Source organism: Microchirus variegatus (genome assembly GCF_963457635.1).
Source record: "Microchirus variegatus genome assembly, chromosome: 8".
Taxonomy (NCBI): domain Eukaryota; kingdom Metazoa; phylum Chordata; class Actinopteri; order Pleuronectiformes; family Soleidae; genus Microchirus; species Microchirus variegatus.
In genome coordinates this window covers 11689320-11977677 of record NC_139809.1, presented here as the reverse complement: position 1 = coordinate 11977677, position 288358 = coordinate 11689320, and the positions used below count along the sequence as shown (strand labels likewise).

General features: G+C 40.1%; 8 protein-coding genes and 1 pseudogene across 10 annotated transcripts in view; 5 read left to right on the top strand and 4 right to left on the bottom strand.

The window, feature by feature from the left end:
* Positions 1-13613: 13613 nt before the first annotated feature.
* Positions 13614-60588, top strand: lrp5 (low density lipoprotein receptor-related protein 5; the record flags this gene model as incomplete). The annotated part of the gene is made up of 29 exons (XM_083893810.1): positions 13614-13701; positions 25572-25772; positions 25887-26103; positions 28025-28093; positions 28649-28777; positions 31622-31818; positions 32169-32300; positions 34702-34790; positions 34873-35091; positions 35415-35503; positions 35807-35978; positions 49342-49558; positions 49655-49808; positions 50226-50361; positions 50487-50731; positions 51546-51730; positions 52128-52276; positions 52407-52584; positions 53221-53417; positions 54086-54294; positions 54389-54579; positions 54956-55165; positions 55253-55378; positions 55494-55730; positions 56510-56620; positions 56715-56954; positions 57058-57200; positions 57277-57374; positions 58287-60588. The coding sequence occupies 29 exons, from the start codon at positions 13614-13616 to the stop codon at positions 58609-58611; spliced, it is 4953 nt and encodes a 1650-aa protein (XP_083749936.1). The 3' UTR covers positions 58612-60588.
* Positions 60589-94424: 33836 nt separating this feature from the next.
* On the top strand, positions 94425-98920 carry LOC310931279 (G1/S-specific cyclin-D1-like; the record flags this gene model as incomplete). The annotated part of the gene is made up of 5 exons (XM_083894403.1): positions 94425-94622; positions 95509-95724; positions 96853-97012; positions 98310-98458; positions 98545-98920. 5 exons carry the CDS (start codon positions 94425-94427, stop codon positions 98704-98706), a joined length of 885 nt encoding a protein of 294 aa, XP_083750529.1. The 3' UTR covers positions 98707-98920.
* A 5506-nt stretch (positions 98921-104426) lies between these two features.
* On the top strand, positions 104427-109306 carry LOC310930724 (C-signal-like; annotated as a pseudogene). The gene is made up of 8 exons: positions 104427-104520; positions 104901-105064; positions 105204-105258; positions 107142-107338; positions 107460-107508; positions 108015-108133; positions 108535-108645; positions 109193-109306. The product of its transcript is annotated as a C-signal-like (transcript).
* A 24122-nt stretch (positions 109307-133428) lies between these two features.
* On the top strand, positions 133429-146702 carry LOC310930516 (C-signal-like). Its single transcript, XM_083893534.1, has 7 exons — positions 133429-133701; positions 133984-134038; positions 138090-138286; positions 139302-139353; positions 143910-144028; positions 144788-144898; positions 146434-146702. Exons 1-7 carry the CDS (start codon positions 133480-133482, stop codon positions 146545-146547), a joined length of 870 nt encoding a protein of 289 aa, XP_083749660.1. The 5' UTR covers positions 133429-133479; the 3' UTR covers positions 146548-146702.
* Positions 146703-148226: 1524 nt separating this feature from the next.
* Positions 148227-226312, bottom strand: bcar1 (BCAR1 scaffold protein, Cas family member). Of its 2 annotated transcripts, none has more exons than XM_083894196.1 (8): positions 226179-226312; positions 173145-173879; positions 161769-161918; positions 155656-155751; positions 153307-153705; positions 152263-153153; positions 151063-151152; positions 148227-149586 (listed from the first exon to the last, which is right to left on the bottom strand). In XM_083894196.1, exons 1-8 carry the CDS (start codon positions 226188-226190, stop codon positions 149038-149040), a joined length of 2922 nt encoding a protein of 973 aa, XP_083750322.1. In that variant the 5' UTR covers positions 226191-226312; the 3' UTR covers positions 148227-149037. The 2 variants fall into 2 exon arrangements, with proteins under 2 accessions (XP_083750322.1, XP_083750321.1); XM_083894195.1 differs by lacking the exon at positions 226179-226312 and adding an exon at positions 191105-191283.
* Positions 226313-231503: 5191 nt separating this feature from the next.
* cfdp1 (craniofacial development protein 1) lies at positions 231504-241783 on the bottom strand. The gene is made up of 7 exons (XM_083894090.1): positions 241686-241783; positions 240389-240515; positions 240053-240290; positions 239439-239533; positions 236931-237071; positions 233188-233346; positions 231504-232342 (listed from the first exon to the last, which is right to left on the bottom strand). The coding sequence occupies exons 1-7, from the start codon at positions 241753-241755 to the stop codon at positions 232252-232254; spliced, it is 921 nt and encodes a 306-aa protein (XP_083750216.1). The 5' UTR covers positions 241756-241783; the 3' UTR covers positions 231504-232251.
* Positions 241784-242901: 1118 nt separating this feature from the next.
* LOC310930216 (E3 ubiquitin/ISG15 ligase TRIM25-like) lies at positions 242902-244569 on the bottom strand (the record flags this gene model as incomplete). Its single annotated transcript, XM_083893131.1, has 1 exon — positions 242902-244569. One exon carries the CDS (start codon positions 244567-244569, stop codon positions 242902-242904), a length of 1668 nt encoding a protein of 555 aa, XP_083749257.1.
* Positions 244570-260393: 15824 nt separating this feature from the next.
* Positions 260394-266788, top strand: gal (galanin/GMAP prepropeptide; the record flags this gene model as incomplete). Its single annotated transcript, XM_083893181.1, has 6 exons — positions 260394-260474; positions 261450-261504; positions 262936-263007; positions 265991-266077; positions 266440-266511; positions 266727-266788. 6 exons carry the CDS (start codon positions 260394-260396, stop codon positions 266786-266788), a joined length of 429 nt encoding a protein of 142 aa, XP_083749307.1.
* An 18746-nt stretch (positions 266789-285534) lies between these two features.
* pard6a (par-6 family cell polarity regulator alpha) overlaps positions 285535-288358 on the bottom strand; it is a gene marked incomplete at both ends in the record, with an annotated part of 18596 nt that continues 15772 nt past the window's right edge. The window contains 4 exons of the mRNA XM_083893764.1: positions 285535-285850; positions 286336-286538; positions 286884-287009; positions 287163-287452. Of these exons, the coding sequence (XP_083749890.1) occupies positions 285535-285850; positions 286336-286538; positions 286884-287009; positions 287163-287452 (935 nt within the window). The remainder of the gene's footprint in view (positions 285851-286335; positions 286539-286883; positions 287010-287162; positions 287453-288358) is intronic.

Here is a 288358-nt window from a genome sequence, read left to right as displayed (position 1 = left end):
CGCGCACAGTAAACAGGTTTCTCACTCATCCTGTGCAGTTTGCAGCCACACAAACGCACAACCTTGAGTGTAACTCTTGAGTGAATCATTTAGAGTACAGTGTTGTTGTTTTTTAATCTTTTGTTTGTTTTTCCAACACTGGAATGTATTCACATTTCAACACATCACTATATTTGTCTTATACCCAGCATAGTTCCCCTAATGCACTGAGTGTGGGGGGGGGGGGGTAGGTGAGGGAACAGGGAGTCGTGGAAACTGAGCAAAGAAATGTCTCTCTGAAAACACTGGTGTCAGGAAAAACACATTTCATCCACTTGACAAAAAGCCCATGTAATAAAACCTACACCAGTCTAACTTTGTGACACCTGAGACACATTTCTGCAACTTTATCTCAAAGAAACGGACTTTTCTGAGAGGAAACATCAGCGATTTCACAACCCTCAGTAAGTTCAGATGTGTTATTTTTGTGATTTTAAATCGTGGGAGACCACAGGCACAATAAACTTGGTACCCGAAAGCACAGATTAGACCAGTGTTTCCCAACCCTGGTCCTCAGGGAACACTGCCCTGCCATGTTTTAGATGTTGCCCTGCTCCAACAACACCTGATTCAGATGAAACATTACGTCTTTGAAAAAAGAAGTCACAAAAGTTGAATTTAAAAAAAAATAATTTAATGACAAAAGTCAAAATATAAGATTATTTTAAAAATGGACAAAAGTTAAACATTACATTTTTTTTTTTTTCCCACAAAACTGTTATATTTCAACTTTTGTCCATGTTTCGTCTGAATCAGGTGTTTTTGGATAAGGGAAACATCGAAAACATGGCAGTGCAGTGTTCTCTGAGGACCAGGGTTGGGAAACACTGGATTAGACGATCCAGTCAAGAAATCAACTTGGCTTATACAAATAAGTACAGTTCTAAACATCAGCCGTGTTTAATACTTAGGATTTGAAGATTCTGATGAGTCTGATGACGTTAAAGTCTCACACTACAGGATCGGGACTAAAATCTGGCGAAAGTGTGAGGCAGACTTAAGGTATTTTGAAAGGATTAGAACAGCAAGTCCTTGTCATGGGAGATGTATGTTGTTGCCGTTGTGCATTTCTGCAAACTGCGGCATCAAAAAGCAGTTACATTACTTATTTGCGTATCCCCTAACTTATCACTGAGCACGGCGTCCTTCTGTAAAAGTGTCAACACAGTGAACAGGAAAATCAAGATTTCGAGGGCAGAGGATCCAACGTATATATGAATGTCAAGTGTTTTGTCACTTGTGTGAGCAGAGCCCAGGCCCGGTGCTATTCTTAAAAAATGTCTCCTTTCACTGATGCTGTTAAGTTTGTTTGGGGATTGGCCTTTATTTGTTTGGAAAGTGTTTTCCCCCCCGAGATTAAGGGGTGTTTTTTATTGGGCAGTTTATATGAGTCATGTCTCACGAAAGTCAAGGAGGTCGAGACAGAAACAAAGAGCCATCTGCAGAGCGCTGATTACTTCCTGGAGGCAGCGTGCCCGCTCTGCGTGTCCTGTTTGCTGCATGGGAATCAGCCCAGTATGAACATCTGAAGGAGTTAATTGGCTGGAGGTGAACACACAAGGAGTTGTGTGTGTGTGTGTGTGTGTGTGTGTGGGTTTGTGTGTGTTTATACTCGTATTTGATACATCTTCAGGACATTTTCCGGGCGTAAACACTGACCTTGTCAGGACATAATCGTCCTCATGGAGACTAAAACCTGGTCCAGGAACTGGTACATTTAAGGGCTAAGGTTTAAATCATGGTTGGGTTATTAAGGTTAGCGATAACGAATAGAAGTCAATGCAAGTCCTTAAAAGAATAGCTGCACAGACGTGTGTGTGTGTGTGTGTGTGTGTGTGTTTGTGGGTGGATGAATGCAAGGCATTGGAGTGATGAAAACCCCGTTGTACCAGGGGTTTTACGACGATAAATGTGTTTATAATATATATAATTATAATTATTTGTAGATTTTATAAGAGCAAACACACTTGCTCTCTTATTTATTTATTTTTTTCAATTCCTTTTACGCTAAAATTTAACTTAATTTGATCGAAAAATGCCTTAATGTAATTATGAGTAATTGAGAGTTTATAAGAGCTGCTTTTTTTCTCAACTGTACATGACCTTTTCTGGCTGGAAACTGAAGTTCATCAAAGTCTAGAATTCTTGAAATATCACTGAAAACGGAGCTGTGGCAATATCCAGTTTGTGTAAAGAAAAATGTTTCCTGACAATATTAACCTTTTTAAGAAGTGACCGACAGTAAACGTGGAAAAAAAAAAAAAGAAGTTCCCTTATAGTTTTGTTATGCTCAATGGAGGTTTAAAGTTGACGTATTTGATACAAGACAAATTGCATAAATCCGCATTAAAAGAGGACGTTTAAAAAAATCCCATGGCACGAAACATCGCTCTCACTTCCACATTTCTCTGTTGACCTTCCACCACGAGACGGTTTTCAAAATCCAAGGTGACACAACGGACTTTGTCACCGATGTACTATACTTAATAGTTAATTTTTTTATTGCAAATATTGGAAATTGCACGTTTGCTCCAAGTCGAACCATTTCCACACAGTTGAAGTGGACTCCGCCTTCTGCCATGTTTGTTGTTGCCCGTATCGCAATAGTTCGTACCATTGTTTTTTTTTTTTTTACCACGAAAAATATCATCAGATATTTACCCATCCCTACCACACGCTTGGCGTTTGATCAAACTATTCCAGGGATTGAGAAGACGGAATTAGCCTTGGCTTTTACAAGTTACGGTTCTAAATAAAAGCATGCAACATCCGTTTCCCGGTCAACATGTTTAATACTTAGGATTTGAAGCCGCTCTGATTGACTCTGATGCAAAAACCCGAAAATTGTGTGTGTTAATCCCTCACACTACAGGATAATTTGGCCAGAGATTAAATTAGCCTAAAATCGGACGCACCAACATTTGTCGCAAGGGCTATGTTGGTACTGAAATCTGGTGAAATGATCCTCTAGTGTGAGGCATTATTATGTGTCTGTGTCTACAACGACCATTCAGAAAAATAATCTGAACTCTCCCTTTAAGTTGTATCCTCCTGCCCATATCGTTCTCCTTATAAACCCAGTGTTGCTCCCTGTGCGGGCTGAGGAAAAAACGCCGCCTCCCTCGCTGGTTTTCAAATCAACAGTCTAAAACCTTAATGGTTTGGAAACAGGTCTGCGTGTCTGAAAGGCAGCCACTTGGACGCGAGCGCTGATAAGTAACGTACACATGAATTACGCTCCCTGTGTTCTGCCCTGCGTGCACACCCAAACATGACCAGCACACCCACACTGACAGTTAAACCACACAAACATTTACACAGCAGGAGAGCTTTTCAGGTTCAGGGGAAAACAAAAGTTTTAAGAGAGAAACATGGGAGTCATTAAGTGTGAAAAACTGTGAGAACACAACATTCTGGCTTCAAAGGCCTCTTTCAGGTTTGCGTTGTCTCCTCACTTGACTTGTGAAATAGATGACAGTCAATATTGCGATTATTGATGCTTTCCCACACTGTTTTAAGTTGTTTACAGTGGTTTGGTCACAACAGGTGATGCCTCTGAGATCACCCCTGTGCTCCTGCATGTCCTGGTTATGACCAGTCATAGCTTTTTTTTCATGTTGTTGGACTTTTGATCTGCCAACACTGCACAACTTTGATTTGTTAATGATTTACTTCTCATTTCATCTGAAAAGTGAAAGATACCTAGCTAAGATAGATAGATAGATGCCCGGTAGCTCGTTAGCTACCTAGATCGATAGTAAGAAAGATAGATGGATGCTCGTTAGCTACCTAGCTTAGATAGATAGTAAGATAGATAGATGGATGCTCGTTGGATAGATAGATAGATAGATAGATAGATAGATAGATAGATAGATAGATAGATAGATAGATAGATAGATAGATAGATAGATAGATAGATAGATAGATAGATAGATAGATAGATAGATAGATAGATAGATACTAGTTAGCATAGATAGATGCATTGTTAGCATTTACATTATTTACACAGGTACACTTTTTCCAGATATTTGTGACTTTGTGATTCCGTGACAGTGACACTGGTGAATTGTGTAATACCTTATATCTTTTGCAATGCAATGGATGAAACACTCCTCCAAGAACTCTTCCTCTTCAGTTCTTCTTCTTCTTTTTTCATCCTTCCTCTTTGCATTTAGTTCACACAGTTTTTTCCTATTCCATTCCCGTTGCTGCCTGAAAGTGATGAGTGTCTGTTGACTAATCAACATACTGCAGCATCTCTAGCTCCCCCAACAGAAGGGTGTCAAAGCCTGCGACGCAAGCTAATTTTGGTTATTTTGATGTATAGAAAAAACACGTGTGTAATGAAATTATTTACTTCTCATTTCATCTGAAAAGCCCGTTAGCTACCTAGCTTAGATAGATAGATAAATAGATGCTCGATAGATAGATAGATAGATAGATAGATAGATAGATAGATAGATAGATAGATAGATAGATAGATAGATAGATAGATAGATAGATAGATAGATGGATGCTCGTTAGCTACCTAGCTTAGATCGATAGTAAGATAGATAGATGGATGCTCGTTAGCTACCTAGCTTAGATCGATAGTAGCAAAGTAGATAGATGGATACTCATTAGCTACCTAACTTAGATAGATCAGCATCTCTAACTCCCCCAACAGAAGGGTGTCAAAGCCTGCGACGCAAGCTTATTTTGGTTATTTTGATGTATAGAAATGTACATAGTAAATGTACATTAATGGCTCAAATAGCGGGGTGGTGCACAATAAGGTGTGACCTACCTTTCACCCTATGTCCGCTGTGATTGGATGATAAAGCAGTCAACAATGAATGAATGAATGTACATTAATTCCAAATTTTTTCATTGTTTGAGAATTAGCACATGTCGACGTTCACTCAGCCACAAGCGGCTATAACCTCTCTGACCTCTGCACAGAAAACTGTGCTTATTTTAAACCAGCAGTGAAATGACAAATTGACTGAGTGGTTAGAGAGAATATCCTTTAACTAGAAAACCACATGCTTCATCCAAGTTCTCATTAGTTGATTTGCTCCGAAGTCGCCAAACACAGATGGTTCAAGTTGATTAATTATTGTTTCTAAATTTAGGTTCGAAAACAACATGTAACCCTGCCAGCACTCGAGAAAGCACCAGATAGGCCCTGTTTGTTCCTTTTTTTTATCGCCAATTCTTCTGTATATCACTGCCATAATGTTGCACTCACACGTACATGGTGGAAATGCTTCAACTGAAAAGCTGCTTGTTTACTTTTACGAGGACAGACATGGAGAACTGCATAGTGGATCGGATGCTTTGCTTGCATTGTGAGCAGATGAAGCTGAAAAATGTTCAGTTTTCAAGCACCAGCCAGTCAAATTCATGCCGCGTTTAACCCTAGAACACCATCGCTCAAATTCAAAACACCATCACTAACGCCGAGTGATTTTTACCCGAGATAATAAATACACACAATAAAAAGTACTTGTCATCAAAATATATCAAAACATGACAATACATGACAAATTTGAGTAGTGTTCTTTTATTTTAAACTGTGTCATATCTAACTAAATGAAAGAAAAGCATCATGAGGGGACCATATAAAAATGCTCCAAAAAAGACTGGAAAATTTGGAATTTGGGAACAAAACATTTCTAAAGTAATGAAGAAGGAAACTTGGTTTTCATGAAAATCACATAAATTTATTTGCTCAGGTGAGAACCACCCAGCAATGGTGTTCTAGGGTTAAGCTCATACAGTAGGTGTCGGTGGCTTTAGCAACATTAGCGATGTTTGCTAGTCTTACAGTGACTACTAGGGGTGGGAATCACGGGGAACCGCGATATGATATGATATGATACGCGATACATGGTCCACGATACCAATAACATCACGATGCAACGATTCTGTGATCATCAATTTATTGCGATCATATAGCGATACATCACAATATCTGTCTTGGTATCAGTTCATTAAAAAGATTAGTTCACATAATTGTTCACTACTTCCTTCATGACCGGAGCACAGAAATACAGCAGCAGGGGTCGTGACTCGGCTCGCTATAGCAGGCTTTCAGCAGCGCTAACACTCAAAACATTTCCATGCTAAATGTTGCAGATTAACACAAGTTTTTTTTTTTATTATTGATCCACAGATTCTTGTGTCAGGACGTCTTAATTGTGGACTCTTCCAGTGACCGGCAGTCTGACGACGTCACACATAGCATCGGCTCAGCTTGCTTGGAACCCAACTATTGCTAATGGAAATGCAAGAAAAACCATTCCGTTCCGGGGTGAGTCGAGTCGTGCCGGGACCATGTAGAGGAAAACGGATATACAGAACAAAGTGAATAAAGTCTATGTGTTGAACGTGGATGCAGCATTTCTTAAAGTAGCTTTCATTGCCATTACCCCGCCGTAAACTCCTGCTTCTTTGGCCAGGCAACCTTTGCCCGAGTTTCCCCTCTGTGACTGTTTAGAGTGCCTTGCGTGTCGTATTGCAACGATAAATCACCGAATCAATATTTTGACCCACCTATCGTGACCACAGTGACTACACGTGGAGCTTTGATGATTACCTTTGCCTTTAAATCTCCTGTGTGTAACGTCTGTCACATAAACACTGCTAATGTTGACGCTACACCAGACTTATCCCTACGTTACCCTGCGGCGCTTTCAGAGAGGACGACCTTAGGTCCGTATTCCAACTCTTCTCGTTCAGCATCCGTTTCAGTATCTCACTTATGTTTCAGAGAACCAGGGTTAATTCCTTGCTGGCGTCTCACTTTACTTGCGCTGCCGTTATGCTGTCGCCTTCCCTCTTCAGTGAGTCGCGTCGCCTCTGGAGCTTTTGACAACGCTTGAGAAGTTGCACTTTGCAGCTTTAAAAGCGAGGCGTAGAACTGACTGAACAGTGGATTGGCCAGGTGCTAAGATACAACGCTTCACTGCAGAGGAAATATTTTAACTCGAGAGCAAACTTAACGTGTAAACAAATGTGAGCTTCTCATTGTGTACCTGCCAACACCATGTAGGGCACACATACGACTGTGTTGATAAAGCCCGTAAAATACTGCACCGCTCACTTTGGATCAGTTTTGTTTTGTCGGTCAATCTCCTTCCGCTGCCCCCAAGATAGCAACTGTGCTAACAAAGCACCTGACCACACCTCATTTAAGACCAACATGCCCATGGGTGCTCAGGTGGTGGGTGTGTACTGTATGCATTTCCTGTTTAAACAACTTGGGCAGAACAAGGAACATGACGTACCGTTCTCGCACGAGTGGACACGGTTGTGTCTGTCGTGGTGGTGCTGCTGCTGCTGCTGTGCTCCAGGTGTTAAGATTGTGTGCCCTTGAGCCGGGGTGAGATGCACGCGCCTTAAATGGAAAGTTATGAGCAGTGTTTTCCTCTCTGCAGCCTCATTCAGCTGCGAGTCTCACCTGGTCCTTGTTACCCACAGAGAAGGAGAAAGGAATTTGTTACTCAGCTATATTACTCCCTAAGCCTCTGTCTTTATAGAGCGAACAACGGAGAGATCGTTTTTGATATTTGTAGAGCGAGCGGATCAAAGTCAGGCCGGCAGCTGTGGGTTGCAGGTGACTGGAAAAAGAAAATATGTTTCATTACAACATTCCAAGGCTTAGAGCATAGAAGCAGAGTGAACAGAAGAGACAGGGGAGAAAGTCTTTGAAAGTGATATTTTTACACGTGTTAAATGCTGACACATATAAATGCCTGTCCAGTGTGCATCCCCTTCTTCATCTAAACCCATCACACTCACTCTAAATAAAGACATTGCTTTCAGCAGGAACACAAGAAAAAACTGATTTTAGCCACTTGGAAGAAGTTCAGCCAAATGAAATCTAGTACAGCCTTAATCCTAAGAGTATGTTTGATACTTTATCTCATCAGTCTTTTTTTGATTGTAAGCCTCCTCCTCTTCTATACCAAATTCCATCACTGCTGCCTTCATCATTAAGTCCAAATGTTATATTTTTAATTTGTTGTTTGAAACCTATTGTTTGGATTTGCCTGAGTGACCAAATGAGGCTACAAAGACCAACAGTTTTCATTTACCTGTGAGATAAAAACACACATTTTCTCTTTGGCCTTTGGCGCAGGAGGTTGAAGTGGTTTCCAAAGTCTGTCCCGTCACTAACCCACTTCAAGAGAACTCCGACTAGATAAAAACATAAACAACAGCATGAGTCAGGGAACAGTATTATCAGGTTAAACATATTCATAATGAGCAAAATGAAACACGACACACAAATACATGATGAATTTTCCACATCACGAAGGGAAGTAACACAAAATGTCTTTGTTTTGTTACTGATGATAACAATCAAACATTCCCTGATGGGAAAACAAAAGCAAAGTTGTAAATTGTGAATTCAAAAAAAGGCAGAATATTAAAAATGCCTGTGAGACAAAACGATAATAAAAGAAGAAACGCCATATGTGTGCAGTCAATACAATATCTATGGAAAATATGTATTATTTATTCCTAAAAAAATGGATTTCACCTACGTCTTCTGTGATGACTAAACTTACAAAATAAGTCTCGCACCCACATTATTGAGGGCCTTCAGGGTCAGCATACGCTCTTTTAACTTGACGACTGGTTTCCAGGGGTTAACTTTAACATTGATAAATTCACCGTAAACTCCATAGAGATGCAATCGCAGCACAGTCGACCACGTTTTACTTTTGCTTCCACAGTGGAAATACCTGGTCTGAACTGCGCATTCTATGCTGTGGAATCGCCGCCTGCCTCTCCCACACGTACTGAAGCGTCAGGGGAGGAGAACATGTGCTTTGAGTTTACTCAGCCTTTAGAGTGGAGGCCAGTTGGAGAAGAGAAATGCCAGGTTTGGCCTGGGCTTTTTCGTTTGTGAGGATCTGGGTTTTATCTTTGTTTCCTTTATTGGGTAATCAGTAGTGTACACTATCCACATTAAGTCTTCAAAACCTTGGTCAGGTTGTGCCTCTGGAGTCCCAAAATTGACTAAGATAATTTATCTACGTCATTTTCAGATGTTCCACTCTTGTACTTTTGTGTGCCTGGAAGATGTGATGGAAGATCTATTGTTATGTACGGCAATAAAGTAGAATTGCAGCCCAGATGTGCAGTCGGGCCAATCAAGATGTTTTTTGGGTCAATTTGAAAAGACGACAAGTTCCTATTTAGAACTCAGTCACTTTTATTATTAATTTAGAAAGGGCTGCTTCAAAAAAAAAAGGGGTCAAAGTTTAAGATAAGATCAGCAAGACAGTCAACATGCATTTACAAGAAAATACACTATGAAAGATGTAAACAATAAGAAAAAAACGAATCTACATTATAGACAGTTTCCAGAATATTTACTGTATGGGCTTGTTATTTACAGTATAAACGGAGATAGACAGTTCTGAATGTAATGACCAAATGTATGTGGACAGGAGCTCCCATATAAATAATAATAATAAAACTGTGTGTTTCTGGTGGTGTTTCAAGCACAAAAAGCTTACCAAGTACCCTGTGGTGCTTGAAACATCATGGGCAATAAAAATCCTTTCAGTGAGAGCTTTCTGGTTCTTCCTTTTCACTGCGATGATGTTTTTGATCAATCCAGCACTCTTTTTTTTTTTTTCTTAGTGGAGGTGTGTGCTGTCTATTTTTAAATGTATTGTCATCTGATATTGTCCGTTAAAGCTGCTGTCGGCAAAATTCTTGAGAAAGTTAAATTTGAGTTACACAGCTAGGCTAAGTCGGTGCGTGTTAAAAGTCCAATTTTAGTCATGTAAACACGATAGTCTAACTTAAATCGAGCTAGTCTTAGCCGGACTAACATACCTGGATAATGCAATTCATAGTCTGATTACTCCTGCATGTATTAGCTTAGTCGGGCTGGAGTCGCACTGGAGTCTCTTCGGACAACACAGCAACCACAAGAGCCATGCTCGAAGAGGTACGAAACAAAACAATAGTCTGACTAAAATTGAGCTAGTCTTAGCCAGACTAACATACCTGGATAATGCAATCCATAGTCTGATTACTCCTGCATGTATTAGCTTAGTCGGACTGGAGTCGGGCTGGAGTTGGGCCGGAGTCAGGCTGGAGTTGCGGACTGGAGTCTCCTTGGACAACACAGCAACCACAAGAGCCATGCTCGAAGAGGTACACAACAAACACGATAGTCTGACTAAAAACGAGCTGGTCTTAGCCGGACTAACCTGGATAATGCAATTCTTGTCTGATTACTGCATGTATTAGCTTAGTCGGACTGGAGTCGACAATTTTGTCCTCAGCATGTATACTTGCCTGTCTTAGTCAGACTAAAGCCTTAGCTTGATTTCACTCTGCAGGTACCATACCACAGCACTTTATCCAATCACGATCCAGAACTTAAAATTACAGTTTTCTCTCTGCTTGTGTGTTCTAGCTGTTTGTTGGTGAATAAATGCCTCACCTAACCAAACACATTCATGACGTGACGTATGGAGGAGCGAGGGGGATGGGGACTGCTATCAACGGCAGCTTTGATATGCTTCAACACAACCTCCACCTCTCTCGTTTGAGACTTTCCACCATTTTGGATGCTGTCTGCAAGGATGTCTACCCATTCAGCCACATTAGCGTTGGTGAGTTCCAGCACTGATGTTGAATGATACGTTCTGGCTCACAGAGTTTCAGCTCACATCAAAGGCGCTGGACGTGGCTGAGGACAATGCAGGCCAATCTACCGCTCTACTGCAACAAACCGGTGGAAGTATTATAGTCTACAAATCTGTTTTTTTGTCGTGTCGACACAGAAGGGCACTGACAAAAAATGCGAGACACTAGTGTCAGTGGACAAACCGTTAAACAAAGGAGTCTTTCTCATATGCATGTTAAGACTGAGGCATCAGTGGCTCAGGAAGTAGAAAGGGTCGCCAGCTAATTAAAAGGTCATGGTTGGATCCGCAGCTCCCTCAGTTTGTGCGTCAAACCGTCCTTGGGCAAAGACACAAAGCAATGTTTCTTAAAAGCCAAAACTCTTTCAATTCACTATCAAACCAATAGAAGAATTGATAATTGATTAAGAGTTTTTTTCTTGTTTCAATATTTACTGTTTGCATTCAATAGATTCAGACCGTATTTGATTTCCACACATAAAATTAAATGAATAACATCCGTTCCAATAATAGAAGATGTCATATTGATATGGTGTGATGATGATCAGCAGATTTAATAATAATATGTAAATATACACATATAACATATCACCCCTGTTTTATATCAACTTCATTGGCTGCTGGTTGATTTTAAGATTTTACTCTTTGCTGTTATAGCCATGAATGGCCTCGCTCCACCATATTTAGCATATAATATAACGATACGTGAAAATGCCAGGGTTTTATGCTCATCAGGTCAAATTTAGTATTTTATTCCCCCTAATTTAATGAGTGTTTTTTTTATCCTTTCTTTTTTTTACGTAAAGCACTTTGAGTACCTTGCAGATATTGTAACGCGCTACATAAATAAACATGGATGGATTGATTGCATACATACGTGCATGCTCAGTCCAAACCGAGTGACCGGTTACATATGTATTAAATATTTGTCGAATACGATACGTGTCGTCATACACGATTAACCCAAATAAAACGTCTGTTTATTTACAGTGTGTGAATCCATCCCATGCAAATAAGTTCTGTGTTTATTCACTCGGGATTGTTTTGAGCAAGGACAATAATGAGCTGTGTATTCACTCGAGGGCTGCACATACGCTCATGATATGTTGCAGCAGCAGCAGCGGTGAGGATCATTCAGTCAGTCGGTCATCTAAGAATCAGATTTTGTTTACGTAATTGTAAATATTTGTTTACGAGATTTTCAAAGAGAATGGTGTGACCACATGCAACAAGTAAGCCAAAGTGGCAAAGATGCTCCTAAAAACACATGTTGCTACTCAGTGGAAACAATGACGTGTGATTTTTCACCTTTTTTGGAAACATGTTTTTTGAGATTTCAGACGCTGTTAGAGATTATGGCAGCGTGTGTTAATTTGAACCACTTGTACATGTTGATAGGCTTGTTCTGTTTGTTTGTAGAGTTATAACTGGCATCTCACAGCAACTGTCACACAGTGTTTTGTATTACTTTCTTTCTCCATATTGTGTCGTAATCTGCTTACGATGTCTAGAATGCAAAATGAAATTAAAATAGAAATTGATTACAGCATTCTTAATCAGACATAATGCATTCTCTAACTCCTCACCCTACAGTCCTTAACTCTTCACCAAAACCCAATCCTAACCTTAAAACCTAAAACCCTAAAAAGGGGAAAAGTGGTGTGTAAAACAGTGGTCTCAAACTCAAATGACCTGGGGGCCAATGCGCATCTATTTTGGTCAAGAGGGGGCCGACATAGAGAACAAAAAGTGGGGGGAAAAAACAACAGACATTTATTTTAAATTTCATTAAAAATAGTGTGGACAACTGTAATTAAAATTCGTACCAGCCGTTTCAGCCTCTACCATTCGTGGCTCGGGCCCTAACAAGTGTATTTATATATGTAATTGAATGTTGTATATGATCCATTTAATAATGGGATAATTATGACCAAATGTCTTATTATTACTGTTATAAATAACATTGCTAGCAAACATATAATATATAATAGTCTATCCCCTTGGTGGCAGCTGTGCCTCAGCTACACACTGTGTTTAAAAGACAGTGAGGTCGTGGGGCATGTTTTCATTACAACATGATATTAAGGTGGGGGGGATGGGGCCGCATGTAATCGATTGGGGGGCCGCCAGTTTGAGACCCGGTGTGTGTAGCTGCGGCTCAGCTGCCAGCGAGGTGATAGAATATAATATATATTTGCTAGCAATGTTTTTTGGCAGTGGCCAAAACGGCTCCTGGTACGAATTTTAATTACAGTTGTCCACACAATTATTTATGTCATTAAAATAAATGTCTGTTTTTGATATTAATGCATTAATTTTGCATCATAAATAGTAGTATTAAGTATACGTGTGATATCATGATGCAATATTGTAAACAGTTGTTTCCCCCCACACACTTTTTGTTCTCTAGGCCCGTACCGTATTTATCCTGTTAAAAATCAAGTTGACAAAACAGCACAAGAGTAGCCTCCTGTGCTGTTTTGTCAACATGATTTCCCCCCTGCAATAGAGGATTAATTAATTAATTGATTGCATAATAAACATATGCTAATTAGACATAAAGCTAATTTAAATATGTAGTCCATGGCCACGCGATGTTAAAAGAAATTAATTGAGTCGAACTGAAAAAGAAAAAATAAATATTTTTGGCTCTTGTAGGGTGACGTCACACCACGTCCGCCTGCCCTTTCTCTCCGTGCGCGAGCTCGACAGTCCAAAGTATAAAGTAGCGCGAGCGGCTTTAGTGAGGAGAAAAGTCTCGTTGAGGTGGAGAGAGAGAGAGAGAGAAAGAGAGAGAGAGAGACAGACGGACACGAGTCCACACACAGGAGGCTGTTCATGAACCCACGGAGCCGTGGACGTCCACGCTACTTCATTCAAGAGTAAAAAAAAGGCGACAATGGAGTGGAAGTTATGGATTTAAAGCGCAGAGGACGTGAAATGGGTGATCTGCTGCTGGCGCTGTTACTGCTGACGAGTTCACTGGTGTCGGCGGCTCACGGTACGTTCACTTTTTCCCCCCCTTCTTCTTCTTTTTGTTCGCAACATGGATATTTTTTATTTGTGGAAACAACGAGCGAAAGAAGCAAACTACGATAAGAACGTTGTAGTTACCGTGTTGTTGTGCTCTCCGGCTGTATGTGTGTGTGTGTGTGTGTGTGTGTGTGTGTGTGTGTATGTGCGCGCGCGTGTGCTCCCCCCTCTAACGTCCCCCCACACACCGAGACCAAGTGCAGCGCTAGCAGTGATTCCTTGTTTGACTCCGAGAGTTTAGGGTTTTAATGGGAAAGAAGAACAGCAGCAACGGCTGATTGTAATAATAATAATAATAATAACAACAATAATAGCAGCAGCACAGTTGTAATAACTTAGTTTTAAAACTTTAGAGTGGCGTCTGTATGTTTGTTCGTCATTGTCCACTCTTAAGGAACGTATCTACCATTACTACTAATAATACATTTTATTTGTATAGTATTTTTATTTGAACAGACGTTCAACGACACTTTACAACAACACATATCATGTAATTAACACATACACACATAGGATAAATTACAGATTAAAAGCAGTACTTATAATTCTGGTATAAACAAACTTTTACACAACCTGGTCCCAACTTGGTTCTGGTTCTTCATTTCTGAGGCTCTTGTTAAACTTTGCACATGGTGGTTATTTTTGTTTCTAGCTTAAGGTTAAGGTTATAAATTAACTGGTTAAAGTTAAGGTTAGTTATCAGGTTGTTGGTGAAGCGGATCAGATGAATGAGAGTTAATGGAAACCCCTAACAAGAGTAGCTCCTCTAACCTGTGTGTGTGTGTTTCCATGCTTTGTGCAGCCAGTTTAGCCCCTGAGTGTAATTATTTGTGGGATCATGGCAGTGAAGTTTGCAGTCAGCCTGGTGCTGCTCTCCTCTCAGGCCTCGGCTGCTTCAGCTCCAGCTCCAGCTACAACACCAGCCCATTCCTGCTTGGTGTCGGGTGTCAGGCAAACTCTGAGCTCCAGTCAGTGTGAAAACGTAACCATGCTGTTTATTTGGGAAAAGAAAAAAAAGGCAGCCGGACACGTTAGAGACTTTGTGCCCGCGGAATCGTTGTGTTTATGAGTCTTAACTTTCTCCACTGGTTTGATTTGTGGTCTTTCTTGCCTGAAAGTGCTCAGACTCAGAGGCGGAGCTTAGCTCTCTCTCACGCAAGGCACTGTCTGCATCTGAAAACTAAAGCCTCATGCTTTATGTTCACTTCACCACACATACACACTCACACGGACAGTGCTGCAAGATACAGCCCAACTTGCGTTCAGTATTGTGCAACACACATTGTTGATTCAGAAGAAAACATATTCTGAATCCATACAAAACTAATCTTATGATGTTTTTACGCTGGTCTTAACAAATATCCACAGTAACACAGGTAGTATGTGGTAGTCCTTGAGTTTTCTGCACAATTACCAAAACCTTGGACTTAGAACAACAACATTTGCAACCAGTAATTATCAGGCAGAATGCCCTCAGTGGTCACTTTGTTTAAATACAAATGTATCATCAGCAAATCACATGGCAGCAGCTCGGTGCCTTTAAGCACGTAGACTTTCGTCAGAAGACAAAGTTCGAAATGTCTTTCAGATTGGAATAGAAGGTTGTTATATTTGGAAGGTTTTTAGGGTTGTTGGTGCCAGACTGGTTGGTCTGATTTATTTCAGAAACTGCCGATCGAGTAGGATTTCCACGCACAACCATCTCTAGGGTTAACAGAAAAAGAGGAAATATCCAGATATTATCCAAATATCCAGGAGGCAAATATGTCTTGAACTCAGAGGTCAGAGAAGAATTGCTATACTGGTTATAAAATAGCTTATTAGGTACATGTAATACTGAATAATAGAAGTGGCCGATCACTGCATAAAACCCAGACTAATAAACTTTGACCAAGTCAAACCAGGTCACTATTTACTCTAATAGTGAACTCTTCCTCTGTCCAGTCAAGGCTGTTTATTCAAACATTGCCTATAACACACACATATATATCATAGCCACACAAAGGCAAGCATGATTGCTCATGTCGCACTTAGTAATCAGTCAATTAAGGTGATTTCCTCTGTCCTTAACCTGCTTTGCTTTGATCTGTATTGACATTTGGACGATGAACTGAGTATATTTGGTTCATGGACGAAACAAGACATTTGAAGATGACATTTTCTGGACCAAACAACTATTTGATTACTTGAGAAAATAATAGATGATTATCAAAACAATAGTTATTAATTTCAACTCCAGCATAAAGTGACTGACGGTGAGTCTTCGCTGAAGTCGGACTCTTGTTGGTCCTGTCAGGTGGAGAATGATGTCCTGCTTTTAGCACCGAGGTGACAGCATGTTTGCACACTTCACACACACTGGACAGAAACAGCAAAGTCGTGTCAGTGCACTGATGGGCAAGCTTTGCAGCCTTCTGTTTATTATTACTGTTTTTTCTTTTTCCACAAATCCATAATACACCAATTGAATCAAATCTGCAAACCACAAATAAAGAAAATAATGTCATCTGTCCAAATTGACATAATTACTGCTTTAGCACCATTTAAGCTGTGGGATCACTGAGAGATTTACAGGATGCAGCAAGTTATTATTTATTTATTTTTTTATACGTCACTGCTTCACTCTTGACTGCAGATAAGTGTAGATAAACATGCTCTTTTTGTTTCCGTTGTCAAGACAACGAGAGGGCTATGAAATAATTATGTCTTATAATTGCTGCAACGTGTGGTTGTTTCCAAGCTGCCGTGGTGATAAAGTCATTGTTAATGACAGCAGCTCTGCTGTGATTTCAGCTGGACTGACATTTAAAATGACAAAGTTCGTTTTAACTTCGTGCCAGCTCCCAACTCTCTCACGCCAACGTATGTCAGTGATTTGCCAAAGCTCAGTTTACCTGGAACACTTTAGAAACACAGACTGAGGTGGTGTATTCATTTGCTCAGTTTTGGACTTGGTCTTTGTTGACTCACGTACGGAATCACAGGATGTATTGGATATCAGTGGTTAGGCCTGTCACAGTTATTACATAATCACCTGCATGCAGTTATTTTGTTCTTTAAACCACAATTATTTTGCAGTCCAATTGTCACAATTATGTTCATTTAAATCTCATTAAAACCAAATGGCTGAAGCACTAATGTCACATTTTCTTCACGATATTCACATTGTTTCCATCCATCGTTGTTTGACGATCTTTTAATAGCATCATCTGGCTGTTTTTCTGCAAAAATCTGACTAAGGGTTCCCACAGGTTCCACGAAATCCTTCAAAGTTTGTGAAAATCACCCCAACTCAGCCCAAATCTTTTTTGTTACAACGTCACCTACTATTTGATGTACGTAGACTAGGCCTACGCAGAGCAAACATCGAGTCATAATTACTCGCGGTTTTGTGGACACTGTCCACTGTCTCTCTCTCTCCATCATTGACCATGAGATTCCATGCAGAACAATGAGTGAGTAACATTAAGCAAGAGAGAGAGCAAATGACATGATGCCTGGGAAATGCCAATTCCAACATCTCTGGCTCACTAAAGAAAATTACAAACACTGGCTTGCCCAAGATCCCAAGGACAATGACTGGTCCAGATGCAGAGCGTGCTGCAAATCAATAATAGTGGACGCCATGGACTGAAATTGCCCTCCCATCTTAAGCTGTGTAATCGGCACATTCAGTCTTTGAATTTGATGTCCTGGAAATATAAGATTATATATATATATAAATTATATAAATATAATCCAAGATTTTTTTCAACATCTTATATTTAGTTTTTTTACATGTGCATTTTCCTTTATCTTTGTCTTTTGGAACAGAGTGGGAGTACTGCTTCACACGTGAGCCAATGAAAGTGGAGATCTCTAAGTATAGGTGTGAACACACCACACTGCACTGAGAATGCATTAAGATCAGATCTATGTGACCACAGTCTGAGATGTTTCGGGCCACAGTGAAGTTTTGTCTTCTGGGCTAACGCCCTTTGCTTTGGTCGAAGTGTGTATTTATTCACAAACAAATGCATAACCTGGCTTTCTCACGGTGGCTAGTACTGTAAAGTGTGAAACGATATCAGTGTCAGTGCAGCATAACGTTAACGATCTGAAGCCATGTAAATAAAAGGGATAAAAGTGCTATAGGTCATTTAGCTGCTGCTAACTTTGACATTTTGAAACATAACTCTGCTGATTGCAACTCAGCAACTATGTTTAAGTTAAAATGGGCATTTTGGAAGTTTTCTAAAATGTAAATTTGTATCGAGCTTTGCTAATATTGCACTCAGTGTTAGATATATGATTTATATGATTTTACTAGTAAGTGCATTCCTGTCAGTTAATAAGACAAATCACATTGTTTGATCGATTTGAAATGGATTCATGTATGGAACAGGAAAGTGAAATCACTGAAGTGAACACTGTAGACACATGTGGAGACGCTTAATAATGCCACGTGTGAACTGATGAACTCAGACATGATTGTCCCTGGAAAGGGGGGGTTCATGTGCAGTAAGCAATGACAACACAGTATTTATCACGGCTCACCGTTTAAAGCAGCGATGGCTGCCGGGCTCGGGCTTTTTCCAAAGCCAGCTCCTCGTCTTCTTCACCTCATAGTTCTGTTCTGTTGTGGCTTGGATGTTAATGTCAGGTCTGAAAAGAACCACTAATCATCTAAAGAAACCTGAATAGATTTTAAATTGTCACTAATTACTTTTCAAGCACTACATGGGCCTCTACATAACCTCGCAGATTTACTCGTTGGCCCAGCCACTGCATGCATCCTTACTGTTCCCACAGTTTGGGTTTAAATGAAACCTCAGCTCATACTTTTACATGAAGGCTTTACTACAGTAAACCTGTTGTTTTTCTACTTGTCTTATCAGCTGAAAACTGGCATTGTACCCAGATATCAGGTTGGATTCACACCTGCACTGTCATCACATGTGCTCAACCTTTTGTCTGTATATACTGTGATCGTTAATTCAGGTGCAAATGGGTTCACAATAATGATCCATTTATATTGTTTTAATGCCAAATAGAAGGAGGTGCCTGTTGGCCAATTTTGCTGAACTTTGACACTTCACACATAACTCTCACACACTGATGACGGGCCTGTCTGCACAGTTGTGCAAGTATGGGTGGGGTTTGGGGATTTTCTTGTTTGCTGAGACACTATATAAAGCTTAATTTTACATTCCTTAACATTCCTTAGTTGCGTTTAAAAATCACCTCACCAGCGTTGTGTGAGTTGGAGACGTGATTAGTGTCCTGTACAACAGCCTTGTTTTGTTCTGACCTTGATTTTTGAACGGCAACTTTTATCCTCAACTTTAAAGATAAGTGTGTTTTTGAAGTTTGTGACACTTTGTAAACCAAATCAGCACATTTACGTCATGAGACACAGGAGTTTTTTTTTTTAAATTCACTACAACCTCCATTAGTAAGTTCAAATGTGTGTATTTTTATTGATACTAACCAAAGTGATCCAATCACAGCCAGATCACAATAGGGTGTATCCATAATGGTCTGTGTGCATGTGCATCTGTGTATGGGAGTAATAGTGGGAAAAAAAAGTTTTTACTTTCATTAATTAATTATTTATCCCATATGATTTCAGAGAAAAGGGTGAAACTACCACTGACCAGAGAAGAAGGTGGTCTCTAAGATTGCGTTAATGCAGCTCAGAAATGTGAACACGTGTCCTCAAACGACCTCAGAATGTGGTTTATGTGGTCGGATCTAAGGACACATTCGGACCATTTAGACCTGTACTTGGTGCAATCTGGCCGAGATCAGATAATTGAGGACGGATGTTAATACCAGGTCTGAAGATGGTTAAAAAAACAACCAGATTTTCTCTATAGACTTAAGTAGAATGAGATGCTAGCAGAGTTCAGTTTGTAGTTTATGTAGATGAAGTGGTGAATATATTATGACGATAACATTGACTTAAGCTTTTAAGTGGCTGAAATCAGTTTTTTTGTCTTTAGTGAGAGCAAGCCTCTGTTACTCAGGCTTTGTCAGTACCTCAAAAAACCCAAACTATGCCTTTAAAGCTGCTTTTGGTGACATCTTGTTATACAAATCTGTTGAAAAGCTGTATATTCTGACAGCTATTAATGATCTACAGCCCAGAGACACGTGTCTCGTAAATTTAAAAAAACTTCTCTCGTACCTAATTCAACACCCAATCCAATCAGGAGCCAGCGCAAGGCCTCTCTCAGCTTGTGAGCTTAGCCTAAAGACGACAATGCTGATAGTGGAGGCAGCTGTGGTTCAGTGGTAGAGGGGGTCGTCTTTCTGCTGGAAAGTTGTGTGTTCAATCCCCTCCTCCTCTATGCACCGATGTGTTCCTGGGCCAGATACTTAACCTCAAGTTGTTCCTGGCAGCTGTGCCAAGATAATTTACACTGGAGTATGAAGTTTGTTCAGATGTGAATGAGATGGCTCAGTTAATACACTTTCTGAGGCCAAGCATAAACTTCCCTGGTCATGATCTGGCAACTTTGCCACCACTTTCATACCCCAACAGTGAAGAACATGGACACCCAACTCAAACAACTTTCTTGCGCTTTTTAAATCTAATTATAAAGACGTGACGGGGTCTTGGCACGTACTGTCGGGAGTCCAGGGCGAGAGGAAGAAGTGTTTGTCACTGCTGCAGTGTTAATAACTGTGATGTGCATTGTGGTGAGTGATGGGATTTAAGCTAAGAGAACATAACCTTGCAGAACACGTTTGGTGAGGGTGTTCAAGCTGCTATTGATTTTTCGGAGACAAATCCGGTACAGGGACAAAAACACACCCGCTACAAGGTAGTGTGTATTCACTGTCACCTCCTTATGTTCACCGTTAAAGCTGAAAAGGTTCAAATAGTTGCTAAAGATGGTAAGCAAGGAAGAGTTGGAAGAGCCAACTCTACATTTGTTACACAAATCTGTTGAGGGCGAGAGGAAGAAGTGTTTGAGCCATCAACCTCAAGTATTAGCAACCTCTAATATTATTTTGATGGTTCAACACGGTGAATGGCACGCCCGCCAAAGCCTTAGAAATTTGTCTCTTTGGGTGGGCCACCCAAAAATACCTTCTTCCCTCGAACCCCGTCTTTCCACTTCAGAGGCCAACCAATAGGTAATTTCCACGTACGCACACACTTCTCTCCATTAGACTGCACTATATGGGCCGTTGCATCCAGGTTTCATACACCGAGTCTGTTCTTTTGTTTGGATGGAGGCTCACTCAACAAAACAGGACAAGACCTAACACAGGCTGACTTGGAACAGAGCAGCAACTAATGCTTTTCTCGACATGACCATGTAGGGTTTTTCATTTATTCATTAATAAATGAAAACCGGACAAACACACCTTCAGAGAAACCTTTAAATGATGCAACTTTCTTCGTTAAGAACTTCAGAAATCAAATCTTTAATTGGTTAATTTTAGATTTACGATAGGAAGTATCTAATTGTTCTGCATGAGGAAAAGATTGAGGTTGGAATACCGAGCCATACAGATGGTTAGTGACTGAGTGTCGGAATTTGAGTTGGTAAGCAGCATAGCAGCAGGGAAAGGAGAAGAGTTAGGGGCTAGAAGAGAAATCTGAGGGGCTGGAGGGAAGGAGAAGAGATTTGGTGACAGTGCTGAGGAGGAATGTAAAGAAGAGATTGATATCTTTTCCTGTTTGTGTTGCTCTGGTGTGAAACTCGAGTAGGTTCTGTGCTGTTTGGACTTCATCCAAGTCTGATGGAGGGAGGGGGGGAGAGAGACAGGAAAAAGGAGAGGACGGAGAGGAGAAAGACAGGAATGAAAGAAAAACTGCAGGGAGAAGAGAGAGGAGGAAGGCGAACGGGGGATTGTGGGAGAAGTGGAGGATGGAGAGACAGAGACGGGCTGAGGGAACGGAGGTGGAAAGAGAGGAAGTCAGAGGCGGTCTACCTTGATTTCTCTGGTCCACACACATACGCACAAATAGGCTGCATAACTGTACTCCCTATACCCATCACACATTTTTCTTGTCCCAGCTGGGGAGGTGTGAAGAAAATCTCTTCCTTCCTTGCAACAAACACATGCAACCCTCCCCCTGTCTGTCTGTCTGTCTGTCTGTCTGTCTGTCTGTCTGTCTGTCTGTCTGTCTGTCTCTTTCTCCCCCTGGTTCCATTCAGTTGCTACAGTGACAGGACTATTGTCATGTGTACATGCTCACTCTGGTATATGTAACCTGTAAAGGCCACATTATACTTCTACAACTGCGTAATACGTTATCCGACTGCGTAACCACGCAGACCCCTCGAGCCTTCATAGTTCTCCGTCGTGGTGCCGGATACACACTGCAATTTCCCGCCCAATCAGTAGGGGTCGCTATGCAAGGTTGTTGTGCTTCTGGCTACAGTGAGTAATGGCGTCCGAGAGAGAAAGAGTGTTGTTGTTGTTGCAGCCAAATAACATTGAAACAGTGGCCGTTTCTCACATGAAATAAATATTTTTCTTTGTCCTGGAACGCAGTTTTAAGATCATGTGAGGAGAGAAATTAGCCATTTAGAGTCTAAACATAGTAGAAGTAGTTTGGCAGCGACGTTGTCGGTGGTGATCAGCTCCGCCTCTGTGGACGCTCGGTGCGCACAGAGGCCGACACAGAGCAGTGTTATCTCGGCCTGTCCTGAGGACCAATCGCAGCCCTTGCGATTGGTCCCTTGCATCTACGTTGCACCTTGACGGAGTGAGGGACACAACGGAGAGGTTCTCCGACAGGCTCTCTGGCGACGTAGAGGGGTCTCCGTAACTGACGTAGAGCACTTTACGCAGGAGTATAAATTGGGCTTAAAGGACTTCAACGTAGCTACATGTAAACAGGACACCATTACTGGGGTGGCGGCTCCTCTCAGTGTGAACGCAAGCTCCCCGAAGAATGTACACTCTTCAATTTAAGACCAGAAGCCTTTTGGCGAGTGTCGTCTGAAATCTGTTTTTCCTTGCGTCCCTGTCGTGGGCCATATTTTCAGTGAGAGTGAACCTCCCCATTTTAGGCTGATTCTCAGTACAGGGGATTGCACAGCACAGCCTCATACAGACATAGTAAAATTATCATTGGTTTTGCAGTTGACAGTCGTCTCATCCCAGAGCTGAGTTCAAGGGACACAGTTATAGTCTTTAGTCCTTTTCTAGTCCTCTGTACTTTGCATTGCAGAGACGGTATATATCTAATGCTTTTATCTGTCCCTTCCATTCATACACCACTGACACTGCCATCAGGGGCAGCGTGGTGTTCAGTATCTTACCTCAGTAATCTAGAGGAACCAGTTCTCTACTCACAGTGAAGATGGCACTTTTACTCACACATTGTTGCTGAACTTTTTTTTGTATGTGTTTGAGTTTTATTGAATTCAGAATTCAATTTGTGACCTCATGTATCTTTTTAACTTCTTCTTTCGACTTTGAAATGCTTTAGATAGGATTGTTTAAGTTTTGGGTTACGAGTTGCCATCTTGTCTCCACCTTTGTGATAAGCTGGTCCTGGCTTTATGTTGACCTAGGCTGATCTCCTTCCCCCACAACTGTTAGGGTTGGCTGTCTGCACTCGAGTGTTTCTGTTCCCTGAATCTGGGGGTGCACAGAGCAAATGTTTAATATGTATGGATATAATGTGCAATCACACAGAAGCAATTATCTATTATTGCTGCTATAGTGATCAATATCGACCAGCCCTGCTTGAATCTTTTCATTTTTTTCCCAACAAAGCTTTTGATGCATATGCAGATGCATGGCTTTATATTGAAGATATAGATGTAAATCTGTGTTGCTTTAAAGCTGAACTTTGCAATTCTGGTCGTTTTTTTCTTCTGAGTGAAACTTAACCGCTTTATCCTCACTGTAGCTGGCAAACACAAGCCGTGGAGCATGTGAAAATACACATAAATACATAACGAGTACAACAGCAAAAACGACAGGTTGGCATCCGTTTCGCACACTTCTGTCTTTTTCAGTTGTCTCCATCCGTAAAAAGACGCCCCAATGTTTATTTTATGACAGTTGATTTCCATTTCTTGCTTCATCCAACAAAATTTTTATTTGGTTGTTTTCGCCGGCTCTGCCATGAAGAATCATTAAAATAATTGATCTTATAGTCAGTACCTGGCGTGTGTGTGTGTGTGTGTATAAAGGATTTTGTGCTGGTGGCCCTGATCTTGGAAGACTGGTTGTCCGCTTAAAGATGGTATGTAGAGTTGAGACAACCCCAATCTCCCCGCAACAAAACATATAACCTTCACAATCACACTAAAGCTGTTAAATCAGCGTAAAAACACTGCATATTTCCCGATTTAACGGTTCTGTTACATTTTTACAGGCTCATGCCTCTTTCACCTCAAACTTACTTACCCTAAGACGTTTATTTTTCGCCTCCGTCTGTCTGTCTGCATAGTTTTCATTCTTTCCTTCCATGTGAGTAGGACTGGGCGATGTGGCCAAAAATGTTATCACAACAAAGTATTCAAATCACCGTTTATCAATAATTATCACGATTAAATGTCAAATAGTTTAAGTGTGAGTTTTGCTTCTGAGTGAAAGTTGAACAAACCAGTTTATTGTGGTTTTAGGGAAGGAAAACGGACACATCAAGTGTGCACAATTAACATTATATTGAACCCTTGCCATAAAATCGTATGTGTATATATGTATATATGTTTGTGTATGTATATGTGTATATATTTATATGTGTATATATATGTAAACGTATATATATAGTTATAGAATTTATGCCCTACATGTGAGGCTGTAAAAGTCCAGACACTTTCTTAGAATGTGTGTGAATCTCTCTTATTTGCTCCTATTATGCCTTCACAAATTTATCAGAAACAATAGACGTCCGTTACCAAGGATGAATATGAGGCATAAAAGTTGTTGTGGGTGCACAACATGAACCGAGTTCATGTCTGTCACACAATTCCTTTTGTTCTTAATTTCAGTCATTAAAATAATTGTAATGTTATATGTCTTTTTTGTTGGGGGGAGCGTCCATACTGACAGAGGCAGTGTGTCTCAATGCTGTGGGACTACAGTGGGCTTGGTTGTGCCAAACCACAGCGTAGCAGGTCTGCCGCCCTGCCAGCCCCAAACCACAAGCTTCCCCAGAGGCACTGTGGCAGCTGCTGCTGTGACAGCCACTGCCTCCAACAGTGGGAGGACAACATCTCTTGAGTTACCAAGCTGCCCTCACACATAGACACACAGCTACGCATGGAATTCAGACCCTGACATACACATACTTCATACACATACATACTACAATATCTCAAGGTTTTAAATGTGTATTTTAGTAAATACACCCATTTCTTTCACGGACGGGAAGATTAATGTAAAGCATATTGGTGCCTACAGGATCCTTCTGGCCTTTTCTTCTTTTCAGTGGCCTCTGCAGAATGTTACCAGATGGCATTAATGCTAGAAGTTGTATCAATGTTTGACATCACATGGTTGGTCTCTGTTTCAGCAAGTGGCAATCTTATTTGGTGCAAGCAGGTTCTAGTTTTTGCCAAACGCTTGTTTGGAACTTCTGTAACTTGCTGCGAACGTGACTGTGACATGTGGTAAAGTGTTGTATATCACCACATTAAACCAATCAAATGTTCTGATTTTGAAATAAAATATGGATGAAAAGTTTTGCTGAATGAAATGTATGAATGGGTTTAAATGGGTTGAACTTTTTTCCACTATTAACCAATAACACATAAACAGTGTGTAATGTGTGAATTGTCCTCTGTCAGAATCCACAGCTGTAGGATTTCCCTCAGCTCTGGGTTATTTTCAAATGTTATTGTATTCTTACTGAGAATTTCTTCTGCTCTTCAGGTTCACCTCTCCTTCTCTTTGCCAACCGGCGGGACATACGATTGGTGGATGCAGAGAGTGTGCGGGGTGAGTCGGCCATTGTTGTCGGTGACCTGGAGGATGCAGCAGCAGTGGACTTCCTGTATTCCGAGGGCCTTATATTCTGGACAGATGTCAGTGAGGAGGCCATCAAACAGACCCACTGGAACCAGTCATCCAACTGTAAGGCTGCACATTGTCTTCCTTGTGTTTATTCTCCTTGAATAACGAGGAGCAACAGTAATTGCATTCTTCCTCTTGTCACCATTTCACACTGTGAATGTTCTGTGGTTGCAGCCCTTAAAGAGGCACTGGGAACTGGCAAGACTGTGGTAGTATCAGGGCTGGACAGTCCTGATGGCCTGGCCTGTGACTGGTTAGGTAAAAAGCTTTACTGGACAGACTCGGAGACCAATCGGATTGAAGTGGCCAACCTCAACGGAACCTCCAGGAAAGTCCTATTTTGGATGGACTTGGACCAGCCCAGAGCTGTCGCTCTCAACCCCGCACAACGGTAAACACACAAACTTCTTCCATTTAGTTTTGGATTAGCAGACCATCGCCTTTATCACCCATCCAGCTCGTCCTTTATGCCACTTGATCAATGTCAAATATATTTTCGGGCCTGGTATACCTAAACTATATTAACCGCAAAGAGTCACGTCGTGAGATTAAAGTAGAGCAGAGAAGATGGTCCCCTCTGTAGAGTGGTTTGATCATAACACTGACCTCCCTTTGCTCTCGCACACAGCTAGGAGGATCAGCAAAGCCTTCAGATGATAGATTTACAGTTGTGGGTTATTCAGTCCATAAAACGCTCAGTTTGTTTTCCACTCTAATGACTTATGATTGTGCTTCACTCGTTTTAGTGTGGTTTAAGGCCAATTAATAGTATCCACATCCACGAGTCAACTGAGGTCCACGTGACGTAAATGTCGTCATCCAACCCCATAAAGACCTTATGTGGATCTCCATGTGTAGCCCAAACATTGTATGTGTCAGCTGTGCATGCTCCAGGTAAGACAGTATATTGGAATAGAGTAGAATGTGGATCAGCTACTCATGAGTGGAACACCAGGCCAAAATGGATCCACATTTTAGTATGGATGGAACTGCTGGCATGTAAGTCTGAGTGGAACGAATTAGGATACAAAGGTCCACTTGGGACCACTGCAATATTTTTTTAACTTATCAAGGTCATTGTACTTAAACTACACACTGGCTGACCTCCGTGGTCCAGTCAGTAAATCCTCTCCATTTACTGCATTTAATCATTCCTTGTCTTTTCCGAGAGCATAATGGGTCCATCACAATGTAAACAGTTTGAGGCTTAAAGAGACTGAATACCATTTCAGCTTCTGAAGCAGCTTCTATGCGAAGCTAACATTTATATAGATTACAATAACCACAGGGCGGGTCTGTGTTTGGAGTTGTTGGCATATCTGTCGGTCATACTGTAACTGAAGCTCAGACCGTGCAGGGAAGTCTGGAGAACAGACGAATCTGTCCCAAAAACACACTGCGAGCAGAGGGGCTGCAAGGTAGCTGATGCATGCAGAAGAAGCTAATGTGTAATGACATGTTAATAGATGCCCAACTTCACTTCTGTGCAAATTATTGACGTCAAATCAGATGGAGTCATTTCAGACGTTGATTAGAGAATTCTGGCACAGCCCACATATGTATCAGGTGCATAGAGAAAGGTGAAAACCTGTACAAATAATAATTGTCCTCAGGGATAAGGCTAATGAAGGCCACAAGCTGTAGCATGTTGATTTGACAAGTTGTTCTTGACAAGTTGATACTACAAATAGGGCTGGTTGTAGTTTTTTTTAACCATTTTAATTTATGTAACTAGTAAATATGCATATGACCAGAGCAACTGAACAGAGAGAATATGTTCTTTAATTTCTTCACTCTTCTCTCTGTCATTTCTCTTTCTGCTTTGCTGCTCTGTAATTGTCATTTCTGCATTGGTGGCCAAAGGAATGCAGATGTGTCTATCATTCTCAGACTGTAGGTACGCTCGCTCACTCGCCGCGAGTCTGGAGCTCTATCTCTCACGTACGCACACTGCCACAGAATTTAATAAGTAGCATTCAAACCAATAACTATTGGTTGTGTGACAGGTTGATTTATTGCTCTCTCCACGATGAACTTAACCAAAGCAGACCAAGAGTGTAGAGAGTCATTTAGTTTTCATTGAAGATAAGACTTATATATTTTACAAATTGTTGTTTTCTTCGATTTGGGCAAATATTTCATCCTCGTAAACAAGAAACCACATGTGCACTAGCAATGTAGACTATCCCTGGTATATTTAATGAACTGTTTAGATATGCTATATGTTTAAGAAGCACTAAACTCATACTTATTTCCCTGTATTTGTACAACAGTTACTGTATTTGTATTTGCTTTCTTTTTTTTCTATTCAGCTACATGTACTGGACTGACTGGGGGGAGGAGCCCAGGATAGAGCGTGCTGGCATGGACGGCAGCAACAGGTACTGTATCTATATAAAGGCTGCCATTAATATTCCCTTTGCATTCAGGCGTATAAGGTGTCAGTACTTTATGTAAGATGATAAAGGACGGTACGCTATGTAGTTTACGGGTGCTTAAGGAGAAATATTTACTAGAAACACAAGACTTTTGTCGCTATTTGGGAAATGAGAAATGGAAGGAACAATTAATATATCGGAGGAAGATTGGGCAGCAATATGGTCATACATACCAATGGAACTTTAGCAGCTCACAAACTTGGCGGGAGTTTGTCTGGAAAAGCCTGATAAGATATTTTATTACACCTTCCCAGAAATCTCACTATGAAGGCAACTCTCCTGCAGCTGCAGAGAAAATGTAGAAATACAAATGCAAATCATTATCATGTTTTTGGGGTCTGTCCGGTTATTAAAAATGACTGGAAAGGATTACGTACAGACATTTTTGGATGTTACCTGCCTATACTCCCTGTATGTTGATGTTATTTTTCCCTGAAAAAAGGACATTCAGGTGAATGTAAATGGTCTCTCTTCAATCTGTGTCTCTATCTCTAACAGGAAAGTGATCGTAAACCAGGACATTTACTGGCCCAACGGTCTGACAATAGACCTGTTGGAAGATAAGCTGTACTGGGCAGATGCTAAACTCAGCTTCATTCACAGAGCCAACCTCGACGGATCAGCACGGTATGGATCTTTGTGTGTGTGTGGGAGTGAATGTTATTTTATTGCTGGAATTATGTGCACCATACTAAGGCACTCTGACATTCTCTTCGACTCACTTTGTTTTCTGGTCTTCTGGATGTTGATCTGATTATGGTGAATCGTGTGTGTGTGTGTGTCTGTTCAAAGAATCATTTGTTTCACGTTTTTGAGAGACGTCCCACATCATAAAAATGCTCTCGTGCTGTTTTTGTTCTTTGGTCACCAGTGTGGTGGCCAAGTAGCTTCCCAGCGTAATGTAATCCATTGGTTTATGAAATCGTTTTGTGAAGCCTCAGGTTTTGTATTTTGGTCAGCTCCATTTTGTTATTTTTTAAACCAGAAGAGACCATATCTGGAAAAGTGGGGGTTGTCCATCTAACACCTGCAATCAGACACCTTTTGGATAATGATCCCAATACTTATGAAATATAGTGTCATCATAAGTACTACTTACATGCTGATAGAAGGTAGAAATTAAATAAACTGCTAAATAAATTGGTACTCATCACTCTTAAAGTATGGAACGGTAGAATGCCTTTGCGTTTTCACTCTGTTCAGATTCTTTCCAACAGTGGAGAAAGGGAGGAGAAGAAGAGAAAACTAACTATACAGAGAGAATTAAAAAAAAGAAAATACAGAGAGAAAAGCAAGAGCATGGGAGAGTTGTCCAATACAAACACAACTGTGGTATGGAGGCCCCAGTCAAAACACACATAGCTTCACACACTCTTGCAGTGTATCTCCTACAGCTCAATCTTTCTCCATCATTTTCTTAGAGGGCCGTCTACAGTGCAAGTCTGAAGGCATGCGTTTGCCAAAGCCAAACACTTCTATCAATAAACTCACAAGAAATAAATCAATGTGTAAGGAAAAACAAAACCAAAAGGGACCCAGGATCGAGCCTTTGGGAGCACCACTAATGGCCCAATAGTGTGTGAAATGTGAAATGGATAAAACCTTTCACATTTTTGCCCCTTTTTATTCACATTCTAGCAAATTTTGTAACCAGGCTACACAACATGAATAGTCTAATATTAACTACACTATTGCTTTTACACCAAGGTAAAAAATCCAAAACCCTGTCCCTGTGGTGGCAGGAACCTGCTTTTTGCCATTTATTCCTAATGCCTACATTATTCCTAATGTAGGCATTTTAATGCTGACGGTTAATAGGAATATTGTGAGTAGCATTATTTTTGGTCTGGATAACCGTAACCTGAATTGTTTTGTGTTCCATGCCGAGATATGACATTGTTGTAGTCATAAAGTCACACGAGAGACATGCATCGAAGAAGGCGTCTTTCATTTGAATTTAGTCAAAAGCTTCGAAAAAGGAATAATTTGCCTGCTTGCTAATAAATTTTTGCACACGCACTCACAAAAGCTGAACAGAGCTTTGAAATCTGGAGTTGTTTAAATTTGTTCTTTCTTTTTTTCCCTTTAACCACTGCTGGCAGGCACCTCTGCTTTTACAGCGTGCACACACACACACACACACACACACACACACACACACACACACACACACACACACACACACACACACACACACACACACACACACACACACACAGGACTAAATATGATGATTGATGAAAGCCAGTTTCTACTGTGTTGATATTCTAAATACAGGCCTCTTTGATCCTGTGCCTATGTGCGTTTCTGTGAGTACATTTTCCTGTAATTGATTTTTTAAAGAAAAAAAAAAAGCTGCTCACCCCCTGATCAAACCTAAGACACACACACACGCAGGCAGACACACTTCTTTAACCCGTAATGCTTTATGTAGTTGTTTGGCTTAGAGGATAGAAAGAGCATAGTTTTGCTTAGGCTGCGGAATCTTCCAATATCTTATTTTAAAAAGAGAGTCTTATATAAAACATCTGCATGTGTTGTTGACATAAAAGCTACTGATCGCGTTTGCCATGGAATGTGGTCTAGGTATTAATGGTCCCTAGTGGAGCATTCCTAATGTTTTTTTTTTGACTGTTCTTTTTCTGTCTCCATCAGGCCACATTGTCAGAAGATATTTTTTTAAATCCACCCTTTCCCCTTAAACATTTTCTCAATTTTTACACCGTTTCATAGTTTTATTCTTTATTAGGCAACATCTTGTGTATTTTTTCATTCTGTTAGATGCACGTTTCAGCTGAAGGAGTCAACAGCAGCACTTAAGTGTTAAGGCTTGGGGATTTGTTTCAGCGCAGTCAGCAGTAGTTGCTATGTTATTTTCCATTTCTTTGCTTTTGTGTGTTTTGTGCCCACCTCCAAGTGAACCTGCATGTGCTAAGGTGGGTGTCGGGCTTGGTATCAAATTTCAGTACTTTTTTTTTCTTTGGTTCTGACCAAAATATGACTCTCGCACCGAGTAAGAATCAACACACTTTTATGCTGTGGGTTTTTTCAGATGCAATGTTGTTTTTTTTTAGCGGGGCTTAGAACAGAAACATTTTCCAAAAAGTTATTTTGGTATTTGTGACCAATGCTCACTGGCACTGCTACTACGGCAATACCCATAGACTGAGGTTGCATTTAGGCCGGAATGTGCAATTTTGATGCCAGTTTTGGCATGAAGTTACAATGTAATGTCATGCTGTTATGCACTTTTGCACTTTTGCCACTCTTGCAAACTCCAGTGCAATTGTGTTTTGTTTTTTTGGGGATAAGATGGAAACTTTAAAATTGTGGAAAGCTCTTTGCTTGGGCAGGACAATATGGCCATAAACCTTATCACAAAAAAATGGCTTATTCCTGGCAGCATTCAATCTCTTGTTCCCAATATAGTGCATTCAATCATACAGTTGTTACTTCTTTTTTGTCCTGCAGTGAAACAGTGGTGGAGGGCACCCTCACCCATCCTTTTGCACTGACACTGTCTGAGGACACGTTATACTGGACAGACTGGCAAACCCGCTCCATCCACGCCTGTAACAAAAACAGCGGAGACAAAACCAGAGAGATACTCAGTGGGATTTACTCTCCTATGGACATCCAGGTCCTGGAGAGCTATCGACAACCTCACTGTAAGTTGGACCGTTTCATTTATGTACGGTTTCATACATACGCTCAAGGATGATATCGATTTTCCAGCTAAATATAATCTGGAAGTGACCCGAACATTGTCATTGATCAGTTATGATTCATAATTATATAGGGTACAAATGCAACTAGTGACACTGAAGTGTTTTGTATTGAACCTTTCAATTATAGGACATAAATAACAATCTTATCTGTAGCAACATGTAGTATTTAAAAAGCGTCCTCAATATGCTCTGTATAGCGTTCTGTGACTTCCTGTTTAGAGGTGCTAATCATATTTTCTCTCCCCCTCTCTTTCCTTCCCTTCCCCTGTTTTTTTTTAATGTCATTATAGTCCAGACTCCCTGCATTGACAATAATGGGAACTGCAGTCATCTCTGCCTACTGTCTCCAGTCGACCCTTTCTACAGCTGTGCCTGTCCCACTGGTGTCCAGCTTAAACCAGATGGAAAGACGTGCAAACCAGGTACGAAACCTCATGTACAGTATTTATGTCGAGAAACAGGATGATGGAGATGGATTGTTTTCATGTGAAATGTTGTAACAGCCACTTAGACTCCGCTAGAAATCACAACATTCAAACATCCCTTTACATAGAAAGGTGAACGTCTTACAATAGGACAGAGAAACTCAACAGTTCCCACAAAGAGTAAAGCCTTGGTGACATTTGAGAAAAAAAACTAAAACGTATCCTGGGAATATTAAAAAAATGCAACAACTGTAGTCATGGATACATGTCTTATACTAAAGGTCACAGCTTTATTAGAAGAGTTTCTGTGAGGAGGGGTGGATGACTTAATGAATGGACAGATGGGGGTCCTGAAGAGGCTCCTCCATTATGGCGACGACATAGTTCATGAAATATAATCTTGAGCTAACAGTTGTTCTGACACTTGTCAGATTGCTCCTTGTGAACGATAATTTAATTAGATTAGATTAGTCTGTTGACAGGTGTAAATATGGTTTTCAAAAAAGAATCATTCTTTTTCCAGAGCTTTTAACTAATATGATATTTCAACGTGTGCAATGTCTGCGTGTTCTAAGGAGATAAAGAGGTGATAACGACCTTGCGAAATCTAGAAAATGTACTTATATTTTTATTAAATGTTGAACCGATAATCACCCACTAAAACGTCCTGTTGCAGACCTCGGTGTAGACCAGTATCTATCATCTCTGAAACCCACTCTACTACCAGAGTGAGACTCTATAACGGTTCAGCCGCCATGTTGATTCCCACGGTGCTGAAACAATAGGGTCTTATTCAGCAAAAACAAAACACTGTTAAGAGTGCGTCTGATTGTTCGACTGCGTTAATGTGAATGTATTGAATTTGAATGAAGCATGCCAACAATCACTCTGCCACTGTTGACAATAAAAACAACAGTGCTCTATTGTGTCAGCCAGCTATGTGAGTGTGTGAGTGTGTGTGTGTGTGTGTGTGTGTGTGTTTGTATTTGTATTTGTGTGTAAGTGTGTAAGTGTGTAAAACCTTTTCCTGTGAGGTTATTGTGTGTGTATTTAGTTTTCAGATTAGGTGTTAGGTTGGTTTAGGTTAGAGTTGGACATTTATCTACGATATTTTAGGCCAACAAACGCTATGCCAATGTCCTCACCACAAATCTGAGGCAAGTAAGTGTGTGTGTGTGTGTGCGTCTTTGTGTCCATGCTTCTAATTTGTTTTGCTTGGCTGGTTAAATTGAAGGCGTTTGTTATTGTGCTGGCAGCAGAGTGTGTGTGTGTGTGTGTGTGTGTGTGTGTGTGTGTGTGTGTGTGTGTGTGTGTGTGTGTGTGTGTGTGTGTGTGAGTGTGAGTGTGAGTGAGTGTGAGTGTGTGTGAGTGTGTGAGACTGTCAGGAGTCTTTAAGTGTCCCAGAATGAAGTCAAGCGATGAGAAGAGTGGAATCACAGATGCTTTCTCTCCATCCTTTTCATTCTTTCCATTCATTTATCCTCCTTGCCGCAACAATTTCGTTAACAATGGTGCACCACTCTATGTCCAATCTCATTGTTGCTGAGGCTAATAGATGCCAGATTTTGATTGGTTGTACATTCTACAACATATTGTGTTTACTTTTCGTGGTAGGGTTTTATAATCCATATATGTTGATGGAGCTGTTTGAAATGCCAGTATTATTTCTGATGTGCTCTGTCTTATGATTCGGATGAATTGATCTGATATGGGAGACAGAGATGAGAAGAAAGATGAGGCAGATAGGGGAATACAATAGGAGGAAGAGAGAGAGAGACTTGAGCTGCCATAAATGTGATCTCTTTAAGAGTCAGAGGTGTGAAAGACAAAGAAAAAACAGTTAATTGTCTCCCATGAGGTGAGTTTGGCTTCTGTTAAATCAGAACCAACAGGCAAACACAGTGAAGGATCCCTTGGGCAAACAGAACCCTTTGTTTCCAGACTGGTTAGACCAAGAGGGAGAGACGAAAAGTGATTATAGTCGAGTTTGGCTCAACCTTGAAATCTTCTTCACCACAGAGAGGTTAATATTGGACTGTGGGGTTTGGCTCTAATACCAAGTACTCAGACTTGGAACTGCACGATGTTGCCTTGATATCTATTCTTTAAAGACACGAGCTTTGGAGAAAATAACAATTTTCCCAGTGGGGGAAAATGTCTGCTTTTCGTCAAGTTTTGAATGGTGCTGACTGAGCTGGTGAGGAGTCTTGGATACAGTATGTGTGATGGGCTGCTCTAGGTTTGTAGTAGTCCAGGCCTCTTTGGTGTATTCCTGTAGATTTGTCAAATTATTGTGTCTCTGTGTTAGATTTTTCACTTTATTTTCTCTCCTTAGTCCCCGTCGCCTGGTTCATTGTGTCTCATTCTGTGCGTGCTGTCTCTTGTCTTGTTTATTTAGGAGCAGAGCAAGTCTTGCTGCTGGCGCGACGGACTGACCTGAGGAGAATCTCACTGGACCTGCCAGACTTCACCGACATTGTGCTACAGGTACTGTACGCACTCACAAACCTGTTAGGGATTTCATGGCGCAATGTCATATATTCATAATTTTTTAACCTTATTTATGCAGGTTGATGACATCCGCCATGCCATTGCCATAGACTATGACCCGGTTGAGGGTTATGTCTACTGGACAGATGACGAGGTTCGGGCCATTCGGCGATCCCACATTGACGGCAGCAATGCCATGGTGCTGGCCACCTCAGAGATCAATCACCCAGATGGCATTGCTGTGGACTGGGTGGCCAGGAACCTGTACTGGACTGATACTGGCACTGACCGCATTGAGGTGCATCTTATTTATGAATATACGACTCAAATTTATTGTAGGTGACAAGAATGAAGGACAAATAAGTGCAGTAGACATGTTTTTTTTATTGGCTGCAGCTCTGATCAGTAGTAAATGTGATCATTTTGCTATCATGATTAATCTGGCAGTCTATTCAAAAGGGCTGGCACCTTTTCCAGCACGACATTATGATGCAACATACATCAGTTTGGGACAAGGGACTGATTTGAAAGATATATCCATAGTTACATGTTAAAAAAAACATGTATACCTGCTCATTTTGGTGAAAAAGTGTTCAAAATTGTGTCTTTGTGCTGTTTCAGGTTACCAGGCTGAATGGAACCTCCCGGAAAATCTTGATTTCTGAGGACTTGAATGAACCCAGAGCCATTGTCCTGGACCCTGTTAACGGGTAGGTACAGGAGTTACATATGACACTATGACATACTTTGTCTAAATATATCAACCAAACTTGAGGGCATTTGGATGTTCATGTCAGTCAGTCACAAGACAAACTTTTAACGATGAATCAGTTTTAGAGACTGATCCTGCATCTCAGCACTAAAGCTGACACCCTAGAAGGGAAATTGAAGGTCTTTTCAACAACATGTCAGCTCACTGATTAAACAACAGTAAATACGGTGTAGATAAATTATATTCTATTTGTTCCCCTTCCAAACAAGAGTGTAGAATTTCCCTTTGTTGTCTTTCTCAGTTACATGTACTGGACTGACTGGGGTGAGAATCCCAAGATCGAGCGCGCCAACCTGGATGGAACTGACCGGCTGGTGTTGATCAACAGCTCTCTGGGCTGGCCCAACGGACTGGCACTGGATTATGAAGCAGGGAAACTTTACTGGGGAGATGCTAAAACGGACAAGATAGAGGTGAGACGCGGCAACATCAACTGTCTGATTATTTTCAGCGGGTTCTTCTCAAGCTCTGCCACAGATTTCATACCATCGTCTTATATTGTTGTCGCCTGGTCTAGTCTCTGCTGATCAAACGTGATCTGACCTGTCTGCTCTAGTTTGGTACAGTCTGCACTGGTCTGGTCTGACCTGTTGTACAGAACCCTGGGCTCTGACGTCACTGGAAGCAGGCTATTGTTTCCACCGCAGTGTGTGCTTGCAGCTGCATGCATGCATGTGTGTGCAAGTGCACATTAACCCAACAATGCATGCATGGGTGAGTGGTAATCAGCTGTTTGTCTGCGCATACCGGACTTTATGGATGATTGCATCAGCATGCAACAGCACACAGCAGCATAGTCAGTGCAGCAAAGAACCAACACTCAAAGTTATGATCTTTTATTTCAGGAACTTACAGGAAAATGGCCTTGGTATCATATAAAACTCTGGCGGGGCAAATTAGACTATGGTGGGCTGTCGCAGTCCAGATCATTAATGGGAAACACTGTTCTTTGTCGAGCTGTGTGCAGTCAGTACACTGACCTGTGGGTCCACTGGTCCATTATAAACCTGGTCCCACACGTCATAGTACTTTTGATGTTTTTATTAGCCAAGAATCTGTTGGGTCTCATTTCACATGAGAGTAGATGATGCCCGTGTTTTCTCAGGTTGGAGTTTTACTTATTGAAACCTGCAGCCACTTGGCCCTCAGCTAAACCGAATACTTTTCTTCAGTCTTAGATCTGAACAGTACAGTTTACATTCTGCCAATCACATTCAGTCAGCATTTCAATGGCTTTGAGCTATTCTATTCACACATTGCTGACACAGCTCTCAATTTTTATTTCTCACCCAGGAACACGTCAACATCAAGTTGCTAATCGGTCATAATGACCTTAAACACTCAAAGTCAGACATTCAGTATGTTCCCATGAAGTTAAGACTAGCCACAGTTGTAGCTCAACTATGCTGTTCAACTGGACTACTGCCTTTGTCCCAGTGTCCAAGGACTTGCAGGGAATTTGTCCATCTCTTCTTCACTAGTTGGTGATTCTTGTTCAGCATGCTGCTAGTTTTATAGCACGTTGAGTGCCATTTCATGTCTTCCTACCATCCAAAAATTCAATTCTATTGTTTCTGGGTACAAGCCAGGGGTGGGACCATATTGAGGGTCATTTACACTGCACTTTTCTATAAAGCCAAGTTCACACAAGATGACGTGTCGTACAGCTCAGTGTGCCAGCAGACTCCTTCGCTTTGAAACCTTCGCACAGGATTAAAACTCCCGTCCACTGCTTTTCACTACTTGGTATTCTCAACAACCGTAAGAATAATAAGAAAAAACACTCCTGAAAAACGAAAGATTTCACCCTTTGTGTGGATATTTTTCTCCATTTTATTAACGTGCCTCAGAAAAGAAAACGGTAGCAGTCCCATTGACATGTCTGGTTTAGATCACGGGAGGACTCCACACCCCAGTCTCAGAAGCTGAGGACAACAAAGTGAGGCAGGGTTGGGGGGGTGGTTGTTATTCCTGTTGCCCTTCCCCCTCTCACCAAGACTTCTATAGCTGCTTTAAAGCAGGTGTTCTCCATTCTCCTTCACTCTCTCAGGGTCTCACACTCGGTTTTGTTAGACATCACCATAACTCTACGATTGTCTCATACTATTTTCTACACTGTATTTTTGTTTTCTCCTCTTCCAGATTGTTACAAACACTTGTTTTGGTCACTTGTTTTGGTGACTGCAGTTTTTGTGATTTGGTCACTGTTGTTACATCTGCAAGAAGTGGACACGTTTTCTGACGTTAGCATATTTTCACAGCAGCTGAGGGAGGGAAGAGAGAAGACTAGACCAAAATAGTGAATGCCTGAGCTTTCTGGCTGAATGCTTACCAATTGAAAAGGGGTGGCTGCTCCTTTCCTCCTTCTCTCCCTCGCTCCCTCCCTCTCTGTCTCTCTCTCTGTCAGGGTGAAAGGACCCACCTCAAAGGGCTTTTTTTTCACATTTCAGCCTTGTTTTTATCCTGTTGAAAAGAAATTGCTGCTGGGTGTGAAGACATTTCCATTGTACGTCTGCTTGCGTCCCTGTGCTGCTCTCTCGGTGTGTGTGTGTGTGTGTGTGTGTGTAGGCAGGCTGATTTAGGTTTGTCAAACATAAAGACTGAGGTTGATTATACCTCAGTGACAGAACAGTGTTTACACTGCAGGGCAGCTGCAGTTCATTATAGCTTTGATCTTGTACGTGTTAGTTTTTCTATCATTTCCATGACCAAAATTAGAATTGAACTTCACACCGTTAAGAAATACGAGCAATGACACGTTCAGTCGGATTTTTCAGGTTCTTAAATGTGAATATTTTCCTCCATATCACAAAGGAAAACATCAAAACTGTTTGTGGACATTTGAGAACATCATAATTATGTAAGGTTTGGGGTGCAGCATTTCTCAACATTTTTAATTACTTAATTTATCAAGCCATCCACCATAAAGGTGTGGACTTAAAATCGTGTCCAAAATGCTTAAAAGATGAAGAACATTTCTAACGATTGATGACTAATGGCACGGCGTCTAGTAGTTAACGGATTTTCATTTTCAAATATGGTCAATCACATTTTTGTAGTGGTTATAGGGTCAGATCTGCCGTCTTACAACCCAAACTTTTAAAGCTGCATTTGGTAATACTTGAGTAATAGTTAATGCTGAGCTTCACGTTTCTGCAGGTTGTTAAAGCTCAAATGTTTTGCGGCTACAACTCTCTGTACTGAGCGTCTCTGATCAGAGTTGCACAGACTTTAAGTGTCTTTCCCTTTTCTGGTTTTCTTTGCAGCGTGGGCAGTTGTTGCCAGTGTTGAAGTAGCAGGTGTAGTGATGCAGCCAACTGAGGTACAAATCATATGCAGCACTGATAGGGGAACCATTGTACCATTACTGACAAATGGTAGCTATTTGTACATGTAAATCCAAAATACTGTTTATAGCTCATTTATTCCCTGTAAAAGTCAGTAAACATAGCATTATGGGATCTGTCTTTTGCATCATGGTTAGCACAGGAGTTGGTGAGATAATGAGATGTCGAACAGTTTTGTGCGCTTAGTGGGGAGTGTGTGCAATTGTATGTATAGCACACAATTTATTAGTGCTTTGCACATGCGTACATACTATACTTGCTGTTACTTGGATTGTATCTATACTTGAGACAGTTTCGCGCGTGAGTGAGTACACAAGTGTCAAAGGTAGCCAGTCTGCCAAAACAGCAGAAAAGTGAGCAGCGTTTTACCGTCTAAAAGAGAGAAGAGAGAATGATAAATGACTGAGACAGACTGAAGAATTTCTCTGAGATTTCTTTCTCTCGCTCTCTCTCTCTCTCTCTCTCTCTCTCTCTGTGTTTTCAAGTCTTTTTTAAAGAAATCTGACTCCCCCTCTGCAACCTTCCACCCAACCCCCTCTTCTGTGAAAAAAACCCTCTGAAGTTACCACAGCCCCCTCCTTTTGAAAAGAAGTATGTATATGTGTGCGTGCGTGAATGTGCGTGCGAGTGCTTTGACTGACTTGACTGATGTGTTGCTCTCTCTCTGCACACGCACACACACACACGCTCACAAAACGGCTGCTTTGTTGTGATTATGCAGATCGACTGCATAGTACCATTCAGTCACACTGAGGAGCCATATGGTAACTGCTTGTGTGTGTGTGTGTTAGAGGTGGTCCTTCGAGAGCAGTGAGGTGTATATGGTGGAATTTCCCCTCGCTGAAAGCCCTGCATCCTGCTTCCACAGCTTCTCTGCTCGCTAACATATGTTCACGTCGGTGTCGGAATGTAATCAAGCACATTTACACATTTCCTAGTACTGTGTTTTTTTTAAATAAGGCCGAAGGAAAACAGTGAGCGCACATCAAACGTTTCCCACATCTGGAGTAAAACATTCAAAACAAAACAATGTTTTGTGTGTCTGAAGGTTTGTTTGTACAATGCATAAATGTATACACGGTATAATCAAACCTTTGTTATAGTCCTACTGAAGAAAATACATTGCGACATATAGAGGCACCTTGTTTTTGCAGTTGTAGTCAATTTTACACTCAAGGTATGTGTTTATTCAAAGAAAACACTGTTATATTGTAGCTACTCTTCAATACTTGTACTAATGTACTAATGTACTAATTTACTTGGGGGCTGTTGAAGGCTCCAGGTGCAGGGGTTGTGCACAGCACAGTCAGGGCTGATGATGTGTCACTACCTCAAGCAACTAAATTAAAAAAACAAAAAACCTTGAACTATCCCTTTAATGAAACACTATCAAGCCTGTTGTGAAACTGGGTGCCGTGACATATAAATACACTGTGTTCTGTGTCGGTACATTAGAAAGTCATGAAGGTGACTTACGGCTGTCGACATGCTGACTTTTTTTTCCAGAAAATCAACGCTGTGACTTAAGTCCTCTCTGCCTTTAATAGCTGCCTGGCAGATTCAGCATAACTGAATAGATCAATTAAAAGAGCAATTTAAATGAAGTTTTATGTGGACACTAGCCTCTGAGTGGCTCTGCGCTGCCCCCCCGATGCTTTATCCCCCAGTGAGGGCCGTGAAACGTGATTGGAGACGGCTTTGTGAAAGCAGTGGAGGCGCTCTTTGCTTCAGTGGCAGTGGTAATAATGGAGCAGGCAGCCAAGGACAGGGAAACACACATGTAGGAGCTTTAATGGAAAGAGACAGCAAGCAAACTGAGTTGTCTGGAGACGTTTGACGGATGTACTGTATGTACTATGCTTATGACTAAAATAGAAATGTTCCTTAAAGCTCCCATATAACGGATGTACGAATTTACGAAATTTTTTGGTGTGTATCTGCGCCATTACCTCGTTTATGAAGCCCTGAAGGTTTGAAACAAACTGCTGAGTATGCTGTGTTTTATTGTAATCTTGGGCTCAGCGAGATTTTTGAAAAAAAAACGGTCCGGTTACGTAAACAGAAGTTCTCCTGAACAGCAGATCCTCCTGCTCCGGGCCCTAGTCCGGGCACATCCGGTTGCATACATTGAACCGCAGAAGAAGAAGAACGTCCGTTGTGGAGGTGTTTCACGAGCGACAGTGTCTTCTGACTCTGGGTCTGACTCCAGGTCAAAGTCATAAAAGGGACTGCGGCGGGGAGTCGTGACAAAGCTATTTTTAAACATTGTTAAAACAATGTTTTGATAATGAGTAGCAGTGCATCCACAAATCCAGAGGGGGGAGCTGCGCTTCTGAGAGCTGGTGTGCTAATTGCGTCACTTCCAGGTATTGGCCAATCACATGACAGTTGGGAAAGCGTTTGCTGGCTGGCCAATCACAATACAGTCTGTCTTCTGGGGGTGAGATTTCAGTCTGAAACGACTGACGAGAGCTTCTGTGAGGAGAGATTTCTCTCAGCTCATTTACAGCAACTTAGAGGTTTTTCACCATAAAAACAAGTTAATGTATGTAAGTAGACCTCAATAATTCATATATGTCACATAAGACCACTCTATGGGTGCTTTTTTGTTGCTTTTTTCACAATTTCAACTAGGTTGTTCAGTTTTTAATGACACAACACAGCACCCGCAAACAGGAAAATTACCAGTGTCTTACCCACAACTTGCTTCTGCTGCATTCTTACAACACATTGAACACATACGTTTTCTGTTCCCTCTTCAAGTAATATATTTTTATACCATATTATAAAATAATAATGTTCATTTCAAGGCTGAACTGGAACGACATCTTGACTTAGAACCGGTACCAAGAAGTTTTCCAGAAATAATGTAACATATAGCACATGTAGTCTACAGCAGCACTGTATTTTTATGAGGACAAGCTCTGCATTAGACGATACACCCCCTGCTGTGTAGCTTTCCTGGGTTTCTACCATATGGTTAATAAATAAGTATAAACTTTAAGAACTAAGAAGAGTCTGTGTGCAGCTTTTCTGTTTCAGAAATGTTTAGATAGGACTTGCACAGACTCTTCTAATTCACCAACAGCATGCTGTAGCACTTAAGCGGCATGAGCCATGGCAGACCGTTATCTAAATCTCTTGTCAGCGTGAACGGCGACTCTCCGTACATTTGCCAGCATCTGATTATTTGTTCTCTTGCTTGCAGTGTAGTCCCACACGTGGAGTACAGCAGTTTTCTAGAGGAATAGGAATGGGTCAGACTGCATCACGAAGCTTGGATGGTTTTATGGAAAAAATAATCATGTAGTCACTTTTGATATATTATGTATTTTGGCCTTTCCTCTTTGGCATGGCACAGTCAGTCAGTTGAAAGGTATTTTAATATTTATGAAATGCTACATTACCCTGAAGATTCAGATTTATCAAATGGCCGTCGGTCAATTATCCTGTAGGCTGTGTTTAAGCGAAGACAAAGTCAGTGTTGTACAGTTGGCAGGATTTGTTGGCATTATTGATCGCTGCGTCATAGAGCAGTCGTTAGACAGCGTGTGCTCCTACTGGTTGTTCCATTACACCTATTCTGCATGCAGTTCCTTTTGCTGGAATAATTCCTGGCAACAACTTCCTATGCTGAAAAAAAAAAAAAAACATTAGAAAGGGGAATAAAGCCTAAAACAGAGTCAGATAATAAACACATGTCAATATCGGCAGAGTGCCTCAGAGTTGGGAAGATTGCCTCTGGTCATCTGTATAAAACAAGTGTGTCTGCTGGTGCTTATCCGATGAGAGTCGAACAGAACAAAGAATATTTTAATAACAATCCACGGATTAAACTCAACAATAGACAATTTTTCTCGCCATTCTGCTCGCTGCGTCGTCAACAAACAGACGAAGTTCAGTATCAGAATCAGACCGAGTTACACCCTGAATTTGTGGTTCATTAACACAATTACAGAAATAAAAACAAATAAATCCTCTGTGTACATAATTTAATCTAGTCAGGCTGGTGAAGAAATAGTGCAGCACCAATCTTTTCACTTTCTCTTTTTTACTTTTTTTTTTTTTTTTTCCCTATTCTCCATGCTGCACATGATCTCCTTCTATCCCAATGCCTCGCCTAATATACTTAATGCCTAACATATGCACAGGAGTAGTATAGTAATATGTGTATAACATGTTACAGTACTGACAGCTCTAAAGGTATCCTGACAGCATTCTACTAAGTCATATGTTACTAATCTGTCTGTCAGACCCAGTTCACTGGAGATACATTTTGTCCTACATCAAACACCATATACGATTTACATCATCAGCCTGGTCGTGACACCACTCTGCTCATGACCCTTCCCTGAAATGTTTCCATGGTAACTGATCGAGCAGACGGTGAGGGCAGCTCACAGGTCAGAGAAATAACCGAGACACCTGTTGTTGCTCAGCGTTTTCCACATTGTCTCCTCTCCTCTCCCCCTCCATCCTCTTCACCCCCTGTCTCGCTGCTGGATATAAGCTCCTCCATCCCTGTTACCACAGAGTGACAGTAGCTGCGTGTCTCATTTCCTCTGGGACCTCAACCCTCTGGCCCACATCTGTGTGTTTGAATTTTGCGGCCGATCTTTTGCATGCCATTAGAATGGTAATATTGTGGTCTGATGTGATCTCTGTTGTGGGCAGCGAGCAGCAGCTATTAGCCCACAGCTATGTGTTTGTATCTGTGGTGTTCCATGCAGATGAGAGACTCACCAAAGACGACAACTTATCTTTGAATTCAAAGCATCTTGAAATCCTCAAAAGATCTGAAATGTTTTTAACGTTATTAGACTATCGTATTTGCAACACTAGATACGGCAAAGCTCTTCCCTCACCCTTTATATTCATTCTGGGCTACTTAGAAAACATGGCAGACATTGTGGAAGAGGCTCATTGTATTTTACATAATAATGAAATAGTAAATTGTCACACAGGAACTTTATAATACAAGTAGAAGCTCTCAGCATTCAAATGGCGACTATTTGAGATAAAAAAAAATATTGGTGGTGGTGGCTGCTATTACTCTCATAACAACAAGGTTTCTCCTTGGATGAGTTGAGTGTATTGTCTGTCACACATTGGTTAGTCTCAGGTTGCACATTCCTGAGAAGCGCTCCCATTATGAAACACCCACACAAGTAAACACTCCCAGGGTGTCTTTACATTCACTGTTTGCTTAAAGAGGAAACAGATAGCACCCGAGTCTGTGTGTGTGAATGTGTGTGTTTTCTGCCTGCAGATCAGCACGGTCTCAGATTACCAGTTTGTCAATTAACATTATCACTGGGCATAGTTGTCATACTTCTAATTCCTATTGGAGGCATTTTTATTTGTACATGCACAAGTACATTTGTTTTGCAATCTTACGACAGTGTAGCAAGTCCTGTACAGGCAGCACAGACATGCCAAAACACAATATGACATGCAATAAAAACATGCCTGAATAGTGCGTTTCGTAACTTCATACTTGAAAAGGTGCAGATCCAGTACAGACTCTGTATATATATATATCAATTAAATTAACTGAATTTTTTATTTTATATAGCACCTTTCCATACATATAAAAATATATATGTATGTATATATATATATGTGTATGTATATGTGTATATATGTATGTATGTGTATAGATGTATATATATATGTAAATGTTTATGTATGTATATATGTTAACATGTATATATATATACAGTAAATATATATAGTTTATTTTTCAATTTATGTATATGTATATGTAAACGTATATATGTATATATATATACAGTAAATATATATAGTTTCCTTTTTATTTTAAAAGCAATTTAAGCTGTCTTTACACATTTTCTACACTAAACTACTGATCATCAGACCTAAATATAATATAATTACCAATAGAATAAAATACAACTGATGAGTGTGAGCCTCCCATGAAATGAAACTGATAGTGACTGAGTTGAAGCATATGGGAGTTCTGCACTTGGACACAGTGTATTCCTCAGTGTATTCCTCATTGGTACAAAGTATCACAGTTCTGGGTGAAACTCATTGCACTTCTGCAGGATTCCATTCACGCGGTGTGATTCATTATGTTTATCAGAGAATATCCGTATGTGAACCGTCCCGACGTCTCCCTGCGTGTCCGATGAGACCTTTGTCACTTTTCTGTTTGCTCTCTTTCTGCCTTTTTGTCCTTTTTTCCCCCTTGTGTCTGTCAAGAAATGAGACGTTCTCACACCCGAAATGAAAAAGGACGGGGAAAGAGAATCACACTCCCAGTGCATAATTCTTCCTGAAAAAGCCAGCGCAAAGAAAGCGTGAGCAAGAGAGCAGGAGAGGGCAGAGAAAGGGAGTCCCTGCCATCTTTTCACTGGGATGGCCATATCTAATTGTGCCACAGTGATAAATGAATAGGTTTTTTGTGGAAGGGTCAGGAACCTCCCTTGGATCAGAGGCCCATCAAAGTGAATGGCTTATTTTTTCTGTTTGCTCACCCCGTCACCCCCACCATTTCAGTGGATATTTAAATGAGCATTCATTAAAAGGGATAGCTGCTCATCAAAGCCACAACATTAACTCTGGTTTAGACAGGTTTTGTTTTAGGTATTATTATCCTCTCCAGCTCATGGAAACAGGAGACTGTGAGTTCTGTAGTTAATGACAGTTTTAGTGATGACAAAATTAAATCAAAGTGAAGTCAGGCCCTTTTTTCCAAACTCATCGGACTTTGTGTTTCCTTTTGTTTTCATAAGAACACACAGAGGACTTTTTAGCCTCCTATTCAACTACGTCTATTTTTCTTCCATTTCCATTTTTGTTGTGTGACAAGCAAGAAAGACATTGTTTCTGTATAACACAGAGTGTATTTAGGGTAACACCTATATCAAGGGGAGCTGTGGGCGATGATTGCATCCCTTTATTCCACAATAATTAAAGTAAAAGCCACAAATCTGAACTCATTCAGTTGTTAAAAGTTATTTGTCTAAAACATTAGGGAATGTGTTAAATGGTTAAAAGGAGCAAAGTGCATGATGTAAGACATGTAGCGAGACAGGGCCACATTCTTCACCACACTGGCGCCCGCAGCCTTACAGGCTACACAGTGCGGTTAGACTTTATCACAGTGTCACAGTCTGGTAATCGCAATTAATTAGCGATGTTATCGGAACAGTCGTACGAGATATAAAGAAAAGCTCCGGTTATCGACACCATCGTCAGACATACTGACACTTTCTTAAAGGGCTACGAATCTTAGCGAGTCACACCCAGGTCACCACGGCTCATTTGGAATTCCGTGAGAGTCACACAGAGGTGAACGTGAAAAATTAAGCTTTTTTATGACACACAATTTAATATTAGTAAATAACATGCAGATTTTAGCCAGTGGTAAATGTACATCTGTCATCCCTTGGTAGGTTGGTGATCTTAATCATGAATCAGTGATACAGTTAATAGACCACATCTAATCTGCTATAGGCTCGCTGTACGCTGCCTTGAGCTAATTCAAAGCGTTTGACCTTAATGGCACTGTTGGCTTTGCACATACAGTGCAGGAGTTTCTCAAAGTGTCCAAAAGAATTCCTCCCATTTGTCAAATCTCTGGCATGGCACTGGTGAAGGACTTCAGCAGTGCGTGACAGACACACACACACACAAACACACACCCTGCAGGCTGCAGATGACTGTAGTGTGTAGAAAATAAAAGCGTGTGTCTATTTCAGTCGACGCCAGTCCAGTAATAGCACAGGCGGTGAGGAGGAGGGCTGGACATAAGTTCTAATTGCAGCCTTGTCAATTGCAGCTCTCGCTTTCTGCTTGTAGAAGCACGCACGCACACACACACCACTCACTATCGCACACAAAACCAACCACCCGCATATAGACACACACACACACACACACACACAGCGGGGTTTGCTGGCAGGGATGCCTGTATCAGTTTTCAACAGCCTAGTAATAGATGCCTTGTGACTGACACACACACACACACACACACACACACACACACACACACACACACACACACACACACACACACACACACACACACACACACACACACACACACACACACACACACACACAAAACAACAGTACGATTTTATAATCCGTGTAGCGTAATGCCGTCTCTCCTGTCACTGATCTCACCGATCATTTTTAACACAGTAAATATTTTTCCTCCTTTCATTTCAGTCCACAGTCTAAACTGTGATTAGCTGATGATAGAATTTATTTTAAAAGAGAGAAGAAAGAAAAAAAAAAAGAGTAACATTAGCGATCTGAGAAGACGGATCATGTGGAATTCTTGAACACCACGACTACTTGTAGCTGTTGAGCACATGTTTGACCAAAAAACAATAGCAATCGTGACAGCTAACACCAGAAAGCTATCATGCCTTTTCGAGCCGCTCACCAATGAAAACAGACGTTGAAACATGTTGTATGCATTAACATGTGGGTCCAGGAGTTGAAAGGCTTGCTCAGAGTCACTCTTTGGAGCTCTTTTGCAGCTCCGAGAGCTCTCCATGCCAGACTAATATCAATCCTGGTGTTATCGCTTTTCCTTGTCTGAAGCCATCGTAGCCAAAGTATTCATTTTCTTTGGAAGCAAATCCACTCCAGCGTTCGGTCACCTTCAACTGTTAAAACTACTTTCTGCCATCTTGATTTCACTACCTTGCACGCCTCATTTTTGCCTGTTTGCTCTTAATCATGACATCCACATCATACACAGGACATTCTTAATTCAGAGCTTTCATAAGCCATAACGTGTTGTGATTACATCTTCAAATGGGTTCACACGCGGTAAGCAGCCCTATTTAAACATGTAATATTTATACGTTAACGTTTTCCATTGTCCTTGTGAACTTTTAACTGGTCATCGCAGTGTCAGGTGGAATTCCCCCTTTCCAATCACCTTTGCCGTCCTGCTCTGTACATGATCATTATTTTTGGACGCACGGCTTCCCGTGGATGTCCCTGTTTGTCACCTTTTGCCTCGTCAGACAGAGCAGCTTTTCTTCCTCCATCCTGCTTCCTCCAGGGCTCATCTCTTCCCCTTCCGCCCACTTTTTCTGCCTCTTTTCCCACAACTACTGTGTCACATTTGTCGCACCGCTACCTTCTGAATGGAAACAGACCCTTCCCCTGAGGGGGGTTACAGAGTCAGAGTCAGCTATAGGAGCAGCTGCTCACAGATTTTTGCTCAAGGACACATCAGTAAAGTTGTCACCGCATTCTTTGGCACGCAAAAGAACATGTTTTACCTCTCTGGGTATGTTTTGTAGTCTCTGAAAAAACATACACCGTCGTTCAAAAGTTTGGGGTCACTTAGAAATGTCCTTATTTTTTAAAGGAAAAGCACTTTTTTCAGTGAATATAACATTAAATGAGTCAGAAATACACTCTATACATTGTTAATGTGGTTGTTAATGGAATATGTACATAGGTGTATAGAGGCCCATTTCCAGCAACCATCTCTCCAGTGTTCTAATGGTACATTGTGTTTGCTAATGGCGTTAGAAGGCTATTGGATGATTAGAAAACCCTTGAAAACCCTCATGCAATGATGTTAGCACAGCTGAAAACAGTTTTGCTTGTTCTTTGACGAAAGGGCAAAATGATCATTTTGAATAAAAGTCATTATTTCTTATCTTGTCAATGTCACTTTACAACTCTTTTGATGAATAAAAGTGTGACTTTTAATGGAAAACACTAAAAAATTGTATAGGTGTGACCCCAAACTTTTGAACGATAGTGTAAGTGGTAGGTATTCTTCCACCGCTGGCAGTTGTTTTTACCATGAAGAATGTAATGGCCTTTGCACATCGACACCATCGTGAACAAACGGCATGAAATTGCACATCGTTTCGTGCTGCATGTGAATTTCGACACACCCTCTTCATTCACATGAAGCGCGGTGCAACTGAGTGAATCAATTTTAAACACCAGAAATGTAACTGTGTCATCTAAAGAAACCGGTAACGTCAGCATCTAGCAATGATGAGCTGGTGCTCATTTGAAGAATTGCCTGGTGACGGCCAACACTGAAGAAAAGAGGAGAGTAGTCTACCACTTCATCGCTTTAAGACAAACATAAGGAGGTTCTTGTGTCTGTTTGTCAGACACAAGATTTAAGGGAGGTGCTGTTTATTGAAAACAGTCCCAGCTGTGCATATTTGCTTATTTTATTTTATTTTATTTTTTCCATTCTGATTGCTTGATGTGTTCCCGTCAGAAGCAAAGCTTTAAAAAAAAAAAAAAAAACACGCACAAAAACGAAGTTGCACAACTAAATCCTGTCACCGCGAAGGATCCCATTGACTGGATACAGGTTCAAAAGATATTATTAACATGTGCAAAGACCCCTAGGGCTGTAAGAATGAGATTGTAATGTGCTCTCGCCTGTGTGCTCCTGTCTCAGGTGATCAATGTGGATGGCAGTAAAAGACATACTCTGCTGGAGGACAAGCTGCCTCACATCTTTGGCTTCACTCTGCTGGGCGATTACATCTACTGGACCGACTGGCAGCGACGCAGCATTGAGAGGGTCCACAAAGGCACAGCGGTGCGAGAGATCATCATTGATCAGCTGCCAGACTTAATGGGGCTGAAGGCCACTAAAGTGACCGAGACGCACGGTAAGGAGGGCAGCTTTTCGGGTGATTTATGAACCACAGTAGAAAGAATATCTGAGCAAATAAGATAAATAATGACCCTTCTCTCTCTGTGTCCAGGTACAAACGGCTGTGCGGCAGATAATGGTGGATGCAGCCACTTGTGTTTCTGGCGTCGAAAGTCTGTCAGCTGTGCCTGTCCCATGGGCATGGAGCTGCTCTCTGATCTGCAGACCTGTGTGGTACCTGAAGCCTTCCTGCTCTTCACCAACAGGTACCTGTTTACCCATAAAGCCCACAGCCATACAAAATATAAGGAAAGACAGTCAGTAACAAACACTTTGAGTACATTTGTTGACTGCTTTTTGAACTTCCCTAATCAGGCTACTACATCTTGAGTCTTAAGATATCCCACATTCTTATAAAACTCTTAAAAAGATAACCAGTTTAATGGATGTCACATTACCAGAATGTTAGTATTCTGTACCAATATCATTTGGATTTATGTAATCTTGCAAGCTTTTCTAGAAACCAAATTGAATTGATTGAAATCATACTTAGCTCATTATGAATGGAATGGATATTGTTTTGTTTTTTAGTTTTTCAGTCTCGATACGATTTCATGTCCTGTTCCATTTTGTGAATGTGAACAGGAAACGAAAGATAAAATACTGTTTTGTACTATTTTCAGGGACAACATCAGAAGCATATCTTTGGGTACGAACAGCAACGACGTGGCCATTCCTCTGACGGGAGTCAAAGAGGCCTCGGCTCTCGACTTCGATGTCTCTGAGAGAAGAATATACTGGACGGACATACAGGCCAAGGTGAGTCCGCTTAAATTAGAATAGTGTCATATAAAATGAAACAACAACATATGTGAAAGAAGAAGTCATACATTGCTGGCATTCGAATGTTAATCTGTCCTCTCTTGGCGCTCTCTTACCTTCAGACAATCAGCAGAGCGTATATGAACGGCAGCTCGGTAGAACACGTCATAGAGTTCGGCCTGGATTACCCAGAGGGCATGGCAGTTGACTGGATGGGTAGAAACATATACTGGGCCGACACGGGCACGAACCGCATCGAGGTGGCCAGGCTGGACGGCCAGTATCGACAGGTCCTGGTCTGCAAGGACCTCGAGAACCCGCGCTCACTGGACAACCCTCGGTCACTGGCACTGGACCCAGCTAATGGGTAAGACTGCATTTATTCAGAAGCGAATCATTTTGCATTTTGTTCTGTCAGTTAGTCCACATTTTATAATTTCGTGTATTGCCCCAAGGGCAAACCTATTTGCTGACTACTGATGTACAACATCGAAACTGTTCAGCTATGACGAGTTTTGGGAACAGTCGTGTGGAAGTGATTCACTGTCAGACACCTGTAATGTGCTGGAGATTTACACCTTTCAAGCCCCGTAGTTAGTGTCAGTGACTTCATGTAGCGTGTCTCTTCACTCTATCTGAGGCAATGAGAGCGTGGTGATGTCAGTGTGTTGGAATGTTGATACAACCGCCTCCTTTTCCTCATAACCTCCAGCTGAGAGAGAGAGATGATGCTATTAAAACCTTTTTTTTTTCTTCTTTTTTTTTAACAAGGCCGACTACATCGCTGCTCATTCACAGCCAAAACACCCCGGAGACACTCAGATCCGTCTCTCTCGCTCTTTCCCTGTGTATGCGTGTGTGTGTTTGTGTTTGTGTGAACATTAAATACCTGTGCCTGTGTGCCAAATTCTCACTCACACACTCACTTGTTGATGTCTTCATAATGTTGTAGTCCAGAGCTGTCAACACACTCGCCTGCAGGCGTCTGATGTCATTTTATGATCACATAGTCATGCTCACACATTATTGAACAGAACTGACAAAGTGGAAACAGGTTCCCAGAGATGATACACTGAAAAATACATCGTACGAGAAAACAAGATTTCACCAACAACGCCGTAGCGCTTTGGCTCGGGGACGCGATGTCGCGTGTGCTGAAACTGCTGTTTTTGTCTCCGCAGCTACATGTACTGGACAGAGTGGGGAGGCCGGCCTCGTATAGCCAGAGCTTATATGGACGGCAGCACCATCACGACCCTGGTGGATAAGGTGGGACGGGCCAATGGGCTGACCATTGACTATGTAGATCATCGACTGTACTGGACGGACTTGGACACGTGCATGATCGAAAGCACCAACATGCAAGGTTTGGACACATCAGACTATTGACCTCCGCAGATGCCATTTTTACATTATACAGTTTGAGCACTACTTTGCTTTTCGTCAAAGAACCAGCAAAACTGTTTTCAGCTGTGCTAACATCATTGCACAAGTGTTTTCTAATCATCCAATAGCATTATAACGCAATTAGCAAACACAATGTACCATTAGAACACTGAAAATTGGCCTATATTCACCTGTGTACATTCTATTAAAAAACATACGTTTGCAGCAAGAATAGTCGTTTCCTTAAAAAATAAGGACATTTCTACGTTTGAACGGTCTTGTATGGGTCACGAGAAGTCACACTGTCAAGGCTGCCTGCACATGTGTAGACATTTTTTGTGGGTAGAGTTCTATAAAGGTTGTCTTGTCTCCTGCAGGCCTTCAGAGGGAGATCATAGTGGACGACCTCCCTCACCCCTTCGGTCTGACACAGTACCGAGATTTTATCTACTGGACTGACTTCAATCTGCGCAGCATTGAGCGGGCAGATAAACGCAGTGGACAAAACCGCACTGTTGTGCTGAAGGTATGGAACCTGTTCAACCGACTCAGTGAAGTCTGAAGTAGAGGAAATCATTTGCTTTTTACGTAGTCTGACATTATATTGATAGATAGAACGATTCTTCTCTGTTAATGTTGCATTGCTGCGTCCTCAGGGCCAGCTGGAGCTGATGCTGGACATCCTGGTGTTCCACTCCTCCCGCCAGGACGGCACCAACGAATGCTCCCATAATAACGGCAACTGTGCCCATCTCTGCCTGGCCACGCCCGCTGGTGCCCAGTGCCGCTGTGCCTCCCATTACACCCTGAACCCCGATGGACGAAACTGTAGCTGTAAGTGGAGAGGAGTGCAAGTATGGCTGGGAGTGGAAAACATCTGGTCTGAATGCCAGTATTGACTTACACCGTGTAGTTGTGGTGTCATAAAACTTACTCACCACTATTCTTATTCTTTAATTCTTTCCTGTATCTTTAACAGTATTGCTTTATCAATTTTGGATTTGTTAACAGTTAAAATGTTCACATTAAAATTGTACCTAAAGAGAGTGACTCTGCCCTCTCAGCCCTCTTGGCTGTCTCTATGCACATGATGTGTATCTGGAAATGAATACTGTAGTGAAACAAAGTTAGACTGTTCGCTTCTAAAATATTCTATAAAATCCATAGAATAGTAGCCTGGTTTGTATTGGAAACAAAAAAACTCTATTACTTTCTTGGTGACTTTAAAGATGTGTGTATTTTTTGTCTGGAGGCCAGAGTACCTCTGTTGCTTTGGAAAATGAGTCATGTTTCCAAAAAGTTAAGAATGTAGTACTCGTGTGCGCTAAGGTTTAGCATTATGTCCCTGTACATTTGTCTTATTTGTTATTTCACAATATGCATTTCAAGCCTTTCTATAGCCAGAGAGAACGCTGTGTTCACCCCATGTGCTCACTCCTCTCCATTCCCTCTCTCTCTCTCCCTCTGCAGCTCCCTCCAGTTTCCTACTCTTCAGTCAAAAGGCCAGTATCAGCAGGATGGTTTTGGGAGAGCAGAGTCCTGATATCATTCTGCCCATCCACGTCCTCAGAAACGTCCGAGCCGTCAGCTACGACCCGTTAGACCGGCTCGTCTACTGGCTGGACGGACGACAGAACATTCGACGGGCCAGAGACGATGGAGCCATGGTAAAACATAATCTTATACTTTGTTTTTAGGCAGCCCTCTCACACTGACAAGACACACACACTAGCGCCTCCCTGTGGTTAGTAGTGTGAACTGCCATCTCCCTGGACAATCAGTCATCTATGTTCTCCAACAATACCTCCACCCAGAACACTGAAGTGTGTTGAGTCCTGGGATAAGTAAATATTCATATTTCTGTTCAAAGTTTGTAGAAATAAACGCCCTCTCTTTATATGAACTGAACCAACAGCAACTTTATTTAAGAGTGTTATCTGTGTTTCTTGTTGTTGGTTTTCTTGTCAAAACCTATGGTGGACACATTTTATTGACGTGTGGGATTATGTCATCTGCATCATTTTCGTGTCCACCATACACCCATACACTGCCCTTACACTGTCTAAGGCTGGTGGACTGTGTAGCTGCTCTAATACAAAAAATGAAAAGCCTAACACTGTAGGAACCTCATGGCTCAATGAGTTTTTAGAAGAGCAGAGTATAAAAAGACACATTCAAATAGGAAAATCCCATTCCATGCTCTGCTACCACTGACTCAGCTCACTATCAGACTCAATCCCTCCAACCTTATCCCCCCAGTTTTTACAGGAAATTGAGAAAACCCTTCCTGTGGATGAAGTTTGAGAACCTAACATAGGCTATGTTTGTCTCTCAGTCCACGATAGTGAGCAGCACTGGTCAGGCAGTGGACAACCAGCTTCAGCTGCACGACCTGAGCCTGGACCCCTACAGCCGCCACATATACTGGACCTGTGAGACAACAAACACTATAAATGTCCAGAGGATGGACGGACACACTGTGGGTGTGGTCCTGAAGGACGACACTGACAAGCCCCGGGCTCTCGTGGTCAGCGCTGAGAAAGGGTGAGCTAATTTTTTTTAAATTTAGATTCCTAGAAATGTTGCATTTGCTGTGTCCTACACAATATGAATATTACGTTTTTGTCCCACTCTGCAGGTACATGTATTTCACCACAGTGCAGGAGCGCTCGGCTAAAATCGAAGGTGCCAGTTTGGACGGGACAGAGAGAGAATCTCTGTTCACCACCGGACTGATCAGACCTGTCGCGCTGGCTCTGGACAATAAACTGGGGAAACTGTTCTGGGTCGACGCTGACCTCAAACGCATAGAGAGCAGTGATCTGACAGGTGAGTTACACAAAATTGAAATGAACCAACAAATTAGATACTAATAATTGGATAATTGTTTTTTTTAATTACTTTCTGTAATTTCTGTATTTAAATATATGGTTTATTTGCTCTGCTCCAACAGTAATTTAGTAAGTATTTAGATGCAGTACACAATTGGGTTTAGAAGGCATTTCTGCAACACCCTGAGAAAGAGGTGACAAGAATAACAGTAAAGTGTTTAAAATCACAATAACATGCTGTGTTACACAGTACTAGACATGATAAAAGGTCATGTATACTGAGACTAATTGAGGAAGACCTGAATAGCGATAACAAAGGAACTCCACATTCTTATGAAAAGTGTAACACAACATCGTTCCATCCCCCCCCACAGGAGCCAATCGCATTGTCCTCCAGGATTCCAACATTTTACAGCCAATGGGCCTGACGGTTCTGGGAGATCATCTGTACTGGATTGACCGGCAGCAGCAGATGATAGAGAGGGTGGACAAGCTGACAGGAGACGGACGCACGCGCATACAGGGACGGATATCGTACCTGACCTCTATTCACGCCGTAGAAGAGATGGACCCACAGGAGTTTGGTATGGACCACTGTTACTCTCCTATAATGTCCTGAGTAACTGACTGCAGCAGCTCACATTGTAGTAATGTCTGTTTCTTCTCCCCAGCATCACATCCCTGTTCCCGAGACAACGGCGGCTGTTCTCATATCTGCATCGCAAAGGGCGACGGTACACCTCGCTGCTCCTGTCCGATGCACCTGGTGTTACTGCAGGACCTGCTGCGCTGTGGAGGTAAACAACTTACTTACACACTGAGGATTGCGGTGCTGTCCAAACAAAATTGCACTCACTGTCCTTTTCCCTACCTCGCTGTAAACAACTGTCCCCGTCTTGTGTCTCTCCCCAGAGCCTCCCACCTGCTCCACAGAGCAGTTCACCTGCTCCACTGGCGAGATCGACTGCATTCCCATGGCATGGCGCTGCGACCGCTTCTCCGAATGCGAAGACGGCAGCGACGAGGAGAACTGCCCCGTCTGCTCGGCGTTCCAGTTCCAGTGCGACAAAGGAGGCTGCATCGACGCTCAGAGGCGCTGCAACGGCGAGCCAGACTGTGCTGACAACTCTGACGAGCAGGACTGTGAAAGTAGGTTTACGCCTGGAAGAGTGTGGCTGTTAGCACCGCATGCCCAACGCAGAAGATTATATAATAACAGTTCTAAAAAGAAATAGTAATGATGTTAACCCTTTAAGGTACAACTCAACCATTTGGTCAACCACAGTTTAAGTCACTATATCTCATTGTTATCCTGAGTAAATAAAATTAAATAATAAAAAATGCAAATAAATATTTTTTCCTTTGCTTTTTTTCTTGGTGCGTACCTTAAAGGGTTAATAATATAAACATCTGTGCAGACTGACATTTAGGTAAAAACAATAATAATACAGCAATGAAAGCACAACATTTCATTTAAAATTTGGTCAGATGTTAAAAGCCCATTAAAAGCAGACTTTTAAATGATTAAATTCTTCTTTTTAATTATTAGATTATTAACTGTGACTGTAATCTGTGACCACGCATTTAGAAATGAAAAATGAGAGTTGTGAAAAGCACAGAAAAATACACTTTATAGTTCAGTACGCTCAATAAATGCATACAAGGGTATTATGCAGTGCAATGTAGTCTCCATGGGTTGATAGTAGTGAATATCCTTTATTAGGACTTGGTAACAGCAGTCATTTTTTAGCATTTACTGCAATAAATACTGTGCATCGGGATAATTGTGACATGAAATCACCCTATGCCTAATTACAAGAGCATTATTATCATCAATCTATGAAATAAAAATATCGGCGAAAGTAGCAAAGTAGTAGTGTTTTTAGTGTGTTGTATTTGATGTTTGTGTGTTTTTCCCTCCACTCCAGGCATCTGCCCTCCTAACCAGTTCCGCTGTGGCGACAACCAGTGCATCACCAAGAAACAACAGTGTGACAACTACTCTGACTGTCCAGACGGATCGGATGAGCTCGCCTGTGGTAAACACACTGAAATATATAATAAAATACAGTATATTGTAGACTTATGTGTATTACTTTGTCTCTTGATTTTACATTTTTTTCCCTTGTGCAGAATATGTGTCCCCTCCCTCCAGTGGCATCCCCAACACAGGGACCAACACCATCGTTCCAGTCATTGCCATCATTCTGCTGGTCTTCCTGATCGGTGGAGCTTATTTCATTTGCCAGCGCGTGGTGTGTCGACGCTACAAGGGCCCCAGCGGGACGTTCCCTCACGAGTACATAAGCGGTACACCCCATGTGCCGCTGAACTTCATTGCCCCCAGTAGCTCGCAGCACGGCACCTTCCAAGGTAAGATCAGAAACACACACGGGAGTGGTTCTAATTCTGTAACTGAATTTCCCATCATTCATTGTGTGCTCCATTGATGTAATGTGTGAATTGCTGCGTGCAGGGATTTCCTGTGGGAAGTCCATTATGAGCTCAGTCAGCCTGATGGGCAGCAGCAGCAGCGGAGCTCCACTCTACGACAGGAACCATGTGACGGGAGCTTCATCCAGCAGCTCGTCATCTACTAAGGGAGCCTTCTACCCTCAGGTACACACATGCGCACACACACACACACACAGACATCTCAACAGTCAACTAACACACACGGCTCTTTTGTTTGCAGATCCTGAACCCTCCTCCGTCCCCGGCCACTGACCACTCTCTCTACAACACGGAGATCTTCTACTCCTCCAACAGTCCATCCACCACCAGATCATACAGGTACTCACAACTGCAGACATAATAATAATAATAATGCATTATATTTGGAGGCGCCTTTCATGACACCCAATGTCACCTTGAGTCCATAGCCACCTGACCAGTAAACAAGCAGCTGTATACTGGCCCTAGTATAATTCAATATGGGGATTTTGGTAGTTCTTTACCTTTTATTCTCCCCCACTCGCTTGTTACAAAATCATGTTGTTCAAGTGGAATTTAAGACCTCAAAGACCTGATTATATCAGACTACATTTTGCCTAATGTGTGAAAAATATTTGCTACAAAAAGGCAGGGGCCCTGAATGTCACGCTGCTGAATTACCAGGTTTTTTTAGACCAGCAAAAGTCACTTTTGGCCGCTTCTTTTTGTATTTAGTATTTATTAACATTTAAAAGAAGTCACACACTATCGCTTTAAAAACACCACAACTGTTAAAGGTGCCATATGTAAGAATGTGGCCCAAAACGGTTACTATATTCAAATTCAAAATACAGAGGTCTTTTAGGTTTCGTTTTCTGATGTAACTGGCAACCCGTGGTTGCTCTGCAGCTGAGACTCTACTGACTGCAATGATTGGTAGACGGCGGTAGGTGGCGCCACATGCCAAAACATGATTTCAAAACATAAACATGATTTGCAGTCAAAATATTTTTTTTAATGCAAATATTTTGTCTGTACTGTTGTTGTTGGTGAGGTCAGTTTGTTATATGAACATTATTCCTGAGTCTCTGTGACATATTAGGAGGATTTTATGGCCAGTTGCTTTAGATTTATTTCATAATGCACCTTTAAATTAAATAGTTTCCACAATCAAACAAAGAGTAAAACAGAAGGTAAATCGTTTGTTTGGTGAAGACTATTTTCAGCAGCAGACAGAAACTTAACTAACTCTGTGCCCTCCTCCTCCATCAGACCCTACCACCCAGTCCGTGGCGCAGCCCCGCCCACTACGCCCTGCAGCACCGACGTCTGCGACAGCGACTACACGCCCCACCACCTGCCTGCTGGTCTGGCGTCGTCAGCCGGCCGCTGGAAGGCTGTGAGCCACGGCAGCCACGGCAAACAGAACAAGTACTACATGGACCTTAACTCTGACTCGGACCCTTACCCTCCACCCCCAACTCCCCGCTCCCAGTACCTGTCGGCTGAGGAGAGCTGTCCCCCGTCCCCGTCCACGGAGCGCTCCTACTTCCACCTGTGTCCCCCTCCTCCCTCACCTTGCACCGACTCCTCGTGACCCTGCAACAGCCCGTGAGAGCCCTGTGAGAAAGGACAGGACAAAGCACGCTTGCCTCCCCACAGAACTGGCCTTGTCATGGCCACAATACCAGGGAAAGAACTTGTGCCAACCACACACATGCTGCTTTATATCAACTGCTTTGTGCCTTCTTCAAGGTTCCTATTTCCCACTTTGGCCGTGCCATCATTCCAGTCACCCTGAAGCTCTCAGGGTGACCATCATCTGATCAGCTTGTGTGTCCTGCTCTAACGAACAGTGTGGCAGGGAGCGGGATCCAGTCCCATCCTTTCATTCTTTCTTATTTCATTTCTGTTGGACACAAAACGGAAGAAGAGTTCCTTTTGGTGGGTCACAAAATGTGAGTCTAACTCCTGACCGCCTGTGCGCTCACCAGTGCCACAAGTGACTATTTAGACTGATGCCAAGGAAATGGACAACCTGTCAACCCACTCACTCACCCCCCCCACCCCCCTCCACCTCCATCACCGTTTCCTGCCATTTGTCTTCTCCTTCATCGCAGCGTCCTTGTTGGTCGAGCAGCAGCAGGACTGTATATAGTGTTTAAAAATAATATGAACAAAAAAAAAATTAATCAGAGAGGAATTATTTTGCTATTTTATTCATGCTGGCTGATCGACCACACCACAGAAAAAAAAAATGGATGGATGGATGTGTGATGAATGAATGAGTGTGTGATGTGAGACTAGAATTCTGAATGAATGAATGAATGAGTGATCACTTTAACAGTAACGTGGGCATTGTACTAGGACACCGTGGCGGAGAGAATTCACCCATCGATTATGTTCCAACCCTCAACTTTATGGTCACATGTTTTTGGGGGAAGTGACCAAACAAGAATGATATCACAGTTTGAAGCGGCTGGACTGAGCGCCCTCCATGTCCTCGGCCTCATCACCACTGCTTCAACAACTGACGGTGGACGGTCTGGAGGCAGCATTTAGAACTGACCTGAGCCGCGTCCATCATGACCGACCACGTGGCGTTAGTCATTAGCTTTGTCCAAGAGCTTGGTTTGGTTGGTGCACCACTTAAATATGATTTCAGGGTTCGCACCTAGTGTCTCAGATGTGGTTTAGGGTAAGGACGTCAGGAATCTGGGAAGAGCTCAGAGTTTGCTGCTCCTTTGCGTCGAAAGGAGCCATCTGAGGTATCTGGTCAGGGTCAGGTCTTCTCATCAGTTCCCTTTTTTGGAGGACCTTGATGGAGATCCAGAACATGATGGAGGCATTATATGTTTCTCACCTGGAAATACCCAGGAAACCCCTGAGAAGAGATCCTTAGCGTGCTGCCTGCATGACCCCAGTCCCTGACAAGCAGAAGGAACTGAATGAATAAATGATGGATGAACGAGTGTATGGATGGATGGAGCAGGGCCAAGATCAAAGTGTGAAATCTCTTATGAACATTACTTTTTAAAATTGTGTCCCTCATCATTTCATACTGGACACTGGACACAGTTTTGCCATCGGTCCCATCCGTCTTTGTGCCAGTGAAATGACCACATGACAACAACAACAACAGCGTACCAAAATGTCGACGTGTGAAGCTATTGTACATAATGTGTAATGAAGTCAGTCGGTCGGTGACGAGCTGTGACACGTGGATGCTTTGCATTGTGAATCTGAACCTCTTCCATTCTCCTTTTTTTTGTCTTCTTTACTCTCATCATACCGTTTACCAAAAGTATGTTTGCTGCTATCGTGTACATACTATGTTAGTTACTATGATGTATAATTACACAGAAAAGCCCAAAATTACCACTCTCATACTGTCGTTAGATCATTAAGCTATTTTTACTGTTAATAACAAATTATTCTTATAGCAAATTTGCTTATTTGTATTTGTGCGTAGCTGATTGTGTATGTTTCTGTGTCAGTCACCGTGTTTGGTTTGAAGGAGTCTCTTTTTTTTTGTTTTGTTTTTTTCTTCTTCTTCTTTTTTTTGTGTTTAGAAATAGAAAAGTGGAAAGTTGACAGGAGTTCCAGCTGAGACATTTAACTGAGCGGTTCCAGATAAGGTTCCGGTGAGCTGCAGATCCATCGTCCCTTCATCTCTGCGACTTTTCAGTAACTCCACAGGATGAATCGCACAAAGGCAAAGAAGGTTAGACCGCTGGTTAGGTGAGAGTCTCGCACCTTCACGATAAAGTTAGCATTTCAAATTAGAATCAATGTGAACAACCGCACCCACTTCCTGGGTCGTCACTGTTCCCAGAGGTTCTTAGGGAACGAGCACTAAACAAACACAACATTTAAAAACACTTATCACCCGCCCTGTGTGCCTTCCTTTGTACCGCACGAACACTAGGAGTCTTTTACCGTCTACTCTTGAGAAGAAACGTCTTCTTAAAACGCACTTATGTAGTTCTACGCTGGAAGATTCTACCACAATACAACACATACACACTGTTCAGATCATAGTGCTTTCTGCTTGAAATCGGAAATGGCATCACAGACACGAAATAGTCAGAAGGTCCCAGAAAAGCCTAGTTACTACTAGGACCAGTGAACCCAGGGCATTAAGAGTTCAAAACAGTTGATGAGGAGAATTTCAGAGAGTGTAACTGGGAAATTATGACCTCAGATTACAGCTGGAAGGCACTATAATCCACGACTGACTACGTATTGATCCTGACTCTTTATCTTACTCAATCTCACCTCTTTTAACCCTAGAACACTATCACTCAAATTCAAAATACATCACTAACGCCGGTTGATTTTTTACCCGAGAATAATAAATACACCCAATAAAAAGTACTTTTCATCAAAATATATAAAAACATGACAATACATGACAAATTTGAGTAGTGTTCTTTTATTTTAAACTGGGTCATGTCTAAGAAAATGAAAGAAAAGCATCATGAGGGGACCATATAAAAATGCTCCAAAATTACTGGAAAATTAGGAATTTGGGAACAAAAAAAATTAAGATTAAAACTTGGTTTTCATGAAAATAACATAAATTTTGCTCAGGTGAAAACCACCTGGCAATGGTGTTCTAGGGTTAAGAAAATCAATATCACCAGCCTGCTGTTCAAAGGTGGAGTGTACAGAACAGCCTCTAGAGGGCGTTATGAGGCTTTACTTGTAGTCTTTTTCTTCTTTTTCGTTCGTGCAGCATGTGTTGCCACCTCTGAGGCCTGTGCACACTGAAGCTCCTCAGTAGTTTTCTTCATGTCCGATCGTGACGGAGTCCAGCACTTATATATCAAATGTCAGCAAATGTCAACAGAGGCCCGAGCAGCAAACGCGGGGGAAGTCATTTTATGCACTTGAAAACAGAAATGTTTTCCGTCTCCCACCCCCAGGAAGAGAGTCCGAATTTTAGAACACACAGAAAACACCAGGCTTGCTTTAAACTGTTTTCTTAATAGCACAATTCTTGCAGACGCTGAACACAGTGGGCACAGTTTTTTAATCTAATAATGTCCAGCCATGAGTCATGAGCACTTCCGGAGGTGGGAAATCTTTGGAACGTGTGGTGCACTTTTGTCTCTGATAAATTTGACAGCTGACTCTGCAGGTGGATTTTTTGTTCTTTTTTTCTTTTCCAGATAACAGAAGTGAAGTAGTGTCTGTCTGTGTGTGTGTCAGTGGGAGCTGCACCGCTCTTTTTTATTTTTATTATTATTATTAAGACTTAAACCACTGTGTCAGTGAAACTCCGACAAACCTTCTGTATTTGTTGTCTCAGCTAAAATGCTTTGTGTAATTTACACTTGTGATAATTTTTGTATCAAAAGCATTTTTATATAATAAAGGTTCTATTTTAAGGAATGTTGTGTCTCTATTCGGGGGTCATTCCTAATTCTACGTCCATATTCTAACCACTCAGCAAAGATGACTCCTAAAGTTTCTCCTTTCACCTCACTCATGTTTCAGAGAACCCGGGATTAATTCCTTAACGTAAAGTTCACCGCTTCACGAGTGTGTTGGAGAAAGTTGACGTGTGGTTTGAATGTAATTTGTTTATATTCAGAAGTTACACACTACAGCTTTAATTATCTAACATTAAAAATATGAACAATCCTCACTGTAGATAGATACTGTTATATGTTTCTATGAGCTCAGGAGACAGTAATGCAGAATTAAGAACAAAAAAAGTCGAGATTTATTATATATACACTCACATTAGAAAAACTTTGGGCTCGTCCGGGATTTGAACCCGGGACCTCTCGCACCCAAAGCGAGAATCATACCCCTAGACCAACGAGCCGCTTGTGTTGAGGATGAACTGTAGTGTTTTTAAATGTTGACGTGGCAGTCTTGATAGTGTCTATGTGGTGTGGTGTTGCCATCTGTCGGTGGTTCTGTGTAACCGCACTGTAGCTCGAAGGATAAATCTCAACACAGTGACTTCCATCATGGAGATGTTTCAGGAGGAAATACTCAGACTGGGAATTAATTAAAACAAACTGTCAACCGCTTTATTAGGTACACATGAGCTCCTGCATACCTTGATTGTAATGAGTTAATGGTTATTTGAGTTACTGTGGCCCCAAACACCAAGAACCACCTTAGTGTCACTTAAATCACATTTCTTCCCCCTTCTGATGCTTGATTTGAAATTCACCAGACCAATTTTTTTTTTTTTTGACCAATGCTACACGCCTAGACCCATAGCCTGCTTAGATACATTACGTTTGAACAGGTATACCTAATAAAGTGGTATATATAGTATATTATTTGTTCTGGGGGAAGAAAAAAAAACATATGAATCGAAAGACAGTCCATCACAGATCAAACATTTAATTTGCTATTTATGCCTGTGATTTTCTAAACCTCAAACTATTATAACCCTCGGACCACACAATGGTTTCAGGTCAAAGGTCATGTGTAATCGAACCATGAACAGAAGCCATACTAATCTCAGATACAGTCCCAGTTTCAGCTTCTCTCCACTGCACCTGCTTCCTCCACAGCTTCACATCAGACCCATGTAAAAGCCCTCTGGTGGAATAAACCCTGCCTGATGCTTCTTCCCTCCCTGTTGAGCGATGTGAAGCCTGATATCTGGCCTTTTTTTTGACTCCTCCCAGACTTTCCCAGGCATTTGAACACTTGCTTCCATCTTGCTCTTCCCTCACCTGCAGGCGTCTGGCAGCATTCTGTGTGAGCGAGAGGGAATTTCCAACTCTGTCTTCCTGGTGTCCAGCAGCACTTGTATTACTGTGGCTCTCCAATGATCCTCAGCCCCCAAGGTCACAGTTTGGTTTGTGTGAAGCGTCCACAGACACTGACACTGATGGCTTTTCTGTGGCTCTTCTGTTCTGAAAGCTAAAGACCATTTATGTCTGATACAATAACCAAACCTCTTCCTGCTATTGTCAACCATGTCACAGGATCTGGATATCACCTGTACATGCAAGTGGTGTGATGTTGTGTGCCATTACCTGGATATACAACACATTTTTATTGTTAAGTTCTGCTGAACAATGCACAACATCCTGTTGTCAGCCACATGTTAGTCCCTGCCTGGAGCTGAGCTGTTTGTTGAGAAGAAAGCGAGATGTTTCCTCTGCGCATCACACTCTTACACCTGTCTCCAACTGAATATGATAAATTACATGTGGGTTTGTCAAAGTAAAATATGTGAGAACGCCTGCTACTATTAATCCGTTTTATATTTTCTGCTGTGCAAGTTAGACAGACGGCCTTTTCCAACTGGAAACGTAAGTACACATTTTCTACAAATCAGTGGAAATTTGACATTGATACATCCTGTACAACCTTGAATTTAAGGTTATGGTAAATTAAATTAACCCTGTGCACGGAGGAGTTGTGTAGTGGTGAATTATAGTAGTGGGGGGGGGACAATAGTGACAATTGTGGCCATAAATAGAGTGATATTATCATATTTGTCACCATATGGTGAAATTTGTATGCTCACACATGACACATGTTATCATGTCATAATACTGTGTAGTTTGTATACAGACTAAAAACTGCTTTTCTTTATGGACTTTCAAAGTTTTCCTAGCTAAGAAGCTAAAATCACGTATTCCTTGTGTATCCACTGACAGTCATGTTTTTTTTTATGATGATGAGGGTCGTTGTCTCGGGCTTGCGTGGCCAAGTGAGCGTTTACATGCTACATGTTAAAAGTCCAGTTTAAGTCAGACTAAGACAATACTTTGGTTTTCTTCATGTCATGTAAACACGTTAGTTCGACTAAAATCGAGATAGTCTTAGTTGGACTAGAATACCTGGATAATATGATACATAGTCCGATTACATCTATCTATCTATCTATCTATCTATCTATCTATCTATCTATCTATCTATCTATCTATCTATCTATCTATCTATCTATCTATCTATCTATCTATCTATCTATCTATCTATCTATCTATCTATCTATCTATCTATCTATCTATCTATCTATCTATCTATCTATCTATTAGCTTAAAGTTAGCTAAGAGAAGACATTCCTAGCTAAGAGAAGACATTGCTATCTATCTATCTATCTATCTATCTATCTATCTATCTATCTATCTATCTATCTATCTATCTATCTATCTATCTATCTATCTATCTATCTATCTATCTATCTATCTATCTATCTATCTATCTATCTATCTATCAGCTTAAAGTTAGCTAAAAGAAGACATTGCTAGCTAAGAGAAGACATTGCTATCTATCTATCTATCTATCTATCTATCTATCTATCTATCTATCTATCTATCTATCTATCTATCTATCTATCTATCTATCTATCTATCTATCTATCTATCTATCTATCTATCTATTAGCTTAAAGTTAGCTAAGAGAAGACATTCCTAGCTAAGAGAAGAAATTGCTATCTATCTATCTATCTATCTATCTATCTATCTATCTATCTATCTATCTATCTATCTATCTATCTATCTATCTATCTATCTATCTATCTATCTATCTATCTATCTATCTATCTATCTATCTATCTATCTATCTATCTATCAGCTTAAAGTTAGCTAAGAGAAGACATTCCTAGCTAAGAGAAGACATTGCTATCTATCTATCTATCTATCTATCTATCTATCTATCTATCTATCTATCTATCTATCTATCTATCTATCTATCTATCTATCTATCTATCTATCTATCTATCTATCTATCTATCTATCTATCTATCTATCTATCTATCTATCTAGATAAAAAGATCTATCTATCTATCTATCTATCTATCTATCTATCTATCTATCTATCTATCTATCTATCTATCTATCTATCTATCTATCTATCTATCTATCTATCTATCTATCTATCTATCTATCTATCTCTAGTGAATCAGATTTATTGTCAATATTCTAGTTTATATTTTAACAGCAGAACCTGTTGTTACTGCTGCTCTAACCTCAGTGACTCACACAGTCATCGAGGCCTGTGAGAATGTGCTCGGTCAACTTTGAAGCGATCTGCAGAGACAAAGCAAAGTTGTGCAGGTGAAGTGGTGAAACACAGTCCAGCTGGCAGACAGGTGCTGAGGGCTGAACAGAGGCAGGGCAGAGGAGGAGATCAGCTCCACTACTTGTACAACTTTTTGTTTTTTTCTCTCCCCTCTTCTTCTCTCGCTCGGCTCGCCGCTCTGTAATTACACCAGCTGCCTGGAACTTGTGGCTCTGTTTTCTTCCCCGGTCTCTGCCTCCCCGGTCACCTCCTTTATCTCCCTCTCTTCTGGCCAAATTCTTTTAATGTTCCCTCTCCTCCCTCACCGCTGTTCCCCTGCTCCAAATATGTGCCGCACCTGCCAAGTGACCACACCTATGGGCCAGCTCAGAGTTTTAGATTGCAGCTCGACATGAACGTGATATCTTCGGTGTTGGCAGTGAGGGATAGTTCAGGGATGTTTTGAGCTGCTGGTTGTGTTACGTATAAATGTACGAGGTTCTGAAGGAGGCAGCAGTGGATCAACAAAACCGTTTTAACCTTTAACCTGATTAAATGCTTTCATCGAAATGCACAAAAGTGGATATTTAATGTGATTTATTTAGAGTGAAAGTTTTGACCGTGGTTCAAGAGTCACTTATGAGCTTCATAGAAAATCAATTCAGTCACGTTTGCTGATGTCACAGGGTATCCACGGGGCCTTAAAAAGTAAATGTCTTAAATTCTCCTAAAATCTCGTAAAAGGTCTTAAATACAATTTTGAAAGGTCTTAAAAATCTATTAACGTTACTTTTATTTAAAACGTGCATAAAGTTCAGTCTCGCTTTGAAACTTTGACATGACAATGATAACAATAACTACAAGACGGAACTAAAGTAGCTCACCTGTGCTGCCCGGGGAGAATTTATCGAGCACCACTAGCTAGCGTGCTGTGCGCGCGCCGCGGTGTGTTACAGCTTAGCATAGCACTGGAGAAAACTTAACGAAAGGCCACAGCTAAGCCGAATTGCAATTTCAACAATTTGTGGCGCCAATTTTCCTTCATGTCTTTTGTACTTTTTTGGCAGTATGGATTTGAAATGTATTTTGTATTCAGTATGGTCTTTAAAAAGTCTTAAGACTTGTTGACACCTGCAGAGACCCTGCGTCAGCACGTGTCATTTTACATTTGTTTTTGCAAACAACAGGATATGATGCCATTTTTTGGCATGCGCCCGGCACACCACAGCGAGTATAAACCTAGCTTTTGACTTGATAAAAATGACTCATTTATACTTTCTCAAACATTGAGTGCTTAATTTTAAAATGTTTTTTTTTTTTTTTTAAACTCATAAACCTTGGGTGTCTGCTTTTTTGCGGCCTTTGCGTAACAAACCTGGCAACCGAGCGTCACCGACACCACTACGCAAAATTCCATTCGACACTTCAAATCCCCACAAAGGAAGGAAAGACAGGAAGTCAGTTATTTTAAACTGACACAGCTAACATCTTGTGGGTCAAACACTGGCTATATTTGTTTAATGTAGGCCTAATGTCAGTATTCTTTACATTTTAGGCTCTGTAGTTTTATTTATTTTGATTTTATTGATGTAAATGATGTCTTTTTTATTATTATAATAAACAACTCAGTTGTATGGGACCATGAAGCTGTAATACAGTGTTTCTGCTAAATAAGTGACTTTTTAGCCATATTTAAATGTGGAATATCTGGAAAATCCTCTTCATCTTCTATATTCAAAGGACTTGACTTGTAATTTGCTTGATTTAAAGCACGGACTTGACTTGATTCTTGCAAGAATCACTTTGGACGTGCTTCAGATTTGCATATTACTCCTGTCTCTGGTTGAGAGGGGAATCTTTTTAGAAGTATTTGTATATAATGTTGTCGGTTTCAGTAGGGATCCAAATTAATGATCAATAATCAGTATTATTGCAGTGGTTTTGGTTGAAATCAAGAAGCAGGAGTAATGATAACTATCTCCTGGTGATGAATATGATTTGTTTTGTGGCAAAAAAGCAGCTAAATCAGTTAAGATCAAAAAAAATATCTCTTTAAAACACACCAACATACTGACACACCAAGATGTCTTTTTTCACTATTGTTTACTTCACCAAATACCTCTTTTTATCTATAAAATAGTTAGGACAATGTTTTTTCTAGTGTCCAAGCAATAAAGTAATGTTTTTCGTGGATGATATTCTTATTTTTCCAAGAAAATCCAACATTCTACGCATGAAAATAAACATAAGTCCAGTTCCAGGTCAAATTTCATCTCCTGCAAACAAAGGGAGCAATAATCCTCATAGCAGCACTAAAGAAACCATGTGTGAAGTTCAAAAAATTCTAAAATATCCATATTTTTTAGGATTTGGGACTCAAATGCATAAAGTTTAAGAGGCAAACAGGACAGGGAGTCAAACTGAACATGGTTTAATATACAGAATAACACAGGAATCTAAAACCTTAAAACACAAAGAGCAAACACACACTAAAAACCCAGGAGTCATGACAAAAAAAATGCCTTCGTCACACTTTATTGTCTCAGACTGACTCACATGAAAAGCATTATTAAAAAGGCAGATGGGGGTAAAAAATAGCACAGGATAGATTTGATTAATCTGTCCTGGTTTAGTCTGTGGACCAGATGTCTCACACACACACACACACACACACACACACACACACACACACACACACACACACACACACACACACACACACACACACACACACACACACACACACACACACACACACACACACACACACACACACACACACACACACACACACACACAGAGCGCAGCAGGTGCTTCTCTGAACCTGGAAGTGTGTCATCTAACTGTATGTGCAATAAATAATCTGTGTGTGTTCAGGATTTTTGAAGCATTGCTTTCCTTATGAAGACCCAGGGATTAACACGTATTAGACGCATAACCCTGATGATCACCGCTTTATCTCTCTGTTAGACAGGAAGCTCACTTCCCCGCACCAAAATCCGTCGAGGAAAACCCTTCGATTTTTTAAAAATCCGCGGCACAGATGAGCTCCTGTCACAATAATGACTCAAGTTACCGAGGCTGCCCGTCCGTGGAATTAGCCTCCACTCAGGAAACAGACACCCTATCTACAGTTAATTTAAACACAAAACGTCCCTCTTTGATAAGCTTAAGGCTCAGGGGGGGAACTCCCCGTGGTCACATGACACGTTATCACATAATGGCACAGCTCGGGTGTGTGTTTTTATGAAGGGAGTGAGCACTGAATTATCTGAGCTCAAACTCACCTCCTGCACCATAGAAATATCATCAAATTTACATCATGGCAAACACATGGAGTTGTTAATGCACTTTTGTGACTTTGGTGACTAGATTAGCCTTTTGTGAGGTTTAGTTTAATGTGTTTTTGTGTTCAGGCTGCTTTTTTCCCCCATTACTGCGTTAATGGGTATAGCGGCTATAAGAATGTGCACTATAGAGTGTCTTATATACTATACAACTACACTCTTAGAAATAAAAGTGCTAAGTAGAACCATATAAGGTTCTTCGGCTTGTCCTCATAGGAGAACCCTTTTTGGCTCCAGGTAAAAGCTTTTTATAAAGGTTCTACCTGGAAACCTTTTGGAGGGTTCCACCAAGAACCCCTTTTGGAACCCTTATCCCTTTAAGGTACTATTCAACCATTTGGTCGACCACATTTTAAGTCACTATATCTCATTGGAAAAATGCATCAAGCTGAACTCACTAACACTTAATGTGAGTTCTGAATGTTGGACTTTAATTATGCAAATTAGGTTTATTATGAACAGACGGCTCAACTGTTTGGTAGAAGCCTGTATCTGAAATCCTGTAGGGTCTGATTACATGTTATTGTTATCATAAGTAAATGAAATAAAATAATAAAAAAAGTTTTTTCTTTTTTCTTGGTGCGTACCTTAAAGGGTTATTTCTAAGAGTGTTTACAAACACACCTGACAAAAAGTACTCACATTTAAAAAAAAAATGAAATCTGATGTAATTTAAGAAATTTGGAAATGCATCACATTTCAAAGTTCGCTTGGCTCACTTTTCTGACCAAAACTGGAAGACGAATGGTCTATTTTGTGACTTTTGCACAATTATCACTACTACTACTACTACTACTACTAATTAAAATATGTAATATAAAATTAGATGACAGAAGATGAAAATATGCATTTAGTAAAGCCTGAAGACACGACCTATAAACACCCCCCCCCCCCCCCCAGAGTATAGGGTATTATTCCCTCTGCAATTGACCAAGCGTGCACCTGCGGCACAGATCCGTGCCACGTGAGCGCTGAGGCTTAATAAATAAGTAGCACAAATAAAATAAGGCAAAGCTGACGAAATGAAGACTCATAAACCCATCCAAAAACTGCCGACTGCAGAGTCAGACAAGTGCAGTCTTTAGTCTAGACAACACTCGAGCTGACACATGTGAAGCTTAATCCAACTGTTTGTGCTCAATATGCTGACAGGTCAAAAACAGAAGTATGTCATCGAGTCCATTATAACCTTTTATTATTAAAACACTTTTAGATTTTTCAAACACTTTTTAGTGTTGATGTCCAGCAGTAAATCAACTCTGATGTGTGAAATGCAAACGTGAACAAAGCACAATTTTGGTCTATTATGGGCTGCCTGCCTGTCTCTCTGAGTGTTTGTCCTTGTATTTGTTGCTTTGTGAGGACCAAGAAAATGTTGGTCCGTTTTGGCTGATCCTCACGCCCTTAACTCTCAGTGCTCACGTGGCACAGATCTGTGCCGCAGGTGCACCCTTGGTAAATTGCAGCGGTAATAATACACTACAATCTTAGATATAAGGGTTCCAAAAGGGTTCTTCTACAGGGGCTGAGGTTCTACCTGGAACCATTTGCTTCTGAAAAACCTTTTCCCGAAGAAAGGGTTTTCAAGGGTTCTTGGTAACACTAATGGTTCCAGTAAGAACCATTTTGATCCAGAGAACCCTTTTTCCAGAGAAACTTCTTTTCTGAATAAAGGGTTTTAAAATGGTTATTGGTGGAACCCTCCAAAAGGGTTCCAGGTGGAACCTTTATAAAAAGGTTCTACCTGGAGCCAAAAAGGGTTCTCCTATGAGGACAAGCCAAAGAACCTTATATGGTTCTACTTAGCACTTTTATTTCTGAGAGTGTATAACTCTGATACGGACATCCTAGGGGTGTGTGTTTATAGGTCACATCTTCAGACTTTACAAAATGCATTTTAGTTTTTTTTTGCATTTTTCAACTTTATATGTGTCGTCGAGTCAAAATTATGATTTATTTGATGTTGCATAGTGATAATTGTGGCAATTCACAAAAAATGTGTCTTCTATTTTTGTTCACAAATTTGTTCGAGCCAAGCGAAATCTGAAATGTGATGTATTTCCAAATTTCAACAATTTTTTTTTTTTTTTTTTTTTAATTGAATCCTTTTTTTCCCCCAGGAGTGTTGATAAAGTTTGGTGAAAATAGATACAAAATCACATTACCTTATAGGTTGTGCTGGGTTAGGGTTAGTGTTATAGTTAGTGAATATAGGTCAAGGGTTAGGTTTAACCACTTAGTTGTGATCGTTAAGGTTAGGAGTAAGGGGCTAGAGAATGCTTTATTTTTTATGAAGGTCCTCACTATGAATGCTGTGCAAACGTGTGTGTGTGTGTGTGTGTGTGTGGTTGTCAGAGTGATTAGGAGATGGGATGTGGTTAAACAATACAGAGAATTTTGGCAAACTACTGACAAGGGAGGGTCCTTATGCAACCTGCTGGGCATACACACACACACACACACACACACACACACACACACACACACACACACACACACACACACACACACACACACACATATACACACACTTACACACACACCAGAGAGAGAGAGAGAGAGAGCACAGCACACACCATTGTTCAGTGAAATCTGTCTGGCCTGTATTGTCCTTATGTGATGGTATTGTTGCCGGTATTGTTTAAGCCAGTCGGTCTGTACTGAGTTCCTGTGTATCTTGATGGCCATTATGCTCCTGGAGGCCAGGCCATGTCAGATCGATCGAAGCGTGGGGGAAAACAAAGAGACAGCGCAGCTTGGCTTGAATCGTGGTTTAATGGGCTGAGAGAGAGAGGGGGAAGAAGAAAAAAGAAAGAAAGATGAAAAAAGAACGACGTGGGCATGAGAAAAGCAGAATGCTTGAGCTGGAGGCATCATCATATGGGCGAGAAGAGAAGTGACACAAAAAGAGCAAGCTGAGACTTGATCGGGAACACAAAGACAAGGACATTTGCATAATAAAGTACATTTAGAGGGACTTTAAATAAAAACATTTTTTTCACAACCAGGAAAGAAAATAGGTTGTTATATTGGTATATAATATGCAATAATGCAGTGTTTTTTTTGTTCAAATGGAGTTAAAGGTACAAACAAATCCTCAGACATAAGGATAAAAGAACCGTTCAATGTAAAGCTCAAGAATGAATAAGATATTTAATTAATAAAAGAATAAAAGAGTAGAACCATATAAGGTTCTACGGCTTGTTCTCATAGGAGAACCCTTTTTGGCTCCTTTTTGGAACCCTTTTGGAGGGTTCCACCAAGAACCCTTTTAAAACCATTTATTCAGGAAAGGGGTTTTATAGGGTTCTCTCGATCAAAATGGTTCTTACTGGAACCATTAGTGTTACCAAGAACCCTTGAAAAACCCTTTCTTCAGGAAAGACATTCCTAATACTGAACTAAAGAACCTAAATTTAACGTATGAAATATAAAATATACAACAAATAAGAATTAAAAAAAAAAAAAAGTTTTTCAAAAGTTGCGTAATTTGGCTTTTGTCTCATGTCCAAATCGACCACATCAGTGGTCGCCACATGGTAATCCAAGACTGCTTAGTACTGCTGGTTCTTTATTTAGGGTGGTATTTATTTATGGTTAAAACAAGCTAAGAGGAATGGTCTTTAGAAGAGTTTAGAGTTGTCGTAGCGACAACACATCATGTTGGTATACAGTCAAAGACAACCTTCTCTCTGTCATGGAGGACTTCTCTGGAAAACCTCTCTTGAAAAATGTTGATTTTTGGCCAACCACCAAGGTCTTAACCTCTGTAGTAACCTGGCTGTTTCTAGACGTCCTGCTCCCCAAAAGCGATGCTTTCCAGCCCCCCTTGAGTTATCCAGAGGATTTTTTCTTCTTCTTCTTCTAGCACATTCGGGAGACTTTCATCAGGTGTTTTTTTTGAAAATATAAAAAAAATGAGATCAGCTGGATGATGATGATGATGATGATGATGATAATGGCGGTAATGGAGGAGGGTGGTGGCCTCTTCAGGAGCAGTATCTGTGTAGAGGAGAAGGGAACGCTTGGCGTCAGAGAATGCTGCTGCTTGCTGAGCCGCAGCAGGTGGCATGGCCTGCTTCATATTCAGCTGAATAATGTCTTATAAAATTAATGTGTCTTATCATGCATGTCCTGCTGCATTGTGATGAACTGCAGACCTTTTTTCCCCCCACGCTCTTTCCTTCACCACACACACACACACACACAGTGAACTCACGTAGATTATACCTTCAATTTAGTGATATACATTATGGGTACATGATAAAGTTCAGCCACTTGATAAAAGACTCAGTAATTAATAAAATATACACCTATGTAAATCTATGATATATGAGGAAAATGTCCAACACTTTATCTGGTCGAACACTGCCTGAGTTTGGTGAGTTTGTGTCAGTTAAGTAAACACAAACAAAGGATTTCAAGCACCAAAATCCCAGAATAACACATTTAATGCTCACCTGTGGAGACATCATGGAGTAGGCATGTAAAAATACGTCACAGAATAGAATAGAATTGTATTTAAATAGGAACAATACAGCTAACTAACAATAGCTGGCAATAGCTAGAAATAGCTGCCAATAGCTTGCAATAGCTGGCAATGGCTGGCATAGCTAGCAATAGCTACCAATTAACTCTTGTCCCTAGTTGGAATAGAATTGTATTTAAATAGGAACACAGCTAGCTAACAATAGCTGGCAATAGCTAGCCATAGCTGGCAATAGCTGGCAATAGCTAGCTATAGCTGGCATTAGCTAGCAATAGTTACCAATTAACTCTTGTCCCTAGTTGTGTTTTTACTTGAACATTTACAAGACATGATCAAACACGTTAAAACTACACCAAGAACTACATGCTAAAATTACGTAAATGCACAACAGCTACACGCTAAATAATGGGTACAATAAATGATGATACAATTTGCTATACTACACTTGATAGTGCACTAAAATACAACTTACTAGTCAAATTAACCTGATATACCTAAAACAATTAATGGGCGCTGTGTTTCTTTTAGACAGCACTTAACCTGTTGTAAACCATTTTAAAAAGTTTAAGAAATGTAAAAAAAAGTTACTCTGATTGTTGTAATTGTTCAGTAAAAAGCATTATCAAATAAAACTGATGGACTAGAGCAGAAACACTACAGTCAATAAATCAGTACTTTCACGTTACTTAATGCACAATATTACACAGCTATGGGCACATCATTACATTGGAAACATAATGTATGCCTGGTTTCTCACTTAAATACTGTCTGTCATGTACAGACTGTGCTGAGGTTTTGAACACAAACATACCCTCAGATCTATTTAACTGTGAGACTTTGACCTCCCAGTGTTGGGCATGTGGCTGGACTCCATCACACAAAGACAGGCAGGACATCAGTGAACAGACGGGGCCACTGAGTTACTGTATGCTTCATAACTGCGGCCACCGACCAACTCGCACAACACAGAATGAGGTTGATGAGGTCATGGGGTCTCTACTGTACGGGATCTTTGGTGGAATGGTGAAAAGACAAAGGCAGCACCTGCTGTGGGGCAGCACTGTGTGTGTGTGTGTGTGTGTGTGTGTGTGTGTGTGTGTGTGTGTGTGTGTGTGTGTGTGTGTGTGTGTGTGTGTGTGGGTGGGTGGCACTGAACACTTTTCTGTTCATCAGCCCAATAACAAGTCTTCCCCCTGTGTTGACGAAAGTTTCTAGTAATGTAATGAAGTACAAATATATCGAAATTTACGTTTCTAGCAACTTTTACTTTTACTCCACCACATTTGCCCCAAAACTATCTTTGTTACCAAATAAAATCTGAAGAAGAAGAGTTGCAAGTGTCTGTATTTATATGGAGCTCCTTTGGGGTTAAGTGTCTTGCTCAAGGACACATATAGACTAGCAACGAATTGAACCCACAACCTCCCAGTTGAAGACTCTAAGCCTCATGTGTCAAACTCAAGGCCCAGGGGCCAGATGTGGCCTGCCACATCATTTTATGTGGCCTGCAAGTGATTAATTGGCTAAATCTGTGTTAAAATAGGTCTATGCTGCTTTAAGGCACGTGTTGACCATAAACTACATTTCCCACAATGCACGGCGATTGTGTTACCCGCAAAGTGATGGCACCGCCACGAGATCGCAGTGGATCATTGTATATGCAATATATACGTAGTAGCTACCTTCAGTTTACATTATATTTGCCAAATATAATGTAAACTAAAGGTTTACATAATATAAATATAACCAAATATTATTGGTTACATTTAGTTACATTTATTCTGTATGACAGTTACATCTGGCCCTTTGAGGGTAACCATTATGCTGATGTGGCCCTCAGTGAAGATGAGTTTGACACCCCTGCTCTAAGCCCTACCACAATGTCATGTATATATATATTATTAAGACTTTTACTTACTACTACTACTTAGTTTTGACTTCAACTTCCACCAAAGAAATTTTCTGGTAAGACACTTGTACTTCAGGTACTTTATACAAGACTGCTATTGTGTGATTGATTAAATATTGATGAATTTAGAGATTGTGATGAGGTGAACTGCATGCATTTTGAAATCAGAAGGTACTCGATGGATGATAAGCTGTTGTTATAATGGTTAGAGGTTAGGGTTAAGGCCACATTATACTTCTCCGACTGCGTATGCGTTATCCGTCTGCGTCACCACGTAGACCACTCGAGCATTTATACTTCTGCGTCGTGGTGACGGATAGGCGCTGCAATTTCCCACCCGATCAGTAGGGGTCGCTGCGCAAGGTTGTTGTGCTTTTGGCTACAGTGAGCAATGGCGTCCGAGGGAGAAAGACTGTTGTTGTTGATACAGCGGCCGTTTCTCACTTTTCTGTGTCCCGCAACGCAGTTTTAAGATAACTTGAGGCGAGAAATTGATCATTTAGAGTCTAAACATGTGCTGTGTGTGCTAAGATATGACGTATTTATAGTTTGGCAGCGACGAAGTCGGCGGGGATCAGCTCCGCCCTCTGTAGCGCTCGGCGCTCACTGTGAGCCGGCACAGAGCAGCTTAGCTCGGCATGTCCTGAGGACCAATCGCAGCTCTTGCCGTCTCCGTTGTCCCTTGACGGAGTGACGGACACTTAAAAAATATTCTGTGCACCCGGAGACTGCGCAGAGGCTCTTCGACAGGTTCTGCGTCGACGCAGAGGACTCTGAGTAGCTACGCAGAGCACTTTACGCAGGAGTATAAATTGGGCTTTAGGGTTAGGGTTAGGGTTAGGGTTGGGTTTGGGTGTTGCTGTCTCTGTTTTACCAGTACTGTCGTAACTGCTGGACTTAAAAATAAGCTGCGTTCAAACACGGCTCTTCACCATTTTCATGAGAGGAACCTAGTGGAAAAGTACTTTTCTTAAAGCTCTGTGGTCTCAGTGAGTGGTGACAGGAAGTCACTCTAAGCATCCAGCTGAAGGCTATTATCCTCTCGTTTAATTTGTAAAGAATGACCTTTCCTCTTGGACTCATGAGTAACTCGATGCATACATGTTACACGTCTTCTTCTTTTTTGTCCTTTGGTGTGAGCCACAGACTTCAGTTCACTGTTGACATCGTAGACTTAAGCAGGCGTAGATTTTAATAGGCGAGCCTTTTGTTGAGTGGCTAACGTTTCCAAGCTGGCAGCTATGTTTTCAGTCCGAGTGAAGGACCTTATCTCAAACTGGTTCTTGGTGCTTGGAGGGGAGTGGGGGGAGCACATAGTACAGTCAGTGCTAACTATGTGTCAGTCGCTCATAATGGTCTGGTAACTCCTCAGAGCCGGTCACTCAGTGAAGTCTGTGCCACAATCTTCCTTCTGCAGCTTCTACCATTTAATCCATGGCTCTGCCTTCACTTTCTTGGTTTCCAACAGACAGACTATCATCTGATGCAGCCTATCCACGCTCTCCCCTGACATCACCTTGAAGTCTCCTATCTCCTTTAGATCGCATCTTCTGCAAAGTATGTAGTCCACCTTTTTTCAAAATCCACAACCCCATATCTACACAACACCTCCTCATCACCTCTCCAATCTCTGCCCTGGAAGCAACTTACTCCAGACTCCTCTTTCTCTTCTTAAAGACAACCAACCTGTGAGGAACAAGCACTGACAACATTCAACATCACACCTTCAATTTCTAGCTTGAAACTCATGATTGTGTCTGACACTCATCACCTCCAGAACACTCTTCACAAGCCCTTCCATCGAGATTACTTTGACCCCATTTTGCGTTCTATCTAAATCAAGGTAGAACAGTTTGAATCCGTCTCTAATGCTTTCGACTGATCCATTAGGGCAGAGTTTTCCGTGATCTGCATATCTGATTTAGCTTCCTGATGTAACCCTCCTCATGACTTGGGACTGGCATCAGCAGTGCACAGGCTGTGGCCCCCTAGTGGCTGGGTTCAGTATCTCATACAACCACTCCTGACAAAAAAAAAAAAAAGAAAAAAGAAACAGAACTATTCCTTTTATAGGTTGATAGTGACAGTCTCCATTTTCTTTCTCGTTACACAATACTGACACCACCACAGGACAAACACACACAGGTTGGCACAGCTATCCTTTTAAGGACTCGCATTGAATTCCCTTCCTTCCACTTAGCCCTTAACTTAAAGGGACAATGTGTAGTATTTATGGGTTTATATAACCCAAAATCCACTTTTAATACATATTATGTGCTCCTGCATTGTCTAGTCGCTGTATAAAGGTTTTTGTTTCATTTTCGTAGTGTTTCAAAAAGTCATGTAAAATAACATGGTCGCGGGCCGCGGTTGCATAGCCACTGTTAGCAGCGAGACGCCATGTTTCTACCGGAGCCTGTAAGGACAAACGCGAGAGAACAAATCAAACGTCTCTTTACTTGTAGTGGAAGTCCCGCCTCCTCTCTCTCCGCTTCCTCTGCTACGGCCGCGGTAGCTCGCCCTCTCCCTCACCTCAAGAACCTCATCTGCTGACACGGAGAAAGACGACGAGGACGACATTTGACCAGCTGCGGATACCGTAGCGCTCAGGGAAGGGAGGGGGTGAGCAGAGCAGCAGTTCTTTGTTGTAAATTTCAGCCTCTCCTCTAGATGGCACTATAAACTACTTACTTCACCTTTAAGTGTAAAAAGTTAAACCTAAATCCTTAACCCCAATTTAAATCCTAGCACTGCAGTTCCTGAGAAATTAGTTTCTGCCTCACTCGGACCCAGGTTTTGGTCTCCATGAGGACTCCACTGGTCCTGACAAGGTCAGTGTTTATGCCAGAAAATGTCCCCAAGAGGCAACTAATACAAGTGCGCGCGCACACACACACACACACACAGAGACACTCAAACCAGCTATGGTTCAATGGACAACTACAAAACTTTTCCTCCTCCAAATTAAATGCCACAAGCCCGGCCGGTTGCCAGGCAGGCAGCTGGCAGCAGCTGGTATCATTGTCCTTGGTGGTGGTGACAGGCGAAGGCTTGACAGGCTCTTTTTTCACTGTGCGCTCAGTGTTCAGCTGCCCCACGACACACACGTCTGTGTTAACACAACAAAGAAGTGAGAGCGGGGAGCACACAGGGGTACAGGAGGAAAAAAAAAACATGACATTCATTAGCTGCCTGCACCGCAGAGACTGTGCTGAAAGGATGCTTCAGTAGTTTCTTTTTTCACCGCGTGTGCGAGGCGCGGCGAGAGAAAGTTAAGCATGGTTTACCCCGCACAATAATCTGCGCACCAAACGAGTTGTGGCTCTGCAGTCGCTCATCTTGAAAAATTCCATGACACAAACCGAAGAGACACGACCCTCTATGGGGGCCCCAAACCAGAGTTTAAATGACATTGTGCCATATGGGGGGGAGACCCCTTTTTTCACGTGGCCCCGCTACTAAACATGTCACGTTCAGGGTGGCACGAGCGAACCAAGAATTTGCATGTATGTCCCTCTCTCATACATCACGTCCGGCACCTGCGTGTCCGGCACTGTCCAAGTTCAAGATTCAACGTGACATTTAGAAAGTGGGCGATTTTGAGTGCAGCGCCACCTCGCACCGGTGGCAACAGCAGGGACAGCATTGGGTTTAATCGCGGAAGTTTCCTGACTGACGTTCGGAAACTGGGACATAATGAGTGAATAAACACAAAATAGACCATGTTTCAGAACCACCCCCCCCACCCCCTCTCTCTCTCAGAGTCTCAAAGTAGGCTTTCGGGGGAGCTTGTGTCCTATTCAGGGGAGCCAAGCTGCCCTTCACCCCCACCCTCCATAATTTAAACCATGCCTGAAGCAGAATCTGATTTGGGGCCCTCCCACCACCTCAGAGTTCCTTGTACTTGACTTGATTATTGATACAAATGTACGACTATAAAAATTGTGTTTTTTTAAACCTTGGGTCGGCTCTAACATATCATTTCCATCCTGCTGAGATTTTACCTTAACCCCTAGTGTGTATTTATAACATACACACACACTAGGAACCATGTTTCCACAGACAATAGCTGCACTTCGCACATGCATAGAACATGTTAGACATTGTCTTTTATTTTGAGAGCGTCATTTCCCTTATGTCATATTGTGGGTTTGCAGCACAACACTTAGATCAATCGTGCTCCTTGAGTGAAGTTTAAAAAGAAACACCACCTACACATTTCCTAAACGGCTCAGGCATCTACAAGGGAGGAGCTCAAACGAAAAAAAACCTAATGTTCATTCACGCCGCGCCACTTGAAGTGATTTGGATTTCTGATGAGGATAATTCAAGGGTGTCTTCCCGGGGAATTTCTGGGCACATCTAAATGGGTGGAGACCCCCAGGATAGACTCAGGGCTCACTTGGAGGGATTATTTATCCCATCTGGCCTGGGAACGCCTCAGGATCCCACAGGAGGAGCTGGTGTGTGTGTGTGTGTGGGGGGGGGGGTTCTGCTACCACAAGAAACTGAGCCCGTGATAAAGTGAGCGGAAGTGGACGGATGACTGACGGGTGATGGTGGAGAGCACATGTTGCACCAAAATGTCCCGTTTTCACACTATTTAGTGGGCGCTTCATGTCCTGTATGTGAGTAACGTGTGTGCCCAATCTGTAAATCTGCTTTAAATCTTGTATCAGCAGAAAAAGAAGAGAGAATTCCAGATGTGTCATAATCAGTTACACACTCTAATATTTCAACACCTGACTGGACTGTACCAGCTGCCCTGAGGCTGTAGGTGAGGTGAGGTGCACGTCTTATGAACACATAATTCCACCAGTGTTATGATGAAACAAAGTACAAATACTTTGTTACTGTACTTAAGTACACAATTCATGTATCTGTACTTTACTTTGTTATTTATATTTCCAGCAACTTTTACTTTTACTCCACTACAGTTGGTAATGTTCTCTATTTATAGAGCTTTACAATACAGTTTTTCTATTCACCCATTCACATGCTTCAACGTGGGGTTAAGTGTCTTGCTCAAGGACACATATAGACTAGCAGAGCCAGGAATTGAACCCACAGCCTTCCAGTTGCAAGTCAAGTCGCCCTACCCCGATTTAACATGGCTCAATCCTCAAATACTTTAACTTCTAAAACATAAGTATGTTTTATATCAAATGTCATGTACTTTAAGACTTTAACTTCAGTAATATTATAGAAAGGCATCTCAACTTCTATCAAAGTCATTTTCTGGTAAGACTTTTTTTCAAGTATCTCTTTAAGGTACTTTATACAAGACTGATTTCCACGCTCATGCATATATTCCTATCTGCACTCTCTTTCTCTCTGTGTGTGTGTAGGTGTGTGTGTGTGTGTGTGTGTGTGTGTGTGTGTGTGTGTGTGTGTGTGTGTGTGTGTGTGTGTGTGTGTGTGTGTGTGTGTGTGTGTGTGTGTGTGTGTGTGTGTGTGTAAATCATCAAGTGCTGTGAGCTCATTTTTTTTAAACAAATAACTTGCAATAAACTGGGGCTTGGTGCAGTGTTTCGACAGCATATACTTTTCCATCTGTTGTGAATCATTTAGATACCGTAACATATCAGCTAAAACATTCAAATTACTGCATTTAAAAGTATATGTTTTCTTCATTGTTTTTGAAAACATGCATGCATGTGTGTGTGTTAGAGTGAATACGCTATGATTTGGTCTGTAAAGCTGTACAAAAGCAGGTGAAAGTGAGACGGAAAGTGTCCCGTGATAAAGGAACTCCATATGTGGACTTCCTGTCTGGCCCAAATAAACTGCACACCCACTCACACACACCCGAGCTCTTGTTTTATATGAAGGGTTATTAACACTGATCTGATAACATGGGATAAGATAATGTTCAGAGAACATGCCGCCAATGAAAGTGATACAAAAAGTAAAAAGTAAAAGGAACTCCATATCTGGACTTCCAGCTTGGCCCACACCCACACACCCACACACACACACACACACACACACACACACACACACACACACACACACACACACACACACACACACACACACACCAACACCCCTATGTCCTTATTTACAATGGGTTATACAGCTGATAACAAGACAGAAAGCGGCGGCATCTTTCTTCAGACAACACAGCAACAATAAGAGTCGTGCTTTATCTACTGTAATTTGTATCACCATTAACATGTACAGCAGTTATGAAACATACACAACCACAGCACGATCCATCTCACGTCCGTCTCATTTGTTTTCCTGTGACATAAAGGTCAGTACGCACTAGCTTATAGAGGGATTCAGCCAAGTTAAACGTACAAGGCCAATAATCCGCGCGTGTAATCGGACTCTGCAAGTTGTCCGATTGCCTGTCTTAGTCAGACTACGGCCTTAGCTTGATTAAACTGTGCATGTAAACGTACCGAGTAGGGGTGGGGGAAAAAATTGATTCACATAGGAATCACGATTCTAATCATCCATGATTCTAAATATGCCAAAAAAAAATAAAAAATAGTGAAAAACCACACAAAACACCAGTTTGTGTTATTTGTGTGCAGTTTATTTTTGTAACTTCTGGGCGAAAAAGGCAGCTAGCCTAAGCTTTTATTTATGCAAGTTATTTTTTTGTACGGTAAGTAAGTTTGTATTTGTTTTGAATGAATAATTGTTCACTTTGGTCTTAAGTTGGCCTTTGTGTGATCACATTATCACATTATCTTATACAGATTATATTGTTTTGATGCCATAATTTGCCTTAAAACACTATGCATTGTAGCCATTTTTGAGAATCGAATCGTGAGCCAAATAATCGGAATCGAATCGTGAGCCACCCAAAGATTCACATCCCTAGTACCGAGTGCTAAAGTCATTTCAGAATCAGTTGAGCCATAACCTGCATCCCTTTATTCAGAAAATACTGGATCATTTTCACTTTACTGTGCTTATAGTAACACAACGACCCAATGAAACACAAGCAGGTTTCCCCCTGAGTGCCAACCCTAACTGAATTCCCATTTTGAGGTCTGGAGTTTTGACCGGTGCCATATTGAGGTTTTACAACTGGAAACTCATAGACATCACTGACAACCAGGCCTCTGTTGGACTATACCATCTGTGAGTGTTTATCTGTGTACTTTATCGTCTATTTATCTCTAAATACGAACATCATTTACAAAACTGACATCACGTTCTTTTGAAGAAGACCTAAAGTGATAAAGACAATAAACTCCTCAGCAAAATGTTTACTGATATTGTAAGATGTTGCATTTCCATTCAAATATTTTTATTCGTTGCCCCCTGGTGGCCATTCAATCCATTTTTTACTTCCTTGTTGGCTTCCTCTGACAAACAGGCTTTTTATTTACAGCCCATTTTTTTTTTCATACACTCTTAGAAACAAGGGTTCTAAAAGGGTCCTTCTACAAGGGCTGAGGTTCTATCTGGAACCATTTGCTTCTGGAAAAACCCTTTCCCAAAGAAAGGGTTTTTCAATGGTTCTTGGTGACACTAATGGTTCCAGTAAGAACCATTTTGATCCAGAGAACCCTTGAAAACCCCTTTCCTGAATAAAGGGTTTTAAAAGGGTTCTTGGCGGAACCCTCCAAAAGGGTTTCAGGTGGACCCTTTATAAAAAGGTTCCACCTGGAGCCAAAAAGGGTTCTCCTATGAGGACAAGCCAAAGAACCTTATATGGTTCTACTTAGCACTTTTATTTCTAAGATTGTAGAAATATGTACATCAAGAGTTGGGACCAGGGTGAACACACACTTTTATTTATTAACACTAGTGGGAACAGTGAGGTTTGTAGACTTTAGTCGAGCCATGCATCAAAGTTTTGGTGACGAGGACATTATCTTTGGGCTGAGGGTGATATTAGAGCAAAAGGTCAAAGTGTCACTAAAACATTAAGACAATTGCAACTGCTTTCGGGCCTCATTATGTCCCTCCCTTCTCTTCAGTGCCCCCCAAATCTCAGCCAGTCTTCTACCTCCCAGGCCCCTTCATCCATCCCTCCATCCCTCCATCCTCCGCTCTCTCTCTGTACGCTCCTCTCTTCCCACAGTCTTGTGTATGTGACCTTTATTCTGTCTATTGTTCTGTAAGTGGGCCAAGAGGAACCAGACAGCTGCTTATTGAACCAGTGTTTAGGAAAATGAGGCTGTGTTTAACTCCAGTTTTGGACTGTGTGCGTGTGTGTGTGTGTGTGAGCGTGCATGCATGCGTGTGTGTGTGTGTGTGTACTTGCAGGATATGAACCATATGCCGTTCAGTGTTAATCCCATAAGGAAATCCTATTGTTTATTTAAAGATTAAGGATAAGGAGCATATGCATATGAACTGTTGCATAATCACACCAATCATGACATAACTGCACAGTAATCTCTTGATTACAGTAAAGTGCTTATTATTATTTTTTTTTAATGAACAATTAGAACATTAGTGTCATCAGTTCTCTAACTACTTCTTCCAGTAGTCCACATTCTACAAACTGTCCGTTTCAGACCCCTGGTGTCAACATCCGTCCTGAGTGATCCGATCATAAACTCGGATCTCGGATCAGGTCACATATTCAGAGGTTGTATGAGGACACATGTAGCTACATTCCTAAGCTGCATGAACGCAATCTGTCCTCAGGGTGGATTAGAGACCCTCTCCTCAGACGAAGCCCCCCCCCCCTCCCACTGAAATTATTATTTTTTTATCGATTCATCTGTAGCCACGCTGTCCCTTTAATTAGTCATTTCTTACATGATACAGCCAAGTGAGTAGAGCCTTGATTCACTCAGCTTCTTTTGTGTCTATTTTCTCCCTCTCTCACTCACGCACACACACACCGTAGAACCTTCGTAGACATAATGCATTTTCTAGTCCCTTACCCTAACCTCAACCATCACAAGTAAATGCCTAACCCTAACCCTAACCCTAAATCCAGGTCTTAAACCCTAAAAAGTCCAGCAAAGTCCCCCACTCCATGTTTTTTATACATTTTCTGGCTCTCACAAATACAAGAACACACACTCATTAATTATTTGAGTCTCTCATAAGCATAATGCATTCCCTTGCCCCTTACCCTAACCTTAACCATTACAACTAAATGCCTGACCCCTTATCCTAACCCTAAATCTAACCCTAAAACCAGGTCTTAATCCTTAAAAAAAAAACCTGTTAAAGTTGTGTAGATCAGCCAAAATGTCATCACAAAGATAGTTTTGCTTGACAATTGGTCCACACAGACTACTAGAGACCGTCTTTTCTATTTTAGGTTTCTTTGCAGCATAAGAATATGTTGCCAGTGCTGGATTATCGATCATCCCACCTATAGGAACATTCTTCTGAACTGCCTTGTCATTAGTCAGACCCTCCTGTGACATTCCAGATTTAGTTGTGAGGCTGGGTTGTTCTCAGATCAGTTGGTCAATAACACAAGCACAAAAATCGCGCATATTATACATTTTAGGTCAAAAATGTGCCATGCATTCAGACAGAAACACAACAACGCATTGGCTATCTAATGGTTAACACGTTGGCAGGACAGATACGGGTCGTAAGGAGGATTATGATGACTCGATAAGTTGAGAAGAAGCTGCCAGAAAGATAATGATAACAGGGACAAGGGCCAGGAATAAAGGAAGAATATGTTTCTAATCTTTCAGATGTAAAATGTGTGACTTTTCATTTGTGCAATCGTCTAAAAGACTTTCACAGCGGAGCCAAATCTGCGGATATTACCCACACATTCAGAGTTTGCATATTAGACACTGCCTCGGGCCTGAATACAAAGGAGGCAGAAAGTTTGCTTCTGCACTCTCTGTGAATCCTCCAGGGTTTCTGCTCATTCAGACATTGTGTATACCACTTCTTATTACTGCATATTCATAATTAGAATGACTCCCTGGATGAAGAAAAGTTCACCTGTGATTTAAGGGACAGTGTTTACCTGCTAATCCTGGTGTTAAGCTGGTATTCATGTGCCTTCAGGTGCATTGTGAATTGTTTTCTATACAAATGCACTTAAAAAAAACTTACATTCCAACTGTTTGCCTTGATCTGACAGTGTTCACTTGTTTTTTTTTTTTTTGTTTTTTTTTTTATCCAAATACAGCTCGATTCAAGTTTATGCTGACCCAAGGTTCAAAGTCTGTGACGGCAGGTCCTTGATAAAAAACTTGACAAGCAGTTACAGCGCTGTCATTTCTGTGTTGTTCACCTCCACCACACCTGCACATGTAAGAGCACACAGTAATGTGATATAATTATGAACTCCTGCAGGACAAAACACCAGCCACATATGATTCCCCCTCAAAAAATAGCACTTTCTTAATTAATCAAGTTCCAAACAATCAAACCAAACAATGCAATACAAACTGTAGATCAGTTAAAACTTACGTTAATCTCCGACATTTAGCAAGGAAATGTCTAAAATCTCATCATTTAACAGAAGAGTCTGGTGTATTTAGCGGCGATTCCCTTCCCTTCAGGTCAGTGACTGTGTCAGACGGCGTCCGGTCATGCAGGAAGTACTGAACGAGTTTTTAATGAACTGATTCTAATGATTCAGTTACACTGAAAACAACTGCTTTACAAGTCAATAGTCACTAGAGGTGGGGGAAAAAATCGATTCACATATGAATCGTGATTCTAATCATCCACGATTCTGAATCGATTCATAAACTTCAAAAATCGATTAAAAAAAAAAAAAAAAAGTTTCTCTTTTTTTGTTGTTTTTTTGTTTTTAAGTTTCTATTTTGAAAAAAACAAACGGTTTGTGTTATTTGTGTACAGATCATTTTTGTAACTTCTGGGAGAAAAAGGCAGCTAGCCTTAAGCTAAGTTATTTTTTTGTACAGTAAGTAAGTTTTTGATGCCATAATTTGCCTCAACACACTATGCATTGTATCAATTCTTGAATCGAGAATCGATTTTGAATCGAATCGTGGCCCTGAGAATCGGAATCGAATCGTGAGCCACCCAAAGATTCACATCGCTAATAGTCACTCGTTTTTGTGTGTTGCGTATAAAAGGACATTGCAGCAGTTTCATGCAGCCGTGCTATGATTACTCTGCCCAGGTTGAGGAGGTTCTATAGTAATGGAAAACCATACCAAACTGTGTAGAGAACATGTTCTAGGTCGTCTGGAAAGGGTACGAAGTAGACATGTGCTTGAAGTGGACAAACCTAGTTGGGATCCATGTTGTCAGACCAGATTTAAGCTTAACCCCATGGTTGCACAATGATTTAAAAATAAATAAATAGAGAAAACATGAAATTAAATCAAAATTATAAGAAAAATGTAAAGTCAGAAATATGTTTTATTCTATCTTTTTATTGGCTTGTGTTTTTTCCCCCCTGTACATTATATGTGCTCTCTTGAACTGGATAATCAGTCAAAAGGGAAACGGAAAAATCTGGCCACCCACATGTGGCACATTTTGATTAGTGTGAGGAAGTAGAGACGTGCAGCCATTGGTGCAGACTAACTCTGACCAATTCAGGTCCATTTGTATACACACTTTTTTAAACTTTACCTGCTCTTAGTTTTATTCACTGTTAGTCTCCATAGTCTCCTGTTGTAACTGGGGACAGAAAAGAAGAGAGGAGGAGGAGGAGGAGGAAAAAGCCATGACAAGGGGATGTGGGGTGTGGGGTGGTGTTTGTGAGGAGGTTAAAGCAGAGGGGAAAGAGGTGAGAATGAAAATGGAAGTAAAGGGTCACTGTGGGTGGTGGGTGCCGCAGAAAGAGAATGGAGTGGAGTAAATGCAGTGCAGCGAAGGGTTGAGAGAAGGGGGTTTCCAGTCATGTTTCTCTCTCAGCTCCTAGGTTCATGGCTGTCAAGGATTAGACGAAGAGAGACTGGAGGTCAGAGGTCACCCCCTCCCTTCTGTCCTGACCTACCATTTGCTGCTGGGTTCAGTTCTTGCAAAGAAAGAAAAAGGCTCCTTCACACAATATATCAAAAACATCAAACCCAGTGGAAGATATACATATATTAAGACTGTCACATTATTAAAATATTAACAAATTAATGGCCACGATTGGCTGTGATTAATTGCTCTTAATTCCAATCTCAAGACTTAGGCTTTTAACACTTGGTTTTTACATGTAAAATCACAATTGTGTATTTGGTTTCACAGATAGGAATTTCCAGTTGCAAAATCTCAACATGACTCGAAAACGGCTTCAAAACGGGGGTTAAAACTCTTATGGGTGACGTTACTACTAGTTGCTGTGTTTCCAGTCTTAAGCAGCAAAATGTCTCATTAGTTGTCCCATTTAAGCGACTTGTCTCGTCTTGAAAAGTGTTAATCTCGCAATAGTTCCTCTCGAGTGAACTACTTCAATGATTTATGTCTATGGTCTATCTGTCTATCGTCCTCTGCAATGCTAAATTTGGCGACTTTAGCTACCTAGTTAGCCAAAGTAGTCGTTACCTGTTTTATTATCCTAACACACTTAGCTACCTAGCTTAGATAGATAGATGCTAGGGGGTCGTATCCTATGTTCCCCGTTTTTCCCAAAAAAGGTCCACTTTGTATGTGACAGGGGAACATAGGACCCTTTCTCTAACCCCGGGAAACATAGATACAGTCCCGATGCTAGTTAGCTTAGATAAGTAGATGTTAGTTAGTTTCGATAGATAGATAAAGACTTTTAAAGTGAGATTTTTTCTGCCTAAAAAGCACCTTCCAGTTCACTTAGATGCAAAACTTTTTGCAGGAAAGTCAATTATTCTTCTCTGCAAGTGAAACAATACGCCCTAATGGACCTTGACATTTGAATTGCTCTGTTGGAATAAGATAGAAAAATATTTTAGTTTCGTTTTTTTTTACTTTAAAACAGTGTTTTAGTGGAACATTTTATGGCCCAGGAGACCTGTAAAACAATTTATACGCAAAAAAAAAAACCCCACACAAATACAATCTTTGTGATTGTGATGTTAGTATTTTAAAGTCAGGGTGGTTCCTTGCAGCAGTGAGGTCATGGTCAGGTTGAACCAGAACACAGCACAGGAGTAGCAGCTGTGCATGAAGGTGACTTAATAAAAAAGGAAAAGTATAAGAAATGCACGATATCGGTTTTACAGCTGTGCATATTTGCCTATATGAATACTTTTAATGTAACATTCTGATTGGTCACCAAATCCGTCACTGATGTGAAACTATGAAATAAATCTATAGTGAAGCAGAAAAGCCGAATCTTTCCCTCTGAAATCTACACGGCAGTAGCACAAAATGCAAAGCGCATGTGCCTAAAATATGACGTACTTTCAGATTAATCACTGATTAATGTATTGGTACAGAGTGATTTCTGGACTCTGCTCCTCCCATCAGTCCACTCTGTGCCCATCCACTGCTTCTGTGTGGGTCTTATGGGGGTTGGAGACAGAGTGAGGGGCACCCACTGAGGACTGCATTGTCTTGGCTTTTTCCTCTTGTTAGCACCCTTGGCCTCTCAGTGGGCTGTGTCACACACACACACACACACACACACACAGACACACACACCGCCGGCCACTCCACCCCCTCCCCGGCCTGTCTTTTTGGATCACTTAACAGGACAATTACTCTATCCATCTTTTCTTTATGCTCCATTGTGCTTGTACTCTCGGTTTGGAAAGCTTTTATGGGGAAACGATCTCTTTCTCTTCTTTCAACTCTTTCTTCCCGGGCTACATTCACATTGCACCGTTTAAAACAGTGATGATACTGCCTTAGGTTCAGGGTCAGTGGCAAACTTGTCAAGATTTAGTGTTGTGTTAAAGGCATGATTTAAAGATTTAGAACTTTTACCAGACACTTTATAGGGAGGGGGGGGGGGGGGTGTATGTAATATGCAGGTCAGCACATGGCAACGAGTGGCAATAAGTGTCTTTTGGTTTCACTTGTGTGTGCGACCGCAATTAAAATGACATTAATGTTGCTTAGATAACATTCAGTGAAATAAGGTCATCACAATGTTATTATATAATAATAATAATATAAAGATTAGTACACCACTCTTGTGTTTTGAGAGGTTTTAAGCACACTGTTTTTGCATTGTTCTCGGTTTTATTAATCAGCAACAGTTGGGTGCATTAAGTGTCTGCTGAGTGAATTATTACACACACACACACATATCAGGGCATTGGTTGGCACTAGCTTGAGATTATTGACAATGTTTTACAACTTATCTGCAAGGTCTTTTCAGTTCAGAAGAATCGAAAGCAAAGCTGCGGCGTTCGCCTGTGACTCAGCCGCTCGCCGCGCGTTTATCTCTAACAGAAAAAACACACAGCCAGAGTTCTTGCTGCAGCCAGAGAGAGCATGCTGCATTCTTTCAGGAAATTCAATTTCAAACCCACAGTGAAATCACATACCCTTCCTCCCCCAGCCCCCAGCACCTAACTATATGGAATGAGAGGCAGTGGCAGTGGTGGTGGTGGTGGGGGATGATTCTTTCTTCCTTTTTTTTAGGAGGACGTCCCGGTCCTCTCTCTGTGCTAGTGTCCAGACGTGATAGCCGTGATAGGAGGCCATTCAATGACTTAAAAGATGCTGACACGTCTGAGAATCACTGGGAGCGTCCTCCCTTCACTCTACCACACACACACACACACACACACACACACACACACACACACACACACACACACAGCTTTACCCTGTGGAGAGATTTCATGTGCGCTTTTTTTAATTGCATTTTGTCATATTTAAGGTTTCTTTGCTGAGTAGGCAGCTACTGCAGAAGCGTTCCTCTGATAGGATGTAGGTGCACTTTCTCGCTGAAATGCCCTGTGATTTTCCTCAAGGTCCCTTGTCATACAGAAACTTAGTAGGTGCAGATCACGATATGCTAAAACAAACACAATTTTACTTTTCTTTTTGTAGATGCCATTTCGAGGCACTCCCTCGCTTATCTTTTTTTATTATTATTATTGTTTCCCCCCCTTGTCCTTTGTGTTTCTATTATGCTTGTGCAAATGCTTTGTAATTGCTGGAGAATCCAGCAAAAATAGAAAAAAATCCAAGCCATTTCCTTCAGACTTCCCTTCAGAGCCACACCCTGAACCACAATGTGCAATGTTTCACCCCTGCACACTGTACAGTAGTTTCAATATAAAGATAAATACTGTGCAATAATATGTGTATTACTGCTTTATTTTGTCATGTATATATGTTTCACTGTCCTGAATGTGTCATGTTTTATTTTGTTTATTGTTCTTGTTTTTTCTTTCAGCACAAGCCTTTCACACAGTTGTACACTTTGGTAAGTATTCAGTTGTTATGCTACATTTTTACCTCTTTCACAGTAAATTAATGAATGACTGAATGAATGAAAAGACAATTGTCAGCTGCCTGTGTCACTGCACCAGGAGCAAAATAAAAGCACGCTACTTTCATCCATTACTCTCCTTTTGGGGTCTCTGTGAAGTCACCCTGTCAGGTCAGGTTCTTTTCATTTATCTTCACTGAGGTTGGATTCCTCAGCATGGAGACTTGTGTGTGTGTGTGTGTGCTCTTTCTCTTTGGAGCTGCCACTACATTCATCTTCAGCATCATTACCGGGTTCACACAGTCTTTAGCTCGGCCTCTTTCATTCTACACCTGCTCTGATGTTAGAAAAGCGAGAGTGTGTGTGTTTACTGAGACACAAAAAATGGAAAACAAAGCATTCAGATTCACTCGATCAGGAGCAGAGGGAGATAGATAGTTAGCTTGCTAGCTTAGATAGATAGATGCTAGCTATCATAGATAGATAGATTCTCATTAGCTACCTAGCTTAGATAGATAGATGCTAGTGAGCTTTGATAGATAGATGCTCTTTAGCTACCTAGCTTAGATAGATGGATGCTAGTTAGCTTTGATAGAGAGATGCTCTTTAGCTACCTAGCTTAGATAGATGCTTGTTAGCTACCTAGCTTATACAGATAGATGCTCTTTAGCTATCTAGCTTAGATAGATAGATGCTAGTTAGCTTTGATAGAGAGATGCTCTTTAGCTACCTAGCTTAGATAGATGCTTGTTAGCTACCTAGCTTAGACAGATAGATGCTCTTTAGCTATCTAGCTTAGATAGATAGATGCTAGTTAGCTTTGATAGAGAGATGCTCTTTAGCTACCTAGCTTAGATAGATAGATAGATAGATAGATAGATAGATAGATAGATAGATAGATAGATAGATAGATAGATAGATAGATAGATAGATCGATAGATAGATAGATAAATGCTCATTAGCTACCTAGCTTAGATAGATAGATAGATAAATAAATGCTCATTAGCTACCTAGCATAGATAGATAGATAGATAGATAGATAGATAGATAGATAGATAGATAGATAGATAGATAGATAGATAGATAGATAGATAGATAGATAGATAGATAGATAGATAGATACGCATTAGCTACCTAGCTTAGATAGATAGATAGATAGATAGATAGATAGATAGATAGATAGATAGATAGATAGATAGATAGATAGATAGATAGATAGATAGATAGATAGATAGATAGATAGATAGATAGATAGATAGATAGATAGATAGATAGATAGATGCTTGTTAGCTACCTAGCTTAGATAGATAGATGCTAGTTAGCATAGATAGATAGATAGATAGATAGATAGATAGATAGATAGATAGATAGATAGATAGATAGATAGATAGATAGATAGATAGATAGATAGATAGACAGATAGATAGATAGAGTCTTCTTTCTTCTCATATTAGCGTTAAAGTGTCTTCAATGAGTCGTGGTCTGAGGCTAAAACTCATTCAGAAAAATTAAGAGACAGCATAGCAGCAGGTTAGCGAAGCCGATCGCCACAGATCACTCCCTATTGTCGGAGGGATCAATCATGACGAATCAATGGAATCTATACACAGCTATTGTATGCAGTGTCCAGAGTATGACCCTGGTCCCGGCCACCCCGAGAAAGTGAGGTCAAAGGTCACACGCACACTCGCGCACACACACACACACAGAGACATGACTGCATAGATCTCTGTCTCTGAGACCATCAATTCAGTGTGGTCTCCAGACTCGAGAGCTCTGTGTGAGACAGGAAGTGAGAGAGGTTTTACAGAGACGTTAGCGTGGAGCACAGCAGTGCAAAAATCTTTTCATGTTGGACAGATAGTTAGTTGCATATCCAAGCATGCACTGGGGAAACAGAATCATCCATCCAGAAATGATACAAGTAGACGGGCACAAAGAGATCTCAGCTCCTCTCACCAGATAACAAAGTGCAAATACTTTGTTACTGTATTTAAGTACAAAATTCACATTTCTGCACTTTACTTTGTTATTTGTATTTCTAGCAACTTTGACATTTACTCCACTACAATTCCTCTAACTAGTGTTACTTCTAAATAAAACCAGATAAGAAGAGTTGTTAATGGTCTGTATTGGTATATCTTTACACTATAGTTTTGCCATTCACACCCATTCAACATGGGGTTAAGTGTCTTGCTCAAGGACATATATAGAACTTGCCCTCAATCCTAACTCTTCACTTTTACTTGTACTTGTAAAACACAAGTACATTTTATATCAGAAAATTACTTTTGATACTTTAGAGTAAATGTCATATACTTTAAGACTTTTTTTTTTATACTTCAAGACTTTTACTTTTCCCCAAGCTTTGGACAAGACTGCTTGAAACAGAAAGTTGTAAATCTCCCACTCTTCTGCACCAAAGTCCACATAGATTTTACGTCACAGCACCCTGGACTTGTCGATCCAACACTGATTCTACTAATGACTTCAGGGTTTAAACTCACTTTGTTCACATTTAATTTGGTTGCACAAACAATGGGGCAGCAGGAGACCAGCAGCTTCTGTAGCCACTAAAAAGCTTAAAATGCCTATTTCCTCAAGGGATTTAGGCATGGGAGAGTGAGCCATTCACAAAGTTCACTTTCCAAATTGTTCAATGGCAAAAAAAGGAGGGTTTTTTAATAGGTAAGGATTTTATTAAATGGCTTAAATCAGTTTTTCCTTCTGTCCCTCATGGCCACCAGAGTAGTCAGGTCTCTGGAAATGGCTGCACACACACTCACGCACAGCAGCAGCAGCATGCTCCATGAAGTCTTTGTTGATAAAACTGTATTTCCTGAACTGCCCCTTTAAAGCGCCAATACACATTCCTTGTATGTTAATGTGTACTTGGCAGTAAAAACGCCATCTGGTTTAGTGAAATGACATTTTATTTTGGAAATGTCACTTTTATTTTGAAGTCCCCCCGACCGGATGTGGACACATTCCAGGCGCGTTGGCTTGACGCAGTGAAGTGATAAAGAGCCGCAGCGGCGGCGGCGTGTTTAGTGAACCTGGGCAGAAGCGCCGCAGCCGCTGCAGAGAACCCCCGCCCCCCCTCCCCCAGGTCTGTGCGCTCCTTCTTTCTCCCGCAACAAAAGAAAGTTGAGTTAAAATTCGACAGGAAGTGAATAAAGTCACGCGCTGACACTACGAAGACAAACGAGGGATGGTTTCATTTATTATATTCCGCAAAAGTTTCCGCAGCAGCGTCAACTTGGGACGTAAATTCACCCAGAAATAACAGAATAGGGGGGGAAAAAATACTTTTTTTCTCAACAAAATGTGGAGCGGTTAATCGTTAATCGTTGTCTGCGAAGTCGACGATCTTTTTTGTCGTAGTTTGTGAGGGGACACACCGCTGAAAGAGACGTTGCTTTCTCCAGGCAGGCTTCGGTCAATGGAGCCCCAGTTGCTGTGCTGTGAGGCGGACAGGCCTGCCAGGGCCTACCGGGACTCCAACCTGTTGACTGACCGGGTCCTGCGCACGCTGCTGCGGGCAGAGGAGAAGTATCTGCCCGCTCCCAACTACTTCAAATGCGTCCAGAGGGAGATCGCTCCGTACATGCGGAGGATAGTGGCTACCTGGGTGCTGGAGGTGAGTTACAGCCATTATGGTGTCCCACAAAGACACAAGAATCACGTTGTCGTCCCCAAAGTGTGGGACGCGGCCCACTGGTGGACCATATGGGTATTGCAGCTGGGCCTCAGACACATCTTTTTTTTTTAAGACCAAATCTCATCTATTTTAAATATAAAATAAACATGTTTAATGTTATATGATGTCACACTTTATTATTTTATATTGTTATGACTTTTGCCGATGTATAATCACCATTTGTTGAATATTATTGAATTAATTGGCCAATTATTGTGTTATTAATGTGCCATTTTTATTGTGGAATTCACATTTTATTAGTTGCAGTGAGAAAAGTAGCATATTAATAGTCAAAATTGCAAACAGCCTAGCTGGTGGCCTTAGTTAATGTGGAAATCTGGACATAAGTCTTGGTCTTGCAAACTTATCAGGGTCTTAAAGTTTGTGATTCTTTCTGAAGTTACATTCAGACCGAAAGATTACATTGAGGTTGAAGTCCTAAAGACTCAGCAGTGAAATGTAGTAACTACACAACAATAAACACTCATACCTGAAGTCTCTCTTCTCCCCTTACGATACTGTTTTGGCTCATTTACCCGATGCATCTGACCTCTAATAAGAGTCTATGCATGAACCATTAACGCACTGGCGTTAATGTGTAATTTGTTGGCAGTGGAATGATTTCTCCAGTGTCTTTTAAAATGTATTTCTGTTTCTTTGTAATAGGTGATTCAGACAGGAATGTGGATGTGTGTCAGAGGAAATATGACACCAAACAACAAGCAGACCAATCACAACTTTTGCGACCATTTGGTGGCCTGGTGTGAAATCTGCTAATTTATGATGAAGGTGTTTAATGACCGTATTGTTGGTTTGTCTCTGCCAGGTGTGTGAGGAGCAAAGGTGCGAGGAGGAAGTCTTCCCTCTGGCTATGAACTACATGGACCGCTTCCTGTCCGTGGAACCCACAAAGAAGAACCACCTGCAGTTGCTGGGGGCTGCCTGCATGTTCCTGGCGTCCAAACTGAAGGAGACAATCCCACTCACTGCGGAGAAACTCTGCATCTACACAGACAACTCTATCACACCTGCTCAGCTGTTGGTACGCCGTAAACATCCTGGTGTTTTTCTGTTGCCCCAACGCAGAGATAAAATTCCCCCTGGCCAACATTGAAGTACTCACTTCCCTCTTTTTTTTTTTAACTCCTCAGTTCACCTGGTCGGTGTAGATCGTCACACACCGTCAGTGATTGTTGAGATTGTGTGAACGGTTTATTTCTATGATGTTGTCATAACAGATAATGTGCCTAGATATGAATTACAGGAGTTTGGAAAATACATTTTTATCAGTTATCAGAAATAAACAACACAGTGATACATATTGCTCTTTCTGTGCATGTGTGTACATGTCAGTTGTCAAACAAACCTATTTTTGTGAGGACATTTTTGGGTGGTCCACACATCTTTACTAGGCTTTATAAGGATTAAGACCTGTTTTTAGGTCTAGGTATTTAGTTGTGATGGTTAAGGTTTCAGCTTTTACTGTTGTAAATTAAAAAAAAAAAAAAAAAAGTAACATTTTGGACGACATAATATGGTATGACATTTTTGTCAAATTTTGGACCAAAACATTTTTTCCCAAACAATTGCCAAATTTTAAACAACAATAGTATAATGTGACATCTTTGCAAATTTTGGACCAAATTTTTTTTGCCCAAAAAGTGTCAAATTTTGGACGACATAGTATGACGTTTTTGTCAAATTTTGGACCCAAATTTATTTTCAAAAAAATTGTAAAATTTTAAACGACAAAGTAAAATATGACGTTTTTGTCAAATTTTAAACCAAAAAAATGTCCCCAAAAATTGTAAAATTTTGGACGACATAGTATAGTGTGAAGTTTTTTTTAAACTTTGGACCCAAAAAATTGTTTCAAAAAAAAAATTTATCAAATTTGTGAAACACTGCTTCCATTAATGTTATTAAAATGCATCTGATCATTTAATTACTGTTAATTAAATACAGTATTTTCAAATAAAAAGGTTTATCATGGCATCACAGCTCCCTGAATCTTAATCGTCAGGTACCCAGTGTGTCGTAATCATGTGGTTCTCAGTCCTCCAGATGAGAATCCCTCCTGTTTTGTTGAAACTTGACCCCCCCCCCCCCCACACACACACACACAATCTTTGCTCATGAAAGTGCTTCTGTGTCTTCATCCTCTCCACAGCAAATGGAGCTGCTGGTTTTGAACAAACTCAAATGGGACCTGGCGTCAGTGACTCCGCTGGATTTCATCGACCACTTCCTGTTTCGGCTGCCGGTCAGGACGGAGAGCCGGCCCATTCTCAGGAAACACGCTCAGACCTTCGTGGCGCTGTGTGCCACAGGTATGTTGTTTGACTCGATGCTTTCCTTTTTCCACGCTCCTCCACAAGCTCTATTAACAAAGACAATGCCATGAGTGTTTTCATGCTTAATGACTTCATAGAGTTAATTTTAGACATAATTCAGACTGAGAAAAGTGTGTCCGACTGTGATAAAGTGAAGGGATATACACTGAATATTCAGTTGATCTGATCACCACACAGGTCGGCCATTTTAGTCAAGAAAACGGGCGTCTTTATAACATTTTATCTGACACCTGACATGTTATAAAAACACAACACAAGTGCTTTATTTCTCCCTTTTACCTCGTGATTGTTAAGACAAAGATAAAGTTATCATCAGGAAAAACGGATTTTAGTCGTGCCGTCTCACTATTTGACGAGACAAGCTTTTTACAACTGGAAAATAAAGTTTGTGTGGATTTAGAAAACTGTAAGAAACTGTTTCAGCAAACAGGACATCAGAGCAGCTGGTCTATTGTTGCCTCATTGTGTGAGTTTGCGTTACTTTAAGTAAATCTGCACGAAGGATTTGAAACGGCAAAGTCACACAATTTCTCAAAGAAAGAAAGAGAGTAGAAAATAAGGTGCAAAAAGATATGAAAACCAAGGCACTTTTATTGAGGAAAAGTAAAGATTTTACAGTTAAAATGAAACTAAGCACCAATGTGTTGCAGCGAATTCAGGCTTTCATCAATAGTCTTTTTAACCTTTGCCTTAGTTTCTTCCTGAAAGAGCAATTTTTGTGTCCCGTGATATAAAATGTCAGAAAATGTGAAAAAAAAAACCGTTGATCAGTGTTTGTCTAACCTGGAAATGATGGATGTTCTTGAATGTCTCGTTTTGTCCACAAACCAAATAGGATTCAGTTTTTAATGATTTCTTTGTTATGTGGAGCAAAGAAATGAAGAAAATATTCACATTTAAGAAGCTAAGACAAGCTGGTTTGAAGAAAAAAGCTTCAAACCAGTTAACCGATGAGCAAAATAGTTGACGATTCATTTAGTGATCAGTTAATCGTTTCAGGTCTAATCACGTGGTTTACAAATCAAACCAAACTTCAGTTCCCAGTCGGGTAAAGCTGTCAAAACGCCAAGATCAACATATTCTAAAGAGAGCATACATCATGATTAGAGGAACCTTCTTGGCTAAAATGGTGGCAAAGTGGCTAAAATCAGTTTTTCCTGATGTGAAAACCACACTGGCTCAATTAAATCTGAAGATATCATCTTTGGAGGGTTGAATTGTGAATGTAAAAGTGCGCCTATATTAAAAACGACACTCTCCTGATGTTTCACAGACAACAAATTCATCGCCAGTCCTCCGTCCATGGTGGCTGCCGGCAGCATGGTGGCGGCAGTGGACGGCCTGCAAATCAAACTGGTGGGGAACGCCGTGATGTCGCAGAAACTGACAGAGCAGCTTGCACAGATCATCAGGAGTGACCCGGTAAGTGCTTCCGTGTCCGTGAACACATCCCGTTCACACGTGTGGTGTCGTTCACTCACGCTGACCTGAACCTGTCTCCTCTTCAGGACTGTCTGCGAGCGTGTCAGGAACAAATCGAGTCCCTGCTGGAAACCAGCCTCAGACAGGCACAACAGCAACACATCGGCGTCGCTATGGAAACTAAGGACATTGGTGAGGGGCAGGACCTCTCAACTACACCCACAGATGTCCGCGACGTAAACATCTGACTGGGATCGGGAGTGAAGGAGGTTGATGTGATGAAGTGGATCTTTGACACAGACACTCACAAGTAACTGGACTCAATGTTGTGTCGGAAGTGTGTCCACGGTGGAGGCCGCGAGCAGGTGCTCCGTGAAGGTCAAACAAACACACCGCGATGGTTGTGATTCTCGTGGACGTCGCCTCACTTCCACTGTGTAATGTTTAGAATGTTTCGTCTGATAGAACGAAAAAAGAACTTGAACCTTTTTTGTTTTTTTTTCTTCTTCTTCCAGCCGCACGTACGGCAAAGTCTCTCTGTTGTCCTCCAGAAAAAGAGGATAAAACAGTACTAATTATATATATAAAAAAAGAAGACCTCAGGTGTTTATTTAGCTTCTGATATTTATTATTTCAGATCATTTGACAACTTACACGAGTTGTGCTCAAAGCGAGGAACGTCTGTCTAGAATCTGCTACTCTATTAACAGTATGACTAAATTGTCGTACCTACATAGGTTTTTTTTTGTTTTAGGGTTTTTTTTTTAATGGTGTTTTCTATGACACTAGTGATGTGTATCAGATGAAGCTCTATATGGGTGCTTATTACGGTATGTCTGCTTTAGGACGGAATATAAAGATGAATTAAAGGACAACTGTCTGATTGAAACATGTGTCGCGTTTGTTATTGGTGATTCTTCACTGGCCTGTTTATAGAGGACACTTTGCCGATCACTATTTGGTTATACATTACTATAAGGACTTCCATGAATGCATATTTGTTATGCAGGCAAGAGGGGGGGGAAAAGAAAACCCCATATGTCAACCTTTATTTTTTGAAGAAAATGGTTGTTATTTTACACATTGACTCAGAATGTCCTCACAACACAACAAAACTCACCACACGACAGGGCTTGTTTGTTGTTGAACGGTGGTCTAATCCATCTGTTTACTACCCATCACCTCCCTGTGGCAATTTTGCCCTAAATCACTGTGAATTTTGCCATTATTGATATGTAATTATGTTCCTTTATGGACCAGTGATCTGTACAGGGCTTTCCCCACCTTTCGCCTTATGTCAGCTCAGCGGTATTTGAGAATGTTTGTGTGAAGCAGAGGACATTTACATTACATTTTGTTCACAGCAGCAATGCTTCAATGTAGCCAATATGTTACACACTGGACCTTTAATGGTGAAGTTGGACGTTGTCGCTCACCTTCCAGTTCCCTTGTAAGTGTGTTGGAGAATCTATGTGGTCTATAGTTAGCATCTATTGTACAAACCGTGGCCTCCAAGGAGTTGACACAACTCCTGATGTAAGTATAAAAAGTTCATTCTGGGGTAAACCGTTAATTTATTATACACTGAATTCTTCTTCATGTGCTGTCCGCAGGTCATGGACCTCCCATCGTTTCCTGACGCTGTGCTGCTCTGATTCAGTCCTTGTATTTCAGTTTTGTCCAGTCTCTTACGTTGTGAGTCCACGTTGGTCCTTGACTCCTCCGTCCTCTTCCAAGGTATGCAAGTTTTCACCTTTTTCATGGTATTTATTTAGAAGTGATCTTGTTTTCTTTTCTTTTTAACTTCTTCGTTTGTTTTGCACTCATCTAAGATATTTTCTACTCCAAATTTCACAGGCCTCAAGTATAGAAGTGTTGACCACATTTTACTATACGTACATTACCTTTCAAAAGTTTTAAGAGGGCTTTTTTTTTGTGTGTGTTTTCCATTAAAAGTCACACTTTTATTTGTCAAAAGAGTTGCAAAATGAATAGAATATATAGTCAAAGACATTGACAAGATTAGAAATAATGATTTTTATTCAAAATTATAATTTTGCCCTTTCGCCAAAGAACCAGCAAAACTGTTTTCAGCTGTGCTAACATCATTGCACAAGGGTTTTCAAGAGTTTTCTAATAGACGATTAGCAAACACAATGTACCATTAGAACACTGGAAATGGGCCTCTATACACCTATGTACATATTCCATTAAAAAACAGACGTTTGCAGCTCGAAAAGTCGTTTACCACATTAACAATGTATAGTGCAGGGGTCTCAAACTCAAATGACCTGGGTGCCAATGCACATCTATTGTGGTCAAGAGGGGGCCGGCCTAGAGAACAAAAAGTGGGGAAAAAAACAACAGACATTTATTTTAAATTACATTAAAAATAGTGTGGACAACTGTAATTAAAATTCGTACCAGGAGCTGTTTCGGCCTCTACCATTCGTGGCTCGGGCCCTAACAAGTGTATTTATATATGTGATTGAATGTTGTATATGATCCATTTAATAATGGGATAATTATGACCAAATGTCTTATTATTACTGTTATAAATAACATTGCTAGCAAACATATAATATATTCTGTCACCTTGGTGGCAGCTGTGCCTCAGCTACACACTGTGTTTAAAAGACAGTGAGGTCGTGGGGCATGTTTTCATTATAACATGATATTAATTGGGGGGGCCGCATGTAATTGATTGGGGGGCTACATGTGGCCCCCAGGCCGCCAGTTTGAGACCCCTGGTATAGAGTGTATTTCTGATTAATTGAATGTTGTATTCGTTGAATAAAAAGGGCTTTTTCTTCAAAATAAGAACATTTCTAAGTGACACCAAATTTTTGAACGGTAGTGTAATCTTTCTTAATGTTAAAACTGAAGCCATGTTGTCAGAGGCAGCTCTTGCGATTCAGATTTAATTTCAACTTCCGTCTTCAGTCACCATGTGGCCAATGTACACCAAGGCTGTTCTGAATGAAGTCTCATTATTATACCTTTAATTAAAGTATCTCCCCTGCAGCAGAAGAACGTCAGAACTTCAAAAACACAGGTAATGTTGCCCAGGAAACATTTACTGGATGTTTTTTCTAAACGGCAAACTACATTTTTACCAGTCTACACTTAAAAATACAAGAGGCTTCCAGTCTTCTTGGTTAAGTCTCCTCTTCAAGCTCTTTGGCTCTTGACCCGTCTGTGTCAGACACATCTTCTCCAGCCTTTGTTCGCTCTGTGACTCTTCATCTTCAGCTGTTAGTGTGCAGGGCGTTAAGTGTGAGGCTTTTGTCTGAATCCTTCGAGGACAGTCAGAGGCTTTAGGTCCTTGTCCTTGCTCAAAGATTAATGATCATTACCACCACCACTCTCATCGAGGACCTCTCTGATTTTGTGTAATTAGAAAGTATTGTCGTGGGAGATTAGGGGCCGCAGGGAAAACTGAATGATTTAAGAATAATCACGCAGAAATAGCAAGTTGGGAGCAGTCTTCATGTCCATGGAGTCCACACAAAATAGTGATTGTTAACATTGATTATAATTCTGGGTTAGTTTTCATTTATGTTACAAAGATTTTGACCAAACGACTTGGATAACCAGCACTGAGATTGTAATCAACTGTGCAGCTGAAACTGCCATTCTTCTGTGATACAGTAACGCACAGTTTTCACCACTAGAGGGCAGTCAGTTGCGTATAATGGATTAAAGGTTTGTCTTTAAAGGTTTTTTCCCCATGTCATGCTGATGCTGCCTTTTTCTTTTGACTGGCAGTAAAATACTGTTGATATTTCAAAATGTATATTTAAAAAAACACAGTTTATAGAGACACATATTGGACACTTATACCCCTTTAAAGTGTGTATTTTCATTTTCATAATTTAAAGTACTACACATATGACTTTTTTTTTATTGTATTATTTTCTGCTAATGATAAATATCTCATACTTACTACAAATTTTTACACGTTTTGACACATCTACCGATGCCGATATCAGTCCGATGGAGTCATTCTGTGAACTTTGATGCGGTTTCGCAACGCATTTGTGCTGAGTCATTTCTCCAACTGTGTAGCGACTATTGCTCTCCCAACATTGAGGGAATAAACAGCCCAAACATGACTCAGCTAAAATGCTTTTGCTCATTTTTATCTCTATTTTTTACAGTCTGTACATACAGATACTCTATTTTCCACTGAAAATGAACACAACAAGATAGATTTATATATATATATATATATATATATATATATATATATATATACATATATATATATATATATATATATATATATATATATATATATATATATATACATATATATATATATATATATATATATATATAAAAAGTCGCTGGAATATGAAACAAAGCAGCAACAACATAATATCCAGAGCAGATATTTTTCAGCATGAAAGAGTAGAACAAACACAGGTTTTTAACATTAATTAGAGTTTAACTCCAAGTTAAAGAGAGCCAGTGTCGTACTGGTGTTCAAGTGTAAGGTGAGATCTCATTCTAATGATTTCTTTATGTTTTAATTAATAATGTAATGCAAGCAGTTGCGTGTATGTAGTTTAAAAAAAAAAAATTATTTGAATTTTTTTAGGAAAACAAAAAGAAGCAGAGACAATTCTACAGGTTAATGAATACAATCAAGGTATTATTACTGTTATAAATAACATTGCTAGCAAACATATAATATATTCTGTCACCTTGGTGGCAGCTGTGCCTCAGCTACACACTGTGTTTAAAAGACAGTGAGGTCGTGGGGCATGTTTTCATTATAACATGATATTAATTGGGGGGGCCGCATGTAATTGATTGGGGGGCTACATGTGGCCCCCAGGCCGCCAGTTTGAGACCCCTGGTATAGAGTGTATTTCTGATTAATTGAATGTTGTATTCGTTGAATAAAAAGGGCTTTTTCTTCAAAATAAGAACATTTCTAAGTGACACCAACTGTGCAGCTGAAACTGCCATTCTTCTGTGATACAGTAACGCACAGTTTTCACCACTAGAGGGCAGTCAGTTGCGTATAATGGATTAAAGGTTTGTCTTTAAAGGTTTTTTCCCCATGTCATGCTGATGCTGCCTTTTTCTTTTGACTGGCAGTAAAATACTGTTGATATTTCAAAATGTATATTTAAAAAAACACAGTTTATAGAGACACATATTGGACACTTATACCCCTTTAAATTGTGTATTTTCATTTTCATAATTTAAAGTACTACACATATGACTTTTTTTTTATTGTATTATTTTCTGCTAATGATAAATATCTCATACTTACTACAAATTTTTACACGTTTTGACACATCTACCGATGCCGATATCAGTCCGATGGAGTCATTCTGTGAACTTTGATGCGGTTTCGCAACGCATTTGTGCTGAGTCATTTCTCCAACTGTGTAGCGACTATTGCTCTCCCAACATTGAGGGAATAAACAGCCCAAACATGACTCAGCTAAAATGCTTTTGCTCATTTTTATCTCTATTTTTTACAGTCTGTACATACAGATACTCTATTTTCCACTGAAAATGAACACAACAAGATAGATTTATATATATATATATATATATATATATATATATATATACATATATATATATATATATATATATATATATATATATATATATATATACATATATATATATATATATATATATATAAAAAGTCGCTGGAATATGAAACAAAGCAGCAACAACATAATATCCAGAGCAGATATTTTTCAGCATGAAAGAGTAGAACAAACACAGGTTTTTAACATTAATTAGAGTTTAACTCCAAGTTAAAGAGAGCCAGTGTCGTACTGGTGTTCAAGTGTAAGGTGAGATCTCATTCTAATGATTTCTTTATGTTTTAATTAATAATGTAATGCAAGCAGTTGCGTGTATGTAGTTTAAAAAAAAAAAATTATTTGAATTTTTTTAGGAAAACAAAAAGAAGCAGAGACAATTCTACAGGTTAATGAATACAATCAAGGTCAACATCAGTGCCCTTGAGCACAGGGAGAGGCCCTCTCCGGCTGACGTCAAGTCAACTTTATATTTGTGCAGGTGTGGTGAACCTCAAACACTCAATTAGTCATTGTTATTATTATTGTTAACTGCACCTGGAGAGGGCCAACAGTATGTTGACTCACCACATTTCTGAAAGGTTGCGAAACTATCAAATGTGTACCGAAGGTCTTTGCTGACACAGTGACAATGGATTTCTTAAATCCCTGTCGCATTAACACTGACTGATACTAAAGGTGAAGTAAGATAAAGGTTCTGTAGTAGATAATATTAATCCGTGCAATTGGGTACACGGCCCTGCCCTCTTAAAAAGTGTCCACCTACTTCTCTTATAAAAAGTGCAAGGAGTAGGCGTGCAGCAGCAGTGCACTCTCTCACAGGTTGGCAGTCACACAGCAGCTGTGTGTCTTTTTTTCTCTCAAAGAAAATAAACCTGCAAACATGTCGCTGAAACTGGACGGCAACATTTTCGTGACCGGCACCAACAGAGGCATCGGTTTGGAGATGGTCCAACAACTGGCCGAGAAGGCGGGAGCGAAAACTCACATCTACGCCTGCTGCAGAGACCCCGAGGGAACCGGAGCTGAGGTGAGGGACACATTCACAAGAATGTATACATTTTGTCTCGTTTTATGCATGTGCACACCATTTCATACAGAATTCAGTGCATTTCTTGCGTCTCTGTGCATTCTTTTCTCATTCCTTCTCTCTCTCTCGTTCCTTTCAGGCCCTGAGGAAGCTTGCCACTCAATATGCTGGAAAGATAACGATCATCAAACTAGGTAAACACAATTCTCCCTCACACAGGTGTGTCAATTCACTATAAGGTTGTCATAAATAACAGGGACAGTCAGGGGGACTAGATTTTGTAAGAAATAATAGTAAGAAAAATACAGATTGAACAATCTGTAGTATGTGATTAACGCGGCGCGGATCTGTTTATAGGTCACATAATGTGTTTTTTTCGTCTTCTTATGTGTTGTTGAGTCAAAGTTATGATTGCTTTTATATGGCATTTTTAGTCGTTAAAGTAGCAATAATTGTGCAGAAGTCACAAAAGTTTTATTCTTTCCTTTTTGTTCATAAAAACGATCCAAGTGAAATTTAAACTGTGACGTATTCGCACATTTCACAAATTCAATCTGATTTTAAACATTTTGAGTACTTTTGGCTCAGGTGTGTTTATATAGTTAAAGGATATAAGACACTCTATATTTCACATTCTATATATATAGCCTCTGTTTAAACGGTCCGTTTAAACATAGTAATGGAAAAAAGCAGCCAAAATGCCCTGTGTTCTCAGGGTTAAAACTGATTTCATCCACTGAAGACGAGGCTCACTTCCTTAAATGCCCAGTGATATAAGAATGCGAGATTCCTAATGCACCTTAACCTTCATGGAGGAAGCTGAAGGTGCGCGATAGCAGAATGAAAAACAGCTACACAATCGGCAAACAGGATCAGCAGAAGTACAAGATTGAGAAGGCTAAAGGGAAAACAATATGGTCAAACCACCAGAGACTAACAAAAGAAAACTGCTGGAATGTTATCACGTGAGCGATGAATGAGACAAGGCGACGGGTGAACGGCTGCGTGAACAAGAGTGAGGCGTGGAATTAAGCTGGTGTGGGCTTGTGTCCTTTGTGAGGAGGAAAAAGCAAGTTTAGTTAAACCAGTACAGGCTTCCCCTATGGTTTTTTGGTGTGTTTAGTCTAAGTCGTTTTTTTTTTTAAATTATTCACGAAACTCATGTAAAACATAGTTTTCAGACTACAGTGCTGCACAGAAGAAATAAAACAAGTTAATACAGTAAAAAATATCTTTGACCCTCAGTTACTGAGTGTATGCGCTAGTTACTAATAATGAAGCACAGCACCACACGCACACTATAAAGTATACATTAAACAACGGTGTGGATTTTACTTTGGTTATTGTATTGGAAAAGGAGAAAGAAGAGGTCAAAGGCGACGTGATCAGAACCATGGACAGTGCTTGGTCAGAGAGGTGAAAACAGTGCGTGAGCCAGAGCGGAGGAGCTGTTTAATGTGGTGCTGAAACGATCGCTGTTCAACAACAGCATTCTACTTGATATAGTCAAGGAAGTAGAGCACCATAAAAACACTGTAACAAGCTGCAATAATTTTACACCATACAGAACTGATCCGATAGACAATCTTTGAAAAAAAAATAAAAAAAGCCTGCAGCCTTGTTTTTGCCATATATACTGTAGATTATACGCAGTCACCCAGAATCAACTCCGCTTTAACACCGGATAATGAATTATGCGCTCTTCAAAAACACAGGGGCATGGCAGGCCTCTCCTAATGTGACCTGTTTCATAGCTGTTGAGGAGGGGAGGCTGTGAGGTTTTTAGTTTTGGGAGCTTTGCCGCTTTCTCCTTCTGTTGGCTCTCTGCTGTCACGCCACCAAAATCCAATGATTCTTGTCATCAAAATCAGTTTAACATGGTCAAAAACACAACCTTCTCGGCAGCCTCGCATTTAATGTCCGTAAGATTTGATGCTACTGACCTTTTGGCCTTTTAGTTACCAAATTAATTGAGCCACTGGATGTTTTCATCGGAGGATGCATCTAACATAGGAATCACAGTTTTGCAGAATCACACGTCTCTGAGCGAATATTTTCTGTGCATGTCCACTTGCAGACGTGTCCAACGAGGCCAGCATCTCAGCTGCCGCCAAGACTGTGAGCGAGCGCATCGGCGGCGCTGGTTTGAACCTCCTCATCAACAATGCTGGGATCAATAAACAGCCCCCGCAAGCGACATTAGCTGACACTGGGAAACAGGACATGATGGACGCGTACGAGACCAACGTGACTGGACCGTTTCTCCTCGCTAAGGTCAGTAAGGTCACCTTCACCACGACGCAGCGAAATGTTACAAAAAAAAAAGGTGACTTTTTTGGAAAGATTTTTTGGAAAAGACGGGATAACAGCAACTCTCACCTCTCTCTTTCCTCAGATGTTTCTGCCGCTCCTCCAGAAAGCAGCAGAGAAAGGCTCCTCTGACGGTAAATGTCTTTTTTACTTCATTTGGAGAATATGAGAAGCATAAAAACAAGGGGATAAGTTGATGTTTGGCCAGTACTGGTCAAGGAAATTGTACTAAAATGTTATCAAAATAGTTGGACTTTGACTTAAAATAGAACATTTCAGTACTCTTTCCACCTATGGTATTAACCAGGATTTTTAAAGCTACTATAACTTTATTTGTATTGCACCTTTCATACAAGGATTGCAGCTCAATGTGCCTTAAAATAAAAGGAAAATGAATTTTTTTTTAAAGAAAACAGACACAAATACAAGGATAAAACACAACATAGGGTGGAGTGAAAAGGAAAAGTCTAAAGTAAAAAACTTGAAAATAAAACAAAAGATGCAAATAAGACAATAAAATACAACACAGGGTGGAATAAAACGGAGTAAAAAGGCTTCCCTGATATCCAAGGTTAGTGTGTTTAGGGACACAACAATGAGTAATCAAGTGGAATCAAATCATCATCTCTCTCTGTCGCAGGTGATAAAATGTCCTGCAAGAGGTCAGCCATCATCAACATCTCCACCATCTTCTCGTCCATGGAGAAATGTCCTGAGTGCTTCGCCTTTGCACGGGTGTAAGCTTACAGGACCAGCAAGGTACGGTTGACCTGACAATTACAGTGTCATCTAATATATCTAATAATAATCAAATAAATCACTCTGGGAGATCACATATCATGTCAAAAATACTGTTCTCAACATGGATATGTTCTAATTCTGTCTTTATGGGATTTTTAAACCACTGTGACCCGACATTAACTGTGACAAGAGAGAATTTGTGCAACATAAAATGTTTTACTACCATTTCTATAGCACATATGATAATGCTGAAGAGGTAATATTTAGTGGTATAATCTACTCCAGGTATAAATCTTCAGTAAAAGTCTCTGGGACTGACTGACAAAGAGCATCTGCCTCCAATCCAAGGTTTTATGAGTGGTCTCAGGAGGCACTTACCTTCCATATAAATGTGTGTTGCGCCTGTGTTTGGTCACCAGGCGGCGCTGAACATGCTGACTCGCTGTCAAGCTGAAGACTTCAAGAGCGACAACATCCTGGTGACAGCGATCCACCCTGGCTGGGTGCTCACTGACATGGGAGGAGAGCAGGTGAGATGATAGAGATAAGATTAAAAAAAAATAAAAAAAAATACAGTATATTTATGTGTTTATTTTCACCATGAGACAACGTTTTCTAACTGGAAACTGAAGTTTCAATCCATCACAGGTGTGACTGATCACATGGTAGAACAGAATAGAATAGAATTAATCTTTATGTCTTTGGTTCATAAATTACAGGCCACAAAACACTGATTACACTAAATAAAAAAAACAAGAACTAAAACCCACAATAAAAGCATATTAAAATAATTTAAAATAACAGCAAATACAAAAATTAAAAGTGAAAGAAAAGTAAGTAATGCTGTAAATAGAACCAAAAAGAGAAATAGTGTTAACCACCAGTTATGGGTGGATCAAGAGAGAGGCAAAATCATTCATATAATAATAATGTATAACAATGTATTTATATAGAACTTTTTATGCATAAAATACAGCTCAAATTGCCTAAACAAAGTGTTGTTGTTGTGATGCTTCTGTCCTTTTCATCATTTTATGTGAAGATGAGTTAACTGACTCCTCTTACTCGTGTCCTCAGGCTCAAATGACCACCCAGGACAGCGTACAGAGCATGCTCACTGTGATGTCATCACTCAGCAATAAAGACACTGGGATGCTTGTGGACTACGAGGGCATCAGAATCCCCTGGTAGCAGCTCTCATCACAATCCAACATTTGTTGAATAAAACCACTTTTGTCTGCCACTTTATATACTCGTGTGAAATCAATACCAATAAAAGTGCGTATTTACACAAAAGCAATTGTGAACTATTGTCATTATTAATATTATATTGTCAATGAAATTATATTCCTTACTAAGCATTTTTTGAGATGATCAGTTGGTGTCGCTGCATTATAGCATATAACATTTATTTACAGCAACAACGCTAATATACTTCCACATAATATTTTCTGATAAGCTCTGTGCTGGAAGGCTTCGATAAAACCAGAGTACTGGTGATCTGTCCAGGATGTGACCCCGACTCAAAACTTCATACTATACTATGTCATCCAAATTTTTTTTTTAAAAAACGTTTTGCTCCAAAAGTTGGCAAAAACGTCATACAATACTACGTCGTCCAAAATTTGTCAATTTTTTTTTGAAAAAAAGTTTCTGGTCCAAAATTTGACAAAAAACGTCATATTATACTATGTAGTCCAACATTTGACAATTCTTCTGAAAAAAATGTTTTTGTCTAAAATTGAATTTTTTTCTGAAAAAACGTCATACGTTGTCCAAAATTTGAAAAAACTCGGCATACTATACTATGTTGTCCCAAAATTCACAATATTTTATGAAAAGTTTTTTGGTCCAAAATTTGGTAAAAACATCATACATCGTCCAAAATTTTACAAAAACCGCATACTACGGTATTTCGCGCAAGATTTGACTTTTTTTTGGTCCAAAATTTGACAAAAACGACATACTATACTACGTAGTGCGTTATACTATACTATTTTGTCCAAAATGTGAGAATTTTTGGAAAAAAAACATTTGGTCCAACATTTGACAAAAACAACATACTATGTCGTCCCAAAATTGACTATATTTGAAAAAGTTTTTTGGTCCAAAATTTTGCAAAAACGTCATACGTCGTCCAAAATTTGATGAAAACCGCATACTACGGTATTTCGCTCAAGATTTGACCATTTATGTGGAAAAAAAAATTTGATCCAAAACTGGAAAAAAACAACATACTATAATGTTGTCCCAAAATTGACTATGTTTTTGAAAAAGATTTTGGGCCAAAATTTGACAAAAACGTCATACATCGTCCAAATATTAATAAAAATGGCATACTACGGTATTTCGCTCAAGATTTGACCGTTTATTTGCAAAAAAATTTTGGTCCAAAATTTGAAAAAAAAGGCATACTATACTATGTCGTCCCAAAATTTACTATATTTTTGAAAACGTTTTTTGGTCCAAAATTTGACAAAAATGTCATACGTCGTCCAAATATAAAAACGGCATATTAGGGTATTTCGATCAAGATTTGACTAGTTATTTGCAAAACAAATTTTGGTCCAAAATTTGAAAAAAAAAACATACTACAGTATGTCGTCCCAAAATTGATTAGATTTTTGAAAAAAAACATTTGGTCCAAAATTTGACAAAAACGTCATAAGTCGCCCAAATATTGATAAAAACGGCATACTACGGTATTTCACTCAAGATTTGACCGTTTATTTGCAAAAAAGAAATTTGGTCCAAAATTTGACAAAAACGGCATATTATACTATGTCGTCCCAAAATTGACTATATTTTTGAAAACGTTTTTTGGTCCAAAATTTGACAAAAACATCATACGTCGTCCAAATATTGATAAAAACGGCATACTACGGTATTTCGCTCAATATTTGACCGTTTATTTGCAAAAAAAAAATTTGGTCCAAAATTTGAAAAAACGACATACTATACTATGTCGTCCCAAAATTGACTATATTTTTTAAAAAGTTTTTTGGTCCAAAATTTGACAAAAACGTCATACGTAGTCCAAATATTGATAGAAACGGCATACTACGGTATTTAGCTCAAGATTTGACCGTTTATTTGCAAAAAAAAAATTTTGGTAAAAATTTGACAAAAACGGCATACTATACTATGTCGTCCCAAAATTGACTATATTTTTGAAAAAGTTTTTTGGTCCAAAATTTGAAAAAACAACATACTATACTATGTCGTCCCAAAATTAACTATATTTTTGAAAACGTTTTTTGGTCCAAAATTTGACAAAAACGTCATACGTCGTCCAAATATTGATAAAAACGGCATACTACGGTATTTCGTTCAAGATTTGACTAGATTTTTGCACAAAAAAAGATTTGGTCCAAAATTTGACAAAAACGGCATACTATACTATGTCGTCCCAAAATTGACTATATTTTTGAAAACGTTTTTTGGTCCAAAATTTGACAAAAACGTCATACGTCGTCCAAATATAAAAACGGCATACTCGGGTATTTCGCTCAAGATTTGACTAGTTATTTGCAAAACAAATTTTGGTCCAAAATTTGAAAAAAAAACCATACTATAGTATGTCGTCCCAAAATTGACTATATTTTGAAAAAGTTTCTTGGTCCAAAATTTGACAAAAACGTCATACATCGTCCAAATTTTAATAAAAACGGCATACTACGGTATTTCGCTCAAGATGTGACCGTTTATTTGCACAAAAAAAATTTGGTCCAAAATTTGACAAAAACGGCATACTATACTATGTCGTCCCAAAATTGACTATATTTTTGAAAACGTTTTTTGGTCCAAAATTTGACAAAAACGTCATACGTCGTCCAAATATAAAAACGGCATACTAGGGTATTTCGCTCAAGATTTGACTAGTTATTTGCAAAACAAATTTTGGTCCAAAATTTGAAAAAAAAACCATACTATAGTATGTCGTCCCAAAATTGACTATATTTTGAAAAAGTTTCTTGGTCCAAAATTTGACAAAAACGTCATACATCGTCCAAATTTTAATAAAAACGGCATACTACGGTATTTCGCTCAAGATGTGACCGTTTATTTGCACAAAAAAAATTTGGTCCAAAATTTGACAAAAACGGCATACTATACTATGTCGTCCCAAAATTTACTATATTTTTGAAAACGTTTTTTGGTCCAAAATTTGACAAAAACGTCATACGTCGTCCAAATATTGATAAAAACGGCATACTACGGTATTTAGTTCAAGATTTGACCGTTTATTTGCAAAAAAAAGATATTTGGTCAAAAATTTGACAAAAACGGCATACTATACTATGTCGTCCCAAAATTGACTATATTTTTGAAAAAGTTTTTTGGTCCAAAATTTGAAAAAACGACATACTATACTATGTCGTCCCAAAATTGACTATATTTTTGAAAACGTTTTTTGGTCCAAAATTTGACAAAAACGTCATACGTCGTCCAAATATTGATAAAAACGGCATACTACGGTATTTAGCTCAAGATTTGACCGTTTATTTGCAAAAAAAAGAATTTGGTCAAAAATTTGACAAAAACGGCATACTATACTATGTCGTCCCAAAATTGACTATATTTTTGAAAAAGTTTTTTGGTCCAAAATTTGAAAAAACGACATACTATACTATGTCGTCCCAAAATTGACTATATTTTTGAAAACGTTTTTTGGTCCAAAATTTGACAAAAACGTCATACGTCGTCCAAATATTGATAAAAACGTCATACTACGGTATTTAGCTCAAGATTTGACCGTTTATTTGCAAAAAATAAATTTGGTCAAAAATTTGACAAAAACAGCATACTATACTATGTCGTCCCAAAATTGACTATAATTTTGAAAACGTTTTTTGGTCCAAAATTTGACAAAAACGTCATACGTCGTCCAAATATTGATAAAAACGGCATACTACGGTATTTCGCTCAAGATTTGACCGTTTATTTGTAAAAAAAATTTGGTCCAAATTTGACAAAAACGGCATACTATATATACTATGTCGTCCCAAAATTTACTATATTTTTAAAACGTTTTTTGGTCCAAAATTTGACAAAAATGTCATACATCGTCCAAATATTAATAAAAACGGCATACTACGGTATTTCACTCAAGATTTGACTAGTTATTTGCAAAAAAAATTTGGTCCAAATTTGACAAAAACGGCATACTATATATACTATGTCGTCCCAAAATTTACTATATTTTTAAAACGTTTTTTGGTCCAAAATTTGACAAAAACGTCATACGTCGTCCAAATATTGATAAAAACGGCATACTACGGTATTTAGCTCAAGATTTGACCGTTTATTTGCAAAAAAAAGATTTGGTCCAAAATTTGACAAAAACGGCATACTATACTATGTCGTCCCAAAATTGACTATATTTTTGAAAAAGTTTTTTGGTCCAAAATTTGACAAAAACGTCATACGTCGTCCAAATATAAAAACGGCATACTAGGGTATTTCGCTCAAGATTTGACTAGTTATTTGCAAAACAAATTTTGGTCCAAAATTTGAAAAAAAAAACATACTATAGTATGTCGTCCCAAAATTGACTATATCTTTGAAAAAGTTTTTTGGTCCAAAATTTGAAAAAACGACATACTATACTATGTCGTCCCAAAATTGACTATATTTTTGAAAACGTTTTTTGGTCCAAAATTTGACAAAAATGTCATACGTCGTCCAAATATTGATAAAAACGGCATACTACGGAATTTAGCTCAAGATTTGACCGTTTATTTGCAAAAAAAACATTTTGGTAAAAAATTTGACAAAAACGGCATACTATACTATGTCGTCCCAAAATTGACTATATTTTTGAAAAAGTTTTTTGGTCCAAAATTTGAAAAAACAACATACTATACTATGTCGTCCCAAAATTGACTATATTTTTGAAAACGTTTTTTGGTCCAAAATTTGACAAAAACGTCATACGTCGTCCAAATATTGATAAAAACGGCATACTACGGTATTTCCTTCAAGATTTGACTAGATTTTTGCACAAAAAAAGATTTGGTCCAAAATTTGACAAAAACGGCATACTATACTATGTCGTCCCAAAATTGACTATATTTTTGAAAACGTTTTTTGGTCCAAAATTTGACAAAAACGTCATACGTCGTCCAAATATAAAAACGGCATACTAGGGTATTTCGCTCAAGATTTGACTAGTTATTTGCAAAACAAATTTTGGTCCAAAATTTGAAAAAAAAAACATACTATAGTATGTCGTCCCAAAATTGACTATATTTTGAAAAAGTTTCTTGGTCCAAAATTTGACAAAAACGTCATACATCGTCCAAATTTTAATAAAAACGGCAAACTACGGTATTTCGCTCAAGATGTGACCGTTTATTTGCAAAAAAAAAATTTGGTCAAAAATTTGACAAAAACGGCATACTATACTATGTCGTCCCAAAATTGACTATATTTTTGAAAAAGTTTTTTGGTCCAAAATTTGAAAAAACGACATACTATACTATGTCGTCCCAAAATTGACTATATTTTTGAAAGCGTTTTTTGGTCCAAAATTTGACAAATACGTCATACGTCGTCCAAATATTGATAAAAACGTCATACTACGGTATTTAGCTCAAGATTTGACCGTTTATTTGCAAAAAAAAAATTTGGTCAAAAATTTGACAAAAACGGCATACTATACTATGTCGTCCCAAAATTGACTATATTTTTGAAAAAGTTTTTTGGTCCAAAATTTGAAAAAACGACATACTATACTATGTCGTCCCAAAATTGACTATATTTTTGAAAACGTTTTTTGGTCCAAAATTTGACAAAAACGTCATACGTCGTCCAAATATTGATAAAAACGTCATACTACGGTATTTAGCTCAAGATTTGACCGTTTATTTGCAAAAAATAAATTTGGTCAAAAATTTGACAAAAACGGCATACTATACTATGTCGTCCCAAAATTGACTATAATTTCGAAAACGTTTTTTGGTCCAAAATTTGACAAAAACGTCATACGTCGTCCAAATATTGATAAAAACGGCATACTACGGTATTTCGCTCAAGATTTGACCGTTTATTTGTAAAAAAAATTTGGTCCAAATTTGACAAAAACGGCATACTATATATACTATGTCGTCCCAAAATTTACTATATTTTTAAAACGTTTTTTGGTCCAAAATTTGACAAAAATGTCATACATCGTCCAAATATTAATAAAAACGGCATACTACGGTATTTCACTCAAGATTTGACTAGTTATTTGCAAAAAAAATTTGGTCCAAATTTGACAAAAACGGCATACTATATATACTATGTCGTCCCAAAATTTACTATATTTTTAAAACGTTTTTTGGTCCAAAATTTGACAAAAACGTCATACGTCGTCCAAATATTGATAAAAACGGCATACTACGGTATTTAGCTCAAGATTTGACCGTTTATTTGCAAAAAAAAGATTTGGTCCAAAATTTGACAAAAACGGCATACTATACTCTGTCGTCCCAAAATTGACGATATTTTTGAAAACGTTTTTTGGTCCAAAATTTGACAAAAACGTCATACGTCGTCCAAATATTGATAAAAACGGCATACTACGGTATTTAGCTCAAGATTTGACCGTTTATTTGCAAAAAAAAAATTTGGTCAAAAATTTGACAAAAACGGCATACTATACTATGTCGTCCCAAAATTGACTATATTTTTGAAAAAGTTTTTTGGTCCAAAATTTGACAAAACGACATACTATACTATGTCGTCCCAAAATTGACTATATTTTTGAAAGCGTTTTTTGGTCCAAAATTTGACAAATACGTCATACGTCGTCCAAATATTGATAAAAACGTCATACTACGGTATTTAGCTCAAGATTTGACCGTTTATTTGCAAAAAATAAATCTGGTCAAAAATTTGACAAAAACGGCATACTATAGTATGTCGTCCCAAAATTGACTATATTTTGAAAAAGTTTCTTGGTCCAAAATTTGACAAAAACGTCATACATCGTCCAAATTTTAATAAAAACGGCATACTACGGTATTTCGCTCAAGATGTGACCGTTTATTTGCACAAAAAAAATTTGGTCCAAAATTTGACAAAAACAGCATACTATACTATGTCGTCCCAAAATTTACTATATTTTTGAAAACGTTTTTTGGTCCAAAATTTGACAAAAACGTCATACGTCGTCCAAATATTGATAAAAACGGCATACTACGGTATTTAGTTCAAGATTTGACCGTTTATTTGCAAAAAAAAGATATTTGGTCAAAAATTTGACAAAAACGGCATACTATACTATGTCGTCCCAAAATTGACTATATTTTTGAAAAAGTTTTTTGGTCCAAAATTTGAAAAAACGACATACTATACTATGTCGTCCCAAAATTGACTATATTTTTGAAAACGTTTTTTGGTCCAAAATTTGACAAAAACGTCATACGTCGTCCAAATATTGATAAAAACGGCATACTACGGTATTTAGCTCAAGATTTGACCGTTTATTTGCAAAAAAAAGAATTTGGTCAAAAATTTGACAAAAACGGCATACTATACTATGTCGTCCCAAAATTGACTATATTTTTGAAAAAGTTTTTTGGTCCAAAATTTGAAAAAACGACATACTATACTATGTCGTCCCAAAATTGACAATATTTTTGAAAACGTTTTTTGGTCCAAAATTTGACAAAAACGTCATACGTCGTCCAAATATTGATAAAAACGTCATACTACGGTATTTAGCTCAAGATTTGACCGTTTATTTGCAAAAAATAAATTTGGTCAAAAATTTGACAAAAACAGCATACTATACTATGTCGTCCCAAAATTGACTATAATTTTGAAAACGTTTTTTGGTCCAAAATTTGACAAAAACGTCATACGTCGTCCAAATATTGATAAAAACGGCATACTACGGTATTTCGCTCAAGATTTGACCGTTTATTTGTAAAAAAAATTTGGTCCAAATTTGACAAAAACGGCATACTATATAAACTATGTCGTCCCAAAATTTACTATATTTTTAAAACGTTTTTTGGTCCAAAATTTGACAAAAATGTCATACATCGTCCAAATATTAATAAAAACGGCATACTACGGTATTTCACTCAAGATTTGACTAGTTATTTGCAAAAAAAATTTGGTCCAAATTTGACAAAAACGGCATACTATATATACTATGTCGTCCCAAAATTTACTATATTTTTAAAACGTTTTTTGGTCCAAAATTTGACAAAAACGTCATACGTCGTCCAAATATTGATAAAAACGGCATACTACGGTATTTAGCTCAAGATTTGACCGTTTATTTGCAAGAAAAAGATTTGGTCCAAAATTTGACAAAAACGGCATACTATATACTATGTCGTCCCAAAATTGACTATATTTTTGAAAAAGTTTTTTGGTCCAAAATTTGACAAAAACGTCATACGTCGTCCAAACATAAAAACGGCATACTAGGGTATTTCGCTCAAGATTTGACTAGTTATTTGCAAAACAAATTTTGGTCCAAAATTTGAAAAAAAAAACATACTATAGTATGTCGTCCCAAAATTGACTATATCTTTGAAAAAGTTTTTTGGTCCAAAATTTGAAAAAACGACATACTATACTATGTCGTCCCAAAATTGACTATATTTTTGAAAACGTTTTTTGGTCCAAAATTTGACAAAAATGTCATACGTCGTCCAAATATTGATAAAAACGGCATACTACGGAATTTAGCTCAAGATTTGACCGTTTATTTGCAAAAAAAACATTTTGGTAAAAAATTTGACAAAAACGGCATACTATACTATGTCGTCCCAAAATTGACTGTATTTTTGAAAAAGTTTTTTGGTCCAAAATTTGAAAAAACAACATACTATACTATGTCGTCCCAAAATTGACTATATTTTTGAAAACGTTTTTTGGTCCAAAATTTGACAAAAACGTCATACGTCGTCCAAATATTGATAAAAACGGCATACTACGGTATTTCCTTCAAGATTTGACTAGATTTTTGCACAAAAAAAGATTTGGTCCAAAATTTGACAAAAACGGCATACTATACTATGTCGTCCCAAAATTGACTATATTTTTGAAAACGTTTTTTGGTCCAAAATTTGACAAAAACGTCATACGTCGTCCAAATATAAAAACGGCATACTAGGGTATTTCGCTCAAGATTTGACTAGTTATTTGCAAAACAAATTTTGGTCCAAAATTTGAAAAAAAAAACATACTATAGTATGTCGTCCCAAAATTGACTATATTTTGAAAAAGTTTCTTGGTCCAAAATTTGACAAAAACGTCATACATCGTCCAAATTTTAATAAAAACGGCAAACTACGGTATTTCGCTCAAGATGTGACCGTTTATTTGCACAAAAAAAATTTGGTCCAAAATTTGACAAAAACAGCATACTATACTATGTCGTCCCAAAATTGACTATATTTTTGAAAACGTTTTTTGGTCCAAAATTTGACAAAAACGTCATACGTCGTCCAAATATTGATAAAAACGGCATTCTACGGTATTTAGTTCAAGATTTGACCGTTTATTTGCAAAAAAAAGATATTTGGTCAAAAATTTGACAAAAACGGCATACTATACTCTGTCGTCCCAAAATTGACTATATTTTTGAAAACGTTTTTTGGTCCAAAATTTGACAAAAACGTCATACGTCGTCCAAATATTGATAAAAACGGCATACTACGGTATTTAGCTCAAGATTTGACCGTTTATTTGCAAAAAAAAAATTTGGTCAAAAATTTGACAAAAACGGCATACTATACTATGTCGTCCCAAAATTGACTATATTTTTGAAAAAGTTTTTTGGTCCAAAATTTGAAAAAAACGACATACTATACTATGTCGTCCCAAAATTGACTATATTTTTGAAAGCGTTTTTTGGTCCAAAATTTGACAAATACGTCATACGTCGTCCAAATATTGATAAAAACGTCATACTACGGTATTTAGCTCAAGATTTGACCGTTTATTTGCAAAAAAAAAATTTGGTCAAAAATTTGACAAAAACGGCATACTATACTATGTCGTCCCAAAATTGACTATATTTTTGAAAAAGTTTTTTGGTCCAAAATTTGAAAAAACGACATACTATACTATGTCGTCCCAAAATTGACTATATTTTTGAAAACGTTTTTTGGTCCAAAATTTGACAAAAACGTCATACGTCGTCCAAATATTGATAAAAACGTCATACTACGGTATTTAGCTCAAGATTTGACCGTTTATTTGCAAAAAATAAATTTGGTCAAAAATTTGACAAAAACGGCATACTATACTATGTCGTCCCAAAATTGACTATAATTTTGAAAACGTTTTTTGGTCCAAAATTTGACAAAAACGTCATACGTCGTCCAAATATTGATAAAAACGGCATACTACGGTATTTCGCTCAAGATTTGACCGTTTATTTGTAAAAAAAATTTGGTCCAAATTTGACAAAAACGGCATTCTATATATACTATGTCGTCCCAAAATTTACTATATTTTTAAAACGTTTTTTGGTCCAAAATTTGACAAAAATGTCATACATCGTCCAAATATTAATAAAAACGGCATACTACGGTATTTCACTCAAGATTTGACTAGTTATTTGCAAAAAAAATTTGGTCCAAATTTGACAAAAACGGCATACTATATATACTATGTCGTCCCAAAATTTACTATATTTTTAAAACGTTTTTTGGTCCAAAATTTGACAAAAACGTCATACGTCGTCCAAATATTGATAAAACGGCATACTACGGTATTTAGCTCAAGATTTGACCGTTTATTTGCAAAAAAAAGATTTGGTCCAAAATTTGACAAAAACGGCATACTATACTATGTCGTCCCAAAATTGACTATATTTTTGAAAAAGTTTTTTGGTCCAAAATTTGACAAAAACGTCATACGTCGTCCAAATATAAAAACGGCATACTAGGGTATTTCGCTCAAGATTTGACTAGTTATTTGCAAAACAAATTTTGGTCCAAAATTTGAAAAAAAAAACATACTATAGTATGTCGTCCCAAAATTGACTATATTTTTGAAAAAGTTTTTTGGTCCAAAATTTGAAAAAACGACATACTATACTATGTCGTCCCAAAATTGACTATATTTTTGAAAGCGTTTTTTGGTCCAAAATTTGACAAATACGTCATACGTCGTCCAAATATTGATAAAAACGTCATACTACGGTATTTAGCTCAAGATTTGACCGTTTATTTGCAAAAAAAAAATTTGGTCAAAAATTTGACAAAAACGGCATACTATACTATGTCGTCCCAAAATTGACTATATTTTTGAAAAAGTTTTTTGGTCCAAAATTTGAAAAAACGACATACTATACTATGTCGTCCCAAAATTGACTATATTTTTGAAAACGTTTTTTGGTCCAAAATTTGACAAAAACGTCATACGTCGTCCAAATATTGATAAAAACGTCATACTACGGTATTTAGCTCAAGATTTGACCGTTTATTTGCAAAAAATAAATTTGGTAAAAAATTTGACAAAAACGGCATACTATACTATGTCGTCCCAAAATTGACTATAATTTTGAAAACGTTTTTTGGTCCAAAATTTGACAAAAACGTCATACGTCGTCCAAATATTGATAAAAACGGCATACTACGGTATTTCGCTCAAGATTTGACCGTTTATTTGTAAAAAAAATTTGGTCCAAATTTGACAAAAACGGCATACTATATATACTATGTCGTCCCAAAATTTACTATATTTTTAAAACGCTTTTTGGTCCAAAATTTGACAAAAATGTCATACATCGTCCAAATATTAATAAAAACGGCATACTACGGTATTTCACTCAAGATTTGACTAGTTATTTGCAAAAAAAATTTGGTCCAAATTTGACAAAAACGGCATACTATATATACTATGTCGTCCCAAAATTTACTATATTTTTAAAACGTTTTTTGGTCCAAAATTTGACAAAAACGTCATACGTCGTCCAAATATTGATAAAAACGGCATACTACGGTATTTAGCTCAAGATTTGACCATTTATTTGCAAAAAAAAGATTTGGTCCAAAATTTGACAAAAACGGCATACTATACTATGTCGTCCCAAAATTGACTATATTTTTGAAAAAGTTTTTTGGTCCAAAATTTGACAAAAACGTCATACGTCGTCCAAATATAAAAACGGCATACTAGGGTATTTCGCTCAAGATTTGACTAGTTATTTGCAAAACAAATTTTGGTCCAAAATTTGAAAAAAAAACATACTATAGTATGTCGTCCCAAAATTGACTATATTTTTGAAAAAGTTTTTTGGTCCAAAATTTGAAAAAACGACATACTATACTATGTCGTCCCAAAATTGACTATATTTTTGAAAACGTTTTTTGGTCCAAAATTTGATAAAAATGTCATACGTCGTCCAAATATTGATAAAAACGGCATACTACGGTATTTAGCTCAAGATTTGACCGTTTATTTGCAAAAAAAACATTTTGGTAAAAAATTTGACAAAAACGGCATACTATACTATGTCGTCCCAAAATTGACTATATTTTTGAAAAAGTTTTTTGGTCCAAAATTTGAAAAAACAACATACTATACTATGTCGTCCCAAAATTGACTATATTTTTGAAAACGTTTTTTGGTCCAAAATTTGACAAAAACGTCATACGTCGTCCAAATATTGATAAAAACGGCATACTACGGTATTTCCTTCAAGATTTGACTAGATTTTTGCACAAAAAAAGATTTGGTCCAAAATTTGACAAAAACGGCATACTATACTATGTCGTCCCAAAATTGACTATATTTTTGAAAACGTTTTTTGGTCCAAAATTTGACAAAAACGTCATACGTCGTCCAAATATAAAAACGGCATACTAGGGTATTTCGCTCAAGATTTGACTAGTTATTTGCAAAACAAATTTTGGTCCAAAATTTGAAAAAAAAAACATACTATAGTATGTCGTCCCAAAATTGACTATATTTTGAAAAAGTTTCTTGGTCCAAAATTTGACAAAAACGTCATACATCGTCCAAATTTTAATAAAAACGGCAAACTACGGTATTTCGCTCAAGATGTGACCGTTTATTTGCACAAAAAAAATTTGGTCCAAAATTTGACAAAAACAGCATACTATACTATGTCGTCCCAAAATTGACTATATTTTTGAAAACGTTTTTTGGTCCAAAATTTGACAAAAACGTCATACGTCGTCCAAATATTGATAAAAACGGCATACTACGGTATTTAGTTTAAGATTTGACCGTTTATTTGCAAAAAAAAGATATTTGGTCAAAAATTTGACAAAAACGGCATACTATACTCTGTCGTCCCAAAATTGACTATATTTTTGAAAACGTTTTTTGGTCCAAAATTTGACAAAAACGTCATACGTCGTCCAAATATTGATAAAAACGGCATACTACGGTATTTAGCTCAAGATTTGACCGTTTATTTGCAAAAAAAAAATTTGGTCAAAAATTTGACAAAAACGGCATACTATACTATGTCGTCCCAAAATTGACTATATTTTTGAAAAAGTTTTTTGGTCCAAAATTTGAAAAAACGACATACTATACTATGTCGTCCCAAAATTGACTATATTTTTGAAAGCGTTTTTTGGTCCAAAATTTGACAAATACGTCATACGTCGTCCAAATATTGATAAAAACGTCATACTACGGTATTTAGCTCAAGATTTGACCGTTTATTTGCAAAAAAAAAATTTGGTCAAAAATTTGACAAAAACGGCATACTATACTATGTCGTCCCAAAATTGACTATATTTTTGAAAAAGTTTTTTGGTCCAAAATTTGAAAAAACGACATACTATACTATGTCGTCCCAAAATTGACTATATTTTTGAAAACGTTTTTTGGTCCAAAATTTGACAAAAACGTCATACGTCGTCCAAATATTGATAAAAACGTCATACTACGGTATTTAGCTCAAGATTTGACCATTTATTTGCAAAAAATAAATTTGGTCAAAAATTTGACAAAAACGGCATACTATACTATGTCGTCCCAAAATTGACTATAATTTCGAAAACGTTTTTTGGTCCAAAATTTGACAAAAACGTCATACGTCGTCCAAATATTGATAAAAACGGCATACTACGGTATTTCGCTCAAGATTTGACCGTTTATTTGTAAAAAAAATTTGGTCCAAATTTGACAAAAACGGCATACTATATATACTATGTCGTCCCAAAATTTACTATATTTTTAAAACGTTTTTTGGTCCAAAATTTGACAAAAATGTCATACATCGTCCAAATATTAATAAAAACGGCATACTACGGTATTTCACTCAAGATTTGACTAGTTATTTGCAAAAAAAATTTGGTCCAAATTTGACAAAAACGGCATACTATATATACTATGTCGTCCCAAAATTTACTATATTTTTAAAACGTTTTTTGGTCCAAAATTTGACAAAAACGTCATACGTCGTCCAAATATTGATAAAAACGGCATACTACGGTATTTAGCTCAAGATTTGACCGTTTATTTGCAAAAAAAAGATTTGGTCCAAAATTTGACAAAAACGGCATACTATACTCTGTCGTCCCAAAATTGACGATATTTTTGAAAACGTTTTTTGGTCCAAAATTTGACAAAAACGTCATACGTCGTCCAAATATTGATAAAAACGGCATACTACGGTATTTAGCTCAAGATTTGACCGTTTATTTGCAAAAAAAAAATTTGGTCAAAAATTTGACAAAAACGGCATACTATACTATGTCGTCCCAAAATTGACTATATTTTTGAAAAAGTTTTTTGGTCCAAAATTTGACAAAACGACATACTATACTATGTCGTCCCAAAATTGACTATATTTTTGAAAGCGTTTTTTGGTCCAAAATTTGACAAATACGTCATACGTCGTCCAAATATTGATAAAAACGTCATACTACGGTATTTAGCTCAAGATTTGACCGTTTATTTGCAAAAAATAAATCTGGTCAAAAATTTGACAAAAACGGCATACTATAGTATGTCGTCCCAAAATTGACTATATTTTGAAAAAGTTTCTTGGTCCAAAATTTGACAAAAACGTCATACATCGTCCAAATTTTAATAAAAACGGCATACTACGGTATTTCGCTCAAGATGTGACCGTTTATTTGCACAAAAAAAATTTGGTCCAAAATTTGACAAAAACGGCATACTATACTATGTCGTCCCAAAATTTACTATATTTTTGAAAACGTTTTTTGGTCCAAAATTTGACAAAAACGTCATACGTCGTCCAAATATTGATAAAAACGGCATACTACGGTATTTAGTTCAAGATTTGACCGTTTATTTGCAAAAAAAAGATATTTGGTCAAAAATTTGACAAAAACGGCATACTATACTATGTCGTCCCAAAATTGACTATATTTTTGAAAACGTTTTTTGGTCCAAAATTTGACAAAAACGTCATACGTCGTCCAAATATTGATAAAAACGGCATACTACGGTATTTAGCTCAAGATTTGACCGTTTATTTGCAAAAAAAAGAATTTGGTCAAAAATTTGACAAAAACGGCATACTATACTATGTCGTCCCAAAATTGACTATATTTTTGAAAAAGTTTTTTGGTCCAAAATTTGAAAAAACGACATACTATACTATGTCGTCCCAAAATTGACAATATTTTTGAAAACGTTTTTTGGTCCAAAATTTGACAAAAACGTCATACGTCGTCCAAATATTGATAAAAACGTCATACTACGGTATTTAGCTCAAGATTTGACCGTTTATTTGCAAAAAAAAGATTTGGTCCAAAATTTGACAAAAACGTCATATGTCGTCCAAATATAAAAACGGCATACTTGGGTATTTCGCTCAAGATTTGACTAGTTATTTGCAAAACAAATTTTGGTCCAAAATTTGAAAAAAAAAACATACTATAGTATGTCGTCCCAAAATTGACTATATTTTGAAAAAGTTTCTTGGTCCAAAATTTGACAAAAACGTCATACATCGTCCAAATTTTAATAAAAACGGCATACTACGGTATTTCGCTCAAGATGTGACCGTTTATTTGCACAAAAAAAATTTGGTCCAAAATTTGACAAAAACGGCATACTATACTATGTCGTCCCAAAATTGACTATATTTTTGAAAACGTTTTTTGGTCCAAAATTTGACAAAAACGTCATACGTCGTCCAAATATTGATCAAAACGGCATACTACGGTATTTAGTTCAAGATTTGACCGTTTATTTGCAAAAAAAAGATATTTGGTCAAAAATTTGACAAAAACGGCATACTATACTATGTCGTCCCAAAATTGACTATATTTTTGAAAAAGTTTTTTGGTCCAAAATTTGAAAAAACGACATACTATATTATGTCGTCCCAAAATTGACTATATTTTTGAAAACGTTTTTTGGTCCAAAATTTGACAAAAACGTCATACGTCGTCCAAATATTGATAAAAACGGCATACTACGGTATTTAGCTCAAGATTTGACCGTTTATTTGCAAAAAAAAAATTTGGTCAAAAATTTGACAAAAACGGCATACTATACTATGTCGTCCCAAAATTGACTATATTTTTGAAAAAGTTTTTTGGTCCAAAATTTGAAAAAACGACATACTTTACTATGTCGTCCCAAAATTGACTATATTTTTGAAAACGTTTTTTGGTCCAAAATTTGACAAAAACGTCATACGTCGTCCAAATATTGATAAAAACGGCATACTACGGTATTTCGCTCAAGATTTGACCGTTTATTTGCAAAAAATAAATTTGGTCAAAAATTTGACAAAAACGGCATACTATACTATGTCGTCCCAAAATTGACTATAATTTTGAAAACGTTTTTTGGTCCAAAATTTGACAAAAACGTCATATGTAGTCCAAATATTGATAAAAACGGCATACTACGGTATTTCGCTCAAGATTTGACCGTTTATTTGCAAAAAAAATTTGGTCCAAATTTGAAAAAAACGGCATACTATATATACTATGTTGTCCCAAAATTTACTATATTTTTAAAACGTTTTTTGGTCCAAAATTTGACAAAAATGTCATACGTCGTCCATATATTGATAAAAACGGCATACTATGGTATTTCGCTCAAGATTTGACTAGTTATTTGGAAAAAACAAATTTTGATCCAAAATTTGAAAAAAAAAACATACTATAGTATGTTGTCCCAAAATTGACTATATTTTGAAAAAGTTTTTTGGTCCGTAATTTGACAAAAATGTCATACATCGTCCAAATATTAATAAAAACGGCATACTACGGTATTTCACTCAAGATTTGACTAGTTATTTGCAAAACAAATTTTGATCAAAAATTTGAAAAAAACGACATACTATTCTATGTCGTCCCAAAATTGACTATATTTTTGAAAACGTTTTTTGGTCCAAAATTTGACAAAAACGTCATACGTCGTCCAAATATTGATAAAAACGGCATACTACGGTATTTAGCTCAAGATTTGACCGTTTATTTGCAAAAAAAAGATTTGGTCCAAAATTTGACAAAAACGGCATACTATACTATGTCGTCCCAAAATTGACTATATTTTTGAAAAAGTTTTTTGGTCCAAAATTTGACAAAAACGTCATACGTCGTCCAAATATAAAAACGGCATACTAGGGTATTTCGCTCAAGATTTGACTAGTTATTTGCAAAACAAATTTTGGTCCAAAATTTGAAAAAAAAAACATACTATAGTATGTCGTCCCAAAATTGACTATATTTTGAAAAAGTTTCTTGGTCCAGAATTTGACAAAAACGTCATACATCGTCCAAATTTTAATAAAAACGGCATACTACGGTATTTCGCTCAAGATGTGACCGTTTATTTGCACAAAAAAAATTTGGTCCAAAATTTGACAAAAACGGCATACTATACTATGTCGTCCCAAAATTGACTATATTTTTGAAAACGTTTTTTGGTCCAAAATTTGACAAAAACGTCATACGTCGTCCAAATATTGATAAAAACGGCATACTACGGTATTTAGCTCAAGATTTGACCGTTTATTTGCAAAAAAAAAATTTGGTCAAAAATTTGACAAAAACGGCATACTATACTATGTCGTCCCAAAATTGACTATATTTTTGAAAAAGTTTTTTGGTCCAAAATTTGAAAAAACGACATACTATACTATGTCGTCCCAAAATTGACTATATTTTTGAAAACGTTTTTTGGTCCAAAATTTGACAAAAACGTCATACGTCGTCCAAATATTGATAAAAACGGCATACTACGGTATTTCGCTCAAGATTTGACCGTTTATTTGCAAAAAATAAATTTGGTCAAAAATTTGACAAAAACGGCATACTATACTATGTCGTCCCAAAATTGACTATAATTTTGAAAACGTTTTTTGGTCCAAAATTTGACAAAAACGTCATATGTCGTCCAAATATTGATAAAAACGGCATACTACGGTATTTCGCTCAAGATTTGACCGTTTATTTGCAAAAAAAATTTGGTCCAAATTTGACAAAAACGGCATACTATATATACTATGTCGTCCCAAAATTGACTATATTTTTAAAACGTTTTTTGGTCCAAAATTTGACAAAAATGTCATACGTCGTCCATATATTGATAAAAACGGCATACTATGGTATTTCGCTCAAGATTTGACTAGTTATTTGGAAAAAACAAATTTTGATCCAAAATTTGAAAAAAAAAACATACTATAGTATGTTGTCCCAAAATTGACTATATTTTGAAAAAGTTTTTTGGTCCGTAATTTGACAAAAATGTCATACATCGTCCAAATATTAATAAAAACGGCATACTACGGTATTTCACTCAAGATTTGACTAGTTATTTGCAAAACAAATTTTGGTCCAAAATTTGAAAAAAACGACATACTATTCTATGTCGTCCCAAAATTGACTATATTTTTGAAAACGTTTTTTGGTCCAAAATTTGACAAAAACGTCATACGTCGTCCAAATATTGATAAAAACGGCATACTACGGTATTTAGCTCAAGATTTGACCGTTTATTTGCAAAAAAAAGATTTGGTCCAAAATTTGACAAAAACGGCATACTATACTATGTCGTCCCAAAATTGACTATATTTTTGAAAAAGTTTTTTGGTCCAAAATTTGACAAAAACGTCATACGTCGTCCAAATATAAAAACGGCATACTAGGGTATTTCGCTCAAGATTTGACTAGTTATTTGCAAAACAAATTTTGGTCCAAAATTTGAAAAAAAAAACATACTATAGTATGTCGTCCCAAAATTGACTATATTTTGAAAAAGTTTCTTGGTCCAGAATTTGACAAAAACGTCATACATCGTCCAAATTTTAATAAAAACGGCATACTACGGTATTTCGCTCAAGATGTGACCGTTTATTTGCACAAAAAAAATTTGGTCCAAAATTTGACAAAAACGGCATACTATACTATGTCGTCCCAAAATTGACTATATTTTTGAAAACGTTTTTTGGTCCAAAATTTGACAAAAACGTCATACGTCGTCCAAATATTGATAAAAACGGCATACTACGGTATTTAGTTCAAGATTTGACCGTTTATTTGCAAAAAAAAGATATTTGGTCAAAAATTTGACAAAAACGGCATACTATACTATGTCGTCCCAAAATTGACTATATTTTTGAAAAAGTTTTTTGGTCCAAAATTTGAAAAAACGACATACTATACTATGTCGTCCCAAAATTGACTATATTTTTGAAAACGTTTTTTGGTCCAAAATTTGACAAAAACGTCATACGTCGTCCAAATATTGATAAAAAACAGCATACTACGGTATTTAGCTCAAGATTTGACCGTTTATTTGCAAAAAAAAGATATTTGGTCCAAAATTTGACAAAAACGGCATACTATACTATGTCGTGCCAAAATTTACTATATTTTTGAAAAAGTTTTTTGGTCCAAAATTTGAAAAAACGACATACTATACTATGTCGTCCCAAAATTGACTATATTTTTGAAAACGTTTTTTGGTCCAAAATTTGACAAAAACGTCATACGTCGTCCAAATATTGATAAAAACGGCATACTACGGTATTTAGTTCAAGATTTGACCGTTTATTTGCAAAAAAAAGATATTTGGTCAAAAATTTGACAAAAACGGCATACTATACTATGTCGTCCCAAAATTGACTATATTTTTGAAAAAGTTTTTTGGTCCAAAATTTGAAAAAACGACATACTATACTATGTCGTCCCAAAATTGACTATATTTTTGAAAACGTTTTTTGGTCCAAAATTTGACAAAAACGTCATACGTCGTCCAAATATTGATAAAAACAGCATACTACGGTATTTAGCTCAAGATTTGACCGTTTATTTGCAAAAAAAAAATTTGGTCAAAAATTTGACAAAAACGGCATACTATACTATGTCGTCCCAAAATTGACTATATTTTTGAAAAAGTTTTTTGGTCCAAAATTTGAAAAAACGACATACTATACTATGTCGTCCCAAAATTGACTATATTTTTGAAAACGTTTTTTGGTCCAAAATTTGACAAAAACGTCATACGTCGTCCAAATATTGATAAAAACGGCATACTACGGTATTTAGCTCAAGATTTGACCGTTTATTTGCAAAAAAAAAATTGGGTCAAAAATTTGACAAAAACGGCATACTATACTATGTCGTCCCAAAATTGACTATATTTTTGAAAACGTTTTTTGGTCCAAAATTTGACAAAAATGTCATACGTCGTCCATATATTGATAAAAACGGCATACTATGGTATTTCGCTCAAGATTTGACTAGTTATTTGGAAAAAAAAATTTTGATCCAAAATTTGAAAAAAAATATATACTATAGTATGTTGTCCCAAAATTGACTATATTTTGAAAAAGTTTTTTGGTCCGTAATTTGACAAAAATGTCATACATCGTCCAAATATTAATAAAAACGGCATACTACGGTATTTCACTCAAGATTTGACTAGTTATTTGCAAAACAAATTTTGGTCCAAAATTTGAAAAAAACTACATACTATTCTATGTCGTCCCAAAATTGACTTTATTTTTGAAAACGTTTTTTGGTCCAAAATTTGACAAAAACGTCATACGTCGTCCAAATATTGATAAAAACGGCATACTACGGTATTTAGCTCAAGATTTGACCGTTTATTTGTAAAAAAAAAATTTGGTCAAAAATTTGACAAAAACGGCATACTATACTATGTCGTCCCAAAATTGACTATATTTTTGAAAACGTTTTTTGGTCCAAAATTTTACAAAAACGTCATACGTCGTCCAAATATTGATAAAAACAGCATACTACGGTATTTCGTTCAAGATTTGACTACATTTTTGCACAAAAAAAGATTTGGTCCAAAATTTGACAAAAACGGCATACTATACAATGTTGTCCCAAAATTGACTATATTTTTGAAAACGTTTTTTGGTCCAAAATTTGACAAAAACGTCATACGTCGTCCAAATATAAAAACGGCATACTAGGGTATTTCGCTCAAGATTTGACTAGTTATTTGCAAAACAAATTTTGGTCCAAAATTTGAAAAAAAAAACATACTATAGTATGTCGTCCCAAAATTGACTATATTTTGAAAAAGTTTCTTGGTCCAAAATTTGACAAAAACGTCATACATCGTCCAAATTTTAATAAAAACGGCATACTACGGTATTTCGCTCAAGATGTGACCGTTTATTTGCACAAAAAAAATTTGGTCCAAAATTTGACAAAAACGGCATACTATTCTATGTCGTCCCAAAATTGACTTTATTTTTGAAAACGTTTTTTGGTCCAAAATTTGACAAAAACTTCATACGTCGTCCAAATATTGATAAAAACGGCATACTACGGTATTTAGTTCAAGATTTGACCGTTTATTTGCAAAAAAAATATATTTGGTCAAAAATTTGACAAAAAAGGCATACTATACTATGTCGTCCCAAAATTGACTATATTTTTGAAAAAGTTTTTTGGTCCAAAATTTGAAAAAACGACATACTATACTATGTCGTCCCAAAATTGACTATATTTTTGAAAACGTTTTTTGGTCCAAAATTTGACAAAAACGTCATACGTCGTCCAAATATAAAAACGGCATACTAGGGTATTTCGCTCAAGATTTGACTAGTTATTCGCAAAACAAATTTTGGTCTAAAATTTGAAAAAAAAAACATACTATAGTATGTTGTCCCAAAATTGACTATATTTTGAAAAAGTTTCTTGGTCCAAAATTTGACAAAAACGTCATACATCGTCCAAATATTAATAAAAACGGCATACTACGGTATTTCGCTCAAAATTTGACTAGTTATTTGCAAAACAAATTTTGGTCCAAAATTTGAAAAAAACGTCATACGTCGTCCAAATATAAAAACGGCATACTAGGGTATTTCGCTCAAGATTTGACTAGTTATTTGCAAAACAAATTTTGGTCCAAAATTTGAAAAAAAAAACATACTATAGAATGTCGTCCCAAAATTGACTATATTTTGAAAAAGTTTCTTGGTCCAAAATTTGACAAAAACGTCATACATCTTCCAAATATTAATAAAGACGGCATACTACGGTATTTAGCTCAAGATTTGACCGTTTATTTGCAAAAAAAAAATTTGGTCAAAAATTTGACAAAAACGGCATACTATACTATGTCGTCCCAAAATTGACTATATTTTTGAAAAAGTTTTTTGGTCCAAAATTTGACAAAAACGTCATACGTCGTCCAAATATTGATAAAAACGGCATACTAGGGTATTTCGCTCAAGATTTGACTAGTTATTTGCACAAAAAAAATTTGGTCCAAAATTTGACAAAAACGACATATATACTATGTCGTCCCAAAATTGACTATATTTTTGAAAACGTTTTTTGGTCCAAAATTTGACAAAAACGTCATACGTCGTCCAAATATTGATAAAAACGGCATACTAGGGTATTTCGCTCAAGATGTGACCGTTTATTTGCACAAAAAAAATTTGGTCCAAAATTTGACAAAAACGGCATACTATACTATGTCGTCCCAAAATTGACTATATTTTTGAAAACGTTTTTTGGTCCAAAATTTGACAAAAACGTCATACGTCGTCCAAATATTGATAAAAACGGCATACTACGGTATTTCGCTCAAGATTTGACTAGTTATTTGCACACAAAAAATTTGGTCCAAAATTTGACAAAAACGGCATACTATACTATGTCGTCCCAAAATTGACTATATTTTTGAAAACGATTTTGGGTCTAAAATTTGACAAAAACGTCATACGTCGTCCAAATATAAAAACGGCATACTAGGGTATTTCGCTCAAGATTTGACTAGTTATTTGCAAAACAAATTTTGGTCTAAAATTTGAAAAAAAAAACATACTATAGTATGTTGTCCCAAAATTGACTATATTTTGAAAAAGTTTCTTGGTCCAAAATTTGACAAAAACGTCATACATCGTCCAAATATTAATAAAAACGGCATACTACGGTATTTCGCTCAAAATTTGACTAGTTATTTGCACAAAAAAAATTTGGTCCAAAATTTGACAAAAACGGCATACTATACTATGTCGTCCCAAAATTGACTATATTTTTGAAAACGTTTTTTGGTCCAAAATTTGACAAAAACGTCATACCTCGTCCAAATATAAAAATGGCATACTACGGTATTTCGCTCAAGATTTGACTAGTTATTTGCGAAACAAATTTTGGTCCAAAATTTGAAAAAAACGACATACTATACTATGTGGTCCCAAAATTGACTATATTTTTGAAAAAGTCTTTTGGTCCAAAATTTGACAAAAACGTCATACGTCGTCCAAATATTGATAAAAGATCTGGGGTGAAAAATGGGTGACTCAGTCCTTTAACTTAAAGGTGAAGTAAGTCGTTTATAGTGCCATCTAGAGGAGAGGCTGAAATTTACTACAAAGAACTGCTGCTCTGCTCACCCCCTCCCTTCCCTGAGCGCAACGGTATCCTCAGCAGGTCAAATGTCGTCCTCGTTGTCTTTCTCCGTGTCAGCAGATGAGGTTCGTGAGGTGAGGGAGAGGGCGAGCTACCGCGGCCGTAGCAGACGAAGCGGAGAGAGTGGAGGCGGGACTTCTGCTACAAGTAAAGAGACGCTTGATTTGTTCTCTCGCGTTTGTCCTTACAGGCTCCGGTAGAAACATGGCGTCTCGCTGCTAACAGTGGCTATGCAACCGCGGCCCTCGACCATGTTATTTTACATGACTTTTTGAAACACTACGAAAATGAAACAAAAACGATTATACAGCGACTAGATACACATTGTCCCTTTAAGTGGTGCTGTAAAGGAAGGTAAAAGTCCAGTATATGCAATAGATCACAAGGTAAACATGCGGCTTACTCCTGCCCTCTTGAAAAGTATCCACCTACTGAATATAAAGTGCATGGCGCACACACACACACTCACAAACACACACTCACAGGAGTCGCCTTGCAGCCAGAGCTCTCACACACGTTGAGATAATGTCAGGAGAGGGAGAGAGCGCAGCCACAAAGCAGCTGCAGATTTTTTTTTCTCAAAGCAAGAGACATGCAAACATGTCGATGAACCTGGACGGCAACATTTTTGTGACCGGCACCAACAGAGGCATCGGTTTGGAGCTGGTCAAACAACTGGCCAGGAAGACGGGGCAGAAATCTCACGTCTACGCCTGCTGCAGAAAGCCTGAGGGCACCGGAGCTGAGGTGAGAGACACATTTACATGTAATGATTTTCCATATGTACTGTCAACACACACGTGTGTGCACCCACACGTGTTTTAACTGTCCTTCCATGGACTCTGAACCCATGCACTCGAGCAAGTGTCCGGCCTGTCATAATCTATGTGTGCGGGAGGTTAAAAAGAATTCTACACATCCATTAAAGTCATCTGCACAACAATATCCACAATTTATATACAGAATTCAGAGTATTTCTTTCACCTCTGTGCATCCTCTTCTCATTCCTTCTCTCTCCGTTCCTTCCAGGCCCTGAGGCAGCTTGCCACTCAGTATCCTGGAAAGATCACAATAATCAAACTAGGTAAAGGCAATTCACCCTCACATTGTTGTGTCAAATAGAAATGCACTTGGACACACCGGAAAATGGTTCATTCGCTAAATGAAATAGTGAGATAACAGGGATAACATTTAAGGGGAAAAGTGACAGGTTTTTGTTTTTTTGTTTTTTTGAAGCGCTGTCATATGATACACTGACACATTGCCAGTGTTGACAGTGCTGTGCGTGTCACCCAAGTACACACCCTACGCCATGCCTGACATGCAGAGACTCTCGCTTACAACATGTCACAATGAAAACTGCTCCACATAAAAATCTGTTGTTCTGTTACCTGCTTAAATGTCTATTTGTGCAACCCTTGTCCTGATATTCACACATACACTCACACACACTGAGTCGTTCTGTGTTATTTGCATGCTAAAACACACACACACAGGCTTTTGTTTGTCTGCTGGGCATTTTTTTTTTATTGTAGAGCAGCTACGCACCCAATGTGTGTGTGTGTTAAAAGCAGCAAACAGGATCGGCAGTAGTAGTAGTAGTGCAAAGCGTGCTCTTGTTGTCCAGAGACTGAATGATTCACAGTATGTGGCCTTGGGTTCTTTATTTAAAAAACAAACAAAAAAAAGTCCCGTCAAACCAGTCCAGACTTCCCCTGTAGTGTTGTTGGCTCATTGCACATATGGATATGGACATATGGAGGAGGGGGTGGAGTGGGGTGATTTAATTATGCAGCTCCAAGACTTTCCACATATTTTTGGACCAAATGGAGTTATTTGAGAGGAAGATGGAGGCATGTATTCACCCTTTTATAGTCCTCGCCTTTGCCAATAATTGTGTTTGGGGTGGGGGGTGGGGATGATTTACGGGCCACGTGTAATGGTCCACTATGACCCACTGTGCCAGAATGGCCTCACAGCGCAGCAGTGTTCCTGGGAACTTGAGAGCAAACATGCAGCTCCTAAACATTTTTTGGCATGTAACGGACATGTAATGAAATTTTGTAAAGTATGTGAAGAATGTCCTATTACATTGTTCACAAGCTGGAATAAAAAACATTCTTAGCTAATGCAAAGTAAACATGCTTCGGGAAACGCCTGTTGTTGTTCAATCAAATGCACGCACGGTTGTGTCACGTTCAGAATCCATAAAGTGGTGAGATAGTCATTTGTTACCTTTATGTTTACATTTACGCTTAACTCATTTTACTCATGTTACCGAAGATTAATAGGGCCACAAATTGAAATGAAAACATTTTTTTATTGACTTTAACCTCAGAATTCTGACTTTAATCTCAGAATTCAGACTTTTTATTCAATGTCAGAATTCTAATCAGATTTTTGTCTCAGAATTCTGACTTTAATCTCATTTTCAGAGTTTTTTCTCAGAATTCTGACCCTAATCAAATCAATATTATTTATATATATATATATATATATATATATATATACATAAAATGACCATAATCTCAGAATTCTGACTGTTTTTCCTTTAATCTCAGAAGTCTGACTTTTACATGTGTCCCTAATACATTTCCGTACATTTCTTTGTGCTTTATTATAAAAAAGAAAGATTAAAACAGCAGCAGCATTAAATCTATAAGAAGGTGTAATAAAAAAACAATAAAAATATTTAAATATATAGGGGAGCAAAAGAAATTCAAAGAAACTCAAAGTTGTAGGTGCAGCAGTGATGATAATTTAGTTTTTATTTAAGCGCAGCGGCAATCAGGCAGGTTTTCAGGGCAGATTTAAAATAATGAATTGACTTTGCAGACCTGCATTCTTCTGGGAGTTTGTTCCGGATATTTCAGGCATGAAAACTGACGTCTGCTTCCCGTGTTTTTGTCCTGGCTCTGGGGACACAGAGCAAACCTGACCCTGATGACCTTAGTGGTCTGGACGGTTCATTCAGTGCTTTATAGAAGAAGTATTTTGTCTTTGGCAGACCTGAAGCCCAAGTAAGGACCTCAGAACAAAAAAAAGTTCCACTGTTTAGATTTAGCAAAACACCTTTATGAATAAGTGAAATGCACAGTGAGAGTATGGAGTGTTAGGGCCAATTCCAATTCCTATCTTAACCGTCAATCTTAACCCTCAAGCTCAACCCTTAATCTTAACTGGCCCTCAAAACCAAGTGTTGAGGGTTATTTTGTCACTTAGAAATGGGACACCCCTTAAATGCAGATACGTCTTCAGACTGTAGGGGGCAGAATAACGCGAAAGCTGCGTCCAGTCTGTCAACTCCAAAAAAGAAGAAGAAGAAGAACACATTTACGTCACCATTATTTATTACGATCAGTTTGTCAGTCAAGTTATTAGGTTGTCAGTTAGTTATGAGATGATACTCATACAAATACCACAACCACGGACATATTCAGCTGACAGTTACCACACACCACGGCTTATTGAAAAGTAAACGATAGCAAACGATCGCTTGTCCGCAGCGGCCGGCTATTGACAAAAGATCGTAAAATAAAAATAAATGTTACGCAACAATGACGTCAGTAATCCATAATATGGGCCTAAACTAAGATAATACAATGGTTTTCATCATTTTTATATCTCTATTAACAAAGAAAATATTTAATTTGTATCGCACTCGCTTCGCTGCTTTTCGACGCCATCTTTCTTATGTGAAAACACGCAATGCATTCTGGGTAGCCCTTGCTCCCAAGGGTGGTGCAGGAAAATCTCAATATTGAGGGCGATGCAGCCCTTGAACTTGGCCCTCAACTGAATTTTTCTGAGAATCGGGACAGCACTTACACTAGAGGGAGCACGCATTTTTGAGATTGAGGGTTAGGCAAGGAATTGGAATTCACCCTTAGATGTGGAAAAGAGCAGCAATAAAGATTACACAAACACACACACACAGTCACACATTAAGAGGACATGAAAACAGGGCAGAGTAGATAGCGCAGGACTATCACAAGTGCCTGAGATGAGTAGCTGGTGTGCCGTTACACGTCGCCTGATTTAGACTCAGTTGTCAGAAGCAGCAGCAGGAAAAGTAGATGCATATGTGTCGAGATGTACTTGTAGAATTTAAGTACTTGTAAAAGAGAAGTGAAGTTTTACTTGTAAGAAGTGAAGTTACCCTTGTAGAAGTGGAGTATTACTAGTAGAAGTGAAGCTTTACTTGCAGAAATGAAGTTGTAGTTGTAACAATGAAGAAGTTATTGTAGAAGTGAAGTATGACTTGTAGAAGTGAAGTAGTACACGTAGAAGTGAAGTTGTACATGCATAAATGAAGTTATACTTGTAGAAGTGAAGTAGTACTAGTAGAAGTGAAGCTTTACTTGCAGAAGTGAAGTTGTACTTGTAGAAGTGAAGTACTTGTAGAAGTGAAGTTGTACTTGTAGAAATGAAGTTTTACTTGCAGAAGTGCAGTATTTATTGTAGAAGTGAAGTTATACTTGTAAAAGTGAAGTTGTACATGTAGAAATGAAGTTATACTTGTAGAAGTGAAGTAGTACTAGTAGAAGTGAGGTTTGACTTGTAGAAGTGAAGTTATACTTGTAGAAGTGAAGTATTACTAGTAGAAGTGAAGCTTTGCTTGCAGAAGTGAAGTTGTACTTGTAGTACGTGTAGAAGTGAAGTTTTACTTGCAGAAGTGAAGTATTAATTGTAGAAGTTAAGTTATACTTGTAAAAGTGAAGTTGTACATCTAGAAATGAAGTTATACTTGTAGAAGTGAAGTAGTACTAGTAGAAGTGAAGCTTTACTTGCAGAAGTGAAGTTGTACTTGTAGAAGAGAAGTTGTACATGTAGATATAATGTTTTACTTGTAGTTATACTTGTAGAAGTGAAGTTATACTTGTAGAAGTGAAGTAGTACTAGTAGAAGTGAAGCTTTACTTGCAGAAGTTATAGTTGTTCAGGTGAAGTTGTACTAGCAAAGTGAATCTACACGTCAACAAGTTTGAGACCTCTGTTTTAGACAAAGAGTTGATCTAATATCTAAAATCTAATATTTTTCTTCTGTTTTGATTGAATTCGATGAATCGTGTTTCAGAGAATCACACGTCTCTGAGTCTCCGAGTCTCTGAGTGAATATTTCCTGTCCTCCTGCAGACGTATCAGACGAGGCCAGCGTCTCGGCTGCCGTGCAGACTGTGAGCGAGTGCATCGGCGACGCTGGTTTGAACCTCCTCATCAACAATGCTGGGATGAATAGACCTCACAGCCCAGCTCCATTAGCTGAGACTGAGAAAAAGGACATGATGGACGTGTTCGAGACCAACGTGACTGGACCGTTTCTGCTCGCTAAGGTCGGTTTGTCCCACGTTTTCTATCTCACCGATGCAGACACAAACAGAGGTCCAGTTCTTTACTAATACTAAACAATTGTTGTTTTAGAAACAACTTTACACTGTGTTTATGGGTCGTGTAATATCTGTTCATAAATCCTCCTAAATGTTACACTTTTAAGAAAGAGAAGTTAAAGAAAGCAACAAAACATGAACAGATGAGTAAAGGAATTTATATAAAATATGTGAATGTTTCAGAATCTATTAATCCATTAATGGATAATCGCTATGAAGTTTTTTTAATTATTAAAACAAGATTTCTGTTTTTTTTAGCTTCTTAAATGTGAACATTTTCTTTGTTTCTTTGCTCCACATAACAAAGAAATCATAAAATATGGAGATAATTGTGTTCCTTTATTATTCAATCAAATACACCTCCACAACGGACGTTATTCTTCTTCTGCGGTTCAATGTACGCAACCGGATGTGCCCGGACTAGTGCAAGGGCAGGACGATCTGGTGTTCCAGAGAACCGGTGTTAACGTAACCACACCTGGTTTTTTCAGAGATCTCGCTGAGCCCGAGATTACAATAAAAACACAGCGTTCTCAGCAGTGGCTGAACTGTTTGTTTAGAACCTTCAGGGCTTCATAAACAAGGTAATGACGTAGATACACACTAAAAAACAGCCTTAATTGGAACTTCCGGTCTATGTCCGCTTTAATTAAAGGTACGTTTTACTCGCACATTTTTACTGATCAGTTGTGGCTTTACGTCTTTGCTGTTTCAGTTTGTGTCTTACGTTTTATGTTCTGTGGTTGCAACCTTCCAAGCTTCACGCAGCCCCTTTGCCTCAACCTGAAATGAAAAATAAAGATGGGCTTTGCTTATTACAATGGGACAAAAAAAAAACAATTGGTAAAAGCAGTTTGATGCATTTAAAACACTGTGATGACATCAAACAAACTGCTAAAAATGCTATGCGAATCGAGGCTAATATGATTATTAACAACAACTCTCACCTCTCTCTCCTCAGATGCTTCTGCCGCTCCTCCAGAAAGCAGCAGAGAAAGAGTCGTCTGGCGAGGGTAAATGTCTTTTTTATTTCATGTGAAGAATATGAAAAGTAAACATGGAACAAGAGAATAAGTTGACGTTTTGGCTTCACAGCTGTGGGCCAGTTTGGTTGAATTCAAATAGAGCAGTAAAACACACAAGCAAAAACATCGTAAAACAACAATATAACATGGAAGCTATGGCACTGGAAAGGAAAATGAAGGATCGTAAGAAGGCTGGATTACTGGTCTTGGATTGTCGTGAATCTTGTAAAGAACTTTTCCAAAATCCAGATTTAAAGTGATTCACGGACAGCCATCACACCAAAAAAAAAACAAAAAGGTCAAAGGATCAGATTTCAGGAAATGTGGCAGGAAGTACTTAAAAGAAAGATAAAAAAATCTAACCTAAAAATTATATAACCAAATATTAGAAAATTGCTCTTTTCTCCAAACGACAGATTACTCATTTACACGTCAACAGAATATAACTGAATATCACTGTGATAGAGTTTAAACCAAGTCTGGCACCTCCTTCATCTAAAATGAAGAAACAAGTGTGATGATGATCATTTCTTGGTTACAGATGCAGTAATATAAGTATTTATATTCTCATTCTGTGTTTCCTCCCGTGAGCTATCAGCTTTCATTTCCATAAAAACACACAGGGATGTCCCTATAACACTGTGAAAGACGGTGAGTTACAGGGGGTTAAAACCAGGATTGATTTTATTTTTTATTTTTTGCTGCCGTCATTTTAGCAGACTTTGGGGCCCCAAGACACCGGGGACCAGCTAACTTTACACTGAACTGAACAAACACAAGCATCAGGTTTGGTTAAGGGGTTTGTTGTTTTATTGTGGTCAAACAATCATAAAAATGTTAGGTGAGGCTCTCACCAATCCGTCATTTATATGGACTGATCATCAACTGGTCATCAGCTGTTCTCGCTCTTGTTCTTTTTTGTTTTTTTTTACTTCGCCCCTTTGCTGCTTTGCTGGTGGATTTCTTCTAACACCAGGTTTAACCGTTTTAGAGAAGTTCTCATTACCAGTGGTTGTGCTGCCCTGTGATGTTGTTCCATTGCTCTCAGTAATAATGTTATATTGTTGACTTGTTTTGCATCTATTAACTTCAGTCTCTCTTCAAATCAATCATTTAGATTATCCACTGGATTAAATAAATGACCATAAGCGCATTTAAAAGTTTTTAAAAAGTAAGGATCGCTACAAATGTTAATGTTAATGGCTATGCACCTTTAAAATTTAACTAGATACACAATAGTGTACGGATATAGGTAAAGCAGATGTCCCTTGAGGTGTTCCCTAAAGGGAAACTGAAAGTCAAATGACTAAACTAGCAGCACTTGGAATTTACACCCAGCACTGCTTTTGACTCTTCTCCTTGGCCTTCACTTCAGGATAGGAATAGTCAACCTTCTATGTAGTTTTTACCATTTCATTGTCACACCATGTCATTATTTTTACTTAAAATCAATTTTTAGGGATTATACCGCCCTAAAGGTCCCCCAATTGGGAGGACACGCGCCGCATTTCTGGATCTAACACCTAGTCCAAAACACACTCCATACGGATTTCAATTCGAAAGCAGAGACTCCGCTGTTTCTGATGATACGTCTACGTCAAAGCATTACGGAGATAAAAGCCAAAGAATAAAGACAACAGAAATGGTTCGCCGAACGACAACTGTGAAATGAATCTTACCTTTTGATGTTTATCCTTGAAAAGCAATTTTTGTTTTTTATCTAAACAGAACACTTCCTGTGTTACACTCAAAACATTCCGGGCATATACGAAGGCAGCAGCCGGGCACAGCCGGGCGTTCTGCTGCTTCTCATTGGCTAACAAAGCTGTCAATCAAAATGTCGAGACGACACCGTCCTTCCATTGGCTGTGAATCATTCATATAAACCCTTCCATCGCTGAGATGCAGGTCAATAAAGAGAGACACAGCTCAACCGCGCCATCTGGTGTTCATTTTTGGAATGGAACACACAGAATTATGCAGGAACTTTGAAACAAAGCCATAAACCATAAACTAAACGTTTTATTGAACACTAATAGAGATATAAAAATGGAAAAATAGTAATTTAATACATGCAATGTATTAAAATAGTATTCAATTTATATATAAATAGGCCTTAAAGGGTTAAATAAAAATAACTTTGGTCAACCTTGGTTGTGTTTTTAAATGTGCTCGAGACATAAAGTTGATTTAATCTCCACGTGTTGAGTTAAGAGTCGACATGTCGAGACTAAAAGCAAAGTTTCAGTTAGTACAGTGGGAATATCTCGAGCTTTAGGACAGGTTTTACCACTTCGAGTCAAGAAAAGAGTTTCAGCATGCATGCGTCTCAGACTGACAGAGCTTCTGTGGCGTGTTCTCCACATGATATTCCAACTCTATTCTCAAAATGTTGAGATTAATCTTATTCTCTCAACAGGTCCAGATTAAATTTGACATACTCTGTTTAAACCCATTCCCATTGTTAAAAAACCTGTTTGTCACCCATGTGACACGTATGAAACCATTTTGCCAGAAACATCTCATTCAAACATGTTTTTTTTCTGTGCAAAACGTACAAATCTAACATTTCCCATGGTTTACAGAAATGTAAAACAGCAACATTTAACTAAAGACACCAGGCCGCTCCTTGTTATGTGCTATTTGATGCAGCCGATTGAACTCAGACTCATACATTTGTATAAGTGTTTATTTATGAGAACCAGCAGCTCTCTCAAAACACATCATGCTCACTCTGACTCAATGTATTACAGATGAATAAAACAGCAAAGAGCAGAGAGCGCTGCACGGCCTTGATGTTGTTGTAATGGAACTGGGAGGATGAAAGTATCAAACATGGGCACAATGCACCGAGTATAACCGAGTTAGTGACTGACAGATTCCAGCAAACATGCTTCGAATAGCGGCGAATGAAAGCTGTGGTCAATACAACTCTCTGCAGGACGGAAATGGGGGGGGGGGGGTATTAATACTCAAGGACTGCAGTCTGCACACTTCACTGCTGCAACACAGAGTCACCATAAACTAAAATAACATGATGTATTTTAATTTGATTAAGGCTCTCGTGTTTGTCCAGAGATCTTTGAGAGGGGAAATAAAACAGAAGACACAGAAACACAGAGAAACTCTTTGATTCTATAGAGTTAGAAGATGTGGTGCAGCTGTGCATTTTAACAGACCTTTGGGGCCTCAGGTGCACAGCACGAAGGGGCCCCCGCATCCACTGGAGATTACTGCAAAGGGTTGTATTTACATTTCAATACTAAACGTGCGCTAAACGTGATTAGAACAAGACTGTGTTTCAAGCACAGTCTTGTATAAAGTACCTTAAAGGGACACTTAGAAGTTAGAAATCCCTTTTTTTTATATTACTTAAGTAAAACGTCTTTAAGTATAAGACATTTACTATACTTAAGTATCAAAAAAGTCATTGTCTGATATAAAATGTATTTAAGATTTAGAAGTAAAAGTACTTTTAAAAAGTGAGGAGTTAGGATGGAGCCATGGCGGCTCAGAGGTATGGCGAGTTGGTTGAGGGTTCAATTCCCAGCTGTAGTGGAGTAACTTGCTCAAAATATGCTCGTTGCTAGAAATATGAAATAACAAATTAAAGTTGTCAAGACTGGCTCAGATGACTTGACAAAAAAACAATCGTGTTCAAGAGAGATGTGGTTAAATATTTATATTTATTTTAACCAAAAACAATAATCTTTAACAAAATATATCCTATGTCTGTAATCAGTGGAATCAGCTGTAAGTGTGGGTGCATGGATGTGTGTGTGTGTTGTATGCGAAACTAAGACAAAAAGGTAAAGTAAAAAGTTTTTTAATATATAAAAGTACAGTAACAAAGAAACCAAAAAAAATCCACTCACTTCCAGGGAAGCTCGGCTTCTCTGGGAGCCCGTTTTTGATTGACAGCGTTGCAGAAACATACACGACAGCGGAGCCTTTTCTGCCTCATTCCTGTGTGGATTTTGTGGTCGGCAAATAACTAGTTGTTGTGTTATTTGCTCAGGTGATATAGACCATTTGTACGGACGTATGTAAATAAAATCACTATTATTAATTTAATTCGTTTTTCATAATTATTGTATATTATTATTATTTTTCTTGTTCTAGTAGTTGTTCGTTTGCAGAGTTCATGTACAAATGTATATCAATATTAGAACTGGGCCTGAAATGAGCTTCCCAGAGTTTCAAAAACCAGCAAACGCCATCTGCTCTACATCAAACTGAACCAATCCAAATTAGAATTGGGCCTAGTTTGGGTGTTTTTGTTTCTATCTTTGCGACGCTCCTGCTTGGAAGCAGATCTGTTGGCAGACACTATCGACGATGTTTTATCCAGAAGGCCACATTGACAGAGATGAAGCAAAGAAGGGGCCACAAATAATGAAGCGTTATAACTAAAGCCATCTTTATTATGTGAACATGTTCTGGCGACAGGAAATGTTTTTGTAAATGTGCCTGTTTTTTTGTATGGTATGAAAAAGCATGGCTCAGTATAGCTGTCTAACGTTTAACACATATTTCTGTCTCAGGTGATAAAATGTCCTGCAGGAGGTCAGCCATCATCAACATCTCCACACTCATCTCCTCTATGGAGAATTTACCACAGACCTTCGCTCTGGCACAGATGTATCCGTACAGGGCCAGCAAGGTATAATCCAATCCAGTTTTTGTCAACGTGACGACGTCCAGGCAGGACTGCAATCTGAAGTTCAATCAGAATCATTTGTCTTTCATGTCCACACTGGAATGATTACGAAATCGGTTGCAGGTTAGAAAGCAGAACTAGAAACAATGCTGTCAAAATTGTGTGCAACCCATGGTTTCTCGCCCGCAGTTGTTTTATTGAATTTTGCAAGAAAGTACAAACACTTGCATCAAGAACAGACTCTATTGTCCTTCTTTACACTCTCGTTGTGTTAAAGGTCCAATGTGTAAGAATCTGATTCTGATTCATAGATTGTATGTCTGTACCATAAAACCCTTTTCCTGCACAAAATGTACACATGTAAAGTTTCCCAATGGTTCGCAGAATAGCTCAAAGCAGATAAAGCCCTCCGGGAGGGTAAATATTATGTCAAAATTACAGTTCTCAGTTCCCCAAATTTTCCTTTATGGTTTCCGTTTAAACATGACAAACCACTGTGACCCGACATAAACTGTGACAAGAGCGCATTTGTGACTGTTTTACTACCATTTCTATAGCACCTGTGATTCTTCTGAAGAGTTAAATCAGGGCAATATGTTGATGTAAATCTCCAGTTTAAGGCTTGAAACAATTCTGCCAATTGATTTGGGACGCCAAAAATGATCTCCTGCAACGCAACCTGTGGGTCCTCACCCAGTCTTTGGCCTCAGGAAGCACTTACCTTCTATATAAATGTGTGTTGTGCCTGTGTTTGGTCACCAGGCAGCGCTGAACATGGTGACTCGCTGTCAAGCTGAAGACTTCAGGAGCCACAACATCCTGGTGGCTGCGATCCACCCTGGCTGGGTGCTCACTGACATGGGAGGAGAGCACGTGAGATGATGGAGACATATATTTGTGTGTGTGTGTGTGTGTGTGTGTGTGTGTTCTTGTACTTGCGGCATACTGAGGACCAATGAGGGTTTTTAACCAACAAAGTGAGGTCATTTTTACGAAGTGAGGACATTTTGGCCGGTCCTCACTTTGTTTTCATTGAAATCACTTCCTTAGGTTGCTATAACATGCTATACTCAATTTGTAAAAAAAATTAAAAAATTCAAATTTTGGACGACATAGTATGGTATGACGTTTTTGTCAAATTTTGGGTCAATTTTTTTTTCAAATTTTGGACGATATAGTATAGTTTGAGTTCTTGTCAAATTTTGGACCAAAAATTTTTTGGCAGAGATTTTTTCAAATTTTGGACGACATAGTATAGTATGACGTTTTTGTGAAATTTTGGACCAAAAATTTTGGACCAAAAATTTTGGACCAAAAATTTTGGACCAAAAATTTGGGGTCAAATGTTTTTAAAAATGTTGGTCGACATAGTATAGAATTAAGTTTTTTTCAAATTTTGGACAAAAACATTTTTTTCTCAAATTTTTGAACGACATAGTATAGTATGATGGTTTTGTCAAATTGTTGACAATTTTGTGTGTGTGTGTGTGTGTGTGTGTGTGTGTGTGTGTGTGTGTGTGTGTGTGTGTGATATATGAACAGAGTGTTTATTTTCACCATTAGACAATGTTTTCTAACTGGAAACTGAAGTTTTTCCTTTGATTATTTACACATGTGATGTGACTGTGACAATGGCTGCTAGAATACAATAGAATGGAATAGAATAGAATACACTGTAAAAAAAAACCAAATAAAAATGGTTGTCTAACCTAAAAAAATTCACTTTAAATTGCTAATTGCTAAATTAAATAAATCACATTTCCAGTTTGTTACATGAGGACAATTTACTTACTTTAGCTTGAATTAACTTTTTTTTTGTTTGTTTGTCAACCATATTCTTTTTTCCAGTGTAGAACAGAATAGAAAGAATCTTTATTGTCCACTGAGGTGGGAAAACAACACTGATTACACTTAAAAAAATAAATAAAAATAAAATAAAATAAACAAGACTTAAAACTACAATTAAAATAATTTTTAAAATGAGATTAAAAGTAACAGTAAAAGTAAGTAAAGAGTGAGTAATACATAGGAGTACGAAGAGTAATAGTGCTAATCACCAGCTGAGGGTGGAGATAACTCCGAGAAGCAAAATCATTCAAATAATAATACTAATATAATAAAAAAAACAATTATTTAAATAGCACAAATTGCTTAATAAAACATTAGGCATTTCAAAAGATAAAGTGCATAATTTTATAAATAAAAATATAGTAAGCGAAGTGTGTCTTGGACTCGTTTCAAAAATATGGCATGCCACAATAAAGGGCATTACAATAAAAATTGATTACAAATTAATTCTAAATTATGGATAACATGACAATGCTGCTAAAAATAAACGAATGAGTTCCTTTACACTCTCCTTTACATCACAGTATGAGTTCACTGACTCCTCTTACTCGCGTCCACAGGCTCCAATGACCACCGAGGACAGCGTACTGAGCATGTTCAGTGTGATGTCATCACTCAGCAACAAAGACAGCGGGATGTTTCTGGACTATGAGGGCAACAGAATCCCCTGGTAGCAGTGGATTCTCATCACAATCCAGAGCGAAACAAGCTTTGTCTCATTTGACACATTTACATAGACTTATTATACCCTTAATATTACACGACGATCTGTTGAAACTTTGCTGTTTCCTGTTTTCATGCGACTCCCATCGCTGAATATATTAAAGGGTTTGGGTTTATTTCCTTTTGTCATTATATTATTGCTATTATTATATTATATTATAGCAGGATAATAAAAATGGGGTTTCTGCAAAAAAAACAAAAACGGATGTCGTTACTTATCTTCCATCAGTAATGTGTGTCAGTGTACAGAGAGATGTGACACAGCATTTCTTGAAGGTAGATTACTAATTTGCATGTAAACACTCTTTGGATTAGAAGGATTTTGAATGTGGTTTGTTACGGTACAATAAGTAACCTGTGGTTTAGGCAGTACATTATATATATATATACATATACATATACATATACATATACATATACATATACATATACATATGCATATGTATATATATATAAATATATATATACATATACATATACATATACATATACATATGCATATGTATACATATATATATAACCAAATATACACACATATATATGTGTGTATGCATATATACATATACACGTATATATACATATATGTGTGTATATATAAATATATATATATTTAAACATATACACACACACATACACACATATATATATATTTATATATTTATACACATACTTATATACATACATATATACATATACAGTGATGGGACAATTTACGACATTATCACTTATCAGGCTTAAAAACACTTACAGTAACTTAATTGTGGTGAATTGCTATTAAGGTGTAAATGGCCGCGTCTTTTCCTCACAACTCACTATTCACTCATACTCAATCATCTATGATCTCATTCAACTCTTTTTCAGCCAAAACAGTCAGGTCTCTGACCACCGTGAGTGCAGACAAAAGGCTGAGAAATTATATTAAAACACACATTTTCATCAGCCATAGCGCAATAGCGCTGCGACGAACAGAAATGAACAAAAAGCAGAAAATACTCACATTTAAGAAGCTGGAAAATCAGACATCAGAGGTTTTAATTCTGTAAAAAAAAAATGGACAACAAATCATGTTTTGGCATGTGGCGCCACCTACCGCCGTCTACCAATCATTGCAGTCAGTAGAGTCTCAGCTTCTGAGCAACCACGGGTTGCCAGTTACGTCTGAGCTACAAAAAACAAAAACTAAAAGAAATTGATATTTTGAATTTGAGTGCAGTAACCGTTTTTAGCCACATTCTTACATATGGCGCCTTTGAGCAGAGCGTGAAGAGAGTAAAAGTAAGCGTGGCTGCCGCACGACTGAAAACACTGAAAAAGATGCACACGTGGAAAGCGCCATAAGCAGTTGGACCTTTCACGTACAATGAGAATCATTTGAGCCTGAATCAACAGAGTAAGGAAGACAAAGCAGTTTTTAATTTCATTTTGTCGTCTTGAACCTTATACACACTCCTCTTCTTCTTCTTCTCTAATACATGCCTCTTACAAAACACCTTACGTATAGATTTCCCAAAAAGAAGCACTCGACATGGCACTGAGATCATGTGTAAGAACAGTTTTGCTGATATCTTGTGGCAGCAGCGTGGACTGCTGCCACTGGTGGCTCCGACTCGACGTGGAACCACGGGCGATGACGACACACAGAGGAGACGCGTCGGGGTCGGGGGGAGTCGAGCGCCGGCCCGCTGTGTCTGCGGGGCATCGACGCACTACAACACAGTCACACAGAGCGTCTGGAAGTGACACATCCATTACAATAATGACACGAGGATGGAGAATCAGAGCCATAATCATACAGTAAAGCAATAATTATAATAACAATTGTTGATATTGTCTAAAAACTACACTTAGGTTTTCATCTTTTCTTCAAAAATAAAAGAAAAAAGGAAACAAAAAGAGCCATATATTTATATTTATATACTGGAAGTTCTTCAGTCTTGTGTTTTTTTTTTCCGTTTTTTTTTTGACTAAATAGGTAACTTAAATATTTACAGTGATTATTTTTACAACCATTGGCCCAGCCCACTGATGATAAAATGTTCTTTTAGTTTTGTCTAGAATAAAAAGCACGCAGTGGAAGGAGGGATGACAGGTGTGAGGTAGGGAGGGAGCAGAGGATGGAGGTGAGGTCAGCGGTCCTTGTCCCAGACAGGGTCCCAGACCCCCAAGACCAAGGGCCACACGGGATTTCCCATGCTTCTTAGCAGGAGTCACGGAAAGCCTCACCCTATTTAGAGGCACACAGGGTCTCCAACCTCACACTGGAAGGGTGTACAGGGTCTCGGGCAGCACTTTGTGCTCCTGGTCCTCTTACCTTGTGTATTGGGGTGGGGGGTGGGGTCGTAAAGGGAGGAGAGTTTACTGCCCCGTCTTCCTGGGACATCCCAGTTTGTGTCATTGTTTGTCTTTTTTTTTTTTCCTTATCCCTCCTCCTTCCACAAACCCTACATCACCAGCAGCTGCCCCAGCACCATCCTAAACTGCTGCGTATACCCCGCCAGCTCCCTCACCCTCTCCGTCATGTCTCTGCCGGCTCCGGGCGAAGGATACTGCAGCGCCGCCGTCTTCGTGCTGATCACGATGTCTTTGAGTTTCTCGCAGAGGGCGTTGCTGCTCTGCGCCACCCGCGCTCTCACGTCGGGCGACTTGGCCTGGCGCGACAGCGTGTCGCCGATGAACACCAGCTTGTGCGCGCTGAGGATGACAAACTTGCTGTGCGCCACGAAGATCTTGGGCGGCTGGTTGGAGTTGATGGCGGTGAAGAAGGCGTCGATGGCGTTGGTCACCGTGGTGACGTTCTGCTCGCACTGCTCCTGGTAGAAGAGGAGGAGCTGCCTGTCGCCGTGGCACAGCTTGGCGGCGGGGGCGGGGCCTCCGGAGCCATTCTGGGGCAGCTGGTTGGCCAGCGGGTGGTGGGGGGGCGGGACCCAGCCTGTCATGTCGTTGTTGATTGGCCGACTGACTTCCTGCTCTAGCCGCTCGAACTGTTTAATCTACACAGAGAGAGAGGACAGGGTTAATACTGAATGACAAGTTTTATATGATTCTAAGCATAATTAAAGGTGCATTATGTAATAAATCTAAAGCAACTGGCCATAAAATCCTCCTAATATGTCACAGAGACTCTGGAATAATGTTCATATAACAAACTGAACTCACCAACAACAACAGTACAGCCAAAATATTTGCATTAAAGAAAATCTTTTGCAGACTGCAAATCATGTTTATGTTTTAAAATCATGTTTTGGCATGTGGCGCCACCTACCGCCGTCTACCAATCATTGCAGTCAGTAGAGTCTCAGCTGCCGAGCAACCACGGGTTGCCAGTTACGTCAGAAAAAGAAACCTAAAAGACCTCGGTATTTTGAATTTGAATGTAGTAACGGTTTTTGGCCACATTCTTACGTATGGCACCTTTAAACTCTGGCACTGCAAAATTTTAATATACATATTTCACTTTTAGAACAAATAATCAATAACATGATTAAATAATTCAGATAAAAGTAATTTTAAGATGCAGGAGGCAAGTAAAAAGAGTGAATTCATTCTCATCCCCAGGTCACAGGTTCTCTGACCTTAGCCCCTCCCACTCAGTCACAAAGCTCCGCCCACATTGACATTGACATGTATTTTTATTGCTTCATTGCCTTTGTAAGCAGTTGTTGCCAATGATGGACTAGATTCTGTCTCGCTGTAAAAGAGTTCAACAAGAAACAAACTTCTTTGATGAGACGAGGGGAAACAAAAAAGAAGAACGCGTGGGGCAGAAATATTCATAAAAGCAGATGAACAGCATGAAACTTAATAAAGTTTAATAAACCTTAAGGAACACAAGACGTAGGACGAGGGAACAGAATGTGACGGCACAGAATAGATGGACCGACAAAGAGGCTGGAAAGCACAGAGGCGAAGACAGAAGAAAATGGAACACAGGTGAAAGACGATGAGACGCGAGGGGGAAAAACAGGACAAACACAAGATGTAAAAGGTAAACGCAAGAAAACCGTACTTATATACAAATATAATTTTTTTTCTAATATATATTATAATTGACACGAGGATCTTTAAAAGTCACATTACTAATAATTTACTATTTTTGAGAAAAAAATCCATATATCTTTAATCATTGTTCTATTCTGTGATGATTAATACACCAGTATTTAAGCAAAATGCTAAATACTGCTAAAAATTGAATGCTAATAATTAATAATGATTATTGTTATCTATGCATTTTCAACTGTACTTGTTTTACAAAAAAACTGAAAAAAATAAAAATAAATAGTGAAGCAGGCGTTAAATTATAGTTATTAACTTACTTAGTTTAATTATGCACGTTACACCGGTGCACATGTGGTTAAACTGCAGTTGTGGCGAGGTGGGTCATAGAATTTATTATTTCAGATTGACACACACACACACACACACACACACACACACACACACACACACACACACACACACACAGGTACCTGCTGGTGTTCCAGTTGTGTCTTGTTGTGTCGTATGATGTTGCCTTTCTCCAGCAGCTGTCTTTGGTTCTTTTCAAACTCTTCCTTCCCCTGAGAAAAGCAACACACACACACACACACACACACACACACACACACACACACACACACACACACACACACACACACACACACACACACACACACACACACACACACACACACACACACACACACACACACACACACACACACACACACACACAGTTACGCCACTTGGTTACACTCAGTTCAAACACAATTCTTTGTTTCCATCTAGTGGTGATGATAGGAACTGCAGAAACAGTGCGCTTGTGTCCATGTATACAACTGTATACAATAACATTCATTTACTTTGACAAAAAAAAACTATGGCACATAAAAACCTCTCCGACCTAAAACCACAGTGAAATAATTGTGTTTTTATCAAAATTTAAAAATATGAGAAAGACAAAATATGTACTGTTTTAAGGGGGTCTCTATATTTGATTGATTGATTGATTAAGTTGTTTATTCAAGTGTCAAACACCATGGTGCCCAGCCCTCATGGGCTTATTAGACACTACAATAATGTCTGAATTATTTCCAGATAGCCACGTCACTCTATAAATGAACTGTATATGAAGGACCAAAAATGACAAAACAATAAATAAATGCATATTTAAATACATAAATAAAAAAATAAAAACACATTTTCGTCATGAAAAGGGCTATTTATGTATTTTTACACATATATATTTAGTTATTAGTCTATTAATGTATTTGCATATTTATCTATATATTCATTTATTTATTGTTTTGTCATTTTGCCTGCAAGTGTTAAAAACTAGACACAAATTAGAAAATACATCAGCAACAAATGGCAATAAATCTCAGTGACGAGAATGTGAACAAAATGAACTTCAATTATAATTTAACCACAGTTAAATCATAGTCAGGTGTCAAAATGCAACTCCATTACCATTATTTGAAATAATATAACCACAACCTGTCACACTGCTCTTCACATGTATACTGTACACACAGTGTATAATATAACACATAATAAGCATATGTATGTTTGAGAGCACAAGGACAGTTTATATGTCAAGTGACAAGGAACTTCCATATATATATGTATAAAATTTTTTAAAATATATGTAATCTAATGAAATTAACTTGTGTGTGTGTGTGTGTATGTACCTGTAGATGTACATAGTCGTAATCCTCCATCCAGCCTTCCTCTGTGCTCTCATACGGCCTGTCCCCACCTTCCTCTTCCTCTGCAGCTGTAAACTTTGGCGGAGACGGGAGGGGCCGCGACTGGATGCTCACCTTCTCCCCGCCCTGATACGTGCCACTTCCTGATCCTGTCATGTGACCACTGAGCTCCCCCGGGATGGGAGGAAGCGGCAGCTGCTGCTGCTGCTGCCGGTTGCTCCGTTTGAAGAGAAGCGAGGCGTTGCCGTGAAGAAAGGAGGCGAGCTGCTTGGTGTCGTCCGGGATGCCTCGCGCCGTCATGATTAGCCGGTCTAAGTCGTCGCCTCCTGGCGGCGGCGCCGTGAGCGCCGTGTGTGACCAGGAAACGGCGTCTAAGCTTTGACTGTGTCGGACCAAACTCTGGAAGACCTCCTCCATCTTCCCCACCTGACGGCCCAGCTTACTCTGCAGAGACCGGTCCGTGGCCTGGGCGGCGTTCGCCACAGCGCCCCGGGAAAATTCTAGGAAGTCTCGGACTGTGGCGCGCACACGGTCGGCCGCCTGATGAATGGCAGGGAGGTTCCCTTCCAGGTGAGCGGGGCTTCTCCAGCTCCCTGTGATGAATGACATCATGAGGGAGACGCTGGACTCGACCGCTTGCTGCAGGCGGGACAGACGCTCCATGGCCTGCTCCAGGTCCAAGATGAGGGGTTTCCCTGAAACGCAGCCAGGGGCAGCGGGGAGCGAGGAGGACGAGGAGGAGGTGTCGCGGACAGGGACCATGTCCAGGGACGAGGCCGAGTGGTTGCTCCGCGTGCTGCCCGTACTCGAGGCTGACAGACGCTTGAAGGACATGGCCAGCTCCTCGCTGGTGGACTGGACGTCACGCACGACCTGGACAACACAGGGCACACAGAAGGTAAGCTAGGTATCTTATACAGACGTGTGAATCTTATCAATAATGACAAATGAGATGGACGAATGAGTGAATGAACATCACTGTTTTAAGATGACAGTTCTAGGTAGCTCACTCCTTTAGTCTCCTACCTGTGGTGGGACGTCATAGATATAGTGTTCTCTATCTCCTCCTCTCTCCTCTCGTTCCCGGGGGAAGTCGTAAACATCCTGAGCCGGGGCGTGACCTCCTGTTCTCAGGCTGGCTGGGATGTCGTAGATGTCCTGCGTGGCCTGGCCCGCGCCGCTCCTGTCCCTGTGATACTGCTTGTCGGTGAGGATGGGAGGCGGAACGTCGTACACGTCCTCGGGGATGGGGGGCTCGTTGTCGTCGTCCGCGAGGTTGTTGTTGTTGTTGTGCAGGTACTGGCTCCCAGGGACGGGGCCGTGAGACTTGAGCTTGGCAAAGTGGGGCGGCACGTCGTAGGTCTCCTCCCGGATCGGCTGCGAGTCAGGGACGTCTTTGCTGACAGACGGCGGGAAATCATACACCTGAGGAACAAGAGGGACAGAGACGTTCAGAATTTAATAAAAATGTTGCCTTTATTACATTAAATTCAGACAGGAAGACAACTCTTCTGTGTGTTTCAGTTTTTCTTGACTGGGAAAATATACTTTTGTCACAATTTGATTGTATAAGAATGTAAAGAATTGTATTGTGATTCCACAAGCCCTGTTATTCGATAGTGCTGATAATTGTGACTTTCTTTTCCTCCTTAGACCAAAATATCTTGCATTTTATGGAACTACAACTACTACAATTCAATGCTCATGACTTATAAGTCAGTCAGTCTAACATTTATCTCAAACAGATTGGACAGTTTTTTGAAGTAAATTACCAATTTTTTTTTAGCTTTGCCTACTCAAGAGTTAACTGAGCTAGTTTTGTAAGTAAATAAAATAAACTGCTGCACAAAAATGAACATGGCCCAAATGTGAGCCCATGTTTAAAGGCGCCATATGTAAGAATGTGGCCAAAAACGGTTACTGCACTCAAATTCAAAATACAGAGGTCTTTTAGGTTTCCTTTTCTGACGTAACTGACAACCCGTTTGCTCAGCAGATGAGACTCTACTGACTGCAATGATTGGTAGACGGCGGTAGGTGGCGCCACATACCAAAACATGATTTCAAAACATAAACATGATTTGCAGTCTGCAAAATATTTTTTTAATGCAAATATTACAGTCTGTACTGTTGTTGTTGTTGAGTTCAGTTTGTTAATGAACATTATTCCTGAGTCTCTGTGACATATTAGGAGGATTTTACGATCAGTTGCTTTAGATTTATTACATAATGCACCTTTAAAATAAAGAAAAAACCTGGATTACGGCTCACACTCATAAACGTTTGGAGGTCAATTTGCAACTGATACGTGTAGGTTTTTCTTTACCCATCAAACTAGTAGAAATATCATGATTCAGGGGGAGAAAAAAAAAATCGAAAATCAAATGAAAATACCCCTAGTATTAATATTTAATCATGTCTTTGTCTCCAATCACACAGAAAGAGTTTAATACAATTTCACCTCACAGTGCCAATCGTTCATTATGAACGCTTTATTTCAAATTTCTATTATTTCTCCTGTTCTTTAATCAACGACTTGCACTAAACGTGTCTCCTGGTGCACGAGCCTGGCAGCGTTTGCTGCTCATGTGTCGTCTCTTTTTTTGTTTTGTTGTCTTCGCCATGCTGCTCTGAACTAATTGCCCTAGTGGGGCTAATTAAGTTCTTTAAATTGACTTGAACACACACAACATATATAATTAAAATGTGAATTTAAAAAATAAAAGAGAGAGAAGAAGACTAGATTAGATTCCCGCCCCAGAACAACGAATATATGTTTCAATTATTTTTAATGACCCAGGCTGAGGCCCACTTGTAATACAGAGAACGCCCACCAGAGGTCAACAACCTACACATTATTAGTAAGTACTGCTGTGTGTTCAGTGATATTACATTTATTTTTGAATATGCTTTGTTTCTGTGTATTAGACAAGCTGAATCTTTCACATGTTAGGTTTTTATTGAATAAATTAGAAAAATAAAGCTTGAATTTAATTAACTGATGTTGTAAAACACTGTGACAAAAGCCCTACAGTTCATTTATACACTGATTCATTGACAGTGGCGTTGATGATTATATTCTAAGACACCTTGTGCCTTATGTGCATCGTACAGTAAAAAAGAAAGTGTTCAGTGATATTCCTCTTTCCTATCCCCCAAATTCTGACATGTTGCATGTGTAACAAACACAGGATGTGCACAATAGTGGTAAGCTGCCAAAAAAACCTTCTGACCAGACCTTATCCTGTGAGCGGCCACATTATCAAACCACATTAATCGACCATGACAGCTACGCTGGATTACCACACATTAAACTGACAAACATACACAACATGTGCACAACAAAAATGCAACAACAAAAAAAGCCCGTCTTACTGTCTGCTGTGTGTTCTTCTCTGTGCTTGCTGGGGTGTCGTATATGTCCTGACCACCAGAGGGACCCTTCGCCACCATGGGAGGAGTGTCGTACACCTAACACACAGCAAATAGGATGGTTGAACACGTCACACCAGAAACAAGGCACGCACACACACACACACACACACACACATACTTACATACATACATACTTTACCCTGGAAAAACATATTCAGATAGAAATTGGGTTGTGTGAATTAGGAGAATTAGAGAATTTATCACACTTTATTCTGCCTTTTTCTATACTCACACCTATACTGAATAAAATCTGTGCATGTTCTGGATTAGAGAACACATATTAACCATTAACTAGGTGCTTACTACATATATAAGTAGCATACTAGCCTTTAATTAGTAATTATTAAACAACTTATTCTACATAACCTTATTCTACCTCTAATACGACAACGTGAATTAAGATTTTTCCTACATAAGGTGTTAATACGTGGTTAATATTTACTAATAAAGGGCTAGTATGCAATTTTATATGCATGTTAATAAGCACCTAGTTAATGGTGAATATGTTCCCTAATCTAAAGTGTTGCCGCCCGTTTAAACTTAATCCATACAAGTTGGATACATGTGTGTTTAAAACCTGATAAAACTATTTGTAATTTATGTTCCATGTTCTTCTATCTGTACTGGGCATATTTTCTAGGTATGACGCAATCATTTAAAAAAATAAAAAATAAAAAAATCAGTGCAGCAACATGAAATATAAGAGAGAATACAGCCGAGATATATTCACTCAGAGGTTGTTATGAGGTGCACCTGTCTGTGAAGGCTACAGTGTGTGTGTATGTGCATAAATCCTGCCGTCACTGTTTCGCCTTTAAACTACAGCATATGTAATGGATGAGATGAGGGAGATAAATCAGCGCGGCGTGGCCGTCGGTGCCAGATGTGGCGATGATCTCAAACATCTCTGTAGCAGCAGCTGCTCTCCTGGGATCTCGACTCTCTCGCTGTGTGGGAACAGTGACATTAAACGCAGACGTAGCTTGGATGTGGAACAGACCGCGGGCCGACGCATTGATAAGGAAGCCGCTAATAAAAAAAATACACTGAGCCTGTGCGACAGTGGTTTTGATAAGAGAGAGAGAACCTAATGTTCTGTCTTCTGTGAGAACACAGTTGACACAGGTGAGGATTATGAACTTCAAAATGTGAGGGTGCTGATATATAAACAACTGTATCTGGCCAGGGTTTAGAGGTGGAGTCAGTTTCGCTCAGCTCTCAGTTAAACCCTTTAACACAGGGGTTCTCAAAGTTTTGATACCTGAGGGCCAATTTGGGAACCCAACATTGGACAGAGGGCCGCCAATGGAAAAAAAAACAGAAAGAAATCCCATTTGTAATAATTGTAATGACCAGATTGCAGTTCTACAGTTTAGCGTTAAGTAATATAAGCATTAATATAATAACGCTTTATAATTTACTGGGTAATTACCCAGTATTTTGGCCATTGTTCTTACCTTCTAATTACAGGTTAATACCAAGTAACACATTTCTGTTACCATATATTTCCTGGGTAAATAGCTAGTAATTGGGGGCTGTAGCTACCTGCTTATTACCAGCTTATAACCCAATAATACACTAAAATTCACCATATAGAAACCAGGTAAATACCCAGTATTTTTGTTTACACTTATTGGTCAGTATCCAGTAATGTCCAATAAACATTTAACAAGCTTAGTACCTCCTGGATTAAAACTATCAACTGTAATTCACTGCGGGCCGCCAGAAATGTTTCTGCGGGCCGCCATTGGCCCCCGGGCCGCACTTTGAGAACCAATGCTTTAACACCTAAGCCTCAAAATGTATTTTTTTTGCTTATTTAAACCATAAAAGAAAATGTCCTGTAACTAAGTGCTTTTGCCCATTTTTTCCAGAATAACTTTCAATTTCTGGCAGTTACTTGCAATTTACTGCATGTTCAAAAAGTGAATTAACAATTTAAAATAGCGAAAAATGTTTTTAATGAGAAAGAAAATCACTGTAGTTGTAAATGAACACCAGATTTTGCATGTACGAACAGTATAAAACACATTTAAAATAACATTTGATTGAGTCTTGTGTCTCAATGTCCAAAAGCCTCTGATTTGCCAGTTTCCTGCAACAGCGTGAGTAAAATTAACACGATAACCACATGTTTTTCTTTGACTTGCAACTTCTCAGAAACCGTTTGAATTAGCACAAATCGCCGCGTAATAACGGTAAAAAAAAAAGTTGTTTCATTTTTTTGGCCTCTTTATGCATGTTGAGAAACAAAGCCTCAAAAAATTGTTAAAGTATATAGTAAATATGTTTTATACTGTTCCAATTTCAAATTTAAGATTGTTTTTCTGCAACAACCTGCTTGTTTTTCTTCATTTTGAATTGTTAAAACAGTTTTTTAACATGCAGTAGATTGTAAATAACTGCCAGATATTGGAAGTTATTCTGGGAACAAATGGGCAAAAGCACTTCGTTACAGGACACTCTCTGCTCAAATCCTCAGGTTCCTCAGATCCTTACGTCCACACCTCTAGTTCTATATAAAGGTTATAATGTGTATTTATCAATGTTTTTTGAGTTATAGTTGACTTATTAGCGACGACTGCAATAAACAATATATTTTTTATGTCGCAAATGTTGTACAGAGAGTGACAGAAAATCACAGTCTGCAGCCGAAACATCAGAGAGCACCTGCTGAAACACTGCTCGTGTTCCTGTAAAAACTCAGTTCTCTCTGTGGCCTTTTGAACCCGAGGTGGTTTTAGGGCTGTAATTTCAGTCAACAAAAACACACCGCGGTGCTTATTTCACAGCACAGCACACAGGAGGAATTGTACATGAGTCCATAGTGAGTCCATAGTGAGTTCTTAATCCACTGCTGCTTCCTCCTGTTAGTTCATATGTGTTATCTTTTTAAATACTGTCTTAAATCTGATTTACTAAATGTGGCAGCAGTCGACCACCAACTCTTATGTGTCCATGTGTTAAAAATGCTGATTATCTCTATAGACACTGGCACGGGGAGTGTGCAGAGCATAGTGAGCTGTATATACTACCGTTCAAAAGTTTGCTGTCACCTATACAATTTTTTGTGTGTTTTCCATTAAAAGTCACACTTTTATTCATCAAAAGAGTTGCAAAATGAATAGAAAATATAGTCAAGACATGACAAATATTGATTATTTATTAAAATTGTCAAAGAACCAGCAAAACTGTTTTCCGCTGTGCTAACATAATTGCACAAGGGTTTTCAAGGGTTTTCTAATCATCCAATAGTCTTCTAACGCGATTAGCAAACACAATGTACCATTAGAACACTGGAAATGGGCCTCTATACACCTATGTAGACATTCCATTAAAAACCAGACGTTTGCAGCTAGAATAGTCTTTTGACCACATTAACAATGTATAGAGTGTATTTCTGATAGTACTGGGCGCTAGATTAACGCACGTTATCGCATGATTCGTTTCCACGACAACTGACCAGAAAAAGACGCACGTGACGTCATGTTTACGTCCCGCGACACTGTCGAGTCCAGGCACCGTTTACCAGTTAGCGCCGTTAGCTGCATTAGCTCCTTTAGCGCCGGTTAGCGAGCCTACAGTCGAACTGGAGCGGTCTGTTTATTAGTAGTATAAGAGCAGCGCTACAAATAGCCAGTGTACCGGTGTACTGCGTATGTGTGCCTCTGTTTTTAAAGTTTTGTGTTACTGTAGAGTAACGTAAACATTACGTCACACACGCCTTTTTCCAGTTGAACGCCGTTAATTGCCAGCACTAATTTCTGATTCATTTAATGTTATATTCATTGAAAAAAAAAAAAAGTGCTTTTCCTTCAAAAATAATAAGTGACTTTTGAACGGTAGTGTATGCAGACAATGAGGAAGTACCTCATACAACCACACAAACAGAAAACCTGAACTATTCCTTTAGACCCTGGTCTCCATCAGCTCAGTTTCGTGAGCATTTCAGAGCTGCAGCTGTGGTCAGAGGTTATTTTTCTTCTTCTCTGTTCCACAGTCCAGCGGCTGATGCTGCTCTGACAAGACAATCTGATGAGCGCAGTCATTCTCTCTCTGCAGAGCTTCGCTAAGTGAGACGCACGGTGTTGTTGTGGAACACTTTGGCTGCGGCTCTGCTGCTCTGATCTTTTTCTGAGTGCGAGCGTGATTACTTGTTACGGTCAGAAACCATCTACCATGAGCCGTCTCCCACACAGCAGACATTTTGATGAAGTGCCTTGTGATGCGGTGCGTTCACTCTTCACCTTTCAGATTGCCTACTTTTCAAAAAAAAAAGCCCCGAGCAGCTACATCTGTTGTTACGGCTACACGTTGTCATCGCGCTCGCGCTCATTTTCCCATCCTTCATTTTTCTCATCATTCATTGTCGTCTTTTTTTTTTCCCTCGTTCCTGACTGTGCACCTCCCTCCTTCTTTTCCCTCTTCCTACTCTCCTGCAGCTCTAGCTCCAAAAAGGCAATGGCTGCATCAGAGTGACCTTTCTCTTTGGCCATGTCAGCATCAAAGTTTCTCCTCTACTATAGATATATACGATCTGCTCATTAAAGAGAAAGTTCAGCTCAGAAAATTCCTGGCACGGTCCCGGCTAAGACCTGGCACACAGAACCTCCTGGAGACACGGAGGCTTGATCTCACTGAAACATGGCTGCCAGTACGGACACAAGGAAAAAAGATTTCAACCACTTAACAAAAATACAATCTGAGTCCACTTGACCAGGGATCAGGTTTAGGATTTACTGCTTTATCTTGCCATTAGACGACCTTTCTGACTGGAAACTGGAGTTTGCAAAACACCAAAGTCAATTGAGAAAAAAAAATCGTTTTTTAATCCACCATTTTGGTGTTTGAAATATTATATGTATATATTATACAATAATATGTTATGTATATATTGTACAATAATATATATTATTGTATATAAATATGAAAAAAACCTAACCCTAACCCTTCAGCTTTACCCCAGTGACACAAAACTATCAGCAAAGAAGGAAGCAGTAGACCAGCAGCTCCTGTGTCCCCACAAACTATTTCCCAGGCTTTTCCAGTTGTACTTTTAAAAGTAAATTTGTTTTTATTGTAATTTTACTCTTAGAGAAAGAAAAATACAAAATGAAAAAAACAAAATTCACGCACCAGAAACATTGGCTCTGAAATTGGCAGTGAGTTGGCCTTAATTCAGGTCCCCGAGTGAGTGAGAAAGTTAGAGCTTTTGTGACCTTTGACCCTTTAAAAGGTTTGCCTTTAATTAAAAACAATTCGATTTATGTCCCCTTGTCCTTTTTGCATAACACAAGAAAGAACCCCAAAAAGTAACTTTAACACTGAGTAAACAAGCTTTTACTTTTTTTACTTTTACTTGTACTTGTAAGTAAAAATGTTATCAAAAATACTGGTACTTTTACCTGAGTAGAATATTTCACCGCAGAACATGGTGTTATACCGAAATGACGAGGTCTCCATTCACCAATACGCGAGCACATATTTATTTTGCATTAGCATGCTACTATTTTTGCGGCTAACTTGGCAAACCTGTTTCCAAAGGTATGCTAGCGGTGCTACGATTAGCATTAGCGTAGGGATAACATAATACAAACACTGTGCAACCTCGTGAGGCACAACACAAATGTTTTCATTTTCGATTAGCATTAGCGTAGCTAGCTGTTGTGACTGTCAGCCACGCCAGTGGCTTATCATTCCTTATCATGCATTAACATGACTGAAAAATCTTTTTCAGCTCCCACTATAGGAACACATACTTCCTACGGGCACTGCACTAGTACTGTACAACACTTCAAAAAATCATCTTTAAGCAGTCAACATTGTGTAGAATTAAATTAAATTAAAGTGACCGGTGCCAGGGCTCAACATCGCTGTGTCTTGGCTGTTATGTCATGACTTCCATTCATTTGGAAAATCTAAACAGCCCTAAACAGTTCCTGAGAAATGAGGTTCTGTGTCATTAGCACCAGGTTTTGGTCCCCAAATAGAACTACTGGTCCTGACTAGGTCAGAGTTTATGTCAGAAAAGGTGCCAAAGAGGTAACAAATACCTGTGTGTTGTACTGTTGGCGTGTAGGTGGCACATCATAGATGTCCTGATGAGTTGGAGGTTGATGTCTGGGTGGGATGTCGTACTCGTCCTGGTCCGTCTTTAGTGTGTCGTACACGTACATCTGTCCGACCCGAGTAGGAACCACCACCTGGATACAGACACACAGGTAAGTATATACATCAATTGTAAGGTAGAGTCATTTCAGTGTATTTTAGAGGCACTTTAACTCGTAAATCGTGCTTACTGCCAATCACACTCTTGATGGTTCAGACAACATAAAAATCAGTTTAAATTTGTTCACTCATACCACAAACATCAGTCAAAAGAAATAAAAGGGAGGTTATCATAATCATATTAACACACTGTCTCTCTCTTTAGACCATGTCGTCCCTCCCTCTGGGCCACAATCCACCGCTGAGTAACAACAGCCTCTTTGATCAGACTGAGGTTAAAAAAAAATGAAAAGGCTTCTTCTTCAGCTCTGGATGAGCATTTATTGATTCTTCACGGTGGAGGAGCACAGACTAAAGGTTGTCCAGTCTCGTAAAAAAACAGAACAAAAAAAAACCACAGACACAGGCGCGAGAGGCAATAAAAATAGAAGCGAAAGGTCCTGACGTAGTTGTCGTGGGAACCCGGGGCTGCTCTATTGTGTGCCTGTTTAAACACGGTATTATATAGCTGCAGTGTAGAGTCAACTGGGGCCGCCTGGGAAAACACAACAGCCGAGGTACACAACAAAATACACGACGCGGGTATTCTCCCGTCGTTCTCACAGCTCTTCCACGACATTTCCTGGTTAAATCGATACTTGGTGGGACATCGTTTAACATCATGGCCGAACATCTTGGTGTGGGGGCGTGAAAGTGTGTAGTTAAAGCTCAGTGTGCGTGCGTGTTATTGAACATCGATCATCGTTTGATTATATATAATCAATACAAGATGTGTAGTTATACACTATAACAATATATCACACCAATATCTTCTCAAATGCCCTTGACGGGAGATAAGGGAGACAGTAAAGGCTTATGTGGTCTCATCTTTTCTTAATTTTTACCAACTGAAGACACATACATATATATATATATATATATATATATATATATATATATATATATATACACATATATATATACACATATATATATATACATATACATATATATACATATACATATATATTTATATATATATATATATATATACATATAAACATACATATATATATACATACATACATATAAACATATATATATATATGTAAACCTCCCAAATTTAAGTCCATTGAGAAAACCACAATGTGTGCATTTGCAGATATAACTGTTGTAAATTGTTATGAATAGCATAAATAGGTGTCTTCAGTCAGTCAGTGAGCCTTTGTTTAATAACACTCATCTCTACTCTACTGATTAATGGAAGCTCTCTGATAATATTTGCTCAGCACCCAGCTGTCAGGAGTCTGCTGTGTGTGGGACGGAGACAAATGATAAATCCATCCATCTGACAACCTGTCTGTACTAATCTGTGTCTGCCCCCACTCCTCACTCTCTCCCTCCCTCTGCCTCTGGAACCTCCCACCTCAAAACACACACACACACAAACACACACACAAGAACAACAATAATATTAATAATAATAACTTTATTATTTCAAAGCTACATTTCTAGCGTGGTTTCTCTCCATTCCCCCGTCTGTCTCACAGATACACATTCATCCAAACGAGCTCTTTTGCCCACTGTCACAAAGCTTTCAGCAATATTGACAAGACCTGGCTAAGTGCCAGATGGGCCCTGTGTCACCCCCACAACACACGCGCACACACACGCAGACACACGCACACACACACACACACACACACACACACCACCCTCAGTCCTGTGAGCAATTGATAACTTATGTTATTGATCACCTGTCTGTGTGTACCCTGGAGAGTAGACACACAAACACTTACACACTAATGCTAAGTAGTAGTAGTAGTGTGTGTGTGTATTTGTGTGTGTGTGTGTGTGTGTGTGTGTGTGTGTGTGTGTGTGTGTGTGTGTGTGTGTGTGTGTGTGTGTGTGTGTGTGTGTCTAGTAATAGTAATAGCCCGGCTGAGCTTTTTTAATTCCTTTAGGAGATCGGGTTTTATGGATCAGTGCTCATCACTACGAAGACCTCCTACACTGTGTGTGTGTGTGTATGTGTGTGCATGTATGTGTGTGTCGTGTCGTGTCACACCATTTTCCCTGTGATCATACCCTGTGGTCAGAGAGTGACAGCTTAGTTATGGCTATACATAGATTATCGCCAACATCGCTACATACAGTATGGGAGAATCCAATGTTCCGTTTCTCTGTTCCGATTCGGCACTTGAGACTGAGTTAAAGGCACAGTATGTAGGTTAGGTTAGGTGTGGATATAGATGAATATTTTCCATAAAAACCTTTCAGCATGAAGTAGATCAAACCAGACGATTCATTCATTACAAATACTGTACAATTGCGAATGTTTTGTCCTTTGGGGGCAGTGATCTTTGGGAGACTTTCACCTCCATATCAGAAAGTCATCTTCATCCATACTAAGACGTTTGAAAACTCATAAGATGCGTGAATAGAGCTGAAACAATTAATTAATCGATGACTAAATTAATCCTCAACTGTTTCGATAATCGAATAATCGGTTTGACGATTGATGAACATTTTCTTTGTTTCTTTGCTCCACATAACAAAGAAATCATTAAAAGTTAATTATTTTTGGTTTATGGATAAATACAAGACGATTGAGAACATCGTCATTTCCAGGTTTGACAAAAACTTTTCTGAGTAATTTACTTCATGGTGTGTTTTTTGGAGTATTTTTTTTCTGATTTACTGAATATATACTGAATATTTACTGAGAGCATTTGAAACAATAAACGCATTCACTCCTTTATCGAGAGCTCCATTTAATGGTAACAACATCACAGAAGGTACGGGAGTCACTTTCTTGCAAGAGTTCGAACTATCTCGATCCATCCATCCAACCAAAATTCCGAGATAAAAAAACACTCCGAAAAACCGAAAACAATTACTCAGAAAACAATGTTTGTTTTTTTCAAAAAAACTAATCAAGATATAAATTACTCAGAAAAAGTGGAGTTTTTTGTTTGTTTGTTTTTTTTCAAATGAATGCAATGTGCTTCCATATGAATGCGGTTATTATGCGGAATATGTTTTTGTCACGCTAAAACAGGGCCAGCAGCATTTATGACGTCCTCCATTCTTGGGCGGGGTCGTGTGGATGACAGGTGTATCCGGAGAAGGGTATCTTCATTTTTACATGAAAATGAAGGCGTATAAATGAAGTCAAAGTTGTGTTCAACGTGTACCAAAAAGGCTTTTGAAGCTTCGGTTTTACCTGTATTCAACAACGATGTTACACCGACCGTGCACACACACACACACACACACACACTGTGTGTCAATCTCTTAACAGCCTTGTTTCGTCTGTATCCTCACAGAAGTGTGTGGCCTGAGGACGGCCGTATACTTTCAGATTTACTGACCTACATATCCACCAACGGAAACTCACTGTGTCGTGTTCTCAGAATAAATCAGCGGCCTCATAAAAGCTGCAGCTATATACGCTGACCCACCGACAATAAAATGCCTTCACACACACTTTTTCTTTTTTTTTTTTTTCCAAGAGGACTCAGTGAAGGAGAATTCTTCTACATGCAGTCGTGCACACACATAAGAGAGACTGAGGGAAGCTCGTGGCACGAGCAGGGATGTTCATTCTTTTGTCCCTCGCCTATGATTACATCAAGTAGAAGTCATTGCTCAACAGATGACCTTCGCTCCCAGCAATGTCCCTCCCTCTCCTTAACAGCAGCAACCTCCGCCCTCTCCCGTTCTTCTGCCCCCTTTCCCTTGTTTTATTTTCTACTCTATGCAGATGAGAAAAAGACAGATGTGAGCTCTAGGTCTGGAAACAAAAAACAGGGACGAAGTCTCCTTGTATCTGCTGCTAAATACAGTTACGTTCTCACAGGGAGCCCAGTCTTTGAACTTGAAAATGGCCACTGTAACCACACACACACACACACACACACACACACACACACACACACACACACACACACACACACACACACACACACACACACACACACACACACACACACACACACACACACACACACACACACACACACACACACACACACACACACACACACACACACACACACGCGCGCAGCAAAAAATACACTTTCTATACATGCAGCTGCAGCAGAGAAAATAAATCTTTGCAGCACAGATGTGCAGTTCAAAGAGAGCGTGGGGTAAAAAATAGAGAGAGAGGCCTAATTACAGAAGGAGAGTGGAGTGGTTTGTCTGAACTGCAGCAGCAGCAGCAGCTCCTGATCTATACTGTGCCTTCACATTGCTCACAGTTGTTTACATGAGGATAAAAAGGCCCAAAATAAAAGACTTGGTGGCTTTTAAAAAGGTACAAAATACAAGGGAACAGTCTGCATGTTGTGCTGTTCACATTAGGGCGTTAAGAACAATGAAGAGTTGGCATAGTGTGAAGTCCAGCATCATAATCCAGCCAAGGTTTATTAAATTCAGAGCGATGGACAAGAATCTTTACTGTAAAAATGTCAAAATTTGGTGTTCACGTACAACTACAGTGTTTTTACTTCATTGTACATTGTTAATACACTATTTTAAAATGCCGTAAATTGTAAATAACTGTCAGATATTGGAAGCTATTCTGGAAAAATGGGCAAAAACACTTACTCACAGGACATTTTCTGACCAAATATCAGGCTGCAAGGTGAGTGAAAAATAAAACTACAGTCAGCGAGTTGACTTAATTGTGTCATTTAACCACTTGACAGCCCTTGACAGGTCTGCTAAAGTTACTGCACTCTTTTTAAATGAACTGCAGCCTCACGAGCACAAAGCAGCAAGACAAAGAAGAAGAAGAAGGAGAGAAAGAGAGTTGGAAGGCCAGCCTGTGAATGTGAATACCACACACACACACACACACACACACACACACACACACACACACACACACACACACACACACAGAGGCACCAAGAGGCAGTGCAGGGGTCTTAACAGATTAGTGCGGGGGGGACCAATACACTCTACCCCCCTACAGACCTGGATTCCAACACCACATGGCATAACTGGTGTGTGTGTGTGTGTGGGTGTGTGTGTGTGTCCATGCCTACATACTCAGACTGGCTGTCTGAACTAAGACACAGGCTTGTGCAGTCGAGGTGTGGCATTGCGTGTTATAATGAACGACTTTGAATACATATCTAATTGGGATTATTTTGACAGAAATTGTGATACACTCTTAGAAATAAGTGCTAAGTAGAACCATATTAGGTTCTTCAGCTTGTCCTCATAGGAGAACACTTTTTGGCTCCAGGTAGAACCGTTTTATAAAGGTTCCACCTGCAACCCTTTTGGAGGGTTCCACCAAGAACCCTTTTAAAACCCTTTATTCAGGAAAGGGGTATGGGAACTACTACTGGCCTAAACCATTAATGTTACCCAGAACCCTTGAAAACCCCTTTCTTCTGGAGGTTTTTCAGAAGAAAATGGTTCCAGGTAGAACCTCAGGCCTTGTAGAAGGACCCTTTTGGAACCCTTATTTCTAAGAGTGTGTGATTTGCGATATCAGAGGGGAATGGGTCTATTGTGCAGATCTGTGAGAGACAGAGATGTTCTCTTCAGTCGGTAGAATAAAATGTGTACAGATCAAGACAGAAAATAATCTAAAATTATATTTTTTAACAAATAATGCACATCCTGTGATTTGAAAATTACAGGAGGCTAAGGTTGACTTACCTCTTTTAGGCTAAAGTCAGGGGTTATGTATAACACCTGCTAATAAAAGGCAAGTGACTCATTTCCCAGTGCTGGTAGAGGAGGTTGTCTTTGCTTTTTTAAATATACACCTCTCACTTGAGTCCCTCTTTTAAACTCAGCAGCAAATGAATGTCCAAAGCTGCTTGGATGTGCCCACCACACTGTCACACTGAAAAAGGTCATGTTGGCATTACTGCCACTGGTAAAAAACCTGCGTCTGTATTCCTGAAGGTGTTTGTAGATATTGTGGCTGAAAATAGAAAATACTACAGTATATATATACACAAGGGGCAGCGAGGGTAAAATAAAGTAAGAACGGGGGACAAACAACAAGGTATATATCGACAGTTAATGTTTGCAAAGCTTTGTAGTGATTGCTGGTAATAAACTGACCATGGACGACTGCAGGTTTTCCAAAACGTTGTGGATTAGAGTGGATTACGGATGTAGCGAAGGAAACCCAAAACATATTAGTGTCGATGCAGCCTGTGTGTGTGTGTGTGTGTGTGTGTGTGTGTGTGTGTGTGTGTGTGTGTGTGTGTGTGTGTGTGTGTGTGTGAGCACGGTCATGTCCACAGACGAGTAGCAAGGCAGACGCCGTGACTTCATTAGTCTCCATTTAATCTCTCAGCATGTGGCACACACACACACACACGCGCACACGCGCACACGCACACACGCACACACACACACACACACACACTCACAGATTGCCTTCAGCTGTTTCAGTGTGTGCGTGCGTCTAAAGAGTGAGAGCTGTTGTGGCACGTGGCTGCTGATCCTCGCCTCCCAACACTTCAATGCCTTTGATGACAGCTGTGTCAGCTGCTTGACCTCCTGTCAACACACACACACACACACACACACACACACACACACACACACACACACACACACACACACACACACACACACACACACACACACACACACACACACACACACACACACACACACACACACACACACACTTATGGTAATTGGTCATTTTCTGATACTTGGTACAACAATCACATTTACAGGAGCTGCTGTTGCTCAGAAATGTGTCTTGTCCTCTAACCAGAAGTTAGTTTGGCTCGCTGTTCGATCGCCGGCTCCTTCACTCCAACATGCCAAAGTGTTCTTGAGCAAGACACTGAATACAAAATCAGCTTCTGACAAAATCGATCCAGCAGTGTGTGTGAATGATGTGTGATAGTGCAGCACATTTCACTACCATATTGGACGTAATCCATGCCCATACGACATCGAAAGGCTCATCTAATAAAACTGCAAGAATATGGTCTCTGCTTTATCTTACTGTTACACAACCAGGGAACACCTCAACCAACTAATGCAGCACAATTAATCACAAAATAATAGTACAACACAATAGCATGATATCCTAATCCTAAAGATAATATGCGTCAAAACAAAACTGCAATATGGTTTTGACTAAATTGTCCATCTCTATAGCTCATCGGTAGGTTCAACTGTATCATTAAGTGACTTTTTTCTTTGGATTTAGCTAAACTGATGGAGACAACAGTAGAACAACAACTCCCCCTGTCCTGTGAGCTAGCCTGATTTTCAGCCATGCTTGTTTTTCCACATAGTGCCATCATGTTATTACAATATTATGTCGACATGCAGCTATACTGTTTACATCATAATATGGCACATAAAAGGTCCTTTTGCCAAGGTTAACAGCGTGTAAACAATGTTTCGTGTTAATACTTATTCAGTCACCTTTTTGAAAATCACAATCCCAACTCCCTGTGCCAACGATGTAAAATAAATCAGATAGGAATTCCCCTCAAATTACCCTTGTTACCACTTCTGTTGTGTGTGTGTGTGTGTGGCGGCTGTAGACAGTCATGTGTGCCTGATGTTTACAGGAAAGTCTGTAAATTGCTTTGTGCTGCCGTGTGTCTGAACAGTCCCACAGAGGCAGCATTTGGTGTGTTAAAGTCAAGCTGGAGCCTTGGTCAGCAGCTGAGAGCCTGCAGCTGCACCTCCCCTCCGCCTCTCGGCTCACTTCCTCCATCTTACGCTCTCTCCACGTCGAAACAAACACTTCACTTTTCATCACTCTTCAATTACGAGCCATCCGTGTGTGTGTGTGTGTGTGTGTGTGTGGGAGAGAGAGAGAGTCCATGTGGAGTCTTCTCTCAGCAGGAATATCTTATCTCTTAATGAGTAACTGGCAGGAGTGAAGTGTGTGTGCTTGTCTTTTTTATTTGTGTCTGTGTTTGCACAGAGTGCGAGGCAGGGGGGAGGTAGGTGTGCTCATTACAATGAAGGGCATTGGCAGGGCAAATACATGACGCATGTGACACACAAACGCACGCATACACACTTTGGTCTCCATCAACATAAAGGACATTACTTTGACTCACACTCATTTCCTGGAGACTAACTATAACTGTAACTACTACTGGCCTAACCCTAACCCCAACCCTCCAGTGGAGAATAAAGCGGTAGATAATGGATGGATGTATGTGACACACAAACGCACACACACACAGTTTGGTCTCCATCAACGTAAAGGACATGAATTTGACTCATGCTCATTTCCTGGAGACTAACTATAACCGTAACTACTACTGGCCTAACTCTAACCCAAACCCCAACCCTAACCCTTACCACGCAACATGAGGAAGACTGTGTACACAGGTTGAGTTCCCATCAGCGTGAGTAATACTTGAACACACACAACCATTTTGCCGCTGCATTGACAACGAAAGACTCGGGTCAACACGTTAACTGTGGCTAAAATGTTTGCTCAGTCCATTCACAGGATCTTTTTCCTCATTACGTGTCCTTGATCTTGACAGAAAACAACAATCAGATCAAGGAAATATCTAAATGGCAATTTAGAAATCAGCTGAGAACAAACGGTGACTTTAACGCTTGAATATTGACCTAGTTTTAATACAATAAATCCCTGCTCTGACCACTGTTGCTTCACATCAGTAGTATTTTCTGAATCTAAGGAACTGCTTCCTGATCACACCAACATGCACTTGACCATGTGACACTGTGTAGCTGGGATGCAGATTACACCTGACATGCAGCTCAAAGGCTCGTCAGTTTCATTTTAAAATGAAAACATAGTACGACAGCTATAGCCTCAAGCAAGCCAGAGGCATTGGATTAGGGTGTTCTAATGAAGTTGTTCTTGTTGTGGACTAATATAATCGGCCATTCTGGGGCACATTTGCCTGCTTTTCACACCCCTGTTGTTACTCCATTGGCTCTACGACTTCACTGTGTATTATAATTTAACTTCATTTCTAACTACAATCCAGACCAAGCTGGATACTAAAAGCTGTAATATGAAAGTATGAAAATGTTCAGCGTAAGAAAAATGGAAACATAAAACCAGCATGTCTTCCCAACTTTACTTACAGCTGATCTTCAGTCTGACGGATGATCCGGTGTCTGACCTCGTTCTCAAACTGAGCTGAGACCATATCAGATTTTCACGAGACAATTATCGTGACCAAAGGAATCCGCAGTGGCAAAATGATCATGATTGTCCCTCAAATGTATCATTTAGTTAGGCTTCTTTCTCCCCTTTTTGGGGAAAATAAATAATTCAAATTCTAAAACACTCTAATACACTCTCACAGTGAAAAGAGATGGAAATTCCACAAGGAATCAACTCCTTACATGATATAATCATATTTGTATAATTACCACAAAATGATTCTGTTTCAATGTCCTGTTATCGCCAATCCTGGCATATCAGGACACCCATAATACACCAATTAGAGTCCGTGATTGGGTTTTTGTGGCCGCAGAAAGTTTGGAGCGACACCAAAGTCGTGGCACCGAGGACACACAACACAACATCGCTACTGGATTTGTCGTAAAGCAGCTCGGTAAATGTTGCACATCGACTCATTTCGAGGCAGTCAGTAAGAACGGCAGAGGAGGGTATGTGGTTAGGATGCTGCAGCAGGGGAGCAGCTGTACCCAACATCACACACACACACAAACACACACACACACACACACTGGTGCTTACACATATGCCTCACTGCAACAAATGCAACAAAGTAAGCCTAGGGAGCTTCCTCATGAACACACACACACGCACACTATGTCATCTGTGAAATGCTTACTCACCCAACCACAAGATCAAACCTAAATTATTAATAATCTTATTATTCCCTCTGGTTCCTCCTATGTATTGAAGCATGGACACTGTGATTGACAGCTAGATTCAGGCTGATGTCTGTCCTTATGTCTACATGTTTACATGTTTACATTATGAGCCCAATACAATACATGTAAAAGGTCTTATATAGATATACATTTACAGGTGTATTGGTGTCGGAGCAGATAACGTCTGTTATGGTGCTAAAAAAAGCCAGACAGGGATAGTTTTAAATGCCTCAAAAAAGTCAAATCTTTCTTCAAACACTAAACTTCCACTTCCTTTCTGGACCCACTGATTCTGTGTCATGTTGGAATAAAGAGAATCAGAAACACGGACGTAAAAAAAAAACAAAAAACGTATGCATGGTAAAGAGTCATTACTCGAAACAGCTTGATAGAGCCAGCGATGATACGCCGCCATGCTGCAAGCTGCTGTCAGCAGATTGAGCACCTTTCCACTTTGCCGTGTAATGTAGAGCTCGCTACAGTTCATTAATCACAGCGAACACTCTGAAGCTGTCCCATTATGGTGTGAAAGCCCTGACTGGAAAACTCCGTGGAGGCTCAGAGTGCAGAGGGGGGTGTGCTGTGCACGGTGAGGATGACTGACCACACCCACGCTCGCTGACTGACTGATATCACACAGCGACACAAAGAATAACCTTGCAGTTTTTCACACGTGAACATTAGCAGTGACAATAGAAGGAAGTGTGTTCTCGAATCTACAACACGTTCCCTTTCTGTTTCTGACCTGTCCTACCTTTTCTCCTTTATCTAAGTATCAGGGATGGTTTTACAGGGTCCAAAGGGGGGGCCCCATGTCCCTGTTACGGAGCCTGGTCCCCATATTATTACTTATTTGTGATGATTCATGCAACCGTGGAACTATTGCAGTTTGACATTCTAGTTGGATCCCTTAGAATTGCAGTATGTAGGAGTGCTACTTTTACAATTAACTATATTTATTTGTAGGGACAATACTTGTGTTTGCCTTGATGACAATAGACAATATTGTTGACTTAAGGTCGGAAAGAAAGAAAGAAAGAAAGAAAGAAAGAAAGAAAGAAAGAAAGAAAGAAAGAAAGAAAGAAAGAAAGAAAGAAAGAAAGAAAGAAAGAAAGAAAGAAAGAAAGAAAGAACAGCCTCCATCCATATCTGTACTGTGTTTTAAACTTAGCTTTCATTAACTATAATAACCCTGGCCTAGAACCACCACTCTTATCCTCTCCCATTTCCTTTCTCTCAGTTTCCATAACTTAAACACCACATTTATTTCACGGGAATATAAACACTATATCTCTGCTGGAATCAGTCATTTTCTCCCATCCCTCATACATTATACATTCCTTCTTTTTGCTTCTGTGCTTCCTTACCTTCCCCAGTGGCTTGTTGCTACTCTCCCAGTTCCTCTTATCCAGGGAGGGGGGCACCTGGTACACATCTTGCTCAGCTCCTGTGCCACCACTAAGGCCTGGCACGGGGCCGACAGACGGGGGCACCTGGTAGATGTCCTTTGCAGACATCTGGTACTGTCTCGGGGGTAACGCTGATGCTTTGCTGGGGGGTAACGGCTGCACCTGTGGAGCAGGACCGACTGGACCAGAGGGGATCTGGTACAGACTCTGCGGGCTTGGTTTCGTGTTGTGGGAGGGGGGCATCATGTAGATAGAGTCAGGGTTGGGCTGTGCAGGACATGGGGTAGAGTACGCCGAGTGCATGGATGTGTACTGGGCTGACGGGAGGGGCTTGCTGGCAAACCCAGAAGAGGACGTAGCGATGGCAACGGACGACGGTGCAGGTGTTGGTATGGTGTAAGCGCTCTGAGGGGGGAGGGGTCGGTGTGCCAGTAAGGGAGGCAGAGACGGAGGACAGGAAGCGACTGGGTCTAGTGTGGAAGGAGAGGCCTGCTGCTTGCCGTCGTACATGCCGACCAGGATCTTGAGACGATTGCCCGGGACGATGCCTTGGCGACCGTGGAGGGAGCATAGCCACCAGCCGTCCAGTCCCTGCGTGTCGCGCTCCAGCACCGTCATGATGTCGCCCTTGCGGAAGGACAGCTCGTCCGGGGACTCGGCCACATTGTCGTACAACGCCTTGGCCAACACGTTCTGTGGAAGGAGCAACGGGAAAAAATGTAAATATACAGCACATGCATTGGTTTCCAAACAAAAGCAGTGGTTCTGTTGAGAATAATTTCATCATAACCGCACTTAAACTTAATTACACCACAAGCTTGGTTGAATGCTTGATTACGACTTGTCAGTTACAACACTCTCGGGTGTTATAACAGACCTGGAGACACCTGTATAGATCTGTGTAACCACACAATGAGAATTATTCAATTACCCCTGTGAATGAACACATTTACTATATTGACCAGGTTAAACCAACAAACCTACACACACAAAAAAGACAAGCACACTGATGCTGTTGTGTTTGCCAAGCAGACAAAGTACATGATGCTCTTTTGAAGGCCTTTATTCGACTTTATTAACAGTTCTGTGTTATGTTAATGTACGTCGTTGTTACCGTATCAACACCGCATTTCTAAAAATAATTATCGCATCAGTTACACTTTGAAACACGATTGAAATGATACCGAAATGTAACTTTACTACATGTGAGCACACAGGCAGGGTGGCAGCCATGTTATGAATCATTTCCCTACATGCTGCAGTGCTACATGTGATTTGCCATGGAGACAAGGAGAGGGCAAAGTACGAATCCACTGAACTGCTGTTCCTGTTTGTTTTAGGTTGAATCTGGGAAAAACTACATATATCTAGTATATACATATAAATATATATACACGTGTATGTGTGTGTATATGCATATATATATACACACACATATACATATATAAATACATATATATACACATGTACATACATCATTTCCGTCACAGAATCGGTAAACACAGAGGCGACAGGTGAAGAAGTGCACACATAGTGAGGTCAATAACATTCGTATCGTGAACGGACGACGGAGTAGAATTTAATCTTTAATTTACAAATATTGTTATCGCAGTTTCCATTCAGTGTCTTCTGCTTATCAAGTCAAACTCACTGTGGGTGTGTGTGTGTGTTACAAAAGGACCCAAGGACTCGGTCTTAAGAAAATGTCAAATAAAAAACAACAAGCTGTATTCAATTATCCAAATGGCAGTGTGGATGAAGTGTGACATAATTTCTAACCTCCCATATATACACACACACACACACACACACACACACACACACCCACACCCACACCCACACACACACACTCACACACAGCTCATCTGCATGGCAACCAAACAGAAACACCTCCCCTCTGTCCCTGTGGAACTCTCTGAAACTAAACCAATATTTGTCGTCAATGTCCGACCTCAGCCTGGTCTCCTCCCTCTGTGTCTGAGTTCCACCCCAGTTATCACACACTGGTACAGCCTGTACTGGCCTCACGCCAGCCTCTCAGCCTCTCTCTCTTACTCACACAACAGCACTGCCCATCTACATAAGGCCATGTAGTTGGTGTTCAGATTTACTGCCGATCTTTTCCTTTCGCTGCACTTAAGGGCCGTTCACGGTTTTTGGAAGTGGGCTGGGAACCAGACAGTGAAAGACACCCCACCCTCGTATATCCACTTCATTGAATTTATTCTCCTAAAAAAATACATTCCAGTCACTCCTACACAATTATATAATATTCAGCCACTTTATGATCCAAAAATTACTTCTTTTTTTTTTTTTACACAGCCACTGCTCCTCAGCCCTACGTTGGCTGGCACACTAGCTTGTAATAGGGAGTCCCAGTCATCGGCCCTTCAGGCCTTTTTCTTGCTTTATGCATCTTTGGAGAGGAGGTTTAATCTCCCACAAGTGTCTAACTAGCGATCAGAGGCTTAAAACTACCAGAATGAGCCTCACCAAGACGTGGTAATGAACTGTAGGAACATTTCAGAGTAGAGGTTATTAAAAAACTCTTCTAATATTCAGGGAGGAGACATCATTTAGTTTTAGCGAGGAGTTTTACAGCGACGGCTGCACGTCTGGTTCCTCAAGGAAATAAAGAATGTCAGCGCGGTGCGGGGGACGATGTCCTCAGAGACTGATAAGACTTTGTTGTCAGTACATGAAAGCAAATGAACTCACACGCACTCACAATATAATGATTTACCACTTGTTCGTACAGTAGTCTAACTATTCTTCAGCAGTGGTTTAGATTGTGTTGCGTTTAAGTCTCTGACTGCTACCCCATGTCGAAAAACCTGTCTGGGTGAGCTTACATTTCTGAACCAATTCAATTAAATTGTATTTGTATAGCGCCAATTCATAACATGAGTCATCTCAAGGCATTGTATATAGACAACATCATGCACTAGGTACTAGGTGGAGAGAGAACATTTCTCCCTTCAAATCAGACAGAACCAGACTCAAAGATGTGCAGCCATCTGCCTCGACAGGTTGGGGTGAAAGGAAAAATGGGGGACAGAAAGCGGGAGATAAAGGACGGAAGAAAGACCCAAAATGAAGTCACTTATTAACATTTATAAATAAATATACATGAGCATCATGAAAACCATTTCCTGGTTATGAATGTGGTTTGGTTTGGGCACAAAAAGCACCAAATTAGGGTTAGGAAAAGGTGGATTAAACCCATGTTTGAGTGGATTCAAACAATTGGACAGTCTGTCAGCTTCTTCCTGAGGCCAAATAGTAAGGTGAACACTAGCCACCAGGGGGCGACTCCACTGGTTGCAAAAAGAACTCCCTTTGAGCCAAATTAACCTTCTTCTCATCTGATTTATGACAGCAGTAAACAATTAGTCAATTTTGTACATTACGGTAATATTTAGAGGAAAACACAGCACATACTAGTGGAGACAAGTGTGATTGACTGGTGAATGGCATCTTCCGAGCCCAATTGCAGGTGGGGTGGCCCAACCTGAACATGGTGCCGATTGACAACTATGACCAGTTGCCAATTGGTTAAAACCATTGATATAACATTTAAAAAAACACACTGACTTTGCACTGAAGCACATGATCCAAGTCTGCTGCTCAGCGGACGTCTCGCCTTTACTCAATAAATGTTAGAAGCCACCACGACGCATACGTTTTTCTAATTTGAATCTTTCCCCGCTTTGTTTCTTAAGTAGCTAAAACAGTTGTTTCTGCCCTTACTTACACAGTAAGTGTGTTTTCACACTAAGTGTTTTTAAGTACCTTATACAAACCCCACTTCAAAAAACTGCCTCTTTATAACACTGTCAATTGCTTATCCCTAAATATAGCCGTCAGTTGAAAAAAAATAACTTGATTTTTAATGTACTTTTCTCTTGTTTGCTCTTCCCCACCATAATAAAGCCTTATTTATATCTCTCCACTCTTACTTCTTTCACATCCTCTGTTGCCCAGTCCCTTTTGGTCATCTGCGGAACATTTTTTCCATCAGAGTGACGTAGATCTCCTCACCACATTATTATACGGTGCAGCTACGTCCAAATTGCTCGAGCCAGGTTTGTCAGTTGCTGTGCAACTGTCAGAACAGAACGGACACACTATAATCGTTTATTGACCCTATTACGTAGCAGCTCCAGCAGCTGGACTGCTCGTGGATATCAACGATACAACACTCGCTCATTCACGTGTTTCGGAGTCACCACGTTGTGTGACTGATGTCTTTCTCCGAGCGCCCTGACCAGGAGCAGACGCGTCTCCGCTGCGGCTTTTCATTTTGGTCGCGAGGACCCTGCTGCTCAGCAGCACCGCTTCTCGTGTGAGTGCTGAGAGGATGATGAATGCACCTCTCTGTCTCTTCTCTGGGGTCACCCTATCTCACTCACATAGCAGCCAAACCCCCCTCCCCCCACACACACACACACACACACACATGCTCAAAACAAAATTCCCCCGCTTTGGTCCATTCCAGTGTCCAGAGAAACAGGAAGTGCAATGCAGCAGATGATTCACACAACCTCCTGATTGAACAATGAGTCACTGACTTGACTTGCAGGTCCAGAAGCTCCCTGACTGTGTTCCCATGCTCTTTCTGTTATTCTTTGTCCAGTCAAACATTTAGTATTTAGAATTATTTAGAATGCCCAGAAACTACATTATAAGAACTTTAAATAGAGTTTCACAATCATCATTTCATGCTGTTAAATGTTGACTTAAGGGATATAAAATGAGACAACAGTAATAAAGTGTTAAAGGCATAGTTGTGTTTTTTTAAGAGTGGCTGTATGAGTTACTGACATGTCTTTTGGGTGACAGCAATGTGTGTCAACCGTTTGTCCATTAAACAAAAGGATCTGCTTAAGTGAACAGTATCTGGCACTTTGTGTGCTGCTCTCAAACAGTTCGATTGTGTTTGTGGACCACTCACTCTGCTGCACCAACGTCAACAACTTTACATCACAGCATACAAGAGTTGTTGATCCACAATCGACAAAACAAGGCTGCTCCAGTGTCTCTGAGAACTAAAAAAAAAACTGATTGTGGTGCAGAGGAACAAGCAAATGTCAGTTTTAAGTTGGAAAAGGCTGTACACTCTTAGAAATAAAAGAGCTAAGTAGAACCATATAAGGTTCTTCTGCTTGTCCTCCCTTTTTGGAGGGTTCCACCAAGAACCCCTTCAAAAACCCCTTATTCGGGAAAGGAGATTTAAAGGGTTCTCTGGATCAAAATGGTTCTTACTGGAACCATTAGTGTTACCAAGAACCCATGAAAGACCCTTTCTTCAGGAAAGGGTTTTTCAGAAGCAAACGGTTCCAGGTAGAACCTCAGCCCTTGTAAAAGGAGCCTTTTGGAACCCTTATTTCTAAGAGTGTAGCACAGAAAGTTGAAGCAGTGAACATATTCTTACAATAGCTCATACTTAAACTGGAGTCAATTTTTTTAGGTAGGTGAGTGCATGCCCACCAGTCTCCTGCAGGCTTTTTTTTATTATTATTATTGTTGTAAAGCATTTTGAAATGCCTTGTTGTTGAAATGTGCTGCACAAATAAACCTGTCTTGCCTCGCCGGTTCCTCATACTTCAAAACACCTGGAACTTTCCCTTTAAACTGCAGGCGTGTATGGGTATTCTACGGCAAATAAATTACAGGTCTAAAATCTTAGATCCATATTTATCTCTACGAGAAGCAGAAATTTCATGACCATCCAAACAAGAGGTGCAAAAAGCATAACTGATCATCTAAAGAGCATCATTTGTCACACTATTTGGCAGCAGGTCTTTAAATAACAACTAACAGAATGAAAATAAATCAGATAAAGGTGTAAAAAGGTTTGCTTATCAGAACATTTTTGGTGCACATTTGGCCAAATTGAAAGCATTCCGACAGTAAAAACCACAGCTGAACCTTTCAAACATCCGTGTGGACACGGCTGGAAACCTTTAAACATCCTTGTCTGTTAATCGGCGTGAGAAAATTCATCAAGATGACGACGATATCAAGTGCATCCACTCCACAGACTCTACAGCACACTAGGAGGGAGCTAAAACACATTACCCAGACCTCTCAGGACGAATCCCAGCAGAGACTTCAACAATGAGACGTTACCAAGGGCGACCGTCGCCCCTGACAACCGCCAACAGCTGAGCGACGCCAAAAAGCTACATCTTAGACAGACGACGACGGAGAGGAGGAGAGGACTGACAATGAACAGAGGTTTGAGAGGAGTTTAAAGGGAGGAGGGTCTTCTGATTCTGAGGAACATTCAACATCCAAGTGGAGATCGTCCAAAGCAAAACACCCGTTTGGTCCACACTCACAAACCTGACATCTTACTTTCAAGGTTTTGTGATCTTTGTGTTTTCCAGCTGAACTCCCAACATCTGAGAAGAAGGAGCAGAACGGGGGATAAACGGAGAGACGTCCACTGAGGTGAAAGTAATGTGAACAGCTGGTGGAGCGCACACACTACAGACAGGTTGCTCATCTGTGTGTGTGTGTGTGGCCTAATGCCCTTTGTCTCCTGCCTCCTATTTGACCCCTTGGGACTAATACAAGCCTAGGAATAAAACAAGGCCACCTATGGCACTCCCTGTGTGTCCTCTTTTTCCATTCTCTTCCGCCCAGTCTAGCAGTCACATGACAGCCCCTGCTCCTTTTTTTTCCCTCTTTTGTTCACTCTTGTGGTTATTTTTCGTCTGTTTATCCCTGAGCTCCTCTCTCTCTCTCTGAGTCAAGCAGCTCTTCCAGGTGCTCAGCTCTCTTTGCAGCCTGAGGTGAATTTGAATCAGTCACGTTTTTCATTAGAAGGAGCCCTGCCCCGGCGCATACGTGGGGACGAGGCTGTGGCGGAGAGGTGTCAGTCAGGAAGGAGTGCAGCGGCGACGGCGACGATGATTCGATTCCATTTAAATTCATTTGTTTAAATCCCAAACATACATTTCCCCAACGGCACTTAACAAAGCAAGGTTGAGACCTCACTAAAATCAGCCTGTACTAGTCATTATGAACTAATTGTAGAGGAACGGTCTATAAAGCATGTGCCAAATGTGCCTCTTTATATGTAAAATCTCTCCATTAGCAAAGCAAAAGGTACAGCCAGAGGAAACATACTGCGCTCGAGTTGAAGCGAAACCGCATTTGTATCGACCTGGTGAGACGCATCAGTCACGTCAAGGTCAATGAAACCCTGTCACTGACCTGTTTGCCCACGAATGCCTTCGCCAAAATGTCAGACTTGATGTTTGCAATCTGCTCGACCGGGAGCTGCACAGTTAAACGGATCACGAGGCGAGTCTGCGTAATAATATACGTGCAATTGCTGCAGTTTCAGTAAGTCGCAGAGCTGCAACTAACGATTATTTTCAAAATCGATTAATCGTTTGGTCCATAAAATGTTCAAAAACATTTTTATTGTTGATCAGTGTTTGTAAAACCTGGAAATGGCGATGTTCTCGAAAGTCTTGTTTTGTCCACAAAACAAAATGATTCAGTTTCAATGATTTCTTTGTTATGTGGAGCAAAGAAACAAAGAAAATATTCACATTTAAGAAGCTAAAACAACAAGAAATCTTGTTTTAATCATGAAAAAAGCTTCAAACCGATTAATCGATTATCAAAATAGTGAGTTGTATTCCAGTAAAGTGAGAATACACAGTACAAGCAAAACACTGCAGTCAGGAATGATGTTTTAAGCAAAACATGACTTGTTAATTCACAAGAATCAAGCAGTTTCTTCTCTTTTGGCAAAGATCCACACGGACAAATCTGAGGTTGTACACGTGCATTCACGCGTGCGTGCATGCTTCCTTCCTTGCGTGCACGTACTTGTACATCAATCTTTGTGAGGCAGTGTGTGAGAGTTGGTTTTTGGTTTTTGGTTTTGGGCTTTGGTTTTATTTTCCTGCTGAATAAACATTATTTTAATGATGATTCGAAGAAGGTTTCATTGGACAGATGGTTCGCTGAACTTTGAGCCCTGAAATCCAATATCAAAATCATCACTTGTTCCTCCTTAGTATTAATTTATGTCCTCATTCTTGGTATTGCTGACTAAAATAAAATAAAAAATTGAATAAACGTAGAGAACTTAAAGAGAAGACAACACTTTCCAGAGTTCCTTGAGTAAACACGTAACTGATAACTGTGTCAGAGGTTGACATTGAGCAGGTTAAAGACAGTCCTGGACCTGCACATCCTCTGTACTTTGACTTGGCCCCGAGTCAAAGTACAAAGTACAGCATGTGCATATTTCTTCTTTAACCCAGGTGCGTGTGTGTGTTGTTACTGGTGAAGCGAGCTGAGGCCTGTAGTCCAAGCTTACTACAACATTCCAGTCTCCACATACAAACATCCAACTCTCCTATTACCTCACATTCCTGAGGTGTCTCTCTCTCTCTCTCTCACACACACACACAAACATTCACATTCTTGCACATCACACAGATGAGCAACCTACAAAAGTGTTGTTAACCTTTTTCCTTCCTTCCTTTCTTTGTTTCTTCCCTTTGCTCTTCTCATTCTCTCCCTCTCTCTCTACCAGCCTTTATTTCTTTCCTACCTCTCATTTTCCTTCAGTCTGTCCTGTCCTTCCCTTCCCATCCCCCTCCCTCCTTCTTTTCCTGCCTTGGCATGTCAGAGACTGTTCTTGAGAAATACTTGAGTGCACGGCTGCTTTGTACAACACCAGAACGAAGCCTTAAAGCCCAGTGCAGCATCTGCAGCAGGACGATGACACGTTTATAAAAAAAAAAAACAACAAGCGGAATCGGCTGCAACATTTTAAAATTATAATAACGCTCTGATGTTTAGTGTTGAATGAGAGCAAGTGGACGTTTATATGCACAAAAAGGGATATAAGAATGTTACTATATCTATAGAAACATAATATATACATAGTTCTGGGCCAAAAACAACAAAATCAGAAATAAAAAGATATTGAAATGTGTCTATAATTGCAAACACAACATAGGGTTTCTCAGTTATGACCAAAATAATAATCCTTGTATGTTGAAATTATGATTATTCATTGAAAATAGATGATTCAAATGATTCAAATAATCCCAAGGCTGCTACGATCCCCCCTCTGATAAAGTTCTTGGTTTCACCCTTTACCTTTCAAATTTCTTTCGCAAACAGCCACAGGTTTATGTGCCCTATTAAATGCAGGTTAAGACCGCTGCTGCTTTAGCAAGCGATGATCCCAGCTGAAGAATTCCTGCCCTCGGGCTATGACTAAGAGCAACAACAACAGCAGGGATTGTGTAGCCTCGAGCGCAGGATCGGCTCTGGAGGCGTGGCCTCAGAGTTGCTTAACCTGTTGACAGACAGACAGACAACCCTGCTGGTTGGTTGTTTTCTTTCTCTCTTTGTAACAATTAGAGTTTATACAATCTGTATAAGACACACACACATTTGATGTTGTCACATTAATTTAAGTAAAATGCAACAAACTATTTTGATACTGAAATAATCACTTTGAGTGTTTTGGGTGTGATTTTTCAGCTTCTTACAGGGGAATATTTTCTGGTTGCTTTGCTCTATATAACAAAGAAACCATAAAAAAGGGAATCATTTTGCTTTGTGGACAAAACAAGACATTTGAGAACATCATCATGTCCAGGTTTGAGAAACACTGGTGAACACATTTCAGCATTTTATGGACCAAGAAAAAAAATCAATGGATCACAGATCGATCCATTCTGAAAATAATCTTTAGTTCCAGCCAGGGTTATTATAGTTAATGGTAACTAAGTCTAAAAATAATGTTAAAGGTTAAAGAATGACATTAAAGGATTTGATAATCCAGGCTTTCTATTAATACCTGAAAAACTAAGACTAAGACTTAAACTGCTAAAGCATTTGTTGAATTAACTTAAACTAAAATGAAATAAAAAAAGCAAACAAAAATAAAAAACTATAATGAAAATGTCAAAACTATAATAATCTTTAGTCTCAGCCTTGAACGTATAGCTATTAGCTGCTGATCGGACTGAAGACAGAAAAAGCATCCTCCCATTCATCATTCTGACACTTGCTTTACCTGTGATGCATTCATCACAAACAAACAGCAGGTTGCTCCATCACGATGCATGCTGGAAAAAACACAACCATAGCCTCCGATTGCCCTCTAAGTCAGAATAACACCACCAGATTATCACAGAACGGCCCATGCTGCACGAGGGTGGTCTTTAAACTGCGAATAACGGTAAATTTACACACGGCCATGTAAGCCACTCGGGCTTACGTATAAAAGTTAAAAATACGTTGAACTTTGAGGGCTGCGTGCTGTGATGAACATCGGAAAAATAAATAAAAAGGCTTCCAGCTAGGCACAGAAAGGGGAAAAAAAATTTTTTTAAAGAACGATATGACACAAGTTGGGGAGAGACAAATTAAGATTTATTTAAAAACAGGGCTCTAGTAGCAGAATACCTGAGATCTTTTTACAAAATAAACCATGCAGGAATTCATATTTTTTTGACTATTTTAACTTCTGAGACGACGGTCGTGGCTCAACACCTCCAGAAATGATTATTATGTGCAGTACACAACAGAAGAAGTGGATGTTTGCTCACAGCCAACGCCTGTGTTTAAGAGCTTTAAGAAGCTGGCACACCCTCTGATCACCGTGTGTGTGTGTGTGTGTGCGTGTGTGTGTGTGTGTGTGTGTGTGTGTGTGTGTGTGTGTGTGTGTGTGTGTGTGTGTGTGTGTGTTTCGCACAGGACAAAGTCTTTATTTCTCGTCTCAAATCATTGACGATGACAGGTCGAAAGCCCGCATCTTCACACAGCTCTAAAAAGACACAATCTCAAAAACCACAGTGGCACGCAGCTGCATGAGAAGCGTCGGTATTTATTAATGCGACATCTCCGCAGGAACACAAAACACACACACACGCCACACAAACTAAAAGGTGTCTGCTTTAAAATGGTTTCACAACCACGGGGCATAAATCTACACAGCGGTGACACTCACATAAATCTGTTGAGAAAGCTGCAGCTGAAACTGCAGTGTTGACTCTATGATTCAGCCCGGAGCAGCAGGGAAAAACATCCAGTGATTCATGGCTTGTTGTTTTGTCGACTAACTGTACTCTACTGTAGAGTGAAACTTGGGCCAAAAATAAATACACAAAAAAAAAGAACACAGGAAAAAATGCAAGAGCACAGGCAGCAGCTGAGACTTCCTTGTGTATTTTGATTTAAAAAAATCATTAAAATTATTCCTTAAGAGATTTGCAAATATTTTCAATGGATCCTTGTTCAGGGTGATGCCGACTATTATGATGGTAAACTTCAAGTCATTCTGAGATACTTTTTGTTTTTGAGAAGAAAGTCAGCTCACTGTCAAAGTGCATCAGGGCAAATGGATCATTTCCTGAATTTCAAAAATGTATTAAAATTATTCCTGAAAAGGTTTGCAAATATTTTCAACATATACTTGTTAAGGGCGATGCCGACTATTACGATGGTAAATTTCAAGTCATTCCGAGATACTTTTTGTTTTCTTGAAGAAAGTCAGCTCACTGTAAGTGCATCAGGGCAAATGGATCATTTCCTGAATTTCAAAGATTCATTAAAATTATTCCTTAAGGTCACTACTGCCAATGATCCTTGCTAACTGAGCTACTGACTCAGTATGTATGAACCTTTTTAGTAGGGCTGAAGAATTAATCAACATTTTATCAAAATCGCAAAACGGCCTCAAATCGCCAGGAGGTGCAATAATTTTTTAAGGCTCAAATGTGTGCGATAATATAATTTTAGATCTGTGCACATCTTATTCTACAGACTGAAGAAAGCCCTACTTTTTAGAGCTGGTAACATGAATCCTTATTTCGTGTCACAGCAGCGCGAGTAGAGCTTTGATTCACTCAGCCGTTTTGAATAAAGGGCAATGGGAATCCCGATCGCATGTGGACACACATGTTTTACTGCTGCATGTGAAGAGTCGTACTTGACTCTGTCCGCGTGCTCTGAAGACGGATGTTAACGCCGAGGCCGAATGAGGAACTAAGAGCCTTTTCAAAGACGGCTCGTTCAAACATTCTGTGAAAGCAAACGTGTTTGTGAGTGACGACGGTCTATTCACGATCTGGGAGATTACGAGTGAAGACTGTGGATTTGTGTGGAACGCTCTCTTGTCTAATGTGCAGTCCATGACCAATGTGGCTTTTGAGTGAGTCGGGGACAGGACGAGGCCTTGTCTCTCAGCAGCGCTCTAACCCTCAGTGTGTCTCGGTGACACTGCGGTAATCTGTCTCCTTAGCGACTGCGGTCACTAATCTGGCACATTTCTCACACACACACACACACACAAACACACACACACACACACACACACACACACACACAGAGTTGATATGACAGTGTAATTATTGTTTTTCACACATTGTCGGTGTGTTGGAGTTATTAAAAATTATTCAATCACCTCCCTCCTAACACGACGCACCTCCGCTTACCACAAACGATTTAATCATCTGAGAGGGAATCAAACATTTTACAAGACCCTGGACTAAAGCAACCGTTGCGATTAAATGGCCTGGGGATTAGGGGGGTTGCAGAACACTTTACACAATCAATTTAAAGCAACACGGTATGAATTAAAGCTGCCCTCAGTGAAATCCTTGTTAACGTTTCTGTTTAATACCTCTATATTCTGACAGGTGTCACTGACCCAGAGTGTTTCAGAGTCTCAGGGCTCCAAAGGTACATCAGGGAGAAAAAACTAATGCTAGCAATGGACAGGACAAGTCAAAGCTGATTTTCAAGGGTCTGATTGCACGTTCCCACTCACTGAACTGAACATTCCTCATGGTCCTAAGCTTCAGCTGCAACAAACACGCCATTTATGCCCTTGCAATATTTGTAGATGGACGCTAAAGGCCACATTATACTTCTCAGTCTGCGTAATGCATTATCCGACTACGTATCCACGGAGACCCCTCAAGCCTTCATAGTTCTCCGTCGCTGTGACGAATACGCACTGCATTTTCCCACCCGATCAGTAGGGGTCGCTACGCACGGTTGTTGTGCTTTTGGCTACAGTGAGCAACGGCATCCGAGAGAGAAAAAATGTTGTTGTTGTTGAAACAGTGGCTGTTTTTCACTTTTCTTTGTCACAGAACGCAGTTTTAAGATAATTTGAGGCGAGAAATTGGCCGTTTAGAGCCTAAACATGTGCTGTGTATATTAATATATGACATATTTATAGTTTGGCAGCAACGTTGTCGGTGGTGATCAGCTCCGCCTCTGTGGACACTCGGTGCACACAGTGGCCGGCATAGAGCAGCGATAGCTCGGCCTCTCCTGAGGACCAATCGCAGCCCTTGTCGTCTCCGTTGTCCCTTGACGGAGTGACGGACACTTACAAAATATTTTGTGTAGTCAGAGATGAAGCATCGACGCAGAAGGCTCTGCGTAACCTACGTAAAGCACTTTACGCAGGAGTATAAATTGGGCTTTACACCTAAATCTTCTTTCACACTAAAATTAGAGGGCCATTAACACAATTATCCATACTTAGCATCACCTGCATCACCCAGTCCTGAGTTGCAATGTCACAGATGTGCCGGAAAAAAAACGAATAGTTAAATAACTGAAATAAATAATACTGAGTATTCTAGAACGTTGTGTTCACCATTAGAGCATAGAAAACTGAACACCATTCCCTCCTGTTTTACAAGTCTGGTCTCGCCCACCGCTGTCCACACTGTCCGTCACGGTCTGGATAATTAATGGGAAACGCTAAGACCGTCCCAGTTTTTGTCTCCGTAGCAAACAAGTGCTCTCACACACACACGCAAACACACACTCAAACGCATTGACGATGAAGATTTATGTGCATTTAAGCACATATTTAAGTATTTTAAGGTTTTTCAGGATGGATGTTAATATATCAGTTGTGAACAGAACCGGACAGGACAGGACAGACTCAGATATTTAGCTTCAATAGCAAAAAGAGTGTCCATATTTGGCCTCTCCAAAGTGTCCCAGAACCACGTGGTATCTGGGTCAAAGATGAATGAATCACAGAGTGTCGACTCAAACTCAGGTAACTTTTATGATCACAAGGTGTAAAAGGACAGATATTCATTGACTTGATCATTAACTGACTGCCTGTGTTCTGATTGACTGCTTCACCGCTCCACTGACTGACTTTATGGGTTGACACCTGTGTGTGCTTTAACCTCAGGGAGAGTCAAGACAACTGTGTTCAGTGTGTGTGTGGTAGATAGAGATAGGGGTTGGCCGCTTATCACTGGAGCCAAAACACCTCGGAGGGGGCTGTTGATGGTGTGTGTGTGTGTACATGTGTTAGTCATGCAGAGGACAGACAAGAGGGAAATTCCTGCTGTAAGTTCAGCCCCTGTGACTCAGTCAGTGAGTCAGGAGAAATGCGAGGACCACCGACGATCCTTACTTCAAAGAGGAGCTGCGGCCGTGGCTCGCTTTGGTCTATCGGGTCATCTTCTAACCCAGGGAAATCTGGATGTCTGATCCCCACGGCTCCGCATTTAAACCCAAAATGCTCCTGGTGGTTGTGCCGGGGCAGCTTGTGAATGGGTTATAAAATGTAAAAATGTGTGGTAGAGGAAACAAAACAGGACTGGGACCTGTATGCAAACGACCACGGGAACCATTAAGCTGTTCCCTCTGATGTAAATAAAACACTACAGCACCGGTGTCCAGGGGTGTTTAACAGTAAAAGTGACACAGTTTTATAATAATTATGTTTACATTGTCACAATTATCATTTTTAAATGGCAATGCAACAAAATCTAGGCCACGCAGGAGGTGAACAAAATGGGTATCTATGTCACAGGTGGGTCGCAAACCCTGGACTCAGGTTTCAAAGTGCAACTCCTTGCCATCTGAGCTGATGGGGACCGTGACTGTCTGTTAAATAAAACTGTATCTGAAATAGACTTTACAGGATTGAATCACAGTGTTTTATTTCTCACTTTAGAATTTTCCGCATCACGTACACTCGCTTGGCATCATCTTTACGCTTCCTAATTGAGTGGAATTAACCGAGGGGGGGTCACCCCCACCACCACCCTGCATCTGATAGCGCCGCTCGCTGACACTGAATCCGTCTTGACAGATTTACAGGGCCAGATTTGCAGTGTGTTTTAATTAGCCCGGGTCAAGTTAGAGTCAGGGAAACCTGGTTGTTTGGATGAATGTGTGAAACTGATACTCTCACTCTCTCTTACACACACACACACACACACACACACACACACACACACACACTTCTCACGGTATAGAGGGAATTCCTCTTTATCTTTTTTAAAGCCAACACTTTCTCCTGGCCTGGTTAACTCCTCATTTCTTCGACAGATTATGTGTCATAGTCTCGAGTGCTGACTGTACTATAATATAGTCATAACAGGAGTTTGTTTTAATACAAAAATTATGTGGGGAAAAAAAATCTTTTGTCCCTAGAGTCAACTGGTCTTAACGTCAGCCGTGAGCGTTGGAACCTTTCGTTGTGAAGTCTTCAGAGGTTGTGCACTTGAAGTTCAGAAGCATCAGTTCAGATGACACCAGCTGTCACTCACATGTGCTGTACTTTATTGTCTATGTTCCCCTCTAAATGGACCACATTTCAGAGTCAGACTTTTTCGGTATCGACTGTCCATTTTTTATTTTATTTTTCTCAAATATGGTCTATGGTCCAACCTGAGGTGGACATTGTGCAAGGTTAATCTATGGTCATTGTATTTAGGCAACACCTACACTCTTAGAAATAAGGGTTCCAAAAGGGTCCTTCTACAAGGGCTGAGGTTCTACCTGGAACCATTTGCTTCTGAAAAACCCTTTCAAGCATTCTTGGTAACACTAATGGTTCCAGTGAGAACAATTTTGATCCAGAGAACCCTTTAAAACCCCTTTTCCTGAATAAAGGGTTCTAAAAGGGTTAGGGTTAGGGTTCTCCTATGAGGACAAGCCGAAGAACCTTATCTGGTTCTACTTAGGGTTAGGGTATCTGGTTCTACTTCGTACTTTTATTTCTAAGAGTGTACTCCACATTCGTATGAAAACCTTGCTTCCAGACTGGGCAGAACCAGAAAACGAGAACACAGTTACCTGCGCTCACAATTTCACTACCAGCTATAAACTAACACCTACTTTCAGTTTCAGGTTGACATCAGTCTGATAAATGAAATCCCTGCTCATACTGTATTTTTTCACCGCTGTTGTTCCTCGATAAAACCAAGTATGTGGAAGCGACTATGGAGGATGTCCAAGAGCACCTGAATGATCACGTGATTTACATTTCCTGATACACAGCTGAAGTTCTTGTGCGGCTTAGCTCATTAAAACGGTGTTTGTCAAAGTGGTAGCCCCCGGGGGGGATTTCAGGACATTTTTTCTCGGTGACTCTTTCAGGACATTTTTTTTCCTGCTGTGACCTGCGGCCTCGTACATCTTCCAGGTAAAAGTGAAAAATGGACATTCTACCTGGATGACTGTTCGAGGACAGGCCAACACGACGCGGATTTCTTATAAAAACAGAACAAGGCTCTCTGACAACAGGGACAACAGCGGAATGTGATTCCATATTAATTACACACTAATTACTGGCGTGTAATTACGAGTTACACACACACTGAGCCGCTCCACAGTATTTCACTGTCTGTCACATTCCTGACTGTGTAGTTACCCCACACACACACACACACACAAGAGTGGTGTGACATGACATGAGCAGTGAGCCAACTACTGACGCAGAAGCCTTTCAAACAATAGCAGAGAAGCACAGTTACTGCCTGTTTCTCTTTGTCCTTCTACATCTTTCTTCCTCTCCTCCTCCTCCTCCTTCCTCTCTCTCTCCCTCCTCATAAACCATTTGTTTATTTCCCCTCGTTCCCCTCGGTTTAAACTTAATTCCTTGTCATTCTCAAAGATTACACATTGCATATCTTCCTGCCTCTCTCTTTTCTGCTATGCTTTTTCCACTCTTTCGGGGGGCAACCGATCACCTCCCTCTGTCCTCTGGCCATAAAACCTTCATTTCTCTACACTTTCCTCTGAGTCAGCAGAAAGACAGACCATGGTATTGCCTCTCTCTTTCTCTCCCCCTCATTCTTTCTTTCCTCCCTTCTACTGTAGCCATAGACGTAAACGTTCGAGTATAATCGACTCAGGTTAGCATTTAAACGCTAAAGACAAGCAATCTGCTGTGTTTGTGTCACAAGAATAAAGTTCAATCAGCGTCCAGAGGATTACAGGCATCCAGTGGCAAACTTGAACCCAGTTCTTATCCGTGTTTTTCAGAGTAGCAAACCTGCGAAGGTTACAGTGCCGCCTTACTGCCAAGTTTAGCCATTATGTTTTAGCCAATATATTTTGGACACAAATGTCCCGACAAACAATAATTTGGAAGAATTCAAAAACTCAAAGAGACAGGGGAGGGGAGGACATTCAAGCAACTTTGTCCACATTCCATTACAGGGCAGCGAAGTCTCCTCAACTGGTGTGAACTGACTTTAAACCCTTCTCCCCCTTGACACACACACACACTCACAAAATCCCCGCTGAGATCCAACAAAAGGTAAGACTCCACAGAGAAAATGTTAACTCGTTTCCCTCTCCTCCTCCTCCTCCTCGTTCCCCCCTTCACATTTTCCTTTTCTTCATACCCCGACTGAGTCTCCCTCACTTTGCTTTTTTTTGTTGCCCCCTCCTTACTCATGCACAGCTGGGGCATAGCAAGTTCAATGAAGCACACACACACACACACACACACACACACTCACACTCATACTCACAGACTTATGAATCAAGTGCAACAAAGGCAGTGATTTTTCATGCACATACTGGAATCTCACTGCGTTCTCTCACTCTCTCACACACACATACACATGCAAACACACACTCACCAGATAGTTCATTTTGTCCCTGCTGCAGAGAAGGCGGCTCTGGTAAACTCCGGGGCAGGGCTGTAGCTCAGCCCCCGTGGGACACTTTGCCGACTAAATCCTTCACAGGGAAGCAGATAACCCAAAGATCTCCGAAAAGTCCTTCAAGTCTCCTCTCTTCCACCCTCCTTCCTTCCTATGTCCTTCTGTCCTCCCACCTACTCCTTCTCCTTCTTCTTCTTCCCTATGGCTATCCTTTCAGTCTTGTTCGGTCTTGTTTTCAGGAGTCGAGCAGATCCCGGCACATTCTGCTGCTCCGTGATGTCACACAGCAAGAATGAGACTGCTACTTGGCCCATTTACTTTTGCCTCGCTCACCCCCTCCCTCCTCTCCCTGTGTTGCTTGTGGAAAAGAGGGAGAGAGAGAGGGAGGGAGGGAGGAGTGTGTAAACCGACACGTCACTTCCTGTTGGATCCGGATAGCCTCCTCTCTCCAGTCTGGCCATTGGCCCGAGGAGCTCTTCTTATGCAAATCAGCTTTGCCCTTCCACTGTCAACCCCCACCATCTCCCTCTCTCTGTGTCCCCCTGGCTGTGAGAGGCAGTCAGTGCTGACACACTCATATCTGTACTGCACATGAGCATAAAGCATCATTACCTCATCTCATTGTCTGTAAAGACAGATTGGATTTCCTTTGTCACGCCGTCATGGAGACCCTATAAGTCACCTGCGGCACGAGAGGATGACATACGAGCAGGGTCTGATTGGGTTTGGCGTGGAGATTACGTCAGCTCTTCCCTCAACTTCACAGTGAGAACGATTTCACATCATTTAAAAAAAACAAAAAAAAACAGTCTTACTCTTACCGCTTTGTCTGATAACACTGGTCAACGCCAAATGTGTTGTTTAAAGGTGCCATATGTAAGAATGTGGCCAAAAACAGTTACTACATTAAAATTAAATTCAAAATACAGAGGTCTTTTAGGTTTTGTTTTCTGACATAACTGGCAACCCGTGGTTGCTTGGCAGCTGAGACTCTACTGACTGCAATGATTGGTAGATGGCGGTAGGTGGCAGCACATGCCAAAACATGATTCCAAAACATAAACATGATTTGCAGTCTGCAAAAGATTTTTTTAATGCAAATATTTTGGCTGTACTGTTGTTGTTGGTGAGTTCAGTTTGTTATATGAATATTAGTCTCTGTGACACATTAGGAGGATTTTATGGCCAGTTGCTTTAGATTTATTACATAATGCACCTTTAAGATTTTTTTTAGCTGAGTAAGAATAATTTCCATGTGCTGAATCCAAAAATCACATTGGTTTTGCTCAATCAGGTCAACTTTCTGTTTTTGTTTAAACATGTACGGGTATTTTCACGTCATATGATGCAAAAATCTTTTATATTTCTTGCAATAAACAAATTCTGAAGATTTTGCATGTGCCAACTTACACTCTTTAATTGTTTTTTTTTATATATATTACAAGTGAATGGAACGGCTTTCGACTAGAAGATCACGCAAAAATAAGCCTGACATATTCCGCTACATCTGCGGTGAATACACCATTGTTCCTAACGGGACTCTAGTCACAAGTTTCATAAAGCGTGCTTACCATACTTATTTTGGTATCAAACTTGGTGACCAGGATAAAGCTTGGGCGAAACGTAATCAATTTAGTCAGAAGATCTGATTTTTCAAAATCAAATTAGCATAAAAATCTGACCTGATTGAGAAAAATGTATGTTTTTTTTGTAACCCAGTGTAATCGATTGGTCATCAAGGGGTTTTTATATCTCACAGCTAAAGTCTCGACTTGTAGAATAGTACAAGTCTACGACAATTTAAGGCCCTTCGATGTGCGTGGAAAGCACATGCACAAACTGAATCTCTACCCCCCACCACTAGGTGGAGTATAAGCCCCGCTCACCAAGCAGAAAAAAAATTTTTTTGACCACAGAAGAAGTAGTCGCCAATAGAGCTGTAACAATTAATCTGTTATTAATTGATTAGTAAATTAATTGTCAACTATTTCAATTAACCTGATTAAATCCTTGGCTCTAGTCGCCAAGAATAGTGATCCAAGCCTCAACCTGGCGACCCTCGAACGTACCCCGACGGACCTTTCATCTGTGAACCAGATGTATCCGAGGACGTTGTAGCAGCAAATACCGCCACCTGATGGTGAAGTGAGATACTACAGGACCCTGAGTATAGCGGGGCCTTTTCGCCAAATCAGCCAATCAGAGACCAGAACAAGTGTAAAAGGCAGCAGAAATTTAAAAACTGCCTTTTTATCAATGAGAAGAAGGAAAATGAAAACATACTTTTATGTTTTCATGTTCAGACATCTAATTCTGCAATTATCACCAATACTGGATTGATATCGATACCGAACACAATCAGCTCACCCCTTATTCCCGACACCATGTCGTGTTGTGTGGAATGTACGACGTTCCTACGAGTCTGAAAGTCGTGATCGTGTGAAATTGACTTGAGAAGAGGGTCTTGCATTATTCAGTGGCAGCAGCAGACGTCTCACATCTTGCACACTTTCTCATATGCCGCCACCACCACCACCACCACCACCACCACCGCCACCAACCCCTCTCGTTAGAAATTTTGCCTCAAGTACTGAGAAAAATATGTTATGAATTGTAATTTTGGTAATGTGTGAAAATTGAGGGTTTTTTTCTGCTTCAAAATCACTGGTGATTTTGCATTAATGACGAACAACATGATTCCAGAAGTAGCTTCTCCCGTATCAAATGTAGGATGTCCAAATATGGCCACGTACCCTCTGCTCCTCCTGAACCCTCTCGCTCTGTCACAACAGTCGTCACATTGTGCCTGATGCTGAGCAGCCCTTGTGCCAGAGATCCATCAGAGCATTCCACACACCTACACACACACACACAGTCACTCACACACAGTCACAGTCACAGTCACACACACACACACACACACACACACACACACACACACACACACACACACACACACACACACACACACACACACACACACACACACACACACACACACACACACACACACACACACACACACACACACACACACACACACACACACACACACACACACACACACACACACACACACACACACACACACACACACACACACACACACACACACACACACTTCGTCCTCAATGACCTGGGCACTGCCCTCTCTGACTGCCACACACAACCACACAACAACAGCAGCCTCTATCACGATGACCTACAAATGGCAAGAACAGAGAGCAGTCATTGAGGAGACGGGAGATATAGGTCAGTCGGAGTGAATCTGAATATGGTGATGGGTCTGTGCTGTGGAAGTGCCTTCATGGACAGTCTGTCCCTGTGTCTTCACCCTCGGTTCAGCTCAGGTTGTCGGCTCTGAACGTATCAACCCTGTGACGTCTCAGGGAGACGCTCATCTGTGATTACATGCCAATTAGGGGCAATTAGTCATGGCTTATATACAAAATCTGTTGTTGTGATCCTCAGCAACTCAGGTGCTCCCCCTGCAGTCCACTCCTGGACAACGGACGAGCATGGAGATCATTTCTGGCCGCCATCTTGGTTTGAGTCAAGCAATGAAGACGCACTGACTAGGACTGTACTTGCAGGCATATGCAGCTTTTCTCTTTAGCCAGAATGACTGTGTCATCCTTGTACTTTAAAACAAACACCATAAATGTGCTGGCAACCAGTTAAAAATAGAGTATGAGTTTGATGCTGCTGCCACAAAGACAGAAAGACAGCGAGTGAAGAGATCTTCAGCTCCAGGATCAGTAGAGAGGCAGAGAACTGTGGCTATACCACACTTAGCTGCAGACGCCTGTCTGTCTAGTCCATCTAGGACAGAGGTGTCAAACTGCCGTCCCACGGGCCACATATGGCCCCCCCAATTGATTACATGTGGCCCACAACTACAACAACTTTTACTTACGTCATTCCACATTAAAACGAGTACTTTTACTTTGAAATTCTGTGTGATATCGTCATGAATACAGAGCTGCAACTAACAATTATTTTCGCAATCGATTAGTGTGTCGATTATTTTCTCCATTAATAGTTTGGTCCATAAAATGTCAAAAAACGTTCATCAGTTTGAATGTTTTGTTTTGTCCACAAACCAAAAAGATTCAGTTTTAATGATTTCTTTGTTATGTGGAGCAAAGAAACAAAGAAAAATATTCACATTTGAGAAGCTAAAACCATCAGAAATCTTAATCGAGTATGAAAATAGTTGACGATAAATGTTGTAATCGATCGAAAGGCCCACGTCTTGACCAGACTCGATGCCCATTAGCCCACAGGTCATTTGAGTTCGACACCCCTGATCTAGGACATTATAGTGTTCTACAGCATTCACCTTATTTCTCATGCTGCTTACAGGGCTGTAATGTGATGATGTGTGAAGTATGTCTTTCATTTCCATCTCCCGAAACTGTAAAATTGCCACGTCTCACACACGAGCGGCGATAAGTCAATTGTCTGACGAGAACAAATGAATTCCTTTTCTTCGTCTTCTTCTGCAGCGCCGTGCTTAATTCCAGTATAGATTAAAGTCTCATCTTAAACAGGAGCAGTCAGTTGAATGAGTGTGTGTGAGTGTGTGTGTGTGTGTGCGTGACCATCTCATCTGCTCGGCGCTCCCTGACTCCATCTTCAGTCACTTCATTCTTCCCTCCATTCTCTCTCCATACACATGGTTAATAACTTCATTAACCCCCTGTCAGCTCTCTGCTCTGGTCGAGCAGCTGACACACGCTAATTGATGAGGTTGGAGAGTGGGTGTGTATGGACGTGTGTGTTCATCATTTAGGCCGCCTACTGTAATGGCAAGTGATGATCTCTCTCTCTCTCTCTCTCTCACTCTCCCTGAGCCGTGAGCACTAAATCCAAATCATACCATTATGTCTGATTTTTGACACGTTTAAGCGTCCGTTAAAGAATAACGGCAAACCTGTCTCGCATAAATATACCCTTTAAAGTATTTTCTCTCACATTATGCAAAATCAACTTTTTAATCATTTTAATACTTATATTTGGGACTCTGGAGGCCCAAAGTGTGAAAAAAGATGACTCACTCATGTTTTTGTGGTCCGCCTCAGTCTAAGTACAGGAGATAAAACACACGATGTTGACCTCCGCACTCATTGCTACGTCACTGTGAGACATTCCTGAAATTGTTGAGAATTGAGTCTCACTGAGCTCCGCTTTGTCCCTAAAAAACACGAGAGTGCAGGCGAGGGCAATAGTATCCGGAGTGTTCTATTCTTGGCTGCACAGTGCAGCACAGAGTTCTACACAAACTTCCAGCTTCAGAGGATTTACGTGTCCAGTAGATACATTTTATATATGACGGCAATGTGCCGGCTAGAGTCACCAAATGATGGCTTTTCCAAATGCTAACTGCTGTTAGCTGCAGGAGCCTCAGTGATGCTGACGTAGTTTCCTGTGTCTCATTTGCATTTAAAGAGTCAGGCACTCAAAACTGAGCGTTCTGAACATGGCTGTTTTGGCAGAGTGATTGAACTGCTGTGGTGCTTCATCCTTAAGGTATTTTGACCAAAGTATGTCACAGACATGTTCACTAGGACACCAGGGAACTAGGCTAACTAGACATAGGGTTTAATATGTCTACTTGAAGTTTGTTGTTGAAATTCTTACCCTGAGTCGGAGGAAACTTGCAAAAACAACAGTTGGAGACCAAACTTCGTCAGGTGGGTTTCAATCCAGTCACAGCATGTTTTTTTTGGGTTGTATGAGGTACACTCTTAGAAATGAAAGTGCTAAGTAGAACCATATAAGGTTCTTCGGCTTGTCCTCATAGGAGAACCCTTTTTGGCGCCAGGTAGAACCTTTTTATAAAGGTTCCAGCTGGAACCCTTTTAAAACCCTTTATTCAGGAAAGGGGTTTTAAAGGGTTCTCTGGATCAAAATGGTTCTTACTGGAACCTTTAGTGTTACCAAGAACCCTTGAAAAACGCTTTCTTCGGGAAGGGGTTTTTCAGAAGCAAATAGTTCCAGGTAGAAGGACCCTTTAGGAACCCTTATTTCTAAGAGTGTAGAGACACATATATTGAGCTTTAACTGTACATTGTGCACTCCCTGAGCCACAAACCAGAGGTTGACGTGAGGGCTATAACCAAGAGAAGACAATGTCCTCCACATGTTGACCATTTTCAAAACATTTGGGTAGAGCAAAGCATTGGGCAACATGTAAAAAAGACTCTTCTTGTCATTTCCAACATCCAGGCAGAGCCCTTGTGCACTTGTTTCCCACAGATTCTAATGACTATGACATTTGGTGATAATGTTAGGTCAGTCACTGGAGTAGTGGTTTTTAATTTCCCACAAGCACTAGTGATGGAACAAAAGCACCACTGTACTGCTCAAAAACATACACACACACACACAGGTTTGTGCAGCTATTCTTCTCAGGACACTGCATTGACTTCATTTTGGGGGCAGCCTAAACAACATTAACCATAAATGTCTAACCCTTACCCTGAATTGAAAATCTTAGCCCGGCTCCCTCAGAAATGACATTCAGTGTTTACGTCAGAAAAGGTTTCTAGAGAAGTGACAAATACACACACACACACGAGAGCACAAAAGCATAATAGGACTGGTATGTCTCCAGATATGGAAGTCATTTCCTGTGATTGTGTGCATCGATTCGGTGATTTTTAATACTGCAGTTTTTATTGCTTGATCATGCTTGGGAATTTGGCTAATGCACTCAAGAGATAAGCCTCTATGTGTGTGTGTGTGTGTGTGTGTGTGTTATCATGACTAAGAGGACAGCTTCTGCTACACTTTGAGATCATTCAGCAGGCATTTTGTCTAAATTATGAGCCGTGGTGATGAAAGACTGTGAGCAGCGATCAAGGCAGTCGTGAGATTTTGTCATTTCGAAGCCTTGAGTTTTGCATCTTGTTTTTATTTTTGTAACCAGAGGAGATGATATTTTCATGAGAGGAAGTGGGGGAAAAACTTCAGCCACACCCAAAAATGATAAGCTGCTTTATGGTCTATTTGACTCTAAATGGAACCATTAATTTCCTAAATGGACATCAGGCTTTATTAAAGAAAACCTGTAACTAGTGATTGAGACCATAAACCACTCAGGACAATGATTACTGGGGTTATAAATTACTTGCATTCCAATGGAGTCGCACAAATGGCCGTTTAAAGGGAACACAGATTTAGTTTTTTCCCACATTGGCTTCACTTTCCTCAAATATCTGAGTCATTTTTTAACACCGAAATGTGTAAACCAGCAGGCATGTGACAGTTGGCCAGGGAGATAGTTGGTTAGCCAGAGAACCAGACAACCAGGGAGCAATGAGTTCTTATAATTATCATGTATTTAAGTCCCAGTGCGAGTGGTTACAGCAATGTGAAGAAAAAAAAGTACATGTTTTAACTAAACTTCCAGACGATTTTGTGGGAAAAAAAGCACAAATAAAACAACTGGAACTGACACTAAACATGATCTGGGGGAGGGTGGAGGGTGGAAGGTGGAGGGCGATGCCTCTGTGAGTGTGATGTCACAGCTGGACTGAGGTCAGGGGTCAGGCACAAGAAATAATGTGACTTGTTGATTAAATGACCCCCGTGGACTTGTGTGTTCATCACTTAGGCTCCAGAGAGCGAGAGATCTTTAGCTAGAGATAAATCAGTCCCTTTCCGGACACCTTGTGAGGTAGAATGTTGACATTTAAGGCAAAAAATGTAAAGTTATATATAGAATAACTAAACATGGAACATGTAAGTAACAATGTAGAAGCGTTGTGCACATCAGGCTTCTGCAGAAGCATCCCTGATGAGGTCAACAGTCCTTTTTTATCAGCCATAATCTGCAGCTGCAATAATGTGAGAGCAGCACAGTGTGAATGAATCCCATTCACCGCACAGCGACGGCCATTCAGCGCTGTGCGGGCCATTATCATAAAACTGTGGCATGAATGCCGTGCTGTCAGCGCAACGTTAAGGCGGACAAAAGACGCTGGACGCGCATTGTCGCGAAATGTCTCTCTACGATGTTTTACAGAGTTATTAGTAGAGCTGTATCCATCTGTCAAATCAGGCAACTTTATAGGGAATAACATTTCTACTAAAAAAAAAAAAAGCATTGTTTAAATAAAAGGTCGGACCACGGCCGACAGTCAACAAGGCTATCGAATTGACGTCTTGACTAAAAGGCATATTTCACATTCTCACAGAGTGACTCAGTAGAGAATCAGTCATGCCAGAGGCAACACTTTTTTCAGCGACATCACACAATCAGCTCTTTGACACTAAGGGGAAGGGAAAAAAAATAAAAATACCAGCTACTGTAGGGACATCAGAGACACAGCCTGTGGGATGTGTCAAGCGCAGACGTATTCACCTTCCTGTCTCACTCTCACACACACACACCCCATCAGCATTCTCTCGCTCTCTCCTTCTTTCTCCTCCTGCAGCCAGAACATTTGAAAGAGCAGAGATATATACGACAAAGTAAAGTCAGACTATGACTGGGAGGACGAGGAGGTGTTACACTGACGTTCTTTGAGGTTTTATTTTTGTTTTTTTACCTCCTGTGTTTATAAAAAGAAAATGAAGCCAATGTGGAAATATCTAAAACGTGTTTCTTTTGAATGACCATCAGGGGGCTCACTCCAATAGTTTGTATGCAAGTCTATGAGAAAATTAGGCTAAGTTTATAGCCTAAATTGCTCGTTTCAGGTCTTAAAAACAGCCTGACCGTGTGATTGACAGCTATTATTTCAGGTGCATGGTTGCAGTTGTAACAATATATACATTTTTTTTTTTTTTTTTAATGATAATGACACATAGTCTATCTAATGCGATGTGCTGTCAGCATCCAGTACGCTATCGAAGTCGGAGATGATGCCCTAATTCTCTGAAGGGAATCTTCTTTTTTTTTGATAGATGCATATACAAATTTTAGGAGGTGTGTACGTCTACCTGTGTGAGAGGCGGGTCTATGACGGGTTATAGGTTCGTACTTAATCGTACAGGATTATGACTGCCGGCGCCACTGTCACAGGTGGTCTACAAGTGGTTTGTTGTAGGTAGATGTGCAGCAGATTAGTGCTTGAACTAGTCATTATTCATCTACTCATTGTTTCCTTTGTTTGATCAAAAAAAAAATCGATATTTTTGAGTTTTAACCAGTATTTTTCAGGGTACTGAAGCCAAAAACTCATACAAAATTGTCCATAATAAAGGTACAGATTTGACATATCTGTATCTATTTGGAGTTCAGGTTGTTACTCAAAGTAACTTCACACTCACAGTCATTTAATCCCCAGTGTGAAGCCAATTTAACGACTAGTTAGCGTAATGACTGTTTGCGCTAACGTCGTATGCCGACTGTGAAGTGCGGATGAGAGATTTACCTCTTGTTGTTATAGAGACGCATATATCTTACTTGGAAACTACTTTGCATTCATTTCATACATCGAAAATATCCCGATTTTTTACTTTTACATGTGAGGGTCAGAGGAATTCACTCCATGCAGCTTCACACGTGCAGAAAAGACACAGATGAATCCGACACCTAGCATCCGGGTCTGGCTAAATGCATAAAGCAGTGCATTGACTGAATCCAACTCAAAGGGGATCAGACACTGGAAGCAATAATTATGTGATAATTGCAAAAAATGTATGCTTTGAACACCTCAAATAAAACTTTAAATGACATTATTGTAACAATTAAATGACTAGGACTGTATGTTAGTGAGCACGATGTGTGTAATCATTCTTATAAAGTGATTTAATCAATATCAAACATAACCGTATTAAAAATATGGCACACTAAATCCTGTTAGTCACTTCATTGCAGGTGCTCCACTCCATGCTGTCAGACCTACCTCTGCCTGTGGTGCCCCCTGCAGGCAGTCAAATATTCTACAGAACACCTGGAGGACAAGGAAAGGACCACAGAAAAGACACCAAATACATGAGCAGAGGAAAAAAAAACAATGAGTTCTTTCTTCATGTCAATATTTACATGTGTATAAAAAAAGAAGGGCATTCCATTGTGCATCACCTTCATCATAAATCATTCCAAAGCTGTCTCTCCCTCTCTCTCTCTCACACACACACACACATGTACACGGGAAGGAGGGGGTTACTATGGCAACTGAGCCTGAGGTGCAAATGAATCAGTCTGGACTTTTCTAGATTTGCTAGATAAGTCACATATATATATATATATATATACTTGTAGTCCCACAGCACACAAGGCTTCATAGAAAAAACACCTGAGCTCAGACCAAACGCTGCTTCAGCTGAAATACAGTCGGGACACGACAGCATTAAGACACAACACATTCGCCGCATTTGTTCACAGCGCGCTGACTCGTCTGCCGGCAGAGCATGACCTGCATTAGCATCAAATTACATTAAACACCAGCATACATAATAAGGTTTTATACCGGCAATAAATACTCTCAACGGCAGCAGCAGCAGCAGCCTCCCTCCTGAGAGAGTGCAAGCTCAGTAGAAATGATGAACAAATCGAGATGGGGATTATATTAAAGTCATGAAAACAGCCGTGTAAAGGTTGGGCGATAAAAAAAAAAAAACCTTGCTTCAATACTGTACCACTGCTGTTTAAGCAACCAAAACTCAAAAGTAGATTCTGGTGCCTCATTTTCTCGTGCTCACAGGTCTCCATTCTCACTTAGTGGTAATAAAGGAAAGCTGCATGTGGAAGCAGCTTTTTATTATCATTGTTATTATTATTATTATGTGAATTTGGTCCATCTCTATAGCGGCTGATCAATATTATATCATTTCAAAACCAAGCTGCTGTCGGCTAAACGCGAGAGCTCACTGATGAGGCGCACACTCGCGCTAACAGAGACACATGGGAAACAGAAATATGCATCGACTCGGTCAACACAAGATATCGCGTAAGCGTGCGCCAAGGTTATTATAGTTAACGAAGGACAGAAATATTTTTTATTTTGTATTAGGTTTTATGACGTCATTTATGTGCCAATCCCAAGTGTGCACAATTCCAGCATTCAATAAACAATTAATAAAATATAAAAAGGTTTATTAATGGCTCCTACAACCCCATTTACAATTAAAAAGTCATTTTTAATTGCATCAATATCAAGGTTGTCGTCAAGGCAACGTTTAAGCACGGGCACAATTTTGAACGTATTGTTTTTGCACCTTGATTGGGGGAAAAAAAATCTTTGGTTAGCACTGGTATGTGGTAGCACTGGGTTTTTCAATCCTGGTCCTGTGGACTTACCTGGTTCAAAGAAATTGGTCGTTATCAGGCTTCTGCAGAACTTAAATAATCTAAAACATGCAGGGCAGTGGGTTCCCAACACAGCAGACAGTACAGATTACACAGTACAGGTTACACAATCCTGCCCACACAGGTCACACTGTTTGACTGTGTCACACTGAAACTGCTGATCTACCAAATTAGCTAAGCTTCTATACGTATAACTGAAAACTGTACAATGTCCATGTACAATGTGTCACAACATTGCACAGGAAAAAAAACGCCACAAGAACAAATCAGGACCCTAAATCAGGTCCTGCAGAGGCTGCTTGTTCTTTTTGTAGGCCGTCAGAAGTAGAGTAGGCTAATTAGCATATATTCTTAATATAGACCACATAGGACAACAGTTGGCCATGTTCTGCAGTTTGAGACAACACAACAGAGATGATCCGTTTTCACCACTGCTGCCTGTGAGCAGCGCATCTACCCTACTATATATCCATATATTATATACTATATTGATCTATTGGCTGAGAGGTCTTTAAGCATCATACAGCATTCATGACCTTTTGCCTCTACAGGGGCCTCATCAGCAGCTACAACTAGCTGCTTTTTAATCCTAAAAATATGTGGATTAGAAAGAGATTTATGTGGATTACAGGCGGATTTCCATCACTGGGGCTCCTGCACAAGTTGCCTGGGCCGCTGAGGCTGTTTCAGGAGACTAATCATCATCATCTTTAGATCATTAAAGTAAAGAACAGGTGGTAACGGTTTGATTTGGACATTTATGGTTTCTACACACTTTTATTTTTAATAATATGGCTGACCTTTTCTCTAGAGCTAACATCAGGTCATTAGCACATTCATGCTCCCGCTGGGATGAGGATTTATGAATAGAACCAGATTCCCCCGACCATCAGCTCGTGGCTACGGCCCGGCTAATACGGTCATTTAATTTCAGCTCCACGTGAGCATCTAATATCTTTATTACCTCCTCCAAGGAACTCGCCGTCATTGGCCACATTTGTCTGTGTGAGTGAGCGCAGCAGAACTCAAAAAGTAAAGGAGAGATTTGAGATTACCGTTTCCAGGGATTTAATGGTGGTACAATATATAATATTATCGCACATTGTGATAAAAAGCACTTATAGTCAGTTCAATGTGGTGAATTTCTATTATTGCGATCATTCTGAATGAAGAAAAACATTAATATTTAATGTCAGTGACTTAAAAAGTCTCTTTCCTCCTGACTTCTTATAATTATCTTTCTCGATTAATTGAGTCATCGTCCAATGTCCATAGAAAGTCCGTGAATTTTTTTGAAAATGTGGCTCATTGTTTTTCAAATGTGGAAATGACGATGTTCTCGAAAGTCTTGTTTTTATCGACAAACCAAAATGATTCAGTTTTACATAGCAAAGAAACCTGATAATATTCACATGTAGGAAGCTGAAAAAATCTGAAAACTGATGAAACTATTATCGGAATAGTTGACGATAAATATTGAGTAATAGTTTCAGCTAGGGATGGGACTGTACCACTTTTTTGAGTCCGATACCGATATCACAAACTCAAAATACCGATATAAGGCTGATAAGGTCATTTTATACCATTTATGAACTTATGAAGCTGTTAACAACACATTTGTGCCGAGTCATTTTCAAAGACATTGAAACAAGCAAACATTGTTCTCCCGAAAGAAGAAACAAACAGCCCAAACATGACTCAGCTAAAATGCTTTTGCTGATTTGTATTTACATTTTAACAGTCTGTGCATGCAGGATTTTTGGATTGTATTGGATTTCCCATCTGTCCAATATCCAATGTTGTGCGCATAAATGGTTCTACATTGTTGTTTGTGTCGCTCTGTGATTGCATCACCACTCCATTAGTTGGTGGTGGCAGGATTTCAACCCCTCCGTGTTGAATTTATTTCAGCCTCCTTGTGTTTTGCTTTCACTCTATGCGCCCGCTTATTACTCCAAACAATGACGACTGAATTTGCTGTCGGCTGTGTCCGAGACAAACAAATGTATTGGCGTACTTCCTCGATCAGGCCCTCAATTCATACTAAGGGAGGAAATACGGCACCACCAAGAGGACCAATCACGGCTGTTGCTATCGCTGCAATGCGATATGTAGTGACGTTTCCACACAAGGTGAGTAGCTATGCAAAGAACAATGCGTAGGAACAATGTGGAACCATAAATCAGGCTTAAATCTCCATTGTGGTTAACTGCTCTGGTATTATCTTACCACTTCCTGTCTTCCATAAAAAAACAACTGTATGTCCAACAGGCACTCCATATTTATCCCTTTCATTTAAATGCTATTTGTGAAGACGTGCAATTCTTTTCTCACACACACAAACAAGCTGATAATAGTGGCTATAATGCAGAATTAGTGAAATAAAAGGAAGGAAAGAAGCCAGAAATGAAGGTAACTCTATCGGTGTGAATGAGCCACAGTAATATGACTGACCTATATTATTCTAATGGACCAGTGAGGGGGAAAAAAAAGAGTGAATGAAGAGCTACAAAGCTTTACGTTTGTCATTCATCCACGCTATAAACAGGAAATCATTAGAATTCAGAGACCATGATAATTAATTTCAAGCTAAATGCTCCTCTGCACTGTTGCCTTTGATGACATGTAACACACAGTTGTTTCTGCTTCATTACACTTTCCAACAGCTAATTTTATCTTCATCGCTACAGTATCGCTGCTTTTTGGCGGATTTCAGGATTTCAACATGAAAACCCATTCTGACCTTCACAGCAGCCATTTCTCTCATCCCGTATCTTGGTAATTGAGCCATGAATAAAATAATACATGAGTATGTGACAGATCTGAAACCACATCTTTATAATATTAATGATTATCGGTGTCACTATCTCGATTGTCAATTGACTATCAGTCGAAACGACGTCAAGTTCTCAAACATTAAAAGCGAAGGTAGAATCAAGGATTTAACCACGCCCCCAACGTGACGTCCTGCAGGCTTGTCAGAGGCCGTTGTAGCGTGACGACTAGCATCCTGCTAACCTGAAGCTGCTGCCAACGAACAGTAACCATGGGAACTGCGCCGCATGCATCGTAAGGATGTAGACGTGACTAGGAAAACAACTCTGCTAACACAGTCAACCCTTCTGTTCTCATTTGGAGCAAAAGTTCTTCAAAATTGAACTTGCGCTAAAGAGATAACTAGCGATATAGGCGTGTTTGTAGCATCCGACGTGTGGCCTTATTCAGTGGCGGAAAACCCTGGATTTAAGCATTATTATAGTGGAACCGCGCTACGAAACGCCAAGCAGGTGGCATCTTACTACAAAGGTGTCGCATTCCATGTATGGTAATGTTATTAGAGGTCAGAGGTCAGATTTAGTGACCTTAACAACAGATTGCTGGACCTTCATAGCAACACAGAGCTACATAGCTCTCTATGATTTCTCTTCTTTTTACCGTTAGCTTCCAAACGACTGGTTATTGCTACATTCATAGTGTTAATAAGCTATTTAAATTTGACAATAAGGCCTTAGTGTGGTACACTGTAAAACAATATATCATGAGTTATCATGACATAAAACCAATGATCCTAAATTAAACTAGACAAAGTCTAAAAATAGCAGACTCGATGATTTGGAAACTCATGTGGCCCTTATTAATATTTCATTATTTAATTAGTTACACAAACAAGTTACACAAACATTAATAGTAAGAGATTCCAGAAGGAAAAAAACACAAATAGATTCAAATCCATTGGCTGGTTCCAGTGTTAGTTCCAGTGTTAGCTCCTCTACTCACATTATAGATCTCATTATGAATGAATGAAGATTGCATAGTTATTTTTTATTTTTTTTATTTGTATATAAATCTGCAGTCTTCTTCTTCCTCTGGGGGCTGTGACCAATCACTGCGCTCGTAATGGTAATCCAGTTTGCATGCCCAGTTGTACTATAAAAGGTCAGGCTCGTGAGAATCATTATGATTCATCCTCTGGGGGGCATGAACATCTGTACTAAATGTCATGGCTCCTGGCCAGAATTCTGTGAGACACACGGACTGGAGCCGTCAGTGACCAACATTGCCGATGATTAAGGCTCCATCTTTGCTTCAGTGCTACAACCACTGTGAGCAGGAGGCGTGATCTGGAGCGACAGTTTAAAATAGGGCAAAAAAGACCTATTTTAAAGTTACTTCGGTTTCGAGAGAAGCCGGCCGTTTCTCGCATCAGAGCTGGTGGGAGACGACTGTAATGTGAGCTGGAATAATCCTGACCCAATTTCACTCATACTCTCCTCCAGTGAGGTCAAGAATGTGTTTGAGAGATGTACAAGTACACAGAACAAAACACACACACACACACACACACACACACTCGGTGCAGTTTGGCTGCTTTCCCACTTCCCCCTCTGTCTGGCTGAAGGAATGCTCCATTTCCTGTGTGTTGTGATCGGTGCACATCGACTGCTTCCCAACAGGCACTCATTTCCAACAGATCCGAGCAGTTTGATAAGTTTTCTCTGGAAGCAGAGGCAGCGGCTACTGAATCAGCACCGTTTACCGCTCCAAATCTGCATTACAGTTTTCATTCTAACAACATGGTAATAGTATGGTATTAATTTTGTAAAATGGAGGTAATATTACGCCAATGGAATTCCCAACTTCCCAACATTTGAACCTCCACCACCATATTCACAAACTTCAAAAAGTCAAAGTTTTCGGAAATTCCCGAGGTCAGGACGTACCTGTGCACGACTTTCCCACGTCAAGTTTACGAGTTCTAAAGCTGGTAACGAGCTGTGTGTTAAGGCCCTGGTATACTGTACTTCTGCGCACAAGCTGCATCGTGTGTCGTGGACCCTGGTATACCCTGGTAAGGATCGGGTGATGATCCTTGGCAACTACTTCTTCTTCTGTGGTGGAAATATTTTTTCTGCAAGGAAATTTAGTTTGCGCATTAGGTCCACTGTGGGCGGAAGTGTACCAGGGCCTTAAGGGTGCTTTCACACCTATAGTATAGTCCAATAGATTGCTTTGGTCCGCACCAGTCAGAAAATTTTTACAATGCAGCAAACAGAAGTGGGTAAGGTTTGCTTTCACATATGCATAGTTCTAAACGAACCAAAACAGACCGCGAAGACCATCGGCACCGGAACCAAACTAACTCCGGATTTCCACCAGGTGCGTCAGATGCTGGGCTTCACGCGGTGGGGATTGAGGCTGGGCAGAGGATGTCGCAAAACCACCACGGAAGCGCCCGGTGGAAATTCGGGGTAATCCCGTATCTCACCTCATATCCATAATGCACTAAACTAGACTGTTACGTCCCATTTGGCTTGGTTGCTTTCACACCAGAGGAACCGTACCAAAGTAGAGCGTATTAAGCGGTCAGAGACCACCCCTTCAGGTAGGTCTCGGACAGATTGATTTGTTGCGCACCAAAGTACGGAGATTACATTCACACCGAACCAAGGGACCAAACAGGTTTGCTGCGCACCAAATGCTGTAGGTGTGAAAGCTCTTAAGTTGACCTTCTGGTTTTACTTCCATAGAAAGCCCTTCTCCTCCTGCACATGCTGGGCCTCAGTTTTGCATTTTGCACCTTTAGAAAGGAACACTGAGTTGAACTGGTACTGATAACTGTAAAGCTTACTATACTGGAGTCATTTTGTAACAGCCAGAGAGTCATTCAGACGGTTATTACCTTACAGTTGAGACAGACAGAGACTGCCTTTATTTCAGCAGCAACCAAAATGCTCTTTTACGTCACCAGCGACTGAATTATGTCACAAAGAGGCTGAAGGTGCTGTTAAAAATAGGCCCGTTCTATGTTTGTCTTTGCGTCTGTAAAAATAGAAAAGGAGTCAGATTTAATTAGCCGGTACACTTGCGGCTACATGGCAGACAAAACAAGGACTCCGCGCAGTAGACGGCTAAGAAGTGGAGCATGACACCCTCTGTTAGTTGTGCTAACAGAGTTTAACAGAAGCTTGCTGCGGTTGGCTGACTCTGAAGACAGTGGCTACAGGCACATCTGTAAGGTTCGCAGGCCAGAAAGTCCTCCAGCAAAATATGCATTTAACTCCACATTCAGTTCACTCACATGAAAACTAAACCTCGCCTGCTCCCGCTCACATAAACCCGCCGTTCTCAATTCAATTTCCTAAGGAATTTTATTTTCTCCCAAATTGTTTTTGACATTAGCAATACTCACGTAAGGAATTAAACGCTAAATAAACAAAAGTGTACGAGATGTTCACCAAAGCTGCGGACCACATTTCGAGACCCTAGTGATTAATATCACCCTCATATGTTGTCTTTCCCTCTCTTTGTCTATTATAATGCGCACACACACACACACACACACACACACACACACATCCTAATGAATGTACCATCTGAAGCTCATGTGCAGTGCTCTTTACTGCAGTCAGCAGAAAAACACGCCTGCGTTAAACGCTTCACTCAGCAGAAAGTCCACTGACGTCGTCTCTACGGCTCACAGACGCTCTGCCAGAAGCTTCTGACCGCACGTGTTCTTAAACACTCGGATCACTGAGACAAAATGTGTTGCAACACGGTCGCGTTTCAATGGATTTTACAGTTTTTATAGTGTGGTGTGGGAGGATGTTGACACCATAAAGCAAAAAAAACATCTTATCCTAGACCTAAGCAGGTACTTCTTGTGCCTTAACCTAATCACAGGTTACTCACTGTGCTTCACCACAATTATAACCAGTCTGCGAATAATTGCTCCTCACTAAACACAATTAGGAATGCACTCTAGTTGTGTGGGAATGTTGTTTTTAGGAGACGGGGTTGAATAATCTCGCACCACAGCGTACAAACACATTAACCCCGGCGTCATTTCACGGGAATTTGATAAAGAAAAGTGGGGGCAATGTCCCTTAATCTCACAGTGTTCGGAACAAAACTGGAACAGAGGGTAAAAAACAATCCAGCACAGACCAAGGTTATCTGGATGTGACGGTAATGACAAATCCTCGCAACTGTGAGGCTCCGTGTGTTTGGAAAAGAGTAACTCTTATTCCTCAAATCGATCTAACGTACTCCATTCGGCTTTGGACACACTCGGCATACAGAGAGAGGTATTCATTGATGGGCTTTTGGGTCAACAACAAAAATAGAGAATATTACCAGCTCTATACGAGGACTAATAATAAAAAAAAAAATATGGACAGACTGAATGGAAAATAGAAATCAATAATGGAACAATCAGCTTGAGAAATTAGTTTCTGCGATGACTTGGAGCGACGCCCATTTTCATCTCTTTTCCATGTTGCTACTCACTTTCTATTAATGGAAGCATCTTCTGAGTTGAAACAACTGTACACACACACACACACACACACAATCACACGCACACACACTATGGGAGCTCTGAGTTTAATCTGCCCAGCTGCCATCCTGTGAATTGGTTGTGAACCATAAGGCCAAGCAATTTACTCCTCACAAAGGCCATTCCACACCACCAAGCAATGGCCACGTGTGTGTGTGTGTGTGTGTGTGTGTGTGTGTGTGTGTGTGTGTGTGTGTGTGTGTGTGTGTGTGTGTGTGTGTGTGTGTGTGTGTGTGTGTGTGTGTGTGTGTGTGTGTGTACATGTGTCTGCGAGGACACGTTTTGGTTCAAACCCATCTCTGTGAGGACATTCTGACCTTGTGAGTGAGTGAATTTTGGCCGGTCGTCACAAGTTTAAAGGTATTTTTTTTTTTTAGGGTTGGAATTGGGTTCGGGTTAAGGGTTAGTGTCATGCATTCAGCTGTGCTAGTAAGTGTTATGGTAACGTGTCCTCACTGAGAACGATGTACAGGAATGTGTGTGTGTGTGTGTAGCTGGTATTCCTTATGTTGTGGGGACACAGTCACATTAAGGGGTTTTGTCTTCCTTATGAGGACAAAAATCAAGTCTCTGTAACATAAACAACTACATTTTAAGGTCGGGGTTAAGGGTTAGGATTAGGTCAGAAGTAATTATGGTTAAAGTCTCAAGGAAATTAATGTAAGCCAATCCCATGTCCTCTGAAGTCATGGAAACCAGTGTGTGTGTGTGTGTATGTGAGCTCACACATATGATTAAATTGAGGGGTGGAATGGATGTCGTGTGTGTGTGCGTGCGTGGGGGATAAAGAGCGCTGCAGTTGGATAGATGATAGGGATACAGAGTGACAGGGCTGAAGGGGTGAAAGCAAAATGAGAGGAGGGTGCCGGAAATTGAGGGAGGGAGGGAGTTAAATGCACTGTTTACAGGGAGGTGAGGAAAGATGGACGGATAGAATCCGACAGAGGGAAAAGGTTGTTTAGCCCGTGTTACGCTGTCAGATAAATAAGCTGCGGAAGGGAATCGCTTGTCGCCGCTGCAAAAGCTGTGATAATTAAACTTCCACTGAAATTCCACATGGACATTTCTTCAACTACTACAGCAATGGCCTGCCACTTAAAGGTGCATTATGTAATAAATGTAAAGCAACTGGCCGTAAAATCCTCCTAATATGTCACAGAGACTCAGGAATAATGTTCATATAACAAACTGAATTCACCAACAACAACAGTACAGACAAAATATTTGGATTAAAAAAATATATTTTGCAGACTGCAAATCATGTTTATGTCTTGAAATCATGTTTTGGCATGTGGCGCCACCTACCGCCGTCTACCAATCATTGCAGTCAGTAGAGTCTCAGCTGCCGAGCATCCACCAGGTTTTCAGTTACGTCTGAGCTACAATGGCGGAGAAAACGAAAACCTAAAAGACCTCTGTATTTTGAATTTGAGCGTAGTAACCATTTTTAGCCACATTCTTACATGTGGCGCCTTTAATATGACATTATGAGAGGTTTCTGTATGTTTTTTTCAATTAATAGACTAATTTTGCATCATAAACCCGTTTATATTGTGAATATTATTATCGTTACATATATAAAAAAAAACACTTTTATTTTAAAATGACGTGAAATATCCTCCTACTTGAGCCTTGATCAGCTATTTTGAAAATGTATACAACCTTGATTTTCAACTACATAGACTAACATTTCATGGACCAAACAATCAATAAATTACACATCTATGGTACATTATAAACCCATATTTTCAGCTGCAATTGCAAATGGGTGGAGCAGAATGTGGTTGTGGCACAGGCTACACTCTGGTTCGATTGTCCAGCAGAGAAGACAAACACACGACACCACAGAAGACTCTGGCTCCCTCGTGACGAGACTCTGGGAGGACGAAAACGACAGCAGCCCTAATACCTCTGTGCCCCTTTACACCACCGCCATGGGTGGTTAAGCCCTCTCCTCCCCGTCACCCATCACATCTGTCGCCTGTATCTCCCCGAGAGCTTCGTCAGTGACTGTGTTCACTTCTCTGGAGACAACATCTGGCTAACCTTTCCCAGTACAAGCAGGCAGAGCCTGTGGCCTCAGGCCTTTGCCTTCAAACTCTTGTGTCTCTCATTTGCATGCAAGGTGTTCACCAGCCCGCCGCAGCCTCGCGGGAGCACTGGCATCAGCCTGCACTCTCAGCCATGTCTTTAACAGTCACCTCAGTTATAAGCTGCGACTTCTGCGGAGACTTTACAGCCATGAGGGCATTCTTCCAATTACTGCAGTTGATTGTGCTTAGATCGTGTGTTGCGCTTAACAACAACACAAACCCCCTTCGCCTCAGCCCGGCAGTGAAGTTTAAGCGACGTGCACCGATCAACCACAACAGAGAAAAGGTAAACCTTTTAAATTACCATCAAAATCACGTTACACAGCTCATCCTCCAAGGACAAAATGAACAGAATCCAGACAGCAGACGTATGTACGTAGAGGCCCTGGATTCCACATCCTATTACTTTTTGTCTCTACAGCTGTTTATTAGACATGGACTGTGGAAAATGTCGAGAACTTTGGGTCTGAGCAGTTTCCGGAGTTTGCCGTCTGGGTCAGAAATCCAAACAGCAGATACATTTCAGGAACAAAGGGGCTCTCTCTCTCTAAAACACAGCGACAACAGATCAGGCCGTGATCTGCAGAGGAGAATACAAATCTATGTAAAAGTCACTTTTGTACTTTCTCTGGAACTTCTGACAAGTCCTCAGTTACACTTCCAGATAGTGTCAGTGTGAGTTAATGTGAGAACACTGTGGATAATTCACAGTGTTCTGCCTCCTTCGTGCTTAAGCCACCACTTCTATTTCCTCCCTCTCCCTCCAAAAAATGTCCGGACCAAGATTTCTGGACATTTTCCAGAACTCAAGTCTAAGACACAGACTATAGACTGGAAACTAAAAACATTACTGGCCTTCCTAAGATGAAATCATGTACATTTGAGAGCTGAAACAATTAAGCTTTTCTCATAATTAAAACAAGATTTCTGATTGTTTTACCTTCTTAAATGTGAATATGTTCTGGTTTCTTTGCTCCACATAACAAAGAAATCATTCAAACTGAATCAATTTGGTTTGTGGACAAAACAAGACATTCGAGAACATCATCATTTTTGAATCGTTTAGACGTTTTACTAAAAATTAGAGCCGATTACACACGATCGAAACAGTGAGAATTGACATACTTCCGCTTGTGATTTAATCACCTCGGGATTATTGAGCCTTTACAACTGAGAGGGATGATTCTTATGCAAATATTAGGGTTCATTTAAGTATGGAAATTAAGATGCCATCAAGATAATCTACAGAGTCCATGCTCTGCTGTGCATTTAAACACATTTCTAATGAAGATACACATCCGCCGCCGCAGCCTCATTAAAAAAAACACACAAACTAAACCTACAAACATGTTATGATGTAATGCGGACGGCGACGAGTCAAATAAGTCACGAAGTGGGGATCACAAGTCTCCACTTGAGAAGAACGATCGCCTAGGCAACCTGGCGTGAATTTTATTAGCAGGCACGTGAGCGTTTACATTAAGCCACCGTGTTCTTTATAATGCAGATAATTCATAATAAAAACCCGCACCTGCATCACGGTTGGTTCTGACCTTGCTCGTGTGTATCGTTTGCATACTGTGTCTTTTTCTTACTCGAGTTGTGTTGTTGAAACTGCATTGTTTGCATTGTTTAGCTGAAATGCGTGACCTTGTTGTTGTGCTGCCTTCTTGGCCAGGTCACACTTTTTTATGTCAATGAGGCTTAATGCATAAAAAGTGAGTGTGGGGGGGGGGGGATTGTTTGGTGCTTTTATGCTTTTAAGGAAATGCCATTCCAACGCAAGGGCCTGTAATTGTTTTAAACGGCGTTGTTCATTTTGCATATTATTATTAGTTGTCACTTTGTCTCCACTCTGCAGGGAAACCTGCAGCCTATGGCAGTTACCTGAGGGCTCCATAAAAGCAGAGAATAATAATAATAATAATAATAACATATCAAGGTGAAAACGGTTGAAGACGCATATTTTTCTTGTTTTAAATCGACTACATTTGATGTGTTTTCACACGGCAAATACACAAAAGATAAACAAGACATTCTTTCCACGACAAAAGGTAAAAAATGTAACGCACAATGAGCATCCTGACGCGGGGGCAGGAGGTATAAACCAGAGTAATCCGTTCTTAAAGTGACACTAAAATGATTGTCATTTACAATATAAATCACTATGAAATGACCGCTTTCAAAAACAAAAAAAGGGACAAAATGAGGTGTATATTACTCAAAATTAGCTTGTCAAAACAAGAACAAATATCTAACCTCAATGAATGCACAAATGCCTCAAAATGAGTGTATTCTCGCTAATAACAAGTGCATTTTTCTTGATTTAAATGAAATATATGAGGCCTATTGACTCAATATGATTTTTAAATATTCTTAAATTAAGATAATGCTCGTGCCATCATCTCAATGGAGTCATTATGTGACGGCTATGGTTCACAACAATGTGAAGTGATTTGCGAGCGATGGTCATTTTAATACGTGGGATTACAAAACTCTATTAGTTTGAGTGCTTTGGCCAAAGCTGATCAACAGAAGTACATGTCGATGTCCATGTAACCATTAAAAGTGACGTCATGTCTCACAAATTGTGGGCACAATTATATTGTTGTTGTTTTTTTTGTAATACCGACTGGAGAAATGCACAATTTTATTTTAGGAGTCGTTTCAATCCCATTCACACGCGCTCTGTTATGATTTCCATGGACGTGAAGTTTAGGGGAGCTAAGCAGCTTACGACCGCTGCCGTGTTGAGGAAAATAAAAATCCCATTTTTAATCCCTGAATGCTGGGGAAAGCGATGTGGATTAGAATCATTCACATTTTTCTGATGGTGTGGTCATGCAGGAGGCCTGTGATATGCTGTAAGAGCTCCTTAAAGCTTCAGTACGAAGGATCACTATAGAAAAATTTGGTATTCAAGTCTCAACCACAGGTTGTTGAAAATACTTACTTATAAATGATGGCCTATGGGGTTTTTCCTTTGTTCTCTGTCCTGAGTTCCTCTCACCAGTTGGTTGAAGATAGACAGACATTTTGGTTTGGTACACTATGTATTTTTTTAGCATTTCCATTTGGAATAGTACCAGAAAACAAGCCCCAACCATTCCATTTTTTGGTACCCTTCCCTTGGGGTACCAGAGGAATGGTACAGTATCGTACGAGTGGAGCTCGACCCATGACAGTCAGCTGATTTGGTGACAGAAAAGCATAACTCCCTTGCTACCGGTGTTTCTTATATTCTCATACAAAGTTTGACATCTTGATGAGACAAACGGCCACAAAACCAAGTTATGTCACGTTCGATGTGGTAAAATGTGACCCTACATATCTCACCGACACGACCACCAAAAACACAAGCTTGACCGACCGCTTTACAGTCCCAAACTGTACCGTACTGTACCAAACCGAGCTGCACCATCTCCTTCTCCAATATCTCCAAGGCTGGGAACTGAACGTTGAGTTAATGTATGCAAGGGGACCTCCATAACTCACATATATGTGCAATAGAACCACTCTATGGGAGCTATAATGATGTCAAACCTACCCCAGCTTTGGTTGACCACCGAATATGAGAAAGCAATGATTCTAAAAGGAAACCAGAGAGGTTAGAATCAGCACGTGCCACCGTACTGTAGCTTGTTTATAGTTTAAAATGAGCTGTGTGTTGAGTGTTTTTCATTGATGTTATAAAGTGTCATAAATCTAAATTTCCACAGCAGTGAAGACAAACCAATTGGCGTCTTGTCAGGAGAACCACAGTAATGATGGTCGTTTTGCAGAATTGCACGTTCCCTCCTCTGGTGGAGCTGGTCAGTCAGGACGTATACATCATTTGATATTCAGTGTGTGCTGAAATGTGCGATATGAAGGAGGAGGAGTGACATTAAGTGAAAGATGACTGAAAAGAGAGATGGAAATGCAAGAGGGGGGGGTGTAGTGAGAGGCGAGTGAAAAAGTATCTGCAGGGGAAATTACATCAAGTCCTCCATCTTTCACTCTGGGCACAGTAAAACCTACCTCTTCACATCATTAATCTCTCTCCATCTTTGCCTTTCTCCTCCATCCATTTACCATTTCATTATCCCCATCTCATTCCCTCCTTCCTCATCTTCCCCCCCCCCCCCCCTTCCCTCCTTCTCTCTCTCTGCTGCCTTTCCACACTTTGTAAATCATCCAATCAGGCCTGATGTAGACCCAATCATGACAGGGGCCAGAGGCCAAGCGCAGACAAACTGGGATGAGGCGTGTCCAACCATGAGGATGGAACGGGGGGAGGGAAAAACAGCTGGATGAACAGAGGTATTCTGTGATTGAAGGAGACACAGAAAAAACGGGGGCTTTGCAGAGGAAGCGACCAGAACAGTGCTGTCACAACACAAGTCATAACACGCTCAGAATGGGTTTATACATTATATCGGTGTTAGGATAACGCATTCAGGTCACTTTAACCTTGACCTTTGATGAGCAATACGTCATACGTGCTGTCCAAGTCAATGTTTGAGTGACATTTGAGAAGGAATTCCCCAAGACTATCTTGGGAAGAATGGGATCAATGGGCAACTCAAAAAAGCGACTGCCTGTCGCCAAAGCTGAGGCTTTAAAAAAAAAGGATGCACCGAGTGTTGTGTTGCTGAGGAGACATCGCATCATCTCCGCTTATGAAACGTGAAACAGTGGAAGCAAATTCTTTAATCCAGTGTGTGTGTCTCTGCCAGGGAGCGAACACCTGCTAACAGCTGTCTTCACACATCAGTCTGATGCCCTTTCAACACACACAAACACACACACACAGGTTTGTGCAGCTATTCTTCTTCAGACACTGCACTAATGGTGCATTCACACCAGCTCAAGCTCGTTTGCTCGGAAAGTCCAGCAAACTTTGGTCCGCCTTAAAAACGTAGGTCTCGCAAGAAGTGGACTACAACACAGGGCATTGTGGGTAAACACAACCAAAACATGCCCCGCATTAACCAACAGATGAGCGAGTTTTCTTGTTCATTGTCTCGTCTTCTCCTTCAGTAATTCTTGATGCAGCGCCACCTCAGGGCAAGGAGGGGAATATGTTACCGAAAAGGTTCGGACTACAACCGAACTTTCATTTATGTTATCCCTGACTTTAACCATAACCAGTTATTGCCTAACCCAAACCTCAACTTGGTAACCATTCAAATCTGGACCAGTTCCTCTGGAATGAGGCTTAGGACCAGGACTATTTCTGTACAGTATGCCAGAAAAAGCAACAAATACAAGTACACACACATGGCAGGTGAGAGCAGTCTTTTCAGTTTCCTCTCTGAGATCAAATATGCTTCCCACTGGTGCAGCTTTAAACGACAGCATTTTTGCATCACATCGTGCATAATGATGACACCCTTGGAAAAGTTGCAGGATATGTACTACTTAATCTGCCAAGGAAAACAAATGTAAGGTTTAAAGGTTTTATAACTCAATATTTCCTCATAAATTAAGCTGCGTGATTACAACAACAACAGTGCTGCTGCTCAGTGTGGGAGTGTTTTTGATAAGAAAAGTAAAGAAATTCAACCGAGTTGATTTTGCACTGAATTGCTGTTGTGGAGTTTTTAATAACAGCAGCAAATTATAGGATATGCAATAAAATGTTTATTTTAAAAAAAAAGAAAACCTTTAAATAAACTCCATGAAGAAAGAATACACACACACACATACACGCATATACACACACACACACACTAAAGCTGCATTTAATGGAACACTCATTATTTTAAACTGCCTCATTGCACAGAACGACCGTTATTTGCCAGCAGGGTTTTGCGAGCGTCGGTGATCAATGCCATTTCATTTCTCCACCGTTTCCCAGTCGTTGTGCTCAGCTAGGCTAAAGACAATGTGGTATAAAAAGGACACACTGATATCAATCTGATATCAATCTTCTTATTTGAGTCAATGAGACAATGAAGCAGCTGCTCCCTCCGAAAACAAAACGAGCTCAGTATCTTCTGGCGTAAATGGCCACAGAGCAGCATTTAAATATCTCATATTTAAAGTCCCCACAACATGAATAACAGGGAATATTTGTTTCATTCTTTGGTCTAAATTGTGTCCCAAATGCTCTTCCGTGAGACTGATGGATGGAAGAACGCGTCTTCTGATAAGAATTGCAGAATTTACAGAAAGTACTCCAGAGTGCACTTTGTCCGAGCGTATTTGAATTTTACACATGACCTACACGCTCATCAGTCAATAAAGCTCTGTGCCAGCATACTAGCCGATCAATACTAAACCATTTATGGCTAATGGAGGCACAGATAATGACACAATATCACAACATGCACTGTGTATTACAGTACAGTACAAACAGGGACCGACCAACGTTCCAGTCCAATTCAAACCTGATGGATAATGGCTTTTTAAAAACAATACTGTCTGATACGGAATGAGCTACGAAATAATAACAACAATTATTGTCTGTATTGCAATATTTATTTAAAATTTTAGAATAGCAGGACTTTTTTTGCACTGCAGAAAAGGGAAAAAACGCTTTTGAGAACAGTTTTAAGTGAAAAAAGAAAAATGTTATATATAAAATATTAATAAATCATGAGGTCCTGGAATGACTGGACAGGCGCAGGCTGCCCATTGTGTCATTTCAAAATAAATCAGTGTTTGACGGCGAGCTAGACAGCTACGGAAGAGCTAACAAATCTCAAAAGTCATGCTGTTTTAATCTCATAATTCTGAGAAAGAGTCAGAATTCTGACTTTAATCTCATAATTCTTGCTGTTTTAATCTCAGAATTCTGAGAAAAAGTTAAAATTCTGACTGCTTTCACAGTTACCAAGATGAGCACTAGAATTGGGTAAAAATAGCAGACTATACAAACACAGGACTTCTGTTAATATTAATACATGAATATCCTCAGATGACATTTCTGTTGTGGGTGTATGTGTGTGTGTGTGTTGCTCTGCCTTCTGACTGCAGTCGACCACCGAGGCGTGTTCAAGCGAGATGCAGCTCACTCACACACACACACACACACACACACACACCAGCTTATGCTGATTTCACAGACCGTAAACACCAAAGCAACAATTGTCAAATGTGCTGATAACACTGACAGCTTCTTACCTGCAGCTCTGTAACAACACAACACACAGATGTATTCTCACGGGAGATCATGGCAGTTCTACGGCACAGTGGTTCCTGGTGGTAAATAGCTGTTCCTTCAGCGCTGATCATTACTATTGCTGCGGCTTTATCAAAGCAGCAAAAGCTTTTTACGCCTTGATTTTAAAAAACGTGGGCGACCACAGACACTTTGGAACTGACTTTTAGTGTTTCAACCCTGAGAAAGTATCTCATAGAAACCCACGTGATTTAACGAGACTTCGGGACGTAAACAAACATGAAGGTGGATTGCCGGCGGTAGGTGGATTTTGTGTTGTGGATTAAGTCATGGCTGAATCAACTTTGCTTGTACAAGTTACGGTTCTAAATAAAACTATGCAATACTCTCTCAGTGGTTATTGCAGGGTTCTGCTCACAACGCCAATTGCTGTCAAGTCGTACTAAGGATTTGAACTTAGGAAGACTCTGGCCAAATCACTACGGGATAATTTGGCCAAATAATCTGTTCAAATCAGGCTAAAATCGGAAGCACCCACATTTGTTGGAAAGGCCAGATCGGAACCGAAAACTGTCAAATTATCCTCTAGTGTGGGGCAGACTTTATAAATATAAAAAAGTAGACGTAATCTTTCGGTTTGCTTGTTGAAGCTAACAAGGATTTATGAATATGCTGAGTAGCCACCAGAGGGTGACGCTGCTGGTTCCAGAGGAAAATTAGCCCACGTCTTTCTCGATTTATAACGTCAGTAAACATCCCCTAAAGGAGTAAATAGTCTCAGTCGCTATAGTTTCAGGTCATCGTCAATTTTGTACATTAGTTTCTCACTGTAAGGAAAATAGATGATGCATGCAACTGCACACCAGTGTGATTGACAGTTGCTATCATCCAATTAGACCCTTCATTTCCTGGATGCAAATCCTCAACATCGTCTTTGCGAGACTTGAAATTCTTATACTAAAAAGGAGGCCATCGGCCCAGTTACGGTTAGCGGTGTCATTTCACTGCACAGTGAGCAGCTCTGAACTCTGTATCAGCTCTAATAAACCACACAGAGAGTGATTTCACCGAAGCCTCCAGGAACCTTAACTCTCACAATATCTGTGACTCACCTCCGCCTGTTCTTATATCACAATACACACACACTCACACACTCACACACAGGCTGCCTATATGTTACTGCCACGCACAGCAGAGCCTCCTGTTGCCCCTAGCAACTCCCTACCAAGACCATGGAGAGCTGGGGGGGAAAATTGAGATGCAAGGTGTGTGTGTATGTGCGCGTGTGAGCACTTGCATGCGAGGGAGGTTTTCTTTAGTTTTTTTTTTTATCTCGTAGGAGACGATTAATATAGAAGTAACAAGCTTTACTATTGTGCACGAACGACACTAGCGCTGCACTGACCACGCTGTCCCTGTGCACAGCCTTAGGAAACCCCGCCTACCTTACCCAAGGAGAGTGGTGTGTGTGTGTGTGTGATTAATGCCTGACTCAGTCTTTCTGAGTTGAACACAAATAACATGTATGGACAGCACTACACATGTATATACAGGATGAGATGCACAAAGGACTCGCATCACAGATTCATGTATAAATGCAAGAACACATCCGCCGTCATGAAACGTTAAAACAAAATTTATCTATTCATGTGTCCATTTAGAAATATCTCTCGCGCTTTCTCGCTCGCACACACACACACACACACACACACACACACACAGAGGAAATGGAGAACACAGACTGAACATGAGAAGCACTTAACCCCAACCCTTTCTTCCCCTCTGTCATAAAAAAAACTCCACACTGCTTGAAATAACACACTTGGCTCATCTAGAACAGTAGCAGTACACAACACAACTAATACTAGTATGCTTTGTATTTATCTGCAAATAAAACAAGGGTTCCCTTACCAAACATCCAACTGATCATCTAGATTATCTAGACTGCTTGGTTGTGGAAAATGCGTCTTAAAAAAGCATATTTTTTAATGCTTTGCAGAGGTGTTGACAACCCTACAAAGCCTAAGGAATGTAAACAGGAACTACACTTCTCAAACAGATGCCAGGTTCACCACATGCCTCTGCCAACCTTTTTCCCCAAACGTGTTTTTTCCCCCAGTTTGTGTCCCAAAACTGAGGCGTTGATACCTACAAAAGTCATCAATCTTCCCCATTTCAGTTTTTGAGGTGAGGCGAGGCAGGACACGCATTTACATAAACATGTTTTGACAGCCCAGTGCCTGAGCTGGGATATTCGCATGGACGTGATTTGATTGGCTGATGCCGGTGTTGCCTTTTTGCAAAAAAAAAGTCGAGCTTTTCTCAACTTCCCGAGAGCACGCGGTTTCAAGCGAAGCAGTGGAACCGCAGTACGTAGCATTATTCTGTTTACAGTGAGTGAGCTGCCTTTCTGGTGAAGCCTGCTATGTGAACACATGACTACACACAGTTACGGTCTAAACCCCCAAAATACACTAGTTGCCGAACGGATGCACTGATCCGCACAACTCTGCCAGTTTGCACTGCTTTTCCACACGGCTGGACAGCTGGAGTTGCGAGACTAGGTTTTCTTGCACTAGTTCTCACAAAGGAAGTACACTGTATTAGCACGTTTCCACTAGCTAAACTCGACTCAACTCGGCACAGTTGTGATATCAATGTGTCACATACGCTGACATTTAATCATCTCTTGCTGCTACACTCGGTTAAAGAATGGGTATCGCTGACATTAAAATGACTGCGTTTGTACAGTGCACGGTCTGTTGACTCTTTAAAAGAGCTTTACAATGTGTGCCTCGTCCCCGTCCGTCCCCCCCTTCATTCACACACTCACACAGTGATGGTGCAGCGTCAGCAGCAGCAGTTAGGAGCTGCTCAAGGACACTGGGAAACCAGAGGGCTTCTTCTTCTTCTTCTTCTTCATCATCATTACATTACATTACATCATCACTCTTCCTGAAACCTTCCTAAAACTAAAGAAAGACTAAATGGATAAGAATTGAATGACCACTTAATACTATTTTTACTAATAACTTATTTTTTAAGTTTATCAGTTGTTTAAGGTAACCAGTTACCGGCAGCCCATCAATCACTTTCAGTAAAGAACAGTGGAACTGCTTGGGTTGTTGTTTTTTGGAACGTTTGGTGCAAATTACTGCATATTTTGTGTATAAAGCACATTAATTGAGTGATGCACAATATTATCTCCACATATTGATGTCGGCAAACACACCAGGATCCTCCGATATGACCAATTACGACAATAGTAGGCCAAATAGGCCGTTACTTCCTTCACTTCTATACTGGTGCCCTCTACAACTACTATTCCCCCCCCCCCCCCCCAATATATTGGCATATCAGATATTGGCAAAAAAGTCCAATATTGTGCATTTCTTCTTTAATTATTTAATGGAAATCATTTAAACAATCAGGGTTAATACGACTTACATGCACATCAGTAATGTCTTGGTGTGCATGTGTGCAAAAAAACCTTGCATTGTGCTCTCTTTAAATTCTATAAATATATCTGACCCAGGCTTGCTCTCTGCTGCTGCTGCTACAGTAGATGTAGTAGTGTGTGTGTGTGTGTGTGTGTGTGTGTGTGTGTGTGTGTGTGTGTGTGTGTGTGTGTGTGTGTGTGTGTGTGTGTGCATGTGTGGGTGTGCATGTGGGAAGGATAATACACAGTAGACAAGCCGCCAGCTACAGTCTGGTAGATTCAGCTGCACACAACATCGCAGTCTGAAATTAACACCCTGGGCTGTATGCGTTTGTGTGTTTGTGTGAGAGTGTGTGTGTGTGTGTGATCCGCACATCAAGCTGCGTTGAGTTGAAAATGCTTAAAGCGCTCCGTTTCTAGGAACACGTCTCTTCCATAAGCAATGTGCGTCACGGGAATCATGCGTGTGTGCGAGGATCACGGGTTGCAACAGTTGCTTTGGAAACTCTCGGCTGTCACTGGACGACACCACAGGTGCGTGGGTGACGTCACGGCCGATGTCAACAACAATGTCACAATGCATGAGAACACGGAGGAGCGAATACTCGGCGCGCGACGCACTTCCCGTCTCCACCTCGCAGATCAAATACGCCGATCGCTTGCAATGCAAACACACACACACACACACACTTGCACACCGGCAGTGACCCCACTACCACTCAGGTAAGCAAACACTGTATTAAGTCTCCATCACCATGGCAATGTGCTGCTGAGCCAACACTATCACCAACATGGGAATAGAAAAAAAGTCCACTATTTAAAGAGCACTTCTCGCTTATATTTTCAGAGCAGAAATAATGTGGATGTAATACAACGAAATTGTCTATAATTGTGCGACTGACCAACGAAAAGTGGGTTTTTAAGCAAATGACTGAAATAGCTCTATATACTGTAAGACTTATCATTCCAGAATGATTGGAGTGTGTGCATTGAAGAGAAGTGCATCATCTGCATAGAGAAGAACAGTAATGACGATAAAAACAAGCCCATTATCACCTTAGGGTTTTAATATGGGTTATTCTACGATATGCTATTTAATATTTGTCATCAAATCTCGTTTTCTGTGATTGTTTCTCTACTTCATCATTGCTCATTTTAAAGTTGTGGTCATGTCCTAGCAGTGCCGACATCCAAACCGATCAAGACCAAATGTGACGAATGACTGGTGGTCATTAAATATGCTGGAAGGAAATGAAGGATTTATCACTGGATATATTTAACTCGAGCTGATTGAGGTTTTTCTGGGACAAAAAAGTGAAGTTTTGTGCCGGGATTTTACTAAAAGAAAAACACCAAGTTGAATATTTGGTATCGTGCGTGCTTCCCAGTAGAGTCTGTCTATCCGTCTGTCTGTCTCAGTTGTCAGAGAGAGTGAAGCTGACTGAAGAGGAATTCACTGCCTGTCTCTTCTTTTAGAGAAACACACTCACACACTGCACATATCTGATTCTCTGTGACACACAAACACACACACACACAGAGGGCGTGAGAGAGAGATCTGAATTTCCAGCATGTCTCGTCAAATAGCAGGAGGCAGCAGGTTCCATGTGTTCTTGCCAGGTCGAACAGATCAGAACACATTCTTCCACAGTGGGAAAAGGGCAGAGCAGCCGCCGCCTTTGCACCTCAGTAGGTGGAAGAAACACCTTTACAACACGGCAGAGGACTCGCGTTAACAGAGATGACAGCGACGGTTGTATTAGAATGCATTAGTCCTCGACATGAGTGCTCGTGTAGGAGGTAAAAGAAAGAAAGAAAAGTAGGTAGGTAGGTGAATCCAACAGCCAAGGTACAAATATTCTTGACAGGGAGTTAAAAAACCACCAAACACTGGTCCCCACTCAAAGCACCACTCACAGCTCACCACCTCCACATAATACATGTCAGTGTGGAGTGTTTACAGGTGAGTGCTAATGACAGAGCCCACAATAAACATGAAAAGTAATCTATCATTGCAGTAAATACGTACCGCAGAAGCTGCGATAGACGGGTTTTCTGCATACATAGTTGAAAACTGAGTTTAATCCGCAGATTATAATAATAATAATAAACACATTTTCCCGTGTCTGTGGTAAACACTATACAACAAGTCCATATCTGCAGATTCTCTTTCAGGCTGTTTTTAAGGTTTCTTTGCAGCACAGGCAGCTGTTACAGGTGTTGGAGTAACACTCACACAATTTCGTCGATTTGCGGCCATAGTCCGACTAAGACCTACGTCTGACTCCGCCTCCATAGGTGGCGCTGTATCGCTCTAGCAGGTATTGAATCAGTTTCCTGTTGACCTTTACCCCACAGAAAATCAACGTCACAAATCCAGTCCGACTAAGTGTTCACAGGCAGGAAGTAATCGCACTATGAATCGCGTTATCCAGTTACGTTAGTCCCATTAAGACGAGCTTGACTTTAGTAGGACTGTCGTGTTTACATGACATGAAGAAAACTAAATTATCTGACTTTCAACACGCGTGTAAACTAGTGCTGTCAAGCGTTAACGCGTCAACGGCGTTTAACCGCGTCAACGTTAACGCATGACACGTCTCCATGACGACTGACCGGAAAAAAGACGCGCGTGACGTCATGAGTCTCTAAAGTAGCGCTAAACTTACACAGGTACGCTGGTGACTTGTAGCGCTGCTCTTTTCGTTTAATAAACTGCCCGCTCCAGTTCCACTGTAGGTGTGCTAACCGGCGCTAAAAGGCGCTAATGCAGCTAACGGAGCTAACTGGTAAACGGTGCCTGGACTCCGGTGTCGCGGCACGTAAAACATGACGTCATTCGCGTCATTTTCCGGTCAGTCGTCATGGAAACGCGTCCTGCGTTAACGCGCCTTAACCTTTTGCACAGCACTAGTGTAAACGCACTGAATCGTTCCACCTAAGGGACCTGTGTGTGCGCATTAGCTGTAGCAGAACAGCCAATAGGAGCTCAGGCTCTCTCTGGACGTCCGTGTGATTGGTCCGACTTAGATATGAGGCCCAGAGGAGATGCAGGAGAGTCATTCTCTCCCAGATCGCTTGATTTACCGAGGAGCTTTCGATCAATAATGCCAAAGAAAATCCTGTTTACTGTACCTTTAAATGAGACCTATGGGGCTGACAAACACACACACACACACACCAAACACACACACAAATTAGAGCCTTCAGGCAGAGTTTGTGAAACAGATCCTCAGGAATGTGATAAAGAGCAACACAACAAGCTCCATCAGGACCATCTCGAGCAGCACACACACACACACGCACGCACGCACGCACGCACGCACACACACGTAACATCCAGCTGTCTAAATGTGTTGACAGGGCAGGTCTGCCGAGAATAGCTATGGCACGACAGAGGAGCCTGAGAGAGCAAGATCCCAGCCAAAAAGCTGCCACATTAACGCCCCTGCGTTCGTTTGCAGAGCTGCACAGTGTCCCGCTGATATTTCACTGTCACCGTTTAACTCGTGCACTTCCTCCGGAGAAATCGGCTCACCGATGAAGAGCCACCGTTAGCCCCTTTGGCTGCTTTACAGTGACGGAGGGACAGGCTGACAGCACTTCGGGAAAGTTGGCCTTTTAATAATGGAAGTGCTGCATGGTGCAGCGCTGGGTGTGTACGCGATTCAACACGAGCTGTCACTTTGGTTCAACGCACACCAGAAATAAGTGTGTTTCAGCATAAATGTCATAATAAAAAAATAAAAAAATGAAATAACAGCTTAAAAATAAAGCCCCTTAAGGGGGAGAATGTGGTTACACTTACCGGGACAGACATTTTGGCTGGTGCCGTCACTCTGGCTGCTGTCTCCTGGCGTTAACGCACACGGTGGTGGCGGCGGCGGTCTCACGTACACAGACGTCGCTACTTTTGTCCACAATAAAAAAACGAGGTTTTCTTCACTCACGGCTCCAACAGTCCAGTGTCACTCCTCCATCTTTCATACTTTGTATGCCGAGCTGAGCTCCGGAGGAAGAGGTGGTGGTGGTGGTGGTGGTGGAGTGCTGGAAACACGCAGCCGACGTGGGGGGCGAAAAGTGTGGCGAGCGGTGGAGAAGGTGTCTGCGGTAAAAAAGAGGCAAAGGCAGCGGCAGCGGACGCCTGAATGTCCAGCGAACCAGACGCCGGTCTCTCCTCCTCCTCCTCCTCCTTCTTCTCCTTCTCCCTCTGTCACGCTCCAACTATTAGGGGGAAAAAAGCCAGAATATAAAGGCAGTTGTGACGTGACAGGACAGTCGCGTTGACAGGTTCGTGTGTCGCGGGAACGGGAGCACAGCACCGCCTAGAGCCGCTGCCTGCTGCCGAAGAGCCGACCTTCCACAGGGACGAGCCCGTCCACGCTTAAAGGGACCGCCTCTCACGGGCAAAAACACACACATTCATATCACAAACCCTGAGAATTCCGCACGTGTGTCAGCTTGTCCACATCTGCAAATCACTCTTGTTTTTGTAACCCTGGCTGCACACCACTCTCTGTTCTGTTTTTACTGTGCTGGACGATACAGCAGCAAACCTTTAAAGCAGGGGCCTCACATTCAAAATGACCTGGGGGCCAGAGAACTTCTAATGTGGTCAGGAGCGGCCAGAGCAAGTGGGAAAAGTTCAAAACAATTCAGGATAAATGTATTTATTATTATTAGTGATTAGAAATGAAAATGATATTTTTTTTTTTACAAATATTTAGGATGACATCGCACACCATTTCAAAGTAAAACCCCATTGATGACCCAAAATTAATCTGTAAACAGACAGAAATAAAACAGAGTTCAATCAAAATATACAGGTAGACAATTGTAATTAAAACACTAGACAGGCTTGTATATCATTAAATGTTGAATTTAATTATTTCAAAATGAGTGTACGACCGCAGGACATTGATTGCCGGGCTGATAGTTTGAGACCCCTGCTTTAAAGGGTGTGTGTGTGTGTGTGTGTGTGTGTGTGTGTGTTTGTGTGTTAAATGTGTAAAAACTACAGCTAAAGTCAAAGCATTGTGTCATCTCTGAGGTTCTGTGGCCTGCAAAGAAGTAAAGAATTGACAAAAGTGGTTACAGGAACGTTTTGGGAACCAAAAGAGAACGTTCAGACAAAGGTTGTATGAAGGTTCTGACAAAGAACCAACATGTGCAACCAAAAACTAAGGTTTGGAAAATCTTTCCGTACAAACCACAGTAGAACCTAGAGGGGAACCTTCAGGTAACGTTCCAAGAACACAATTTGGGAACCAAAAGAGAACATTCAAACAAAGGTTGGATGAAGGTTCTGACATAAAAAAAAAATTTGCAACCAAAGACTAAGGTTTGGAAAATATTTCCATATAAACCACAGGAGAACCTAGAGGGGAACCTTCAGGTAATATTCCCAGAACATTAGGTGGGTAGGAGCTTCACTGCTATCCATGGACAGTTGATAAAAAATGGACGTGGGAAAACAAATTCCTGTTTTGAACCCTTGAGATTTCTGCAATTTGACACCTGCAAATAAGGTGACCTCCTCATAAGGTCATTCCTTATGAGGAGGTCATTCCTATGAGGAGGTCATTCCCTATGAGGAGGTCATTCCTATGAGGAGGTCATTCCCTATGAGGAAGTCATTCCCTACGAGGAGGTCATTCCTTATGAGGAGGTCGTTCCCTATGAGGGGGTCATTCCTTAAAAGGAGGTCATTCCCTATGAGGAGGTCATTCCCTACAAGGAGGTCATTCCCTATGAGGAGGTCATTCCTATGAGGAGGTCATTCCCTACAAGGAGATCATTCCCTATGAGGAGGTCATTCCCTGTGAGGAGATCATTCCCTACAAGGAGGTCATTCCCTATGAGGAGGTCATTCCCTGTGAGGAGGTCATTCCCTACGAGGAGGTCATTCCCTATGAGGAGGTCATTCCCTACGAGGAGGTCATTCCCTATGAGGAGGTCATTCCCTACGAGGAGGTAATTCCCTATGAGGAGGTCATTCCTATGAGGAGGTCATTCCCTACAAGGAGGTCATTCCCTATGAGGAGGTCATTCCCTGTGAGGATGCCATTCCTTATGAGGAGGTCATTCCCTATGTGGAGGTCATTCCTTATGAGGTCATTCCCTATGAGGAGGTCATTCCCTATGAGGAGGTCATTCCTTATGAGGAGGTCATTCCCTATGTGGAGGTCATTCCTTATGAGGTCATTCCCTATGAGGAGGTCATTCCCTATGAGGAGGTCATTCCCTATGAGGAGGTCATTCCTTATGAGGAGGTCATTCCCTATGTGGAGGTCATTCCTTATGAGGTCATTCCCTATGAGGAGGTAATTCCCTATGAGGAGGTCATTCCCTGTGAGGAGGCCATTCCTTATGTGGAGGTCATTCCCTATGAGTTCTGCGCTTGAGTTTCTCATGAAGTATGAACTGTCCTGGCCAGAACTAACTTTATTCTTGTTCTTGCCAGAGCAATAAGAACACATTTCTTTGTTCTTGTGCAGTATGTACCGGCGTTTAGCCAACTCAGCTGTTTTTTTTCTGGTGCCTCCATTTGGAAAAAAATCAATGAAAAATGACAGACAGACTTAAAGAGACTGATAGACTCGACAAACTCACCCCCCTTAGATTGTTTTCTCCACTTGCAGCGCTTTCAGTGTTGCGAATGAAACTTTCGGCCCTCATTTAAATTTCCCCCTATTGTGTGCAACCACAAATGGACGGGAAATGGACAGTCAGCAGAGGGAGAATGGTGTTGCAGAGTCCAGCTGTTTCCCTGTGTGAGGTTGGGAGTAAATGCAGCTGCTGCAGGTTGGTCCCAGTTTGTATGAATATTTGTTGGTTCTTTATTGAATTCCAGCAAATCAAATCATCCATTTTCTGCCGCTTTTACCTCCACATAATGGGTTGCAAGGAGTTGCTGTGCCAATCTCAGCTGACATAGGGCGATAGGCGGGGTACACCCTGGACAGTAAAATAACTAAATTTCTATGAAAATTATATGGGGGAGTAAGGAGATAGGATAGTCTGTGTGTTTGTTCTTGGGGCAGAATGGATGGACGTTCAATAAATGATGTTCATTTAGAATCTCTTATTATTGAAAAATAATGGCAGTGACGTTCAACGCGTGTTTTATTTATCGCTCGCTGGTGGAAGGTACAGGAACATCTAATCTTCTCTATCTCATTTTCACACACATAAACACCACTACAAGCAAAAAAATATTACATCAATAAAAAGACATTGGTAGCATAGATGTATAGAGAAACTATATTCATACCGGACAGGATTACTGGAAGAATAGATGATTGCTGAATTTCATACAATGATGGCTCACTGTCCTGAGCTCCTTTGACATGTTTTATTGCAATAATAGCCTGAAACTCTTATATTCTTTCCTTTTTTTGCTCCATAAGAAGTTTTTAGGGCCACATGGCTGGTGTAGCAGCAAGAACACCCAGGATCCAAGGCCCGTTCTGCAGTTTCCTCCCACAGTCCAAAAACATGCAGATTTTGGGGATTAGGACCAGCGCTCCTCGTGACCCGCATGTGGAGGATAAAGTGGTAGAAGATGAGTGAGGAAGTTGTCATTGGTGCTGCAGTAGCAGGTGAACGCCTCCTGAACCTTTACGGCAACACTATCAGCACATTCGGGACCTGACGTCCATCTGCTTTTGCTGTTACACATCTTTAATACACAAGACTTATTTTGTCTTCAAGACCTTTCTTCTACTTCTGGGTCTCTGGGGTATATATATATATATTTATATAACGCAGATGTGTCCACAATAAATAATACATTAAATCAACCCCAGTTTTATATTCCCCATTAAAGGGATTATCGTGGATGATTGAGTTCGCTGAAACTCACCGCAGCGGAGCACGTGTACGCTACGATTTACAAATCGTTAGCGTATCGCACGTCTATAAATAATTACTCTGTACTACCTTCATGTTAAAATGATCAGCCCTCGAGCTACGGTGTAAATAATACATGGCCTGGGGGGGGGGGGGGGGCTGCGAGGCTGCACACACAGTCAGTTTGTTAATTTCTCAGCTCGTGTTAATCTCTCTGACATCATATCGCAGCAGACAGACAGGTTCCATCATCATCATCATCATCTTGGGTGACCTCACAGAGTGGATTGAGTAGGACTTTCTGTGTCCTGTGAAGGCTCCACCTTGAAAATAATAGTAATATTATGGCAGCAAACACCCACAGACAACTTCAATCATCCCGTGTTGTGTATGAACATGAGCTCCTGTCAGGTTAATGCCATTAAAGTCTTGACACGCTGTTCTTTTTTTTCACATCTAGTTTGTTGTAAATAATATACTTTTAAATGTGCCTGTGCACACAAGGAAAGAGGGACAACACGCAACACACTGAAAGAAAGAGCGTGTTTAATGGATATCAATATTTACATAACTGAAAAGAAAGCGTTTAAAAAAAAGACTGCAGTAGAAATCAAAATTTCCCTCTCGTCTTGTCTTCATATGCATTAACCCTCTTCTCCCCACTCCTTCACTGTTTGGGCACAACAACAGCAGAGGGACAGGGTCAGCATCAATGTGACCTTTCTGAAATAGAGATCTGAGAAAGATCTCTTGATCACAGAGCGAGGGTGCAGTGGGATTTAAAAAAAGAATAAAAAAAATGTGGCAAACCAAAATACTTTCACTCTTAAATTAAGTATCACTGCGGTATCACTTCCTCTTCTTCTGCAATAGAATAGAGTCTTATTTAGAATGACAGTTATTAAACTAATACCACAGTTTCCGATAGACAAGATGTGTATGATAGTCTGTATGGTGTGTGCAATATATTTAACTATTCAAACCCTTCCCGTCCAGCAGATGGCGCATGCTCTTAGTTTGCTTGCAAATCAGCGATGGAAGAATCCAGGCGTTTATGACACTGATAAGTGATAAGTGTTTTCTTTACTAAATGCCATTCGTACTGTGCATCTTTCAAGTTCGATTTAAATAATAGTTGACAAAAAACGTTATTGCTCCATCAACGCCACCTACTGGCATGTAAAGTGTGACGCATGGAACCCCAAACTGCTGTCTCAATTTGGTTACGAACGGAAACCAAAGATGCCCAAAAGTGAGAGCGCAACTTTTAGCGTACATGCAAATCATAATTCAAGTACGGCACGGCCTTAATTTACCCTCCACCTCCAGTAGGTGGCGCATGTAGAAAAATCAACAGTGGAAGAATACATGCATTGCTAGCTATTTTTTCTTCCCTTTGACGTCATCGATAATGTGCAGCTGCCTTGTTGCATCAGCAGCACCCCCTACTGGAATGGAAAGTGGGATCAGGTACATATGCATGGAAACTCCCAAAACTGCTGGAGACGAACATTATGGATCTACTGCAGGTTTTTGCTAATGCTGCATGCCGCAAAAGTTGAGAAAGTGGTTTCAGCGTCGAGTGTGATTCGTCTGTGCTTGTGCTCTTGTCCTTTCAGATTTGATATTGATGACCATGATTTTATAATTACAAACAAAAAAAACAAAACAAGACAGAAGATGCCTCTGGTCCTGGTCGTTACAGTCACTCACCCGATTAGAGGAAGTAGAACAGGCATGACCTCACTTTGCACAAATGCCCTCGGAGTGAAGATTGGAAATTCTAATTGGTTCTCAAAACGATGGGGAAACGGAACACTCAACACCCAACTATTACACAAACTCAGCCTATTAATATCCTTATCCTGAAATAGACTCAAGCCGCAGCGGCAGCAGCAGCAGCCTGAGCTGCCTTTGCAAAGAGAACAGAAACTCTGTCATTAAAGAGAAAGAGAGAGAACAGAAGATACAGGCATCTGCTCCAGTGTGTGTGTGTGTGTGTGTGTGTGTGCGCGTGCTGTCAGTCTCTGTCATCGTTTCATGTTGTTCAGTCGCACTGTCTTCTCTAACTGAAACTGGCGGTGGTCGACTCGCTCCAAGAAATTCTTCCGCTCCACATACCTAAACACAAAGACGGGGAGAGGAACATCAGAGCTACTTTATCATCACAACTACAGACGCACGCTGAAAAAATACAACTGCGGGACAAAGACTATAGAGGCAGTGTGCTCATCTCGCTCTCTCACACTCACATTATTTTCCCGCCCCCCACCTTACTTTTTCCACTTCAGCACAGGAAGTGGGAACACTGTTTTCCTGCGGTGTGTGTGTGTCTGTATGTGTATGTTTGCTTGCATGTGTGTGTTTGTTTAACGACTCGAGTCCCTGTTGAGTTTAAGTGTTTTTTAATTAGCCCCCATGCTTCTCTGGTTTGAGGCGAGTGCAGTGCAAGTATGCTATCACAGCCTGTGTGACTGTGAACATGCTTTTTTTTTTTTTTACTTCTTTGGGAGCTTCCTTAGTACAAACACAGACCTTTGTTAGGACCAGTCGTCATCATGAGACCCAAACCTGGTCCTAAATTTAGGACCAGGTTTGAATGAAGGGTTCATGGAGCAAATTCAAAAGTCTTTATATATACACTACCGTTCAAAAGCTTGGGGTCACTTAGAAATGTCCTTATTTTTTAAGGAAAAGCACTTTTTTTTCAATGAATATAACATTAAATGAATCAGAAATACACTCTATACATTGTTAATGTGGTAAACGACTATTCTAGCTGCAAACGTCTGGTTTTTAATGGAATATGTACATAGGTGTATCGAGGCCCATTTCCAGCAACCATCTCTCCAGTGTTCTAATGGTACATTGTGTTTGCTAATCGCGTTAGAAGGCTATTGGATGATTAGAAAACCCTTGTGCAATGATGCTAGCACAGCTGAAAACAGTCTCGCTGGTTCTCTTACCCTTCTTTGCCTCTGTTGTGAATGGCCAGCTCCTCTGTGATGCCCTCCTCCGACTTAAAAGCGTCCCAGTCCATCTTGGACTTCTCCAGCGTGCTCATCTTCTGTTTCTTTCCCCCGATACGATTCAGGAGGCTCGACATGCCCACGGGCCGCTTAGCACTGCCAAACAAAAAAGAGAGCGGGGGGGCGAAACCTTTATGTGTCACATAATTAAGGTGAGGAGCTGTAGGTGCCGTAGCACATTCCCATGACACGCGGCAGCAACTCTCTTTTTTGACCCGAGTCAATTCCATTTAATAACAACCTGTTCTTCGCATCAAAATTCAGTAACGCGCTAATCAGTGACTCACTGCCCTTTCATACAGCACATTGATTGAATGAGAAGTCGTTTAAATGTCATAACAATAAGGAACCGGTGAGCTGTCCGCTTCAGTGTCACTTGCTTTTTAAAGGCATGATAAGACTCATTGTTGGAATTATTGCTCAATAATTCAATAATAACCTTCCAGCTAAATATAAATCAAGTGATATGACAGAGAATGACACTTGTGCATCTCATCTGGACTGCGATTACAGCCTTGCTGTTGGCTATTCTACCATACCTACTCTCAATATACAGGTCTCCTCAGTGCAATTATGGCTAATCCAACACCACATTGTCTTTAAAGACAATGAAAAAAATCTAAAGATACTGCTGTGGAAATTCTCTGCAACTCCCATTTCGCATTCCTCCAACAGAGAAAGGAGTCTGCCTTTCCAGGCCGTGCTTTCACACCTCTTTGTCTACTGCAGGTATCGGGGAGCCGACTCCCTGCGGATGTCGTAGGAAGGTGTACGTTCAGTCTAGACATCCTAATTCCACAATATACAATACACAAAAGGTATTCTATGTTGGGCCGGTATAGGGTGATGGGCAGTTGTAATTCTGAGACAAAGAAATTTAATTTAACATTACAATACACAGCATTTACTGCTGCATATAACTTTATTATTTTTATCAATTTATTGATTATTTGTTTCGTCCAACAGATGGTGAATGTTGAATAATGTCGATCTGTGGTTTCCAAATACCGGAAAGACGATATTCTCAAATGTCTTGCAAAGAAACTTTTCTGAAAATGAAGAAGATGTTTTACTTACTGCCCAATTGATTATTAAAATAACTTGTGTGCTCGTCCTTTTTTTTCAATCATCTAATGTTCTTTGCGATCACAGTTTGTCCGTCACTACACTTTTACCCCTGCATCACCGCTGGCCTCACACCTCACTGATTGTTTTATGGTCGTGGAATGTGTCGTATACACAAATTTAGTGAGTTGTTAAGTGCTGGTGGCAGCACGAGGAGAGTTTCTCTTTAAGACGAACCTATAAATCATCTCCGTGAAGGCATAATGATGTCCCACTGGAGGCCACAGCAGACTGAGCTTTTCATTTACCGCTGCATGACTGGATACAGACGTTGTTAATTACTGTGAACCATTTAAACACCAGTCATTTTGGTGTTCCACAATTACACACACGGCCATGACAACCTCACATTAATGCACTTAAATTGCAGCATGTTGATGTGAGCTTTGCTCATCCAGTGATGAGCAAAAATTCCAAACTATGTATAGATTATGTTATCGCTGCTGCAAGGACACATAGTTTGATTCTGTCAATTATCTCATTGTGTGATCACAATTATTTGTTCTAACGTCTAACAAGGCAATTATTTTTGCATTATCCTCATTGGTTTAATAAAAATAACAGCATGATGAAACATATTTTCATCAAGTTTCCCAGTTGTTGGTCTGGCATTCTTTTATTGACGCCCGACTGTGCTTCTTCTGCTGTGGTTAACTAGCACTCGAGCGGAGCTTTAACGTCACTGACTGTTATTCATAAGATATATCTCGAGGCGGTAAATTCCTGAACGAGACTGGTGTGAGCATCCATCACGGATGAGTTTGTTGTTAAGCCCGAAAACCACATCACCAAAGTGGGAACATGTTAGTTTTCAGCCAAAAGTCTGAGCCGAACGCCTCCAAACTAATTCGCAACAAAAAGATGAAAACGTAGCAATACCACAAAATCCCAAAAAAAAGGGCAATTAAATTAAATAGTTAAATTATTTAAAATGGTAGTTCAGGCTTTTTGAAGTGTGGTTGTATGAGGATTGGACACATAGCGCTGATTCCACTGTGCCGAAAACCAGCCAGGGGCATTGCAAACATCCCCTCAGTGAAGACATAGCTGCGAGCAGGGACGCCACAAAAATGCAACTTAACAAAACGCTCACCTAATACATTTGAATTTCAGGAATATCTTCGCTACTGAAACTGAAGTTTGTGTGAACCACTCGCTGAATTAGTGATTTTACAACATTCTACACAGTAGTTGTTAATCCACTGCTGTGTACATTAGTAAAAAAATCACATAAAATGCAGATTTTTTTTGTGAACTTTGGTGCAGGAGAGTCAAAAAGCCAACAGCCATGTTTTCCCTAATTGCGTGCATGTCTGTGTTTTGCCAGTCTGTGTTTTTGAAATCAGCACCGACTCCGTCAGTACCTCAACTGCATCATCAGCAAAAATGTTACACGGTCAGACACATCTTAGGTCCACCTCTTTTTTATCTGAATATGTCCTGGTCCATGCCGTTTCCTTTAGAAGCCGAACCAAGCCACGCCAGCTGTGTGTGTGTGTGTGAACCCATGCCATTGTGCAGGCTCTGATTTCCTTCCAGTCCACGAATAGACTGAGAACTTAAAGAGTGAGCTTCCACTCAGAGCCACAGCTGAGGCTTTTCATCTGTTTCTATCAAACCCCAAGTGGCTTCAGTTGATTTGTCCTGTTTGTGATACATGCTTGAATGAGAAAGTGTCTATTTCAGTGAGGCTAACATTTGGGAGAAATCTCGAGACACCATTTCACTATATTGTAATTAGGGATGGGAAACGGTATTGGTCCGATACTGGTCAAAATCACATAAATCGATATCGGACAGATTGTAAAAATGCAAATAAAAATCAGCTTAAGCATTTTAGCGGAGTCATGTTTCCTCTTTTTGGGATAACAATAGTTGTTACACAGTTGGAGAATTACGTCTTTGAAATGACTCGGCTTCACAGTTCATAAAAATGGTCTAAAATGACTGTATCGGAATAATAATTTATAGCTTTTTAAACAAAGAGTGGTCTCGTCCCATCCATAAATAAAATAAAATATAGACACAGTAAATCGGTAGAGGTTCTACAGCAGGAGGGCAGGAGCCTTCAAAATAAAAGCTGCTTCTGTGACGTTTACGTAACAGTTGCACTATCAAGTCAATCTGCATCAAATAAACAACTAACTTTACAAGCTCTATCTCTCTGTGTGTAAAAGGTTAATGAGGGAGTGGTGCTGATGGCTCTTTCCTGTTGTGCTCTGTGTTTTCTCTCTCGCTCTCTAAGAGACACACACACACACAGACACTCACACACACATGTACACACTGGATTGAGATAAATAGGAAATAGCTTGTGGATGCACTGTACTTCCTGTCTGTTGGCAGCTGATTTCCTGTTTCCTGTCTGGGGTTCTGGAGGGAAGATCCACACATCCCAAATGACTCGTTGCCATGGCAACAGAAGGTATAAAGAATATGTGGGCAAAGAAGCGTGCACTGTATGAAGGGAAAACACACAAACGTGTACACACTGGCCTCAGTGCAGCTGCTAAGCTGTGGTAATGGGTGAGTGTTTTTGTGTCAGAGTGTTGTACCTGGTGCCAGGCTGACCAGGTGAGCTCTTCTCTTCATCTTCTTCCTCCTCCTCTTCTTCTTCTTTCTCCTCCTGATCGACGTTTTGGCTCTTCAGATAAATCTGAGCTTCTTTGGAGTCTGCTGATACCTCCTTTTGCACCCTGGCAAAGAGGGAAACACACACACAGGGTGCTTAACTGTAGACAGATAAGATTCGGCACATTTAAGCAGCTTGAAAGAGCGATTATGTTATGGTGACACCAGCTTTTGGTCTGTAAATAATGAATGAAGTAAATCAGAACGTCATCCTTTTCTTGTGGTTGGCACAGTTGACGACTAATGGACTCAAATAAGATTTGAACTCAGATCACCATCACCATGGACACCTGGACGCAAATTTGACACTTGCCCACAAAAGTTGGCCAGATTTTCTTGTCTAAACTTGACCCGTGACATGGAGCTGTTACCATGGTTACGGTGAGTTTTCCCTAATGAAGCCCCTAATTTTCCCTAATTCTTCATCTCTCCAACTGTCACTTAGGCTGATTCAGAGACAACGATGCACAAAACATCTGTACAGAATGATTAAAAACAGATTTTTTTTCCCACACATTTATTAACATACAACGTTGGGAAGTGAGATCTGATCACGAGTTTTCAAAGGAGACCCATCCAGGTCACATTTCACCTGAATATTCATACTTGTCGTCACTGTCCACTTGTGATGGTATCTCTCAGGGCTCTCAGGGCTTTATTTACATCTATAACGGAATAAATAAATAAAAGAGCTGTATCATTGCACTTAAAATATATAATAAATTAAAAAAATAAGACATTAAAAGACAAATAATTAATTGGTTATTGAACAGAAGCTGATAAAAACCCGCAGAGCGCAGGTTCAAATCTACACATCTGTCTGGGAAATCACACTGTAGACTTAGATAGGAGGACTAAATAAGGAAAAACCGCCCCAAATCCTGTGGGAACATCAGCGCCGCACAGGCTCCACGACCACTTGCATCCATCACGAGGCTTTTCCCCCCGTTACATATGCTAATTACGCAGCCATAATTACACACAGAACACAAGCTCATTGCAAGATGAGGAACACCATTTAGTTATGGCAAGATATCAGAGTTAAAAAAAGAAACTTAGAATTACGAGCCTCGTCGCGGTGCACAGTCTGCCGACCAGTCAAATAGCAGTTCACGTCCACATCTGTCAAGACTTGTTTATGTTAACTGAATGTCCAACAAGGCACGGCAGAGGTAATGCAGAGGTAATGCTTCGAAGACTGCAACAATTAACCAAGTAGTAATCAAATACCTAAATCTATACATACACAGAACTATTTTCATCACACAGCTTGTGTGATGTCAGCTTCCTTAAGTCCTTGAATGTAGGATTTAGCAACATCTAGGGGTGACATTGCATATTGCAACCGAATCATGATTCCCATACAAGACAGAAAACCTAAGGCAGCTTTCAGATCGGATAAAATTTAAAAAAAAACTCCCTTATTTGTTCGTTCTAATACTGGAAAGATAGCAGAACAACACAGTGGACCCTGAAACAGGAAATGATCCACCTGTAATGCATAGGACTGACAACACTGCTTTCAGTTTATTTTTTTCCCCTCTCTGTGAGAATAAAATGTGTGTATTTTTGTGGACAAAACCTTTTTTTTAAAAAAAGGAGAAACCCTGACTCATTCATACAGCAAATAATCAACAGATCGTTCCATAATTAAAATATTCATTAGTTGAACCTGAACCTGAACTCAGGAGAGGGTGAAACTGAGCAGGGAGCCATAAAAAAAAATCGAGAAAACAAAACACAATCAGGAGATAGACATCTGGGGTTCTGGAGGGAACCCCAGATGTCTATCTGGGGTTCCCTCAGATAGACATCTGAGGGATCTGACTGATAATAGTGTAGTGTTTGCTAGCCTTTAGCCAACGTCACTGAAAAATTAATGTACAAATGACAGACATTAAAGCCAGTAGCATATATTCTGGCTCAGGGGATCGGCTCCTACTATCAATTCACGTACTAAGCTCACGCTGTTGTAATTACAGAGCACACAGCTTCATGCATAATGAAGCTGCTGAATTATAACCACAATCACACTCGGCTTCTGAATGAATTCCACGGGCACGTAAACATTTCTGAGGCAGCGTTACTCGCGCCGTGCAGAGCCGTCGTAATCAGTCAAGTTAATTTAGCTGATAAATTATGTGTCAGTGAAAAAAACTGTGATTGACGATTTAATTGTCTTCTATTTATTTTATGCCGTGATTACACTATATGTTTATTTAATAACACAGAGCCACTTATTCAAGCATATTTATGCCGAGATGCGTATTCTGTCTTTCAGTGATTTAATTATCCGAGCGGAAGAAGATGAATTCAATTTCTTTGATTTTTTTTCTTGTAAATAGTCAAAAATGATCCCTGTTTCTGTTCTTATCATCAGAAAAATTGATTGAACCTTTACACCTGAAGTCTGTAATGATGAAGAGACATACCTAACTTCCTCTCCAGCGAAGTCGAAAACTTTAGTGATGGTGACTTTAGCAGGTTCTGGTGCTTTTGTCCGTGTGGTCAAAGGAGCAGATTCAGCCTGAGAATGAAAAGAAGCTAATTAATAGAAAAGAAAATACAAGAGTACTTGGTATTCAGCCCTGATATCAATATTTTGTCCTGAGACGTCCGACACAAGAATCAAATTGAACAATGTCGAAACTGTAGATAAGTTAAAAAGACTTAAAAATCCTGAAAACACGTTTTAATCTCCAACATTTAGCAAAGAAATGTTTAAAATCTCAATATTCAACAGAGGAGTGTGGTGTATTTAGCGACAGCACTGTTGAGAGCCGGGGATCGTGAGCCGAATCACAACCTGTTCAGCCGCATTTTAGTTAAGTGACTGTGTCAGACGGAGTCTGCTCTCCAATCATGCAGGACGTACTGAACTAATCTTTTTAATGAGCTGATTCTAATGATTCCGTTAGACCGAAAACAACTATATTTCAGCTTTCAGAGTCTGGTGGTGTTGGTGTAAATTGGTGTAAAAAGGTTGGTGTAAAAATTTTGAATGCGTCCACCTTCTCAATCACATCATTTGTGGATATTCATTCACCTGCTGCGTGGAGCGTTGCGTGGACTGTGGGACATCTTCAGTCTGCTTGGGTCTGGTTCCAACGTCAGACAGGAAACTGGCCCAGAGGTCATCGGCTTTCTTCTTCTGATTCACGTCATCCACCTGCTGCACAGCCTGAGCGGGTTTCGCCAGCTCTTCCTGCGGAGGCTGCGCCGTTTCAGATCCGACTCCATCCCCGTCTTCCGTCTGTAATTTCAGAACGCCTTTCTTCCTCTTCCTGTTGATTTTTTTTTTTTTTTTTTAGCAACACCAAATAATTAAAGCATATCAGATGACTGTCTTTCATTAGAAATAAAACACAAATGAGTCTGTCACCTCATACTGATGGCCTTTTTCTTCCTCTTTGCCGTGCTGATGTCATCAGGACGTGGCACATCATCATCCTCATGGAGAGGGTCTTCTTTTTCACACTCATTAATGTCATCCTCACTGAGGTTGTCATCTAAGGAGAAAGAAGCAGATGTAAGTACGATGGAGAGATCGGGTGTCCGGGTGTAGTACAGATTTTTTACGAGCCTACTAATTTCCTGAGTAAACAGTGATACTGCAGACACGTCTCAGCATCATACTGCCATTAACTGACATTCTCTACACATACACGTTTTACCTATATGTTTGAGTGCTGTCTGCTTATTATCTATGTGCAAGAATTGTGTTGTTGTGTTTTTAAATGTTATTTTTGTGTACATACTTACAAGTTACAATTACTCAATTACTTGTCTAATATTTTAATAATCCAATTTTTCAGCTGCTAAAAAGTGAATATTTCATGGTTTCTTTGCTCCGTTTAACAAATAAATCATTAAAACTAAACCATTTTGGTTTATGGACAAAACAAGACATCCAATAACATCATCATTTGCATTTTTTATATATATTTTCTGACATACGCACCAAGTACCTGATGAATGAGAAAATAATCACCAGATTAATCAACTGTGAAAAATCATTGTAATCGTTTAAAATATCCACAACTTCTTCCCTGACTCCACAAATAAGCTTTGTCATTACACAGAACAACTCTTTTACAACCATTCATAATTCCAATTCTACATATCACACACAGAAACATTTAAATTAAGTTTTTTAATGGTTAAACCAAGGCTATATAAATCTTAAACTGGATTTAAGATAAAACAAAATTATGTTGCCATACCATAAGCACTTTAAAATGACTTAAACAGTGTTAACACTGTTATGTTTAGTTTTTAAATTATCACTGAATGTCTTGTGGGCCTTGTGTTTTTTTTTTTTGCTTTTCCATACATCATTTGAGGATCACAACTCATTTCGTTGTATTCCCATGCAATGACAATAGAGGCTTTGCGATTATGACTCTAATGTCTGGAATAATATTGTCTGTATCTCGTTATATCTTCAAATGGAGTTGTATTACAGACTGTGTCAAACAGAACTTTCATTCTGCCTTGTCGATATTGAGCTAAATACGTACAGAAGTGTAATTTTCATCGATTGATGTGTAATGCGAGTAACAACAAGGATGTAGGTATCTGTAATGTCTGTTCCGGTGGGTCACATTGAGCCGTTAAACGGAAACACGCCACAGTACAGCACGGTACAGATGGGAACCCCGTGCAGTGACAGTCCTCACCTGATGGGACGTAGTCTCCGTCTTCATTAGACGAATAACCGTCAGAGTCGTAATCTGAATAGTTCATCATTGTGGAGGGAAAAGCTGTTGATGAGGAGAACGACCGTGTGCCACTGCGATATGTTTCCTCCCGACGTGTGTCCTGCTCCTCTAACGTTCCCCTCACGAACAACACACGTCCCTCCGTTCCTCCTCACCACGAAAAAAAACCCCGCTCCCTAAATGATGTCACGGGAGCGAAATAATGTTGTGAGAAATGTATGAAACACAGGACTTTTGTTTTATTTGGTCTGTTTTTATGGAAGAGGGTTCAGTTGTGGCTTCCTGTGACGACGGAACGCTTAAAGGTTCAAAACAGCTGCTTCAAAAGGGGCGTGTTGCCTGCGTATGACGTCACTCACAGCATAGAATTAGACTGAATAGATCGGCCGCTATAGATCAGACCATTGTCACCGATAACCGATCGAGAATTTGATTCAATATCTCTCAAATGTATTTAAAATATAAATATATAAATATTAAAATGAGCTTAATCAAGTCAATGAAGACTATTTTTTAAGTAAAAAGGGTTTATTTTTCGGTAAAATTAAAAATTATTTTTTCTTTCTTTCTTGAAAACTTTATTAAATTTGACCAATTTACGTTTAACTCAAAAATATCACATTTCTTTCATGATTTAACAAGTGTGGAATAACTTCTCCAGGTTAATTTAACAACTTATTTTGTGTTTGTGTTCCCTTTTCTCTCAGATTAAAAATACTTTGATCATCTAAAGAAACCAGAAATATTGGAGAATAATTCACAATCATCATCATTATTATTATAATAGTTTAAACTCAAGCACAGAAACAAACATTGAGCTTTATTTGTTGCTTTTTTAATGTGGAAAAACCAAAAGCAAACAATCACCTCAATATGAAACACAGATAAAAGAAAATAATAATCTGGTTTGTTTATGTAGCATGTTAACATGAGCGAATCACCCACAGTTTTTTCTCGCTCAGCATTTCTAACGCTGTGTCTCTGTGTGACTCATTCTTTTGAAAATTATTCCTCACATCCAAATTCTAACCCAAAAAAAATCAGATTCAGTCAAACGACCAAACAAAGGGCCCGCCCACCACGCTTAATTGACAGGCGATCCGAGTGATGACAGCAGAGAAGTTAGAGATTTAATCTCAGAGTTTAAAGTCACGGTTCCTGAAAGAAATGGAGTCTATTTGAGTTTACAGAACTCAGCTGTGGTTCCAGAGAAATCATAAAGCCAGACTCCAGCATAGAGAGGCCGAGTGAACGTGGTCTGGATTCTGTGGATCAGAGTCATGTCAGAGACTCTGTAGAAGGACAGAAGACCTGCACTGTGGTCCAGGTAAACTCCTACTCTGGAGGACAAACCACCTGAGACTTTAGTCCAGATTCTGTTGTGACCAAACTCACAACGGTTTTGGTTACAATCTAAAGTCCATGATTTATCATTAAATCCAAATGCACAATCAAGTGAACTCCCTGATCTGCTGATGTTCTTGTACGTCACTGCTACACGAACTCCTCCTCTTTCGCTCCACTCCACCTCCCAATAACAACGTCCAGTCAGACACTCTTTACTCATGATCTGATACCAATCAGTGAATCTGTCTGTGTGATGAGAATAAGACTGATCTTCATCCATAAATGTCACTTTTCTGTTTCCCTCAGATAAAAACAGTTGTGTGTTTGCTGTGTTTGGATCCAGTTTGATTTCCTGTGAATATCTGAAGAATTCAGCTCTGGTCTTTGGTTTTGGTTCCGTCAGTAAAACATCTACTTCAGTCACAGCCAGTGAGATGTTTGTCCACGTCTCGGTCAGGACGCCCTGCAGTAGATCTCTGAGCTTCACCACAGCCACTGTCACGTCCTCAAAGTGTCTCTGAGGATGGACGTTGATGGAGGACGAGTGTGTAGATGGACTGAGCGCTGACAGTGAGCCGTAGTTGAGGAGAAACTGGTTGTGGTCGTGTGTGAGTGAGAGCTGTGTCAGTTCAGCTTCTCTCTTCTTCAGCTCAGTCATCTCCTGCTGAAGCTTCTTCTCAGCGTCTCTGACTCGACTCACCTCGGTTTCCAGCTTGGATCTGATCTGCTGCTTCACTTCAGAGCTTCTCCTCTGCAGGAGACACATCATCTCAGTCAAGGTCTCGCCTGTGTCCTCCACAGCTCTATCAGCAGAGATGATGAGATCCTCCTCCTTCTGTTGAAGCACCTTCATGTGTCCGTCTATCTCCTGGAGTCTCTGCTGGACTTCTTCTCGACTCAGATCCACCTGTCTTTGCTTCTGCGTCCTCTCTGCTGCAGCTGTGACTGTGTCGTGGTCTTTATGTTCGTCCACAGAGCAGAGATAACAGATACACTGCTGATCAGTGCGGCAGAACATCTTCATCACCTCATCGTGACGAGGACAGATGTTCTCCTGGAGGTTCTTGGAGGGCTCCACCAGCTTGTGTTTCTTAAATGCAGGTGACTGATAATGAGGCTGGAGATGTTCCTCACAGTACGAGGCCAAACAAACCAAACAGGACTTGAGAGCTTTCAGTTTTCTGCCAGTGCAGAAATCACAGGCCACATCTTCAGCTCCAGCATAGTGATCAGCCAGAGTAGGGTGGAGTCCAGGTTTCTTCAGCTCCTCCACTAACTCCGCTAACATGGTGTTTTTCTTCAGTTCAGGCCTCGGTGTGAAGGCCTCTCTACACTGAGGACAGCTGTAGATCCTCTTCACATCCTCCGTGTTCCAGTGGTCTTTAATACAATTCATACAGAAGCTATGTCCACAGGTAAGAGCCACTGGATCCTTCAGAAGTTCCAAACAGATGGAACAAGAGAAGGTTTCTCTGTGCAGCTGAACTCCTGCCATTTCACCGCTCTGTCACCACGACTGTCTTAGTTTCTCTTCCTCAAAAACAACATGTGATGCAGTAGTGGGCTCCTCCTCCTCCCATTGTCAAACAGCAGAAGTGAGGGGGAGGGAACCAGGAAATGTGCACTCAGTGTGGACCAGGCTGAAACACTCCCACTCTGAAAATGGAGTGAAGTTAACTCTTCTTAGTGACACTCCCTTTTGAGAAGTCTTTACAGTCGTGAACTCCCAAACACCAAAGTCACGATGTCTGTCTTCAGGTGGAAACGGCTCAAGTGTCTCTGAAACTGTGGGAATAACAAAAGTATTTTTTATAAATTAGTATCTTTCTCAAATCACTCCCACTCCGACATGGATTGAAGTAGAATGAATGGAATTATGACTGGCTTCTGTCTTTGTGGAGCCTATTTTTAATGAAAACTTAAAGCATAAGGCTTTGCAACAGAATGCTGTAAATACAAAGATATATATATATATATATATATATATATATATATATATATATATATATATATATATATATACACACACAAACAAACAAACTGCGGACAGAGCAGTCAGACCAGAGTTTACCACGATGGGAGGAAGACAAGGATGAAAACCTTGACAGAATCATCGTCTTCGTTCATTATCAATAAACCCTGTTATTTTACAAAGTTAATAACTTAAATATAAAATGTAATAATAATCAGGCCCGAGTGAAATTAAACTCAAAAACATCACAGTTCATTCACGATTAAGCAAAAGTGTGGAATAACTTCTCCAGGTTGATACAATTTATTTTGTGTTTATTTGTGTTCTCTTTTCTCTCAAATTAAAAAAATACTTAGATTATCTAAACAAACCAGAAACATTGGACAATAATTCATGATAATTATTTTTATTATTATTGTTTAAACTCAGGCACAGAAACAAACGTTGATATTTATTTGTTGCTGTTTTTTTATTCAGGAAAAAAAAAAAGCAATCAAAATCATCAATGTTTGTTTGTTTAAAGCACCTCATTATCATCATGATCGGGACAGCATTTCCACACAGAAAAACACCAACATGAGCTCTTTCAAATGTTAAATGTGATTAAAGGTTTGTGAAGAAAGGCATTGGCGATAAAACAAACATCAAACAAACTAAGGTCCATGTTGTCAATGTCCTCACTGCAGGACTAATAAAGTTTTATATTATTCTTATCTTTATGATTATTATCTTCATCAAACCACAAATGAGTGGATTTATGGCTTTTTAAATAACAACCTAAAGCCTAACAGAATGCCATATTTATATATATATAACATGCTGAATCATGTTTTAATCAGGAGCTAAGGTAGCTTGGCAATGTTGGTGATTATGGTTTTTACACAAAAACTGCAGAAAAAAGTAAAGTATGCAGCATGTTAGCATGTGTGCTCATCGCCCACATTGGTTTTGCTTGCTCAGCATTTCTAACACTGTGTCTCTGTGCAACTCATTCATCGGAATATTATTCTTCACAACCAAATACTTAACAAAAAAAACTAAAAACTGATTTGTTCAAACTTCGACCAAACAAAGGGCCCGCCCACCACGCTTGATTGACAGGTGATCGGAGCGATGACAGCAGAGAAGTTAGAGATTTAATCTCAGTTAAAAGTCCAAGAGTCTATTTGAGTTTACAGAACTCAGCTGTGGTTCCAGAGAAATCATAAAGCCAGACTCCAGCATAGAGAGGCCTAGTGAACGTGGTCTGGACTCTGTGGATCAGAGTCATGTTGTCAGAGACTCTGTAGAAGGACAGAAGACCTGCACTGTGGTCCAGGTAAACTCCTACTCTGGAGGACAAACCACCTGAGACTTTAGTCCAGATTCTGTTGTGACCAAACTGACAACGGTTTTGGTTACAATCTAAAGTCCATGATTTATCATTAAATCCAAATGCACAATCAAGTGAACTCCCTGATCTGCTGATGTTCTCGTACGTCACTGCTACACGAACTCCTCCTCTTTTGCTGCACTCCACCTCCCAATAACAACGTCCAGTCAGACACTCTTTACCGAGGACCTGAGAATAAAAAGTAAATCTGCCTCTGTGATCAAAATAAGACTGCTTTTCTTTCATTAATGTCACTTTCCTGTTTCCCTCAGATAAAAACAGTTGTGTGTTTGCTGTGTTTGGATCCAGTTTGATTTCTTGTGAATATCTGAAGAATTCAGCTCTGGTCTTTGGTTTTGGTTCCGTCAGTAAAACATCTACTTCAGTCACAGCCAGTGAGACGTTTGTCCACGTCTCGGTCAGGACGCCCTGCAGTAGATCTCTGCGCTTCACCACAGCCACTGTCACGTCCTCAAAGTGTCTCTGAGGATGGACGTTGATGGAGGACGAGTGTGTAGATGGACTGAGTTCTGACAGTGAGCTGTAGTTGAGGAGAAACTGGTTGTGGTCGTGTGTGAGTGAGAGCTGTGTCAGTTCAGCTTCTCTCTTCTTCAGCTCAGTCATCTCCTGCTGAAGCTTCTTCTCAGCGTCTCTGACTCGACTCACCTCGGTTTCCAGCTTGGATCTGATCTGCTGCTTCATGTCAGAGCTTCTCCTCTGCAGGAGACACATCATCTCAGTCAAGGTCTCCTCTGTTTCCTCCATAGCTCTATCAGCAGAGACAATGGGAGCCTCCTCCTTCTGTTGAAGCACCTTCACGTCTCCGGCTATCTCCTGGAGTCTCTGCTGGACTTCTTCTCGACTCAGATCCACCTGTCTTTGCTTCTGCGTCCTCTCTGCTGCAGCTGTGACTGTGTCGTGGTCTTTATGTTCGTCCACAGAGCAGATATAACAGATACACTGCTGATCAGTGCAGCAGAACATCTTCATCACCTTGTCTTGAAGAGGACAGATGTTCTCCTGGAGGTTCTTGGAGGCCTCTCTACACTGAGGACAGCTGTAGATCATCTTCCCTTCCTCCGTGTTCCAGTGGTCTTTAATACCGTTGATACAGAAGCTGTGTCCACAGCTAAGAGCCACCGGATCCTTCAGAAGTTCCAAACAGATGGAACAAGAGAAGGTTTCTGTGTGCAGCTGAACTCCAGCCATTTCAACGCTATAAATACAAAGATACAAATTACATAGTTTTATATATTGTATATAAATTATATAGTTATGTAATATATTTTAAAGAAAGTTCAGGGAGCTCAGTGAAATTTTGCATCATCATGTTTTTTCCGGCACGACGACTATCATTAGGAGTGTTTTTGAAAGCCCTTTAATGGTTTGTTTTGCTGTTGTATAAGGGTTGTCCACCAGGTGGCGCTATGCTGCAATAGAAATATTTTAAATCAGGAGGTAAGGGAAACGGGGGATGTTGCCGATTATGGTTCTTATATTTTTTTAGGAATGCACTAATTTCGCCTTTTATATTATTTTGTGCAAGGCAACATCAAACTTGACTTAAACATTTCCTTATTTTATAAACATATAAACAGATAAAAATTTACTGAATTACTTATTTATTTATCAGCTGAGAGTTAAGAGTGTATCCCTTTAAGAGAGCAGAAGGTGCGCGATGACGTCAGTGTGTACGGAATGCGAATGTGTGTGTGCTAAGAACATGGCTAAGAAGAGGGGGAAAATGAGCGAATGCGGAGAAAGTTAGCCGACAAAATTGAATGTAACTGTACCGGGAGAACTGTTTGGGTTATAAACACTCAGCATAACAAGGCAAGAAGTGTCCGTCCATGTGTTTACCTGCAGTGGGGAGTTAACTGGGTCGTTGGACCTGAAGCGAAGTGTTGTTTTCTTCAGCTCGGGAGAACAGTCGTCCTCCCAAACGCTTTCCACATGGATGTATTCTCCGGCTTTCTACCTCTACTTTTTCAGTGGCGATAAACAGGCAACGTAAAGAGACATTTGCGCCACCTAGCAGACTGGAGTGTTAATGCGGACATTGATATTACTTTATTTAAACCACAGCTTCTCATTCAATAGTTTTTCTTTAACATCAACTGAATAGTTATTTCTGTATGTTTGTTTATTTATTTATATTGTGAACTATTCATCATTCCATATCAAAAACAAACACTTTTATTTAGAAATTATGTGAAATATCAAAATTATTTTGATGTCTTTTTTCGAGAAAATTGTGTAGTGTGTAGTAAACAGAGTAAACAAATCAGAATATATGTGTGTGTGTGTGTGTATATATATACACACACACACATATATATATATATATATATATATATATATATATATATATATATATATACACACATATACACATACATATATACATACATACATACATATACATATAGTGACATTGCTATGTATATATATATATATGTGTATATATATATGTATACATACATACATACATAAAACATCCAATAGGAACAGACAACAGTAATGATTATAATGGACTATGTGTACTGCATACCATGAACTACTTCATTTTTCCCAGGATCTGAATCTCTGCATCGACTCTGCAGACATATTTCCTCTGAACAGCAGGGGGTGCTGTCAAATTAGACAGAGACAGCTTGCTACGCCACAGACACTGTTCGAACGAATATGGAAAAATCTTGAATGTGAAACACAGATCACATCGATGACCGTATACAGAACACCGTGTGTGTGTGTGTGTGTGTGTGTGTGTGTGTGTGTGTGTGTGTGTGTGTGTGTGTGTGTGTGTGTGTGTGTGTGTGTGTGTGTGTGTGTGTGTGTGTGTGTGTGTGTGTGTGTGTGTATATGTATGTGTGTGTTGTGTGAGCATATGAGTCACCTTCAAAGAAAATGCTTGTTAGATTAAAGAGCTAAATTAGTGGTCGTGACGCATCCTGATTGATCCAGGAAAAAAACATAACCAACAATGGGGGGGGAAAAAAGGGGAAAAAAAAGAAAAGAGAAAGAGGGTTAAAAGGTGAAAACCACTTAAGGATTCATAATAGTCCAAACACATAGTGGAGCTGCTCCAGAGATGCTGAGGGTGACCGTCTGCTGTAAACCAGCAAAACCAAAACATTTTTTTTCCATCTCGCTGAATTTTCAACACGTGTGTTTTAGATTAACAAAAGTTTGTTTGTCTTAAAACAGTTCCAACAATCAAACGTGCTTGTTGGAGAGTCACGGGTGAACACTGGCAGAATACAAGACGGCAAAAGATCATCAAAAGAAGCACAGAGAGATGTTCTCACAAAGAGCGGCAGCCATTATGCCGTCTCCTCCCAAATAACACATAATTGCTATGTCACAGTGCGATGTGTTTAGACGGCAGATGTGCGGCTCCATTTGAAGATGACCTAAATGACGAGTGATTAAGTGTAATTTGCACAAATTATGATTAGCGCGGGGGGGGGACAACGAGGCCAACGAGGCCTAGTTCTGCTATCGAATAACCAAGTAAAGTGACTTGATGTTTAGGTGCGTTTGCACTGATGACTGTTAGCTTAAAAGGACCCCTGTCATCAAAGTTGTTAAATTACAGATGTGATCATTCAAATGTCATTATCATCAGGCTTCTCTGCCAAAAGGAAAAACTGAAGGTTTTCTCTACGGACTTTGGTGCAGCAGTTTACAAACTGAAAGAAAAGCAGATTTTAGATCACGTAGAAAGTCGTTAAAAGCAGTTTTTATTCGAGTCCCCTGCCAGGTTTTCAGTGACAATACACCTCTGTATCTCCAGGTTGGCTCTCAGCACAGCAACGTCACTATTTCGTCGGCGCCACTTGAACCAACACCTCAAAAACTATCCCTTTGTAACTGTAGTGTTTGATATCAGCAGGTGAAATCCTGACCGCTGAGAGAGAGTAAAGATACATATGGACTGGACAGGATGTATACATATATTATATATATACTTCTCTTGTTGTAATTCCATTTCCAAAAGAGGTTAGCTTAGAAGATTATGGACAGGACTGAGGCTGGTGTACAATACTCAGTCCTGATCTGGCCTCCTGTCACAGTGCGAGGAAACCGCTTTAGTGTCATCGTCCACTAGGAATAGCATTTTAATCCGAAATATACGCTGTTTTTTTCCCCTCTGTGTCCTGCTTTGGCGTACCACTGTGAGATTCTTCAAGCCTCTCTATTGGACGGAAAAAGTATTTTTTGTTTGTGTGTGGATACCCGGGATGATCCCAACCTCTCTAAATGCTAATGATGTGCATAGGTGAGTGGTATAGTCTTTTTCAGTAAGCCTTGCTTCTAGACCAGCAGGGAATCAAAGGGAAGCTGCTGATGCTTCCGTGTGAGTCACGACAAAAATAATCACACGGATGCAGCGATGGCTGCGCGAGTTAGCATTTTAGCATCAGATTTAGGAGCCACATGAGGAGACCTTCTTTGAGTCCTTAAGATTGACTTAATGGAAAACCTCAGCTTGATGTGAGGGCAGGGGGAGGAGATTATTCTGGTCTAAAAAAGAAATAAAGATTCATTTATCCATTACTGACTGCTCTGAGGGTCACAGGGAACGATGGAGCCATTCCCATTTTTTTAAATTTGTTTTATTAAAAGATTAATTTCGCATCAAAATATCTTAAATTGTAAACTGCATGACATTCCATATGAAAACAGACACTTTTAATTTGGAATGAGGTCAAATATCATCAAGAATATCATTATTTCGATGTCTTCCTCTCGAAAAGTAGGACTTCCTTTCACTTGACCGGCCCCCTACTCACCTACTCTGGATGGACGGAAACGTTTGGTGTTGATGTCTTACTCTACACTTCACCAGCATCCCATTAAACTCTTTGTAAGAATTTTACTTCTGAGATCCAGTTAGCATAGTCGGTGTGGCGATTGAGTTATTCAAGAAAAATGGGATCCATTGGACACCTCAATTGACCTCCACAACCTTGCGCTCCTGTCCCATTACACCTGCTCATGGTTTCAGTACCTGTGGGACTAAACACCCATAGAGGCAAAACCAAGATCTGGAAGGTCAACACTGGTGTGGAACCAGTAAAGATGGCTGGTGGAGCCCTAGACAAACCGGCCCCCTACTCACCAAACTAGACAGTGGCCCCCAGGTCATATTGCATTTAAAACCCTCTGGTTTAGAGTCTTCAAATAACCTTAATCTGCATCATTTTGGACAGCAGGCCTGTCCTGTGTGCTGTGATCGAATCCCTTCAGTTTCCAGAGAGAAAAAGCTGTTTAATGTGATATAAAGAGACAAACATGTACTTAAGATACACTTAAACAGGTACGCCTTTATTAGGTAATTGTTTTAAATTCCTTATAAAACCTGAACTATTCCTTCAAGACACCTTGTATGAGAGAATTTGACTTTTCTCATGTACCCGTTCCTTTTAAATAACAGTTAGAAATCTGAATATATAAGAACGCTCATTTTTCCACTCACATGCTCTGTGGCGTGTTTCTTCGTGTGTCCTGCTGTGACCGTCCTATTGTGTCCATCTTCTTCATCTGCCTTTTTTTCCCCTGGAGCTGACAGTGAGGCTGTAATAGCTCACTGGTTACATCCTGTTCTCTTTCTCCTCAGAGGATAAGGGTCTGTTCTTCTCTGCTGCTGCTGTTGCTGCTGGGTCTTCTTTGATTCTGAGGACAGCAGAGATTGGTATGAACAGATCAAACTGGAGTCCTAGTGTGTCCTTAGCCCCAAAAAACTCACCACATGGTAAATGGGAATTCAGGGAAGTAAGGTTTCCTGCACCTGACCTCCATCATGGGATGTATTTAGTTATTTTTACTCCCTCATCATTTCAAAGTCTTGTTGCTTCTTAAGTATGAGCCGTTATTAATTAATGTGACATCCTGTTTATTATCAGTTAACTCATTTAGTTCAAGGTTTGAGGACTGATTTTTATTGTGAAGTAGAGACAAAATAAGTGTGCTATTGAAAGCATCATGGCAAGATCATGTGACTGCAGTTACTTGAGGTAGGTGCACCAAGAATTGATTTATGGATATTGTTGCACATTATTGTCCACCATGTTTGCGCTCCTACCAAATAATGACCACCGATATAAACTGTGATGTTGACTCGAGATTGATTTTGTTTTTTGTTGGACATAATATTCTTTCAAATCACGATTGAAGTACTTTAAAATCGACTTAAAGCGATATTTCTCAAATAAATCACTTTTAGGTGTATTTGACCTAAAGGGTTCTTTAGGTTCTTTCTCAAAGGCGATCGTTGTCAACGGATTCCCTCCATCTTGTTCTTGCTGTGTCCTGTGTCTACATGTACAGGTGTGCAGCCAGTGGATAAAGGGATGGATCTATTTTTGAAACAACGCCAAGGAACACTGTGGCCATTTGACTGATGTGGGGGTTAAAGTGGTGAGCGTGTGTGCCAAGAAACTACTCTCCGCGCCGTCAAAGTCAACACCCCGCAGTGCTGACAGACAAACAAACTCCCGAGATTCAGGCTGAGCAGCCTCATTCTGGCCAAAAGAGCTACAAAGTGGTTAAACCTATTGCTGCATCCACTCCCATCTGCGTGGTGCAGATGGGAGTGGATGCAGCCAAACGAGATGAGCTGGTGAAACTAAGCGTGGTGAGAGCTATGCGAGAGAGGGATGAATAAATCGGCAGAACCGATGCAACAACTCGAGACTGTGATCGCTCGTGATGGTTCAACAGGGACACATGTACGGCCGTGCATGTAGTCTGTTGACTGCCTTGAGATGAACTGCAGCCTTATGCTATTGTTGCTGCGACGTCAAAAATGTCGAAAGTTAACATAGAAAAAAAAAAGAAGAAGTAATAAAATTGTATGGGTAATGGGGGCGGGACTAGATAAGCTTTGCTTCTCCTGCTGTCCCTTTCGGTCATGTGTATGAATGTAAATGCTGATGTATGCAGATGATGATTACTTGTCATGCCCGAAATAAACGATTCATTCATAAACGATTCATTCATTCATTCAAACCTATATATCACCTTGATATACACGTCTGTAGACATGTCAATAATGTAACCTTTTTATAAAGGTTCCACCTGGAACCCTTTTGGAGGGTTCCACCAAGCACCCTTTTAAAACCCTTTATTCAGGAAAGGGGTTTTTAAAGGGTTCTCTCGATCAAAATGGTTCTTACTGGAACCATTAGTGTTACCAAGAACCCTTGAAAAAAATAACCTTTCTTCAGGAATGGGTTTTTCAGAAGCAAATGTTTCCAGGTAGAACCTCAGCCCTTGTAGAAGAAACCTTTTGGAACCCTTATTTCTAAGAGTGTAAATACATTTTGGTGAAACGTGAGCTCACACAAACCTGTGGTTTGTGGTTGTCTGGCAATGATATTGAAAAGCCTCGATCAGCTATGGTTTTACACCTTGTATGAACATCCGACAGCAACTGGTGTGAGGATCTCGTAACTCTGGCAGGAGTTTGTTTGGAGATCACATAAATAGGTTGGGACCAGCTCATTTAAACTTAAAAACAAGCGATAAAATTAATAAAATCAATCCCAGAACTGGGCAGGAAGCCAGTGGAGGGAGGACAAAACAGGTGTTATATGGTCATGCTGACTTTTTCCGATCAGAGAACGAGCTGCTGCATTTGTAGACAAAGAGATGACTGGTCCATATATAAACAATTACAGTAAACCTATCTACCCAAATCCCTTAAAATGCCATGTGATGATCAGTAAAACCGGAAACAGACTGATATATCTGGAATACTGCTGTGATCACGAGTATTTATCCTTCCATAAAATTGTTCTCAATGTCCTCAAGGTACATTGGATGGAGAACATTAGGATGCAGTGGGAGGGTGGAGCAGATTTTTCTTTTTTTAATCGTCTTCTTTCCATTTGCATGCATTTATGACTGAATTCGCTTTCTTTGTGGAAATTAAATTAAGATTAAATGCTTAAATAACTATCAGGTTTCTCATGTGTAAACAGACAACTTGAAGACAAGATCTATAAGAAATGTGATCACATTGATCAGATCAAAGCAATGTCCAATTAAATTAAAATTTAAAAATATACAAATACTGTTTGTATGGTCACACCAAGAAATGAGAGAAAGAAAAAAAGCCTGTGCTATTGTGAGAGAACAAAAATAGCAATTTTTCCGATATCATCACATATTAAATGCATTCTATCATGTATATGCTGTATAATACAAAAGTCACAGGAGTGTGTGTGTGTTTGACAACAGGCTCTCTGAGCAAACGTAACATCACTTAAAACAATTCGTCCTGTCAGTTCTAATGTTTGGTGAAGCGTTCAGTGACCCCTCTTGACTCCGTGAAGCCTTCAGCCTCCTAAGCCACATGAGTCACCGTTTGAAGGAGTTGCTCGTTATGAGGTTAGCGCGAGTGCGTTAGAAAGTGTCACAACAACGCAGGAGTCTTTCAAAAGTTACATCTGCAACATTCACATTGGGTTTGTATTGAGATCATTGATCTCGGATTTCCTGTCTCTGTATAACGAGCAGCCTCTAATGTGATATGTATTGGTGGATGTGAAGGATGTCGTATCAACGTCACCGTGTTACGGCTGGATATTAAGTTAAAATCGGTTTGATTCGGCTCTGAACCTGATCTTCCTGCTCTGGTTTGCCTCAGTTTTGTTTCACCGTTGTCAATATCGAGCACCGGGGAGGTCTGAATTGGGTTAGCGTGAGAAATGAAGAGATTCTGTACACTGTAAACTGTTGACCTGCCCGCACGGATCCATGTCCTTAAATAAGGTTAAGAATTATCGAGTGTGTGAGAAATGCATCTTCTATAAGAGGAGGAGTGTCTTCGGCACAGTTTCTCAAGGATTGTACAGTTCTACAAACCACAGATACATGTGAAACCGATATTACTCTTTTACAGAAGGCCCATGCTAATGTGGTGCTTTGGGCTGAAACAAAGGTTGTTAGAACTATTTCCTGGCTATAAAGGACAACATTTGCAAGCTCTACTTTCAGCATGGAGTTTGCATGTTTAACCCTGTGTATGTATGCATGGGTTTTCTCCAGGTTCTCTTGTTTCCTTCCACATTTTCTTCCCTAATATAGGAATTAGGTAAATTGGACACTCTAAATTGACCGTAGATGTGAGTGTGGATGGATGTTTGTCTCATATGTGGCCCTGTGATGGACTGGCGATCTCCTTTCACCCTATGTCAGCAGAGATTGGCGGTAGAAGCGGTAGAAGATGGATGGATGGATGTAAACGTTAACTGTTGATGTCTTACTCTACACTCCACCAGCATCCCCTTTCACTTTTTGTAGGAATTTTACCTCTGAAGAAAAATGGTATCCATTGGACACCTCGATTGACTTCCACGACCTTGCGTTCCTGTCCCACCACACCTGCTCATGGTTTCAGCACAGGAGGGACTAAACATCCATAGAGGCAAAACCAAGATCTTCAAGGTCAACAACACTGGTGAGGAACCAGTAAAGATGGCTGGTGAATCCCTAGAGGAGGTGGAGTCCATCACATCAACAAGGAGGGACAGATGCAGATGTCATGTCCAGAAGTAGCAAGGCTCGAGCAGCATTCATCCAGAAAAATCTGGAACTCCAAGGAGATCAACGCCATAGCAAGATATGGATCTTCAACTTGAACATCAAGTCTGTACCTGTTGCATGGCCCAGAGGTCATCAGAAATGTAGATTTTCTGACAGAAGACAGATCAGCAACCTATAGAACAAGAGATCCTGAGAAGAAGGTGCGGCTGACTTGGCCCTACCCTGAGAAAACTGGCATCCAACATCCAACAAGGCAGTCTTTGACATGGAACCCACAAGCAAAAAAGAAGGGGTGCACCCAGGAAACTTGGTGCCCGGGACCTGGCTGCAGATGCCAAGCCCACAGGACAGGGATGTGGGGACACCTGGTGACAGCAGCACAGCAACAGACATCGCTGGAGGGTAACCGTCAATGGCTTATGCTCCAGGAGGAGCGAGGGGCTCCAGTCTAGCCTCGTCCAAATTGGGTGATTCACTTCTGCCAACTCAGGGCCAAATACCTTTGCCAGGAAACCTCAAATTTTAATGTTTTTTTAACATATGGGACACATCAGAGCCAGAAGTGGCACACGTCTGTACTGCATGCTTTTTGATTCACTTTAGTTTAGTTTATTACATTTACTTGTGTCAGGGAAAGTGTACAAAAAACACACAAAACCCATTTATCCCAGAAAGAGGAAAGATGCTTTGTGCCAGAGCTAGTTAATTTCCATCTTTCGTCCCTGAGCAGGTGAACAGACACAATAAAGTACAAGAGAACAACGTAGATGGCAGAAGATAGGAGAAAACAAAATATTATATGTAATCCTGAATATCTGATTTTTGTGTACATGTATCCATAGGTATAATAACAGGCTCATAATGTGAAATTAATGCTGAAAAAGGTGATTTCTTAAAATCAATATTTCACTTATGTGGAGAAAGTATATGTTGGGGAGTTTTTGCTATCATGGTTTTGGAGAAAAGTGATTATAATATAACATAATTCCTCAGATACTAGGTGCTTGGCAAGCCCATGCTCCCATTTTCCTCTCCTGTCCTTTGTTTTCTTCACCTCCTTCACTGTCTTTCACCTGCTCTCATCTCACTCACTTCTGTCTCTCTGTGTTCTGCCCCCATTTCTTTGCGTTCCCATTTTTTTTTTGTTTCTCCTCGTGTCATGTCTCGCTGTGTCTCAATGCCGAGGTGTCCCGACTAATGTCCTCCATCATGTCTGACTCCTCAGTGACTGTCATAACAGGCAGGAACAGTAAATCGGCAGGAGTCGCTGCTGTTTGTTTCCAGGAAGGTCTTTCTACAGGACAACGTGTGATGTGTGCTATTAGAGAGAGAGAGAGAGAGAGAGTGAGTGAGAGAATGAAATGGCTTGCCCACTCTCTGTTGTACTTTTCACCTGCCTATTAAACTGTCACCAAGTGTTTATTTCCAGCACTGCAGGGAAGATGACAAATATATTCAATATATTTTGAATGTTCTCGCTCACAAAAATCTGCGATGAATTGGATTACTGAGTCTCTGTAGCTCTGGGCTCTTGCATGGCTTCTAATAACCGTCAAACAGAACAGTGTCAGTATTACTGTAAAGGCTGTTCTGTGCTCACTGGGGCTTTGAATCCACAGAGCATTCTGAACGACGGGGTTCCCACACCTTGGTTGACGGCAAATTCAAGGACTTTTCAAGGACTTTCCAGGACCAATTCTCATAAATTCAAAGACCGAATGTTCTGACACAGCCGGTAGGACAACTTGTAAAAGCCCTGGTATAAGTGCGCGTTGCAAATCGTGGACCCTGGTATACTCGCGTCCTGTACTATCTGACTTCACCATCGGGTGGTGGGACAAGTCTGGGCGCGGGGAATAGGACGCATTGCTAGCAAAGAAGAAGAGAACGATGCTACAGCTCCCTCAGAGACATTCGCGGATTGTCAGGTCGAGGCTCGGATGACTATCCTTGGCGACTACTTTTTCTGTTGTCGAAATATTGTTTCTGCTTGGTGGGCGGGGCTTACGCATGCAGCCTACATGTTGATGACACATATGGCGTCATGCACACGTGCGTGGGAGTATGCCAGGGCCTTAAAGCACAGTTTCCAGTCAGAAAACGCTGTCAAATAGTGAGACTTAAACTGACTGATATTTTTACAGTATTTAGTAAAATGGATATAATCTGCTAGCAGCCAGCCAAAAACAAATAACTACCCCTTTAGCAGTTTTTTGTTTTATAATCATGTTTCTTATTTACACGGTACAGGTTCTGTTTTAACTGTCATGTTTGTGTGTGAGCTGCAGGAAGAGTAGCTGCTTTCTTAGCGGTGGCTAATGAGGATCCACAATTTAAAAAAATAAACATTAAATAGATTGTTTCTGGCCATGTATCCTGAAAAACAAACAGCTGATTGTCAGGATTCGGAAGGATTTACAGTGCAATTTTCCTCGTTAACAGTTCTTGGTGGTTTTGCTTTGTGGAGTCGTGCCTGGGGACCAAAATTAATGAAGGTTATTGTAATAGATTACTGGTATCAAAACCAGATTAGCTCCCGCTGCGGTGTACAGAGAACAAGAGAGCGGCTTCATCAGAAAGATCCACGGTGTGTCCTCTACACTGAGATGAAATATTGTTACACTGTGTCAACTTTCATCAAAGGAATGTTTGTTTCACTTAAACTGCAAATATAGTGTGTATTATTAAAATCCAAGTAGAATTCCTCTCACAGGTGTTAAAGCAAATAACAGTTACAGGTGTAGGCTATTATATAGATATACAGTAGTACATGAGCTACATTCAGACCATAGAGGCTGATTAGGTTGTCCTTACAGTGTCAGTGTTTCGATCAAGTCATTTTATCAAAATGTTCTACTCAAACATATTCATGAGTTAATATGATAGAATTTTCTGGCCCTTTTATGGTTAAAATAAGCCAAAAAAAAAGGCTTAGATGTTAAAGGGCTCTATGAACCAAGAACTCCTTTGGTGACAAGTCCTTTAATGATCTCTGTCCATGGTGCTGAAACATCAAAATCAGACCTGGATTCACGTGGAGTCCTTTTAAATCACCTCTGACGAATTCACTGCAGTCCTAAAAAGGACTAAAGGTTAGTTTCCCCCATTTTTCCCGCACTTGGTCAAATGAAGAATAAACGTAAAATTATTATAATGCTGCTGTTTTTGTTTAGTTCTCATTCTGTTCAAGAGTTGGATTAAATTGGAATTTTAGACATAAAATGTGACAAACCAGTAAAGAGCAGCCTAGGGCTTTTTTTTCTTTCTTTCTTTCTTTGAAGGAAGTGACTTTGACGTCGACTTATTGTCCTTTTTATTTTTATTTATTTTCTCTGACGTAAAAACAAACTGCATATATTTGGGTGAAGTGGCCATTTAGATTAATATTGCACTCACTGTAGTGTCATTATACCATATATAAACTCCTATATATATACACATCCATATATATATATATGGATGTGTATATATATAGGAGTTTATTATACAGTAGTTGTATATTATACATCCATATATATACATATACATACATATAAATATACATATACATATACATACATATAAATATATATATACATATACACACATACATACATATATACATATATATACATATACATACATACATACATATGTATACATAATACACATACATACATACATACATACATACATACACACATATGTATATATATACACACACAAATATGTTTATATATATATATATATATATATATATATATGTATACACACATACATACACACACATATATATACACATTATAGATAGTTTATAGTTATTTATAGATATAACTGCAACAAATATTGTGAAAGAAACGGGCAAAAACTGGTCAGTAAAGTGTAAAATAAAAATTGTTTTTAACTATTACATGACTAATATGTATACTAATAATACTATGTATAATAATATAATATATGGACAGGAGGATGTTTAATTGGAGTAAACAAGCTAAAGTCAGACGTCACATTATATAGATCATTATTTTTTTTTTTCTTTCTCCCTCTTTGAATTTAATCCCGCGTGTCCGAGGGCGACAAAGAAAAATGTGATGATGTCATTAAATGATATTATAGGATTTCATTATGCGCCGTGTTCGTGACCTGCCCCTGTGGTGTGCAGGAGGAGCCGCTGACGCCAGCGGACAGCAGCGCGAGGGACAATAAAAGGTGGACGCAGTCTTCGACTCAACACCGAGGACACACACGCACACACCTGCACACACACACAGAGAAACTTCAGTCAGCTGAATCCAGAGCAGACGGCGGTAAAAGTCACATCAAAGAAGGTGAGTCACGTGCACGTCTGTTTGTTTGTTTATCGTGAAGTAGAAAAAGTTCGCTCGAGCTGATGAATAATGCGCAGAATCTCCTTTTCCCCCTCTATTTGCGTGTCTTTTAGATGCAGAAGTGCTTTGGGATTTTTTGCGTGTCGCTCATCTTCTGCGCAACTCTGTCTGAGACCATCGGGCTGGTGATTGCGGTAAGATGAGATCACACGAGTATCAATATGAAATAGTATGAACTTTGTTGAAAGTTAAAGTCACTGCTTGCAAAGTATACAAAAAGTACAAAATATTTCCTGTACTCCAGTATGTGTAGTCATATCTTTTAAATGAATGTACTTAAGTATTGAGTACAGTCAGTAAACAATAAACAGGTTATTATGTGAATTGTGATAAGTATACATTTACGGAAGAGTGTTAGTGCCACATGTAAAAATAGAATAAAATAAAACGGTGACTTCAGGGTCTTTAAAGCCTCAACGTGATTGAAATTTTAATTTTCCTTCAAGAGTAGGAGGAAAAATAAGAGCATAAATAAACATATGATAAATGCATTTTAAAAGTGCTGCAATGTTACTTAGTCTTTCATGTGTAATGCAACCAATGCAGCATTTAGAACAAATATCAAGAAAAAAACGATCTGTGGAACATCCGCACAGACTAAGGAATTCAAATAATCTACTTAACTTTTCCAACTTTAATTTAAAACTTTGACTATTAATAGAGAACATAAGCTTGAGGTGCAGCCTAAACCTTTTCAGTCCATTTCTGATGTACCTGCACGCATTTGTGCTTATGTGATGGAAATAAACTAAAGTAATTGGACTGTATCTCTCTATATGGAGAATGTTGGTGTCTATATCAAGGAAATACTTGAGTGTAGATGTTACTGGGTCAGAGTTAGTGATGCAGCAGCAGCATCAAGGAAAAGAAAAGGTTAAAGTAAGACCATGGATACAGATAGATTGGGGGGGAAATGTATTTACTGTGGAGTAGTAACAGTCAAAGTTGTTATGGAGGGACAATAAATACTCCAAATACTAAATATTCTGAAAACATGACGCTTTAAATGTGTGAATAATGCTCTGTTTGTAGATGTTTTTTTAACTGCAACAAAACTGTATTATTATTGCTATGGTTATGATTGATCTCATAATTGTATGTCACTACAGGCAAAGGAGAAACGTGGATGGACTCTGAACAGCGCTGGCTACCTGCTCGGTCCCCGTAAGTATTCACCCCACACACACACACACACACACACACACACAAACACACACACATACACACAAATAGACACAAAAGTGATGATCCATAGGCAACAATTTGTGTCAGTTATCTTAGGTTATCTTGTGCTTTCAGGACACCCAGTGGAGTAAAAACTTTTTTAAGTGAGTTCATTTACCTGGGAGAAGGATCTATAGGATACTGTAGATATAAACTGACTTATGACAAATGGAAACTTGCTTCAAACGATTCAAAATACAATCTAAGATGGAATGGGTCGATAATAGGAATGGGGATTGTAGCTAATTCTGGGGAGAAGAACAAGCTGAATGTTTTTCTAATCCTGTCATGGAATAAAACAAATCTCGTAAAGCACTCTGCTTAGTGCCAGTTAGAATCGAGTAAAGGAATAATAAATAAAGGAATAGGGCCCATTATGGTGTGATACAGTAAATCTGTTTGCAAACAGCTGCCTATTTACAGAGCGCTGTTTGTGCCACCTGTCCATACAAAAACCAACCTGCTTTTAGAGTGTCATGGTAAGTGCTTGTTTTTAGAGAGAGAGCGGAACAGATGAGCGGTTTCCCTGTTGTCAGTAGCATATTTAAAGCTGTATAGGCAGATTCCCCCCTATAAAAGTAGTCAATAAAGATGATTAAAATAGCCATATTTTGGGGGATGACCACATTCAAACACACTCAATTCATACATGAACGACAACCTCTGCGTTTTATTGCATTTATTGCTCTGCTGACAGATTTTTTTGTAATAATTGATGGATAATTGCAAGAAAATGATGCCTATTGCACCTTTAACATACAAGTACTTTAATATAGCATAAGATGCCATGGTCGTAATGTCTGTTGCCAATGCCAATGGTTTGCAGAAGAGTAACTAAAGCAAGTTTTTTGACAGGATCAGACAGAATTATAGCAATTTGGCCTTACCTGCTCGATTTAGCATATTTCCTATGTAACTATAACTTCATATAGTGAAGTTTGGCAGCTCGAACCAAAAGTGTAGCATGTGCTCACATGTCCATTAACCGCAGTATAACGTCATATAATAGTCATGAACCGTCTCTACATCGCTTGCTAAATTACGACCTCATAGGTACAGTTTCAATGGACTCGGGGCTCATCTCTGTGAAATGCTTGCTTGCTTTTGTACGTGCATTATCTCAAAATGTTAAATTGTGAAAATTATAGCTAACAAAAGACACGGTCCAGCTCACATTTGTTGAATCCGCAGTGTTTTTTTTCCCCCTCTCTTTGTCTGTGTCCACTGTGTCAGGTAATTTAGTGTAATTTAAAAATTGGCTCATTACCTTTGGAGGATACATTAAGTAACCACTGGGTATCCAAGTGTGTGTGTGTGTGTGTGTGTGTGAAGCCCGGGTAAAGGTTGCTCCTGCCTCATCCTGTGTTTCAGGTCGTATTGATCACCTAATTCAGATAAAGGATTCTCCCAGTGCCAGAGGCAGAGACGAGCTGGTCACTCAATGTAAGATAGTAAACATACATACGGCCGCTGCAGGGCCTTGGTGTCAGTTTTCGGGAATTGCTCTGGCAAACATTCTGCCTCTGAGCTGCTTCTGCCTCTCATCAGGACAGGACGCCTGTCACCCTGCTGATCTCTGCGCTCATGCATCCAAACACTGCATCTGTCGCTCTCTCTCTCTCTCTCTCTCTGTTACTGTGCTTTAAGCAAAGGAAATTCATCATGATGAGGAAAAACCTGGTTCTACAGCTACTCTCTTAGGGCAGAGTTTACAATAGCCTTTATATGTATGCAACTTTCTATCAACCAAATATGAGTTTAAAAATCTATATCTTCCTATGCGCCTTGCCACGTCTCCGTTGCTACGATACACAGGGCTCACAGCGAATCGGATGACCAATTAAAAGTTGGATAGTAATGAATGACAGGCAAATTTTAGGGTCAACTGTAATTTTACGAGAACGGCTACTTTCCTTAAGACTTAAGCGGTTGTAAAAATGTTCTACTCCACATTTAAACACTTAACAATGCTGTAATTTTGTTGCTGAGCTTCAAGTGGTTTTAATGCGGAGGCTGCTACGAGATTACAGAAATCACGCAAGACGATCTGTCATCCTCGATAAACAGCCGACTCTACGAACTAGCTTACGTTTTGTACTGAAATGTGAATAATGCTAAGTTTTTTTTAGTCTGAAGCTTAAAGGAACTGTTCTTCTGTTTTTAACCGCCAATACAAACCAAAATATCAAACGCTTCTTGGCAAAGAACTTATTGCGCCGCAGTTTGTAACCTATCCATTAACTAGCAAATAACGGTTAAAAAGTGTGCGTTTGAACGAGCTTATGCCCTCTGCAACGGCCGCATGTTTAACTCCGACACGTGGGCCCTTTACTGCACGTCTTCTACTCACTCGCTCCTTTTTTCACACTTAAAACTCTGAGTTGGAGAATCTACGTATGTAGCCTTCAGTTAGCATCAAAAGCCAACAGTTTTGTCCATTGTGGGCGACTGTGAACACACGGTGGTCCAAAATGGCGGGGGGTTTCTGGGGTAATGACAAACAACAGGTTATTGTACACGTAAATAATTATAAAGTATAATTATTTTACCCTCCGTTTATTACCAATGAAAGCAAAATCACCTTCATTTGACAGATATTAGCTTAAGCTTAGGTTCAGCCTAAGGTTTTATTATGATTCCCATCATCATTATTATTTAAACGATTAATGCTATTATGTATTTCTGTATCTAAGGTATTTTATTCTATTCAGTTTCTCCCTATTCTTTAATCTTGCCTGCCTAAATTTAGGTTACATCACCATTTTTTTATTCGATACTTCTATTTCTTTTTAGTTTTTTAATAATGGGGTCAACTTTTATTGTTTTTACATGTGTGGAATTGGTGTAGTCAACCCATTTTGTCATGCTGACTTCCTCCTTTTTTGGACCTTTTGTCACCTGGCTTCATCATTTGCATAATTTGCATGGCTACTTATTAGTTTTGCGCTTGATTTGAATGTTTTACCTGATACAGGATTGAGGCAAAACAGCAAAAATAAGAGTAAATATTAACAATTCAACTACACAACAATGTGGTTCATAAAACCACTTACTTGACAGTGTAGGATACACTCATTGTAATACTTAAGTATTCTAGTTTTCCCTAATGGGCTCATCCAATGTCATGCATTTTAATTATTTTAATTGCATGTCAGAACTTATAGTTCAACACTAACAGACAGAGTTCAAGCAGTACTTGAGCTAACGAGGAAGGCCTGCAAAACGAATCAAACTGTTCCTGCTAATTAGCGTCATTCCTCTTTAATCCACATCATGACCACTCACAGCACAAGTGACGTACCGAGTGTTTTGGACTGAAAAACACCGGTTCCTAGTTTCTTTCCAGATCACACAGATCATACAGTGATATATTTGACTTAACTCTTGGAAAACACAGAAAAAAAAATGCTGATGAGCTCATAGGATGAGGATATCAATCCCTTTCTTTAAACTAGATTTCATCATGGACTTTAGGCCCCTGAAAACCACAGCTAAACAAATCACTTTTTTCTCTACCTTTTTCTTCATATTTACCATCATTCTTTATGTTATTCTAATGCATGCGTTTTTTAATGTGCTTTTCGTGTCTTCTGTTGGTTTGTGTTACTGCAATTCCATGAGCCAAGCCCTGCAGATGGTCCGTACACGTTTGGAAATTAACCCGCACAATAACAAACTCACAAATGCTGAAATAACCAAGTGTACAACAATGTCCTTTAGCTCCTTTGTACAAGGATTAGATAGAGGTGTGCCATGTGTTCACTGTGTATGTGTGTCTAATACTGTAGCAAAGGAAACATGACTGTTTTGTTGTTGTTGCTGTTGTTGTTTGTGAATTAAAGCAACACTGTGCACTTTTGCTGAGCAGCAGTGCCCTCTGCAGGCCCTAGTAATTATTTCGCTTGGGCTCAGAGACAAAGTACTGTGAAAGACTGTAATTAAGGAAGTATATCCTACATATTTATAAGCATAGCACAGTAAGGAGTGGGTTTAAAAGGCTAATCATACATCAAAACAATTATTCTAAAAAAACAACTTCCAATCCAGTTTGTCTCTCCAAAGTAAATATGTAAGTCAATGAACATTGACTGAAGAATTGTGAATATAATGTGCACACGTGGACATGTAAAACAAAGCAACTGCAAAAAACTGCAATTAGTCAGCGACTCTATATATATATGGTCATATAGGAGCATAGTGTTGCTTTAAATCACCTGGACATTTCAGATATTGTATTTTCCAGTTTGAACAGATTTAATTTACAGTTATAAGATATGGAAATCCTGGAGCGGAAAAGAAATGAATGATATTTTTAACTATTTATCGTGACATTTGCTGAAATTTGTAGGTGCCAAATGAACACAGTTGTAATTATGCTCCGCTAATCATACGGCTGTATCAACTGTGCTCACGCCTTATTGTCCAGATGGTATAGATGGACACAGGACACTAGGAGACAAGCCGGGTCTGGCTGGCAAGAGGGACATGGGTCAAGAGGAGGACTTCAGAACAGGTTTGTCTTTGTTCCCCCACATGGAAACAGGACAGTTTTCCAATATCTGAGAGTAAAAGCTCAACTTTGATTGTATTTCATGCTCTCTCTTGCATGTTTATGAAACTTGACCTTAGTGTAAAGTTACTAGTTTGCAGCATTCAACCTTCAGCTCTGGTCAGGTTTAAAAATGTTCATTTTATTTCTATCAGACGTTGATTAGCTTCACTGTCTCTTTGATTGACATCACTGACGTTTGAAGAATAACTGTTAGGCGATCCTGTCCTTGTCTTTATGTCCTGAAATGTCCTCGTACTGTATGTCATTTCCAGAGCTCCTGTGCTAATGAAATGAGACTGCAATGTACTGCTTTGTTTCCACAGGTGCCCTAAGAATAGCAGATGAGGACGTCATCCACACCATCATTGACTTCCTGTCATACCTCAAACTCAAAGGTGGGTTTGTTAGAACATCAATATCTATAAGTGGACGTCAGATTGTTCAGGTTTCTCACTGAATACAGGACTTAAACCGCATAACAAAAGGCTCAACGAATAAAAAAACACTATGTACCTTCAGGAAATTACTACAATGCCCAGTCTGTATATTTATAGCCGCAGTATGAAGGCATAAACAGTACATACATCACGTTTGTGTTTGTGTGTTACAGAGATGGGAGCACTGGACAGCCTACCTTCCTCTGTGACATCAGATGAACTGGCCAATCCTTAACGGTTTACCCTTGCGCCTCCCCCTGCCGCTCACCTCGCAGTACCCTTGGGCACCCACAATCTTTATCTTTCTGTAGCTCCACTCACACTCCGACTCTGGATTTGTCCTCGTACCAAAGATCTGATTCTTTAACTCTCTTTACCTGACAGATATGGGTTCTTTCCTTGAAACGAATATCAGATCTTTCTGCTCCTGTGTAAATAAAACTTGATCTCCACTGTAGTCCATGTGTGTTTGTTGACTGTAAAATATCCTATAAAATATCTCCATTCCAGCAGTGACGTTATATAGCATCAACAAAGCTTCTTAAAACAGTGTTGTCTTTGCTCTGTCACTTTCTAATGCTAATATTCCATTATTATCACCTTTATTATTAGACATTTTAATGATTATAACCCTTAATTAACATATTTACAATTACTTTACCCTAAAAACATCCATCATCCATCCATTTCCTATCCCCTTTATCCTCCACATGAGGGTTGCTGTGCCAATCCCAGCTGACATAGGGCGATAGGCGGGGTACAATTTACCTAATCCCCAAATCTACATGTTTTTGGACTATGGGAGGAAACTAGAGAACTCGGAGAAAACCCACGCACACATGGGGAGAACATGCAAACTCAATGACCTAACATAAAAATAAAAAAACAGTGAGTGTAGACATCAATTTAAAAAGCTAAGTAAAAGGTCTCAGCAGCTCGCCTACTAGGAGATTCTAAATATAGACTACTATATACAGACAGAAAACTCCAGTGGCTCAAATCTGATTTTCTTTTGGTCACATTGCATTTCTTTTTTTCTTCATGACAATGTTAGCAGTGCAAGTTCTTGATTTAGTTCCAGATCTGTGGAGCTTAGGAACTGACACTGCAGGAAACCTTTTTTCGGTGACCTGAAGGCTCTGGATGGTTAATAACGCAACATTTTGACTCCTCGTTCTCAGTAACTTCACTTAAGTGGCCTCCATGCTGTTTACTTTCATACTACAGTGCACTGTGTGTATGACATGTTACGACGTGGATGATGTTATTCTTTTGCTCATGCAGGGGCCAGGTCGGGTGCGTGACTGGTTCACGTCGGAAGCTGATGAATGCCACTTTAAGAAATAATGTGAGCTGCCGAGGTTTTGCAGGCAGAATGCAGCCTACCTAACATGTGGATATGAGTCATCTTAAGACAGACACTTCTCGTGCTGAAGAGCAGACAATCAGTCTGTGAAGGGGGAAGGGTTAGAAAAGGCTAAATGTCTTACCTGCGGGAGAGCAGAGGATCGTAGCACAGGTGGGATGTGGAGTGAGTGGTGAGTTCAGGTAACTTTGAAAGGTTGAGGAATAGAACAGAATGAGTGAAAGTCCAAAAAGCAGAGGAAGAACATTCAAAGACAAAGCTACCTATGGTTAATTTTGTTGCTGCTCCAACATCTGGGCAGACCTTTAAAACTATTCACAGGTGCTATCCAAGGTATACGCTAAGTCTCTTTTTGTGAAATTCCAAACTATATTATACATATACATATATATATATATATATATATTTAAGATACTCTTTTTTTTTTTTTTTTTAAGGTGTACACACACCTGTATCATCTGTGACTTTGAGCTCTTGTTTGAAAAACGCAGTTTTTGGTTTCCTAAAGACCAATACAAAACACAAAAATTTGTATTTTGTAATTAACCGTATTATATATTGTTTTAGTAACGTTTCATATTCACAAATCCAAATTTATGAAGAAAAAACCATGATGGAGTTTGAATTATGCTTTAAAAACAATATCTTCGGTTGAAATCCAAAAGGCTCTAATGACAATAGATTTTAATGATGTAGTTGTGTATTCCTAGCTTGAGTTGCTTCAAATGCAAATGTTCATTTAAACATAGATTCCACTGTTAATTTACCTCGTAGATAGCTCCAGTTTATCCTCCACTGATTCACTACCAATAGAAAACATTATTCCTCTTTAAAGTGGCTGAACTTTCGTATGTTTCAGTAAAAAGTATTTAAAAAATAAAAAGCTACTCTGTTTGCTGGCCATGGAAAGGGTGCGCTTCATTTACTCACCTATGGTAACAGTTCTGAAGCATCATCAGTCGGTAGGTAAATGTCTGACGCGATTTTAAGCCTAAACGAGCGAACCTTATCTGAAACGCTGAATCACGGCAGTTAGCCTAATCATCTTAGCTTCATTAACTTCACTGACGTCGGATTCATGATGCAAGTGGTAATGTAAACTGACTTATTTTCCATGTTGTCAAATGTATAATTTTCATTCAGTCATCCGTCACCTACTTAACCGCTGCGTCATTAGGCCAATATAGTCCTGTAATAAGCAAACGTAATTAGAAAAAGCAGCCAACGGTTTCAGAGCTAATTGCTAACTGGTTAGCTTGACGCTAGTTTAGCTTGATGACAACTATCACCTGTACATGAACTCCCTCAGTGTTTTAGGGAAGAACAAAAATACGTTTGTGCAATTAAAATAGGGTCTGAAGTTAACATTTAATTTACTGTAGTTTACGCCCCGAATTATTTCTCCCTTTATTTGTACATTAACTTTACAATGTGTACACAAACTTGCTAGCAACAAAAGGCATGGAAAATTACTATTGGCTGAGTTCAGTTTAGCTTCCCCCAGTTTCACTGTGAATGTTGGCTGAACAGAGGCATATTTAAATGTGACATCTGTGCTTTTTCTAGCTGCTGTGCAAAAGGCGCTTACTGTAAAAGGTAATCACACTACCAGTATAATACCATTATTAATATTACATGAATACTGTAAATAATCAAAGTGCTGTAATTGAGATCACAGTAATGGGTGCAGACTTAAGACCGCTGCTAGCAGGTATTACTGCATTCATTTCAGTGCTGTAAATTATTAACTAAAAACATGCTCTAACTAAATCACTTAATTTTAGTTTTAAAGGTCCAGTGTGTAACATTTATTTGGGTTAACTGGCAGAATTAATTATTCTTACAATAAAGTAAAAATAATTTTGTCGCCTTGTAAAAAGCCCATTAAGTTTGTATCAGTGATATCATTATCAATAGTTTTCTGTTCCATTGTTTATTTTACTTTATCACATATATGTTCAGATTTACTTGTCCTCCTTTCTAGCTATATCTTTTTTATATGTACACATGACCAATAAAGCCGATTCTGATTCAAATCAACCAGTTATGAAAGTTATCCTCTTTCCAGTTTAGGATCTGGGTAACTTGAGTGACGGCATACAGGTTCGGTTGGTTTACAACAACAACCAGGACATGTGTTCCTCAATGTGAAATCTGAACCAACATACAGAGATCTTAACCCTGCTCAAGGGGAAGGTTTGTATCTTTCTTTGAGGAAAAGCATCATCTTGCTACTGTTGTGTTTTTACCACATTGACCCAACATCTCAGGAAACTAAATTATTTGAATTTGAATTAATTTGAATTAATTTAATTCAATTAATTCTGTCAAATCCTCTTTTTCTCTGTGGTTACCAGATTCAAGTATGCAGGGGACTTCCAGCCAGGTATGATGGCAAACTTGTTCCATTTCTACCCCCCAAAAAAGCTACAGTGGCCCAGCCCCATCTCCATTTTACCACTTTACGTCAGTGATTAACTGCTTTTGTTTACCAACTATTTATTTCACAGTTTCCCCAGTACTACTGCCACACTTCTTCAAAGTATGAGCCCAGAGTCCAAAGAGAAAACATGCAAACCCAGACTCCAGCACAGTAAGAACTGAGTTCACAATGTTCTGTCTCAATTCAGGGGCTGTCTCCTTTGGGGGCTTTATTTAATGTGGACTTGAAACATGGTGTATTTTCTCTTTTGGCTCCTGAAGACCTGTCGGTACTTTGTGTGAATCAAAGTCCAGGAGACCCTGCAGCTGCATGAAATCCCACTGTCTCAAAGGGTGAGTCGAGCATCTAATTATTACCTGCAGTGTGGAATGTGGGCTATTTGAAAACAAAGGCTAGAGTGCCTTTCTCGGCTACCTCTGATGTGTTTTGGTGATTTCTATGTGTTTTTGTGTGATTGTCTCTTTAAGCTCCTGTGAGTGTTTTGCCGGTGGACTGATGTGCAGCAATTGCAACTGCTTCAATTGCAACAACAATGGAAAGCACGAAATGGAGCATCAAAAGGCAACTGAGGTTTGCATTATATTACAAATGTATTTTTTATGACAGAAGTGGATCCACAGCAGTGGTGTTGCCACTTTAGCAATTAACTGTAAAATACCTAATATTACCTAATATGTGTCAGTACAGTGATATCTCTTAATTTAAGTGAAATTATAAATTGAATGATAATGTGAAGGAATGAATGGAAAAGCTGCAATGTTCACAATTTCAGAGGTAAAAGTAATATATATTGTATTTATTATTATTATTGTTATTATTATTATTATTATTAATAACAATAATAATAATAATAATTATTATTATTAATAATAATAATAATAATAATAATAATAATAATAATACTATTGTTATTTTTTAAAACAATTAGTACAATTAGGACAGGTGACCTGTCAAGGATGGACCCTGCCTTTTGGCTATGTCAGCTGGGATTGTCTCCACAAACCCTGCAATCCTCATCATCATCAGTCATGACTATCTTCTATCAGACTATCTTCTATGGCTTTATTTATGGTATTAAACCCTTCTTGTTAAGTCAATCAAAACTTGAAGAAAGGTATGCGTAAATAATACAGAGGTATGTTCCCGGGCCACATTTTAATTCATGTCAGCACCTGTACTTTCATCTTTTTCTGTACTTTACTCTGTACACTGTACAAACATAGTTCAATTTCAATTAGTACAAACTTCTTAGTCCCCCATTTATATTGTAGCCATCTGTCACAAGCAGTGTGCCGCTGTGATGCTCTAAGGTCTGTCGGGTGCAAAGCTAGCAGGTAGAAATTAAGAGCAGGACTGATAAAACACAATATAAAAAACTTCTGGAAGTGAAAACTCACCAATCATATGTTCAGTGGAACGGGGGTGGACAAGTGACAATGACAAACACAAAGTCCACAAAGGAGTGTGTATGACTCTGACGGATACTGGTGGAACATCATCCTCCAGCTGTGGGTTGATAACGGATGGTTGACTGCTGTGCGAGCCGACTGCTAATCAGTCAGTAACAGCTGAAACACTATTGATTGTGGCCTGCTGCTGCTGTTTGCACCACAGCATACATTAAAACATGGTGAGCACCAATCATTCCGATTGGTGTTCAAGCCAAGGTGATGGGTGTCACTATATTAGCGGATCTCTTTCAGAAACACTGCTACTGGAAACCACTCAGGGGGACGACAGGTCTCAGAGCACACTTGAGTTTTTGTCACTTCTGAGGACAGTGTGTGTTTTCTTATATTAACTTCTTAGAGGCGTAACCAGGACAAACACCTGACCTTCATGTATTTTATCCTTTACGGATCATGAAAAAATGATGTATGATATATTAAATATTGATGTAAAAACCAATGCGAACAAAGGCTGCACCTGTAAACGCTCCGGTTGCCTCAAGAACTACTGCGAGTGTTTTGAGGTACACATATTCCTTTTTATGTTTCTGTTTCAATAATTTTTGCAGATAATATACATTTGTTTACATGTTCAGAGTGACTTAATCTGTTGTGTCTGTGTGCAGACAGGAATCAGATGCGCCTCCAGCTGTTCCCAAAACTTTGGCCATATCTTCAAAGTGAAGTCTGACAAGGACAGGTAAGATCATACTATGTCTTAGATGTAGAGTAACTCTATAGCTGGCTATAAAAGGTAGATTGAGTAGGGATGCACAATATCGATATTGGCTTATTGGATATCATCAAACACCATGCTCTGCCGATAGGACTAATGACTACGACAAATTGACCAAAATGTATATCTAGATCTGCTGCAACACAAGTAGGCAAAATATTATGTCCTTTTCACGACAGAAGAGACTAAATGACATCTGCAAAAACGTGATTATATATATATATTTGAATCGGTTAGCAGCCAAAACAAAAGGTCCAGTAAACTGAAATGAGTGTATTGTTAAAATGCAGATTTAAAATGAAAATAGTTACTTGTGATAGAGTGACGTTAGCCTCGGAGGAACAGGTCCATCCTCATTTCTGTGTGTGTGTGTTTGCTCAGAGGGTCTGGATCTGTGCTAACCATGGCTGTGGTGGAGGCTGTGTGTTGCTCTCTGCTGGTCCAGGCGCAGCTGGCTGAGAGCGCCGAGCTGAGCCGTGCCCAGGCTGAGCGCATCGTCCTACAAGAGTTCAGCGATTGTCTCGCTCAGATTACCAATGCCATGTTCACTGACGACTGAAACCTTATAATGACACTGCGGAGGAGACGTACGTGGGGTCATACTGTTGTTTAAGCACAGCTGCCTGTTCTTAGAATTTCACACTGTGGTTTAAATTCTGCAGCTACAGTTCTTAGCTCTGTATTCTGTTCTTAGTTGTTTTTAGTGGTTAATGTAAAACTAATTTGATTTTGGTGTATTTTGGTTACATTATTTTGTGTTGATACTTATTGCCACATACCTGGTGATGGATGCGACATTCGGAAGTTAGCAGTCGCTAAAGCCACGTCAAAGCGGTGGTGACCATTGTTGAGCACATTCAAAACCACCAGCAACAGAGAAAACAGACTTTTATCAGTAACGATCTGTGTTGGAACATTTGCTTAAAGTGATTTGATTTGCTGGTGCTTGGTTGTTGTCCTGCATTTTTTTCTTCCCCTTTTTCCCTCATTAAAATTGTTTACTTTCAACATTCAGAGAAATGTAAATTGGCACAAAAATATATGCATGTTTACTGTAGATGAGTGTTAAAATGTACTTATTGCATTGATCTTTCTGTATGCTTTCATTCTCAAAATAGGAGCTGTTTGGTGACGATACAAAGGGAAATTGTCATATCTGACATTACAAATGGTTTTCCTTAAAATAATTTTAGGCCTATGATGATTACTTGTTTGGTCTACAAAAAGTAAAAGGAAAAAAGTAAATCCCTGTTTCTTAAACCTCAAATTGTCTTTTTTGCCCACAATCCAGGTATTTCTTGTTTCATGTTATCCTCAACACAACGGACACTTGTATATACTTACAGTTAACTGGAAAGATGATCCGGCTCGGAGTTAAAGGTGAATGTGGACTGAATACTGAGCAGTGAGTACCAGGTGAAAAGCTGAGTAAACACAGGTGATGTAATCACAGCAGATCGTACAATCGGACACAGGAAGTTGCTGTATGTGAGATAAACATGGATACAAAATAAAACGTGTGAAGAAAAGGAAACTATACCAATAAGACGAGAGTTAAACAGATATACAAACCCCAAAAAACACAAGGCAAGTCCAAAATAACACAAATCTAAGACAGAATAATCATGAAAGGTTTAATCAAAGGTGTTTTTATGCTATATGTGTTGCAGGAATTTTGCCTGAGGGCCTTGTAATTCTTCATATCAACATAAACATGACCCACTTAATGATAAAGATGTCAGTAAGTGATGCTCAGCTGAGGGTAAAACCATCAATAAACATAAAAATAGCAGCAACGTGAAATACTTTTTATATTGTTTGTTACTCAGTGGAACAAAAGCCACTCACACAAACATGGAGCCCACCACAGTAGCTCCATACTATTGATGTTCCTCGCTGCAAATCACGGCCCGTGACGTCAGCCTCTGTTTTTCTGCTTGTTTTTTTTAGCTTCTAGTAAACAGGAGTCCCGCCGGGCTCCACGGCGAGCGGGATCGAACCTGTTAACGCCCCGGCTGCCGATGGGAGATATAAGAAGCCTGGAACGTTGCTGTGACACACATACTGTGATCAGACTGACGCCTCTCACTCAAGCAGACATGGTGAGTAGAAAGATGGGCATGCTTTGAACTTTTTTTTTTTTCTTTTTTTTTTTATCTTTGGTCAAATGTGAGGTTTTTGTCTTTGATGCATTCACATAACATTCTTTTTTTTTGCTATTATTGGCTATTGTTTATTTTAGGTTACGCTTCCATTCATCTGCACAGGCAAAGTGTTATCCCTAATCTTAACCTAACAAGAGACGCTTTTTACTTTTCATCCATCCATCCATCTTCTACCGCTTTATCCTCCATGTGAATCTCAGCTGGGTTCTGCTTCATTAGGAGCAGATTTTGGTCTCCACAGGACTAGTGGTTCAACTTTTATGTCAGAAAAGGTTCTTAAGTGGTAGCAAATACACACAGGCACAGATAGTTCATGGTTTTTTTGAAGTCTGCTTGTCCTCGTCTTCCAGAAGATAAAAGCCCCAGTGGTTTGGACGTGCTCTTTTGTCATCTCCCTGTTGGTGGGCTCCTGTCATGCTCAGAAGGTAAAACAGTTCAGCCCCTCGCATGATTTACTGCTTTCCAATAACTTCCAACTTTTTTTGTGTGTTAAAGCAAACTGTCATCTATCTCTGTTGTTCCACACTCAGCTGAACATACACTGGGGTCCTCAGTCCATGATGTACCTGAAGGGCAAATGTGAGGAGAACCACTCTGTGAATAACATGTGATAATGAGGTCAAATTGACAGGAAGTCAGTGGTTGATACCAATTGTGTTTATGTCGTCCACAGTTGGCAGGAGGTTTGTGTCAGAGGATGAAAACAGTTTGCTGAAGCAGGTCCTGCATGGCTGGTACGCAGTACTCAAAGGTACAGCAGCACTACTTTAACTCGTCACACACTTTTTTTGTGTCTTTCTGCAATTTGCACAGGTTGTAAAAACGGTACTGGACAATGACTTTACCACAGCTTATGGCAGTATTTTTCAGTCTGAAAGGTTGACCACCCTCAGTTCTCCATAATGACAAGGGCAATTTGAATTAAAAGGAGAAACTATTCAGTAATTATTCTGCAACAAATAATCACTTGTTCAGCTTCTTAAATGTGAATATTTCTTGTTTTTTGCTCCCTAAAACAAAGAAATAATTTTAACTGAATACATTTGTATGGACCTAACTACTAATCCGAGTAATATAGTTGATAGTGGAGTAGAGAAAATGGTTTGTAATGTCTACAGAAGTGTCTGTGTCTCTTAACTTCAAAAAAAAAATGTGTGTGTGTGTGTGTGTGTGTGTGTGTGTGTGTGTGTGTGTGTGTGTGTGTGTGTGTGTGTGTAGGTACACAGAGGCAGCTCAGTAAGCCCAGTCACACGCTGAGCTCTGAAGAGAAAGTCCTCATCCACTACCTCCAGGACAGATGAGAGACGTCCACATGGTCATTAAGAACATGTCCGACACACAGACGTGCAGTTCGTACGCACAGATCAACGCGCAGACACCAGTTAACATCACCGCAGAGACGGTCCATTTTCGTATCGGGACGGGCAGAGACGTAGGCGGAGCTACGGATGAGAAATATCATGTCGTCCGTTTTATTCTTTGTATTTTTTCATGCATGATTAATATAAATTGTGTGATCCTTGTACAGATTTCAGCTTGTTGTAAATAAAGTAGAGGAGAGAAACAACTGATGGGAGATGGTCTGATTGTTTTCAGTCAGATGTGATCAATAAAACATATTCACATTTGAGAAATTTAAATCACAGAATGCTTAAACCCACACAAAGACATTCATTTATACGATTGCTCTCTTTGGTTGCAGTGGGTCATTTTGACCACCAGGTAGCAGCAGCACACAGCACAAAACTAGCTAGCTATGCTTCAGAGGTGTTCTGGACAGATTAAAGTTATGCGAGTAAGACGTAGCGATGGTTGTTGCAACATGTATTGAGCTACTTCTACTTCATTAGCTGCTCTTTCTAACCCGGAGTCATGAGGGTGTTAGTTTCACCTCCTTCATTACATGGGGTGTTTTGTGGCAGTTGGCATCCATAACTACTGCATAATCTTTAACCTTGACCTTCTTCTGACCATGTCTTATATCTCAAGTGTTTGGTAACTTACTTGGTCCCAAGAAAGTCGCTTGTCTCAAGCCCTGGATAATTGAGGAGGGTTGCGTCAGGAAAGGGCATCCGGCATAAGACCATTGCTAAATCAAATAAGCGGATCATTGAAAACAAAACTGCCATACTGGACCAGTCGAGGCCCGGGTTAACAGCAACGACCACCATCGGTGCTATTGACCGATGGAAACTGTGCCGCTGTAGTGACTGGTGAAGGGGGAGAGATGGCTGATTATAATGGAGAGAAGGAAGGTAGATATATATGTGTGTGTGTGTGTGTTATCTTGAAGGAAGAGTTTTTGCGGAGTGTTCTGCGGGTTGACGAGAGTGTCAGACGCAATCTAAAGCTAGGAATTGAAGGTGTGATGTTGAGTGTTGTCAGCGCTTATTCCCCACAAATTGGCTGTCAGTTAGAAAAAGAGGGGAGTTCTGGAGTTAAGCTGGATGAAGTGGTAGAGAGGGAACAGAGGTGATGAGGAGGTGTTGGAACACATGGTTGTGTGAGTTTTTTTGCAAAGAGGAAAACAGAGGTGGTAAATACGTATTTCAGGGAAGAGGAAGGAGGGTGAACTACAAGAGTGGAGGAAGAAGCTGAAGGAGACAAGAGATGGCAAAGTGATGCCAATAGAGAACATAGTGAGGCAGCTTCGTAATATTCTGAAGGATGACCTATAAGGAACCTGTATTAAATGGTGGAAGCTGAAAAAGGAAGACGGTTGTGCCGAAAGTCAGAGGTAAAAGTGCTCGGTAGAACCATATAAGGTTCTTTGGCTTGTCCTCATAGGAGAACACTTTTTGGCTCCAAAGTTTCCACCTGGAAACCTTGAGGAAGGTTCCACCAAGAACCCATTTAAAACCCTTAATTCAGGAAAGGGGTTTTAAAGAGTTCTCTGGATCAAAATGGTTCTTACTGGAACTATTAGTGTTACCAAGAACCCTTGAAAAACCCTTTCTTTGGGAAAAGGTTTTTCAGAAGCAAATGGTTCCAGGTAGAACCTCAGTCCTTGTAGAAGGACCCTTATTTCTAAGAGTGTAGGGAGGAGTTACCAGACAACTGGGACAGTACACATAACGTGGTGACATACAGTATACAGCCAAGAAGGTGTTTGGTAAGGAAGGAAAACAAGGAAACTGTGTGGTGGAACGAGGAAGTACAGAAAAGTCTCCAACAGAAGACGACGGCAACGGAAAAAGTGGGGCAGGCAGGGAGATGAAGTGACGGCGTGTGGCAAAGGCAAAAGAAAAGGCTTATAATGATGGTCCAGTGTGGGTCAAAGTATTTTCTGGTTTGTTTCGAGTGTCAAGAGTTTTTATTTTTATTTTTAAACAACGAACAATATCGATCAGGCAGGTCCTTGTCCGATGTGGCGAGCCCTAAAGGGAAAAGCCGAAAGAAGAAGTATATCTATCATCTAAAAGTGTCCTGGAGGACCATATAATAATGGGATAGCAAATAAAACAGATATACAACTTGGCAAATGTGCAACATAAGGACTTAGTGTCCACTCAGGAAGGACTTTATCGATTGTCTACACAGAGAGACAGAGCTGGAAAGGATGTGCAGCAGGTTAAAGTGATTAAGGACGGAGATGGAGTTGAACAACGGCGTGTGTTGAGAAGATGGAAGGAGTGCTCGATACATGAAACAGAGTGAGGGGGACAGATGGAGGTGAGATGGTGCCTCAGGAAGTGCAGAGGATTAGTAAGGAGGAAGTGAAGAGCATGTGTTACGATGAGTGAATGTGGCAGAAAGCTCTGCAGGAGTTGCCTCGAGCAGGTTCTTCTTCTCACCATCAACGAAGGCTTTTTGAACCACAGAGTTTCCACCCGAACACTGTGAGCACTCTGTCCTCATCACAACCTCCAGCTCACAAAGCACCCATTTCCTCCAGCCACACAAGCAGCTCCTGTAAGCCCCAGTTAAACAAACAGAGGCAACGCTTGAGTTTAGCTAATCCTGTAACAGATATCACCTGAGACCAAACACATTCCTCTGCAGGGCAACACGTGAACTGCTCACTGCTTCCACCTCTTGCTTTCTGTAGCAGGGTCAACTTTAGGTGTTGTGATTTCATGCTCTTCTTCTTCTAGTCATTTCCTGCAGGCTGTAACACTGAGAGGTGTAATGCTGCCCTCCACAGGTTGAAGTTCTCAATCCCACTACTTCATTGCAGTTTGAAGATCTCCTCAGACTCATCCTCATCCTTCTTCAAGTTCCTCAACGCATCTCAAAGTTCTTCTTAATCACAGGTCAAAGTTCTCCATCATTCTTTTATCCTCCTCCTCATTCCTTAATCCCTCTGGATTTTTCCTCTTGCTCAAAGCTCCTCTCAACTCCACTTAACTCCAAAGCTGAGTTTTAACATAGGAGTCAATGGGAGCTTTGACCAGAACTCTCTACGCTTTTTAGGTGATTCTAAGAAAAACTGCAAGTCATATGAAAATGAAAACAACACACAGGGTTAGACAACAACCATAGCAACGCTTTAATGTAAAAGAAAAAGTCTGTGCGAGAGATTTTTGTGATTATTTTTTCATAGACCTCACCAAACTGAGATTGCAAAAGGTATCAAAACTTTAATTTAAGTGAGATAAGTCCCATGTCTTGTGACCCATTTAAAGTTCCAACCATGTCTCTACGTTAAAGTATGACGACACCGTGAGGCTCCAAATTTGAGGGTTTTTTTCTGACTGTTTTCCATTCGTGTGTATGTGGAAATTCTTCGCAGGTTTTTGCGATTTATGTCGCCACGGTTACCCGAAACGCTTAGAAAAGTCGTAGCACACCATTCCCGATCAAACCGCACGTTTTGATACAGGACATGTGGGGACGAGCTCGAAGAATATCAATAGATGCTTGCTTTGCAATGCATTGTTTTGTATTGCTTAGCAGTCACTCTGATAAAAAACACCAGAAATCAAGATAGCAGGAAACAAATAATACTTTATTACGTCAGTATAATAATTTGAGGATCATCATCACAGTTGAGTTAAAGACATCTGTAGAAAGTAGTCTTGCCTCCTTCCACTGTGCAGTGATCGGCACAGTGCGGCACCAGACATGTGTACATACTCTTTTTCAGAAAGGCACTTCCTTTGTGCAGTCAGTGGAAGGGACAAACCTTGACTTCTTCTTTTTCTTTTTTTTTTTCAAATCGATCCACACAGTGCATCTCCACGCTGCTGACCCGCTGTCAGGACGGAAAAAAAAACAGACGCCATGCAGAGCCGAACAGACATTGACGCGACATCGACACAGTCATCACGGGCACAGAGGGAGGGAGCGAGGTGTTTCACTGGGAACAGGAGGACCGTCAGAAAGCTTCTGCTGATTTAGTCAAAAAACAACAAAAAAAACAACACTCACTGCTAAAAGGCCACATTTCTGTCAAACATGGGAAATGTTACGATCTTCATATTTCAGGTTTTAGGCTAGCTTTACACGACAACGATCTGAACACAAACCCGCAAACGTGGCGTTGCGTTCCCACTTTTTATTTCGTTGTTTAGACGAGCGTCTTTGAGGGCCAATTTAGGAACCCAACATTGGACTGAGGGCCGCCCAAAGGAAAAAAAAGGAAAAAAACTGAAAGAAATCCCATTTGTACTAATTTTAATGACCAGATTGCAGTTCTACAGTTTAGCGTTAAGTAATATGAGCGTTAATATATTGTAATTTAAGCATTAATATAATAACGCTTTATAATTTACTGGGTAATTACCCAGTATTTTGGCCATTGTTCTTACCTTCTAATTACAAGTTAATACCAAGTAACACATTTCTGTTACCATATATTTACTGGGTAAATAGCTAGTAATTGGGGGCTGTAGCTACCTGCTTATTACCAGCTTATAACCCAATAATACACTAAAATTCACCATATATAAACCAGGTAAATACCCAGTATTTGTGTTTACACTTATTGGTCTGTATCCAGTAATGTCCAATAAACATTTATCAAGCTTAGTACCTCCTGGATTAAAACTATCAACTGTAATTCATTGCGGGCCGACAGAAATGTTTCTGCGGGCCGCCATTGGCCCCCGGGCCACACTTTAAGAACCAATGCGCTAAAGTGTGCGAAATGTGATGTAGTATGCATGCCAGGTGGCTAGGTGGCACTGTGAAGCACTGCTCAAATATTTTGTTGGTTTCACCGGGGGAGCGTTGTTGTGTAAAGTCAGCCTTAAAGAGTAACTAAACCAGGTGTTTTTTTTTTTTTTTGCCACTGGCTATTCTAACCCTAATCCATGCTTGCATGACTGGTTCACTCGTCCATCACTTTCTTGTCTAATCAGTATGAGCATCAACCTTTGAGATTATTCCAGCTACTTCCTGTCATCTTCTTTCTTCCGACGCTACTTCCTGACTTAGCTGCAGAAGACGGGTTTTGTTACACTTTAAAAGTTCACCAAATATTTGAGGGGGAAAAACATCTCACATGGAAAGACAAGTAGTTAAGAAGCAAGACACATTGATTTCACCATGCTGTTTTTCCATAGATTTGACTCTATTTCGAGGGCGTTAACGTGGGGAGTTTCAATTAATTATTATTATGCACATCAGTAGTAAAAGTGCAACCTGTGATCCTGGAGACTTGGTTGCCTGGTTAACTTCAACCAATCTTTTTTACAAAGAACCATCTTTAGCCAGTGAGTTCCACAACCCTGTTATGGTTACGGCACAGAAATTTCCACGTATTTATTCTCCAGCTCGTCTTCCTTTTACAATCTCTAGAAGAACAGTCTGGTCATTTTATTCAGAATTCAGACGAGAATAACAATAGTTTCTCTCGAAAATTGACTCAAGATGCTGCACATGTCTACAATAACAACACCCATCCACGTTCATCTAGTGATTTGAATTGTGAATTAGCCAATATTTGGGGCCTTCGAGTGTCGAGAGCAGCTATCGGGGCAAAGACAGGTGAAAGGTGAGACTGTAGTTGAAGACGTTGAACAACAGCATTTCTATTAACAGCACATGAGTTTAGACCGTAATAGCCAAAGCCAATCTTTCCATACAGACTGTTCACCTGCACCAAGCCAAAGCCTGTTTCCCAAGAGATTGGGAGTCCAGCAGAGGACTCGTTTCTCCGTAAGCAAATCCACAAATAAGCTCCACCAAAAGTAAGTTTTGCTCCAGGATTTCCATCGCCGACATGGAACACGTAAGCATGCATTCACTGAAGACACAATTAAGTCCCTGTTCTCTGTAAAAAAAAAAAAAAAAAGACATCTTTTTATCTTGACATCTGAAACCAAACACTGTGCATGTGGACACACGTCCATGCACAGTGTTGAAGCCACTCCCCCGTCTCCTAGAATAAGAAAATACTCTCAATATTTTACACGTTAGAAAATCTTCTCCGACATAAAATCTTATCGATGGTCAAGAAAATCTAGCTTTTTTTGTTGTTGTTGTATAATTTCACATATTTGTATATTTTACATAAGCATGAATGAAACTCTCTCTTTCTAAGTGTGTGTGTGTACATAACTGTTGACATCTTTGATGAAGTTAAAACACACAAAAAGCCCTTCATAGAGCCATTGCTTCATTTGTCCATTCTGGGCTACTGTACAAACACGGCTTATTGGAGGAGGAATCAATCCTCATCATGAATAAGGGGCGCAAAAAACACTTTATGTGATATTATATTGCAATATTTCCCCCCTAAATACAAATTAATAATAATAAAAGATACTCGGAGACAACGTTTGCGCATTGGCTATTTCTTTTCCTCATTTTCAGTATGTGCCATTACTGTACGGACCAATTGTTAGTAAATTAGCAAATTTAGAAAATAAAAAGCTAATTTAGAAAATAACAGTGAAATCAAAACTTAAACGGTATAAACATAAAAAGTGATATAAGTGCTATTTTTCAATCATATTTCTTTACACTGGGCCACCATCATACAATGCAACCTTTAACACCGCGAATGATGCAAGTTTGTGCTATTGGAAACATTCCAGTGGTTTCTGAAAGCTGAGACATTGCACGTCAAAACCCAACATGTGGTTATTACGGTAATTACTGCAGGAAACCGGCAAATCAGCGTCTTTGTCACCAGAGAGGAAAAAGTTGGAAAAATGCCTGTGTATAAGTTTACATTTTTTTTGCCCGTTTTTGCACACAAAAAACTCAAACAGAAATTATTTTAAATATGTTTTATACTGTTCAAATTTGAACATTATGTAAAATCTGTTTTTCTAAATAAAACTTTCTGTATTTCCTATTTTAACATGCAGTAAATTGTAAATAACTTCCAGATATTGAAAGTTATTCTGGCCCTTTTATGGTTAGAAGGACATTTTGAGGCTAAGGTGTTAAAGGGTTAAGACACTAAAGTAATGAAACAATAATGAAAACAAATCATGCTCAATGTAAGGGTGAACTGAACCTCACTTTTCTTGTGTTGTTCTGTCCACCATCTGCCCCAAACTTTGGACAAACAAAGCCAGGAAAATATAAAAAACAGTCAACATATTTAACCTCGGAGGGACGTTCACCACGAGCTCAGTGTCATTAGCATTCACACAAACCGTGAGGCTGATTCAGTTTGAAAGTATTTTGGTGTAATTTGATCGGGGGACAAAAGGGAGGAAGGTAAAGAAAGAGACCAGTGTGTGACGGAGGCCGCTCAACATTTGTGACTGTAACGCAATATCCCCAGAGCTGCAACACGGGGGCCTCTCACACACACACACACACACACACACACACACACACACACACACACACACACACACACACACACACACACACACACACACACACACACACACACACACACACACACACACACACACACACACACACACACACACACACACACACACACACACACACACACACACACACACACACACACACACACACACACACACACACAAATACCGAGGTTCATCTATGAGCCAGATGAAACTCCACTTAAACTCTGCCACACTGTCATATTTTGTCATACAGTTGGGATTAAAACAAAATATATTTCCCTCGTTGTTGTTGATTTAAAGATCCAATCTCAACCGAAAAGACTTATAATCTCTTCAATGATTGAGAGTAGGGCTGCAACTAATGATTATTTTAATAGTTGTTTAATTGATTAATCTAATATGTATATATACATATATATATGTTTAATACATACATACACATATATACATTCACATATATGTACATACATACATATGCATACATATACTGTACATACACATATATATATACACATACATGCACATATATATATATATATATACACATATATATACATATACATATACATATATATACATATACATATATACACATATACATACATACATCCACAAAAAGTACCCCCAGACCTAAAAATGTCTTGTGAAAGTGTCGACAAAACCAAAATTATTCATGTTTTGGGGCAAATACTCACATTTAAGAAGCTGAAAATGTTAAAACAACAACAATCAAACTTGCAATTAACTTAAGCGATTAATAAACGATAAATCGTTGCAGCCCTGTTGACATCCAACTTTAATAAAAGTAGAATAAAACACAAAAAGCCCTTCACAGAGCCAGTTTGAGTCGTCCCATCTGGGCTACTGTGGTAATGGTAGAACAACCTAATTATTGGAAGAGGAATCAATTGATTAATAATTGATTCATTACATAAGAGAGGGTTTTGATGTGAACACCCGCATCAAATGATCTCGCACACGTTTGCAGCTTCTCCTCTGAAAAAGGAAATATTTTTCTAAATAAAATAAAAGATGACTCACAGTTAACCGTTTCCATAATTTGTAACAGACAGTCAAATAAGCTCAATCTGATGGAGTGTGACAGTACAGTCGAGCTGACCACCCTCTTTATTCAGTAGTGTGTTGTGGAACCAATGATCCATTTTGTTTGATTTTATACACGTTTCAGAAAAAAGTTCATATGTATGTAAAAGTACAAGTTTGGACTAAAACCCACGCGTTTGCATTGTGTTATTGTCATATTCTGAAAACAAACATGTTTTTTTTTAATGAAAGAAAGAAACAAAATAATCAAAACAATCACAAGGAAGTTTAAAAAGAACGTTAAAAACCTAATAATTTAATCCCTTTTGTAACCATTTTCCAGATTATAATTCAGTGTTTTCGCCATTTATCGAGCTATTTTTGGAAAGTGAACATTACGAGCGTCTGTGCTGGGCTTTGCACACTGAGCTCATCCTTTAAACATTCATCTCTTATTGTTGTCATTTCATCTTGCGTCGACACCTCTCGTCGTCGCGGCTGACCGTGGAGAAAACAAAAACCATGTGAGCCGACGTTTACGCTGAAATGGAAACGGGTTTCCTGATGAACTCGGCAGGTCAGCTGTCCTGGCTCTGATTTCACAGTAATTCACATTTATGGTTATCGCTTTTTTTTTTTTTAATGGTTGTCGTTTGAAAATGAACCTCAAAATCGATTTATGGCTTTTACAGGTGCTTTTATAATTATTTCTCAATCTTTCCCATATATATATATATTTATATATCTCTCTCTCTATGTATATGTACGCCTTTTTTTTTTTGCTCACAGAAGCTAACAGGTGAACAGCTTACACTTGCAGACATAAAAAGTCACTATTGTTATGACTGTGGATGAGAAACTGTGTGTGCTGCTGTCAGTGTGTGTGTGTGTCCGACTCAGTCCACCTTAAAAAGTAAACTATCAACAGTCACCGCCAACGACAACAAACCGTCTGACGTCCGTCTACCGGGGGGGGGGAGAGCGTGCGGCTACCTGCTGTTGCCACGGTTACAGCACACGGCTGCGGTTGTAACATCCCGTAAAAAGTCCTTCCTGCTACAGCGTTATCACGTTGCCGTCCTCTCTCATGCTCTCTCGACTGTTACTGGCCGCGTTCTCGTTGTGTCTGGACGTCGTCGACGAGGAGCTGTCATTCAGCGACGCCCCGACGCTGTTGGGCAACGAGATGCTCTGCGGGAGGGGCCTCGGCGCGGTGGAGTGCGGCGGCCGGTTGTTCGTCGAGTCTCTGTTGAGGTTTGTGTTGTAGCTGTTGTTGAGCCGGTGCGACTCGTAGGGCGCCAGGAGGTCGTTCTCTAAGATGAGGTCGCCATCGTCGTCGTCGTCGTCGCTGTCGCCCTCTGCGATGCTGTTGCTGTGGTAACAAACACACGACAGGTGAAGGTTGAATAAAATCATGGCGATGCATTAGGGCCTTTATCGCACTTGCTGGTTTGCATTTCCGGAAGCATTGGAAGTGTGATTTCTAGTGCTAACGCTAACGTTAACACGTGATGCGTTTCCATGACGACTGACCGGAAAAAGGCGAGCGCGACGTCATGTTTACGTGAATCCCGATTGTTAAAATGAATCTCTAAAGTAACGCTAAACTTAACTAAACACACATACGCAGCACACAGGTACGCTGGTTATTTGTAGTGCTGTTCTTTTCGTTTAATAAACAGACTGCTCCAGCTCCAGACTGTAGGCGCGCTAACGGCGCTTAAGGAGCTAACGCAGCTAACTGGTAAACGGTACCAGGACTCCGGTGCCACGGCACGAAAAACTGCGTTACTTTAGCGACTACTTTTAGCAATTATAACAATCATTTCTTATTGCGTGAATAGTCCCGAGTCATACCTTGCGGTGATGGGGTTGCTCTGAGAGGCGGGGCTTGGCGAGTCATGCGACAAAGCCGAGCCAGTCGATCCGGCAGAGCCCACAGAACCGGAGTTTCCCATTGAGGTTTTACTGTTCCCACGATGCACCACGTTGTTCCTCTGGTTCGCTGGTTTCACAGTCACAATGAGGTTGTGACTGTTGGCCACCATCATGTCTGTAACCTGAAACCAAACAGAGGATCACAGCTTTGAAAGGAAAATAAATTCTCCTTTAACTTAGCAAAATATAATATTTAGGAGAAATTTATACTTCCTGGTGCACTTATTTAGCTTTTTTCTCCACTATTGTAACAGTGCGACTGAATTTTCCACAACTTCACATTATTTCATGAATTTCCTGAAGTTGACGCTCTGAATTTACGCTCAAAGAAAGATCCATCTCTTGCTTAAAGTCCTCAAAAAGGCCAGAATTAACATTACTTCAGGAACTATCTCTTCTGAAATGACAATTTTCAGACTCAAGGTAGAATTTTGACCTTGGACATTTTGAATTGAACAAATATTTACCTGGTCCAAAGATTTTCCCGCCACATCGATGCCGTTCACCTCAAGAATCTCGTCGTTGACAGCTAGCAGCCCTGTGCTCTCTGCCAGTCCACCGCGTACCAGACGAGATATGAACACGCCAGGAACCTACAGCAGCATGTGTCGAGTGTTTTAACATCATATCAAACCGACTTCATTGTTCTTAATTACATTCACCATCAACCTCGTTATTATTTCAAAACAAATGTGTGCACATGAAACTGTCAAATTTATCCTCTTGATTTAACCGACTGATCTTACCTTCTCCACGCCCTGCGGCGTCACACGCACGCTCACCCCGTCGCGTATGTAGAAGCCCAGTGGTTTGTGGGTACCGTGCTTGTGAAGCCGCACTCGTCTGTGCGTCTCTGGCAAAATGTCCACGTCGATGATGGACGAGATCTGTCGGAAGTTCTGCGGGAATCCGATCATAAGGCCTGGTTTGCTCTTCGAGTGGGTGGAGCCTGAGCCCGTGGGGCGCAGTCCAGTTAAGCCCAGACCCTTTTTACGTCTCTGGAGGGAGTTGGTTCCAAACACGACAGGTTCATCCTCTTCAAAAAGACAGAAAAACAGGCCATTAGTCTTACTGTGGTGTAAGACTAATGAATCAAAACACAGTCCAAAACGTATAAGACTATCTTACAAAGCAGCTTTATAGCAGTGTTTAACCATGGTTCGTTTGTTCCATCTATCTATGTATGTTAACTAGCATCTATCTATCTATCTATCTATCTATCTATCTATCTATCTATCTATCTATCTATCTATCTATCTATCTATCTATCTATCTATCTATCTATCTATCTATCTATCTATCTATCTAACTAGCATCTACCTATCTAAGCTAGGCAGCCAACAAGCATCTATCTATCTATCTATGCTAACTAGCATCTACCGAGCTAAGCTAGGTAGCTAAAGAGCATCTATCTATCTATCTATCTATCTATCTATCTATCTATCTATCTATCTATCTATCTATCTATCTATCTATCTATCTATCTATCTATCTATCTATCTATCTATCTATCTATCTATCTATCTATCACGTGGAGGAGCAGCAGACTGATAAACGATAAGATCATCATTCACATAGAGAAAGAGAGCACCAGTGCAGGTTTGTCTTCATAATCTAATCAAGTGAAACAGCACATGTGAATATCTTTTTCTGTCTTTTCAAACAATTCAGATCAAAATATTATTCTCCGAGGTAGATTTCATATGTGGAACGAGAACGTATAAATATTTTGTATTTCACTGTTATTTCATTATTCGCGTAACCATCTCTGAACTCCCTTTCTTCTGTTTATTATCTCTCTCTCTAGCTTAGCAGGACTTTATTCATTCATTTAGGATCACGGGGCCACAGCGAGACTTCGACAAAGAGGAAAAAGAAAGATGGTTCCACTTCTTCAACTTAAAGGTGGGGTAAGCAATGCTGAGGAATGATTTAATATGAT

Excerpts from the sequence above, each read along its gene's own strand:
- LOC310930516 (XM_083893534.1), top strand. The coding sequence starts at position 133,480 with ATGTCAGGAGAGGGAGAGAGCGCAGCCACAAAGCAGCTGCAGATTTTT. Across the intron at positions 133,702-133,983 it reads CTGAGGGCACCGGAGCTGAG|GCCCTGAGGCAGCTTGCCAC; the intron begins GTGAGAGACACA and ends CGTTCCTTCCAG. Across the intron at positions 138,287-139,301 it reads GACCGTTTCTGCTCGCTAAG|ATGCTTCTGCCGCTCCTCCA; the intron begins GTCGGTTTGTCC and ends CTCTCTCCTCAG.
- bcar1 (XM_083894196.1), bottom strand. Across the intron at positions 161,919-173,144 it reads GCAACAAGCCACTGGGGAAG|GTGGTGGTTCCTACTCGGGT; the intron begins GTAAGGAAGCAC and ends GTCTGTATCCAG. Across the intron at positions 155,752-161,768 it reads GCCAACAGTACAACACACAG|GTGTACGACACTCCTCCCAT; the intron begins GTATTTGTTACC and ends GCTGTGTGTTAG.
- cfdp1 (XM_083894090.1), bottom strand. The coding sequence starts at position 241,755 with ATGATGAACTATTCAGATTACGACTCTGACGGTTATTCGTCTAATGAA. Across the intron at positions 240,291-240,388 it reads AAAAAGGCCATCAGTATGAG|GAAGAGGAAGAAAGGCGTTC; the intron begins GTGACAGACTCA and ends AAAAATCAACAG. Across the intron at positions 239,534-240,052 it reads CGCAACGCTCCACGCAGCAG|GCTGAATCTGCTCCTTTGAC; the intron begins GTGAATGAATAT and ends TTTCATTCTCAG.